The sequence below is a fragment of the Mchenga conophoros genome, linkage group LG10, assembly GCF_057382185.1.
Source record: "Mchenga conophoros isolate Kocher_MC1m ecotype Shallow Benthic linkage group LG10, M_conophoros_male_GT1.1, whole genome shotgun sequence".
Classification (NCBI taxonomy): Eukaryota; Metazoa; Chordata; class Actinopteri; order Cichliformes; family Cichlidae; genus Mchenga; species Mchenga conophoros.
In genome coordinates this window covers 15,947,994-16,236,025 of record NC_140535.1, presented here as the reverse complement: position 1 = coordinate 16,236,025, position 288,032 = coordinate 15,947,994, and the positions used below count along the sequence as shown (strand labels likewise).

The following is a 288,032-nucleotide window of genomic DNA, read 5'->3' as shown; positions in this document are numbered from 1 at the left end:
GAGCTCACTGACTGCTGCTTGCTTTGCTTGTTAACTAGAGCCCTGCAGGAAAAAGAACAACTACCACATTCCAAATGACACACCAGGAAACATCACCCAGTGACCAACAGTACAGTCATTCATAAAGACTCAAAGTTATCTGCATAAGTAAAATGTTTGACCTGAGATTCTGTGATGGTTTATGCATATTTTACACTCAAGGTCTGATAAACTGGAAGCTTAATTTTTATCTGTGTGATATCTGTTCTCTGGAACATGACGCCATAGCATCAATAGGGGGGAAAATACAGGCTATTCAGAGGAAGCAGAGGTTCTCATGAACACCATTCAAATTCAGACACTGGGGTTATTAACGTGAGGTGAAAAGCAGTAACATGGAAACCAAGAATTTGGCACACACGCTCGTATCCTGGAATCAAACCAGAAGTGCAAGTCTCTATACTTCCTTTCATGAAGTTTGACCACTGCATCTGAGCAAATTCTCCACAAGTAAGATGGCCAATCGGAGATGCAGCTCATCGGCATAGAAGCAGTTTAAGTTAACAACAACATAAATTATCCTGTACAGAGAAGTTAACCTACAAGTGAACAAATAAATAAATAAAGCTATCCCTCCTCTGAGGCACAGTAGTTCTACATGTTCTGCTCCAGTCTCAAATGTTTTTTCACATTAGTTTTTAGCCTTTGGCTCGTTAAGCTAGTAAAGCTAAGGCTCACCAAAAAAGGACAGGTTTGTGATCCGCCACATATTCACCAGACATCACTCTGCTCTAACCACCCTGTCAACTTGTTTCTGTGGTAAAAAGAGAGACCTTGTTAAAACACGAGACTGCCATAGCTGCGCTATCAAAGACTTCTCTGTCAGAAGTAATTTAACTGGTGTCATATCAGCATGCAAATTTAGAATCAATTAGCCTTCAGTGAAGTCTGTGGCTGTTGGCTGCATGAAAGCTATTGTGTGAGAATGGTGTGAACTAGGTCATCATACTTTGTTTCTAATGGCTGCGAGTGAAGAAACCCGAAGTTAGTGAAGTCAGTTACCGATCATTAACCAAGTTTTCTCTTTGTTTGTTCTGTCAGATTAGGGAACTGGGTATCCTGGCCCTATGAAGTGGTTAGGGATGTCGCGTTAGCCCATATTTAGTAGATCGTGTAGTCTTTTGCCAGTAATCTATTTAATGCAAATCCAATCATTAACCTCACTTTAGGTTTTAATTAAAACTGTGTTTTAAACACAGAGTGTATACACAGTCATTGTAAAATGACAGTACAACCCCTGTGTTGTACTAAGGTTTTGCACATTAGGACAAAATATATTAAATCTGTCCATCGCAGGTCTTAAAATGAGGTAAGCACATCTGGAGATGAACAATAACAGATAACATGATACACCATATCATTATTTATTTAACAAAAAGTAAGCCTTAATGTAGCAGAAGTAAGTCCTTGCTTATTATTCCTAAGCTCCTCTATAAAAGCAGATGCTTTGACAGTTTTCTGGTCTGGAGCACTCAGGTATGAACTGGTTCAATGCCAAGGAGACATCACCAAAGTGACAACAACTTTATGCCGCATATAAAGTTTGTTTAGAAGGCTTGCCAGAGGAAGCCCTCTGCTTTTAAAAGACCATGGCGGACAGCTTAGGTTTGCAAAGTTACATGTGTGCAACCCACAAGACTTCTTGAATGATGCCCTTTGAACAGATGAGACTAAAGTGGACCACATTTGGCAAAAAGAAAATACGATAAGATAAGATTAACTCAAATGTATCATACCTTAAACTGTTAAAAAGCACGGTGGAAGAGGAGTGATGACTTGGGCTTGTTTTGTTTGTATACCAAAGTACTCTAGAGTCAATTATGTGAGGTCACCTGTCCGACAGCTAAAGCTTGGCCAAAACCGGGTCATGCAACAGTAAGTGAATCTACAACAGAAATCCCAGACATCAACCTGACTGAAATCCTGTGGCGTGTAAAGAAGAGTGGGCCAGAATTCCAAAGTGCCTCTGCACTCTGGCGTCCTTTTTGTTAAATAACATTGTATTATGTCATGTATTAATATGTCCTTAGGGTTATTTAACCCTGGAGAACCCATGGGGTCAAATTTGACCCCATGGGTTCCCTAGTAAACCAATGGGGTCGGATCTGACCCCATGGGTTCTCCAGGGTTAAGTTTTAGACCTGAAAAGAACTATACTTTTAAAATTACATCCTGGTATGATCCTGCTAACCATAGAAATGATAGATGATGAACTTCTTTTTAGCCATGGCTGCAAATCATGGTCTGAGAAATAAAGTTAAAAAATGTGTTTATATAAAAATAAAGAAAATTATTCTTCAGATCTCTTGATTAGTTTATGGTTTCAATTTCTGGTTTGTGTTTTGTCTGTTTTTGTCGTGTGTTTTCTCATGTGGCAGTGAACTGAACTCTCAGATCCACCATATGGAACAGATTAGTGCCAAAGTTAAAAGCTTTTAGTCATTTTCCATTTGCTGGATAACATTAGATTAACATCTTCAGTTGCATGTGGGCAGATAGTGAGGACAGAGACACACAAATCAAAAATGTACACAGTTAAAACAAGTAAATAAATAGATAAATAATAGAATTTCCCTGAAATAAAGTGTATTAGAAACCACACTAAACAGGATGGCTTAGTGGGAAAATAAGACCATACCGTGCGTGGGAAGTTTGTAAGGGCACCCTGAACCATTTTCGGATCCAGGCACCCATCAGTCAGCCGTTCACAAACAATATTCACATAGAATATAAACAATACGGCAGATCTGTGCTGCTAATTTCACATAACTGGCAAGCATTAACTGGAAACAGCTGGAAGCAAAGTATCAAAAGCTTCAGAAAAGGTAAAATCGAGAATGGCCTAGAGTTTAAAAAAAAAAAAAACGCGGTGAAAAAATGCTACAGTACAAAACAAGATATCATGCTTTTGGCAAAAGCCAAGTTCGTATTATCACAGTGGTCAAATGTCAAGTCCCCTGGTGCATGCAGATGTGATTTATGGTCGAAAGGTGTTGAAACTGCACCAGAAAAACAGGCGGAAAGTCCTCTGTCTGCATGATAATAACATTAAATTCATTCCTAGATTACACCGGCTTTCAAAAAGCACTGTCTAAATGCATTACAAAAACAAAACAATTGATGAATCAGGCTTAGCTGCTCAAAACAGGATATCATCCTTGCATGCCTGATGAAGACTGTGTAAAACCATGAAAACAAAAATCAAGAAAAAATTCACTGAGAAAATAAATTTAACAAGTAAGAAGAGCAACTCAAGTGTAAGTACCCAATAAGGTCCCTCAGTACAGGCAGCCTAGTCCTTTCCAGTGAAAGAGTGAGTTATGTGTCTGTCATTTCCTCACTTCCACTTGGTCAGTGCTGACACTCGCAGACTCAGTGACTAGAAAGAAGGACGCACAAACCTTTAATGTCTTAGATTCACCGTCGTGTGTGCCTCTTCTGCAAGTTTTAGCTCAGCACCTTAGAAAACACACATCCAGGATGACCCCAGTAATAGGAACAGCATAAGAGTGAAAATGTGATGGAAGAGAGGTAAGTGGTAGCTGACATCATATGAAGAGACAGAAGCATTTAGACATCTTGTCTCCTGTTTCAGTCAGGCAAAAGTCAACTCCAAAAGACCCATGGGGCCACTGTGTCCTCGCCCCACTGGGATCTCTGGTCCCTGGTAATGAGGAAGAAGGTTTGGGCTTGGTAGAGAGGTGATCCTGCACGAGTGCAGGTCTGATGCAAAACTGAGGCTCGTGTCAAACAGTCGAGAGCTGCGTGGGCTTAGAAGTGGGGAGATCCAGCAGAGCCTGCACAGTCACACCCACTTTCACTAGGCCACGTTCTTCTAGGATGTGATGTGGCAGACACAGCTTGTCCTGAGTCAACAGAGAGATGTCTTTTTGTTAATTTTTCTCAGAGAAAAATAAAAAAGAAAGGTGGGGTTTTCAGACAGTATTTAACTGTTATAAGCTTTTCTGACAGGCAGATTTGACCAGAGACAAATAGAATATATTTGTCTTTCATTATTTATGACAGCAATTCTTCATTTGGAGAAGGATCAAGGATAAAGGCAAAAACCAGACCAGTGAGTATGCATGATATAACTTGCAGAAACTGTATGGAACTTGTGCTTCAGAGCCCAACGGTGGATATCACCATGGAAGGTAATAAATCTTCACAGAATATATTGCAAAATAAATACAGGTTAAGTGGTGTTTGAAGTGAAGCGTGTATGAAATGCCTGAATGGTTAAATGGTTAATGTTAGTACCTGTGGGACACCCAGCTTCTTACAGGCATCCAAGAAGTTTTCCACGTTTCTCCGGCATTTGGCCATGCTAAGCTTTGGCTGGAAGCCCAAATATCAATCATTTTAGATAATTAAACTCACAGCGGAACAAAATCCACATAGCTAAGCAGACAAAAATTTTATAACCAATAAATTCATGAGAATTTCTAACTCTTGGCATTAACAATTTTTTAAAAAAGACTCATTTTGAAGATGGGGTGTTCTCACCACTGCAGGAGATGGTACATGGATGCTGGCAACAGACCGAGGACAGATATGATTAGCTAAATGGCAAAGGACAACTCCGTCCATTAGAGCTGCTCCAACATCATCCGGAAGCAACACCTTGAGCCTGGACTCAATGTTCTGCAAACACACACACACAAAACGCACTAAGAGTAGAAAAGGTGTTTAATTTATTAACATTGAATCAATTACTCACAGCGGGTTCTCCATCCTCTCGCTTTCATTTCATTCTGTTAGTTTTAATTACTGTATTTAGCCAAACAGCTTCTTTGGACCAAAGGTTCACGAGAGTGTAATCAGTTAATGATCTGAGGTAAGTGCTGGGGGTGTACCACACGCAGCTTAATGAAAGTTAAGCAACTCTGAAAGATCATATTAAATCCTCCTTTTAATACTTGCTATCTACTAAGCTATATTATTTTTGCTTCCAGTACACCTGAGCATGTGCGTTCTGATAATCACTCCCTGTTAATCAGATGATCTGCAGAGTGTTATTTATGTCTTTATTAAATATCTCCCACATAACCAATTTGTTTGTTTTTGTATGAATGGGTGGGTTAGTACTGCTGCCAGAGAAGAGAGTTGGACAAAATCCAACAAATACTTCTTGGTATTCTTGGTTTATCTATTTGCTGTGAGTCAGGAGTGACAGAAGAATTAGATACTTGCCTCAGGTGGGAAATCAGAAGGAAAGTTACTGTTTATCATTGCAATATATCCAAAGCAGTTGAAGAAACTGGTAATGTTATTGAAGTCAATTGTCTACCATTTTGTGCATGCTTTCGAACGTGTTTTTGATTTCCCATGAAGTTCATGAATAAGGCACTGTTCTGCTCCTGTGGTGTGATGCTTTGCTTTCTGTAACTTTTCTGAAGTCCATCTGTTTCCGTTTGACCTTTTGCTTGGACTGGAAAGCATTTCTAACCAGCGATGACAATGATTATGTTTTTAGAAATGAAGGTTCTCTTGGCTGCCCAAACAGTGAACTGCTCTGTCCACAGTCTAATTTAAGCTTTCACCCCAGCACGGACAAGCACACCCTGAAATGTCACTTCAGTCAGAGAAGAAGAAGCCACTTGTATGGGTTGAATCCAGCCGTGGAAACTGTTTCTTTCACTTATACAGGCGTCTCCATTAGGACAAATGACCACCTGGCTTAATTTTCAAATATTAGAATTTAAATACTTCCCTTATAACCAAACACGGAAGCTCATACCCAACACCAACATGTAAATCCAAGGGACATAATAAAATAAAGACAGGCTGTGTACTCTGTACTAGACTGTTAGGTAAGATCACAAACCCTTGCCAGAAAACAGGAATCTAACTGCATTACAAAGCAACTCTGGACAAGATTCAAGAACAAAACCTGAATTATTTATTGACCCATAACCTGGAGCTGATTGTCTCAGACTCCAAGACCGCCTACAAACACACGTTTCAACCACCCTGAAGGAGTAAACGGCACTTTGACAAAGACACTTCTGGTGAATCAAACACACTATTTGTTTATTGATACATTTCAGGTCAATCAGAAATTAATTAAAAGTACATTTCTGATTAGACTCTATGTGTTTATTATAATTTTCCCAGTAGTTTAGATCTATATGTGTAAATTGTGTATGAGCTCCTATCAATTAGGTGGAAGGTGTGACACTGCTCTATAAAATTATCCAAAGCTCTTCCATGTGTGGAAAAATGCCATCACTCCTGCTTAACAGACCACTGCCTGAGTTCAGAAGGCTCTCGCCTCAGATTAATCAGCCCTTCCTTACCATGGCTACATTGCTACAGCACGCAAAAACACTTCCAGTAACCTTCAGCTGTTATCAAAAAAATTCCACCCACTGCAAAAATCCCAGTCAATTTTAAAATACCAACCAAGTTAGCAATTGCTGTCAGGTGGCTGTCTTCTTCTCTGCTTAATGTTCCCACTTATTCAAGTCATTTCATCTGCCTTCAATTTTTTATTCTCATCATCTGATCATTAACAAACAGATCAAATGTATCGTAGCTCGCTTCCTGAGACCACTTTGCTTCCGCAACTTTTCTTGGAAACGAGGCGAGAATCCTCTCGCTGACAACATCTTTAAAAAGAGGTTCACCTCAATGCTATGATGGCCTAACACCCAGTAGAGCCAGACACTCCGAGTCTAAGGAGTGCTGTTTTTCTCAAAGTAATGTCTGTTCTTTTTCCATAACGGAAAGTGTCACCTACGCCTACTTTGTTTTCCTTTTGTTAAGGACTTTCATCTCAGTTTTGGAACACCCTTTTACTTTGTGCCCTTGTTTATTTTTTTTCTCCTTTTGTAAAGATGTTTTGGCAGGTTTGACAAAGAGTTCTTTTGTCTCGGGCAAACCTTATTTTGCAAAATGGTATGTAAGCGTCAGGTATTGTATAAAACATCTGTCAGTGTGTGATGCTATCACAAGTATGCTGTGCACGCCTTGAATTTATAGTGCTTCTTTTACCGGCCTGTATTTCTGTGACAAGTGATGACAGGTTGTTTTCTTCCCCACTGTCATCTCATCACCTCATGAACCTGGCCTGATTAAGAAAATGAAAGCATTATTTTTCTTTAGCCTCTCCTGTAGAGACTTTGCATCTCTAATGCTTTTCATTAGAATTAGACTAGCCAGTCATTTTGATGTGTTTTGCTCTCTTCTAATGTTTATTATCATGCCAACGACACTGTGCATGCTTCGCATATTTTAAGGTGTGTCTGACATTCTCCAACATGCTGACTGTTGGTTACACCTCTGGTTCTGTACAGATGGTTTGCAAGCAAATACGTTACTTCACTTTAGCACCATGGGACGCAGCAGGTTGCACGGGCATGTGTGCAACTACTAAACCACAATGTTAACCTGATCATTCGCTTTCCCCTGATACTTTCTTTGTCCCTTTCTTGCAGGGCTGCTTGAAAATGGCAAAAGTAAATAGGCAAACACATGCCACAGCTTGCCACATTCCCCTCCCAAAAGTCCTGCTGTTAAAAAAAGAAGAGCGGATGCTGCACAATGACAAACATGGCTCTGTCCCAACTTTGTTGACATGTGTTGCTCCCATTTAATTCAAAATGACCATTTTTTCTTCTTAAAATGATGTCGTGTCGCAGTTTAAACATTGTTTAACTGTCGTTTTCTGTGTTCTGTTGTGAATAAAATGTGGATTTATGAGTTTTGCAAATCACTGCATTCTGTTTTTATTTAAATTTCACACATCCTCCCAACTATGTTGGAATTAGTAGGTTGTAGGTCCAGCTAGGCATGCCCAGCCCACCCTGATTCCTAAATTATTTTTATAAGCAAAAACAAAAGTGTTTCAGCCCTCCACACCCATCCCTCCGTTGCTATAGCCCCAGCATAAATAGATGAGTCAATTTAGACTCAGCGTGTTTCTTAATTCCTTGGAAACCAAGTGAAGTCATGATGAATCTGTATTCCTAAGCAGGAAGGCTGGATAAGAAGCAATTGTCTAGCTCGAAGGCGTAAACACTGAAACAAAAGCAGGATCTATTGAGCTTTGGCCTCTGTATGACTCCATGACTCGTACAAACGCAAAGGCATAAATAAGCTGCAAGGCATCTGACCTGTCGTAACAGTCCTATCTTCTCCATTTCCTCTCTCAAGTGCTCCATCTTCCTTCTCATCGTGAAGCTCGGGTCTGTAGAGCTGATCTCCTGATGGCTTCCTCTGGTGAAGGCTAAAATTACAGATGGGGGTAACAATCCAAAGAACACACAAAGGAAATAAGAAGAACAGAAAAAAAAAGTATTTAGTACATCACAGTCGCTCAGTTCAATTTCAGGCCACCTGCTCGTTTTCAGTCTGACAATAGAAATGCAGAGTTAATGTGAAAGTCTATCAAATAATATGAGCTCTTACTGTATAAGACCAAATCCCAACAATGTCCAAGGAACCAATCTGTGCTGTGTGTTACCTGGAATTAGGTGTGGCTGTGATACAATCTAAATCTGTATTTACAGTAGGAAGCGTACAGTGTGCTTGTGCATGTCTTCCTTTATTTCAAGTTATCCCCATTCCTTTGGGTTTACGAGACACAGTCTGGCTGATTTAGTTTCATTTCCTAGTCAGTGAAGGTCTTCTTTACTTTTATCAAAGAGTCTCTGCAGGTTCTCAGTCATCAAAGATGTTGTTGTTGTAATCTAAGGAGCGTGGGAAGAAAGCAAGGCGAGAGGTGAAACGTCTTCAAGAAACTTAAAGACGTCCAGTCACTTTCTTTCCAACCTCCTTAGACTTTTATAAAAGAGCTTTTATAAAAATCGGAGCCAATTCAAAGAATATCACCGTATGCCAGGTAACATATAACAGGTAAATTTAAAAGAAAATTAAAAAACACTCCAAATAAGGCAGACAGAATTTTTTGCATTTAAATACAAAATGCAGTTTTTATATGATTTTGTAAATTAATGAAAACAAAGCTATCCAAAGCTACCTGACGCCCTTGTTAAATCATGAATTTACTGCGACTGCTCAAATTTTTTACAAAGCTAATTTCAGTGGAGGTAAACTTGGAACAGTGGTGAAGTTTGCCAGGAGTGTGCCAGCGGACCAAAATTACTCCATCGTAGACTCATCCAGGAGGTCACGAAAGACCTGAGAGTCTTTCAGAGTTCATGATCCAACAATAACAAAAAGACTGGGCAAAATTCCTCCACAGTGATGGCAAGTTCTCATAAATGTTTGATTTCAATTCTTACTGCTATGGATGGGGCAACCCTGGACAAAGAACCATGCAGACTTGGATAGCTTGTTTCCCCTTAATTAATAAAATCATCGTTTAAAACATGCATTTTGTATCAACTCAGATTATCTTTATCTACTATTAAAATGTGCTGATGTTCTAAGTGTAGCGGTCCCCAACCCCCGGGCCTGGGACCGGTACCGGTCCGTGAGTCGTTTGGTACCGTGCCGCGAGAGTTGAGGCTCAGGTGTGAAATGTGTCGTTTTCAGGGTTTTTATCGGTTTTCAGCGTTATTTTGTTATCGTTTTTATCGTTAACTCGGTTTTCCTGGGTCTTTTCACGTGTGTTATGAATAAATTTCCTTTTTTTCGGTACCGGTACTAGTTTTATTTTGTTGTATTTATCCGCGACACCTTAAAGGCCGGTCCGTGAAAATATTGTCGGGCATAAACCGGTCCGTGGCGCAAAAAAGGTTGGGGACCGCTGTTCTAAAACATTTAACTGTGACAAATATGTCAAAATACTTTTTCATGATACTCTGATCGGTGTTAAAGTTTGTATTTTGTTAGTAGTTAATTTGCAAACCATATATAGGCTAAAAAAAAGTATAACACTTTATGGATTAAACTACAGAAAATGCCTGCATATTTTAAATGAAATTATTTTAAATGAAACAGCCAACATGTGACTAAAGTGCAGACTTTCAGCTTTATCAAAAATGTTACATCAACTATTTAGGAAGTAGAGATATTTGATATTATGACATATTCCAGTTTTCAGAAGCTCAAAATGGACTGGACGATAGTCTGTTCATTGCCAAAAGAGGCCTCTTCCCTCGCTATACCATGACAAATTATGTAAATAAAACAATAGAAGAGTTTTGTCTTGGGGCTACTATTGCAAAAGCACTGTCTCCTTTCATTCCCAGCCTCACAGAAGCTGTGTTAATAATCCAGCAACAAATTCTAATAATCCAGACCTGATTAAAATCAAGGCATGAATAAGAACTTCCATTTCACAGCGTGACACAGTAGGACTCAACCTGGTAATAATTAAGTGATTTAGGGAAGAGCAAACATCAAAAGTTAACACTTAGCAAGTGTGGCAAGCGACCAAGAGTTTCAATTATCTTAGGTAAAAATCTCTCAGGGTCACATACGAAAAGTCGTTTTCTCCTCTTCAATTTCAGAAGAACTGTCAGCCGACCAACCTTTAACAGAGTCTAAGCAACTACCGTATGCAAGATCTGTCGCTCAGAAACATCCTGGGGCTTAAAAGAGATAAATAACGTCTTTGAACGTTGTCAAAATGTGCTAAAGACGCAGGAGGTACAGCAACAGTAAAGCCTCCAAGACAGAACCTTGTAGTACACCATAATCAAGAAAAGTCGAAGACGACCTGAAGTTAAAAGCAGCCGAAAAGAAAGGAAAAGATCAGACAGATACGAGGCAGAAACCGCCCCAAGGCAGAACCTGAGACACACACTGAGTATCTCATTCAAGTAAAATGTGACGGTCAGAGGTCAAGCAACACCAGCAAAGCATTCTGCTTCAGCACTGTGCATCAAAGCTCATTGGAGACTTTTGTCCAAAACAGTTGTGAGCAGCTTAGCCATAACCTTTAAGCCTTTTAAATTTTTTAAAGACCTTTGCACAAGGCATTAGTACAACTTGGGCTTTCATGGTCACTTCTAACGTATTCCTTCGATGCACTTTATTTTGTAAAAATTTATGCTCCTTATTTTTTATTAGAATTCCAATAACTTTCTTAATTTTACTGATCAGTGTAAACCGCTGCGATTATTTTTGCTGTGCACTGGATAATAATAAAACTTCTTCTTCAATATGAGGCCCAAAGAGACACTGATGCAACTGAAGGAGACAAACAAAAGGTCGTTCTTAAAAAGAAAGACTTGTTAAGCCAGTTGAATTAAAGATGAAAGTCTGCACTTCAATCACATCTTGATCGTGTGACTTAAAATCGCCAGTGTACAGATGCAAGATTACAAAAATTGCGAACAGATTGTGGACATGCATTACAAAATGCTCAGCTGGCACTGCAGTCTACGCAAGGCAAGGATTAGCTCTTTGAGATTTATAGTCAGAGAGAACATGCAGTCAGGAGGTTGTCACATTAATCCTTATTGAAAACTGGCAGATGTGATTTTTTCCCCCGACACTGTTTGTTTTTTTTGCTTTTGTTTTTTTTCAGTAGGTTAATTCACGATTTATTATCCTCCTGTCAACGTAAAACAAGTTTTATTTGTACATCCAGGAAGATTTCATGACTGTATCCAAAAGCTGGTTATGGGGATGCAGACCAGCAGTTCTTTAGAAAACCCTCCCTAATTCTTGTGAAAGAATGATGAGACTCCACCTTAAAAAAAAGTGACTCAGTGTGAAAACAAGGCATTCTTAACATTGTCATTTCAACAAATATAGGCATCGACGATGTTTTCCGCGGTAACGCATCCTTTAGACAGAGTTGCTTATTTTACCTATGATGTCTTTAGAAGGGTTTTTTTTAGTAAGTAAACACTATTGTTTTGTTTTTTGCTCAATGAAATTGGAACATATGAGAGAGATCTTTTTTCATATCCACACAACATGTAAAATGTAACGTACTTATATCACTTCAGCAGTTTGTTTTTTATTATCTTTTCAAATCGACGGGAAGGATGGGTTCTAACCGTCTGACTGACTTTATTTTTGTTACTATTTTTATGCCCAAGAAACCCCCGAGACAATCATTCCAGTGAAAAGGAAAAGCACTGAGCCAAACGATTCAGACAGTGTCATTTAAAGAACAAGGACATATGTGTTACCTGATCTTGGCTTAAGTCCAAACACTGTCAGGGTAGTGCTGAAATCAGTGTTGCGCAAACCCTCCTGAGGATAAAACATTCACATCCAATTCAGAATGGGACGCAGCATTAACACTTACACGATCTTTTAAGATAACATTTTCATACCCACCTCAGAGTCAGCGTTGCCACTCGAGTTTTTGCGAGCACTTTGGCATTTGTACTGTCAACAAAAGAGATAATTAGATCTTTGTTTCATGCTAATTGTTCATCTCCTGTTCTATTTATGGAAGCAAACCTGGTGCTACATGTTTGTTATTCATTTATCTAAACAGTGACACGCTTATTAAAAGAGTGATCGGCACATGTTTATACATTAAGTGGCTAGTGTGCCTCTAAATCGCACAAAAATAATGGAGCGAGTATCTTGCCCGTAGATACTGTGCTATGCAGACTGAAGGCTGGAAAAGCCAGGGATCAAACCGCCAACATGGCCATTAGTAGATGACCTGCACTACTATGCCGTTATTTTTGTCCCTCTATTCTAAATGCACGCAAAAAAAAAAAAAAAATTGCAAGTGCAAATGTTGCATTTTGGGGAGAAAATTATTTTAAGTGAAGAAAAGTTTAATTTGAGCCAACAAAATCCATTGCTGCATACAAGAAATGTATTTCAGTGTTTGCTATTATCCATATGCACACACAATAACAGCACACAATAACAAATGCCTGTCCTCCTCCAGAAAATCTTATGTACGCAAACAATGCAACTTCTTATCTGGTGCGCCTCTTTTATTTTGACAGCGAATGCGCACCTGCAGACCACCTATGTGCACCCCTGCTTATAAGGGTGTACAGAAAGAGGTGAGCGCGCAGGGTGCAGAAATGTTGAGAGCAGGTCCGCAGATGTCTGTTAGCAGACAGAGTAGAGATCTGAGCAAGAACAAATCCCAACAACTGAGCGAGAGGGGCTGTTATTGTGTGTGCATATGGATAATAGCAAACACTGAAATACATTTCTTGCAGGCAGCAATGGATTTTGTTGGCTCAAATTAAACTTTTCTTCTCTTAAAATAATTTTCACTCAAAATAGAAGCCTTTGACTTCCGTGTTCACAATCAGTGCGACTCTAATCATTCTGATAAAGTCATGCATTATTGTACATTTGGAGATGGCTATCACAGAAAATCAGATAGAGCATGCAATTCTGTCTGATAGCACAATGTATCCTGCAAGTTAGGGCTGTGCCATATGACCGATATAAGAATTCTATCGTCCGATAACGATATAAATGACAAAAATGTAACATTTTCTGTAAATTCTGTGAATCTCGGGCAGCTCGACTTGCGGGAAGTGTTTCCAACTGCGCGTCATGTAGCTGGAGTCGAGTGTTTTAACCGATGCATGAAACTATACATTTTTAGACAGCCGCCTTTTTCATTGTTTGTATTTATTACACAACGTGCTGCGGGGAAAAGCCTGTTCTAACGGTTGAGTCCAAGGTTTATTTTTTAGCACCTGGCGGCTCTTTTTAAATTCTCATCCGTAAATAATCTGCTCTTTCACGTGATTCAGTTTATTTTGAAAAGTCTCAACAGGATCTTGAGCTTTATTGTGAAAGGTTTATGTGGAACATAAACAAGCGGACACGCGATGCTGTTACCGTCGCTGTTGCTAACGACAATGCATAAAAACAAATGCTTGTCTGTCTGTAGTGTGGTTATATTAAATATAAGAGAAAGAGAGAACTTTAAGAAATTAATATAGCCACTACAGTGACCATCAAAACGATGAAAATTTTTTGCCGTAAACAGTTTATTTTGCGACACCACGAAACAAACGATAGCGTAAAAAGAAACATAGACGTTTTTAAATCGTCATCCGATATATATCGTTATATTGAACAGCCCTACTGCAAGTAGATGCAATCTAGAAAGTCCCTGGCCCATCTGCTCGCTCAGCATCTGGGAGCGACAGACATTGTTTTTTCTTTCCAGCAGTCTCCAGAAATCCAAGCCAAGATTATGTTTTGGTCTGTTGTTTATGAATACGTGTGTGAATGCATGCATTTTTTGTTTTGGTCATGTAGACACAACATTTTGTTCTTCACGGGGACTGTTTATCACCTGCATTCATCCAAAGCCTAAAGAAACGTGACGGATTTTGTACAAGTGCAAGCACAGAGTACAAGCAGACTACATGCAAGAGAACTTTTGGTGGCAGAAATTTCGTCTCTTGTCTGTAAATTCTACACATCCAAATCCAGAATGTGTTTCAAAGACATTACTGAATATGCAGTGAGAATCTGGGAATTTGCACAACCTTCAGATAATCTTTTCGTAGATACTTGTTCCGCCTGCGGTCTTCATTCTGATTGAGGACAGGTGGGATCTCAGGCCACTTTGGCTCTGAATCAGACTGATCTGTCTTCAGACAGCCATCAAAGGAGCAGGAGGAAGAGGGCTGTAAACACAAGCAGTTAAAATTAATCTAAAGAAAATCTCTATAAAACTCTGCGCATCTTACAGAGAAGAATGGGAGGCACAATCAAGAAAAAAAACACAAGCCTGGAAAACCGGGCGTGAATGAAACACGGTATGTTTGCTTTAAAGAAAGTAAGTTGGTACCTGTCCACTCAGCACTGACGCTCCACTGCTTCCTTCATCTAAAGAGGCACTGATATAACAACACAATAACATCACAAGCTTTTGTTTGACATTCAAATACCATGAAGTTATGTTACATGCAACTAACAAAAGAGATTAGGGTCAACAAATATTTGGAGACAGGGAGACAAACTGTGCATGACTCACACCGCCAGTCACGTTTTGGAAAAGTTGATGCGTTCTAGAACAAATCTGGCTGCTCTGTGTTACTCACAAACAAATCTGTGTGCAAGACTCCTGTATATCTCACAGCTAAGTGTTACTTGAGAACACCACCGAGCTGCCCTGTGATTAACTTGAACAACACTTTGGAAGCTAGTAAATCACGTCTGCAGCAGTTTACTGGCCCCGGACATGTTGAGTTCAGCTTGAAAAATGTGAGAAGCAGCTGCCCATAAAGTGGCACGGTCTGACTTTGAGTACAGTTTGGGTGAAGACCCGTGAGGTGATCTTTGTGTGCAAGTTTCACTAAATCCTAAGCAACACTGTTGATTAGTGATTAGTGATTAGTGCTCCCCATTAGTGAGGAGTAGTGATTCTGGTGGACGCTGCCCAGACTGAGGACTCTATCGCTTAAGCTGCCAGATAAGACAAGAAGTCATAAAGATTTAAATGCAACAACACACAATTTTAAAATAAGCTAAATAATTAAAATTTTTAAAAAATCAGTAGCGCAGGAGTAAAGCAGGTAACCCTGGGAGCAATCCAAAAATGGAATAAATAATGAATTTTTAAAAATACATTAAAAAAAAAATTAAAAGTAAGGTCACAATAAGTCTTTGAATGATAATGCCAGAAAAAGGAGGTGGGTTTAGATTGAAAGATTTTAGCGCTTTCAGATTCTCTCAGGGACACCAGCAGAAAATTCCATCAGCAGTCCATAAAAGCTAAAGGTTTCCTCCCCAAATGGCAGATTGGCACACAAGGAACGAGAGGGCACACTGCTTCGCACGCTTGTAAGCATGTGAAACGTACTGGAGTGACACCATGAAGTACTTTAAAAACAAGCAGAGAGGATTTAAGAATCAACACAAACTGACAGGTGCAGGGGTGGGTATTAATGTGCTTTCTTAGCAAACGTGAGTTATTTTATCTACAAAAGTTACATCTCTCTAGTTTTCTTTGGAAGCTGAAGACGCACTAGCACAGAACTCACCTGCGAGCGGTCTGAGGTGTGAGTCTCGGTTTGCTGCCGGAGCTTCCAGAGTGACTGAGGAATCTGCAGACGGACACATACGGCAAACAGACGAACACAAGAACTGTTCAAACAGGCTGAGATTACATTGCACATGCAGTGCATGAAATATTTTTTGACCATGTCACAAAAAAACCCCAAAACCTCAGTACACTGAGTCACCAAACACTGAGTCACAGGAAGTGAGTGCAAAGAATCAAAAATAGCTGCTACTTTATTCTCGTAAGACGCCTGTATGTATGAAATTAATTTGAAAAAGCAAACTGTAAACCATGACAAAAAAAAAATCGCTCTACCTGTGTGCCCGGCCGGTCACTCTCCTCCTGTGAATTAGACTTTCGGCTCTGCAAATTAAGGACCGTCGTCTAAGAAGCCACGCAAACAAGCAGTAGGCAAGTCGGGGGAACAGGAGAAGATCAGGAAATGGCAAAAGTGGAGAAGAAAAAGTCAGGTAAAGCTGATATGGGTCTGACTTGCAAAGACAAAAGCGGTAAAGTGCAGTAGGTAGAGATGTGGCGTAAAAGATTGGGCAGGAATGCTGACGCAGTGGATTTGTTCAATGAGTAAACCAAACTGTCCAGTTCACTGGAAATGTAGACTTCGATGCCTGTCTGTTTGCTCTGTCAAACCACTTACAGGACTATTACTTAAAATTTCTATACAGCAGGGCATGTATTAGTCACGGCACATTTTTTATGACTACTTTGCAAAACGCTGGCATCAAACTGATGAAGCTTAGGCAGTAATGCTGCTTTGTTTTAAAAGTCACGCTCAACGACTTTGGAAAGTTTTTAAAACAACTGTGTTTCTTTTAAAAGCTCATGATGTAAGCCTACTTTGTAACGCTTTCCTATACAGAAAATTGTTAGAAAGGAATAGATTAATGAGGACTTTAAGCGGATTTAGTAATGCTGTTGGTATTATAGGCTTGCAGGGAGAAATCGCTGTTAGGCTAACTGCAGAAAGATGTTACATGAACAACACGGATTTAAGCAGCTAAGCAAACGCTGATGTACCACACAGCTACTGTTATGTTACGAGAGTAGACGTGAGGGCCACACACCTGTTCTGCTGCTCCTGCTGCAGAAGCTGGACAGCAATCTTCCTCAGGTCAAGCACTTCCTTCAGCTCATCGTCCTCTTCCTCAGCTAGCTGCTCCTTATCAGAACTGGGAAAGGTGAGGAACAAAATTACTATCAAGTGATTAATTAGAGATATATCTAGGTGTGGGCACACATCCATTTATTATTTTCTTCATATCCAATTCAGCTTATCCCAGCTGCCACAGGGCAAAGTTTGCCCACCCCCTCCCAAGCCTGGTCATCAGTGTGTCGCAGGGCCAGCACATTTACAGACACGTGTGGAATCCCCAGTTAACCTATTATGTTTGTCTTTGGTTTCAGGCTGAGACATGCAGATGATTAAAGGGGGAAACCTGCTGGCACCACTCATCATCGAAGTCGCTGATTGATGTGAATGTCAATGCAATTTGGTAGAAAGCCATCAAACTGTGTCATCACCTAACGTGTCATTTCCAAAGAGATCTCCTTGGTAGTACATGCACAAAAAAAATAAATAATACAAAATGTCTTTTTGTGTGTGCTAAAAGCTCTGCCAAACCAAACACCAGTCTGGCCGTCACTTGCGATAAGAAACAAAGTGAAAGTTTTTTTTCTGTTCTCTCACGCCCCCTCGCTCTTTCTGCGCATGGTTTCCTCTGGTTCCTGTAAATTGCTGGAGTGGCACACCTGGTCTGTATTAACCACTCCTTGGCTCCAGTATAAATACCTAGGTCTTTCCACTCACTTTTCATTAGAGCGGGTGAGCAGTGTGGCAGTCACGCTAAGGCTAACCACTCCTGGTGTTTTCATGTCTTTTATTGGATATTTCTGATTCAGGTTTTTCTTTCAACCCGCTAGCCTTGGGGCACACTGAGCCCAACATCTTGGCTGTCCACTCTCCATATGCCTAACCTCATCTCCGGGCTTGCTTCCCGAAAACAAATTTTGCTCTGTTGGTCTGTCTGGATCTGATTTGGGTAGCAATTAGCACAACCTGTGCCAGCTCACCTTCCAGCGAGCGGTTACGTTACCCTAAAAAGTCCAGGGGATGGTGGAAAGTAACAGCATTGCACACACAAAAAAAAACTCACCCTGACTCCTCTTTCCAGCTGTCTTTATCTTTGCTTTGGTGAGACATGTTAAGAACTTTCTCCAGTTCCTGGAACGCACACAGGGACATCACGTCACGTCACGGGACCAAGCACACAGAGATAGATATTCTCTCCCAACGTGTCTTCAAAAGATTTCCCACATTCTTCTCGGTTTTCTAGACTGATTGATGAATTCATACCTTTATACAAGACACATGACTGCTTTGCTGCCCATTGCACTCTGACAGAGCAGGATCCTCGTCCGGGTTGGGCTCTATAAAGTCATAGAGATCCTGATCTGATAGAGGGAGGAAGCATCCGCGTTCATCACATGAACTGTCACATTTTTAGGCACTTTATTCAACAACCCCGTGTCTCTGTTATTGCTTTCAAAGGGAATATGTGATACTTATTTTCGGTAACCTTTGCAAGAGTCCATTTTGGAGAGGAGTGACAGGGCGTCGGCACGGGCTGTCTCTGAAACTTGAGAGTGCAGGCTGACAGTGTCATCGTCTGAAGGCTGAAGGAGAGGAAAACAGAGGAATGGGAAGTCAAGTTTCAAATGCAATCAATTCACCTGAATTATTACTGTTGCTATTTTGGGTATTTAAATGGAAAAGGATTAAAAGGAAAAAAAACCACACCTGCAACACGTGACTGTAGCATTTGCCAAGTCACGTTTACAGCCTTACTAAGCAACTTTAATGAGCAGATATATTATGTATATATTCAGTTCCTCCATTAATGATCTTTTGAGTTGCATTTGTAGTTCTTTGCATGTATCCAGACATCCTTCTGAAAGTATCATTGTCTCTTATACTGGTTTGGGTCTCGTCGGTTATTCTCCTGTCACAACAATGAGCTCACACAGTGTTTTGCAATGCTATAGCTTACAGGCATAAGGGAGGCTACTCAAGTTTTGGAGGGAAGTCCTTTAAATATGTTATTCAGAGCTGCACATTTCCACCTTCTACTGTCACATCAGTATTTTTCCATTTGGATTTCTGCTACCTTCACAAAGCTTCACGTGTTGCTGCTGACAACCAACCTCCCTGCACATTTGCTTTCCATTATCCAACAGTGCCCTGCAGGTCACATCTTGCCACTTGGTCTAGTCAGATATTTATGTTGTTTTACCAAGTGTGCTAACATTTACTTCTGTCTGTATTTTTTTTTTAAACAACAGCCCCTTTATCGTGGCAAATGATAAAGGGGCCAAGCTGCTTCTTTTCTGTGCACCTGCATGAGTGCTACTACCAAAGCCTAACGCTCTTTCCACTCCTTAGATTTAGTGTGATTAACAAGTCGACCACCTATAAAAACAGCTCATATTATATCAAGAAAATGATACGGGTTACCCTTTCATAGTTATATATCTCAATATGTGCTCTTTCTTAAGTAGTAAAATGTATTTATTTTCTCACACAAGAGAAAATAAAATTGTATTCTACTTTCTGGGGCGTGGCTCACCTAGGAGTGACAACTCCCTAATATATAAGTCTGTTTAAGCTTTCAAATCCACCCATCACTGATGAGATCTGGTTTCAGAAAAATATAGCTCAGCTCTAGGCTCCAAAACAGGAAGGCACAAGTCAGTGAGTGATGTCACATGTGTGACACTTGTTTGGACTCTCACCTCTGTTGTAGACAGCCTCTTGTCACCATTGTCACTACCAATTCCAGAGTCAGGACCGTGGTTCTTACTTGGGTAAAAATCTTCCATGCTGAAATTGTGCAAAATGACATAAATTAGACAGCATTAAATGATTAGATAGCAGAAATGCAATGCATGGTGTTTTTAACAGAATAGAAGTGATAAATAGATGCATTATGATATAATGATATACTTGATGATGGTTGCAAGTAAGTTAGTAAATCTGTCAGCACCTATCTGTTAGTGGTTGCGGTAGGCAACGCTTGCCAAGAGAGGGGAGGTCCAGGGTGTCTGGTTTCTTATCCATCCTACAAGCCTGCATGTTCAGGTACTTAAATATGTGCACTTTGCCTTTAAGACAAATCTGAAATAGATAAACACAAAATGTGTTCTTGAAGTCACTCCAACCACTACAGAGGGAACTACAAGGAAATCCACGCGGGTGGATGGGTTAGATGTACAAAAACAACCACTATTTTTTTTTTTTAAAAATCCATAAACCTCCAATTGTTCTGTACATCTGTTCCCACATATGGGCAAAAGCACCACCATAAAGCAAATCCTCATACCTGTGCCGGTGGAGACTGCATAGGGTTGTTGTCTAGGATGATGTGCTGCAGTTGCCTCAGCTTCCTGTAGGCTGGAGGAATCTCTGTGATCTTATTGCAGGAGAAGTCAAGTCGGATGAGAGGCAGGTCAGCCAACTCTGAAAATACAAATAACAAGAAACTGATGTGCACTGCTTCGACTGCACAATCATCAGAAATTTGTATGTGCTGTTAGGGTAGATCTTATAAAAATAGTTTAACAACATCATTAAAACAGAGTCAAGTTCTTGTTTTTGGGCTCTTATCTTAACCCTGAAGCAACCACAATAATTCAGCAAATAAAAAAAGATCATATCTGGTCATATCTGTATCTATAAATATGTTATTACACATTTTTTTTCAATTGCTCTGTTTGTCATAATGTACTCTTTCCATCCATCTATGGCAGAGGTTCTAATGTTAAGCTTTTCAAAAGTACTTTAATGTAAAAAGGGGTTAACTTGACTTGTGATTAAAATGCATTTCATCCTTCAAAATTAATGGCAATATTTTGCTATGGTTCTTACTTTAAGGGCATGTAGAAATATGGGTAAAAGTATCTCTAACTGCTTTTAAGGGGATTTTTTTAGTTCATTGTGTTGAACACGTGATTTTTTATACAGAATTTTATAAATATTATTAATCTGTTAGACCGGTTTATGTATATATTTTCACGGACCGGCCTTTAAGGTGTCGTGGATATATACAACAAAATAAAACCAGTACCGGTACAGATTTATTCATAACACACGGGAAAAGACCCACGGAAACCAAGTCAACAATAAAAACGATTAAAAAATAACGATAAAAAAATAATAAAAACCCTCAAAACCATAAATTTCACACCCGATCTTTAACTCTCCTGGCCTGGTACTAAAAAAGCCACGGACCAGTACCGGTCCACGGCCCAGGGGTTGGGGACCGCTGTGTTAGACAACAGCACAGACTGCATGGATTCATGTGCCACACGTAGGAATTGCTCGAGTTGGGCTTGTCAATTCAGGTATCCTTAGTTATTCAGACATATATTACTATAATTTATTAAGTTGCCTTCTGCTATGTTTATCTGTGCCAACAGTAACAAGACAGGCAACACAAAACATAAAAAGCACAGTTGTATCTCTTGGCTGTGAAAGTCTGGCATAGATGCCAAAATGTCTCAGTGATGCGCAATCAATGCGTCTCAAGTGAAAGAAACACACAGAGAGCTTCATGAGTGATGGATTTACCATCAGGCAGCATGTGAAGACTATTCTTCCTGATGTTGAGTTCTCTCAAGGCTTGAAGCTTTCCAACTTGAGCAGGCAGCGCCTGGATCTCGTTTGAGCTCACGTCCTGAAATCCAACCCAGCAGGGGGAGGCAAAGAGTGAGAAACTGAATTATTAGCGTTCACTCTCTCACCTCTCACACACACATACATATAGAAAAATGGGAAATGGGTGCAGCAACTTACTGAGACATGCAAAGAACATAGAAATATAGCATAAAAGGCAAAGGCAGAGTTTGTACAAATCTATTGAGCTTGGAAGTCCATATTTAGTATGACCACCTTTATTCTTCACCACAGCCTGAACTCTCTTAAGGCAGCTTTCTTGTCATTTCTTTAAGCAGTCCTAAGGCATAGTTCTCCAGGCTTCTTGAAGGACAATAAAAGCTCTTCTTTAGGTTGGATCTTTTGTTCTCTTCTCTGTCATGATCATCTCGCACTGCTGCAGGTAGTCTTTCAGGCCTGTCACATTTTCTTTTGTCATCACTTTGTCCAGTTTTTAAGAACATACTGCACACCATGCTGAGATATGTCAAGTTCTTGGCTAATAGCTTATTGGGAATCACCTTGTTGGTGTAAAAATACAATTTTATGTCTATTGAACTGTGTTATCTGGCATTTTCTTATAGATTCAACTAAATGAATTGGAACAAACGGTTGTGTTTTTGTGACAGGCTGCTAGTTAAAAAGTGCCTAAAGACACAATTTAAAATTGATTCTTTGCTAAGTTTTCTGTTATGTGTAGACAGAACACTGGTGTATGTGCCTCAAGCTCTGTACTGTATACAAAGGCTGATGTATACAGGCTGCTCACCAGTTCCATTAAGTCTTTGGCCTTGCCAATCTCTTCAGGGATGGACACAAGCTTGTTGTTGCTCACAAGCAAAACCTTCAGGGGAAGGTTGAAAAGGTATTTCGGCAACACTGTCAGAAGATTTCGGCTGCAGAGAAAGACAAAACAATGACCTGCATTTAAAATAGCATACAGAAGCGTGTAACACTGAGACGATGGTGACTGGGAATTGAGTTGTAGCAAAAGAGGAAACATCTCTTTCGCACGAGCATTTTCACCCTGTAAGTAAGGTGAAAGGGGAACAGGCACTTTTTTGGCATATAACTGAATACCAACATTCGCTCCTTTTGTATTCAATTAGAGTCTGAAACAATAATAAAAGTATAGTGTTAGCAATGGCTCACCTGATGTCCAGATAAGTCAGCATCTGCAGATTGATAATAGCTTCTGGGATGCACTTAATGCAGTTGTGGTAGAGGTTGAGTGACTCCAGGGGGGCAAACAGACACACTTCTGGGGGGATTTCTGTGAGACGATTCTTAGACAGATCTGCAAGGAGAAGAAACAGAATACTTGTGTGCATAAGCACACTGGTGACAAACTCATTATAACCCTTTAACATCAGTTATGTGTGCTTTTTGCACAAGAAGCCATTTCCAAAGCCTCGAAACACTGATCAATACATATCTGTGACAGAGCAGTAGGAAACGTAGCTCTTCATCGAACGTTGGTCTAATATTACACCAGAGTCTTGGGCTTTATAGGTTTGAGTGCTGCCGGCGGGGTCATACGTCAGTATTTCCAGCATCGATCTCACTGGGAGTGGCACGTTAATGGCTTTAGATTTGTATGAATGAGTGGAGAGTGTTGGAACTCATCCTACATCTGTCGTTTTTTTTTTTTTGAAAGACAAGTTAACAACAAAATAAAATAACCATAATTTTTTTTCTGGGTTACTTTTTGAAGAGAAGAATCAGGTTTGCTGAGGCACAGAATAATTTATTTAGGATCCTTTATAGGATTTATCTCTTTTTATTAAAAGAACGGTCAAAAGTGAATGAGTTCTATGATTGCATTTAACTGAAATAAGTCTTTTTATACAAACTCAACATATTTGCAATCATTTTATGATATATAATAGAACAATACCAGAGTAAACAACCATACTATCAACTGTTAAGGCTATAATAGCATGGCAGCATATCACAATGGCTAAATTGTTTTTCACGTTTAAGAGCTTAGTTCACCTTCACTCATATTAAAACCCACGCCAACAGTTCAATGTTAAGAGTTTTGCATGCATTTCTTAGTTAAGATATCAACAAAGTTACAAGGAATTCGTCTTAGGAGTCACTATTGTCCCTTGCCAAGTTCAATGCCAACCCATCTCAATCCTGTCACGACGTGTCACCTACAGTAAAACACCCGGTGCCAACTTCAAGGTGTGGCTAGAAAGGAAAATGAGTATGAGTCACCTTCTCCTAAACTTGTCGAGCTGTCTGTTGTGTCGCCTGATAACACTGAAGTTAGCTTCTAAATTGGCAGAAGATGAATGTTTAGCACACAGATTTGATAAGTAGGACACTTTCGTGTTTGCCAAACATATCTGTACAAACAAATGAGGTCAATTTTACCATTTTTATGTCGACCGAATCAGACGAGGCCTTTCGTTCAAGATATTTTGTGTAAACGACAAAGCGACAGCAGAAGTAGCGGTTAAACACGCTCTGTTTAACCGCTGAAGGCAGTTTGCTAAAAAAAAAATCATAGCCATGCATTAATGAGCTACATGCATGTGCTTTTGTTCTGCAACAGGAACATGAATGTAATCTCTGCTTCCACCCCCCATTTTTATCTGCCTGCTGTAATAAAATATTTAGAATTCATCCCAACAACGTCAAATAAAGGAAGCATACAGATACAGATGCTTAAGCTCATTATGCAGATATCTGTCCTCAGCCAGCATTCAGAATTTCCACATGTATTCCAAATACTTACTTTGGAAAGTCATATTAAATAATGTTTATCCTATATACTGCTGATGGTCTTTGAGGCTCAGTCTTCAACCTATGTTGCAAGAGGAAAACAGGAAGGTTCATCCACTGAAACATGACGATTAAATTTCACTGCTACCTGCCAACAAAATGTAAATATGCCCTGTGATCAATTGAAGCATAGCTTAACGCTTTATTTTCTTTTAAAGGTCTTTAGATCGTGCCCACATTTCCGCTTAAATAATCACTGACCCCGTGCACTTTAACCAGAAACACAAGGATACTTGTAAGGTTACCTTGCACTGCACTGAATTCCCCGTCAAACACTTATTGATTCAGTGTCTATAAATTATGTGTGTACGTGTCTGCGTGTGTGCTGTTGGTATTCTACTCGTGTTTCACTAACCTAAATCTGTTAACACAGTTACATTATGAGGATGTCTGCTACAAAGTAACATAAATCACTACCTACTAAGATTAATGCCTTTTTAAAGGTTGGGCAAATAGTAGTTTAGATCAGAGGAAATTGACAGTAAGTCAAGTTAATGTCCTTTAAATTCTTTGAGAATGTGGACACATTGGCACATCACTTTTCTAAAAGCACCTTACACCGCAACCTGAGTCTTACAACTCTGTTTTTCTACTGTACACATGCTCACATACGGATAACACACCAGGGTTCGGTGTAAGGGTTCAGTATCGTGGCAAGGACATTTCAACATGAGGAGAGTAGCAGGGGGTTAGTGAACAACCCGCTCTCCCTCCTGAGCCGTGCGTGTCTGTGTCCGTGTGCGTGTGTGTGCACGCGTGAACAATCTTGTCTTGTGAATTATCTCTGGGTGACAAGATAATTAGAGTGAGGAGCTGCTGCTGCAGAGCTCCAGATAAACAGAAGGCTTTCAATTATTCTGTCCCACATAACCAAAGTGCGCTATCCTTTGCTTGGGAAAACCAAACACTGCTGCGCCTCCATCCCCTCATTATGTGAAATTACATATAGGCACCACTATTTATTAAACAACTGAGCTACAGTATAAAGGTTTTAATGAAACTAAATTCACTTACCTGCTATTAAATGTTACTGTTTAGTATGAAGGATATCGTATCTAGTATTTAAATATGGGAAGTAAGGCCTTTATTCATTCATCCCCAGTGCAATGTAACACCTTCTCTACTTTTACTGAAGGTTGTTATCAGCTATGAAAAGAAACTGACCCGAATTGTATTGAAATGGCCTGATTTACCTGCATTTTAACATTACATACTATATGTTGAACCTTTCGCCCCATTCGGTCAGATTACAAGATAGTTTGAGGAGAACAAAACCGCCTGAAGAATCAGACAAACTGAAGAATCAATAATAAACTAGATATTTGTTCCATATCCTTTATATCAGATGTCAGTGTCCTCCGTGATCTTAGTCATTATCACTACTTGTCGGACATTTGATTGCAGCAGTTATTGTCTGGAGGGATAATTCTTGTTTTTGTTGTTTGTTAATTAATACCAGGGAAAAGAGAAAGTTGCATTTATTACATACATGCCACTAATACATGAAAGCAGATTAGCTTTCTGGTGCTACTAGTCTGATTCCTAATATGGCTTCTCACAATAGCATTTAAACAAAAGTGCCACTAGTTGCAGCAAAACTAGTGACTAGTCAAACTAAAACTAGTCAGTTAAAATGACCAAACGTCCAGACAGTGGTTATAGAAAACTAAGGTCAGATAATATGGATTTAAAGCTCAAGCAGGTTTCCACAGATAGGCTCTGACTGTGTAGTTGTCTATGGGCTCTGACAGCAGTCAGTAAGCAGAAGTGAGAAGCAGACTATGACACAGTCAGCAGCACAAAGGGAAAAGAAGCCAAAGGGTTAAGGGAAGCAGAAATTACCACATGGGGAAAGACTAATGCTGAGGTCACAAGGTATGCACGCTTTCCATTAAGACTAAACTCTGCCTCTCCCTCAGGCTTGGACCTTGATGCTGTAACCCAGCTGCATATAGTCAATTCCCCCATCTCCCTCCACACCCTAATCTGGTCCCACAACTGGGTATTCTGTGTTAGTAGCTGAATCATCTGGGTGATGGGGGAGCTGGGGGGTAGGTGGAGACAGGCTTTATATGCCTGTCTATCTTTTCCCACTTTTCCCTCCTCCAACCTAGGCCACGCACCATCTGCAGCGCACAGTGGGTCTTTAATCCACCTGCTTGCAGCCTCAAGCTCCCACAGAACAAGGCCCGCCAGGCAGAGAAGCACTCCACCAAGGCTCCACGGCACCATCAATCTATTCATTTGTGTTCGTAGTGCAGATGCTGCTTGGATATGTCCTTCCATGACACAGCAAAATGAATACTAATTGCTTTCTTCTGGAGCAAACAGTGAGTCTCTGATCAGCAAGAGACTGATTTTGAAGAGAGGATAAAAATAGCTTTAAGTTGCTATTTAGAAATTCAGCTTGTTATCACTAAGTTATTTGTCTCTAAGCTGCAGGAAAATGAGCCCATCATACTCTATTTACTGTATTCTGTCAATAATGCCGCAGGATTCAGTTTAATGAAAACATGGAAGGTGCATGTCAAGGTGTCAAGGAGATGATTAATTGGGGTTAATTAATTTTCACCCTGCAGCAGATGTGCCACAGCCACTATGGCTGTCAGGATTTGGGTGTGGTCCGGTGCTGCGGGTTGGACCGTGCAGAGTGCTCTTTGTGAGATTTGGCCTTAGAGATCGGGTAGTCTCTTGATCAGCTGCGTTTGTTCAGCTACTGTGCAGGGGTTGTCCGTGAGAGCTTGTAATCACCGTCAGGCACTAACGCGGTCCAATTGATCCATGAACCGCATCCTTTGATCTCTGCCCAATCCAGATGCTTCAGGATTGGGCAGAGACATGCTTCAGCAGCACCCGGTGTTGACAGACACACAGACACATTAATATGCGAAAACATTAATATAGATATAGATGCTATAGATGTGCAGAAACGGCTTCTTTTCCTGGACCATTTGGTCTGTAAACAAACACTATCCCCCTACACCGCATCCCTGTCCACCCACCTACCAATCTGAGCCATGGTCTTAGTAACCCTCATCACTCAGGCCACTCACAAGGACTCTACTCAGACCAAGTCCTTTGCAACCTGATCTGTAATGTGTGCCTTTCCCTTGTTTTGTATATATTTCTCCTGTTTGTTAGTTATTCCTGCTGCCTTACTATTTTTATTTACAGTAAAGGGCTATTCTATTCTATTCTATGATCATAGGCTTTTCAGACGTATTTGATTTTTGTTCAAACTATTTATTATACATTTAGCGCCTAAGATATTAACCCCAACATTAATTTTTCACTGAGTCTATTACACCAGAAATTAATTGAATGAAATTAAATCACATGTCAAGCATTTGATTCATGTTCCTATTTTTAAATGAAGAAGCAGACACTCTGGTTGTGTCACACTACACAAATTTGGACACTACAAATGTCTGATTGGAAAATTCAGACATGCCACATTGTTCCTGTTAAATTCTAACACATCCTACTTTGAGACGACACTAAAATAGTCACACTCTGTTATATGACACACACATTTCTAATTTACTGTGGTTATACCTTCATTTGTTGAGCTTTTTGTCACGCACGTACGCCACGCAGATAAAGCCTAGCTGCGAACTAAAAGAAAAATTCTGTGAACATGTCCTTGGTGCCTTTTTAAAATGTGAATGTTACTTCTGTTGAACGTGTTTGTAACTCCAGTGCTTTTTAAGCTGTTGCTTCACAGAAAAGAATCAATTAGAGACCACCGTTTCATTTTCTGATCATTTTACATTCAAGTCTAAATGTTTAACAGTGGCATCATTAATATACAGGCCTGCGTCTATAACCCAGTCTAGGCGTGGGTGAGTAAAGGCCTTTATCTCTGATATTTTTCAAAGACTACCTTCAACTAAAGGAAACTAACAATTTTCTCAAAAAGGGATTTAAAGGAAAATTTTATGTTGTGTCTCATATATAAGACATAATTATGGGACGACTCTGTTGCCCGAAGCGCTTGCTGTTCTGCACAGGCTTTCAGGAGAGACAGAGGATGTTTGATTTAACAGAGCACAGAGAATGAGCAGCACTTTTAAAGCCTTTGGGGGGCGTCAGCCTGCTTGAACTTTAATGAGCTGTGGCGCTTTCAGTATTTACACTGGTTGATTATTAAGGCAGAGAATGTTTGCTTGATACTTGTGTCCTTGTGGAGGCCGTCCTTGAAGAGTTTAACTTATAAGGAATGCAGCAGCACCTTGTGAGATTTACTGTGCACACAAAGTCCCACAAAATCGAATAAAGAATGCCCAAGTTGCATTTTGGCCCCCTGTTTCAAGGACTTCCAGTATCTTAGTGGGCTTTTTGGTTTGTTCTTGGCTGTCAAATTATCTCTTTTTGTGACAAAAACTGCATTACACGCCTTTTTTCACTTACCTCTTCATTTTGGCTATTAAATATTAGATCAAACTATTAGTGGATGACGGAGTAATTAGCCAGACAGTGAAGTGTTTATAGTGTGATGACAGATTAGGTGCGATCTTCAATTGTGGCACAGCCATTAAAAATGGAAGATAAAACCACACACTAAATCTAATGCATGTATTGTTGATTAAACCATAAATGAGTCATCATGGTCTCCAAGAAATCCCAATTTGAAATGTCTTTATTAGCATTTTTCCTGAGAAGTCACAGAAACAGCTGGTGTAAACTTGGCTGAATATCTGACAATAATGCACACCTGTGAAGGTACGGTGAAGGCACCTCGCGGCGGTGGGGTAATGGCAGGTAGAGGCATGCTGGGGTTATGAACCAGATAGATGCACTAACCCGCATGCACTTCTACACAAGTTCGGGGCAGCATTCTCAGCGCTTTCCCTGTGGGAAAACAACCCGACTGGAGACAAACTAGCAGCAGCACACTGCAAACGGACACCCTCGTGTGATGTCCGCTCCCTTTTTGGTTGCTGCTTAGCCGTCAGATGAATCCGTTCGCTTTCTAAGAGCAGCAACGCAATGTTATCGAAATAGCTTATCACGAGACATATCAAGAGCCACTTCTTCTTTTTTTAAACGCCTTTCAGTTTTCAGGTGTAACAAATAATGTAGCTTAACAAGCTGGGTCTTAGTTTACAGAGCTGGCACTGTTCAGTGAGGACTGAAAGCTGCAGCAAAGACTTATAAGAAAAGATGCATTAAAGTTAACTTTAAATTGCATCTGATTTTGACTGAGCCAGCAAAAGTGACACCGTTTCTATTTGCAGCAGAGATTGCAATTGATGTAAAGGGTAGCGCCGTGAGGTGTTGATCTCTCTTCGCACATCTGAAAGTGACACTTCCCTTCTGGCACACCTTTAATTTGACAGAGTGAAATGAAGGCGTGAGATACAAGCGCGAGGCGTGCAGCATTTACAGCACCTGAATTGCACTGGCACAGAAATATAAACCTTCCCACCTCTTCGAGTTATCATCGCTGTTATAATGAGCACTCCAGATAATAGAAGCTGTTTCTAAATTTAAAACGCAAATAAATAAATAAATAAAACTCTTGGCAGATGTTTTGACTGAAGTTCAATGGAGCAAAGCTGACTAGTAGAAGAGCAGATCATTACAAAGACGGCCTAACAGTCTGTAAATAGTTCACCCCAAACTTCCTGTTTTGCGGTTTGTCACGAAACATGACTGGCAATCTGTGTAAAACAAAAAGGCCCTGAGCTCCTCTGGGTTATTAATGGTGTGTATTGTTATAAGTCCTGTTTATTCTGGAGAATTAGCACATATGACTATCAAATGAGCAAATTTCCATAGATCTGGGTGGACAAGCCCACTCACAAAATGATTACTAACGACTAAGAACAGCAGAGCAGCATGTAAGAAAATAGTTGGATTATAGCTTAGTACTGGAAGACATGTCTGCTTGTTCAGCAAACCTTTCACCTCCTACCAAGCCCACAACTGATTTTCAGTGGCTGGAGCCCTGTGCATATCGTGCTTTTTGCTTTATTTTTGATTCAGTAATTAAACAAGTCACTTTCAGGTGTGCTCAAAGAAGACTGTCTAGATGTGAAGAGGTTCTGAAATCTTGGAGTAGAAAATTTTAACACCCTGGGGGTACGGGTAAGGGTAAGAGCTGCACATGATGACAGATTAACACCAGATGGTCTATGGACACATCAGAGGAGGAGACTATCATTTCTGAGATTTGGCATCTTCCACATGCTCATGTTAATGCTTGGAAATGATAAATAGCAAGCCAGTATTACCAAAATTACCAAATGTGTGCAAAAAGATGAATATATGTATGTCTACCCTAATTAAACGCACAGCCACTGAAGTCAGGCCATTCCCAATAAAACTTATGTATGTATGACCTCACACTGATAACACAGACTGCTGAAAAACGTGACACTAATACTGACCCACTAACTACGGTTAAGGGTGACCCAGAAAAAGATCGCCCAATAAAGACACGGGTTAAAACAGGAATCAGCCTACACGTGAAACCAAAAGTAAACCCGTGTCTTCCTCCTGTCTGGTACATTACAAGCTACACTATATGGGCATATACAGCCAAGCAACCAAAGGGGCGTGAGGCTGCCAGCAAGTACCCTGCATCTTTTGTCTGATTGTGCCGAATATGAAAAAAGCCGCGCGCGTGTGTGTGCCACATGTTCATCACAAATGATATTCATTGAGCAAGAATCACACTCTTCGTTGCCGCAGTCTTCATTCGTGTAGTGCTCCAGCTGCCCCGTGCCGAATCAGCTGCAGCTTGGTGTGCAAACCACTGCACAGCACCTACTTGGGTGCGCCTGCCGTCTCATTCATGTGTCTCGGGGGGGGGGGGGGACTGAAAGCTACTGGCGTCGACCAACACAACAGCGCACTAAACTACAGATATACGAGCCCCGGTGGACAGTAATTACAAGCAGGATGTAGCAAATGTGCATTTACAGAAGTCCGCGGAGTACACGGTATACTCCTATAAATAATGTCACGTTATCATAATCCTACACGTTATTGCGCCTTTATCCACAAAATCGAGATAAAATCCATGCACAATGCGGACATGCTGCATTCATCCACGAGTACGTGTTTTCTGTTGGTTTACGTTTTGTTTCCTGTAGTCCTCACGCGTGCACACCAACCCACCTGCTTGTGTTGTATCGGTGAGATCGTAGCTCATCCCCGGGTACTCCCTCAGCTTCCTGCCGCTCAGGTTCAGTATCCCCGAGCACACGGCATCCTCCAGAGCCCGGTCCAGGCTTCGGGCCGTGTGGTGCTGCTGCTGGAACGGTGTGATGCCCGGGCTCCAGTGAGGTCCGGTGGGATAGTGATGGCTTTGTAGAGCGGTGACAGCTCCCACGCCTCCCTGACTGGACGCCATTTTTTAAAAGAAAAAGAAAAAAAGAAAAGAAAAAGAAAAAAAAGAAATTACTCTTACAATAATAACAGCGCACAGCGGCAGTTTCTCCGCCCATGCGCATACACGGTACATTCCCAGCACGGACGCTAGGGGATGGGCTTCTGAGGTATTGGTGCTGCTGCTGCTACTACTGCTGCTGCTGGTGATGATGATGATGATGAGGGGATATGGTGGCCATTTTGGGCTTTTAACCCTTTTTTCTCTCCATCTGGTAATAAACACCTTTTAACAGGAGACCCAGAATGACACAGGGGGCACAAGCATAGCACATTAATTGGTGCACTGTAGATAGTTATTTAAAAAATGTTTAGCGTATAAAGGTTTATTATAACATTGAAATAAAACATATATAATCTAACATGTTTCTATAGTACAGCTCTCATCACATTCACTGGATATCGCTAATCATTTACTGCTTTACTGCTCCTGGTTGTCTGAACAGTGAGTCAAATAATTATCCTCTTCAGTCATTGTGAAAACTTCTCCACCATCATACCCGGGTCCTAATGGGGCATTCCACTATCCCAGTAATGTCACAGAATGGTGCTAAAGTAAACTGAAGGTTATCCAAAACAACCCTCATGTGCCATCCATCCATCTATCTATCTATCTATCTATCTATCTATCTATCTATCTATCTATCTATCTATCTATCTATCTATCTATCTATCTATCTATCTATCTATCTATGGCAAAATGTGTCTCACCATACGTTGTTGTTGTTGCACTGTTTGCAGTTTGAGCATGGCACATTGTACCATACGTTTTTCTTTTAAACTTTGGATCTTGAAACTGTATATTATCAATATATTTATATATGTATTTATCATAGCAACAAGATATCATAGGTTGAATGTAGTTCTTTTAATCTGCCCTGTTCTAATGAGGCTAGTAGTCTCTCTAAAACCTAATTAGCTATTGCAGACATAATACTTTTAAAATGACCAAAACAAGCAGAAGTGGTGTTAGCTAATGACAACAGGAAAACAGAAAGATGTGTATTTTAATAAAAGTTTCCACTTTTTGTATGTTGACATGCAGCTCATGAAGGCAGCGGATTATGACCTGAAACTTTTTAATCTAAGGTAGAGATAGGAAATAGACGACAGCAGGTGTGTGTGGACATTTACTATACTGCTTCATTTTCCATTTAATATCACATAAGGTTTCAGTTAAACTGTGTATTGTGATGTTCATTAATCAAAACTATTCTCTATACATGTACCACGTGTGTAAAACTAGTGGCCTTACAGCTGCAGCCTTTTTTTCAAATACAATATTTTTGAGGTGTTTCAGTCAAGTTTTTAAAGTACTTTTGAATTTTTTTATAATTATTATTATTTCTTCAAACCACTGGCTTTGGGGACTCTGTTATACTTGTGCTTTTAGATCTCACAGTAGCCTTTGACACATTAGATCATAACATTTAACATCATGTTGGCAGAGGTCCTGCCTTTACTGGTTCAAGTCATACCTACCTGACAGATATTTTTCTGTCTCACTTGGTAAGTTTTGTTCATCTCCCTCCCATGTGGTGTACCTCAAGGATCCATCCTTGGACCCCTTTCTTTTATTTATTTGATGTGCTCTCATTTAACAAACACAATGTCTCATTTCATTTTTATGTAGATGACTGTCAGATTCACGAACCAGTTTTTACCGACCTTGGGGTAAAAATATGCATAAATCTTAAAATTGACAAAATAAATACAGTTTTCATCTCAGGCAATTCTCTAAACTTGTGTCTTTTATCACTTTTGTGAGTTAGAGAGTTTTACACGTATTTGTGACCACTCACCTTGATTACCGTAATGCACTTTTTGTTGGTATTGATCAGGCCTCATTATTGTGCCTACTAATAGTCCAAAAACCCAGCTTGTCTGCTGACAGGGACACCTAAACATGAACATATTTCCTTGGGTCTTGCCTCTTTACGTTGATTGTCTGTCCATTTAAGAATTAATTAAAAAAATATTTAGCTGCCTAGCTCCTTCCTACCTGGCAGACCTTCAACACATATACACTCCTCAAAGTGGACAACAAGGACCAGTCACTCCTTGTCTGAAAAAACACCAGGGGGACAAGCTTTTGCTGGTGTGGCTCCCAAATTGCCACGACAGCAACGTTGCCCCTCCATATTAGGCTGGACCTAACACTTGAGTTTTAAATCACGTTTAAAAACACACACTTTCTTCAAGGCATTTTAGGAGTAGTATCAGAGTTGGCTTCTAATCAGTTTTAGTCAGTTATTTGATTAGTTTTAATTTTTTTAATGTATTTTTAATTTTAATTTATTGTACATCTTTTCTTTGTAGTTTGTAGTATGTTTTATTTATTTTTCCTTTTTGTTTAATATGTGGTTATTGTTTTTTATGGCTATCCTTTGGTAACTATGTTTTAAAGTCTATAAATAAAGTTGGATTGGACTGGATAATAATGGGTACAAATGATCATGAAAACAAGTAAGCCAAGGTCCACCAATTGCTTTGCAGCTTGATGATCGGGGCACGTTTTGAATTTATTATAATTATTTTATATACCTTAATATTTTCCATCACACGTGTCACATATAATCAGTAATTGATTCGGACTGTCTTTTGTCCACTGGTGTTCAAAAGTGCTTTAAATCAGCCTCTTGCACTTTAATAAATAAAGGGGTCTCTCTCTCTCTCTTTGTTTAAACCCCAAACTGACATTTATGAGATTTATGAAAACCCCACAGCCGGTGACCACCACAAACCTGGACGTGAGGAGGCAAAACTGTAGCAGCAGGTAGATGAAAGAAAGAGAAGTCTCCGTAATGAGTGGAGTATGAGCGCACAGAGATACGGACTCCTTTAATTAAGCTGCGGACCGAGCAGAGAAGAGCAGGCGTCCTCTCACAGGAGCTCCACTCGTTTCGTGCTAGCACGATGTGATAAAAAACCACTTGTCAGTCGCAAACAAATGGTGAAGCAATAGCTTAACACACGTTGTAAGTTGCGGTTATATCGGGTTGTGTGCATGCACTGTGGTTTAAACGCTGTCCTGCGCGGTCAGTCGGCGCTTTTGCGGCGTTTCAGAACAACATAAAGAGACAGTTATGTTAGCTAGCTAAGAGTGTCTGAGCTCTGTGTGAGTGTTAGCACTGAGGGAGGTGTTTGCGATTATGAAAGATGCAAATGTGTCCGAGTTACTGAATTGTTGGGGTCATAGGTTGACAGAGGAAATATAAGCTCTAGCATTATTCATGTGAAGGTTAAGGGTGGGCTAGCTCTTTATTCGTTAGCTAACATTAGCAAAGTGGAATGGTAGCCTGTGTGTTGTCCAGGCCTTTTAAACACGTTTATTTGCTCCAGATGGACCTGACCAGCTTCTCTGTTTAAGTAGTGCATGTTTATTGTTCAAAAAGCCTCTTAGTTTAATGCACTTCATCTTCTTGGCTTTAACTATCAAACTTAAGGGTTGTAAACACTCCAGTGTCCACCCCCCTGGTACCATAGGTTAGCACTGTGTGTGGTTATTGATGAGTAGCACTAGTTTTTTCTAAGCCTGTGTGTTGTTTATTTTATTTGGCGATTAATACTCTGTGTTTTTCTCCTTTAATAGTCTGTATCCAATATCTTACCAAAGAAAGGATGCCATAAGTGACACTAAATCGGTAAGATGACTCAACAGAAGACAGAGATTTCTATTGCTTTGCCCTTCAGTGCATGTCTGCTGCTGTGGGCTCTTCCTCCCACTGGATCAGGGAGCTCTCTTTAAGATTTACTGTTATTATCAAAGCATGAAAATGCTACAAGAAAGTGCTAGCTCTACAATTGCTTCTGTGCTACCAATTGAAAGGCATTTTAACATGAACTTTTCCACCCTTGTGTATTATTATGTACTGCTTGCAGCTTGAGCATGGCAGATAGAAAGGGGAAACCAGCAGCTCCACTGAAAACACTCACAAAGAAGGAACAAGAGGAGCTCAAAAAAAAGGTGCAGGGGGTTTGCGATGTAACATTTAGATACGATGGAGAGTGTTTTTTGAATGTTTGGCGGAAATAAAACCTTATTAAGATCAAATGGTAATGAATTAATACAAATAGTGTTTCCTTGTATGTCTAGGAGGAAGAAAAAGCAGCAGAGGTGTTTGAAGAATTTCTGGCTTCATTTGAGACCAGCGAGAAAAGCAGAGTGAAAACTTTTGTCCGTGGAGGTATTGTGAATGCGACTAAAGGTGAGCAGCGAGGGTTTTCACAAGCATCATGATGTGATTTAGCGACATTGCAGTTATGTTCCTTTTGTTCAGCAGTGGGATGTCAGGACCAAGCCTGATTTCAAGTTGCATGTTTAAAATACTAATAATAATAATAATGAACTGAGTGCCTGACTCAGCAGTGAAATAGTTCACCATCTTCATTTTTAAGGGCCACATGTTTGTGATGGTTTAATAAAATTCAGAGACTCTGTGAACTCTGGGAGAACTGGACTATAGGATTACTTATAGTTGAACATAGTTGCTCAACGTATTGTTATATGAACAGACATCTCATTTAGTTCACTTGTGAGTGAGTTTATATGAATTGTTTTTGGAACCAGTGCCACTTTCTGTCCGAATGGTGTTCAGGGTCAAGTCATAACAATGAAAGCGTTTACATAAATAAGCCGGATCAGTATTCGAGGGTTGTCTTAATCTTTGCAGAGGAGGAAGCAGCAGAGGTCAAGAAAAGTAAGCTCTACCAACCTGCTACCAAGTTTGTCCACGTGTCCCAGCATGTCTCACCGTCAGCTGAAAGCAAAAAGTCTGTAAGTTTATTCATTTTTTTTATTTTGGATCAAATGCATAATATCTGATTAAGTATTAATGTAAAAATATGGTCCTATTAGCCTTAGCTTTCAGTGTTTGAACGTTTTTAATAACCAGCTGTTTGTTTGTTTGATAGACCTTTAAAAAAAAGGCAGAAGAGAAAAAGAAGAGTAATCTCGAACTATTCAAGGAAGAACTTAAGCTGTAAGTTGATTTTGTTTTTTAATTTATTTTTTCAAAAATGTGCTAGAAATCATGTTTCTGTGAAATATGTTTATCTTCTTGGGACATGTAAATCTGTTTTCATGTGTGGGGATACAGAATACAAGAAGAGCGTGAGGAGAGACATAAAAGGAAGAAAACTGACTCTGGTGGAGGACATTATGGAGATCTGGACACGCCTTTATCAGGACGATCAAGTAAAACCCCTCCTTTGATATTACTGTTGTTGTTAGTTGAATCAATTTGGTAACCTTTAAATTGACCTAACATCAAGCCCTTTTTCACCCTACAGCGTTATATGATGACCTGACAGTGCCAACCACCACTAATCTCTACATTAACTGCATAAGTCCAAAGGTAAAGGTCCACACAGACTTGCATAGGTTCAACATATTGCTCACGTACGACCCTCGATTTAAATTTCTACTACTTTTCAGATGAATGAAGAAATGCTCTGTAAAGAGTTTTGCAAGTATGGTCCCCTGGCCAGTGTGAAGATTATGTGGCCCCGAACAGACGAGGAGCGCTGCAGAACCTCTAACAGAGCATTCGTGGCCTTCATGACACGGAAAGATGCGGAGAGAGCCTTGGCTGCACTAGATGGTACAGGTGACTCTTAAAAATACCCCTGTTACATATCACAGCTGTTTTTCTCACAGCACAATGAAATATGGTTTGCTTTGTAGGTAAAGTGATTATGGGGTTTGAGATGAAGCTGGGATGGGGCAAACCAGCTCGCATCCCACCTCAGCCACTCTACACGCCGGTGGGAGTGAGAGTCACACCGCCGCCGCCGTCCGGTCTGCCTTTCAATGCTCAGCCCAGGGATCGCTTCCGCAATGACTTCACCAAGCCGCTGGGCATGTCTAAAAAAGAGCTTGACAAGGTAAAATCTCATCCACAAGTAATTGGTGTTAACTGCATTTGTATGGTGATGTAATGAATTAGGAATAAGAGTGTGACAATTAAAGGAAAACTGTTTCTTTAAAGACCTGCAGATTTATCAGTATTACTATTATTATTATTATTATTTTATTATTATTATTATTATTATTTACTTATTTATTGTGGAAAGGCCTGCTGTTGATCTAAGTTTGGAAACTATAGCTAGTGACCAAGTCAGGGTAAATGTGTGCTTTGAAAAGTTATTTGTCACAGTTATTTACTCGAATCAGCTCAGCTTGTATAGATTGTGTAGTATTTTACAATAGTTCATTGGAGTCCTACAGCTGTGTCACCCTATCTCTTTTCACTGACCGTTAATACTGTCACCGTTTTCTATGCTGTATGTATCCTGCAGTGTTTCATCTGTACAAGTGCTCACGTTTTAACGTTTTCACTATTTGGTTTGACTTCACAAACAGACTCTGTCCGAAGCCGTAGTCAAAGTGGTTATCCCAACCGAAAGGTATACACACTCTTCTTACTATGACTGCCCAGCTGTTGTAACACAAGTGTTATAAGCGAGAGGCTGTGGTGCACTGTTCTTTTATCCAGATGTGTTGTTTGTGGCAGGAAGTCTCAGGTCTTAGGGCTGTTAGAAATACACTTGGCATCCCACAGTTGTTTTACAGTTGCTGTAAGTGGGTGGATACTTTGACATCTGCAACTTGTTGGAGGTGTGATTCTGCCCGTGATGATAAAAATCTAAATTTGGTCACCTTCCCCTCTCCTTGGGAAGCAGTAAACCATTTCCAGCAGAGCTGCTATTTTTAGAAGGCTACATGCTCAGGCGTGCTCTGACCATTTGCAGTTAGTGAAGACTGTTGTTGTGGCCAAAAAACACAGTTGCCTCATCAGTGCGCTGCACAGTTCCCCCCCCGGCCCCCCCGCCTTCTGTAGATTGAGCGACACTGGAAGCAGTCCAGAGCTACAGAGCAACCTCGAAAGGGGTAGATGGGCCAATTTTACATTAAGCCTGGTGTTTGCTTTTTAAGGGCAGAGTTGCAGAACTTTTGGATAATTCCTCACACATGTCAAATGTCATGGCTTGAGGTTTACATGCAATTCTTGTTTCAGTTTATTAAAAATCCATCAAAACTCATCTTGTTCCCACCATGTCATTCAGTTGTCAGCTATTTTTCTGTTAAATACTTAATTGCAATTGTTGTAAATATCCGTTGGTATCTGTATTTTAAACCCTGGATTTCCCATGGGTAGGCTGAGACACTGCAGACGATACAGCTAGAAGGCATGTTGATTTTTCTCAAGTCAGATGTCAGTAGAGTAGTACTTTTGTCATAAATCAAGCCAGCAGCTCCTTCAGGTCATAGTAGAGTAATATGTGAGTGTAACTATAGTGGCAGACATAACTGCATGAACACAGTCTACACTGATCAAGTTCAAACAGGTTTCAGGTCTGCAGCCCCAATTCAAAGTAACCACTGGATACATCTTTTTCAGACATTTTAGACAGCAAGATTTTTACAGGATGTCATAAATTTGGCAACCCTGACAACTAAAACACAGTAATAAATTACTGTTTTTTTCTTCTCAAAGCCTTGCATGAGTCAAATATAGCAAGACCTCAGGATTCTTGCATATTTGGCATCTTGAAGCTTCATGATTAATGTTAAACTTTGGATTGGGGCTTTGCAACGTGAGCCATGAAAAGTTATTGTGATTGTGTCATTTCTTCTCCATTCTTACATTCAGTTATCGGGAAAAAAGACAGGCCCACACGTGTGGTTTTCCTATTATATTTGGGCATGCATAAGCACAGTATATCTTGATTATTTAGTCTGCCAATAATATTCATGGGCCTTTTACTGTTAGAGATGCTTGAGTGTGCATTATGAGTTTTAATCTTAAACCTGGCTCTGATGCGCCTCTCTGTCCCCACAGGAATCTGTTATTCCTTATTCACAGGATGATAGAGTTTGTGGTGCGTGAAGGTCCAGTGTTTGAAGCCATAATCATGAATAAAGAGAAAAACAACCCACATTACAGGTATGTTTGCAGCACTTGGGCCCGTGTTGGTGTTAAGTTGAGAGAAAATTGCATCGTGTTTGATTTATCTGTTATTGTCTCAGATTCCTTTTTGACAACAAAAGCCAAGATCATGTGTACTATCGCTGGAAGCTTTTCTCCATTCTTCAGGTATTCTGTTTCTGCAAAACCTTGTTTCTGAACAGTTACCGGAAGTAACGGGGTCATGTGGATTTAAATCATCTTTTCTTTTTTTTAAAATTTGTCTGGTTTTCATCCGTACCTCAGGGAGAGTCCCCAACAGAGTGGAGGACGACAGATTTTCGCATGTTCCGCGGAGGCTCTTTGTGGAGACCACCTTCTTTAAACAGCTACTCTCAGAGAAGTGAAGAAAGGCAAGAGGAAGAAGATGATGTTTCCCATGAGGAGGAGGTGAAGAAAGGGCAACTCCGAGCCGAGTAAGTCATCTAGCGGTCACGGCGACATTTATTTACGCTTGTAACTTCAGTTAAACTGAACGAACATGACTCTTCTGTAAACATCTTTCAGGCACAGACAGAGGCTGGAGATGTTGCTTAAGGAGCTCGCTGCTGGGAGAGAAGACATTGCCAATGCCATGATGTTCTGTCTTGACCGAGCGGACGCAGCAGAGGAAGTAGTGGGACATGTCTCCGATTCCTTCTCCTCGCTCCAGACGTCCCTTCAGAAGAAGGCAGTTTGCTTCCATATATCTTTATATAAAACACGTGTTACACAGAAGCTCTGTAAAGCTACAATAACCAGGTCATATTGAACTTTTCTGTCCACTTCAATCTCACAGATCGCCAGATTGTACCTTGTGTCAGACATCTTGCACAATTCATGTGCCAAAGTAGCCGGTGCCTCGTATTACCGGAAATAGTAAGAGACTTTCCCTAAGTTTGGCCTGAGCACTCTGATCGCATTTTATTTCAGCTTTGTCTGACCATCTTAAAGTTTTCCCCTCATCTTTCCAGTTTTGAAGCAAAGCTGCCACAGATCTTTGGAGATCTTAACGCAGCGCACAAAAACATACAAGCCAGGCTGCAGGCTGAGCTGTTTAAGGTAATCATGGAATCCGCTTGCTTTTCGCACAAGGACATTTACTAAAAATAGGACAACAAAACATTTTCATGTGCATATTATCTCTTTCTCTCCACAGCAAAAGGTCATGAGTTGTTTTCGAGCTTGGGAGGACTGGGCCATTTACCCACAGCCTTATCTAATCCACCTTCAGAATATCTTTCTCGGCTTTGCCAAAGCAGGGGAGGAGCTAGCAGAGATGGCAGAGGTTAGCTGAATTACTCCCCTTATTACTGCCTGTTGGTGATGCCATTTCAACAATATAGGCTCCCCTTCTTGTTGAAAAGTAAATGAACCTCGACATAAATGCATTTCCATGTCTCTTCGTAGGAAGTATCCTGTGATATTGACGGTGCACCAATGGACAGCACACCTATAGATGGCATACCTTTGGACAGAGCTCCTGTGGATGACTTGGATGGCTGCCCTATGGGCTGGGACCCTCTGGATGGAGTCCCTGTTGATGACATAGACGGTGTTCCCTTAGGGGTCACCGCTGATGACATTGATGGGATGCCTTGTGAGTCCACAGCATATTAATAGTGTTCTTTTTTTTTTTTTCTTTTTTTTTTTTTTTTAAACCAAAAAAGTCAATAATCCACCCAGCTCATACATCAAAACACTGACGTCCTGAGTAACGAGTGCGCATCTCGATCTCAGCAGGAACAGATTTGTGCTGTATTTCTCAGTCATTAAAGAGCAAAGTCACTGTTATCACGATCTAACTGGAAGCCTTTCAAGGATGACCTGTCCTCGTCCTAACCTTGTGGCTGTTTTATCTCCCCAGTGGATGAAGGCAGTGTTCCTGTCTCAAGTGTGCCTTTATCTAAGTGGGAGAAGACTACTGATACTGGGGTGTTTTCTCAAGGTAAGACTTGTCAGGATGTTACTGTATCATCAATCTGCCCAGATCATCGTGCTTATTGTTCTCTTATCTCTCATAGCAAAGACTGAATCTAAGTGGGACACTGTGGTGGAGCGAGACAGCGGCGATGAAGCAAACGTGAGGTAAGGCCCGAGTGTCTCGCCTCCTGTGTACATTTATTTAAAAAAAGAGACTGCAGTCAAATGGATCTCATGCCTGTCAACAGTGGCAACTCGCAAGAGGAAGACTCGGAGAGTGACAGCAGTGCCGATTCCTCCAGTCTATCAAACTATGACAGTGCGGTTTTTCAAAGCTCGCTCAGAAGTTTTCAGATGTCTGAGAGCAAAAGGAAAAGGCTGAGAGAGCTAGAGGCAAGTGAAAAGTTGTTCAAAAGCATCTTTGTATGAGTTAGATTTGCTGAAAACTGTGTACCTTTAGTTCTTATTTAAAAAAAAATAAAAAATAAAAAAAAAAACCATGCCTGATGGTGAGTACCACCATCAGGCATGTTGGACAATAAGTCAGATTGTAGTTGGTAAATGTTCAGAACTGATTTGCTTTCTCACTATAACACAGGTAAAGGTTATGAAGATCCAAGATGAGCTGGAGTCTGGCAAAAGGCAGAGGAAGTCTGGAATGAGCTTACAGCAACAAGTGGAGCACTACAGAAACAAACTGCTACAAAAGGTGGGTTGATGAGCCACTTGAATTAGTATAGCTTTAAAATTACATTGCACTGTGTTTTACCTGTGGAGGAATAAAAGGTGCTCAGATTTTCTCCCCAAGAGCCCCACTTTAAGCAAAATACAAGTCACTCATGTATAATAGAAGCACATCCTCTAATAATGAACAGTGTAGTGGGGGAAAAAAAAGAAACAAAATTAGTTCAAATTGGTCAGTACAGTTAAAATAATGATTTAGTGGCAGAGTTGTAAATGTTTGTCAATATTGCACCATCTACTGGTAAGGAACTGTAGCTGCAGTTTATTTTAACCTAGGTGCTGTTGGTTCTTGTTTGTGCACAATTTGCTTTGTGTGGCACAGTTCATATTCACTACTAGAAATGTTGCTCTGTTGGGTATGTTATGTGTGGAGATCTCAAGAGGGGGGGAAAAAAAACTAGCAGAATTTGCTGGACTTGTGTTCTAATGTAGCAGCTTCATTGCATTTAAATAATTCTGCATTTTATTGCTTTTGCCCATGGACCAAAAAAGATGACAAAGAGGTTTAAAAAATAAAATAAAAATTACTTTCCTTGTTATAGAACCTGCTAGAAAGAAACTCCCATTAAACCTGACTGAGCTGATTAGGGAATTGGATAACTACAAATTAACAGGGATGTTTTTACTGTCCTGTAGGAGTTTGAAAAAGATGAAGAGAAGAATGAGAGATCAACATCAAAATCCAAGGAGAGGTCCAAGGACGACAGGAGGAGCAAAGAAAGGAGCAGAAAAAATGACGATGGGGATAGAAGACGTAGTAATGACCCTGGACACCAGGCCCGAAAATCAAGGAGCATCTCTCCTTTAAAGTAAGTCAACTGATGCTTTTGCAGTAGCATCCATCCTGAGTGTTATCTTTAAAGTCAGTATTTTATCTTCTGTTTTGTTCAGGTCTCCCAAACGGTCCAAACGTTCCCGATCACCATCTCCGGACCACAAGGCAGGCAAATCCAGGTCACGGTCACCCCGTGGCTCACACAAGAAAGCAAAGAAGAGCAAACATTGACTCAGCTCTGCAGTGCGTGCTCCTGTCCACAAAGTAACACAGTGCACTTCTGCAGCGCTCTTTCAAACAGACCAACCCGTCTGCTCTGTCATAACTAAAACACTCCATGCAAGATTCAGTACACTTTTATATGATGAAGAATGAACACTGTAATTATATTTATTTTTGTTTTAATGTTTGGTTTAAAACAAACAAAAGTCGCTGTAAAGTTCGGACACTAAATAAATCACCTTTGGTGATGGAAGCGTGTGTGTGTGTAAGATGATTCGTGAGAAAAAGCATCAAAATGTTAAGTTAATGACTTGTCGACAAGCACTCTTTTAGTTTGTGTGGATTTTTATTGAGGAAAGTAATAGAGCATTTGTTTACAAAAGCATTAAGTATGCAATGTTACACAGTAAATTTACACAACTGTTTTATAGAATGAAATGTGCTTTCATTGAACAAAGAAATGTATCAAAAGTACTTGACCCAATACTGGTTCTGAAACACAGATTTAAGATGCCCAGCCCCGATCATTAGTAGCCACACATCTCCTGCACTGAAATGTTTGTTATCTGCTGAAATATTTGATAAAGTGAGAGGAAAGCTTTAGAAGTGTAATTTAGAAAGCAATCTAGACTCTGTAGGCACGAATATTTTGTAAATGACATTACAGTCCAGCTTTAGACACCTTGAGACAAATGCGTCTTAACACAAGACATGAAAATCTGCCCAACATCAGGGCCTTGCTTCTCTAAATTTCTTCTGAAATGTGGTAGCCAAAGAAAGCATAAGGTGCCCCATACTGTTACAGGTAGTCTTCTAGCTATATTCAGCCCTGACCATACCGCCTGAAATGTACACGTGCGTATCTGAACATATTTAGTTTCTGTTCACGCTTGACATGTCCAGATCTTTCGTTCAGACCAAACTGTTCACAGTTGTCTGGTATCAAAGATTTAAAAACAAAAAGTGGTAAGGAACCTCACTTTGTCCATTTACAGTCTATTTATTCCACCTATTCCCTTTTATTTTAGGGTCCCTGTTTACCAAAAACCGCTACTACAGACAACTTTGTCTCAGTACCATTAGGTACTTAGTGACCTTACAAGGCTCTGAGACAAGTTGTCCTCAACCTTTAGGACTGATCACTGATAGACGGGCCTGAACCTGAAGAGCCAAGAGCCTCTAAAATGCTCAGTATTTTTTTACATTGATAAAAACCTTGATGGCTCCAGTGAAGTCAGCGGAGAGAAGAACTTCTGTGTGATCTGTCTTTAATGCTCCTGCAAAGAGAGAAAATGGCATTGCAAGTTTACGACACTGAACTGTGATGTTTTAAGAAATCTTGAGTCATATGCAAATTAAAGGGGGCATACCTGAGGGTATCGTTTCAGAGTCTGTGGAGTCCAGGCTCTTACACTCTGCTTCTGGCTTCTCTGCACCACTCTCCTGTGGGACAATAAGGCCTGGGTGGGGTGCGAAGATGGCTGACGTAACCACAGCGTTGTGTGCTGAAAGAGAAAAACTCTTTAGTGGCAGCCCCATGGCTGCTTACATTAAACGGTGTTTGCCACTTAGCATAACCACAGTTACCTTTAATCCCTTCCCAGAAGTCATTGCGGTCCCGCCGTACAGATGTGAATTTACTCAAGTCATGGTAAGTGCTCCAGATGTATATGTACTTGTCCTCTGAGCCGCTTACAATGAAGGAGTAGTCGTGACTACAGGAAAAAGGCCAAACAGGTTTACTGCAACATACTGTGTCAATACAACAACAACAGAAAGAGCTTTTGTCCATGCTTAAGGTTAGAAACTGACAAAAAACAAACAAACTAGAAGCAATGTACACCCTTACCTGAAGCTGGCCTTAATCTGGCTGCTACTGTTGACATAACCCTTGTACTTCATTGATAGAGACAAGTCCCTCAGGTCATAAAGGCGAATGCGGGAATCATTTGATGTCACCAAAATCTATGGGCAAAGGGTACAGTTCAACATTTGGCATTTCACAAGTCTTACAGACACGACTTGTTACACTGACGACTAGGGCTGCAGCTGTCGATTATTTTAGTAATCAAGTATTCCATCGATTAGTTCAATGAACCAGCGCCTATCAGCATTCTGAAGTTTGCCCTGGACTTCGACTCAAAATTTTGTGCTGTTAAAAACAAGACTTTAATTATTAACATCTACACCATCATAATGTTAACAGCAATTCAGCAAAACCCAACAGCTCCAGGTCAGTCCCTCAAAGTTTTACTGACCAATATCTTTAAATATTAAGATTATATTTTATTTCTCTTTATATATTTTTTTTTATTCTCTTTAAATCTGAAAAATTAAGCTATGAAAGCCTTGAAATAAAGATGGTCTAGTAAACCGCAGTTTACCAAGCCCTACTGACGACCCACCGCAGACGTATTTGTAGGGATGGCCAGCTGTTACCTTATTTTCTCCAGGCAGAGGTTCAATGCCAGTGATCTTGCGTCCCACTTTGTTCCTTCCTCTGGTGGACCGCACATGAATTTGCGTGTGGTATTTCAGACGCTAAAAACAAGGTGCAAACAGAAAAATGCATTTGCTTCATATTTGAATGGATGTGTTCATGAAAAAAAGTACTATAAAGAAATAATTAAACCATGTATTGGCTGGATGAAGCAATGTATGTGTATACCTCTGTGTCATAGAAGATACATCGACCATCATAGGTGCCAATCACTGCATATTTCCCATTTTGGCAGAAGTTGGCAGCGGTGATGAGCCGGGTTTGGCCATCCACCTCATTCCACAAAGCCACCTTCTTATCTGGAATGTTCCAGAGCCGTAGTTTTCCATCTAGAGAGCCGCTTAAAAAGTACCTGTCATCCTGGGTAAGAAGAAAAAAAAAGTACTATGAATGGAGTCTGTGAGACAAAATAATAGATGTATGATTTGCGCTGAGAGCAGTAATGCAAGGTGACTTAACGTACCCTGGGATGGAAAGCAATGGCTGTGACAAAATCAATGTGCTGAAAGCAGCAGAGACACTCTCGCCTGGATATGTGCCATAACCTGACTGTTTTATCCATGGAAGAGGAGAGCAGGAAAAAGTTCTAGACAAAAAATTTTTTGGAAAAGATGAGACAAGAGAGAAGAAAATGTGTGGGGGTATAAAAACTTAACAGGGTGCTTTAATCACCTTTGACCAGGATAAGTCCAACAGATCAGCCGTGTGACCCTTGTACTTGCAGAAAGGGACTTGACGGAAAGGGGCATTTCTATCTTCCGTGTCTGGGTCCTCTGGAATACAACTCGCCTACAATAAAAATGTCACTTAGGTACACATCTGGAACAAAAATGGCTTAAAAATGTCTGATTTTTGTGTTAGTGTCATCACTCACCCCAGTCTCAGTGTCAGATTTAGAAGAACATAAACTTTCCTGAGAAGGAGAAGGTGACACTCGACCTGGAGAAGAAAAAACAAAGGAAGGTTTCTCTAACAAGAACTTGAACATCTTCTGGAAAAGTCTTGAGTCTTAATTTCTTTATATTTGGCTAGGAAAATGTTAAATAGGTGTAACAAACTATTTACTAAAGCATGTGTAAACATACATCAGATGCAGTATATAGGGCAAAAACAGAGTTGGCAGCTTGAGAAGCTTTCTGCTCATTTCTTTAAGTAGTCTTCAGGAATGGTTCTGCAGGCCTCTTGAAGGACATTCAAAGCTGACTGATAGTGTTTCACTCCGTTCTTCTATCCAGGTATGCCTTGTTACACTGACTGCCACATGTTCAGAAATATATGTCAAAATCTGATTTTTCTGCATTCAAAATTTCTTCATTTTTGATCTCCAGTAGCACTGGAGATCCTCGTTGTGCAACCCCTTTCCTGATCCCTTCCATATATGCACTGACAACTTAAACCAGAAATGCCAAATTTGGATCCATCACTCCATGAGACCTGCTGTCACTGATTTTCAGCCCAGTTTCTGTGTAACTTGGCTTACCTCAGGCTTTTCTCCCTATTCTCCTTCCTTAAGAATGGCTTCTTGAAAGCCAACCTTTCATTGAGACCATTTCTGATGAGGCTTCAGTGATCAGGTGATGGACCAGCACAAGGTCCTGCATCTTTCAGGTCCTTTGCTTGACCTTTTCCTATGTCTTACTGGGGATTTATGCTTCAGTGGGAAATCTATGCCATAGCTACATTGTAACCACAAACCCCTCTGAAAGCCTAAGGTGTAACCTGACGTGCACCTCCCTAGAAATGTAGCTACATATCAGGTAAACACAGTCTGTTTAGAGTCCCTGTATGCATTTCCAGCTACCTTTTTGCCAGGGCTTTTGAATTTATCACTGAGAGAATACCAATCACCATGTCAGTATAATAAAAAAATAATCATAGCATCAATATACAGGGAGTGCAGAATTATTAGGCAAATGAGTATTTTGTCCACATCATCCTCTTCATGCATGTTGTCTTACTCCAAGCTGTATAGGCTCGAAAGCCTACTACCAATTAAGCATATTAGGTGATGTGCATCTCTGTAATGAGAAGGGGTATGGTCTAATGACATCAACACCCTATATCAGGTGTGCATAATTATTAGGCAACATCCTTTCCTTTGGCAAAATGGGTCAAAAGAAGGACTTGACAGGCTCAGAAAAGTCAAAAATAGTGAGATATCTTGCAGAGGGATGCAGCAGTCTCAAAATTGCAAAGCTTCTGAAGCGTGATCATCGAACAATCAAGCGTTTCATTCAAAGTAGTCAACAGGGTCGCAAGAAGCGTGTGGAAAAACCAAGGCGCCAAATAACTGCCCATGAACTGAGAAAAGTCAAGCGTGCAGCTGCCAAGATGCCCCTTGCCACCAGTTTGGCCATATTTCAGAGCTGCAACATCACTGGAGTGCCCAAAAGCACAAGGTGTGCAATACTCAGAGACATGGCCAAGGTAAGAAAGGCTGAAAGACGACCACCACTGAACAAGACACACAAGCTGAAACGTCAAGACTGGGCCAAGAAATATCTCAAGACTGGTTTTTCTAAGGTTTTATGGACTGATGAAATGAGAGTGAGTCTTGATGGGCCAGATGGATGGGCCCGTGGCTGGATTGGTAAAGGGCAGAGAGCTCCAGTCCAACTCAGACGCCAGCAAGGTGGAGGTGGAGTACTGGTTTGGGCTGGTATCATCAAAGATGAGCTTGTGGGGCCTTTTCGGGTTGAGGATGGAGTCAAGCTCAACTCCCAGTCCTACTGCCAGTTTCTGGAAGACACCTTCTTCAAGCAGCGGTACAGGAAGAAGTCTGCATCCTTCAAGAAAAACATGATTTTCATGCAGGACAATGCTCCATCACATGCGTCCAAGTACTCCACAGCGTGGCTGGCAAGAAAGGGTATAAAAGAAGAAAAACTAATGACATGGCCACCTTGTTCACCTGATCTGAACCCCATTGAGAACCTGTGGTCTAGGGCTGCACGATTTTGCATAAAATGAGAATCACGATTTTTTTGGCTTAGAATTGAGATCACGATTCTCTCACGATTTTCTTTTCCAGTATAAATATTTATTGCACTTATTAACTGCACATCAACTTCGTTGAAACTGAACATAAAAACAATAAACAAACATAAAAACAACAATTGTCTCATGTTTTGTTGTTGCCGCAAAATGTTGTACTGCTTGAAATTCCGTCTCCACTGTTGCTCGACACTGCGTGTATAGAGCAGGTAGTGCAACAATAGAAAAATAACACAGCACTGTGTAGCGTTTGTCTAGGGTGTTGATCATTTTCCTAAATCCCTCGTTTTGCACAGTGTTGATGGGAGCCATATCTTTGGTCAGGTGATAAGTAATAACCTCCGTAATTTCTTTGTGCCTGCGGGAGTTCGACGGGTATAGGGAAGCGCTGTATAAGATTCCCGTTATTGATGTTTGGGTGGTTGACCGGGACAGATTTTCTCCTGTCACTGACGTGCTCACCGTTGTTTTTTCCCCTGCTAATACCCTCACGTGGTATAAGGCTCCGCCCTTGTCATTTGTTGAGCAGGAAGAGTGAGCGCTTGTTTTCATGCAGATTACGTCCCGGATCAGATTGCGGTACAATCGTCGTCGTCTTTTTTTTTTTTTTTTTTTTTTTTTTTTTTTTTAAATCGTTGTCATTTGGAAATGAGATCGCACATAAGTATGAATCGAGATCGCGATTTTCTAACGATTAATCGTGCAGCCCTACTGTGGTCCATCATCAAATGTGAGATTTACAAGGAGGGAAAACAGTACACCTCTCTGAACAGTGTCTGGGAGGCTGTGGTTGCTGCTGCACGCAATGTTGATGGTGAACAGATCAAAACACTGACAGAATCCATGGATGGCAGGCTTTTGAGTGTCCTTGCAAAGAAAGGTGGCTATATTGGTCGCTGATTTGTTTTTGTTTTGTTTTTGAATGTCAGAAATGTATATTTGTGAATGTGGAGATGTTATATTGGTTTCACTGGTAAAAATAAATAATTGAAATGGGTATATATTTGTTTTTTGTTAAGTTGCCTAATAATTATGCACAGTAATAGTCACCTGCACACACAGATATCCCCCTAAAATAGCTAAAACTAAAAACAAACTAAAAACTACTTCCAAAAACATTCAGCTTTGATATTAATGAGTTTTTTGGGTTCATTGAGAACATGGTTGTTGTTCAATAATAAAATTATTCCTCAAAAATACAACTTGCCTAATAATTCTGCACTCCCTATAATAAACACTCACAAATGTCAGCAGATTCCTGGAGGGAGATTGCTGAAACTATCGGTTCCATACTATAAATTTAAAATAGTTTCTTTGTTATGTTGTCTGTAATAGTTCAGAGAGACTCAAGACGACTTAAAAAAAAAAAAAAAAAAAAAAAAGGCTCCTTCAAAGCAAAATGACAGGCAGCTGAATTCTTTTTTTTTTCCCAAATAATCAATTATCATACAAATGAAAAAGAAATCAAATATGTTGCTAATGCGCTTACCTTCAGTATTGTACTTTAATCTCATATTATTGAAGTAATCAAACGCTGTTTTCAGGACCCAAATGCGAACCACGTTATCTTGGCCCGCAGTTGCCAGCAGCCTCCCGCAGTGAGAAAACTTCATTGTCCAAACGGCCCCCTTTAAAAAAAAAAAAAAAACACAAGCAAACAAAGATCTCTTAATACAAGCATGTAGTAGCACACAGTGTGTCAGTGCATAAAATAACATGGTACAATAATCCCACCATGTGCTCTCCACTGAGGTCCTGCACAACCTTAATCTGGTCAAAGTCAAAGGGACCCTTGAAGCTATGCGCTGCCTTGAACTTGGCCTGCCTGGTGTAAGGCATACCCTCATCGTCGCTCGATGATGGATCATCCTGATCTGTATGGAAGACTGAGCGTAGGATAAACAAAAAGAAGAAGTGTATCAGGGTTATTTCACAAGCCTGTGTTGGCATTTGGGATATTCTTAAAGTCAGACCCATTATGCTCATTACCAGGTCCATATTTCTGCACTCTTGGACTCATAAGGGTTCTGTGATAATAGTCAGAGCTCTAATAGTGAACACGTACAACTGAGACAGAGTCAAAGACTATTTATTTTCTTGTGTTCAAGAAAACTGTATTTTTAATGCATTTTTTTCTTTATGGTGCTTAAAAAAAAGCACACACTAAAAACGGTGTGTGCACACAACTTGTTATACCGACAACTAGGGTTGTAGTTGGACAGGACACTTTCTTGTAATGTTTAGTAAGTTATCCACAGGAACATGAATATAGGCTGTATGGTTTTTAAAAAAAAATACAACTGCCTCTGCACAACATCCTTTCACTTCCTTCTCTTTTTTTTTTTTTTACCTTCATCACGAACACTTTTCACTTTGTTGACTGCCTTCTCTCCGTACTCCTCAGCCAGATGCTTGGCCTTCTTCACCGACTTGCCGAGGAATTTTTTTAACTGGGTCCTGGTCAGAAATACCAACAAACCATTAATATACTTTAAATTAGATGATGTTGTGAAAGAGGGAAATACACTAAGTTTCAGCAAAAGGCAACCAAAAACCACTAGTCCTTACGTTCTCTGTTTTAGTTTTCCACCGTCTGTGTCTGTCATTGGAGTCTGAGTCTTCTCATCATCATCTGACTGTGCTGCATCATTCCTGCAAAGCCAAAAATATATCAGCGTCGTCTCGAAACTTTACCAGGTTCTTGTTTTAGATGATAAAGCTTAACCATGTTTTCCATGGGAAACTTATGTGAGCAATATCAGTGCAACCCATTGTAATCAACTTATTCCCTCAACAGGGAAAACCTTTTCTGAGAATCTGATCTGAAGGTCAAGTGTTTGGCTTCACCCTAATCTTTCCCTCATTGACTTGTTTAATAAGCTGTGATTTGAACAATTTTAAATTGAATTTGACAACAGCAACACGAGCTAACCCACGTAAATAATGTTCTGCTTACGTGATGTACTCCTTGGTCCTCCTCATAATGTGCAGAGTGAGAGGGTTGATCCCAGCAGGAAGTTTCTCCTCCGCCTGAATTAGAGGAATTTCTTCCCCAGTGTCTAAATTCTTGATCATCACACTGGCCAAGATTTCCTGTTTTAAGATGCCCACAAGCATATTTTTGTTGCAATGACGACCGGTGCCAGGAATGTGTCGATTTTAGGTTGTGGCTTGGACTCAAGCGCACACAAAAACTGACTCTTACTTCATCTGTCAGTTCTCTGCCAGAATTTGACCGAGGACGTTGAGGGCCTGGGGTCTGTCCTCCGCTCTGAGATGAGGTCTGTTCATCTTCATTTTCCTAAAAATAAATAATAAAAATAATAAATAAATAAAATAGAAATTACTGCACAATATTTAAATTCCTTTTTTAGCACCAAAAAGAGGTCTGAGCCTCACTCACCTGTGCCGTCACCACCTTGTCTCCACTGGTAGCACTGGCCAGATCCAAGGAATGCTGCAGCTCTTTGGTTAGACTCCTCACAGTGCTGCCAGGAGACAGGAGGCCTGATGGCTCCAGAGAATCACTGCAGACCACACTGACAGCAGACACTGGAAAAAAATCACGCAACACAACAAAAAAAACTTTATAAGAAAAACCGTCTTCTTTTTCTGTCTGCTTTATGTTAGTGTGATTCATATGATGTGGCAGATAAGTACATAGACATACATAAAAGATAAAGACATTTTAACACTTGTTTAGTAAAAGGTAACAGTTTAAAATCCCACACTGGATTGATGCAACACATTTGACATTGAGACCCATTAAAATCGCACTGTATTGCCTACCTTCCAGCCCACTTGGCCTAACACACTCCTGTGACTTCTTGGTAGGTAATTTCGGCCGAGATGGTGGCGGAGGTCTTGCAGGAGGACCCCCGCTTGGAGGGGGTGGGCGTGAGGGAGGAGGCTTCTTTGTGCTAGCTACAATGTCTGGCTCCACTGTGAACTGCTGAGGTTTTAAAGACCCAGAGGAGTCCGAGTCAGCTGGCCTATCAGTCAAGGGAACCTGGTCTAAGATGTCAGCCGGTCTTGGCTCCTGACCACCTTCTGCAACCGCAACAGACAGGCTGGGCTGACTCTGTCCTATGGTGCTGGTGATGTCTGGAGGCTGAACATGTTCTTGTGAGCCAGCTGATGGCCCTGGGAGACCTGTGGGCTCGAGAGCAGGTATAGAGCACTCGCCGTTTGATACTATGCTATTCCGTTGTTCCTCTGGCCTCTCGACAAGCTGGGGTTCAACAGCTGGCACAGCCAGCTCCCCAGGGAGCCTGTCACCATTATTCTGCTCATTTGGCTCGGCTGCTACATCAACATGCAGCTGATCTAACAGCTGAGCCACCTCACCTACGTCTCCCTTTTGACTCTCTTCGATGATACTATCAATGATCTAAAAGAAGAGAAAACACAGTCGATTTAACAATACAACATCTATTTTTTTACGTTATAGCTCATCTCTAAGAAAATGTGTTTCTCTTTAAACAGAACTTAAAACAAAACTCTAAACAAGGATGAGACTAGAGAAACATACCTGTAACGAATCATCTTGCTGAGTCTCAGAAGTGGCACAGCTCAAATCTTGCGCAACGTTTACTGAATTGTGCAAAAGCTGTTTCGAAAAAACAAACAAACATATAGACCATTTACCAACATGTACTTACAATACACACACACACAGGAGAAATATCAACAGTAACATGACAGCTAAATTACAGTTATCCAGGCGTATCCACACAAATGGAAACCTAGAGATGAATTGTTTATCTATCTTATGATATTCATCAACACAGTCTTGGAGGTTATGTTATGTAATAATTCTTTGTTTACCTTTATATTAATTCCTTGTGTAACTGCCAGCTTATGATATAACAAATGGCTTTTCTAGATTGAAAGTAATGTCTACATCTTGTTACCACTCAAAATGTGTATACCGCTCTCCTATTTTGGTCCCATTTCCTGCATGGAGTGAGGTCAGGCGATTGTTGTCTTTAACGTTTGCATCACCTTGCAATAGCATATATATTATTTTTGTTTTTCCTTGCAATTATTTGTGCATTTCATTGCAGTAACTTGTTTTCTCTGACAGCCTGCATTGCATTCCTGATGATCCATTTGAAAAGTTCGGTTGTTTGTTGGCCCAGATCAGGTCTTCAGTGACAAATGTGTCATACTACCAACATACAGTAGCATTAAACTCTTATCCTGGACAGCTATCAGCATCATCTAACATGTAACTAACATCATAACAATGTTGGTTCAGAATCAAAATTGCAAATGACACACACACACAAAACCACTGTGAATAATCAATGTTGCACCACTAAAACTTGTCACAGCCATAACTGTAAAAAACAAGTCTTGACAGCAACGATCTCTAACCCAACTCTGCAGTCATAAGTACATATACAGCTGAGGGTGTCCTGACTCTCACTGCTGTCACAACCAGCAGCAGTCTAGAATACCACATGACACCACATCATAAAACAGTAAAGCCTTTTACGATGAGTCAGATGAAATGCAAACTTTTTTTGCGAGGTCATGCAAAAAAAACAAACAACAAAAAAAAAAAAACATGCAAAGTAATGCAAATTTCACTGAGAGTTAACATAAAGGTAGTTGTCAAAAAAACATTACATCGCCATGAGCTTGGAGGGGACCTTGTACAATTAGTACACAAAGGTGTTTAGGAACGGTATTGCTCATAGCCGTTTACACACGATCACCAAGGTACAGGTAAAAATCTGCACCTTTCATAGGGATAAACATGGATAAAGCAAGATTAATAAACATAACTGGAAAATGCATAGATCTCTATGTTTTTTGTTTTTTTTACTGTAGTCACCCCTTCCCAAAGGTCATTCAGAGACAGGAAAACTATAGACAAGCTACAAACTAATAGTGTTTTATGTGTGTGTCCGTGCGCATATATATATGAATTTGAAAAATCAAAAAGTCACTATTTTGTTGCCATATTACTTTGAACTATAGAGTAATCATTCCAAGAGCAACTCAGCACAACCCGTGACACCTTGTTTCAACAGTGCCTAGATTTAAATAAACATACCTGAGGTGAAGGAATGACGAACTTTGCGGGAGACCTAAGAAACACAAAACACGTGGTTTAAAACTGATATAGGCTAAACTTATAAAGCAGAGAAAAAAACCCAAATACAACACAAAAATCTAACTTTTTATAATTTTACCTGTCACCTAAGCAGTTGAGACAATGAATTAAATAACTTTTACCCCATATATAACTTTTGATCAGAAGAAATAATAGAAGCAACAGAGCACACACTTTAAACATTTACAGAGTGGTTCAGTAACCGCTTGCTTTTAAGCAGACACAAAATGCACCTTTAAAAGTTACATTACATTATTAATCTCTAATCGAGCTGTCATACAGCGGATCATACAAAAATACTGTTTTGTAAGCTACTGCTACCTTCAGTCGGGTTTTTTTTTTTTATTCCAACAAGCTATGTTTTGGATGAAAACTGTAAATTTGCATTGTGGTTTCAGCTTTGATAAGAAACCTGTTCCTTCAGTCCAAATCCTACTGTCATCATGTGACTTGTGAGTGTTTTGAGGGTTAGACTCTCCTGTACCTGCACTGAATAGCTGGTGAACATAAGCACTGTATGACAGCATATAATTAATATTCGGCATCTAAATACAAAACAGACTGGGTCGTATTTTGCACACGGCACATGACCTGGCTTTGAAGCAGCTTGAGTTCATGCTTTTCATGAAAGAATGGCCATTTTGCAAATCTAACGTTAGCTGTCAATACTACGCTAGCTAGATATATATGAGACAAGAAAAAAACAAGCAATTTAACACCGTTTTCAAAAGTAATATTGGCAAAACGTCTTTTCTTACACTTGTGGAGACGGAGTAAAATTGGGGTCCTCTGGAGCATCATAGAATTCCTCCGTGTCACTTGTATCTGACGCCATGCTAACGTCAATGTAGTTCGCTAGCTAGCCTAGTTTCCAGGCAGCTGTGTACAAGCCTAACCTGCCAATGACTGAAAGGTATTACATATGCGCTTGTAACGTCCTCTATGTTAACACTGATATTCCATTGCCCGAGCCCGGGAGTCGTCAAATAACAACTTTCCGGTCCAACATTACGCTGCAGCTAACAAATGTAATCCTGTCGAACGACTAAGCAGCACTTAATGCTAACTAACCCTGACCCTCTTTTAGATCTATCTTGCACAAAGCACAGTATCGACCGAAAAAAACGCCACAAGCGAGTTTTTTGTTATGCTTTTTCACAACATTACACACTTGATAAGCTGTCAAGCTAACAGAACCAGAGAACCGCGTCATAAACAAACCAGCTACACAAAAAAATACATCCTAACGAAGCAAGGGAGGGGCACAGGCGCCCTCTTGTTTCTTCTTCTTTTTCAATGGCGGTTGGAGAACAGCTTTTACGGCTAATACTGCCACCTTCTGGACTGGAATCTGAATGGAACAACTTGGTTGCTAAATCCTTTTTTTCAATCTTTTAACTCTCACTCATTTTACTTCACTAATATGAGTGCCGTTTTATAAAATTACTGTATACATTACAATACTCACTGAACAACCAAGAGAATAACAGCCACTGATCAGGTGGAGTAGAGTGTATTAGTTGGTCTAGCAGCAAGGTGTAGTTTTTGGTTCCTAAATAATCCACTCAGGATGATATGATCATGATTAGAGCAACAGTTTGTTTAACCCATATTTGAGAAATTATTATTATTATTAGTGTATCTGGCAGATGACTCTCTGAAAGACATTTTTGAATTATAGAGGCAGGTAGCATTTGGTCTGAGAGATTTCTTATATCTGTCCTTGTGGCAGTGGAGCCGAAACAGTCTGTTGGAAAAGGTGATCCGCTGCCTGTCAGTGGTGCAGAGGGGGACAGGATTATCCATGGAGTTTAAAGTTTGCTCACTGACACCACATCTTCACCACAGTTTCAAAAGTGACCAGTTTGCTGGCATTTGCAGAGTTAGCCTTTTCAGTGATTCTGTTCATGTCACCAGCTCCCAAAGCAGACCACAGGTAAGTACACTGGGCTTGCAACGCCTAATTGACAGAAAATCTCATCATTTTGCCGTTTCTTCACAGAACACGCCACACAATCATCCACTGGTGCTCTGTACTCTTCCTGCCTATCACTAATAAATTCACTGCCACTGCAGAACTGTCAGAGTATTTCTGTAGGTCGCATGCATTGAAAGTCTGTGGAGCTTCTGTGCTGCACATCACCAAATCAGACATAGCACTGACTAATCTCTGTCAGTAACCCATGAGATGGTATACATGTTTACTGACATTTCTTATCGCTTTTCTCTCAGCAGAGAGAAGAGCTGGATCATTTTAATTTGAGAAATCAAAGGAAGTGATCCTCTGCATGCAGCCATTTTTTTTAGATGGGAGTTAGCTCTCTGCAGCATGTATAGTTGCATCATGGCAGATTTGGTTTGTATGCAAACTGCATGTGACTTTTCCACTAATGAGCAGTTTAGAGCCTTGCTGACATTTGGTTGTTTTAAGCAGACACACAGACATAATAATTATATCTTAATTATTAGTTAGAATAACATTATTATATGTAAGGTCACCAGAAAAACGGCTAAATAAATGTGACCAGGATACAGTGATGGAAATAATTATTTTGATCTTCACTTACAAAGAAATTAACAGTCTCCAAATTTGATGGCAGTTTTATTTTAACCGAGAGAGAAAGGATAGAGGAGGATTTTAATAAAGAACCCAGAAAGAAAACATTACATAAAAATTATAAGATGATTTGCATATCATTCAGTGAAGTAAGTATTTGAGCCCCAATCAAAACATGATTTAGTACTTGCTGGAGAAACCCTTGTTAGCAAGCATGGTGGTAAGAAGTTTTTTTGTAGTTGGTCACCAGGTTTGTGCACATCTGAGGAGGGATTTCGGCCCGCTCCTCTTTACAGAAACTTTTTTAGGTTTCTTGGCTGCAACTTGGAAACTCAAAGGTTCAGCTCCCTCCACCAATTTTCTATAGGACTGAGAGAGTTTGGAGAGTGGCTAAGCTACTCCATAATCTTAATGTGCTTCTTTGTTGCCTTGGTTTTGGCTACTGCCATGCTGGAAAAGTCATCCTTGACCCATCTTTAGTGTTCTGGGTGAGCAAACAAGGGTATTGTCCAAGATTTTATTGTACATGGTCCTGCTCATTGGTCCCTCAATGTGGTGAAGTCGTCCTGTACCTTTAGCAGAAAAATAACCAAAAGCATAATGTTTTCACCTCTGTGCTTGAATGTAGGAATGGTGCTCTTTTGATCATACTCAGCATTTCTCAAACAATCATTTCCCCCACTCTATACACGGTTACTGATCAGTAATTAGTGCAGGGGTATTGTTAAGTATACTAGAAAGTGTAATTAAATTGTAGTGCTTAATAAATCCATTGAAAAACTCATTTAAGTTACACGCTCATATGTTAGCCGCTCTATGCCCCGCTCATTCTTTCTCACATGCTGCGACAGGCACAGTGAATGAGGTACGGAAAAATCACCACAGACTGAAGTGTTTTCATTTGCAATCAAAGCGCTCTTTGTTCCAGATCAATGCATCAGCTGATTGATAATAAGACTACAATCTAATGGATTATTCAAGAGTATGAAAAGGTGGAGGTTGCAGAAAGGTGATTATTGGAGAATCTGAGTGCATTTTAATGAATGCATACATTATTTTTACACATTTTGTCATTGTAGACTGTAGCTGTTAACTCAAATAACCACCCATTACAACCAAGGCATGCAGAAGAGGATCTCTGAGTCACAAGACAAAGTCACAAGACTCATCAAAGACTCAAAGTTTTTTTGTACTTTAAAAAAAGTACAAAAAAACCAAACATATTTTACAGGTAGCCTGTCATTCAAAAATGCATTTATGTCTTTTAAAATGATTTACATACTGTGAACAAATGTGGCTATTGTTTGTCTATTTGGTCATTTTCATTGCAGAATTGATCCATCTTTTACTTTTTTCAATAGTAAAAACTAATTAAAAATATTTTTTATGTATTGTTGTTATATTTTATTTAATTTTATTTAACATATTTATTTGTTTTTTTCTAGTTAACTTTACATGGTGTAAAAAAAGAAATTCCTGACCTTTGGGATAAATGAGGTATGTGTTGTCTTATTTATTTGTCAGAGTCCTTTTAATTTTTGCTGTTTGAGCTGGAATGTCATTGGGCAGCAGGAACACCGATCTCTGCTGTACCTGTGAAAAAACAAATCACTTCCATATTTCAACAACATTAGCCTCTCACATTAGCTCATCTTGAAATTTCCACTTGATTTACCACAATATTCAAACTCCAAATTCAGACTTCTGCTTTTGTAAACTAAATAAATAAATAAATAACCAACCTAATTATCATACTTTATGTGCGTCCCTGTCTCACTAATTTCCAACATGTGATACTTTTCATTATGAATATAGCTCACGAATGTTTTTAAATGGAAGGCTATGGTTCACCTCACAAAGTATTATCCAGGCATTTCAGTGTCCAGGTGCTTCAAATAAAAAAAAGCTGTCTTAAAACCATTATTTAGTAACGGAAGTTTTAAGCCAATGAGAGAAGATTGCCATACTCTTCCGCCAATGGAAAGTGTGGATACTCCGGCTTTCCTAGTAAGCTACAACTGCATTGGATAAAACTAGGAAGGAGGCTTCAGGGGTATAAGTGGATTTGAGGGCTTGGAAGGAAAACAAGGACGCAAGGTAACGCTATATCGTTGTGGAAGGTATGGAATATGCTTTATAAAACTTTGCAGAGTATAGTTAAACTGCCTACATTAATGAATATGTTATACGTAGTATATTAAGCTCAACACATACCGGGTTGTCAGTTAGCCATAGGCATCTGTTGGTGGTGGTAGATCAACCAACCAACCAGACCAACTAATAACTAAACCAACTAACTTATATTAGGACCACAGTCCTTTGCGCCGTCACTGGTTAAGCTAATGTCGCTATGGGAAGATTGCTTAAGAGAAACTTACGCGACAACCACAAAGTCGACTGTCGTGATTTGATGTTATTTTAAGCTAGCAAATGTTAACGATAGGGTTAGCCTAGCTAGTTAGCATTAGCCTGTTCCCACCGGAGGTGTACCGACAGTATGGAGTCAAACATGGCCAGAAAATGAGCAAAGCTCCCATTTGGTTGCCTTGTCTGTTAAGTCTGAACAGCTGTCGCAGTCCGGCTAATGGAGACAGACGTGTTTAAAGATAGGAGCCTGAAGCCTTTGCTAGGAACAAAGTCAGTTTTAGTTTCTCTCCCATACATCACGATATCAAACCTTGAGCTTTAAAAGGACTAACCTCACCTTCTCCACACGTCTCTCCGACAGCTCGGCACTTTGTGGTGACAAACGTTCGTCCCAAATTAAACCCTGTCACTAAATTAATTCTTAAACAGAGGGAATCAAAGTTTTAGGAAAACTTCTCAAATATCAAAAACTTTTGAGCTAAGCTTTTGAAACAATCGCGATGACAGTTTGCTCATCTTTTCTTATTTTAAAGGTGATGCTGCTGTATTTTAAACGAGCACGAAGATTGTTCTCTCAAGTAACATAGACTGGAGCTATATTTAGCATTAATTAGCCTAGTTCAGTGTAAAGCAACAAGTTGTGATGTAACTGTAACATTTTAGCAGCGGATGGGGTCAAAGAAACACCCATTCACCCTTCTGTCAATCTATTTCAGCTTTCAGCTACAAAGTAACATGCATGCACACGCACTTTGTTACTACCAATTATTTAAGATGTTAATGTAAGTTTAATATCGTCTAAGGTGAAACTATATGAGGGATTTGTGTGTGTGTGGTACATCTCAGTTGAGGAGAATAAGCGTTCAGATGGTGCATTGCCATGTAACTGAATGTTTGTGTCAGCTGACATGGGGTAAAGTGGATTAAGAAAAGATCAATGCCTTGCTGGAGAAGCTTTCTTAAACTGGCTCGTTAAAGTGTGCAAACTTTAAAACATGATAACGTAAGTTCAGTTTAAAAATGCTGTTAATACTGTCAAAACTTTCCTAAAAGTGCTGAATTAAAAATCACCTAATTAAAAAAAGTATTATGGCATTTTCTGGAGTTCAGAAAATGCCATAATGTGTGTGCTTCTTGGAGAAGGGTTTTAACACAAATATTTTGCTTTTGAGGTGTGGTTTTTGGCGAGGGTATGGAGCACCCTATACACAGAGGGGAGACGATGCCCATCGGACTGCACGATAGGTATGGTAATGCGGCCTCATCTTGCATTTTTGTTTTTATTAATATGCCTATGAATTTTATATTTTGCTCACAAAACTTACCAAAAATTAAGGAATGTTTAACATACGGTGTAAGCAATGTTTAAGATTTTCTTTTCCTTCTCTTAGAATAATATTAAATGTAACCAGCCAAAATTAGTCGTTTTTAAAAAAAGCATCTTCCAATAGAGAATTGATGGTGGGCCATTTTTAAACTGTAGGTAATGCTTGGTTTAAATTCTGGATAGGAATGGCTTCTACCTGGTGTTAATTAAGTAGTATTTATTACATGTTAAGGAATTAAAGTATTAATGCATTAGTATACATAGGCCAGGACTGAAAAATACTGCTAAAACCCCTGAGCCTCTCCAGTGACTCTAATATATTATTTTGTTCTCCAGTACTTTACCTTTTACATCTTGCCTGAGTAGCCTGTGTGTAATAGTGGCTTATTTCTCACTAAACAAGCAGTATTTTCACATACTCATAGTTATTTCATACTTTTCTATATATACTCAAATTGGATTTTAATGGTATTTATAACTGGACTTGGTAATAATTGAAAACAAGCAGTTTCTTTGTTTTGTTTTGTCTTTGTTTTTTGTTTTTGTTTTTTACCCCCATCAAGTTGAGTCAAATGACTCATCAAGCTGAGTCATTTGACTCAACTTGATGTGACCTAATATGGACCAACACTGGGTATAACTGTGGTGGATGGTGCCCTCTGTTTTCGGTTCCTGGCGGGACTTAAAGTTAGAGACGGGCATAACTATTTTTAAAATCAATAGTGACACTCATGCATGCAGAGATGACAGAATTAGTCTTTTGTCCTCATTTTAGCTTCTTCCACTGTTGTTGGATTAAGACGGCACAATACCTACTGATTTGAATGGATAGGTGTTAAAGAGATTTATATAAGAAGTCGGAGCTTTTTGTAGATTTACTGTTCATCTTTTGCCTTTGTAGCTTATAACTTTCATTTTAAGCAAAAGCGATAGATGAAGAGATAAGGAAGTCAAACTGTGCACCAAAACTGTTGGTATTTGTGTTGCGGTTTCACTCTCGGTTTCATAACTGCTACAGCTCTTTGATGTGGTACTAATAGAATTAAGATGTGCACGTTTCTGTTGAGATCACTGATAGAAGACAATTTCATAGCAGGTATAGAAGAAGAAGGTACTTTCAGCTGGTCCCTTATTTCCCGAGGGTTCACCACACCACATGTTTGATTTGGCACACATTTTAGGCTGGATGCTCTGCCTGATCTGATTCAATTCAACTCAATTTCAGTTAAAGTCAATGAAATTTTTTTTTATATAGCGCCAAATCATAACATCAGGCGCTTTATATTGCAAGTTAAAGACCCTACAATAATACAACCTAAGTATTATTAAGGTAGTGACCACTTTTATTGAACTTGAAAATTGATCATCTTTGGTGTCTTAGCACCAGCATTTCACTATCGATAAAAGTAACTTATCCAGGCAAAATAGGGAGTAATTTTAACTTCCTGAATAATGCATGCTACAAAAACAAAGTTTAAGTGAGCCAACTGAGTCATGGTAATTTCAGTTCTATCTCTAAAAAGCTTCAGAGCTGCTTATTTTCCAGGTAACAGATGTTTGCATTTAAAGGCCTGATTAACTGGTCAACCACTTTTACCAAAAAATATTTTGATGTGTAGATAGAGAGCATCTAGTCTTTTTAATAGAGCATCTAAACCCTTTGTCTTTCCAAAACATCAATGACAATATTGATTCTCTGGAGAGGGAACATTTTCCTTTGCCTCGTTGTTTTTTATTCTAGCCTGTAGCAAACAATTTCAGATGTATTTTATTGTTCCTAAGGCCTTCGTTTAGCACTGAAGAAGCTTTGAATACTTGTTGAGATTGTGAAAGATTTGTAAGCATGCTTATATTTGATCTTTAATTGCTTTCGAGACTGTTTAACATTGGCAGGGTCGCACCTGAAAGAAAAGGGTGAAGTAGTCGTACATGGCATAAGATTGCATCTAAGCAACACAAAATTTAAATGGAACACATAATTATAGTTCTAATCAGATATGCTTTGCTTTAATAATGGGGCGGTGATGCTGATGCCTATTAATTTACACAGCAGACATTTTTCCCCAGCCTTCCTCCTTGGCTTTGGCTGCAGCCTTGGTGTTACTTTTAGCTGGAATTAGATTAATTTAATTCCTCATATTTATTTGAGGTTGTTTATTTTTTGTAATCCTGCCAGTTCAGACAGCCAGTTTCTCAACCGTGACTTCTTTGATTAAAATTTAGTTAAATTTGAGTAGGTTAAACTCCCTTTGGACAGCTATGGTCTGTAAAAGGCGCTCGAGAACAGAACTGAGACTGTGTGGAGGTGGATGAGACACACCACCAAATGGATGGGCAGTTGGAGAACACAGTTGTGAGTGTAAAGTTAAGGCGGACTGCTGACTGTCTCTCCACAGCATAAGCTATCAGTAACACATTTAGAAAAGCCTGTTTAATAAATGAAAGAAGCTTAAAAACACCATGACTTCACTTCTCCTATGGTTAATTGCTTTTGGATAATAATCAAATTGTACTTAGCATAGAAACCTTGCTGTTCACAGTTCATTCATGTAAAATAAAATCTTTACACTGGTGTGGAATTATTGTATTGCTGCCATTTGACATGGACAGCTCTATTATGTGGGGGTTTGCAGTTGTTGGAGGAGAGTGATAGAATAGGACTGTGAATAATGGGTGTAGCACTGAGCCTTCAGGCTTTGACAGAAGCGGCACGATGACTGCTGCCCTTGGTTAAGACGCAAGGTCATTCTGCCAGTTACAGCGTAAGGTGTGATGATGGGGGTTGTAATACAGATGGCACCGCCAGTTGAGGAGAAGAAGAGAGGGGGAAAAGGGTCATGACCGTTATATGTATTTCAGAATGCAAGAGGAGAGAAGACTATTTAAAGATGTTATTGTTTGGCTAGTGCTGGGTTTGTATGTCATATGCAGGAATATCCACTACAGAGGGGGTGCTTGCACACACATGCAGCGTAGCTGAAATTTGACACAAGAACAGATTAAGTGGACAAATATTCATCTTTTCTGAGAGGGACTTTGTCACAAAATCAGCCACCAGAAAGAATTTATGCTTGAACACTTCACATGAAGCCTTTCCTGTAATAGCGGGACAGTGCACTCTTGGCCACTTGAAACTGCAGCAGTCTGATGGTGAGTTGAGGTTAGACAAAAATAACACAGAGAAGAAAGATTTATTTTGAAATGCTGCTACTGTTGTATTTTTAAAGAAGTAGATATTACATACATAGACATATTACGTTTTAATATTTTTTTTTTTGCAATGATCCAAGAAGTCTATCTGATATAACCGATTTGCAGTTTAATTAACACACAAAAACACTGTTTTGGAATTGGCCTCTGGTTGGCTCTCGGTGCTTTTCGCAGTCTCTGGCAAATAAAAAGTTAGAAGAATCACAAAATGTAATGCTAAGTGTTTTGAATTCTCCATATTCATATATGGCAAAGGTAGCATCTTAGGTGGACGTCTCACTCAGACCTCAGATACGCAGAGAGTGGTGAAGGATTTAAGACTAATTATGACTTGTGCGAGTCGAATCTGTGGAGAGCCTATTTTGTAGTCCACGCACAGGGCTGGTGACGTTGCCAAAATTTATGCTTGTGCTGTTGTGTCTCTGTTGTACTGCAGCTTTGCCTCCAAAACACTGGTTTGCAATCAAGTTTCTGTTTAAGTTGATCTAGTCCATTCAAAAAAAAAAAAAAAAAATAAGGGCAGAAACAGGAGTTGGAAGAAATAAGAAGAAAGGATTATACTGATGAGGTCAATCACAGTCATGTAGTTACATTTCCAGGGGGAGACAAGGGTGTGCGGTTACCCAGTAACTATGGTGTAGATGAAAATACAGGTGTACATTTTCACTGTTAGTTTGCCACAAGCAGGGAACATAAGTGGCCAAGTAAATGTGGCTCCATGGTGGAGTGGTTTACAAATTCACCTACCAAGTAAAACATATCCAGTTAAATCCCAGGGGCAGATGTGTATCCCTTTGGGGTTGTGTCAGAAAGCTACCTGCTGTGGTGACCCTTTTGAATTAGGGAGCAGGTGAATGTACCTGAAGTGGACAAAAATATCAGCTGAACAGCTGAGGGTGAGCAGGTGTTAAGTCATTTTATATCTTTTTTTCAACTTTTTAAAACTACTTTCCCCCCCAAAAAATCTTTTAGTTTGTTATTATGTGTACCATTTAAAAAACCAAAAAACCCCAAAAACTAAGACAGGCAATAACAGTACGATAAAAAAAATACATGAAAAAACTTGAGGGCTGTTTTTTTTTTTTTTTTTTTTTTTTTTTTTTTTTGTCTGAACCACAGCTGTTAAATACAAAATTTTCAGATTGCTCCGGCTCCGTAGGGGATAAGCTTACGCCTGGAATAATTTCTAAAACAGTCGTATGATAATAATGGTAGAAAGATGAAACCCCATCTTGGCTCCAGATAATGATTTACATTCTGACTCCTGTTTGGTAAAATAGATTTTTGTCAGCAGACATCAAATCGTGGAGCCTTAACTGGCTAGATACTGAATAGAGAACAGGATGATGATCAAAGCTTCGTGGACCTAAGCCCCCTGCTGGTTTGATTATTTCCCATTTGCATGTTGAGCAAACGATTAATCTTCCATGTTTTGCCACAGCAGACCTCGCAAAGGGTGTCGAATGTCCATTCTTTATAATAGAAGCAAATTATTATTTATTTATATATATATATATTTTTTGTAATATGTGGTAATGTAGGGCTTGTAAATGGCATGTTTATGTTGAAGTACATGTACCTGTTCAGGTTAGTTCTATTGTTTGACCACTTGTGGACATAATGTGCACATATAATGTGTGCAGCTATTTAAAATATTTGTGTGTGTTTTTCAAATAAGAGTGACTTTTGGTCAGTTTTCCTAGTTTTCACAGCCCTTGTTGTCAGGTAGATAAATAATTGATTTGAGTTGGGGAATGTTAATCAAATTAGATATGTTCATTAAATGCTTCATTAAATGAAGTGTTAACTTTCAAGGGCAGCCCTGTTGCATATGTATAACTGTGCATAGCCTTTAGATGGATCTGCCCTTTCTGACTGTGGAAGCGGGCATAGCATAAACTGTGGTTGCATTTATCAGCCAATCTGTGGCGCTAAGGATATGTCTCGCTGTGCTGTAACTACTCTGCACTGTTTCTATGACCTCCCAGCCAAGAAAGCGTAGGTAAGACAAATGACTTACCCACGCAGCACAAGAGTTCAGAACCTGCAGTATGCACAGCCATTTCAGTTCGCAGCAGAAACCAATGTGTCAAAGCCTTTTAATCATGCCCGTGTCCAAAGCACAGCCATGGCCACAGCCACAATCACAGTGACAACTCTGTCGTCCCGTGACCACAGTCTGACTCGTACAGCCTGAGCAGCAGTTTTTAGGCTCCTCTAGTTAATTGCAGAGGTAGAAAATTATGCTATAGCTAAAAAGCTGGCTGTAGTCCGTAACGTAATATTCTATAACATCAGTGTAAATCTCAGCTGTCGATGTGTTCGATCATCTGATCTATTAATCAGATGGATTGTAAAAGGTGTTGCATTGTATCTCAAAGGTATTGTGACCTAAAGCAAAGCCTACTGGGACTCCTTACAGCAAATCCTTTGCAGTTAATGACTGTCTGAAGTCTTGAGTCAGAGCATCTTACCAAATGATGTTTCTTCCTGTGGAATGCATTGCCCTGCCTTCACTGCATCTAGCACCAGTACCTGCTTGTTTGTGGGTCTTGTTTGTGCCTTCCGTTTTATTTCTTTCAGTAAGGGAAAGGTGGGCTTAGTTGGTTTGAAGTTAGATGATTGGCTTGTCCATTTAAGAGCATTCCACTCCTTTGCCTTAATAAGCTCTTGGGTTGCTTCCATGGTTTTAGGTCATTATCCAACTGCACCACCAATCGCCTTCCAATCAGTTTTGTGTGGGGGATAATTTAAGAGGAAGAGAACATCAACTTGCAGTTGACTCCAAATCCCTACATGCTTAGGTTTGGTAAAGTGGAACAGTTCAGGTAGTGTAGTTAAAATTTTGATCAATTTGCGCTCTTTCTGTACTGTTAATTTAAAAGGCAATGGGAATATGAATATAGTGGCCCATGTCCAGTACTTAGTATATAGAACTATATAGTTTAATCAGTGACATGCCCATCTCTTGAGACTGGATCCTTTGGTTGTTTTTTTGTTTGTTTGTTTTTTTAATTGACTTGTATATAGGGCTGGGCCATATTATACCGTTCACGGTAATACCGGTATAATGTTAGGCAACGATAGGAAAATGAAATATCGCGATAGAATGGGAGTAAAACGCGCATGCGCAGTGCCTTTGTTTTCATACGCACATGGCCGATTGTTGAGTGAAACAGATGAACCAGAATTGGTTTGTAAAAATGGTGCAACTTCCGTGATGTGGAACTGGTTTGGTGTTTGTCCGTCAGATACACAACAAAGCACATTTTTTTTGCAGAACATGCAAGCGGCCGTTGTTATTGTCGTATTTGTCGGACTAAGATGCTCTTAAATCTGGGAGTAATCTGGGTCCTAAACTCCGTATGCTTCAGGTCAAACAACACTGCAGCATCACTTAGAGTTAAAAACTGTCTAAATTCTTTCATCTTTAATAAAACGATCAGCATTGCTGCTTTACCAGGTGTAACTATAAAGTTTAACTTCCAGGCATCCATGAAAACAAAAGTTATTACATTTAACGGAGTTAGAAGTTAGCAGGAAGCTAGCGGAAGTTAGCTCGCTAGTTTCGCTAGTTACCTAAGCATGATATTGCATGTTCTGACTGAGAGATTTCTGAAAAAAATCAAACGTACAGCTCTGCTATCACTTCCAACATAAATGAAGACAGGAAACTAAACAGCAGTGACGTTTGTAGGGTTACTGAAGTTGGGCTAGCTGGTATATAATGATGTGCTACGTGATCGCTAGCGACACAGCTATGTTAGCATAACATAAACAGTGAAGCCGGAGGACGAACACTAACACTTTTCCACTTATAAAAGTTAACGTGAAGGTTCTTCATGGTTAGAGACAAATGCAATCGCATGGCAGGATGCTGTAAACGGACCAAACTTCAGTCAGGAGAACAACTGAGATAATCCATCCACAATACGAGGTTAGTCATTAATATACTGCAACAACATGGGAATAGAGCAGCTGCCAGAGAATTCAACATTAATGAATCAATGGTACAGAAGTGGAGGAAGCAAGAAGAATGAGTTTAATAAAGTTTGATTTATCTGACTGCTTTGTTTCGCTTAATGTGCCTTATAATCCCGTGCACCTTATGGTCCGAAAAATGCGTACTGCACACTGCAGTTTAATGTTGCAAAGCACCTCTTTTTAACTTCAGTGGATATTATACATGGTTATGCTCAGGATATGTCAGCCCATTTCTACTGGAAATGCCTTTTGGTTAAACTTTCAGCAAGGAATTTGCATTTGCACTGTTACATTTTTATAAAGCTTTAATGTACATAAAAACCAACTTCTTGTTTAAGTGAAAATAAATGGAAGGTTGTCTTTTTGCGCTAGTAATGTTGTGGAGTTGTATTTTGTCTCGCATCAATTATATCGTCGGTTATATCGTTATCGCAAATTTTCAAATATATATCGTGATAAATATTTTTGGCCATATCGCCCTGCTCTACTTGTATATATATTTTTCTTAATCTACCATCCTTGTATTTGCACCGAAAGCCAAGAGCTGTAATCACAGCTCATCTAACAAGGTGGCACTGTTGCTTAGCTACTGGGCTATTCACTACCCTGAAAGGGTGATGAGAAGGCAGGGCTTCTTCCCCCTCCTACCACGAGACAACTGTGAATGCAGCAGGGCAAGTAGTCGTGGTGGATGCAATCTATTGGCTTCTCAGTGCTGCCGCTAAAGTCACAACCCCGACTGTAGCCCGCACTGCCTTTACCAGTGTATTTCTGTAGCTGCTGGTGCCGCTGCTGCTCTCCCTCCCCCTTAAATGGTGTGGGCAGAGTGGGATGGAAGACTGCATTGGAAACCTTTTCATGGAAATGGTCTTTGCTGTTGGTATTGCTGTAGCACCATTCTGGTGACAACAACATGCCGTTGAAATGGAAAAGCGGTTCTCCTGTCAGCTGGAAATTCCCAGTGCCAGTTCTTAAGACATCCAGGTCCTCACCCCTTTCGCCTGCTTACATGTGAGTAAGAGCTGAATAGCATTCAAGATATACAATTGCAGCAGCGCATATGGAGATGCAGTTATTTGCTTCTCAGTTTCTAATATTTTATTTTATGTTATTTTTTTTAAATGAGTGTGACACCGTTGTTTTTGTTGCAGCCCTAATTATGTGATTAAGCCTTGTAGTGTGTCAAGAGATTTCCCTTGTCCAAGATGAATTTTATGGTTTGCTGGGAGAGTGCCTTGCTCTCGGGCAAAAGGACTCATTTTGCTGCTTGTCTGGACACAGCATGCTCCACATCCCCGACTCTTGCCCTCTCCCTGTGGCTGTGTTTATTTGGGAACCGGGGACTCAGCAGCTTGGGAGGAGCCTGCCTTTGTCAGGATGTCTGGCGTGCCCTGGTTTAGAAGCTATTGTCATCTGCTACTGTTCAGGAAGGAGGAAGGGGGAAGGGTAGATCTGGAGTGGTTCACACAGTCCCTGCCATCATCTCTCTTTACATTTTTTTTTCTACCTGTAAGTGTCTTGTTTGACTTTCTGAACGGTAACGGGGTTGGTTTACAGATGGTAAGAACAATTTTGGAAGTGACAGTTTTCAAGACAACCTTGGCTAACTGAAAAGCCTAAAGGGAATTTCAGAGGCTAACTGGGCTTACTTAGAGGGATTTCTGCAAAATTGGATTCATGCAGTTCCCAGTAATCATGTATCTTTATAAGCTTAGGAGATTATTTTTGATGGTTTTACTCAAATATTTATTTTTGTATTAGTGCAGCACAGTAAGAGAAAGCCATGCTTTTACTTCTCTTATGTCAGGCTCCCCTTTAAATATCCTCAGTAGAACTGTTCATACTCAAAACACAGCTATGAACAAGCAAATGTACGAAATACATTTTTATTGTGTAGCATAAACCTAAACTGGATAGTATGTCCTGAATCCTGGAGAGGACTAAATTGTGAGATCTTGTATGTATAAAAGTTCACTAATGACACTATTGACTTGTTAATTATAGATTTAATCTAGATTTCATCAGGCTAGTTTAGGTTAAACATCCTGCCCGGCAGTCACAGTTATTGGCAATTGAGCATCTCCAGCAGAGCAGTTGGGTGTTAAAGGCCTTGTTCAAGGGCATCTCAGTGATGGTAGCAACCGAGAGGAAAAGGCGCTTCCTCATTTCCTGACAGCCTGTAGCTCAAACTACTGACCTTCTTGTTAATTTAATTTCTTTGAAACGGCGACACAGACCCCATAAAAGCAGTTGTCGTAAATTGGCTGTAAATGGTTAATTGTAAATAAGAAGTTAAAGTTAATTAAGTGGAAAAAGTTATTAACAGAGAAAAGTGAATGAGCATTTAAAAAAAAAAAAAAAAAAAAATTCAGTCTGTAGATATGCTGAATTTGTGCGTCACTGTTGGAAAAAGGAAAACCTGCTGTGTCAGTGCGTTAAAAGTGACTTTTCTGCATTCTGGTTGAATGCCGGTAACGCCTTTTTGCCATAGCATTAATCAAGACCTTGTCAGAGATTGTAAGCATTGAAGCTTAACTATTCACATTATTTTCAAGGCTTGACATTGTGCAAATTCGAGAGGAGGATCTTCTCACCAGCACGTCAGCATGCCGTTTGGAGGAAAAGCACATCAAGTGTACTTAAGTGGCTGCAGACATCGTTTGGGTTCTGTTCATGGGAGATAATGTGGACACGCTGACAAGTGAAGCATATTCAGGCCTTGAGAATCCACCTCATCCTGCCAAGTGTGGCCCTGCCCCACCACAACACGTCTATTTTAAAAAAGTGTAAATAGTAAGCTGTGTTTTTAGGCGCGCTGATATTGGGCCCCCAATTATAGGTTACACTATGGGCAGGGAGAAGTCACTCTTTATAGGCCCTCCCTCTGTTTGACTCCAGAGACATTTCTAATTCCATCTGCTGCAAGAGTCATCTCTGTATATGTATCCCGAGCAGGGTGGATACAGGAGAGTGAGCTTTTAGAGTATACAGTGCTCATCATGTATAAAGAAACGAGATGTATTTGCACAATGTGCTCACCTCTTTTGAAACCTCCCTAATCTATATATGGACTAGTGAACTGCCTGTGGTGCAGATTTCATGCCAGAAAAGAATAGTTAAGGTTCACTGGCAGCATGGTGTGTGGACTAATCTCGAGCTCAGTGAAGAAAAAGCACTGGGTTTATCTTTCCTCCACAAAAAGTCCTTGAAATGAATGTCATCCCTCATCTTACGGTGATTCAGTAGTAAGCACTTAATATATGTGACTGCTGTCTTTTGTAATCTCCTCTCAGAGGCATCACGGTGAGCCAGCAGCCTTAACTGCACCAACACCTGTTTGATTCCTGCCAGGGACCTTTAACACGTCATTACCCTTTCTCCCTGTCCCCACATTCCCGTCACTCTTTGTCAGTATAATGCAATTAAGGGAAAATGCTGGAAAGTCTGGAAAACAAATTGCTTCTTAATATTTACCCTCAAAGAGTCTGTAAGTGATCGCTGTTGCTTTTTTCCATGACAGAAATGGACCATAAAATCCAGCACTCACAGAACGTGATGTCTGTTCATTAAAAGGTTTATTTTTATAGACAAGATGATTTTTCTATGTATATTTTTTTTAAATTGTATTGCGGCTGTAGCAGTGTAAGTGGTGTGACCGCATTAGATTCCATACAGATTGAACAGCTTTACATAAAATGAAAGCCCCGAGAATCTGTTTAACAGATTTTTGCAAATCAAGATGCTTCACATGTCTCGTGTGGCTCTAAAAGCCTTCTGCTGCTGCTGAAATCCCCAGTGCCACTGCTATGAAATGAATTTTGCTGTCTCTGAGGTAAATAGCCCTTTAGTTATCACCATTTTTGTGAATTTTGTCCAACCTTGAGGGTTTTTTTTCCTGTCAGTCTTTGTTTTGTTTAGTTCTGGGGTTTTTTTAATCAAAATTTTATCTATATTCAAATATTCTGAAAATAATCACATGTTTGATTTGACAGCTGACAAACTAAATAAGAGATGTAGATTTTCATTTGCTTTGACTTTGAATTTCAGCTCCCTCTGATCGCAGGCATTTTTTATGGTTAAAAATACATAAATCAAGAGTGGCGGTATTCTCAAGAGTTTCACCAGATATATCACACTGTGATTTATGTGTTAATTGGACTCAGTCAGGTCTGACTGAGTTTAACTTCTGTGACAGCAGAAAAGTTGAAAGTGCTGTTTTTAGCTAATGCTGAAAACCTCTTTAAAAGTGCAACTAAATTTGGAGATCAGTGAGAAATCATTAATATACTGGCTTGGCTCATGTTCTGTCTACCCCCTCTAAACCGTGTCTTCTGCGATAATCTTTGCAGCAGGAAATTCCCTTGCTCTTATTTTGAAAGTTTAGTCATTGCTAACCAGAGCTTTTGTATTTTTTGCCTTTTTTCCCTACCAGCAGGCTGGCAGGTCACAGTTTGGCAGTTCTTGATATCATTCAGCTGCTGCTTGAGAGTTTGTTGTCCTGCAGTTTAAACAATTTTGGTCTGCTGCTGGTGACGGCTTTTTAAAAAAAATAAAATAAAAAAAAAGTACTGCAACTTAAAGCTCGGCAAGGCTGCAGAACAGAACAAAGACTTCCTTAGCTAACTGCTGTCCAAGACATTGGCAATGGGAATCTGAACAAGACAAGAGACTCGCTCAAGAGGCGGTTAATTATTGCTCTGTTTATTTGTCACAAAGTGGGCCAAGTTATTTTTGCCGAGGAGCACATTTAATATTTTAGAAGTTGATAATTCTTTTAAAAAAGCACTGGTGTGCCTCCCTTCATGTCAAGCAATGCTACGGCGCACTCCCAGCTTCCTGCACAAATTGAATAGCTTGCTAATAGTTTGCTTGAAAAAGCTTATAGTATTGAACCCCGTCATCACGGCATCAACATCTGCCGCTACTTTTAAACAAGGCCAGCTTTGGATCACGGCTTTGATATTCATCTGTATGCATCTACCTGCACACACAAAGAAGCTTAACGTCTGCTGTGCTGGTGGATAAATTAAGAACTTTAGAAAATTGTCTCTGAGCTTTTAATTTCCCTTCCCTTTGGAGCGGACATTAAGTTCCCGCTGACTTGTGGCCATTTTGTAGAAAAAGAAACAGCCACCCAGGGATCATTTATTTTCATTGAAAGGCCAGAGGAGAGGCACAGGCAGTCTGGCTGGCAGAGCATCAACTGAGTTCAGTCAGGTGAAACTGTCATATCTGCGCTCATCTAACACACACACACACACACACACGCATGCACACACGCATACATGCACACACCTACTCAAAGATAAGATGAAGTTGGGTGTACTTTCACCAAACAGTTCACCTCTAAGTAGGTATCTAATCTGGCAAGAATAAAAAAAAAAATGCATTGCAGTAACCAAATTGAACTCCCTTATTAGGTGGATAACATCAGACTCACAGTGCTACTGTCTGTCAGAACACAGTGCAACGAGAGAGGAAAATCTTTTTATAATCCCAAAACTAAAACAGTGACTTGTAAAATGAAGAATAGTACAGTTGCCTTAAAGACTGGGGAGGACGACTAGAAAAATCAGAACAGCTGTCGAGCCCAGAGAGAACATTTGGGCAAAAAAGAAAGTGTTATTTCAGGTTTAAGGACTGGATTGGAAAGCAAATCCAGCAGAGCCAACAATAGATTCCCGAAAGAAAAATCTGATTCTTGACTCTTGTCAGAGGGTCAGTCAGAGCTACCTTACTCTTTGTCACTATATTTGCACCTTTGTTTCTTTTCTTTTTCCATAAGAGCTGCAAGTTTTCTCCATTCACTCCCAGAAAAAACTCCCTCCCAAGTACATTCTGTTCTACTTGGATAGTTTTCACATTGAAAGAATATAATTGGTTTAATGGAAGAGAGACGATACCACATTGGGACAGTCAGGGGAATTAAAAATAGAAATAAACATTGCTGACCTATACAATTGTGGCAGGATCTACAATTAATCATGCGTCCCTTTCTGGATATTGAAAGATTAAACCCCTTTGTATGCAAAGTTATGCCTCTGCTTAATTACTGCTCTACCCAGGGCAAGTTAGTGCCCCGGGTAGAGCACTGTAGTTGTTCTTTTGACTTACATACAGCAGGCCTTGCTGGGTCATGTTACCTCTAACAACGTCCTTCGGGTTGATTTAACATTTGTTACATGCTGACAGATTGTTCCACCTATGAGCAAACACCGTGGGAAGCTTTCTTGACTTAGCGATTTGCGGTGTAGGCTGGAACTTTTTTTCTTCTTTTTCTTTTTTTCCTGAAATTCAGATAAAGTTCAGTTTCAGTTGTATTCATGGAACTTTGACCTCAAAGTGCTCTTTGATTATAAGGTGTAATTGCAGGCTCATTAAAGCATATGGAGACTGATTATTAGCTGCGATTCGGGCAATTATCTGGAGATCATGGATAGTTTGTCCTAGACAGAGAGAGCCCCAACCATGCACTTAAAATATCAGCGGGCCCAAAGCTTAATATTTTCCTTTGCATTCATTAGTTTTTCTGTTTTTAATTAAAACCAACAGGTTAATTACATACTATTTTAAATAAGGCTTCCATTTGTGATTGCCAGCAATTAAAAGGATAACTGTTGACTGTGTGACCAGTGCATTGTGAATATTGATTCAGAAGGCTTCGTTTTAATTAGGGAAGTGCCGATTTTCATCTGAATCAACAGAGCAAATGCAATTTGTCTGACACATCTAGACACAGGTATCTGAAAAGAACTGAGTGATCTCTTCCTTTTCTAGGGTAACTCTTGACCAAAAAGGGGTGGAAAATTGTCTGCACAATAACTTCATTAAAATCTCTGTTTTCACTGTGAACACATTTTCTTATTGCAGTCTATCCAACAGACCCGCTGTCACACTTTGGATGCACCGAGGTCTGTTTGATGGAAAGAGATGGTATGAGAGGAGAATTTTAAAGACTGTAACACTTCCTCCTTTTCTCTTCCCCACTGTTTCTTGTTTTGCGGGTCTGTGTGTGTGTGGTGCAGGAAGCGAAACAAAAGCTGCACCTAGAGTTTTCAGATTAGTTAAAGAAGAAAGCGTGTTTTTGCTGAGGGAAACATAGAGATGCTGAGAAATGTGCAGCAGCTAAATTGAAGCACGCGTGTGTGCGGGGATTAAGACATTCATATGTCTAGGCTGATGCTGTAGGTTGGGTTGCATTTTCCCAGCTACAGGGCTTTTTTTTTTTAGCTGCGGCAGCACGGTGGCTTGGTGGTTAGCACTGTTGCCTCACACCAAGAAGGTTCTGAGTTGGAATTCAGTTGTCTGTCTCTCTGTGTTAGCCCTGCATCAGATTGCCGACCTGTCCGGAGTGTAATTCATGTCTCGCCCTAAGGTAGCTAGGATAGCCCCCCCCCCCATATGACCTTGATAAGGATGAGTGGGAGAGAATGGATGGATAAAGGCCAAATCTGTTGAGTCTGTAAACTTGTGGTGTTTTCTCTTGATGATTGATGTGATGTAGTGTTTGATCGTTGTACTGTACTCTTTATTTTTTTTCATGAATAGGAGCTGCTCAGGACATAGCATTATTGCATTGCTATTCTCAGTGATTGAGAGTGACGCTTCACTATAGGTGTCTGTTTACTAAAGACAAATGGATTTTCCTCCTGACTCCACTCACTTAGCTTCAGAGGTGCTCACCCAGTCGTCCCTGTTTTGTTTCTCTCCGTGCACTTTGTCACCTTGTCTTGTGCCTTTCTATTTTCACAAGCGCTTTGGATTCAGCTGCTAGAGAGTGTATTGTGAGGGCACCAGCCAGACTGTAGGAGTCTTGTGATCTTTTTGTTGAGTACACACACACACACACACACACACACACACACACACACACACACACACACACACACACACACACACACTCAAAGCACAGTGGATTCAGAAGGTATGTGAGCTCCTTCACTTTGACACATTTTTATCTTGTAGATTTAATCTTGAATGGATGAAATTGCAATTTTCTGCCCATCGGTCACACAAGAATACGTAAATCTGTTAAAAATGGAAAAACTGAAGTCTTTCATTTTCATAATTATTTAGGCCTTTTTAATTTGGTACTTTTGGAAGTCCCTTTGGCAGCATTTAAAGCTTTGGGCTCTTGGGTAAGTCTCTACAAGCTTTGCAAACATGAACAATTTATCCCCTTCTTCCTTATAGATCCTCTCAAGCTCTGTCAGATTGGAAGGGCAGCATCTCTCAACTGCCATCGTAAAGTCTTTCCACAGATGATGCATGAGCCGTGTTTGCCACGGATGTGTCCTTGGAGGGAAGGAGGGGGGATATCTTTTCGGTTTCTCTTTCTCTCTCGCACTTAATAGTAATTATTTTCTCTTGTCTTAAAATAAGAGAGCTTCATTGTTAATTACAACATTACAGATGGATCAAAGCCCCTCCTCGTACTTGTCAGGACATTACAATCAGAGCTTCTTGCAATCTCATCCATAGGTGCCAGGATCAGCATTTCTGTACACTCTGGAGCAGGTTTTGTGTATCTATTTGACAGTTTTCACGCAGCTCCTCGGTCACTACACTCCTGCAGTAGGATGCAGCCACCCCAAGCTTTAGTAGCTTGTGATGGAAGACTTCAGTTTTTCCATGAAACCCGAAGCTTTTCTCTCATGTTCTTGGAGTCCTTGAAAATGCCGTTTGACAAATTCCAATTGGGCTGTCAGATGTCTTTTTTCCTCGAGTGGCTTCTGTCTAGCCACTTTACCTTAAAAGCCTGATTGATGAAGTGCCATCGGCATGGCTATCCTTCCAGCAGGTATCTCTTCAGAGGACCTATGAATCTCACTCTGACTGACCACTGAGTTAGACTGCCAACTTTATGACGAGCCGAGGTGCTCCCAAACTTCTTCAATTTCATAATTATTGAGGCTGGTGTGCTCCAAGTTTTAGAAATGGCTTTTCTAAAACTCTCTGACTGAGAGTTACTTGGACTTCATGGTGTCTTCTTTTTCACTGACAGTAAGTTTGGATTTTGAGACCTGTGTTTCAGAAGAGATGTTTGTAGTAAACTGTCACGTTTCAGTAGGTCTACATTATTTACAAATCATTACTTTATCCTTTATTTCACATAGTTGTTCTAAACTATTTACAGCCACTTTAGTTTGTCAGAGGTGGACTCACACAGGCCTGGAGACTAAACACTAACCCCCAGGTAATCTCCAGGGAAAAATGTGTGTATTCCTTGACAGGTTGGTGAGTGGTTGCTGGCTGTTGCTAGGTGAAATTTTTTTGCAAAAAGGGTGCTACACTCAAAACCTCTTTGTGATTGCTTTGATCTTTTGGACAATGTTCTTGTCGTTTGTGATTTGCATAGATTGTACTATTTACTTTCTGAGTTGTAATGAAACTTGAAAATGTGTGATGCAAACCAGAAATCGAGAGTGCTCACCTTCAGGGTAAAAGTTTTTTTGATCTGTGTTGTACTTGTACAATTTCAGTACTGCTGGGTGAGTAGCTTGCAAGTGTTTGCAGAAAGGTTGTTGCCTTCCACACAAACTACAAATACATTTAACTGTGGCAACCTGCTAGCTAACAAAGCAATCACAAAGAGGTTTTTGGTGCAGTATCCTCTTTGCAACCACTTTCACGCTAACGTTTTCCTTCGACCACTCACAAACAGGTCTGAGAATGAACTTCTTTCTTCTTTCTTTTCTTTCCCTTGTAACCTCTGTTTGCCAGATGATCACTGACCAGTCATCAGGTATGTGTGACTGAGACCTAAAGTAAACAGGATGCAGTTAAGTACAGTTTAAGGTGGCACAGAAAAACTTCCACTTACTTTTAAGAGGTTTCAGCTTTTACCACTGTTGTCAGTAATTAATGCATTTTAGGCGTCAGACTGACGGACTTGTTATTATTATTTACATATCGGTATCAGATATTAACGTTTTTGTATCTCTTTGTACAAGAGATAGGCTCACCCCAAAGCATGATCATTTAGATTATGATGCTGTTTTTTTTTCTCACCAATTTTATCTATGATTCTTTCTTTTTGCTTCTCCAACCTAAGAATAGAGATCTCTCCTTTTTTTTTCTCTCTTCTTTTTTTGTGAGTCTGCAAAGTGTGGGCAGGTATCACAGACACATCCCAATAAATCAAGTGCCTGCGGAATCGAAAAATCCCAAGTTCAGACTTTTCAAAAGACTTTTGATCCCCTCCCTGCTAGACGATATAGATGTTTCACAACTTCAAAACTGGACCTGCACTGGTAATTCCAGTCTCCAGTGTGAAAGCAGGGAATGAGTTCAGCATTCAATAAAAAATGAAATCAGACATGAAAAGCCGTCTGTCGGAGGCAAAGACGTGAAACAGAATGCCTTTGATTATGCTTGAACGCACCAGCCTGTTTAGCTCTTTTATTTTTTCCTGTTTAGACACAATGGCTGCGCTATTTTAGTGCCCTCCACTGCCATTATGATTGGTGTCTCCGTTTTTTCTCTCCATGTCCTCATAAACACACACTCTATTCTGTGTATTAGTTATTGATGTAATCAAGTTGTGTGGCCTCCATGATTACATTTATACAGTAGGATTCAAAATAATGTCAATAGCCAAACAAATGGGGAAATAAATGCATCTGACAATAAATCTGACACGAGCACCGAGGACTGCAATGCTAACTTAGCCTTTACCCTGGTTACTTTGCACCGGGGTCCAGAAACTGACACAGGAAAGCCTTTTCTGATGGCACGTGTAGACACCAAGTTTTTTTGTTAACATTTATATATATAACATGCAATGCTGAATAAAAAGAAAAAGTGATCTGTTTTTGTTTTTATTACGTGTGAAAAGAATTTCTGGTGCATTACAAATTTAAAAGCATCTGTCTCCAGAAAATGTGATGTTGGTCCCACAAATGTCAAAGAACCTAAAACAGATGAGATTAATAAAGTTCCTATCGATGCAAGGCTAAACATGACGAGGCAGTAAAGCCATACTCATTAATCTTTTAAGACCCTTCTGCTGTCATTCCAGGAGAAAGCCAAGTTGACTTTAGCTTCCTGAACTGTCAGTGGTGTAAGGATGTGTTTAAGCTTTCCACTGACATGAAGGGACTGGATAGGCTGCCACCCTTTCCCTTATTACTTCTTTTCAACCCTTCAGCTTCCTCCTCCGGCTCGCTGAAAATTAAGGCAACATTCCTGTTCATGCAAATCTCACTGATATTAAAATGGATTGTATAGCATCACATATTTTGCACTTGTCGTTGTAGTTAGAAGTACATTTTCTAGTGGTTGAGGAAAGACCTGAACAAAGGCTTTCATCTGTACCACCATTATACAGATTCTTTAACTGAATTGTTATCAATGTGCCAATGTAGTTGCTAAGGTAACTGCATTTCAAGGTACTACCTGATAGTAATTTTAACAACTTTGTCTATGCATAAAATCTAGGATAGATCTCTGTATTGCCTTTAAAAGAGGGATTTATATCATCTGTAATCTATTACTTCACACTCAGCTTGTGAAGTGGTCAGTATTATGCATGTATTAAAATGTTTTAAAGTCAAATGAAATAAAATGGTTTTCTTAGAATATATTAAGGCTTCTGATATAATACCAACTTCTAGGGAATAGGGGGGTTATTCTATACATGATCAAGTAACTTGTGATTTTGTTTAAGCGTATTTATTGGAGAAAATGTAAAAATTTTACCTTCATGCTATATTATGAATAGTATATTTTTCATTACAGGCCCTCAAAGTACACATGTTAGTTATGCCTTTCTGTGAGCTCAAATTTCAGCATTTTAAAGAACTAAGGAACATCAGTTTTGTTTCTCCATTTCATGGCTGTTAGCTACATTTGCAACCGTTTACAATATGACTAAATTATAAAATTATTTTGACACGGTATGAATCACAGCCAGAAGATAAGCAAGGCATCAAAATGCAGGTTAAAAAAAAGAGAGAGACGGTAGATATGCTATAATTTGTTTTGACAGCCACCTATCCCACATGGTAACGTTACCCCTTGAAGTTTAGCCAAAGTGCACTTTTTAAATTTCTTTCACATCCACGACACCAATGTTTGGTTTTCTTACTCTTTATGCAAAACCTTAAACTGATGACGTTTTGTTTTTCAAGTTGATGTATCCTGTGATTTTTGTTCTTAAAGTTGGTTATATGAAAAAACTTTCTTCAGTGGCTTAAAATGTGAAAAGTTTGCCCTCAATCCTGTGTACTTCAAGATTTTCATAGCAAAGGCAAGATTTTGCACGGCTTTATGTAGTACATACAAGTTATTGTACAAAAAAATAATTAAATAAATAAAAAATCAGACGGGAGGCACTGACTTTTAATGAAATTACCCCGGCAGTATGTGTGACAGTGTATGATACTGAGTGTTTGATAAGCAGTTTTGCATTCATCCACCCTCCGTGTTCAAAGGCTGAATGTGCTTCATGACCTGCTGAGTATTAAACTGTGAAATGAGTTTAGCGTTGAACTTGTGACAGCTTTTATTGAGCATAATCTTTCATACAAACACAACGCCACAATTAATACAGTGTTATATATTGCTATGTTTTAAAAAGTTCGTATGTGATTGTGCAAATGTTATATACGCATATAATATAGAAGCTTAGTAGAATTTATTTGAATGTAATAGTACTTTTATTCAAGATCAGAGAAAAAAATCCAACATAATATACATATTATTTTTGCGTTGGTCAGTGCTGCGTGCACTAAAGCTTTGTATCTTCAGACTGCTCAGGGATGCAGCTAGAGATTCAAGACTCCGTTCTCTGGTCTGTGAGGAAGAGCAGAACTTTTATGTGGGATGCTGTAGCTGTTGTCTTCTTTGTTTCGTTCCGGCAGCCACCAACACTCCTTTGTGGTTTGGACAACCCACTCTCTCCTCGCTGCCTGTCCGACTTACCACCTGACGGGGTAAATGTACCAGTACATCGCCTGTGCTCTGTGTCAGTGTGATTGTGACTATTGTTAAAGCCATCAGTATTTCGTGGTAATGGTGTTCCTGCTAGACATGGTCCATTATCATCCTTGTAAAATGTACCTTATTACCAATTCCATTCTCTCATTGTCATCTAAAAGATGGTGCTGTATTTAATTCTTAATCATTCATATGTAACAGACCTGTAGTAATATAGCTAGATCTCATATTTCTAGTTTTCCTTACCTCCTGTGGTGGTAGAGGTCTCCGTGTTTTTGTGCTTATTTTGTCTGTTTATGTATCCTCATTGGTCCTCCTACCAGCTCCTCAGTTCAGCATGTGAAAGGAATAACAATTAGATTCACCCTGACCTTCTCTTAATGTTTATCCATCATATATCCCAAATGTCTTTGGCCTAATCGTTTGAGTCTTCACAAAAAAGTCTACACAGGAATGTTAGTTTGCTGAAGTCTTTGTGGTGTGTTAAAGTGCAAAGATGTGAAGCGAAGTGAGGTGACAGAAAAGCCTGCCTGATGAAGCTTTTTGTGAGTTTGAGGTCAGCTCAGCTTATCAGAGCCTAAAGTTTCTCTGTGAAGAAAAGAGGAGAAAGTTTTCCGCCCACAACTCCTAAGCTAACTTTTTTAATTTTTTATTAGCACGAATAATGAGTCTAAAGATTAACAATAATGACTTTTAAACCAGATTAGGCAGCAAAAGCATTCAGTGACATTTTTATAGTATAGCAAGTTGAAACCCTTTTTTTTTTTCCCACGTCCAACTGATCCAAAGTAATTGTGCCTCACATCGTTAATAATTCTGCATTTCCAGCCCTGTGTGCAGTTTTCCTTCACGGCAAAAAGATTCAGCATCTATAATTGTTGGTAAAGTTAATTACTGTGCAACAGTTACTATAAAAATAATTACTGAAAGATGGCTATTTACATTTCACACTAATGTACATCAAAAACATTACAATACCCAAGCAGACATTTAATTTCCATTCTGTGTTTGCAGACTAATGAATCTCTGCTCGCTTACATACTTTATTTGCTCACAGAGTAAAGCATAACAATAGCAGCAATCAGGCCAGTAATGAGCATTTTATTTTACTTAGTTAATGGTGTAGATCTTTTTTAAGTGACCATTTGATTTGTTGGGTCTTTAGTTGTGGAGTTCAGTAATTATTATGCATTTCTGAGTTTCTTTAATATGTGCAAGGTTAACGATCTAATGATTCACCATTTACTTATTCTGAAACCTAAAGGCAAAAATGCTGTATGTGTTTAAATGGCATTTTATTTCAAATGGCGAATCCTTTTTCTTTTTTTTTAATTGTAACTCAGGAGAGTGATCTTCCCTTTTTTTATTATCATTTCAATCTTGATCTTTGTCAAAACCATCAAAACTACTGTCTTAATACAGTCTTTAACGTTGACAAAATGGTTTGCGGCCAGTGAAAGTAGACCAGTTCTGTCACATTGCTTGAGGTCAGTTATTCAGGTCAAATGAGCGGTATTGCAGGTGATTCGCCAGCCTGCAGCCTGTGATGTTTTTAAAAATAAAGACACTGTTTTAAAAAACAATGCATGTTGCACTTGTGGACTCATTCATGTGCAGTCCTGTGAAAAACCATGCTATATGAGTCTTTGCACAGTTCTGTAAATGCTGCATAGGGTTTGAAGTGAGACTCTGCAAGCTGATCCCTTATAGTTATGGTTCTCTCTGTTCTTGACTAATAATGGTAAGAATATAATTTTTATAGTGAAGTCCTTGCTGCAGCATCCAGTTTTTAATGCAAATCTTACCTTTGCTGAGAGGTGTGTTTTGTTTTTTTTGTTTTTTTTGTTTTGTTTTTTCAATTTTGGGTTAACTATTGTGAAAAAGGAGACCTATTTGAGTTACACATCACAAGAAAATAGTCTCTAAAAAGTAAAACAACAACAACCAAACAAAAAAAAACAAAAAAACAAGTAGTCCCCCCATAGGGACTGCTTAAGAGGGTAAGTAGCAACAAGATACTGTTAATCAAACGTACTCAATTAACGGATAATGAGCCTCTGTGAGTATCTGTATAATAACAGAAAATTTGGCAGTTTTCTGTACAAAAGCTCAAATCCAGCAAATTTACCCCAAAGTCAGACTTTGCGGTGCTCAGATTTTTGCAGAAACCCCAAGAGCTGCTTGTCTGACTCAATTAGTATGTTTAGTGTTAAAGTTTGTGATGTTACAGTTAGAAAAAGAATGGCAAATGGACTGGAACTAGTTTGGTTTTTCTGCTACAACTCTCATTCACCCAATCACCTATACATTGTTACAGTGCCTTTATCTATACCTAATCACTATTGTATCAATTTACACATGTACACTGTGATGAATGGATCAGGGGCAATTTGAGCTTCAATATCTTTCCCAAGGATACTTTGACATATAGACTGTAGGAGCAACTCTACTACCTAAACCACAAGCGCTCTGGAGCCCTTTGTACACGGACCATTCAGCAGAAACTGGCTTCCACATAAGAAAAATAGGAGAACACTAGTATTGTTTAAACATGCATGCATGTATAATCTGTACCAATATCAAAGCAAACTTTGATAGAAGCAGGTGTGAATAATTATTTCGGCCTTTTAGCATTCATTACATCCTTTCTGTGAATTGCATCTGTTTTCCCCTTAGCCCACCCATCCATTTTCTTCTGCTTATCCAATTCAGGGTGATGGGGGTGGTTGGAGCCTATTATAGCTGCCATATGGTGAGCAGAGAGAGCAGGGTACAGCCTGGACAGGTCACCAGGGCTAACACAGACAGCCACACACACACACCTGTGGGCAATTTAGAATCACCAGTTAACCTAACCCTACTAATTGCTAGAGATGGCACGATACCACTTTTTTATGTCCGATACCGATACCGATATCATAAATTTGGATATCTGCCGATACCGATATGAATCCGATATAGTGTTTTTTAATCAACAAAACTGTTTTTTAAAATATCTTGCTGCATTTTGCAAGTCTGCAAGTTCATACTCAAGTTTAAAACAACAACTACACTAAAGCTATTCTGTTATACCTGTATACAAAAAAAATATTTCATAGTTCAGCAATACTGATCAATCTAAAAAACTTAGACCTACACCATCCTCCCTATTCTGGTATTTTAAAGAGTACTTAGCGTAAATATTAAGCAACCTAACTAATAGGGTTCCAACTCCCAGCAACAACAAAAATAAATAAATAAAAAATAGGGAACCACCCCTCACGCTCCACCTCATGATGCTTAATCGACGTAATCAACCTTAATTTGATGCAGTGTGAAAAAAAATGCACAGAAATCAATTATTTTTCAAGAAATATTAAATAGATTCAACATCTTTCTTCAACAAAATTGCAGACTGCACAGATGGTACCTTCCCAAAGGAAAAAGTACTATAGCTTACTAGGGTATATATATTAGACTTAATAGTTACTATATACAGTAATGGACTTCTATTCATTTTACATCAAATTAAAACTTTGTGTGTCAGATAATTATTTATTAAAAGCTCGACATTTTAAATGAGAATAAGAAAGAAAAGTATGTCTTTGTGCCCCCTTTTCCCAGTTAATGCCCTATCGGCCCCCCTGGTTAAACTTTGCTAGATCCGCCCCTGCACAGTTACCAGCGTCAGCTACGTAGAAAAAGATCCTCGAGTAGAAAGTAATATTAAATAAATTCTAACAACAGCTTATCAAGCTTAAACGTGCTGCTGTTGTTCAGCCGCTGGTTTCCTCTTTCTGGTGCAAAGTGGGCCAAAAACAAAGAAGAGAGACGGAGTCGCGACAGAAAAGCCGATCAGCTGATCATTTAAGCAGTTTCACGATTGAAGTAGCAGCCGGAGAGCGAGAGGCAGTCGCTCGTTAAGCTTAACGCAGGAATGCTTTACAAACATTCAGAGATGGACTTACACACTTGCTTTACTTCTCTCGGGGATAACTTTGTCGAAGATGAAATGCCAGGTTGCTAGCGAAGCTCCAAATGCTATCCAGACCACCGACAGGTCCCGCATGCCACAGCCGCTCTATCACGTGATGCATACTGCTCTGACATGCTAACGTTCTGAGGCGAGTTACGGCGTGTTGCAAGTTTTGTGAGGTGCTTTCGTGATATTTAATGGATCGGATTACATTTTTTATTTTTCTCCGATATCCGATCCAGTCATTTAGGTCAGTATCGGACCGCTACCGATACGTAATATCGGATCGGTCCATCTCTACTAATTGCATGTCTGTGGACTGTGAGAGGAAGCCAGAGAGAATCCATGCAGACACGGGGAGATGATACAAATAGATGGCAGACTTAAAAACCCGAGTTCTCCCCTGTTCTTTTTCTTTCCCCCAACAAAAGAGATGTCATCAAAGTGTTTTTCTTTTTCATGACATGTTCAGTGTCCTGAAGAATTAGAATCACAGCAAAATACCTAGCTTTAACTATCTCGTTTCTTCTAATCAGATGTACCATGTTGTGCTACCAAATCTTTATGTAACAGATGAACACACCATCACACTTGATTACTCCTATAATAGACCTGCATCAAAAGCTTTAATGGATGTACAATTTACATAAGCAATGTTCTGCCTACTTATTACTGATGTACATAACGTTATATGAGATCAGTCTTAAAATAGATATGCATGTAATGCAGATGGAGGCAAGTGTTATATTCCCAACTTACTTTACCAGCTGGGACTATGTTTTCTTTATTTATGATTAAGTAAAAACCAGACATGTTAGAGATGCTGAGGAAATCTGAAGACTAGATGATTGGTTATTAGACTGAGCAGCTCCCTTTTTCTGTGATCAGAGTTGCTATACGAATATTGCTGCTAAGTAGAAAACAGACATATTTAGGAGACTCTCAATATCAAGAGCGTTCTTTAATTATTCATTGTGGGTGTGTAGTTTTCCGTATACTTAAAAAGAATAACTGTACACCCTCCTCTGTGTGTATGTTTATCTATCTGTTATTGGGACAGACATAAACTGTTTTTCAGTTTAAATGTGAAGCAATTTTAAAATATTACCTCCACCTAAATATGCCCCATTAATTTAATTTCATACATATGAAAGAAGAGCGTGACACTCAGCGGCTCACCCAGCCTTTTTATTAACATGTAAAAGCTATGTTTTATTCAGTGATGTTGAATAACAGCCCATCAAAGCACAGGGAACATTTACTCACAAATGGGAAAACCACTCCACTACCCACAAAAAATAAATAAATAAATTTTTAAAAAATCAAGCGCTCAGCCAGACAAGAACTTCAAATTACTTCCATTAGTCTCGTATATCTGACAAGCGCTGCCTGCTTATGGGGTCTGTTTGAAGACGCAAATTCACTTCTATGCTGAGCCAGACATTTTTGTGGGGTGAAAAAAAAAAGGATTTCTAACCAGGCCAGTATTCGTCTGAAAATTAACACTGTTTGAGGCCCCAATTGCACATTAATTGCTGTTTATGTCATCTCAATATAGTGCATGGAGAATAGAAATAATATTTTAAGCCTAGTTTTCATTCTGTGTTAGAAATACAGATTTTTAATTGGCTACTGTGGACGCAGACTTGGCAAAGAAAGTTTTGTTTCTTTCCCATTAAAATAACTGCCCTTATTCAATCACATCATTGTTTTTATTGTCGGATTGTCATCATGTTCTTGCTTTTCTAGAAATGCAAGACAGGTGTTTCCGATTCTTTTGCGAACTGTTAACGCCAAAGTCAGCTGTTTTTTGTTTTGTTTTTGTGTTTGTTTTGTTTTTGGTACTTGGAGTAGAAAAGCAATCCAAATGATTTGCTTATGATATACACTATAGAGCTGTGTTGCTTGATAGCAAATGTTAGTATTGTTCTTCTTTTGATCCACAGCTCTTGTACCCAAATGAGCTTCATTCTCTAATGTCAGTTTTGTCTGAACAAAATGTACTCGTATCCCGAGAGTATCTGCCTTGGGGATCTGAGTCACACTTGCCGTCTTTCCATGTTCACCCTCTATGGAGCAGTTAGGGACTTTACACCCTATTACATCACATGTCGAGGTCGTAGTTGTATCTGAATTTTCATCCTTTTACACATTCATAGATTATAACAAAATGCTAAATTATCGTGCTCCCACGGCGCTGACTTTTTTCTCACAGACGGCTGCTGCAAGATTTCCCAGAGGACTCTTACTGTGTAGGATCCACGAAAGGATAAATGGCTCAGACATTATGCAAAACAACAACAAAAAAGCCCCAAAACTTTCATTTGCTTCAATCATCATTAGCAGTATTTTGTATCCTATCTTTTTTCCCCTCCCTAAGCTCTGAAACCTGAGAAATAATCACTGGACATGTAATATGCTTTCACCATTAGTCACATTATTTCTATTTAATGATCTTTTTCAGTGCTGCGCAGCTCATTTAAATTCATTAGAAGCTTTCTTCTTTTCATTTCCTCATTAAATTTCAAGAGATGATGCATTACATAGCTGTGATACCCATCAGCATCCAGCTTGACTCAAAAAACAGCTTAAGTGTCACTAAGTCTACATCGGGCGGTATTCTTGTTTGTTTATCACTTAGCCATTGCAGTTAGCTCATTTTTTTTTGTGCACTGCAGAAAAATCCTTCAATGTCAACTTGAAGCCAGGCGCTTCACTTTCACCTTCACACTTACTTTTTCAAATATTTTGGTGTAATAATGTGTTTTGTGACACTCCGTGGCCTCCAGAGGTTTCAGTGTTTGTAAGAAATGTGCAATACTAAAAAACCTTGCACGAAGAAAAGAAGAGGGGAGTGGAAGGAAGGTGAGCTGCTGCTGAATGTATTGGAAGACAGGATGCAGTTGTCAGTGGCGAATCCATTTGCAAACTTTATGTCCATGTGTATTTCACTGAGATGTATATTCTTGCCATTTTAACATGATGGAGGCTCTAGATTGAAGGTGCTAGAGGTTGTCCAGAATGAAATCTATTCATCATCCAGGGACAATTCAGGGAGCTTCTCTTCATAATTTAAATATTGACTGTGTACTGTGGGAAATGGTGTATGTCTCCATTTATATAGTGATATTATCCTGTCTGTGTCTTGTTCACAAGCACACACTGGTGGCAGGAATCTACCAGGCACGGTGCTTTCCTGACCACTGGGACCAATTAGGAGTTTAGCCTCTTGTCCAAGGTCACTTTGACAGGTGGACAGAAGGAGCTTGGGATTGAACCGTTATACCACATCCACCTAAGTGGAAATCTTCAGTTCTGGCAAAAGGGCTCGTATACTGTGGCTACAGCAAATATCCACATCACATTTCATGTAAATTAGGGCAGAGGTCATTTTGGCACCGTGTTGAATATTCATGCCAGATCCTGCTGATGTTAGTGCTGGTGGTGTGACACAGACATATGTGCCTATAACTTGTTCATCTATACAACTAAAGAGGATAATGAAGGCTGTGAATATGACATTGGGATTTCAAAGCTTGTTTTTTTTCCACAGAATGTTTAGTGCATATCATTGCATGTTCATTTAAGTGCTAATTAACAAAAGTTAGAACGGATGCAATGTCAGCCTTGGGTATTTCACAATGTTTTACTGATATTATGGAGAAACATTTCTTGCATATTAGTATATTCTCATGGAATTCATGAGCAGCTTTTTAAGACTCGGGAGTGGCCTAGAGCTGGAGTCTGGTTGGTTAGAGCTTCGGGAAGATCATTGTACCTCGTTCACTTCCTTTGCCACAATTTCCCTCGCTGATTCAGTCTTGCAGTTCTACAACTTTTAGGTGACAGTCTAACAATTAAGCTACCGCCGCCCAAAATGTCCTTAAGCAGTGTCACTTTGAAAATGCATCTGTCCTACTTTCCAGAAGCTAAAATTAGAGGGAAATGTGCATTTGCTACCCGTTTGAAGTTAAAAAAAGAAAAAAAAAAGAAAAACTTATTTCCTTTTTCCTATTAGATCCCTCGTGGAGGACGACGACGCTCACATGAAAGTTGCTCTGGGCTATGGTGATATGGGCATCTCTGCTCACCTTCAGGCATCAAAGACTGGAAACACTCGATTTTTCACAAGCAACACGCACAGCTCAGTGGTTCTTCAGGTGAGAGTGCAGAAACATAGAGAAAACAAAGTGTAGAGTCAAATATCACCTTCGTCTGATAATAACATTAATGTTTGGCCTTACCATTTCTTTGGCGATCTCGTGAGTAGTTTCTATAGCTCTGCTCACAGGTGTTTGCAGATTGCAGGCCAGCAAGATGTTGAATATTTGTTTTAATTGGATTTCTTTGAAGATTAAAAACTGTTAACATTGCGGTATCACACAACATAAGGGAATTGATACCATGGATTCCTGGGCACAGTTTAATATCTCGTCTCGTGTTTCAGTAATAATCCAAAACAGTTGGGATTTGGTGTCTATGTAATTTGATGTAAGGGGTGAGCGCAACCTGATTTACTGTTGATGAAAAATATAACAAAAGCTCACTCATCTTGTACATACACAACCCCCCCCCCAAAAAAAAAAAAAAGTCAGGAAGCTGCATAAATGTTACAGTTGGTGGCAGCTTTGGCATGTCACCGCTGATTGGTGCAAAGTGAAGATCAGCCTAAAGTTGTGCAAGTGAGTGCTGGCATCATGCTGTTTGCTGCAACAGCAATAACTGTCCTTCGTCATCGGCTCTCACTGAAAATGAATGGCCGTTGGCTGCTTTTGCAGCTCATTAATCTTTTGCTGCCACAGCACAGTAAGGGAATGCTAATGATTTTTCTAGCCTGATGTGATCGTACACCCTGATTATAGAATCTGTTAGTCTCAATTAGGTGGTGCATTTGGAAGCATCCACCAAAAAACCCGCCCACTGATTATTGCAGGGGTTGTGAGTCGGTATGTGTTATACAGGTTTTTTTTTTTTTTTTTGTTTAATTCAATTTCGTTTTATTAAATAGCGCCAAATCACAGTAACTGTCGCCTCAAGGCGGTTTTTGGCTTGCACATTCTTAGTGCAACCCGCCATAACCATAATCAGAAGTGGTAGTCAGCTGGTAGGTTGTGAAATCAGGCGTTGGGTGAATAAGTGCAATATCCACTTATGAATTAAAGTGTGTTCGCCCATGTTTAGTGTAGGTAGTGCCTTTTAGCTGTAACTTTGCATCAGGTTTCTATGCCAACAAGAGAAAAAAATCCCTGTAATTCTAAACATGTCACTTTGAACCAGTTGTGCGTAAGAAAGCCAAGAAAATATGAAGGCAACAATCAAGTCGGTCAGCTCCAGCTCAAGACTAGAGTGCTGTCATGTATCATTTCAGGTCCATGAGCTCATGTCTGACAGGCCGTTGCTGACGGCATTTTGTTTTTATCCTCACTGAACCATACAAGTTCATTGTGTTGAGCCCTAAAGCAGTGACTGCTTTTTCCTTTTTTGGCAGCAGCCGTATTTGAAAGTTTTAGTATTGATGTTTTTCATCAGGCTTTGTCTAAGCCGAGATCTTCTTGGGAGTAAAATCAGAGCTGTTCAGGTGCTCTAAGCTCAGGGTCAGCAACAAACCTCTCTCTCTTTCATGTTTTTTTTTTTTTTTCCTCTTTAAGGGATTTGACCAGCTGAGGATAGAGGGATTGCTCTGTGATGTCACATTGGTGGCTGGCGACTGTGATGAAGCTTTTCCTGTGCACCGTGCAATGATGGCCTCCTCCTCCGACTATTTCAAAGCCATGTTCACAGGTTGGTCTACAAGCCCTTACTCCAGCCAAACCACGATGTAGAATTTTGTGATATTTGTGACAGTGGCACAGGCATTTAAGTACTCTATATCTCTGTATTTTCCACTAAATTGCTTTCTTTTCATGAGGATTTCTGTTTCTACACAGTGGCAGTCATGTTGCTAGAATTTTGCATTGTGAATAAATTACTCAAATTGACCTTGTGCCCTCATCCCTCCAGTACTGAGCATATATTCATATTATAAAACCAGCTTGTTTGAGCCATTGTTATGCATTCATGTTCATGGTCATTTGTGCTGGCAATGAATATAAATGACCTACTTGCCTGTTTCATCTCCTTTGTGCACTGTATGCAGAGGCAGAAGAACCTTGAGCTCTTTTTAAGTACATAGAGAGTGTTTGTGTGGTATTTTCAGGAATAACAGACTGCAAAAAATTTTCTTCGTTCACTTTCGGATAACAAAGATATCTGGGCAATTAAACTGAAAGCTTTTAATCTGACGCAGGGAAAACGAGTAGCACAGATGTTGTCAGAGAACGCAACCTTACTGCACTGAATTTATCTTGTATTAACCCGTAGGTGTTTACTTTCATGACTCAAGCTTTGATGGGCAACTTGTCATCAAGTAACATTACGTTCTATATGATGAGCAGTGCACATGAATTTCTTTTTCTTTGTTTGGTCCAGATTAGCTTGCGAAATATAACGGAACAGAGGAAAGCTTTTTGTTTCGTCTTATTTTACTAATGAGTTAGCTTAGGGCTGTGCGATATGACCAAAATCTCATATCCCGATATAAGAATTCTATTGTCTGATAACGATATAAATCACAAAAATGTAACATTTTCTGTAAATTCTGTGAATCTCGGGCAGCTCGACTTGCAGAAAGTGTTTCCAGCTGCGGGTCATGTAGCTGGAGTCTATACAAACTATACATTTTTAGACATCAGTTGTAAAGGCCGCCGTTTTTTTTTTTGTGAGTATTTATTACACGGTGTGCTGCGGGGGAAAACCTGTTCTAACGGTTGAGTCCAAGGTTTATTTTTTAGCACCTGGCGGCTCTTTTTTTAATTCTCATCCGTAAATAATCTGCTCTTTCACGTGATTCAGTTTATTTTGAAAAGTCTCAACAGGATCTTGAGCTTTATTGTGAAAGATTTATGTGGAACATAAACAAGCAGACACGTGAAGGTGTTACCGTCGCTGTTGCTAAAATAAATGCATAAAAACAGGCGCTTGTCCATCTGTAGTGTGGTTGTGTGGTTATATAAAATATAAGAGAAAGAGAGAACTTTTAAGAAATTAATATAGCCACTACAGTGACCATCAAAACGATGAAAAAATATTGCCGTAAACAGTTTATTTTGCGACACCACGAAACAAACGATAGCGTAAAATGAAACGATAGACGTTTTTAAATCGTCATCCGATATATATCGTTATATCGAACAGCCTTAAGTTAGCTTATTAGTGAAAAGGGAATGCTCTGAGTGTAAATGTTGAACAAAAGTGCTCCCTTATGCTTACTATTCTTGGTGACATAAGTCATTTGACTGTAAAAACATTGGTATTGACATTTGCATCTACGTGACGTGTGCATATATTAGCTTTTATTCTTTTGAATAAAAAAAACTATCTGAGTTGAACCATATAAAGATACTATATGTTCAGTTAGTTTCTTCTTTCCCTTACTCTCCTCTGGTGCAGGTGGAATGAAAGAACAGGATTTAATGTGTATCAAGCTGCATGGAGTAAACCGAATAGGCCTCAAGAAGATTATTGACTTTATCTACACGGCAAAGTTGTCACTCAACATGGAGAATCTGCAAGACACACTTGAGGCAGCCAGCTTCTTACAAATCCTTCCAGTGCTGGACTTTTGCAAGGTCTTTCTCATCTCTGGGGTAAGGAAATTCTCACAAAAGTTGTGTTTTTACAGCTATCCTGCAGCTTTTAAGTTAGCTTATTGTCTGAATTAACTGGATATAAAATTTGAAACTTTTTTTCATAAACATTGTGTCATTTTAAACAAATTCCATCTAATCCACAAGTACAAGCTGCAATAGTTGCACACTCTTACTATTTGCACATCCTCTACAGAGAAAATAGCAAAGTAGAGTATGACAAGAGGGCCACCTCAATGCCAACCACATATATTCAATTTGTGTAATGTACTTGGATATTTATGATTTCAAAATATTGTATCTATTAGAGCTGTTTTGTTATATTTTCTAACTTTGTAATTTAATTTAATATATTTTAGTTTAGTTACTATTCTTGGTGTCTTTGACTGTGACCACATCATTTCATCAGGGATTAAAAAAGTATCTTGATTCTGAATATTTTGGATTTGAACTGGTGGGAAAATTGTGAGAGCATGCCTGTGAGGCAGGGTAAGAGCAAAAAACCAAAGACTTATTTTAAATGAAGAAAAAGTACGTTTGAAGAACAATTTTGTTTACGGGTTGTGCTTGTTGTACAGAGTCAAGAGAAATCAGCTTTTAATTATAATTTCAACTGTTAATATGTCTGCCTGCTTTCATTAGCTAAAGTTATCATGCAGTGACTATTAATGCTGACAGCAAAGTGTTTAAAAATGTATGTACTTGTTTTTTCTTTAATGCAGTGCAGCAATCTGTTTTTACTGATAAATTTATCAAGGTGTATTAAAGCTGGTTTTCTTGCCAACTGTCTGAAAACCCACGTTTTTTAAATTTAAAGTGATATAAAATGGACAAAAGCAGCAGAGTCAGTTGACATCTGCTGTGTGTTAAATTGCTAAAGCACTGATTCTTTGTAATGAGACTTCTTTCCCTTGAGCTGAGAATTAGTCAATATCATAGCATATTCTTTCATTTATGTTTCATTCACTGGGACTTGAAACTAGCAAAAGGCCCGTAAATTCACAGAGCAAGGGACTGAGGACATTTTTCCATAGATTTCTATACAACTAAAGGAATGACCAATTGTAGGCCAAGAGTTTGTTTTACTTTCCAAGGGCTGTAAGCTACATCCATCCTTTTCTTTTCACGCTTACTTGCAGCTTTCCAAGATTTTTTACTTGTTTTTTTTTCTGTCAAGGTTTCTCTGGACAACTGTGTAGAAGTGGGACGCATTGCCAACACATACAACCTCACAGAGGTGGATAAATACGTCAACAATTTCATCCTGAAGAACTTTCCCTCATTGCTGGGCACGGGGGAGTTTGTCAAGCTACCATTTGAACGCTTGGCTTTTGTACTGTCCAGTAACAGCTTAAAACACTGCACTGAGTTGGACCTGTTCAAGGCGGCTTGCCGCTGGCTACGCTTTGAAGACAGCCGTATGGACTATGCCCCAAAGCTCATGAAGAACATCCGCTTTCCTCTCATGAACCCGCAGGATCTCATCAATCACGTGCAGACTGTGGACTTTATGCGTACGGACAACACCTGTGTCAACCTTCTCCTGGAAGCTAGCAACTACCAAATGATGCCCTACATGCAGCCAGTTATGCAGTCAGAACGGACAGCCATCCGCTCAGACAGTGCCCACCTGGTCACTCTGGGTGGTGTTCTGCGCCAGCAGCTTGTTGTGAGCAAGGAGCTGCGTCTCTTTGATGAGAGGGCTCACGAATGGAAGGCGCTGGCGCCCATGGACGCACCTCGTTACCAACACGGCATTGCGGTCATCGGCAACTTTCTCTATGTTGTGGGTGGCCAAAGCAACTACGACACCAAAGGCAAAACAGCAGTGGACACGGTGTTCCGATATGACCCTCGCTACAACAAATGGATCCAGGTGGCATGCCTTAATGAGAAACGTACCTTCTTCCACCTCAGTGCACTCAAGGGACACCTCTACGCTGTCGGTGGAAGGAATGCTGCAGGGGAGCTTGGTGAGTTTATTTCCCCCACTTGTTTGCTTTTGTTTCCTTTTAAGCAACAACAGGGGCCTTTAATTAATATTGTATGAGATTTTACACTTTTAATATGAGAGAGCAGTGTGAGAAAGAATGAGCGCTTTAATAAGGCTGCAAGCATACCGACGCCAAGTAATCAAGAGCCGTGCATACACATCATTTGCTGTTTCAACATGTCGCACACATAATGTGTGTGTAATTTAATAAAATTTAGAGGATGGGCACATTATCACAAACACCCTCCCAATCGAATGTAATCCATTACAAAAGCATTTCAGCACATGCAGAATCAATTTCAGTCATCGCAGCCTCAGAGAAGTGTCATGGTTTTTGATGAGGTGTTGTTTAGGGTGTCATAATATATCATGAATAAAATAAGTTTAGATTTTTTTCTCTCTCCGTGTAATAAATTGCAGTGCAATACAACAAAGCCACAGCCTACGCTGATGCAGTCTTAACAAAGTCACAGTGTTTCTATTTGTTCAGAGCTGTGGTAGGTACATAACATTGAACTGTAGGTGATGAGATACAGCTGAAGTTGGCACACAAACTGTGCCTGCAGGGAGGATTAAATAAAGAGGTGGATACATGTTGCCAGTGGCGTTTTCAGTGATTAAAAAGGGAAGAAAAAAAAAAAAAAGCGGGTCATATCAGATCAACTTGTATCAGTAATCTGATGCTTTTACAAGCTTTTTGGTTCACATTTCATCCCTCTGGTGGAAAGACGAAAAGCCAACAGATGTATTTATACATTTATATCTAGTCTTTGTAATTTGGTTGTTGATGCTGAGTAACCAATCTGCAATCTCTGCACCAACTGTAGACCACAGAGAGGTGCCACCCAGTACTTAAATTCAGCTCTGTAGCTGCAGTGGACAGAGAGAGGCTACTGTGGAAGCAGTCTGGGTTATAATTAGACCAAAAAACACAGCACCAGTTCACTGTCAGTCTACACAGCTGCCTCTTCCTTCTTTACGTTTCACTGCCCTTTAACTGCATGCGGTTAGGCCTCCATGTTTTTCTGGATGTGCCCCTTTTATTATATTTGTTTGCTCTGGGTAGATCACGAGGGTGTGGTTTTTCTGTTACGTCAGAAATGCCTAGATTTTAAAAGAAAATCTTCACGACATAGAAACGAATATTTAGAATATACTTGCAGACCTGAGTGTTGCATGGATTTTAGTTTTGTGCTGCTTTTATATTTTCAAAAGGATGTAACAAAGATGCACGTACTTACTAATTCTAGTTCACCATGTTGTAAACCCTTTTATAGCTCTTGCACAATAACAGCTCAGTCTTTTAATATAAAAATAAGACTGCATCAGGCACCTATATATGCTTTAATTGAAAAAGAAGCAAAATGTACAGGTCTCGCTGTATGTCACCACAAGCTGCCAGTTTTTAAAATTATTATTCTGTTTTCTATTTTCTATTTCTATTGTTGTGGTGAAGAACTTGTAGAAAGAAAAAAAAATCCATGCTAATTACAAATGTGACCTTTCCAGCTTACAGAAGAAAATCATACATTGAATACATTTCAAGGTTTAAATGCAATTTATAATTTCTTTATTGAGAAGTTGCTTGTGATGAATTCCATTTTCAGCAACTTTGCAGTTTAGATACGGTCAGCACAACTGTGCTATTTCCATCAAGTTGGTGTGAGAGTTTGTATACTGCTGAAGGTCACTTTGATAATAGTCGTTGAGCAAGCAGACCTAGGTATCCACTGATTTCCTTGGTGAGACTTATCCAGCTGGTCCAGAGGTGACTCACAATCCTTGTGAGGGAACATTGGATTACCAGGATTTCTAAACTTATTGATGATACATTTAAATTTGTTCTGACTCATTTATGAAGAAACACAATGTGAGTGAACTAATAACACAATGGTTTAATCATTTACAGTGCAGGCTGGAAAAAACCGGCTCCTGAGCTGAGTAACTAACAGGAGCTCCTCTATAACCCCATATACTTCAGTGGCTTATGAGTCTTGTAAAATGAGGAGGAATTTTGAAGGACTGCACTAAACAAAAATCTTTATCTATTTCTATAATGATATGATTGAACAAAACTCACAAGCTTATACTATTCAGACTATAAAAGCTGTTGTGACGCTGATTTTCTTGTGAGCTTGGGTTTATTGTTTTCTCTCATCACCGAGCGTTCTCAAAGCTTCAGGGAATGCACTGCTGCCCTGGAAATTTCTTCATTGAAATTTAGCAGTGCGACAGACTGGCGACCTGTCCAGGGTGTACCCTGCCTCTCACCCTAAGACAGCTGGGATAGGCTCCAGCCCTCCAGCCCCCCCCCCCCCCCCCCCCGCCCCCCCGCCACCCTGAAAAAGGATAAGCAGAAGCGAATGGATGGATGGATGGAAATTTTGAATTCATTCTTCCCTACACTATTGTAAGGCACCCAGGTCTCAGGTAGCAAAGCATCCCTGAATAATGATACCACCTCCACTATGCCTTACAGCTTTGGTGTTTGTTTCAGGAATGAAAAGAGTTTAAGCAGGTTGTAGAGATTCGTTTTGCAGGTAACGTTGGGCTCATTTCCACCGTTTCTATTGGGATGTACTCTGTATTTAAGTCTGTTTGTGCTTAACTGTCTCAGTTGTAATTTTTGCAGGTAGCTGCTTCTGGAAAGTGGAGCAACAGTCCTGATTGTTCAGAATTTTTCCTCACTCATGTCTTTAGAAATACCTGTGTAGCCTTTCCCAGCTCAGTGTACTCCTGTAGCACTCTTCTGAGGTTCTGTGAAAGTTCATTGAAGCATGTTTATGGGGATTGGCTCATCTACAACCTACATTTCCAGACTCCGTAATTGGAGCACCTCACTTCAAATACTTTCTTCAGCAAGTTCAATCCAGAAATGTCGAAAACTGGATCCCAGATATAGTGAACGCAGAAATGATGAAACAGATCAGCCACTGGTGAAACCCATTTTATTTGCCAGGAAGCCTGGAGCAAGTCAACAGGGGAATTATGGGACTGTAACCCATAATAAATGGAGAAATTCTGGTAATTCTTAGTAGTTCACAAATCTTTGTCATAAATGTTAACAAGCTCTAGTGAAATGGAAACGTGTGATTCTGCATTGTTAAACTGTGGTGTTTGATGTGAAGGTAAATCATTACCCTTCTCCATCAATGCAGTGATCATACATGTTGATGGACCCTGGCTGGCTGGCTGGTTTTGGGGTTCCCAGCCAGCAATTATCAGCCTGTGAGCATCTGATATGAACCCTAAGGTCCCCTTTCTGATTTCTCTGATATTTTATAGAACCATCAGACACCTTAAGATGAAAGCTCGAACAATCTCACTATTTCCTGCACAGTCAGTGCATTCAGAGCTGGTGGGGATGTGTACTCTCTATTTAAATCCTTGTTTTAGCTCCCACGCTGAGACCCTCCAAGGCCTCATTTGCTGCTGTTTGTCCTCCTTAGTTGTGTCTTGACCTACTTTCTACTAATACAGTCTTTTTTTTTCTCTTTTTTTCATCTGTTTCTTCAAGCTACTGTGGAGTGCTACAACCCAAGGACAAATGAATGGACATACGTTGCCAAAATGAATGAGCCACATTATGGCCACGCTGGGACGGTGTACGGTGGTTATATGTATATTTCAGGTAAGTGGCTCCAGGGAGTTTTGAGTTTATTATCGGCTTAAATAAATAGAGATGTAATGTTGCATGACTGGGTAAGAGTTGTTTTTTTTAATTGCATGTTTTAAAGTTACAATAGCAATAAATTTTATTCTCTGAATGTGTTATATAACTGCAAGGTGGGGTCACAATAGTATCTCATTTTAGACAAACCGTACATAGAGTTCTGGAGTTATATGTGAGTCAGGATTTTTCTGACAGCCTGTTAATGCTAGGTGTTTTTATCTTTCAAACTTCATATAAAGAAAGTGTCTTTCACACTTCCAGACTTTTGCAAATCTTTCCTCACACTTTATTCATCTATGCTGAGCATGCTTTTGGAGCCTGCGAGGGTTCAACACTTAGGGCAGATGGCGGACACTGAGAATTGGGCCTTCAGCCAGCCAGTACTTTCTCTTTAGGTGACACCTGGGCACTTGTTCACTTAATACGACGGAAAACAAATCCTGCAGTATGGAGATGAGCCCTAGTTTCTTAGTGTGACTAATCCAGAGAGGTGCTACAAAAGATGGGGAACGGTGGTGGTGGTGGAGGGGGATTGGGAAGGATGGAGCAAAGTAGAGGACTAGAGCCTGTGTAGGAGGTGTAACACAGAAGAGACTGTAATAATCCCTCCTGGCCATGGGTACTATGATCCATCTGCAACACATGAGCAAAAAAATTGTTTTATGCAAAAATATTTTAAAAAATAGATAATGGTTTTCAGCATTGTTTTTTTTTTTTTTTAATATATATATATATAGAAGGGGAGATAGAAGTAACAATCAGAATGGAAATGGTGTTGGTATTTTGATCCTTTAATCCTCCTGAATATGAATACATTATGAACACCAACACTTACATAGTTGCATTAAACGCATATTGTACTTACAGTGCCACCTGGGAAACTTTAGCTAATGAAAATAAAATATTGAAATGCTCTCTAGCAGCAATATACTAGCAGCAGTATTAAACCAATTTACAGTCTGAGGTGTTGACCAGCTTGCATGCAGTTTTATTAGATCCAGCAGTGTGATCACTGTGCACACAAGCCGTGAATTCAATCCACAGACCTGCAAATGTTTGCCGGTGTTAGATGGTCCTACAGAAGGCACCTCACATTCTCTATCACATTGGTTCCAGTTATCTTTCATGTTTAGCTGGAAAAAATTGCCACATTAAAAGTACATGCAGCCCCTTTGATTTGATTTTTATATCACCGAACTCTGACGTGCTGGAAAGAGGCCAAAAGCTAAGGACTACCTCCACACATGAGTACTATCAGGGTTTATATAAACAATTTTTAATTAGTTAATATTTCACATTATCAGGGAGAAGAACTGGGGCATGTTTGGGATCACACAGATCACAAGATTTGGCAGACCTAATATTAGAGTGGAGCCGAGATGAAAGCCACACATTTTACTTTTTAATATAACTAAAGTGAAATGATGAATAACAAAACGGTCACGGCCTGAGCTAATCTGCTGGTAGCCAGCTGTATGAATCGCTTCGCCCCTGGCAGTACTTTCCACTTCGTAGCGTTTATTTCCACTTTTTGATAGTCTAATGGCTTATCCTTTGTGTGTGTGTGTGTACGTTTGTGTGTTGGTCTCATGCTTCAGAGATACAATCAATCACAGTTCAGCAGTCTTGTAAATTCTGCTATTGTAACAGCTGGCTGTGCACCTGTGACAGCTGAAAATATGTGTCAGGGAAAATGAACGCTTGCGTTACACGATCAAGCTGGTCAGGCAGTTTTCTGAGTACAGCTGTGGGTTATAACACAACAGCGTGTTTTCAAGTGCCTTTAATGCCCACGGCACAGGTAAACGAGCATTACCCATTAGTGCAGTTTTGTTCCGGCGAGTCCCTGCTGTAGCGTCCGCGGTCTCAGAGGTTACAGTCGCGCTGTGCAAGGTGACCCGAGCTAGAGTGCACTTCTGTGTCTAGCTGTCACAGTACATCAGGTCACATTCTCCGGCTGTGCTGCTGCGCTGTCTGAAGGTATTCTGTCAGCTGGATGAGCCTGACGAATGCACTCAGCCCACAGACCATCACGGCTCAAGTGGTGTGACAGAGTTCAGACACAAGCACTGAAAACGGCACAGAGCAACGCTGCTGCTGGTCCACATTCCTATCGAGAGATTAAGACCCTTTGGTTTTACTATTACACTTTTTCCGAGTGTTCTGATGATTTGTGTGTGATTGTTGCTTCACTGACTGGGGATTTTTGAGGTTTTCACAACTCGCTAGTTGTCTGCTAATGGTGTTTTTATGTAAAGAAAAAAATGTTGATGTAAATCTCATGGTTGAGATTTTTATTTTTATTTTTTTTCCTCCATTAAAGATGATTATATTTGATCATTTATATTAATCGGGACATTTTATATTTTAAAAATCTAAAGTACTCTCCGCTTTAATTCATCTATGCTGAACATGCATTTAATGTCAGTGAGAGCTGACAGTAATCTCAAATGGATATGGTTCTGTAATGCAAACCTTCTTTCTTCAGGTTACTCTGAAAAGTGAGAAGAGGGTAAAAATTGGAGCTCAAGATTTTTCATTTTCTTTCATCATCCCTTTCTAGCCTCTTTATTTTAATGTCAGTGTCTATTTATTTTAAACCGTCCCGCAGTAAAACTGATCAATATATGGACGTGCTTCCTTCAGATCAGGATATTTTCTAGTGTAAAAATCTGCTGGGCTGAATGTGCTTTTTGATTCTTAGCTTACATGTGTGTTTATATTTAATTTCTTTGCATTAATAGTGACATTTCTGCACTAAGCTTGTACTGGCCTGCAGAGTTGTTTGGATAAATTGAAATAGTTGAAAGTGGTCATTTGAAAGATGGTTAAGAAAGATTCCTTTTCATATTTTTTCTTATTTCTGACAGTCTGCTAGGTATTTGTATGTTTGAACTCGCTACATCATTTAAAAACACTGTCTTTCACACTTACAGATTTATGCTAATCATTCCTCACACCTTTGATTCATCTGTGCTGAACATGCATTTGAAGTCTGTTTGGGCTCAGTGCAGAGAACTGACGGTGGTCACGAATATTAGGTTTCCAAATGGTGATGTCCTGTGATGGCTCCACATTGAATCATATGAAATGTTGGTCGTATTGACATAGTTGCTGCTCTCGTGATATAATGGAGGTGTTGGTTAAGACGGTTACAGCGTAGCTCCTCTGCCTTTTTTGTGTGGAGTTATGAAGTGAATTTAAAAAATAAGGGGCTTCTGCTTAAAACCTTAAGAGAAAGTGTGTTGAATTTCATTGTATGACTTAAAACCCAGAAGTGATGACCCATAATGGCTCATAACTGTCTGAAATTTCAATTTGCTGCTCACCTCAAGAGTAAATAACTGTCTATTTTATCAGGAATAGTGAATAGAGGGAACAGGGGAGCCATTTAGAGCTCATATTCCTGCAGGGACTAATAGTCAGAGTGAGATGTCATACAGCTGTAAAATGAACTTGACAGTACGACTTCAAGAGGGTGATTATGCTCAATGGAGAAACGCAAGTGACTGAAAGTATTTTGCATGACACAGAGGCCATAAATGCAAACCTCTCCATTCTTCAAGCCACTCTGAAAAGTGAGAAGAAAGTAAAAACTGGTTTCATCAAGCCTGCGCTGCCTTTTGTATGTTAATGTCAGTCTACATATATTTTAAACCACTCTGCAGTAACGCTAATCAATACATGGATACATAGATCGTTACATATGGGCTCTCTAACTCATTATGGGGTATTTTTGGAATCTGCTAAGCCCCCTCCCCACCTCCCCGTCTATTTCACATCATTTCTGTGAGTCCCACATATGTTGGCACTGATTCAACCAGGTTGCTGGTTTTACAAGGGGACTCTGCAGTTGTTTTATATCTGCATGGCTGAGCAGGGAAATGTTTTGGCGTGGTAAAACAAGGGCATATGTAGCAGACATTATGAACAATATCGCAGTCTGCCCTAAGCTGCCTATGGAAGGGCAAAAGCTCCTCGGCAAGTTTGTCAGAGCTGGGATCAATTTGGCAAAATCTTGTCTGCTCTTAGTGTCTCTCTAATGGCGCTGATTAGACAAAGATACTGGAAAACTGATCAGACATTATTGTATTAGGGAAAGGCCAAAGCTATTGAACTGAATCAAAATAGCAGCACACTCCCTTGAGAGGTATTACAAGGAGGCTATTTTGACTCCAGCACTGTTCTCTTGTCAGGGTTTTAATAGCTGATTTGCTCCGTGGACTACTTGGATAAGGAAAACGGATGGTGAGGCTATCTTTGAACCTGATCAGCTAAGGGGTTGCTCCATCAGAGATCTGAGTCATGGCAGCTGAATAGACGGCTTAGGCCTGAACAATAAACCGAGCGCACGATCACTGGGCAGCAAGAAAAGAGGGATACTGCCTGTATTCGGCGTGCTCTGCAAATCTTCACTGGATTTGCTCCTAGTCAATCTGCCTGGGGGGGAGGGGTAGGCTGGCTTCCACCCAAATGCATGCTGGGATTGTGTTCCTCTTTATTTTAAGCCTTCCCTGTAGACATGTCCTGTTTTTTTGTTTTTTTTTGGTTGTGTTTTTTTCCCTCCTTCCCCACTTTCCCTCAGCATTGTGTGTTGCGGTGTCTACAGACTGTTTGCGTGAATGCGCGTGCATGCGTGGACGCTTTGTAATGGTGTTCCACTTTGTACTGAGCGCTCCTCATCAGCATTATTTCATGTTGTGGAAAAGAGGCTGAAAAGCTATTGATGTCACCTCGGTTTGTGGGTTCGAGTGAAGGTGTGGAAAAAGGGGATCAAAGAGAAGTCAGAGGTCTTTTTTTTTTTGTTTTTGTTTTTTTTTTGTTTTTTTTTTAATGTGCGGCCTTCCAGCGTCAGAGCTGGCTGATGCTCCACATTGCCCAGATGAATAAAAAGGTTGGCTGACTTGAGCGAACGAGTCATTAATCTGTCTGAGTGACAGCTTCTCCCAACTAATGAGCCTTGAGCCCTAATTTCCATGCTCTTGTTTCGTTTTCTATTTTTTTTCTTGCTGCAGGTGGAATCACTCACGACACTTTTCAGAAGGAGCTGATGTGCTTTGACCCGGATGCCGATAAATGGACTCAGAAAGCGCCCATGACGACAGTTCGCGGCCTCCACTGCATGTGCACGGTGGGCGACCGTCTTTACGTGATCGGAGGCAATCATTTCAGGGGCACCAGCGACTACGACGACGTCCTCAGCTGCGAATACTACTCCCCCGCCCTCGACTTGTGGACACCTATCGCCGCCATGTTGCGAGGTCAGAGCGACGTGGGCGTGGCCGTGTTTGAGAATAAGATTTACGTGGTGGGCGGCTACTCGTGGAACAATAGGTGCATGGTGGAAATAGTACAGAAGTACGACCCCGAGAAAGACGAATGGCACAAAGTTTTCGACTTGCCCGAGTCACTGGGGGGGATCCGAGCCTGCACACTCACAGTTTTCCCCCCTGATGATATGTCGGGCTCACCCTCCAGAGAGTCGCCGCTTTCAGCACCTTGATGAGCAAAGGGGGTGAGCCCTACTCCGCTCATACCCCCGTAACCCTTCCCCACCCCCCGACAGCCCCCCTCAACAAACACACCTTATAGACTTTGTTTGCACTTCCTTTATGGACAACATCTGTACTGCATCCCAAATTACCCCCCCAAGTCCACATCCCCTAAAGCTGTGCAGAACCCCGCCTCCCACATCTGCGTGATGAAACCTACATACCAACATGGTTTGGCAACCTAATTACATGTTAATTTTGCATACTTGGTATATTTTGGCAGGAAAAAAAACAACAACAACAAAAAAAACAACCTCCACTTGAAAAGTGACTTTGCAAATCAACTTTTCTACCTGATGTCCAGACTTTTCTTATGTCTCGTTTCTTTTGGTGTTCTACCTTGAGATGTTGACTACCACACTGACTCTCTCTTCTAGTCTATGCCAGGTTAGATGCAGGTGACGCCCTCCTCAGACAGCAAACGCATAGGGACCGATGAGCTTTTGAAAGACAAGTGGTTTTTAACTCAGGGGTTGGCCCAGGCCCCATCTTCGTCTCTCTTGCAGTTTCACTTCTTTCCTGCTGTTGGTATGAAACTGTTAACAAAAATGGTGTTTTCTAAATTTAATAAACATAATTTTGAAAGTAATCAAATATTGTCCTCTTCACTGGCTACAGCTTGAAGTTGCACGTATCCAGGTCGTATTTTGATGTCTGAGTGAATCTAAAATCTCTTATACAGGATTCATGATCATTAATCAGCTGAGAGAGAGAGTTGGCTTCCTTTGTTGCTTTGTAAACTTGTCTGTAATGAATGAGCTGTGAATGACGTGAAGGAAAAGATCAATCAGTCTGTTTGTGGGGAACGATGACTTCGCTTTTATACTGCGGAGCTGGACTGTATGCAGTAAAGGATAACCGCAGACATAGAGTGTGATTTTTCTTTTTAGAGCCACGCTGTTGAAGCACTGTCCACCCAGTGATGCAAACTACACTGCTGACAAGTGTTAACTGGAATTTGGCAATTCCACCGCTGTCACCTCTTCTCCTGCCATCATGACAGACTGTAATGTCGCCCACAATCTGCCCACCTGCTCCCGGATCATTAAAGCCTTAATAGCAGCATATGGTGTCCGAGACGTCGGCTTCAAGCTGTTACTAGGAACAAAAGGTTTGTGTAATCATCAGGTGAGTTGGCTCCAGAGCTTTAAATCCTCATTATAGTCCCATTATGTCCCTTTAATGAGATGCTGCAATGGTGCTTGAGATTTGAGATTTTAATGCCTGTTTCTGTGTTTTCCAGAGCAATAATCTACTATAGGTCTGTCTTTTAATTAGATTGTTTTAACATGTTATGAATTGATATGCGTTTGTGCCTTTTTTTTAATGTTTCATTTTGAGGCTCTTATGTGCTAAACGGGTCAGTCTTGTTTCATTAGCTACATTTTAGCTTGGTCGTGTTTTTTTGAGGGTTATGTTAATGTCACACGTCAAAAAGCTTTTTTTTTTTTTTTTTTCTAAAGAGTCTTATTATGAAGTCCTTTTTAAATGTAACAGTCTGCATCATTCATCTAGTTTTAAAAATAGGCACTTTGTAATCATTTTAATGGAAAGCCACTGAATACACAGAGGAGCAAAACATGTGATGCGCACAGCTGCTAGATGAGGTTGCAGGAGTAGGACTTCAGTGCCGTTGTTGCCTGGACATTTAACTGAAAATAACCCTTACACTGGTTACCATTTACCCTGTGGATCTGCTGAATATGAGAGAAGTAATGAGAGCAAAGAGAAGAGGATGGAGTGATGCTGCAGGTAGAAAGTAGTAAGATAAGATGATAACCGCTTCAGTTAGCATGCTGGGAAAAAGGGTGATTATTTAGACTGAGAGACTCTTTAAGGCTAATAACCTAATCCACCTCCTATCGTGTAAAGTTTGATTGCTAAGAAACATTTTCTGCTAATTGAATATGTCCCTGATATAACGAGTTTATGTAAGTTTGTCAGCTAAAGAATCTTTCTTTTAGTTGTTATGCTGTGGTACTTTTCTTTTTATTATGCTTGCAGTCTTAGCCAGTCGGAGCAAATAACTGAAAGTATAAAGGCAAAGAATTTTCAAGCCATGCTGATGCTGGACTTTATTATCTGTATATTCTAGCAACTGGTAATTCACTCGGTGTAAATGGTAAAATAATTTCTTCTGGATCAGAATTATTATAGTTTTATTTTTTTTATTTCCTAATTAGTTTTGGTTTTTAATTAATTGTAGTTTCTTGAGTGGATCTTCCTATTTCAGTTTTGTTTGTATTGTTTGAAATGGTTTAGTTTTAGTTTCTAGTTTTTAAGCACGTTAGCAAGCTAATGTTAGCAAGCTAATGTTAGCAAGCTATTTAGCTCATAATCCCTCAGGGCTCAAGAAAACCTCAAAGATTTTTATAGTATAGATGTTTAACCTTATTATGATGACCGTTTTATCCCAAAAAAATTTCTTTCACAAAGCAGCTACACACTGAAAATATATTACTGCAAAAAATAAGGCACCACTTAAATTACACATAGGATCTCTATGAACAAAACATTCAAGTTGAAAATCTTTACAGCCTTTAAATTTGTGTAATTTATTGAGAACAAAATGACTTAATGGTCATAATGGAAAACCAAAATCATCAACGCTTTCATGGTTGGATTCAAAATTACACCAAAAATCAAGATCATTGATTTGTTATTGTTATTGAAATCACAGCCTGAACCAATCATAATGCCTGTATGCACTCTGACAATGTCTGGGATGAGGTTATGGATGGCATCCTGGAGGATATCCTGGACAGCTTTTTGGTGCAATTTAGCAGTGTCTCATGTATTACTACATAATGAAGTCTGGAGAACATGAGGACTAGCTGGTGGGCTCCAGGATCTGCCAAACATTCGCCTACCTAAAAGCAGCCAGGATAGTGTTGGCCGGTGTGTGAACCCAATTAGCCACCAATAATGTTTACATCCTGCTCTCACTGTGGAAAGACGTATGCTTCATTCTGCTATTATGACCAGGTGTAGTTTAGTGAAGGAGAAAGTAGTTCCTTCCTGAAAGTGCTCTTAGTAAGGTTTGTGTTGAAAACCAGGTCCTGATGTATTATTAGCTCTTAGAGCACAACAATGCAAGCACCATTTAGTTCCACTGTATTCAGGAGAAGGCAGGATTTTCTCCAGCCAATATCACCGCTCCATGGCCTGTGCAGTGATGCAATGAGCGATGATCCACATTAAACGTGTAATTCCTCTCGAATGGGTCGCGCTATTGTGTTTTTGCAAGCCGCAGTCAATATTGCATGATGCAGAGCTTTGTGTATTCTGAAGACTGAACATTTAGGTATTATTGGACAATGTGTCCTCGGTGCTAAACCAAAGAGAACTGGAGCAAAAAATTACAAGCGTTCACCCATCCTCCTCCTCCTCCTCCTCCCCTCCGCTTCACTACCTGTGTTTCTCGGTGGATTTCTTCGCCACTGGAGGCATGTTCTCTTGATTCATGAAGCAGATAAAAGAAGAGCGAGTGAATTACGACCTGACTCTTGACACATGAACGCGGCACACATTTGTGGCTCCGTGTGTCTCCAGACGACGACGACTCCTCCTCATCTCATCCCAGTTAGAAAATGACCTAGATTCTCCAGGCTGCTGGATGTGTTTACATACACTGAGCGCTGATGACATTGTCAGTCAGAAAGCATCGCTCTCAGCTGCGAGGAGTGGGGCGCTTTTTACTGTAACCAAAGCGCCTATCCACCTCCCGTCATGATGAAATAGTGTGCAGAGCCACAGATCCCTGCTGTCCTCTGACTGCATGCATGATGGTGTTAATGGCTATTGATCCTTCTGACTGGCAGACAGCCAAGATATCTGGATGTTACGCCTGCTAGATATATTTATTTTTGCAGTGAACTGCAAGCTGCCTTCTGTTATTAGACTCCACAAAGGTTTTTTCTCTCCAAAAAAAAGAGATTTACATCTCTCTTCTCTCCCTCATCATGAATATTCACAAAAGGTCAAGTCCTTGTGCTCCTCCTGAGCTCTCTATCCCCCCTGACTGTGTCCTGAATAACATGTCCCTGATTCATCTCTTGTTCCAGAGCTTGTTCCTGCCCTGGCTGTATTTTTAATATAGCAGAGATGGGAGGGGTAGGCCTAATTGGGATTTGTTTTGTTCAACATCTGGCCATGTATCAGTCCTAGATTTCGCCTCAGTTGTATCTCACATGTAAAACATTGTATGTAGGGATCTGACTTGCATCTTTAAAAAAAGCACATCGTTTCTCCCTCAGTTTGATCTTCTGTCCTTCGTCTAAAGGACAGGGCATGATGTGCCTCTCTGAACCACCTCACTGCATTTGTATTTAAAAGTCATATTTCTGTGCTGACATTTGTGAAGGTGCACTAGTGCTCGGGTTTCAGACTCGTCTGTGAAGACTGAGCTGTGGGAGAACATGCAAAAAGTCGACTGGAGACTTGATTGACAGGAAGCCTCTCCGAGGTGCCTCCCTGCTTTCAATCCATGCATGCTGGGGATATGCTCCAGTGCCCCCCTGACAACGGGCAGGAGAAAGTAGAGAATATGAAACTGGGAATTTTGTAGAGAACAGTGGAGTTTGCACACTTAGAGCTTTAAAGTGTAAAATTTGGCTACAAAAAAACTGTAATTAACCCTCTTTGGCATTTATCACACATTTGCCTCAGGTAAACTGCTTTAAAAGTCTCTTCCCTTTGACCAGCTGAAGAGAGCGTGGATCTAGAACAGTTCAACCGCTCTGGGAAAACTACTTGACCTCGCATGGGTTAAATACAGCTCCCGGTTAGCTTCCCTACAGGTTTTCTGCACCTGAGCTCCAAATGAAGCTTTTTACAAACTCAATTAAAACAAATTACTGGTCAAACATTCAAAGCATACCCGGCAATACAAAGCAATGTATCCTGACTGTAGCCAGAAACTGCGACAAGATAAGATTATTTAGGAAAGCAAGCCTTGGAAAAAAAAAATCAGCTTGACTCATTCTAGTAATTTATTTTGACATTTGTAAAACACATGCTGTGGCATTTTGAAACATAGACACGGCAGATTTGAAGCTTGTAAAATATTTGAATTCTATAATTGTCATTTATCATGTATGCATTGTCATATTGGGGACCTGCAGTTAGGGTTAGGGGTTTTTGCAACATATTTTTCATAATAAAGGTCCAATGCATGAAGATTTTTTTTTTTTTTAAACAGGATGAAAGTTCACTAGTGGAGGAAGAAGCACTCAGATCTTAAGAACGCGTAAAGGGAAATGTCGAGTCAAGTCACCTTTTTATAGAGCACATTTAAAAACAAGGGTTGGACAATATGTACTTTGTTGAAGCAGTGCCTGCACAAGAATTCACAGAATAGAAAGTGCAAATTTGTCTAGAGCAAAGAGGGAAATGCAAAATATAAGCCTGATGAAAAATGAGAAACACTAGCAAGTATTACAGTCAAAGTGTATTCTGTAGTAAAATGCTTCCACCAGGTGACTGGAGGTATTTGAGTAGAGACAGCTCGCTGAAATGTTCAAGAAAGCAGTTTGTGGTGCTTTGAGCTTTGTGGCGTGGGGTTTTATCCTGCTGGAAGCAGCCATCAGGAGATGGGTGGTCATAAAGGGACGGACATGGTCTGCAACACTACTCGGGTAGGCTGTGGTGCTTAAATGGTCCTCCACACTATTACACTCCCAGCAGTGTAAACTGTTGATACAAGCAGGATGCATCCATGCTTTCATGTTTTTTACACCAAATTCTGACCCTACCATGTGGCTGTAGCAGCATTCAGCAACAGCAAATCGAGGCTCATCACGGTTTTTGGACGACTCTCTGTAAACCCTGGAGATGTTTGCGTGGGAAAACTCCAGCAGAGCAGACGAGGACTTTCTGAAATACTCAGGCCTGCATGTCTGGCACCAACAATCATGCCACATTCAAAGTCACTTAAATCTCTCTTCTCCTCATTCCCATGCTCTGTTTGATCTTCAGACGTGAGTGTATACAGTTGTATGCTTTTTATCGAAGTTTGGTCCAATTAAATGGTGTTCTGTGAAAAGCACAGCGATACCTTTTGAAATGTGATGTATGTCAAAACTGTGCCCTTGTACATTACTTGACTAAATATACTTCATTTGGCAAACCGGACATGGTTATGAAGAAATGGTTATGATGAAAAGCCTGCGAGGTCACATGAAGGGTGGAGGAGCAGAGCAGGGGAGCATGTGTGACAGTGCCGATGCCAAAGTGATTGATAACCCTCCTCGCGAAGCTGAGCTCAGACTCAACCTCGTCAGCTCCTCCTGTATAATGCCAGGTTGCCATGGTTACCCTAGCTCTTCATACAAGAAAATAAGGGGAGTGGGGCGGGGATGTGTTGGGGGGGGGGGGCATTTTCTCCTCCTCCTCCATATCTTTTGACATGCTGTGGCGGAGCTTTCCTGGGGGGTTGAGAGTGGGGAGTGCTGACCTGCCTGTCAAACACTGAATATACGAGAAAAAAATAAATAAAAAAAAAAAATGGTAGGAAAGCAGCAGTGATGGAAAGCTTCCTCTTCAAACACAAACTCTTCTCCTCGAACTCCCCCTGCGATGCACAAATGTGTCTGAGCTGATTACCACTGCAAACTCATTTTCATCCCTGTAAGAACAACTAATTTCCATTTCCAGCACATTATCACTGAGTGCATGCCAGAGGTGGCTTTAATGTCTGCAGTGCTCTTTGCAATAATGACCTCTAGTGGTTTCCAGTGAAGGCAAACGAGACTCGGGCTGAACCTGTTTGGAGAGATGTCTGGATGATGCAAAGGAAGTCCCACTCGTGCTCTTGCTCTTTGTTTTTTTTCCATTTGCAAAAAAGGGAAATATCATCATCTATGCATCCGTCATCATCCTGCCAGTGACATCAGGCTTACACTTGGAGACAAAAGGTAATCTTTTTATTTACAGGGTTGCAGTTGTAGCCAAGACAGACAGACACGGAAGTAAACAGGATGGGACGCCTGCAGGGGGAGATCAGTTGTCACAACCACCCACTTAGACCCGCTGATTCCTCTGATGAAGCCCCCCCCCCATTTAAAAAGCTGCTTATACACTCGACTAAACTAAACCAGCTCATTTGGAAGAGGTTTTTGATTGACACCCTTTCATTTTCCCTTTTCATTTTCTTCATTGTACTCTCGTCAAAGTGCCTAAAAGACTAAAAGGGGAGGAGGACCAGTTCTGCATTTAAATCAAACCAGTATGTGTTCTGGCACCATTTCCAATAATGGGCACTGATGGATGTCTGACCTACTTTGAACATTTTATGCCCTGTAAAACCTGACCCCAGCGGACAGAGAAAGCAACCATTAGTGCCCCTGCTGGTGGATTACAACTACTGATATTAATAATAACATTTATACATACGTAGTGCTTTTTTTTTTTTCTTTTTTTTTCCCCCAGTGCCAAATGCAAATTAATTTTTCACAAATGTTAACTGCCTGGAAGTGAATGACAGTTTTGAATGGGAACCTGTATAATGTTATGGGATGAATATAGTATTACAGCTTCCAATTATTTTCATTGCAGAAAAGCCTCTTAAAGCCTCACCTACGTGCTGCAGCACAATCAGCAGAAAGATCAAATCATGAATTGATCAGTCCTTATTCTCTGTGGTGCCGTCGCAATGCGAGAAGCAGAGAAATTACTGAAAGAAGAATCTGTTTTTTGCCAAAGCAGCTGCCAAATAAAAGGTCAAATCCGACTGGCAGTTATCATGTTCGGCCCCCTTTGTCCTGTTTTCTGCTACATTACTGAAGGTTAAGCTCAACTGCAGCAGCTCCTGTATCTGTCGTTTTCACGTCGTCGGTTTATTTGACGTGATATTCACCCTGACAGTTTTTGCGCAGTGGTGCGCGTCCCGTACGGTGATGAAAACAGCTGCTTGATGGATCGGGAAACGACATAGATGAGAGTGAAACTTGAGAAAACAGCACAATTGATTATTCAGCTTTCATTTGACCTTTAAGGATCCTTCCTCCTCTAGTTTTGCAGGTGTTGTTTTGACTTGTGTGCTCACAGTGTTTGAGTGGAGGTGACTCGACCTCGAGGAATCTGTTTTATCTCATGTTGTTTCCAATCAGCACTGGGCCTAATGCAATGCCACTTGGTAGGCATGTTTCTAATTACAGGTATGCAACTTTGAGTCTTTGCCCATTCAAGCAGACAGGCCTCTTCTTTCTGACCATTTCTAGGCGATACATTTACTTCTCCAAGCCTAACGTCGGTTAAAAGTTAAATGAATGATGGATCCATGCTTCCACGTTATTTATGACAAATTCTGACTACCATCTGAATGACGCAGAAGAAATATAGACTCATCAGAGCAGACAAGCTTTTTCCAGTCTTGATGAGCCCCTGTTTTTTACAGGCGTGTCACCTGGTGTGGTCTTCTGCTTACTGTAAACCGTATCAGCTTTAATGTTGTGTCATGTCTTCAGAGATGCTCTCCTGCATGTCTCGGTTGTAATGACTCACTGTTCCCTTCCTATCAGCTCAGAGCAGTCTGGCCATTCTTCTCTGACCTCTGGCATCGACAACATGTTTCCCCCCAAAGAACTGCCAGTCAAGGAATGTTGTCTCTCTTTGGGATCATTCTCTGTAAACCCCAGAGATGGTTTTATGGGAAAATCCAATAGATGAGGAGTAGAAATATTCAGACCAGTCTGTTTGGCCATTACCCTCTCAGGCTCAAATTAAACTTTTTGTTGCTAATGCACAACCAAGTCCTGCAGTGGTACTTCTGAGTAAAGAAAAATCATAAAATATGTATGTGGGGTAATCAGGTTGTTAGTTTTTAACTGTTGCAAATCGGCAACGCCTGCCTTGAGAGGGTTAATCATGAGACATTCAAAGTTAAATCACCTTTCTTCCCCATTCTGAAGCTCAGTTTGAACTTCAGCAGGATGTCTTGACCATGACTTCATTCTTAAACGCATTAAGCTGCTGTCACATTTTTGTCTGATTAGATATTTGTGTTAACAAACAGTGAAGTGGCCGGTGAGTGTAAATTTTGTGTCATATCAGCACAAATCAAATGACTAAATCAAATCTGTCCCTGATGCAGAAATGGTCGTGGATACTGAATGACACTAATGGCAGTCCTGGATTACGACATTGTGTCTGCTCCACTGTGAGAAGCAACGGCTTGATTTGTGAGCTATTTCGCAACTCTGCGCTTCTAAACATTGCAATATCATTAGCAACATAACATAACATCAGACTTTTGGGTAAAATCCCAAACTTCATAAACCCCGATGTAAACGTGTTAAGCATCAGTTCACAGACCAAACAAACACTCGTTCTGTCTGCTGGTTACTAATGTGGTTACTAATGTGGTTACAGTAACAGAGGTGTCAGGTAGAGACGAAGCTTCTTGTTGACACAGTCAGTGAAGCTGATTCACTTCTTTATATCTTACCTCTTTACCAGAAAATGACTCACCGGATCACTGAATGAGATTTCTATGATTCAGCATGACTCTTCTAAAGTGAGTAGCATCTGTCAGCACATTCCAGTGCTCCTAACCTCACTCCAACATTTCCCTCCTGTTGCCAACAAAAAACAAAACAAAATACCAAGACACCATTGCATCTAAAAATTGAAGATTGAGAAGCAGCTCTGCAGCACGGAAAATGCACCTCACATCTGTTTTTCTTCCAGATAATCTTCCACTTTATTCAAGTAAAATCCAAAATCTGTTTGGAGAGGCGCTGCGTCTCCCTGGGACGTGCTGTACAGAGCTTCAAAATGCGCTCTGCAAAACGCGGGAGAGTCATATATCAGGAGCCTCAAAATATTCACATTAGCAAATGATTAGCAGAGAACAGAACAGTCTGTGCATCATCTAGGTCCCAATTGAGCCTTTATGTAGTTAGTTATTAAGTCATTTCCTCAGAGCTGGAGATCATAAACGTTTATTGAAAAAACAAATTTCATGTAAATGCCTGATTGTAACACCACAGCTAAAGAATACTTCTTACAGAAAATAGCTCTGACTTGTTTTGGATCAGCTGCAGGTGTAAACGCAGGTATAAAAGCAAAATCTTGACTTTATTTTATTGTGTTTTGGGTTTTTTCTTCTTCTAATAGTTCACAGATTCAGCAGATCAGATGCTCAGTATTAAAATAAATTAAAATTAAGTATAAAAATGAATTTGCTTGGAAAAAACCCTCGAATTTTCAAAGTGAAGACTTCAAACCATGTAAATTCATTCTGATTGTTTAGATTTAGAATTTTGCAAATCTAATTCAAATATCATTTTTTTATTAGTTGTTGAAACTTTACTCGCCTTTAATACGGATGTTTTATACTTCCATACAAGATCTTGGAAGTCTCTTGAAGAGGAAAAGACATAAAGTGTGACTTTATGTCTTTTATTGGCATTATAGATCTGTAGCCTTTTCATTTTAAACATCAAAGGACTCAGAAGCGTTTATACTTGACCACGGGGGGCTGTACACAACCTTATTTCATTTTCTTCTTCTTAGAACTTTACTGGATTCGGCACTCGTTCACGGGCTAAATTTTGATTTCATCAAAAATTCAAAAACATTTTCAGGGTTTGAAAAAGTAGTGTACTTTGAAATAAATCGAGCCGTGTGCATGTTGAAATAAGATACTAATGTATTTTTCATGTTCTTCTTCTGTTCTGCAGCCATCGCAGAAACGGTGTGAACTGTCTGTTACTGGTTTCAAAGTTTCTTGTGTTCTGCATTTGCTTTGAGCACAGAACGTCTCTTTCTATTTTAAACAGGCTGCTGCCAGCTCGTGTTTTTTTGGGTTTCATCTCAAAGCGGCCCATTCATGCAGATATTTCCCTCCCAGTCTGACAGTGACAGCAATGTGTGTCATAAAAGCAAACATCTTGAGGCCATTTGAGCCACTCAAACGAGCAGTCTGTTGTGTTTCCAAATTACAGATGTTAGATGACTTCGATGCTGCGCTCTGTGGTGTAAGTTGTGCAGTCAAGTTGGAATAAGAAAGACGCCACGCCAAGGGCTGTGGAACAACTCCATGGCAGCAGCCGGAGCAAAAGGGAATTATAACATTGCTGCTAGAAACGCAGATGGAGGCCTGAACATGAGATAAACTGAGGGGGGGGATTAAAATTTTGGACTTTCTTCTCATCATGGCAGAGAGAAAAAAAAAGCCTCAAGCTTCTCATCAGCCCGATGCGGCGTGACGGGAAGTCTCAGATGGGATGAGACAGCCCTCGCAAAATCCATATCCCTCTAAAAAAGGGATTGTGTGACAGCTGGAAAAAACATCATCGAACACTGGTGCTCGTCCAGGGCGCTGACATAACTTCCGTCAATAAGACAGATGGAAAAGCACACCCATCCTACCAAGTAAAAGATGATACAAAATGACACGTTTCGACACAGCGGTGGTGACTAAGGCGACGTTTTACTTAATTTTAATAGTCAGGCTCGAGCAAAAGTGGTCAATCAAACACATTTAACGTCCAGAGGCAAAAAAAGAACACAATTGTAATAAATACAGTTTAAGTCAGTTTCCAACAATCGATCCATTCACGCTTTAATTACTTCCATTACACGAGGAGCTCTCACAGAGAGTTTCAATGAAAAGATTTCATTACAGCTTGCTTTGATCAGAATCAGAATCAGAATACTTTATTCATCCCGAGGGAAATTAGGGGTTACAGCAGGCAGCACGCTAATGGCGCATGCGCACTCACAAAGGAACCTTCTGACCAACTTTACACAACATCACATTGGGGAGACATGTCAGAAAGGTAGGCTGATGTCTACAACAGTAAGTGACAGCATCTTTTTCCTTTCCTGGGGGAGCCTTCCTCAGCCCTCATAGAGCAGAGGAGGCGGTACAGCCCAGAGAGATCGCCATCCCATCACAGAGCTCAACAGCAAACAAACCCTAATTATATTATATAAAAAATTATAGTGCCATTTGAACCTTTGCTACCATCTCTTATGCCTTCTGCTGTACTCTTTCAAACAGAATTTGTGCTTGTTGTCATTTTACTTGTGCTTTATGCTATTAACACTTTAATACACGTCACTATTTTGTAAACACTACTCCAAGAAACCTCTAATTTGCACAGAAGATTAGGAAAGATACACTTCTGTCAAGTAATAAAGTCGTGGAGCACCATAGTGGCGCTTTTAAAACTTTTATCATGTAAGCTTCAAATATTTTTACCCCACTATTAGCAGTTACACACTGTGCTGCTCAGCTAAGCAAGTTGAAAGCAGGGACCACATGCTGGGATGTTTTCCTTGATGTTTGTCTTCAGGGTTTCATTTCTGGGAAAAAAATATATAATTTGCAAGTAATGAATTCTGCGAGTAATTTTATGCATTTGTTGTGGATGTGGGACTTTCTCGCACCGAGGGGTTTTCAGGATGGAGGCATCAGGCGATGAGCATAACCAGTTGGATGTATTCATGTGAAATGAATACATCGCTGCTTCCTCTTGTTTTGAGAAAGCCTCGTGGTGCAGGAAACCTCAGATGTTATCGTGTTTTCATAGCTAACTGCAATAATGCAGAAGAGTCTCAGAGCACAGACTTCTCTCGACGAGTGTCCAGTCTTGCGGTGCTTCCTGTTCACCTCGTCTCAGCTGTGTTGTGCATGGAGATGGTGGCCTCCTGTTTCCTTTGCCTCTTGTGCCTCCACAGCAGGACGGCCAGCAAGAGGAGCAGCAGGAAGCCCAGGGCTCCCCCGATGAGCCCTGCTGTCAAAGGCAGGCTGTTATCTCTGGGATGGTACATCATACAAGATCCTTCGCTGGCTCCGGCATCATTCACGGCCACCACGCAAACTTCTGCTATGTTGCCAACTTCGCCCACTCCTCCGCTTCTCCGGTCCTCCTCAAACTTCTGCCTCTCCTGCCCTCCGACAGTCACAACATAGGCTGTGACGAATGAATAAGGTGTGCACCACTGAAGTACAACTTCGGACCCGTTCCAGGATACTGAGCTTAGTTTGGGCGCTTCTGGGGGCACATTATTTAAAGTGAACCCCGGACACAAGCAGTTAGAGGAGGCTGCAAGCTCAAAACAGGAGATCTGGCCTTCAAGACAGGGATCATAGTCACACTGCTTAAGGGTCCCTCTACTTGGAATCAACGTCTTGGATGATCTAGTGGTTGTATCGTCATATCGACTGTAATCCTCATCGTCAACAAGAGAATCCTTGTCTGAGTGTGCGTATGGGCCGTGAATTCCCATGGGATGCATCCCTTCTGAGCTCATAGGCAGGGGGCAGTAACCTCTGATGAAAAGCAGGCATATGATCCCGAGTGGGAAAGTAAGGTCCCTCATGGCAGCCGTTGTACTGGAAAACATAAAAAAGTAGAATTCCATCAGAATATTTTAGAATCTGTTTTTAAGCCCCTCGGGCTTCTAACTGTGTGTACATTTAGTAAGTCAGTTGCTTTGTCTCTTGTATGAAAGAGCCAGAATGAGAACATATTTCCCCCTGATTCTGTGTCTTTTGGAGATGATCTACCTGCAGAGGCAAAGGACCGTTTCGAATGAATCGACTGACTTGAATAAAGCGCTATTTTCAGTGGGAAAATAAATCGGTCAAAATCAAAACTTTTTCCCAGCCCACATAGCTTTCAAATAGGCAAAATGACAAAATGCCGACACCTAAGTAGCTGAAATTGAGTGCTCTGCAAAGTGCTTATAAATGATGTCTAGTGTTGTATATCAAACTGCAAGTAATAGTCCTCATTTGTTAAGACTTGGAGGTTCCACACTCCACTTTAGCATTCCACTGGCCTATTGCACAAGAGGGTTCAAATGCCTGCACGCCAGGAATCAGCGCAGGCTTGTCAGCTGTATCTAGTTACAGGAAAGCTGCTGCTTCTTGAGAATCCACACGAGCGTACCTGAAATATGCTGTGTGGTGAACTTGCATAGCAACCTAACAATGGGGCCATTCAAAAATCTCAGTGCGGTGAACGGAGTAGGAGCCCCCATTGAATACTAATCTACTTTATGCAAGCTGTTTTGGCAACTTGCAGCTTAACGCTACTCACTGAAACTGTGTAATAAAAAGATATCCATTTACCTGTTTCTCGGAGAAGTTTGAAAACGCTATCAGAACACCGATGAGCTTCTTTCTCCTCGCCTCTCTTCCAGTTGCTCTCTCCGGTGTGGTCTCTCCCTCTTTATATGTTTTCCTTCTGCCCAACAATCGCCTCCTTCTTTCTGTCCTCCCTTATTCCTTATGCTTTGGCTTCTGCACCAGCTCCACCTCCCTCTTTGCCAAATTGTTTAGTGATGTGTCTGTGAGTGAGCAGCTGTGCACGCCATTTAGTGGCGAAATACTATAGTCTGCTATTAGTTACATCACCACTGGTTAATTTGGTGACCACATTTTTGTTTTTGTCTCATTCTTTCACAACAAGCACATTATTCAGAGCATGTCTCATTTGTTAATGAAGGCTCGTTTCCCTTTTAGGGGAGAAGGGATTTACAGAGGACTGGAAAGCTCTAGCTTTGATTCATCTAAATGTTTTTCATCATTGGCATACACGTAGTGGCTACACGTAGACTGTGACTTCCATTGAAACAGCTCCAGAGTCAAATAGAGGAAACTGTTTAGCAGCTGTTCACCGAATTACTAATAAGGAAACAGACCGGACCTGTGCTGGGAATCATTTGTAACGTATGTACTTATTTCTCCTTGAAGAAAAAAATGAAAGCATAAAATAAATTGAGTAGAAAACGTGGTGGATGTCAAAAGCCAGTTGTATGAGATTATTTTTTGTTACCTGTTAAAAACTTCACGTGGCTTTAAACCCAACTGTTCTCTCATATCTCTGCCCTGCTTTTGAGCTAAAGTCACAGAAAAACACAAAGCACACCGTCCTGTACCTGAGGGATACCTACAGCTCAGATAAAGTCTGTTGAAAACTGATGCGCTGAATGAGTCACAATCCCGCTCAAATACCCAAATACATCGTTCCTGCCGTTATTCAGCAGACACCAGATGGATGAATTAAAAGTTTTATTTCCTATATCATTATCAGGTGCGGTATAAGTGTTTGTCGCTTCTCGCTTCTATCTGTGGATGTGTGAACATGTTTTTGGATATATAGGAGAGCGTGTGGGTGTGAAGGGGGCACGTGTATATATATATATCTGCATCCAGGATGCTTCTGAGTAATGCTCTGTTTATATTGTGCAGCGTGTGTTGTTATTATATCCGAGTTCAATACTGCGAAGCCTGCGTCAGTTTTCCTCCATACTTCATTTCACACACTGTAACAAATTTCTATGAAAATACAGGAAACTGTTCACTTATTGTATAATAAAGTACGTTAACTTTATGTTTTGGGGTTTGTTTTTTGTTTTACTTTGTTGGGCCCAGAAGCTCGTTAGTGTGTAAATGTTTACGTTCAAGTAATTAATAAATGGGTATAGTCTAAGTCATGGTTTGCATTTTCATTGCTGTGACTGTGCAGTCTGGCTTCCGGTGTTTGAGTGGGTCAAATCAGTGTTAAACAAAAAACTGACCTCTCTGGCTTGGACGGGGTTCATCACACCCAGACAACATTCATCTTCAGGGTGGTTGCACAGTCTTGACGCTGACTTTTTATTTCTGTGTAATACAAATACTGAATCATGTGACGGCATCACATCATGTGACTCAGTGTGATGGCAGCTAAAGAGCTGATAGTATTATACTGTTAAGTTATATCCTCTATAACAAAGTAAGGGGGATTTTATTCACAATAAGTCAATAAAACATTTAACTGTCTTTAGAATTTAATGAAAGCAGAGAGGGTGTGACAGGCAATATGACAAATGTAAAGTCCCTGAGTAAGAAACGTTTCCCCGAAGTGACACAAATCCCAGCAGATGGTAACTGTTAAATGGGTTGTTGCATAATCCTGAAATGGTCTACCCTTTTTTTATTTGCCACAGATCACATCAGTTTTTCCTTTTAAAAAACACTGCCCGCGGCTGGGGATAGGTCTGCTTTCCTCATCAGAAATGACTCTATAAGGAATTGATTATTCTTATATATGAAACTAAAGCAGCACAAACAAATACTCCAAGGTCCTGTTATATCTGGAACAGATCTCCACAGGAGATCTTGGTATGGTTAATAATGGTGCTTGCCTTCTTTCCACATGTGGTCACGTAAACCATTTACAGTTTTTTCCACGGCCTACAGGAAAAGAAAACAGTAAGTGGAAATTGTCCCGATAGTTCACACAATCTTTGTGAACAACCAGTATTAATATAAAAAGGAACATATGCTGAAGTCCTGAGGGTGTTCGTGTCTGAGAGGAGCCGGTCCGATTGTAAAGCAACGTCCAGGTTCTTATCTGGCTCATTCATCAGCCTGTGTCTCTAAAAAAATTTTTTTAGAGGGAACACACAAAAAATCTTGATTACAGCAGATTTGTTCTGTGTGGGCCGTAACTGCAATGGGTGGATTTGACATTAATTAGTGTGCATGATGGATTGCACTGACATCTGCAAAACATAAAGTTCATGGTGCTTTTGGCCAGTTTCCTCAGATTTAGTGGACCTTTAGTGGTTCTGTGAAGCTTCGCCTGGAGCAGACTGCAGATGTTTTCTCCACAGGGTCAGCCTGACCAAGAGGTCGGTGACCTGGGCGTACTTCAGACTGTGAGCGCTACTTGTATCTATTATTTTTTCTCCTCATCAAATGGCTGCTGTACTGCCAGGAATTGTGGAGCCAATTTCACCCTGAAACATGGGATTAAGGCTGTAAATCAGGATACACTTGTCCATTACACTTTAACAAACACTTTTCGCTCTAGTTGCTCCAGAAACCACCAGGCAGACTAAAAGTTTCATTAAATGGTAAATGGGCTGTATTTGTATAGCGCTTTACTGGTCCCTAAGGACCCCAAAGCGCTTTACACATCCAGTCATCCACACACAGGTGATGGCAAGCTACACTGTAGCCACAGCTGCCCTGGGGCGCACTGACAGAGGCTGCCGGACACTGGCGCCACTGGGCCCTCGTGACCACCACTAGTAGGCAACGGGTGAAGTGTCTTGCCCAAGGACACAACGACCGAGACTGTCCAAGCCGGGGCTCAAACTGGCAACCTTCGGAATACAAGGCGAAATCCCAACTCTTGAGCCACGATCGCCCCAAACAAGAAGACTCAAACTGTCACCCTCAGTTGAAAGGAAATATGTTCAGATGTTCCGGAAAGTCCCAGGCAGCTACCTAACTGGACAATCCAAATGCCTTCTGGTGAAAACTTTTATGGACAGAAGGCACAAAGACATTTGGCCACAATGACAGGTTAGGTATTGGATGCCTAAATGTGAGCACAATGTGTAGGACTACTACTACCTCCACATTATTTAACTTCACTTTAAATCAGCAGGACAATGACCCCAAACACACATTAAGAGAGGTTTTGAATGGATAAAGAAGCTAACATTGAACTTCTTGGATGGCCTTCCCAAAGTCAGGATTAAAAGCTAGGCTTAATAGTCTGGACCATACTAGGAAACCAAACCAATTTAAGTGAACTCTACCTATTTTAACAATAAGATTCTTCAAACATACAGCCAGAATTATCCCAGAAGCTTCTTCATGGTTACTGAAATGGTTGAGGTGCAACTTGCTAAGAGATATTTAACCAAATATTAGTGAGTGTGTGTGTGTGTGTGTATATTCTGTATGTATACTTTTGAGGCTGTGTGGCTTAGAATCCAAAATAAAATGAAACTTGTGCCACCAATACGTGTTTTTTTTACAGTCATTACAGATGCTGTACATTCTTAACCAACCTGGAAAAAGAACGGTTAAAAGTATGGGCAGAACATTGTGCCATCAGAAACTGAATTTGAATAAGTTAAATTCGAATTTGAATTCCTCGGATTGAATCTAAATTGTAACTTGAATTCTTCAAATCCAGTTTCTGGTAGAACAAAGTTCTGCCCATAAAACTTTGCCAAAAGTGCTGACAAAACTGTGGCCAGTTGGGTGTTTAAAAAATTAGAAGAACTTACAGGGATTTTTTCTATTTCACTGAAGAACATATTTTAAAAAGTACTCCCCAAAACATGAATCTGATATTCATTTTTGTAGCTGTAGTTCAGGGTAGAAGTAGAAAACGAAAGAAAAAAATGTACGAACTGGGACGTGTCTAAACTCGAATGTTTTGTGAGATTAAAGCAAGATAAGTCACTAGGTGCGCAGAACCTCCTGCGAGTCCCTACCCTGGGTAAAACGAGCCCCCATATTCTGACGTCACAAACACGCGACGGGCCTGCGCTTACAGTCGCTGCAGACGGAGGCAGGAGATGGGTGAGTCGCTGTGCAGAGTGGACGTGTTTTGAACAATAACTCGTAGACTTTATTAGGACAGCTAAAGAGCGGCAGCACACCTCTCCATCGGGGCCGCAGCGTTAGCAGTGGTCCTCTGCCGTCTGGCCTTGTTACTCCTGCAGAGAGCGGGCCAGAGCCAGGCCCAGCGGAGAGTTACCTACATTGTTTTTGTCGGCAGCGCCAGTTAAACAGCTAATGAGGCGCATGTAGTCATTGACAGTGATTGCTCTCACACAGTAAAGCAACAAAACCCGCAGAGTTTCCCCTCTCTTGGTGCTCATATTTGTGAGCTGTTTTCAGGAGCACGGCGTGTAAACGTTAGCTGACTGAATACCAGCTAGCTAACTGCATTATAATAATAATGACTTCCAGGAGGACGGGCTATGCTGGAAGCATGGATTCCTCCTCTCCGTCAAACAGCGGCAGCAGCTCGCTCCACAGTGGGAACCGCAAACAAAGCGCTGTTAGCATCCCCGACAGGATTGAATCCTGTTACGATCGCAAAGCCGACAAGGGTGGATACGGAGGCTCGCAGGGCAGTGTGACTGTAACGTCGCTCAAATCGCGTCTCGCCCCGACCATCCAAACCGCCATGTCCGCAGCAGTGGACACTCTGCTCGGGGAAGTGGTGCTAGTGCTCAATGAGACTCAGCAGGAGTTGCTGCATAAGGAGCAGGAGAACGAAAGGCTCAAAGTGCGCCTGGAAGTGTCTGAGAGGGAGCTGAAGACCCTGCAGGAGTGCCTGTGCAGTGCTCAGAAGCTCATAGATCAGCTTCAGGTGTCCTACACGGGCCCTCAGTCAATCAGTCAGTCAGTGTTTGCCCCGTCGCTGTCTTCCATGGCTTCCATGACTTTGGACAGGGACCACCAGAACCCCAGAAACGTCAATGGAGCGGGTGTCGACTTGGGTCTTGGTGGCTCTGTGGATGAGTCACTTCATGGGTTTGAACCAAGAGATGAGTACAAAATGTGCCAGCTTTCAATCCAGCCAGATGGCTCTGTGACCAACCACGCTCTGGACTCCTTCACATCCAATGCATCTCATATGTGCTCCGATTCTGGCCGACCAGGTGAGTGTGGAGCTTTTGCAAAGATTGATGACTGTGTTCAAACATGGTAATGATGTACATGTTTTATTTTTGTCTATAGACGAGAGGCAGTCTCAGGGACCTGGTGGAGCGTCCAGATTTGAGATTAAAGAGGAGCAGGGACCAGCTTCAGGCTCCACTCAACCCAACAGGAAGGACAGCATAGCGACGGGGGACGGAGAACGGTCGTCACATAACGTGGGAGATCTTGGCTACGGTCAAGTTGGAGGAGAGGCAGGTTCCCAGCGATCTTTCCCTCACCCACTGCGTCACCAAAGACCCATGCGTGAATGCAGTAGTGTCTTGGGCGGACTTAATGGACAGAAACAGTTAGCTAGGACTCCTGGAGCAGGAAGAGGTGACAGCGCTTCATCGGGCGGAGCTGATGACTCTGCAGGACCATCAGCTCCTGACACGGCAGTGGTCGAGCCCCCTGGAGATCGGCCTCACCACTGCTTGGAGTGCGGAAAGACCTTCCGTCTGATCTCCAGCTTGAAGAAGCACATCCGCATCCACACAGGCGAGAAGCCATACCCGTGTGGAGTCTGCGGCCGTCGGTTCCGCGAGTCAGGGGCGCTTAAAACCCACCTGCGCATACACACGGGGGAGAAGCCGTACTCTTGCTCAGAGTGCGGAAATTGCTTCCGCCACCTGGATGGTCTGCGTAAACATCGGCGCACCCACACGGGGGAGAAGCCCTACGTGTGTGCCATCTGCGGGAAGCGGCTCAGTCGCCTGCAGCACCTGAAACACCACCAGCTGATCCACACCGGAGAGAGGCCGTGCTGCTGCCCTTTCTGCAACCGCACTTTCAAAGAGCCTGCGGCTCTGCGGAAACACATCCGCACGCACCGCGAGGAAGGCGGTCACATGGGAATCGGCACCAATGAAGACGCCGACCCAGACGCCATGGACGACATTAATAACCTCCATCCAGCAGCTCCGTCTCCGCAGATGAGGTTTGGGGAGTGGGGAGCTGAGGAGGATGACAGCTCAGTTGTAGACTGTGTCTAGGTGGAGGTTAAAGAGGTGCCTCGCTGTTGGTGTTTTTAAAAAAAGCACAGACTGATGTGTTTGTGTAGTTTGATGGACCACGAGGTCACCTTCACTCCGCAGTGTTAGGGTGATGAACCAGGCTACATATAACCAGAGCCTTGGAGCTTAGTTTGTCCAAGATATTAAAGTGTTACACTTTTAGATGTGAAGCTTAGTTTTAAATTACCACGGTACATTCTTCAGCAGCAGCTGTTCTTTCATACAGATGTTTATGGAGCAGTGCAGGTAGTGTACAGATTCCGGGAAGTTGCTGGATTGCAAACTTTCTGGCAATAATTTGGGAAATTTATTGCAGATGTGGGCACAAGCCAAAAAATGTAAAAAAAAAAAAAGAAAAAAAAAAAAAGGAAGAATATTTAAAAAAAACTTCGGAGCTGGGCATGAATTTATAAAACACTCACAATAATGAAGGCATCCTTACTGTTACAGAAAAAGGATTTGGTAACAGCATATTTAGTTTGTAGGTTTTTATTTTGTTTTTTTAAAATCATAATAAATTGATCAGGTTTGGGCATTTATAATCACATCAATGAAACTGACCAATGTCTAATGTGGGCGAATTTCCCGCAGCTGAAGTACCAGATAAAGGCCTTTACACACCAAGCACATTGTGGAAAAATGTCACAAAAATCCGAATTTATTTTGGATGCGAATTTGTCATGTAACGTCAAATCGACATCAAGAAGAAGAAACAATGATTCTGATTTTCTCCAGTTCTCACAAGCTGGTTTAATCCAGGAGTTGAAGCTGTATCACGGCAGCTTTCGTACATTTAAGAACATTTAACACCTGAGGAGGCAGAGAAATCATTTCAGTGAGCAGATTGACCCGGAGCAGCGTCTAGTTGTGTGTCTGAGGTAAAATAATATTATTTTCTTGTTTCCATATAATTGTATGTTCAGCACCGGTGTGCGCTTTGAGCACACTTGTTGGAAAACGCAGTAATCTGATTGGTCAGCTCTGTTTATGCACATGCGAAAAATTTGAAAAAAATCATACCTGGTTGGTATGAACGGCTGCATTAAGAACAAGCGAGGCTGCACAAAATATTTGTGTGAATTTTACATGTTTAATGTATAAAGGCCTTAACACTCAACTTTCAAATTGCGTAAACTATGATGGCTTTATAGCCAAGGTAGTCCAAGATGGTCTCCTTTCATGGTATATTAATATCTTCCCACCTCTGCTCCTTTCATCTTTGATGCTCATGCTTTATTTAAAGCCAGATTTATATGCACAAGCTGTTTCAGTGGTCACGGATCACAATCGGCCCAGTCGACCAACTTTTATCCTGATTTCTTTTATGAAGGTGCTAGGGCTCATGTTCTTGGTAACATTGTTAGTAATATGCCTTCTGAGATACAGTCACCAGGAGGTTGAGCGGGCCATCCACTAATCAGAAAGTTGATGGTTTAATGTCCGGCTGCTCCAGTGTGCACGCCAAAGCATCCCTGGGCAAAAAAGCTCATCAGAGTTTGAATGTGAGTGAATGAAGCATCTGATTTCTTTCACTGACAACTTCAGTAAAACCCCGGGTAGATACTTTATTGCCCTCTATAGGTGGAAACGGTAACATTTTAATCTAAAATATGCTGCTTTAAAAAACGACAACAGTATGCTTGTTTTTATTACACCACTGCTGTCCCTGCTGTTTCATTTTTATAATGAAAGGCTGTAGCAATGCCATATAAAACACTAACAGACCAAAAGCTAAAGTGTAATTTCAGCTGTGTGTGTGTGTGTGTGTGTGTGTGTGTGTGTCGTGAGCCAAATTTCAGTCAGCCATCACCCCTCTCTCTCTCTCAGCCAGTTCTCCTCTCTTATCTCTTCCCGTCACTGTGCAGAGCCCTCATCGGTCCACAATTGTTATGTTATCAAACGGAAATTATCTGTGTCGAAGACATCCTGTTTTGAAGAAATCACTCAGTGCATTTATTTGTTTATCAAATCATACAGGACTAGTTGAAGGCAATTAGCTGGCATCTTTGTGCACCACATCAGGAGCTCAAACACTCTCCTATTCTCTCTTCTCGCTAAATAACGTCTCCCCGTGGACCTCAGTTTAGCATTCCATTTTTATTTTATTCTTTTTGTTTTGTTTTTTTCACGCTGCTACTGTATGTCTGGAAAGATTTTCTTTTTCTGGACTTGTATCATTGTTACTAGGCAGTCGCTAGCAGACAGACGTTGGTGCTTGCATGTGCATATCTGTTCCTCCGCTGGCAACAATGCCTCTCAGCTGTTTGTGTATATAAGAATGTAGTTAGAGCATTTTTATTCGGTTTAGTAAGGGTTGTGCTTAAGTTGTCGTGCAACAGTTTTGTTTTTTAAAGGAAACACACATTGTGCTGAAAGCAGCAGTATACTAACATACCATGTAAATGTATGTAACCCAGTTACACTTGTTCCTGATGCTACAGCGCACCAGGCGTTAACAGCAGAGCATTAATCTTCTCAGCCCTTTGAGCTAAACTGTGTGGTGTTATTTAACATGTGTACTACTATAACGACCTCCATGTAACTATTCTATGTACAAGTCATTTTAAAGTGACACTAAAAGTGTTAAATATTTGTCACTGTGTATACCAAGAAGGTAGTCTTTGCCCCAGATAAGCATATTTATTGTTTTTTGTATTACACATGGGTGGGTTTGAGGGGTGGGGGGGACCTTTGCATGTAGGCTTGAACAGAAATGGCATTATTCCCTAAGAAATCAGTGTTTAAATGTGAAATGAATTACTTTTTTATGCTTATTTGTTCACCCACATCACATTCATACTGTACATGTTACTATATTAAAGGGCCTTGTTTATAATTGTTTTTTCTCTCTTTTGTTTTGTTTTTGGGGGTTTTTTTTAGGGGAAAAAGGGGAAAAAGTTGCTTTAAAGCCAAAACACACCCAGATAATTTATATCGTGTGTAGGTAGTAAATAATCTGTGAGCTCGATCAGCCGCCTAACTGCTCACTGAGCCATGTAAAGCTGCCATTTCATCTTGTTTCATTTTATTGTTTTGTCCTATTATGGCAGGAAAAACCGCATTAAGCCTGGGGGGAGAGTTTCCACACTGCCTGAAACGCTGCCAGAATAGATTGTGTAGGTGGTGTGGTCACACCCAGACACAGATCCCAAATAACACTTTGCTCTCCTTGCAGTGCTGAGTAATGACATCTGTGTTCAAAAACACCAAACTGCTGTTTAAGGTATAAGTTAGCCTTTGGTACGATTACAGAAACTTAACAGGTTAGATGGACCTGAAAAAAATGAGAATGCTTTCCTCCATAACATTGTTGGCTACACTATAAGACTTAAAACTCTTTTCTTTTTGTAATATTTGCCATAAAACAGATCAAGGTCCCTCCTGGTTATATCCCCTCCAGAGGAGGTCACGCTCATCAAGGTTCATAGCACATAAATGTGTTGATTCGTAAGCGTAAATTGGATACGTCTTGATATAATTAGCAGTCATAGCTCCCAGAACGCATTTGCATAAAATACTGCTAAAGACATGTTTGGGATTGTCAAAAATATTTGGGACGTCTCACGCAAACATTATCCATTCAAAGCTGGATGAGCCTTTAACACAGAGAAAGGATAGTTAATGCTGTGATACAGTTCCAATCAAAGAACTGTACTTTCTGGTATACACTCACCAGCTATTGTAAGTGCACCTGTTCAGCTGCTTGTTAATGCAAATGTCTAATCTGCCAATCACATGGCAGCAATTCAGTTAAATTAGACATGTAGACTTTGGTAACCTCAGTCTTTCACTGAACATGCTCCTGTGACTGACCAGTATGTTGTGGAGTGGGTGGGAGGTGTTATCCAACATTGTCTTTATCTTGGACAACATCCGCCTCTCCAACACCACCTTAAGGGAGTCCAGCTCCATCCCCACAACATTACTGGCCTTACGGATCAGTTTATTGAGTCTGTTGGCATCTTCGACCCTCAGCCTGCTTCTCCCCCCCCCCCCCCCCCCCCCCCCCCCCCCCCAACCCAGTATGCAAGGCCGTAGAGGATCACACTGGCCACAACAGACTCGTAGAAAATCCTGAGCATTGTCCGGCAGATGTTGAAGCACCTCAGTCGCCTCAAAAAATAGAGACGACTCTGGCCCTTCCTGTAAAGTGCTGTGGTGTCTTTAGCCCAGTCCAGTTTATTGTCAATGTGTATACCGAGGTATTTATAGTCCTCCACAATGTCAGCATTGACCCCCTGGATTGAAACAGGGGTCAAGTGTTTCCTGGTCTTCCTGAAGTCCACGATCAATTCCTTGGTCTTTGCCACGTTGAGCTGCAGATGATTCTGCTCACACCACGTGACAAAGGAGTCGACCACAGATAGGAAGGTAACAGTTACTTAAATAATCACTGGTCACAATCAGTGTGCAGAAGAGCATCTGAATACACAACACATAAAACCTTAAAGGAGATTTGTTACAGCAGCAGTAGCAGAAGACCACACTGGGTCAAAGAATGTGGGCTCCCCAAAATTGAATAATACAAGATTGGAAAAAAGGTTACCTGCTGATGAGTGTTGATGGTAGCGGTTCAGCATCGATCCACCCTGCTGTGCATCAGTAGTTCGGGCTGCTGCTGGAAGTGTAATGGTGTGCGGGATATTTTCCTGGCACAATCTGGGCCTCTTATGACCAATGAGCATCATTTAAACAGCCACAGTGTACCCATCTTCTGATGGCTGTTACCAGCAGGATAACACATCATGTCACAAAGCTCAGATAATCTCAAACTGGTTACTTGAACATGACAGTGAGTTTGCTATACTCACAAAGCCTCCACAGCCACCAGATCTACACCTAACGGAGCACCTTTGGACCAGGAGATCCACATGCCGGATGTGCAGCCCAAAAATCTGCACCAACTGTGTTATGCTATCACGTCAATATGGACGAAATTCTCTGAGAAATGCTTCCAGCACCTTGTTGTATCTGTTTGGTCACAAATGAATAAAATGGACAAAGAGAAATTTCAACGTGCAGTAGATAAAAAAGTTACAGGATCACTAAACTTACTGCAATCTATTGTCTGGTGGAACAATAGCCAGTGTGATGAGTTTTATGGCAAGTGGTCTAAAAGCTAATCTCCCAGGACAAGTTTTTGCAGTGATTATTCCCTCAAAATGCACCATTGAGTTCAAGTTGTGCAGCTGTGGGTTTGTTTTAGACCAGTTTGGAAAAGAAACTACACATTTTAACCTTGTAAAGGATAAACAGTCATAATCACTGACCGTTCTGGGGATAAAAGCACAAAATCCAGAGTACAAATTGTGTTGATACACAGTCTAATCTGCTCCTAAGAAAAACCGTATATAGTTCATGTAGTGTAAATCATGCCAATATGCTTCACAGGCTTGATCCAAAAAAAATAAGACTCTTTGTGCACGGCACCGAAACTAATTTCTTCTTACTGTTCTGTAGAGAAAACTCCACCTGGAGCCAACGTGCCCTTTGGACGTCTTTGTTTAAACCACTGGGCAAGTGATCCAGCAGAGGCTGCCATAGATCCATTAAGCTGTTGTCATTGCTCCTGAGTGTTCACTGAGATTCTCTCGTGGCCAAACCTGATAAAACTTCCAACGCCGCTGAGTGTAGTTCCTCGTGATCACTTTAAAAATTTGGCATTGTCTGTGGAAATGGCTCTGATTGTTTCCATAGAGAAACACGAGCTGCTGTAGAAATAAAGACGCAGTCTAATATGTTAACTATCTCACTGCACTTTGTGTGTTGATTAACTTAGAGGCCCGGGACACATTGAGCAGAAGGGTTTATTATTGTTCGGGGCACTCTGCTCTAAGTAGTCTTTGCTTTAGTCGCTCACATTCTTCATCTTTTGGATGTTGCGTTGCTGCTTTTATCCAAGTAAAGGATTGAATTTCCATCTTCAGCTCTTTTTACACACAGATTGTGTAATAAGGTTGCTTATTTGTCCGTGCTGTCTGTTATTATTGTCTGCTTGTCAGAGAATATCACCAGGGTTTCAGTTTTCAGATGGGAAGTAATTATATTGTACTAACAATAAGGATGGGTTCTTGTCTGACCTGCAGTGTATTTTCATTCTGTGTGTGCGTGCATGTGTGCACGTGTGTGTGTCTTGGCAGTCGGTGACCTTATGATGGTGAGCAGCAGAGGCTCAGAGACATGTGAGAACGGCTCGTGAACTCTCTGTAGGCCCATGCAGTCATTTCCTCAGCGACTAAAAGTAAACACATTCACTTTTTTTGGAGAGGAAGTGACTCAGCTTGCTTTCTTCCCCTCCCTTTGTCTGTTTCTCACTTTCACCCATTGCTCACATGACCCCCAGACACTGACTAGCCCCCGTGCTGCACCTTCATATATTTTTTTTTTTACTTTTTGAAGTGTGATTAATCAGCACGCTCGTTCGTCCCAGGCGAGAGTCGCAGCTGAACTTATCATGCATTAAGTGTTTAGGCAGGTCTCAGCGCTGCAGACTGTGTGGTGTCACGTTGGCCGTCTGACTTTAATCTGTTTCAGTCGGCGTGGGCGGCTGCGAGATTGAGCGCTATTTATCTGCACACCGAGGGCAAGAATGGAAAACTGGAATTTGTTGCAGTTGTTGCAAAAACCTCAGCAGCTAATAGATGCTTTTATAACCCCAGACTGTAAAAGCATCTATTAGCTGTGGAGCCAACAAATTTAAATGCTGAAAGTAAGAAAGGTGTTTTCTGAAAAGTGTATGCTCAGTTTTGATTTGATGCCAGGTCGCATCACCTCTTCTATTAACAGCACTCTGTAAGCATTTGGAAACAGAGGAGACCCATTGCTGTCATTTTGAAAGTGGAAGGTTTTACCATCATAGATAGGCCAGGACTGTAGGTAGGCCAGCATTTAGACCAGGTGTCAAACCTAAGGCCTCATATCAGCCTGCCAAAGACTGTCATTTTACACTCCAGCCCACTGGACAGAAAACGCTGGCTAATTCTGGTCCCCGGGCCTTATGTTTCAAACCCCTGGTGAACTCTTCTTAAAAGACAATGCTGTTGGAATACACACACAATGGCTGTAAGCATGTATATAGCATTTATATGTCATTCAGCACCAGTGGTCCTTGGGATACTGGCTTTTCAGCTGTACCGTGCTTCTGGACATCCTTACGGCTATTTAAATATCTGAGCTGTGAAATATAAAGAAGCTCATCACACAATACAAGAAATATTGTATTTCCCCACTCTCCTGCCTCCCTCGCTTCCCCCCCTTCCTGACACCATGACACCCCCCTCCTCCAATCCCTCTCTCAGCAGCAAGACATCTCCCCCCCTCCCCTCCTCCCAAACATCTCCCAGTGTCACAGTGGATCAGGTCAGGAGGCAACTGAGGAAGCTTCGCCCCAGAAAGGCAGCAGGCCCAGACAAGGTGTGTCCTAGGATGCTTAAGGCGTGTGCTGCTGAACTTGGGGAGCCGCTACAACGAGTCTTCAACCTCAGTCTGCGACTGGGGAGAGTGCCCGCCCTATGGAAGACATCCTGCATCGTCCCGGTCCCCAAAAAGAACCGGCCCAATGAGCTGAATGACTTCCGACCGGTGGCACTGACGTCACATCTTATGAAGACTCTAGAGCGGCTCTTCCTCAACCTCCTCCGACCACAGGTACAACATGCCCAGGACCCACTACAGTTTGCATACAAGGTGGGTGTCGGAGTGGAGGATGCCATCCTGTACCTCCTACACAGAGCCCACTCACACCTGGATGGGGGAAAAGGCATGGTCAGGATCCTGTTTCTTGACTTTTCCAGTGCCTTTAATACCATCCGGCCCTGTATGCTTCAGGAAAAACTGAACAGGATGGAGGTGGACCCCTGCCTGGTGGCTTGGATCTCCGACTACCTCACCGACAGACCACAGTACGTCAGGCTGAAGGACATCACGTCTGACACAGTGGTCAGCAGCACAGGAGCACCACAGGGAACTGTGCTGTCCCCTCTTCTCTTCACCCTGTACACCTCTGACTTCTGCTACAACTCTGAATTATGCCACATTCAGAAGTTTGCAGATGACACGGCCATCATGGGGTGTATCTGGGATGATCAGGAAGAGGAGTACAGAAGTCTGGTGAGGAACTTTGTCGCATGGAGTCACACAAACCACCTGCAACTCAACACCTCAAAGACTAAGGAACTGGTTGTGGACTTCGGGAGGTCTAGAGCAGGTCCACTGCCAGTTCAGATAGAGGGGGAGGAGGTGGAGGTGGTCAACAAGTACAAGTACCTCGGGCTGTGGATGGACAATAAACTGGACTGGTCATGCAACACAGAGCACCTGTATAAAAAAGCCCAAAGCCGACTGTACTTCCTCAGGAGGCTGAGGTCTTTTAACATCTGCAGGAAGCTCCTGAGGATGTTTTACCAGTCAGTGGTTGCTGGAGTACTTTTCTATGCTGTGGTGTGCTGGGGGAGCAGCACAGCAAAGAAGGACTCATCCAGGCTGGAGAAACTGATCAGGAAAGCTAGCTCTGTGGTCGGCATGAAGCTGGACACTCTGGTGACAGTGGCAGAGAAAAGCACACTAAAGAAACTGATGGACATTATGGACAATGCTGGGCATCCTCTGCACACGGCCATAAACAACCAGAAGAGTCTGTTCAGTGACAGGTTGCTTCTCCCCAAGACAAGAACTAACAGACTTAAAAACTCCTTTGTCCCACACGCCATCAGACTGTTTAACTCCTCTCTGGAGGGGAGAGGGAGGGGAAACAGGAGGACAAAGGAGGGGGGAACAACTAAGCTGTAGTGCCTCTTCACCTCACTGTACAATACCTTGTGCAATACTTTTTGTAAATAGTCAACAGTGCAATAGACTCAATACTTGAAATGTGCAATTCACTTGTATTTTTATTTTTTATTCCTATTTATTCTATTTATCCCCTTTGTATATTTTATTTATATTTGTCTCTGTATTTATATATATGTGTGTGTGTGTGTGTGTGTGTGTGTGTGTGTGTGTGTGTGTGTGTGTGTGTGTGTGTGTGTGTATATATATAACAGTTCTGTAACTGTAACTTTGGTCGTTGCTGTGCTTTTTTTGGAAGTCGAATTTCCCAGAGGAACCCACCCGAGGGATTAATAAAGTTCTATCTTATCTTATCTCTTATCTTATATTAGACTGCCTGTAAAATCTTGAAGAAATCCACATGACTGATATTTTTTAGCTTCAAGTGAAAAGCAAAATATTCAAATACAATGACTGATGTAGTGCAGTGACACACTGCGGCGTAATGACATGTTATGATCAGTGTATGCACACTGGCTGATATTTTTACAGACATAGAGAGGAACCTCGGAGAGGCCAGTGCATTTTCACGCACTAGAATCTCACGAACACGGAGTGAATTATTAGCCTGTGTCCATGTTTTGTTTTATTTTTTCTATTTGAGAGTGACACGCACAGCTGTGCAGCTGTGATTTGTCTGTGCGGGGGCAATAGAGCAGAGGAGGGCTGTTAGAGGAGAAATAACCAACAAGGAAACCACTTTCAGCTTTGCTCCTGCACCGCCTGGCTGGCCTCCGGCCAAGTTCTCCAGAGAGGGCTGGCTCACCCCTTCTCCTCCTCTCCTCCCTCTCTTCTTTCTCTTCCAAACCCACATACGCACTCCTCTCCAGCCCTCCAAAGCAACAGGCGAGAAGAAGGAAGAGCGACAAAAGCAAAAGAGCAACTCCTGCAACTTTTTGGAACGAGCGCAACTGGGAGAAGCTACCGAGGATGCCAAACGCGTCGGTTTTGCAGATGGATCACATGGGTACGCGAGGGAACTGATTTTATTTTTCCCAAAGAAGAAAACAGGAGGGAGGACACACGTTTTTGTTTTTTTTCCTCCACCGTATGAGACGTCAAAAGTTTCCCTCTGTGTTAACAAAGCAGGCGCCTTTGAGCTGGAGCTGAAACCCTCGGCTTGTGATTAAATGTCCCGGGGTCTCTGTGGAGGGCAGTGAAAGGATGCCAGGATGCCCTCTCTGATCTCCCATCTGCTTGTCATCTGGCTGAGCGTCCACAGGCTGGTGTGGTGCACGGAGCGCTCCTCCACACGCGAGCGCTTCAAGGTGGTCATCGCTCCTCTCATCTGCAAGCGGGTCTGCCTGAAGGGGCAGTGCCAGGATACCTGCGAGCAGGGCAACAACACCACGCTGATCGCGGAGAACGGGCAGGGGGCCGACACGCTCACCGGACCGGGCTTCAGGGTCGGTAAGTGACAGAGGCAGTTTCTTATGAGGGCTGGGGGCGATTAAATGTCTAGTGAGAGCCCTGTCCTGACCCCAGGCTTTTACGTTGTGGTTATCCCTGTTGTGCCAAAAAAGGATTTCCGGTAATTGCAAAAAGAAATGATCGCGATTATTTAAACGATTATAAATGCCTCCTTGGCCTTCAATCTGTCAAAAATATGCCAAACACATCTAATATCATGACTGATGTCCTGCCATTTAAAGCCAGAAGGAACATTTCTGTCACAAGGCGAAGCTGGAGGGTTTTTGGCAAAGTGACTTTTATATATTCTTTATTTATGCAGATAAAAAACAATCTTCATAAGGGATCTGGCCAACAGGACAGCAGAAACTGTAACAAATATAACATTACAATTTTATAGGCATACTTTAAGTTTCCCCAGCATCATGTTGCCCTCCATCTTTTTACCAAAATAAGTAAAGATATTAGACATAAGAAACAAGGAGAAACCATGGAAATCACTTTTTGGCACATCGCCCCTGTAGAGAGGTGAAGGAGGCCTGTTTGTTTGCTTAAAAGCTGACTTTCTTAATAGCTTATTATACCAATGTGGAGCTCCATAAAACACCTAAAACTGGCCCAACTGTGCTTCTCTATAAGAAAAGGTTATGCCTGAAAATCTGAAACACTTTTAGCTCATTTCAAGGTTAGTTGATAGCACGAGCGCGAGTTGAAGCAATAAAGTCCACCTAAAAATCAAAACCAACACCATGTCACAAAAAATGGCCCATAATCCACAAAATAACTGGTTCAAAGCCAGCATATCTGATCATCTCGAGGCCTTTTGGTTCCATACCTGCTGCTGATAGGCTCCGTGGGTTCATGTGAGGAAACTGTGCAAATAAATAGGTGGCTAAGATGAGGTGAGCTGAGGTTTACCCTCCGCTGCATCTGGAAAACGTTCCTGGGTTACACTTTAATTAGTAAGGCACGGCTCATTACATGGCACATAAATGTACTCTTAAGATCTATACTTTCCCCACCTCCCTCACTCCAGTGTCTGGTTGGCATGAGTGGAGCTGTTTCTGTGCTGTATCAGATCAGCTGTGGTTGAGACTTGGAGCCTTGCAGTCTACATCAGTGTGCCGCTCCACAAATGGATTTACCCTCAGTGGCTCGGTGTACAGAGTGAGATTGAGCTTTTTAACGCAGTCTGACAGTGAATTAACTCAATAACAGTAATGAAAGTGAGCTAATACACTACGCTGCACGGCACAGCTCAGTAATAAATATATTTATTAACATGATACGGCTTCTTTCTTCTTTTTCTTTCTTAAAACTCACATATTTCTAAATATAGATTCCTCTTCCACTTATGTGCTCTCTCTCCTTTATTGGCTGAATTCTTAGAACCAAACTAAGATGCAGAGCTGCTGGATGAAAAATAAACAATGCCTGTGGGGAGGGAGGAGTGGCAGCAGCAGGTTGTGGTTGTGGTGCATTTTGCATTCATCACACACAGGTTTGCACAGAGTTGCAGTTGCGTGTAGAGTCGTAGCTGGAGTCGAAGCAGCCTGGATTCAATTGAGGCCAAGTGAATGGTACTTGCACTGCTGTGACAGTATTCTTCCACTCTGACACAGTGTAGAGGCAAAGAGTTGGCTCCGGCATCAGTCTTCCCTCTTCTCCCCCCGATTTCCTTGTGGTACGTCACGTTTTATGGAGCTTCTGTGTAAAGTAATTCAAGAGAGACGCGTCGGATTCCTGGAATGCCTCATGCTGTTTCGCAGTGTGTCTGGATAACGAGATCATGTCGTCACACAGTCCCGTCTCCCGGATTTATCCGTCCGTTTATCGGAGTATTTTGCAGAGAGGGACCGAGGAGTCGACTCCAGCTTGCACAGGAGATGTGTGCTGTTCAGCGCGAGCGCTGGAATGTGGTCTGGACAAGTGGAAATTTCTCTCTCCCGTGTTAAAACGGCCACGGCTATAGCAGCAACAATATGAAGACTTTTCCATATTTGAGCAGTTATGATGTAAGCAACGGCGAGCCTGACGCCCAGACTGAACAAAACTTTTCCACAAAAGAAAATATGATTCCTGTCAGTCTGTAGAAGTAAAGAAGAGTCTTTAAAGAGCAAACACATTCAGAACCAAGATACACTTTTAGTCATAATGTAGTTCACTGAGACTTTTTGCTTTGCTTTACTTGACATGTTCTCAAAAGTTTGTGTTTCCACGGCAAAATAGGTCATTTATTTTATATTAAACTGAAAGAGGGAAGTGAAATCCTGTTCGTTACTTCTGTTTGTTCTGTTTTAGTAGGCCAAAGAAGTTATCCAAAGTTAAATATATCAAAAGCTAAATAATACAGGTACAGTGCGTGTATTTATGGTGATCATAAAACCCTCCTCAGTTTGTTGATCCTCTGACTTTTCAGCCAGTGACAGGCACTTAAAACTAAAGCGGCTGAGCTAAACGATGTGAAATCACTCTGCACGATTTGTATTCTTTGTACGTTACTGTACAAAACTTTTGAGCTGGCTCCCATTTCTTTATATTTTGCTTCTAAGAAACCAGACCATTTTTTCCAGTGGTCTCGAGCAACAGTTCACCAGGCTTTCTGAAGATCTCTCTAAGGTTTTCTTTGGACATTGGCTGCTTTCCCCAAACATATTCAGCACAGTGCTTGTACCTGACTGTTTTTGTTTGTTTGTTAAGTCACTTCACGCTGACCTATGTATCATTCAAGCATAAAACAGGCAGCTAGCTCAAGGGATGAACAAATGTTGTGTCTACACATAACAGACAACTTAGCAAAGAGCCAATTTCTATCTGTAAGCACTTTGTTACTAACAAAATGTCCTAAAATATCCAATTTTTTTTTTTTTTTACTAATTTCTTTAGTTGAATCTATGAAAAATGGCAAAGATAACACAGTTTAACAAATACAAAAGAATAAATTTTCACCAACAAGGGGATTCCCAAAGATTTATTAGCTGAAAACTCACCATGGTGTGCAGCGTGTCATTAAACAAATTTGAGGAAACTGGACAAGCAGAGGACAGAAGAAGGCCTAAAAACTATCTACAGCAGGTGTATTTGATCTGAAAGTCATGTCCTTAAGAAGTAAGAAGGAATCCAGCAAACACCTGACACAGGACTCATTTGATCTCTCAGTTGATCCATGTGCTGTTTGTCGAAGCCTCATCAGAAACAGTCTCAGTGGAAGGATGGCGGTTAAGAAGCCATTTTTAAGCAAGGGGAACAGAGAGAAAATGCTCAGATTTGCTCACACAAAAACTGGACTGAAAATTAGTGACAGCAAGTCTAATGGAGAGATGAATCCAAAGTTGGAACTTTTGGTTTAAATTTCCATCAGCATGTATGGAGGAGGTCAGGAGAGAAGCAACAGTGAGTGTCTACAGCCATCTATCATGGTTTGGAGCTACATTTCTGGTAGTCATGGATTGGCTTCCCCACAGCCCAGACCTCAACATGAATGAAGCAGTGTGGGATCATCTTGAGAGAACTGAAAAAAAAGGCAGAAAGATCCAAAACATAAAGAAATGAGGGGTGATTTAAGACTTTGGCGCAGTACTGTAACTAAAATAAAAAGGTATGGCATAGATTAGAGCAGCTTTAAACAATTACTCTGTTTTTCCAGCAATATACCACAGAAGCTTTGTTTGTGTAAAGGCCCGAGCTTCTTTATGTTTAAAAATACACTAGTTCATAAACAGCAATTATCCAAAATGTAAATCAAGTAATAAATAGAAATAATGAATCTGTTTGATCTGCGCGGGATGTCATTATGCTGTTGCAGACTGGGACAGACAGACGGAGAGGCGACCACCCAGATGTTCAGACAGAGCAGATTGTCTCAGTGTGAATAACCTAAAGGACATGAATATAAATCACCTGCACAGCACGCTGCTCATTTGGACTTTCTATAAGAGAACGTTTGCACACAGGCAGACGTTACAGGACATCGTTTTATTGCTAAGTATGTCCCATTCAGGATCGGCCATCAGATTACGACATCCGATTTGTTTTGTCGATACGCTTGCGCTGATTACATGTGTCATAAATGAATCTGCATTTCACTTTGCACTTTATAAAACCGATGAAAGCAAAGAATTCCTTCCAGGCATGGCAGGCAGAAAAAAGAACTGTTTGCAGCAACATACAATTTGCCCTCCTCATGGACTCCACATGGTGCCTATGTAAGTAATCACAGGGCTCTGCAGGGGGTTAGGTGGTTATGACAGCGATAAAACTATTGCAGAATACATATTGTTTTATTTATTAAAGTTGAATTTTAGCATTCAGAGACTGGAAAATATTAAAAAGGATGAAAGAGTTACATGTGACTCACTTCACAGAGAAACCCGTGAATGACCTTAGCTTATGCTGATCACATGCTATGACCCCTTTTAAAAACTTCCTTTATCCCCAACACTTTCAATCTTGGTTCTTGGTTATTGCGCCTCAAAGTTTATACGTCTTGTACTTTGTCAGAATTATGTATTTCTTTTAGGAGATATTCTTTCAGAATCAATGGCTACATAAAAGCAGTGCACATACTGTGGTTGCTTTGACTAAGGCGTGCTTTTTTAGTCCAAGTCTAAATGTTTCTCGTTGTTGCTAGCACGGAGGCATCCAATATATCTTGCCTTCCTGACAGCAGCTGCTCAGCTCCCAGACAGCCCGCTGAGCCTCCTCTCTCCTCTGCATCTCCTCTTTATCAGGCCTGCTGTTGCCAGGCAGCTCCAGATTCTCATCTTTTTCTGGAATATCTAAGGGAATGTTGTGAGGGGGGGCGGGGCCTCGTTTGCACAGGAAGTGGTTCTTATCATAGCTCAGTCTGGGCTTGCGTCCCCTAAAATGGGCATCATGACAAGTGGAAATGGCTATTTGAGGATTTCCCATGTGGTTTTGTATTTAGGGTAAAGTGACAGTAGTAGCCTTGTGGTTTGTTTTGGTTTTCCCTTGGCATGGGTCAGAGGTCCATGGGAGCCTGAAGATGAACACAAGTCAGTTAAATACAGCAGTCAAGGCTGGTTCTGCTTTCTCTCTCCTTCTTTCTCTTTAGGGAGGCAAGTTTATTTTACCTTTCAAAGCCCTCTGCTCTTCCCCACACGCTCTTTTCTCTGTCATGCCAAACTTTGGAGAAAGCGGTCTAACACAGGCAACCAAGAAACCTGCAGCACTCCGGATTTTTTGCCACAGGCTGGACTGAGCTCAGAGGCAAAGCTGGGCACGGCTCCCGTGCTCACAAACTCACAAACACACAAACACACATGAGCGATGGACTCTCGGGCACATTCATTCCCAGCTTAATAATCACGAAAGCTTCTTACCTTTGGCTGCTGTTTACAGGCTGGCCATTGACCCTGTTGCCAAGGCTGAGTTTTAATCTAAATAAGTGTAACCTCCGTGTGTCCATTTAAATAATGCTTGTAATTATTTGGGAGGTTTTGTGTTCTCGTTAACCTTTTCTTTTTTTGCCTTTGTTTCCACTGTGGGCTCCCCTCATAAAAGTGGATCCAACTGGTAAAGCTGTGAAAATGCTTTATCTTTTAAAAGATAAACACACCCAATTTTAGTCACTTTGTTTTGATTCAGTGCAGCTTCCCCTCAGTGAAGCGTGGCCTTTTAAAAAGGTTAACTCCACAGTCAGTTTTTCCTTTTTTTTAAATTTTACTTTAGTCAAGCTTGCACCACAACACTCACTCAGAGCCAACATCCACATGATCTTAAGCCGGAGTTCCCCATCCAATCAGACTCTAAATAGCCTGCATTTATGTAGCGCTTTTCTAGTCTTACAGGCCGCTCTGAACGCTTTAATCCTACTTTTCAGCGCGAAGAAAAAGAGAAAAAAAAAGCATCTCATTAAATGAACTTTGTGGAAACAAAGCAGCAATTAGAGGTGCTCTCTTTTAAATCGTCTCAGGGCAACGGCGTGTATATTTTTTGCATGTGACTGTGTCCAGGAGTGGTGTGCTGAATGAACCCAGCTCAAACAAACAACCCTCTTTGCCATCTTTAACACTCTCCTCCCATTTGTGTAGTGAGAGGGGGGAATGGAGCAGTTATTTAAAGCTACTGAGAGGAATGCTGGGGACTGTACCCACACCGAGCAGAGACCCTGTAGCTGTAGCGATTAGGAAGGGTAAATAGAATAACATGGCCTCCGCCAGCGCTGCCTCCTGCCCTGGCCTGAGACAGAGCACCCTGCAGACATTACCTGCCACGCACTCCAGTGCTGAGTATCTCACAGCACAGGTATCTGACATAATCTCAGCAGAGCACAGTCAGCACTCTTACCTGCCTGCCCTGCAGTCCTTATAGCCGGGGCTTTTAGATAGTCATTAGATGACATCATCTGCACCGGTGCCAAGATTCTATCTGACTCTCTTGCTCTCTTTCCACAAAACGTATGTGCCAGAGGGGCGTGATGGGGTAACGCTGGATTTGTGCCCGCTAAAAAGCTGCGCAGTGTGGTTGCATATTTCCATGACATGTGAAAACCACATTGCGCAAGGCAGGGTTTGATTTAGATCTGGGAAATCGCGGCCCTCCCTATACTCAGACTGATCCCCCTTAATGACGGCTGCTTCTGTTTCTCGGGAGCAGTCGTCGTTGTCATCATCCCGTCTCTGTAATGTTAACAAACTGTTGTTTTAGCCTTTATGTGTGTGTGTGTGTGTGTGAGAGAGAGAGAGAGGTAATGAAAGCCTTCAGTGACAGTGCTGGACTCTGGCAAAGGGCAGCACTGTTGTTTGGATAGCTGAAAGTGAGGCCGTCCAGAGTTTCTGGGGGTTGATGGAGGAGCGGGAGCTCTACAGGGGGAGAGTAGGAGGAGAAGGAGGAATGTGTACGCAGGTTTGTGTTTTCATAAGGCGGTGATTATGTCATTTACTCCCAGTGTCTGGCTCAGCTGCGGGAGTCTGACCCACTTCATGCGTCGTCCCTTGCTTGGCGTGGTATGTGGTCTCACAGTGCCAGTTGACGGTGGGTGTATTTGGGGACGTGGTTTGATGGTAAAGGGAAGCACGTCATATGATGATAGCCATTCTCTTCTTCTCGTTTTAAACACCGGCTCTTGTGGCAACTGTTTATGGGAGCCGGTGTTGTTTAGTCACAGTTCTCTCAGGTCAACGAGAAGAAAAAAATATAACCAGAAATAATCCTGGAAGCACTTTTTAAAAGACGAGAACAGGGTCACGGGGTTAAATCTAGTTTTCCACTCGCAGGCATTAAGCTAGGTTGAGCTTCACCACTTTCATATTCCATAGTAGAATGAGACCACAGAGGCCATGAAAAACAAAGAAGCAGTGTTTATGTTTCACTGTGAACACTAAAGCTGACCTATTGTACCAAATATTCAGACTTCCTGCTGTAATCTTTGTAGGCTCCTATATTCTGGATCAGGTTCGGCCTTGACTGTGGATGGATGGATTTAAAAGACTGCCCAATCAAGTCTGACAAATTATGTTTTTTAGTGGGTTTGCAGTTAGTTTACTTAGAACCTGATCTAGTGGCAGTACCCTCAAGCACCCGGCTGTGTTTGTGGAAACTAAACAACTGCATCTGAAGCCAAGCCAAGCAACAGCCAATTAAGAGAAAGCTGACCTGAAAGAAGGGTGGCCTTAAGGCACCTTTTAAGGCTTAAATGGCTTGTTTTGGACCATGGGTGAACCGAGAGGCTGCATTAAGGTACAGTATAAGAAAAATAAGCAGTTGTGATTCATATAAAGCTACTGACCCACTCTACTGTAGTAGAGTCCAGGACTATGAATATGGAGCGATAAATGAGGAAAAGGTCCACTTTAATAAACCACCAAGTGGAATTTTCATAAAATATTGATGAGAATTACTCACTACGTGGAAGAAATATTAAAAAAAAAACATGTTGGAGTACATTTTTAGATATTTCTACACTCAGTTTGATGTAATCATTACTTCCACTGAAGATAAACACCAACTACCAACTGTGTCATGCTTCACAATTACTCAGTAATAATTTGAAAGCTCCACCAGTCTAAAAACAACTCCTGGTGGTGTCACACTCTGTATTCCTGCAGCTGTACGGGCCAATAAGATCTGGGACCAAAAACCCATCCAGGGACTGAATCACAGTGAAAGTGACTCAGCGGGAGTCATCACCAACTTTCAGACGGGTTAGCTTGCTAAGTTTGGCCAGAGGACAGTAGTGAGAGACGGGGACAGATCGGGCCATTGTATCATCTGTATGGCTCAAGATTATGTGGGGTAGCTTTCAGTTCAGTGAGTTGCAGTCTGTAGGACTGTAATTTGTTGTTTTTGTGCTGGGAGGGTGCGGCTGCGGCTGAAAGGACGCCGTGGAGGGAGGGGGCTGATGATGCGTCATCTCCAGACAGACAGAAGTGAGTGGGTGGGTTTTTCACAGGGTACTCAAAGGGCAACTCTTTCTTTGTTTCTTTCTTTAACATCATTAAACTTTTCAGATCTTTCAATCTGATCGAGTCTTCCTGGGCTTTCTTTGGACATTATTTATGTCTTTCTCGTTACACTGGGCTTGCTTACGTAGGAGCTGAGGAATGTACCAATCTGTTTTTTTTTCTTAAAGAAATAAGTGTCTGGGAATCGCAATAATCCACTTATTTTTTAGTCTGTGGATTTTACATCTCTCTCGTGTGGCTTTATTCCCTCACTTTAATATGATATATTTATTATATATAATAAATACACTGTTTGTTCCCTCTCATTTGTCCATCACTTGAAGTGCTGATGATAAGAGCTTGAAGACAAGGAGTCTCCCTCCTGTCTCTTTGTGCTGTTCGTGTCTTTCTTCTGAAGTCAGCAGTGGGTGGGAAAATTATAAGCTTCCTGACTCTTGGAACGTACGGGGAAGCTGGCATTCAAAATTAAATTAGGTTTTGAAAGCATAACAGCAAAGCACAAGGTCAACTTCAAATGCTTTCTTAGCTCCACTCCAACCACATTTTGGAAAGATAGATCAAAAATATGAAATGGCAGTGCGGTGTGTCTACATGATCTGAAGTGAACAAAGTTATCTATTAAAAACTTTATGTGGATCGATTTGGCATGGATTAGCAGTGAGTAATGTTGAAATCATGGACTGTTCTCTACTTCTTCAGTTGTTTTTTTAACATGTGGAAAATATTGTTCATGATAGAGTAGTTGCTTCAGATGCACATGTTCCACATCCCGCCACTGACACAGCCAGCCCTGTTCATGCCTCACATTCATCTAGACCACCAAATAACTCTTAAGCACGTTTGATTTTTAATAACACACCACCTCTCGGTTCAGGAATGTGTTAGATCTGTAAAGACAAAGGTGTGGTGGAAAACAGAGGGCGTCTGTCTCCGAGAGGCTAAGCTAGCTGACAGACAGAGTCGCTGAGCGATTTTGGGTCATAAATTCTGCCAATGAACACCGAGGTGATGATTTAAAGGGAAAGTCCGCCGGAGAGTAAAACCCTTTGTTATGATCTCAGCTTTTAAACGTTGTGCCCATTTCAGCTTGTAATGTGGTGCAGTCGCTCCACCGCAGCAGCATTCTGAGGAGGCGATACACCCTTGACTTAATAGCACTCTCACACAAACAAACACACCCACTTACAAACAATCTGCAGGAAACATTAGTCTGTGCATGGCTCGAACTTAAAGGAGGAAGATGTGAAGCGGAGGTTTGTGCGTCAGGATAATAAAGGCACGAAGTGCAGGTGTAATACCACCTGCCGTCGGAGCTTTAACTTGATACGTGACTCTTGTGACCCTGGAAACCTTCCTCACCCCTGAATCCGAGCAGAAAGTAGCGCTCATATTTTCACTTCTGTCATATCATGAATAAACACGAATAAACACGTCACCCAGTGCCAATGGAAGCCAGGCATGCACATGCATCACACTGACTCCACTGTTTTAGAGATGATGTTATATGCTTAAGGCCATGAGCTATTCAAAACCTCCATTGTTCCTCCTTCCTGAACACAGACTCAGTCATCCAGAGAATGCTGTTGCAGAATGCACTTTGTGCTGAGCCCTCTTTGCTCCCGTATACAGTCTTCATGTTCCGATAGATTTGACATCATATACCTAAATGGTCCACTGAGTGATAAAGCCTCCTCCTGCAGAGGTTTTTTTTTTTTTAACACTTGGCTGGTTGTTATGGAGGCATTTTTGTTTACCATGGAAAGGATCCCACGATCATCTACCAGACTTCAATAAAGTCCTGAAACAGTTGCATCTTGGCTGCTTGTGTCGTCTTGCCACCCAGCAGACATCATGGCAGTATCTCTGGGCAGTTATAGCCAGTTACGAACACCTAAAAAACAAATTTATATGTTTATTTCTGCTGTTAAGTTAGGCATTTTAACACTATAACATGGGAGCTCAGGGGCTGACCAAGTTTTAAAGCCTGTCTGAAATGGCCTCTTTGAGGATCTTCAGATTTTTGCTCTTTCACTCTGGCTTAATTTGAAATTTCCAGATGTTGCAGGTTGTTTTTTTTTTCTGTTAACTCAGACATTTCTGTTTAAAGCGCCATGAAATGCTTTTTGTAAATAAATATATGGGGTTTCTATGACATTACACAACAAAACGCTCACAGCAGCATGTAACACATAGAGAAGAACATCTTAACAGTTGTCAGGAAGCCCAAAAAGGAAGGAATAAGGTCATCTGCAATATCACAGCTGATGATATTTCCTACATCTATAGTCTCTCTTGCTGTTTAGGTGTGTCCGGATTTGATTTTAAAATGAAATTCTCTTCTTTTTTTTAAACTACAGTTTAATTAGAGCTGCAGGCTCACTTTGCTCTTCGTCAGGAGTATATTTTACAACCTTTCAAGGGTGGAGTTTGTTCCTTTAAACAGCCAGAAGACACAAACAACAGAGTTTTCCCTCCAAAAACTGGACTATCTGTCATAACAAATCAACGTAGAATTGTCATCTCTGTATGCTGTGAATGACCCTTTTTTGGCGTTTTTGACTGTTTTTCTGTTTAAAATAGATAAACCAGTGTGTTTCACAACTCAGTGTAAAAATAGACCGGTCACAGAAACAACAGATGTGATATATATAATCATGCACCAAGCAGATGATGTGTGTTATCCACAGAGTATTGTTTGTGCAATCAGCATTGTTGCATGTAGCACGGCGCAGCGTCAGGCTAAAAACATCAAGAGGTTTTATTCACAGGAGTCCAAGAAATTCAACTCCAGGTATGAAAAATGTTCTCTCTTCTCTTTTTTGAGGAGCTGGATCATGTCTCATTCAGACACATTCCCAGCTCAAGTCCAGACTGTCTACAGTTAGTCGTTTCCACAGCCTCTGTGCGTTTAGATTGTGTAATCTAATGTAAGATTCGGGGGAAAAAGTCCTCTGGCTCTTTTTCTGTGTCTGCAATCTCAATTTTCAAGGCCCTCATTTTCCCAGTTTCCTCTCATTCGAAATCCAGTTCTGAGATGAAATGTGAACCTTGGAAACTGGAGCTCTTATGTCAGAGTTAAGTAGTCTTCAGTCTGTGCCTGAGCCTTTCCACCTGATTCTGCATGTTGCTGCCTGCACCCAGTCCTAGTGGTTAAAGTCCTCTGTCACAAAGTGTTATAGGCAGACTTCCTCTGAAGTGTCCATGTTGCTTCAGAGTGAAAATATTTTATGCCACTTGTTGGGTGTTTCATTGAAGTTCTTTCATTTTTCTGCCAGACTTTCACCATATGAGGATGTCCCTGCTGTGCTTAAAGTGATCTAGTCCCCTAATTACCCCACAGCCCAGACTCCTCGGCAGTCCGCAACTAATTACTTCCACGTGTGCGAACCTGGCTCAGCAACAGTGAGAGGCCTCCTCTCCTCTCCTCTTCAAAGTTAATGTTGTAGCGATACAGGAGGGGTAAGCTCTATAGTGAATGTTTGTTTGGTGAAAAATGGATTTTAAGTTTTGAGTGATTAAGCAGAACTCGTGTAGAAGAGATGGTGGACTCTATATTTAGGCAGAAGTCTGAAGCGGTGGTGAGGAGGAGGAAGACAACAGTGAGTGCATTTAACAAAGAGGCTGTAATTCAACTTCAAGTGACACGAAAAGAGACAAAGGAGGAAAACACGGCAGGAAAATAACCGAGGGGAAACCATTCTGACAAAGGGCGTTGCATTAATAGGAGAAAAGTTTTGGATCTTGGTAATCGAAGGGAGGGTGTGAGGAAGTGAGAACAATGGAGCTGAAAAATGAAACAAAAACATTGTGTGAACACCACAAGTGAGCACCCTGTCATTTGAAGTCTAGTTTCTTTCTTGCTTGTTAGAAAATAACAGTTGCTTTCATCCAGTCAATTTTTTTTTGTTTGTTTTCTTGACTAATTGGTTGGTTTATAACCTAAAAAAGGGCCTTAAATGCAGTCGGATTCTGTTGTTCAAACAGACCTCTAGCTTTTTTAAAATTAATGAATTGGTCAACATTTTGGAAAGCACACACATTCCTTTGGCAGAGACTTTGATGACAGCTAATAATACTCAGATTTTTCTCTTACATAAAAGACACATTAAAGACACAATCGCAGCATCATTAAAGCTCTTAACCTGACGAGTAGTGTCCACAGCTGCTTTTTAACCACAAACCTCTTGGAGTTTCCACAGGTTGCTGCCAGCTGCCTGATTTACTATCAAAATGTGTGAATTTATTAACCGACTGACTCCTTTTTTTAAGCTCAGACACAGTATTTCTCTTACTGAAAAAAAAATCCTTATGTAATACAAGATGGAAAGCTTAGACTGTCTTAAAGATGAACATCTTTATGCGGCACTGTGAAAAAAAATGGTGCACTTTATCAAACCGCTGAGCCCTGCCTTGAAGAAACACGCCTTTATTTTTTTTAACTCATTGTTAGATTACTGTGTGAGCATCATCATTCAGATGTTTCGCTCTAACAGTCACATTGTTATGCACCCTATACACCTTTTCTGGATGTGTTTAGTTATAATGTGTCATTTTCCCAAAGCATCTGTTTCATGTCAATCATACTGCCATGACATCATCACGCAGCTGCGGCTGCACACCTGTGATGTGAATCCCCTATTCCATCACATGAGATGATGCTGATGACTGCTGACGTACGTTTGACTACAGTGAACTTATTATCATGTTGCAAGAAACCAGTTTGAGATGTTTTTAACTTTGTGGCATGGGGCGTTATCCTGCCTACGCTGTTGACACAGGACAGGATGGTTCCATGTTTTCATGTTGAGACCAGGCAACATCTGCTGCAGTGTCTCGTGACACCTTGTGCGTTCAGAGATGCTCCTCTGCATACCTTGATTATAACAAATGGCTGCTAACCTTACTGCTGCCTTCCTATCGACTTGAAGCAGTCATTCTGCCTTGACCTCTTACATCAACAAGGCATTTTCTGCCACAAACTGAATATTTTCTTTTTTTGGCTCATTGTCTGTAAACACTAGAGACGACTGTGGAGTAAAATTTCAGCAGGTCAGCAGTTTCTAAAGCACTCAGCCCGTCCGGCACCAAAAACCGTGGCAGTTTCAAACGATCTTTCTTTTCCTATTTGATGCACAGTTTGAACAAAATGTATTGATTTGGCTCCATGTGATTGGCTGATAAGATTAAACAAGTTGCACTAATGAGCAGTCGAACTGCTGTGCCTAATGAAGTGTCCAGTGAGTATTTTTTGCTGTGTGATGTAATTGCAGCACATTTAATAATAACTGTCTTGATTTGCTCTTAAGTATACGTGTAGCTTATGATGTTAATTCATAATTGCAGTGCATGTGTTTGGAAGTCTTACTGACGCTCAGGTATCACAAACATTTGGGATGTTACAAAGACCTAACATGGATCGAAGCACAATAACGAGATGGCCTTCATGACTAAGCTTTCACTCCCACTTCACTAGCTTGTTTGGGTTTTATCTTTCTCTGTGGATTCATCACTGCTTGCTGTTTTCTTACAGTCCTGCTCTCTCTCTCTCTCTTATCTCTTTCCTGCGATTGTTCTTATTGTGGGAATTTCAACAACTTTGCACTTAAATAAACACAGCGGGGAACCTAATAAACCTGCAGTGAGTACTGTATATGCCTTTAAGGCCAGCCGCTTTCCCACGAACTTCAAGATCTTTCCCATATGCCACAGTGAAGCCGTTATACAGATCAATGACTTTACCTGCTTTCTTGCTCAGGCCGACTGGCTTCAGGGACTCATTCATTTTTTTTTATAGTGGCACGGTTCAAAGTGAAGATTTTACGCTGCCCTGCTTATGCTGCAAACCCGTTGGTCTGTCTTCCATACTTATGCTGTACATTACTGAATCATAAGGCTGTTCACATCACTCTATGAAAGATCATATAAAAGTCTGCCTCTGACTCAGGGGATCCTAAATCAGCACTTTCAGTCTGACAAAACTCATGAATACATATTGATGGATTTCAAAGTATGAAATACTTGTATTTTAGTGAATCAATGAATTCATGCTTTATCAACTTATATTTCTAAGACTGCGCCTGTTGCCTTTTCCTCTCTGCAGTTGTGTGTCCCTTGACGTGTTTGAATGGAGGAGTATGCAGCTCGAGGAAGCACTGCCTGTGCCCTCCCGGCTTCACCGGTCGACTCTGCCAGTTTCCTCTCCAGCAAGCCCAGGCAGCGCGAGGCAACGAGCAGCCTGTGTACCCCGTAGCTTTAAAGCCAGACGGCCAGAAATTTATGGAGTCAAGCATAAGCCGCAGCCAGTTTACACACACGTCGTCAATGTCAATCTTCAACGTCCCCTTATCACAGCCGGGGCATCACTCCTCAGAAGGTACCTATCGTCTGCCTCAGCACTTCTCACATTGTAATATCTCTTCTTCCCTTTCCTTTCATATCTGATTTTTCTCTTCCAGTGCAGTTTAATGTACGTGTTCACCACACGCCAGACACCTCCGTAATCATTCACTCACTTGACTCAACGGATATCAAACCTCCTCACAAAACGGGGACACGCCAGGTCCTGGTGAGGCGCAAACCAAAGGGGCGCTGCTTTCAAGAGACCACGCCCAAACAAGCCGTGAGTTCAGTTGTAAGAAGTTTTGAACTTGAAATATAGATGCGTTCCTTGTTTTCCCATTGTTAATATTTCTCAATATTGGTCTTTTAGTGCAACAGCACCCCGCTTCCTGTTCTGACCAATCAGGAGGATTGCTGTGGGAGTGTGGGGAATTCATGGGGACAAAACAAATGTTATCAGTGCCCCAAATTACCAAGTGAGTACCTCAAGAAATGTCCTTTTTTACCAGCTTTGTAAATGTCACACATCTAGGGTTTCTAGCTTTCATCTTTATCTACAGTATTAAGATTTTTTTTTTAAAAATCAGCATCTTGTGTGTTCCCGGGAATAAAATTACTGTTTATTGAGCCAAAAATGTGAAGCATTCCCACCAATTTATACCTTCCACCTTCTGAAATTATGGCCCTGGATTAAAACAATCACTTTGTACCTCTATTAAAAAAACGAGTGTCTGAACGTCTACATGAAAGTTAGCGGTAAGGTGGGGGAAACGGAAGAAATTATGAGAATTACACACAGACAGTGAGACAGAAAAAGAGAATGTGGAAAATAACCCTCTAGTTAAGCATGTTCCTATGGGCCTGCCCAGTTCAGCGCTGTCATCACGCTGCAGAAGATCAAATTTCATGAAAATCTTGGCTACTCGTGCTTTTTCCACTCCGCTATTATTCCCTCTCTCAGTTCTGGCTTCAGACAATGTGGCCTTTGACAAAACCTGATCCTGGTTAGTCTTTTAAAAGCTGTTTTTGCAAAAAGTGCTATCTGTTATGTTACACCTGGTTGTATTTTTAATCTTTTTTTTTCTTTTTCAATGAGATGATAAAGGTAAGCTGCGGTGTTGCCTCTGTTTCCATTGTGATTTCACAATGTGCAGTGTTTCCACGGCTCTGTCATAAAACAGCTTTGCATGTTTTTACTCCCTGATGGAAAGTTGAACAGTAAGAAGGAGGAGGAGAATACCGTGGTTTATTATTTCAGGTCTCATGAAAGAAAATTTAAGGCAGTTCTCTTGCAAGCTACCACCCCAAGACTTCAAACAACTATGATTAGAAAAGAAAACAAAAAGAAAGGGAAGGTTTGTCCAGACCCAAAAATGGAACTTAAACTAAAAAGTATTAAAGGAACATTGATCTGTATAACCACACAATTAGACAAATACATAAAAAATGAGAAGTAGCAATTACTGAGACATAAACGTACAGTTTTGCTCTTGATGACAGTTGCTCAAGTTTGGGTATTTGTCTGTATTATTGTAGGCTCCCTACCTTACAACATAAAACTCCTTGATGCAACTGTTGTTGACATTTATCACTATATAAATTAAACTGAATTGAACTGAATTGCAGGCAATAGTTTTTAACCATCCCCTTCAGTCTGGAGTCTATCTCAGCTGTCATTGGGTGAGAGGTGTGGTACCCTCCAGATAGGTGGTCCGTCAAAAGGGGTTAACACAAAAAGACAGACACTCATTCATGCACTCATTCACGCCTATGGGTGATTTAGAAACACCACTTCCACAGTCCAAACTCATGTTTCTGGACTGCCGTGTCTTTGGACTGTGGGAGACCTGCAGAGAGCCTCCACAGACACTGGGAGACAGCCCTGTCACTTAGCTCGCAGTAAAAAGGTGCTTTTCCCCAATTACTGATGTTTAAACTAGGACTTCTGTGTTTTTTCCTATCAAGAATTCAACTCCCACACCTCTACAATAATTACAAAACTATTCTCACTTTTCTCACGCTTTGCTTGAAGGCTTTGATTGTGTGACAGTCGTTCAAAAAGTCATGGAAGCGGTTTTGTTCAGAAAAGAGTTTGGGAGGGACGTGAAAAAGTGTTGCATGAACAGATAACCGGGGCCACTACATTCAAAAGAAAGCTCTCATTTCCACCTGCAGTAAGCTATAGGTAGTGTAGGAACTTCCTCCTGTTCTACCTGCTTGTGTGGAAAGCTGGAGGTGTGTAGAACAGCAGCCAGATCACTGGGCAGAACAGAACAGGCATTACAAAGGATACAGTATTGATTGTCAGACACAGCATGAAAGGAGAGGCAGGGGTGGAGCTGGGTTGCAAAACAGTTTGCAGATCTGTAGCAACAGTAGGGAGACACTAAAGCCTTATATAAGATTTACTGATGAGATTTAGACGAGAATACCTGAGGTACAGGTGATGTGGGAGTTTCACAGCTGCTTGATTAGTTGTAAAGGGCTGTTGTATTATTTGAGGTATAAAAAATTGCAACTGCGGTGCATTTACCTGGTGGGTGCCTAAACATTTTGTATAATTTGATGTCAAACTATCTGCTTTTCATATACCTTTACCTGTGTGCTCTGCTGTGTCTTTCCTCAGATGCATCAGTCAAACAGAACATTGTGGAAGACTATGGCTCTACTTGTCCCCAAGGCTATAAAAGATTCAACAGCACTCACTGTAAAGGTAAACTAGAGCCGTGAAAAGTATTTTCCTCCTCCCTGAATTCTTACTTTAAACAATAAGTGTTAATAGTAGAGATGGACCGATCCGATATTACGTATCGGTATCGGTCCGATACTGACGTAAATTACTGGATCGGATATCGGAGAGAAATTAAAAATGTAATCCGATCCATTAAATATCAAAAAAGCACCTCACAAAACTTGCGACACGGTGTAACTCAGCTCATAACCGTAGCACTTCGGAGCAGTGTGCATCATGTGATAGAGCGGCTGTGTGTATTTGTAGCCTCGCTACCAAACCAGCATTTCATTTCCGAGGAAGTGATCCCAGAGAGAAGTAAAGTAAGTGTTTAAGTTCATCTCTGAATGTTTGTAAAGCATTCCCACGTTAAGCTTAACAACCAATATATGGAGCAAGTGCCTCTTCTTGCTGCTACTTCAATCATGAAACTGATTAATGATCAGCTGATCGGCTTTTCTGTCGCGAGTCTGTCTCTCTTCTTTATTTTTGGCCCACTTTGTACCAGAAAGAGGAAACCAGCAGCACGTTTAAGCTTGATAACAGTACCAGAATAGGAAGGATGGAGTAGGTTTAAGTTTATTAGACTGATCAGTATTGCTGAATTATGAAATATTTTGGGTGCAGTGTATATTTTACATACCGGTATAACAGAATAGCTTCAGTGTTGTTGTTTATTTAAACTTGAGTATGAACTTATACAAAATGCAGTAAGATATTAAAAAACAGTTTTATTGATTAAAAAACACTATATCGGATTCATTTCGGTATCGGCAGATATCCAAATTTATGATATCGGTATCGGACATAAAAAAGTGGTATCGTGCCATCTCTAGTTAATATTTGACAAAGATAACCTGGGTAAATAGAAAATGCAGTTTTTAAAATATGACCTTAGTTAAGTTATCCAAACCCTTTGTGAAAAAGTAATTCCCCTCAGTAATGAGGGACTTTGGGACTCTAATGAACCACGGTGAGAGCCATTATCCGTAAATGGAGAAATCTTGGTACAGTAGTGAAGCTTCCCAGCAGTGGCCAGCTGACAAAAATTACTCCAAGAGCGCAGCGACGACTCATCCAAGAGGATCTTCAGGCATCACTTTCCATCTGTCAAGGTCAGAGTTCATGTTTCAACAATAAGAAAGAGACTGGACAAAAAAGGCAGCCGTGTGAGAGTCCAAGGAGAAAACCACTGCTGACCACAAAGAGCACAAAGGCCCGTCTCAAATTTGGGTCACTCCATGTCAAACCAGCCATTTATTTAGAACATTTCTTGCTTGAGCGTCATCTCAAATTTGCGTAAACATTTTATGGCCCACAGTTTGATCACACACAGTTTCATGTAATAAGGTCAGTGAATTTTTTCCTTTATATATTAAATGTTTTTCAGGGTAATTTTGCTCTCTTTTTTTAATTTGCAAAGTGTTCCATTGACCCACTCTCAAACCATTTTTTCACACATTAAAATCTGAGCCAATATTTGAACATGAATATTTCAAAAACAATTAAAGATAAAGCATCTGGACTTCTTTAAGTTGCTCGAAGACCAGCAAGTCCACCGTAAAGGTTTTGGACCCGCCTAATCAAAGTTCCATTGAGATGCTTTGGCATGACTTCAACCTGGCCGTTCGGGCCTTCAGTGTGGCCCGTGAAAGACTCTTTGCCAGTCACCACAAACACCTGACTGCAGTTCTTGCTGTTCTTTTGGGGTCAATTACTTTTTCACACAGATCCAAGTAGGTAACATAATTTAAAAACTACATTTTGGGTTTACTCAGGTTGTCCTTGTTTAATATTAAAATTTGCTCAATGAGGTGAAACATTTACGTAAATGTGCAAAAACAAATTTAAAATTCAGGAAGGGGCCAAATACTTTTTTACAGAATCCAGGAGTAGCTTATAACAAGGAAAAGAACAGTTTAAAGCCAAGTTTAGGAGTTGTTTCTGCCATTTTAATTTTAATCTTATCTTTTCTTGACCCTGAAGATATCAACGAGTGCTCCATGCAGGGCGTCTGTCAGAACGGAGACTGTTTGAACACACTGGGCAGCTTCAAGTGTTCATGCAAATCTGGTTTTGTCTTGGAGAGAAATCGATGTGTTGGTGAATATAAACCCTCTCTGGCTTTCTTCTTTTCTCTGCTTTGTATTGCACAGCCACAAAGCACAAGACATGAAACAATCGTTCCAAACGTGCAATGTACTGTCGGGATAGATTGCCACAACACTTTTCTCCTGTGTTAGAGTATCCCCCTCTGGGTCAGTGCTTCCGGATAGCATCCAACGACAGGAGCTGCAATTACCCGCTGCCGACCCCCCACACCCAGGTGGTATGCTGCTGCACAGTGGGCAAAGCCTGGGGCCGAAACTGTGAAAGATGTCCTGAGGAGGGCACAGGTGAGTCAGTTTACGGGTTTTACTTCCTGCCACGTCGAGCGTCGTGTTCGTTTTTGTCACGGGGACATCAGTCCACTCGCTGCACACCAGCATAGTCTAGAAACAAAGTTACTTATTTATGATCAACAGAGAATTCCTCTTTAAATAAATAATCATTATTTTCATTTAGCTAGATATATTGTAGAGATTTTTCCAGGTCATTATGCAGCTCAGCTCTTCATTCTTGATGACATGAAAGTTTGAAATAGAAATAATAATAACAAAAGAAAGCGTTCGAGCTTTCCATTTTGTTGCCCATGCTTGAAGATACAGTTTGCTGCCGTGTTTGATAATTAGTTAAAATAGTTGCACAAAATAAATCGTTACAGCTTCTCAGATGTAAACAGTTTCTGCTCTCCTCAGTCTGATGGGATGAATAGAATAAGAAAAAAAAAGCAGGATATTTTGAACTGTTTGGCCATTAAGTGAACTAAGTAGAATATACTTAATTTTCTTTTCATAATTTAATTTAAAAAGATAAACATTCATACATTGCTCCAAACAAATTAAAGTCAAACTATGAAAACATACAAGAGCTCAGTGGGGAAATACACTCATGCTGGATATCTATACTGATATGGACCAGGCGATGTGTTAGGAATGAAAGGATGACACAGCATTTGATGATGAAATAAAAATGATTGACCTGCAAAAGGCTGAATTCAAAGATCCCTGAAAAAAGGTGAAAAATTATGCAGTAGGCTGATCCAGAAGGCTCTGCTGAGATTTCACTGCAGCAGCTCAGAATGGTAGTTTGTATGGCCCCCATGTGTTGACATGCCTGACAACATCTGGGCACGCGCCTAATGGGAGGACAGACGGTGTCCCGGTGGAATCTCTGCTAGATCTGGATCAGGTCATCACTGAGCTCTTGGACAGTACAAAGTGTTGGTGCCAGATAAACTGAAATAGAGTTGTTTTATTGGATTTAGGTGAGGCGAGTGTTGGGGCCTTGTGATTAGTATCTAATGATTCATCCTCCAGGAACTGCCTGCGTACTCCGCATGAGGAGTATTGGGTCTGAAAATGGGTCCAAGGATGTCATCCTGATGCCTAATGGCAGTCAGGCCTGTAGATTTGTGTGTGTCCCTCTGTGTCAATAGGACTTCACCATGCCAGGCAGGGAGCACAAGGCCCAATAAAGCACATCAGGCCTTAAGGCCACCCTCATGAAGTCTGTTTCTGATTGTTTGGTCAGAGACATTCACACCAGTGACCTGCTGGAGGTCATTTTGTGACCCTAGCAGTACTCATCCTGTCCCTCCTTCCACTAAGCACTTGATACCGGTCCTGCTGATGGGGAAAATGTCAGCTTTTTTGGGGTTGTCTCATTGTTGCCCTTTGAGTGCACCTGGTATTAATTTCATTACCATCATTCACCCCCTCTGTTACTCAACTGACCAGATCAATTATTTTTAAGCAGTGTAGTTTCTTTTTCTCTTAAAGTTACAAAATCTGCATTTTGGGATTTCCATATGCTTTTTAAACTATTTCTCTTTGCGGGGTTGGAGTCCAAAATGCAGTTTTTTGGTTGTACTTAAACATATCAACGGAGTGATTCTCCAAACTTACTATTAGTTGGCTGAACCTATTTTACAGGGTGTGAGAATTAAAGCAACATTTAAGTCCTCTCCTCTTTTTTCCTCCCGACGGCATTCAGTGGCCTTCAAAAAACTCTGCCCTGCTGGGAAAGGCTACTTTTTGCAAAACATAAGAGAGACGGTGCAAATCACCGTCCCCAGCGACCATGAAAACCAAGGTAAGTGCACAAAGAATCTCTTTGCAATTTTTAGAAAAATCTTTATATGAATCATGTGAATTGAGAGCTTAAATTTCCCTTTATTGCCGTTTCTTTCAGAGCACACCAAGAGGGTAAGATATAGTTTCTACATTTTAATACAGCAATAAAAAGCAATCGCTGTTGCCGTTTAAAAATCAGATCGTCTCTTCCAATCAGATTCATGCAGAGACAACGACAACTGCGCACCAGGTCCCCACCAGTACCACCCGTCCTCGTGTGCCTGGTAAGCGCACCTCGAGGGTCGCCTGCATGAGTCATACATATGAAAATTCATTCACTAAATGCACACTGCAGGGAACATCTGTAGACATTGTAGACTGAATGCTGTGAAGAATGATCAAACATCAGGACTTGAACATGTCATACATCCTCCTGAAGTCTGCCCACTTCATTTCTCCACAGTTATTAAACCCACCCCGCCGACAATCATCCGAATGACCCCCGGCAATGACCCCTTCGAAACACAAACAAAAGTCTTCCGTGAGTCTCAAACACAAGCCGTCAAACCAGCTTAAAAAAATCTCTTTCTATTAATCTCTTAAAGGGTTCTGAATATAAATGCTGGCTCATGTTTCATGCACCACAAAGGTAGAAAAATCCAGCTCTCCACATTCCCCAGTAAGAGAAGATCCCCTGATGGGCGCTTGTTTCTCACAAATGACATGTTGACTTTCTCCGTGTGGTGAACAGCATTTGTCATGTGATGCACTCCATTTTTTTAAATTATTTTTTTATTGTGCGTTGTTTTAGCACTCCACTTTAAAGGCTAAAACAATCCAACAAAAAGGGGGGGGAATAAGTCAAGTAAGCCAATCTGATCTGACGCATGCTTTGCTTTAGTGATTACCTGATGCTTTGGGGCACCGTGCATGTCACATGCATTCAACCATGAAGCATGAACCAGCCTCAAGGCCGTGTTTACAGTCTCTCGGTTCTATGGAGGTGAAGTGTGCTGGTATTTAAGAGCAGGTTAGCAGGTAAGAGTCACACTCCATTTCCATGAAATGAAAAAGAAAAAAAAATGTGCTGAATGATAGCAGGAATCCAAAGCACTCACAGGGCTCAGCTTTTGTGCTTCTGCTGCTTTCATCTGGTCTGTCTTCTATGCAGATGTGTGACTTTTTTTAGAGTCTTCCTTGAGTGTAATTTCTCTTTCATGGCAGCTTCAGTTGGTCGTTTTCTATTCAGCTTTGTCACTGGCTTTAATTTGGAAAAAGTCTGACGCATTTCAGTGTCTGCTAGAATGCAAACAAAGCCAGTGACAGAAAAATGTAGGCACGGCATGGACATTTTCAGCTTTCTGCATCTATGTATCCATATATATGCATGTATATATATATGATGTCGTTCTTTGTTTCCTCCTTGAAGCACCGACAGATGAATGCAGGCTGAGCAGAAACATATGTGGTCATGGAGAATGTGAGAACAGCCTGACCGGGCACATCTGTCACTGCCATCCTGGCTACCATTTCAACCCGCAGAGGAACATCTGTGAGGGTAAGAGACAATGGTAGAGACAGGAGGAGCCAGCAGAGAGTAGTTTCTCACCTCACATATGAGTGTGTGATTTTTTTTTCAAGCAATATTTCTCATATAGGAATGGAAAGGCACAGCTTTTAGAGAATAAAAATTATTATGTTAAATATTATGTAAAAAACAACAACAACGGCAACAAAAATCTCTTTTTGAGAAACATTACAGTGGCTGCAAGAGCTCAACACATTGCAACTTACAAAATACCTGCAAATAGATTAAACACAAAATACACTGAGCATCTTCATCACTATGACAACATACGACTAAATACAGAAATACTCTCCAAACCAGAAATCAAAGGTTTCCCGGTGAGACAAAGATGTGTTAAAGTCTGCTTGTCATTAATGTTTTGTGACTTTTGACATTATTAAAGTCATCAGCAGTGTTAGAATTTCAGCTAAAATGGAACCAACTTCAATTTCAAATGTGTTTAAAGGCATAAAACACTGAATGGCAAAATGACACATCCCAAACCACAGTAAGAACTTATTTGTGCCCTGGAAGCATTTCTGCTATCTGAGGCGTATTTCACTGATTGCATGTGTTTTCCTGATGAGCAGTGCCTTGAGCTGTTTCAAGTGTAAAAATAGACACATAACAGGAATATTTTACATGTTATTTCCTGTTATAGCAGAAATAGCAGCTGTATTGAATTGGATTTGAACTCAAATTTCATGGTGCAGGCCTATTCACACTGAACAGCTATGTTTACACCTGTAACTATTAGCTCCCATGATGCTAATAGTCTGTCATGTATCTTTTTGCTGGGTGCAGCCATTTTCTGTACTTTTCAGCAAGTCTCACGTGCGTCTCCTTGGCGCTCTCAGCCCATTCTTCTTTAGCAAATCTCTAGATTTGATCCTCCAGATTTGATGGTCTCCTTTAGTTCACCCCACAGATTCTCAATGGGATTCAAGTCAGGGCTAACAGCCTGGGGTCACATATGTTGTTGTTTTGTTGGACCACCAAAGCGAAGACACAGCTCGAGGTTTCTTATTTCGTGATTCTTTCCACCTCAACAAGATTCCCAGTTCCAGACACACTAAAGCATCCCCACATCATAATACTCCCACCACTATGTTACACTGTACGGACGGTGCTTCCAGTATGGATAATCTTTCTCCAGGTTGTCCTTAGCATACTGTCTGGCTTGAAGGTGTCTCTTCTGCAGAAGTGGAGTTTTTCTTGCTCTGATGCCTCATAGTCCGTTCCTCCCCACAGTTCTGGTTTCTGATTTGGCTGAGTCACTCACGTGTCTTTGAAGTTGGGTCTTTGAAACTCTCACTAGTTTTCTTTAGAGGCTTTGAAATCTTTCACTTCCTACCTCTGTCACGCTTGTTCGGTACTGTGTGTCTCTCTTTGAATTTACAGATGATGCTTCTCAACCCAGTTCTTGACATTTGATAACTTTACATATACATCTCCTGCTTTGTGAGCATCAACAATTCTTTTTCTTTCAGTCTGATTTCTTTGGTTTTTGGCACAACGTTTTCTCCAGTTAACATCAATTTTAACTTTCTTTATTAAAAAGATAAAGCTTATCATTGCAATAAAAGGTTTAGCTATATTATTCACCTTGGTAATTTATATTTTCTGAAATAATTCTATTATTGTGTGCAAATAGAAATAATTTATGCTTTCTTAAGGAAACGGGTATGTTTATAATTTCTATGATGAAAAACTCATATTTTTAGCCACTATGCTTTTAATTTCCTGAGTAAAAGCCACTTGATCTCGCCAAACGACTGACATTCATTCGTGGTGAAAAACTCCAGCCATCTGTCCCTTAAGCTTTATGAGCCTTTGCTGTCTGTCTGTATTAAATACTGCTTTCACTTGACTCATTCTCTCACTCCTGTTGTCTAGATGATAACGAATGTGAGTCAGAGCCGTGCGGCCATGGCAGAGGCTATTGTGTCAACACAGAGGGAGCATACAAATGCATCTGTCGCCCAGGCTACAAACACATGGTGCAGCATGGTAGACTTAAGTGTGTAGGTAAGTTAAGCTGAGCCTGTCCAATATTAAAATGATTTTTTTCTATATCCCTGCACTGACTCTGACCTCTCTGTGTTGCAGATGTGGATGAGTGCTTTAACCAGGACTTCTGTGGTATCGGGGGTCGTTGTGTGAACCTACCAGGCTCTTATAAATGTGAATGTCACAGCGGTTTTAGGAGCAAGTCACACCGTAGTCCAGCCTGTGAAGGTAAAAAAACACAGGTCATTGTGACACTGTGCATACTAGAGCACAGGCCTCCCACTGACACAGCACCTACTATGTGTGTTGCTACAATATGCATGCGTCCGTGCTCTACTTGTTAATATGTGCACAGCTAGACGGTGTGTAAGCTTCTCCACATCTTTTTCAGACATAAATGAGTGTTTGAATCCCGACACTTGCCCCAATGAGCAATGTGAGAACACGCCAGGCTCCTACGAGTGTGTCCCCTGCTTGCCTGGTCATGAAGCCCGTGCTGGCATCTGCTATGGTAAGTGCAGCTCTGCCATACAGCAAAACTGATCACTAGTGGCCTTTAATCATTACACTAAAACTTTAAGAAAACCAAAACCTGCTGAGATTGAGACACAAAAAAAAGCGTGACATTCATTTGCCGCCTTGTAATTTATGGAATAAATCAAGGTTAAGGTTTGGAGTGTGCACACTAAGGACCTAAATGCAGGATGCAAGAGAAGAGTTTAAAAACAAAAAGCAAGACATTTATTTGGCTTTATTTTCCTCCCTGTGTCTGCGTCGGTGCTCCTACAGTCCAAGCACATGCACTTAGATTAAATGATAAATCGAAATTGGCTGTAACTGTGAATTTAAGCATGAATGTCTCTCTCTCTGGTGACCTGTCTTATGACAGCTGAGTTATGCTCAAGAACAAAATAATTGGATCGAAACAGTATGACATGACTGGGAGCAAAAGAGGACTGAGGCAGTAAATACACAACACACAGAAGGCAATTAGGGGAAGTGACAGCACCTGGGAAACTAATCAAAGACACAGGAAGTAGAACTAAGAACAAGGCACAAGAGACTCACAAAATAAGACAAGAAGTCATACAACAGGATTCGGCAGTGAGGCAGACAGGATTAGGACCCAAATCCAGGGCTCTGGAAACCAGGAATGAACTCAAAAGCACAGCTTTACTGCTGGAAGTCCACAGGAAAACAAATCCAAAAACAGCTACTGGGCAGGAACTTGATTCTTAAAGTAAAACACAGGAGATACAGGGCAAAGGAACACACTACCACGAGGGAATACAAAACAAAGAATAAATACACACGAGATAATGAGGGGTGAGGGCCGAGGACGAGCTGAGGGAAGTAGAACTAAACACAAAACACAGGAGACAAGAGATTGTCAAAATAAAACAGGAAATAAATAACACCGAGACACAGACTCAAACATCCAAACTTGACATGGAAACAGGGCTGACTTCCCAAAGGAGAGCTAAAAGCCAAAACACAGAGATGAGGCTAGGAGAGAATGGACAGGAAAGGTAACTAGCAGCGTAGGAAACAAAGCTCTGAAGCACTAGGAAATGATATCATAGTCAAAGGACTAAATATAGAACTTGAACATAAATCACATGTCAAATCCCCCAAAATAAGTGGCAAATACTTCCAGTAGCAGGAATTTGTAGTAGAGTGACAGGAACGGTTATCAAGTCTTGTCAAACCCAAACATCAAGATAATACGCAGGTAAACTCAGCAAGAATCCAAAGAAGCAGCAGCGATCTGTGGCTACTGCATCACACTAAGTTGTTTGGATCTCTCCCACGTTTCACCAGATATTAATGAGTGTCAGAAGCCTGGCATCTGCCCTAACGGTCACTGTGAGAACCTGGCTGGTACCTACCGCTGCCTGTGCAACGAGGGCTTCCTCCCATCTGTAGACAGCAAAGCTTGCACTGGTAAGTAATGCTTTTGTCACCTGGAGCAAGCCTGTCTTAAAACTGAGCAACCTCATCCCCACAAGCGCATTTTAATGAGGAGTTGTCAATAAAAGAAGGTGTGTTTGCACCAGCTGGGTTCACTGAAATGATTTCTCCCACGCAGACATCGATGAGTGTGCGGACATTCGGCTGTGCGCTAACGGCCACTGCATCAATACTGACGGCTCCTTCAAATGCCAATGCTACCCAGGATACCAGCGCACACAAGAGGGCAGCCACTGTGAAGGCATGAAACCATACACTCAGATAGCGCTGACAGTGAAATGCAATCTTTTAACCACCTGCTTTTATTAAGAGCACATAAAAAAAAGTTCAGTGAAGCCTTGACCAGTTCGAGGAAAGAACAGAGCTCCAGCTTCCCATCACATGCTTCACATTCTGGCGCTGTTTTTGTTTCCTTCCCGTCAGATATCAACGAGTGTAAAAATCCATCAAGCTGTCATGGGGGCCGCTGTATCAACAAGATGGGTACATACCACTGCGAGTGCCAGCAGGGGTACAAACTGGTCGGAGGCAGGGAATGCCAAGGTCAGTCGGTCACGTCGTGTTTTAACCAGAAAACAGGATTGTGTGTAATAAATGATAATGTTGTGAATTGGATTGAACACCACGTTTGGCCTTTTATTTAAAATTTTGAAAGGTCATCATTTTTGTGAATCATTTAATGCACAAACAGCACACTTTTTCCTTACTCACAACTCAGGTGTTGTATGAATTCCCATATTTAGAGCAGCCCGTCTGATTTCTCTTTCAGACATTGATGAATGCGCCTTGGACAGAAGTCTCTGCCAGCCCCACGGCTTTTGTGGGAACAAACCGGGCTCGTACGAGTGTGTCTGCAATCACGGTTACATCCTCTCAGAGGATAGACACTACTGTGAGCGTAAGTCTGCTCTGATTTCCTCAGAAGACATAAATCATCATATTCTGTATATGTATGAGCTGTTAAGGTCAAAAAGAAAGGGCATCTGGGCTTTGCATTATAGTAGGGTCTAACTTGAGGTGATTTGTGGTGATTCGGTGCTTTATAAATAAAATTGAACCGAGTTAAACCCAAGGCCGTTTGTAGCCCAGTGAAGTCGCTGGAAATCCACACTAAACCCTCCTCATGCTGCAGCTGTTCGAGTGGTGATGGATGAGAAGAAAGAGTGCTACCTGAACCTTGATGACACCGTTTTCTGCGATAGCGTCCTGGCCACCAATGTCACCAAGCAGGAGTGCTGCTGCTCCATCGGAGTGGGATGGGGAGATCACTGTGAGATCTATCCCTGTCCTGTCTCCCATTCAGGTAAATGTGAACCTTACCATGTACACAAAAAGCAAGTCAACTTATATTTGTGTTCAGTAAACACGTGGAAATTACATCATGTACTGTGAATTCAACTTTTACTTCTCCAACCCAGCCGAGTTCCACGACCTTTGTCCAAATGGGCAGGGTCTCTACTATGAAGAGAGTCTCCAGTACAACCTCCCGGCCTACCAGGGTAGGTATTGTGTAAAGTCAGAGCCAAGATCACATACTGCACACCAGAATTACACAGTGCTTAATCCATTCTGTGATGTTAAAACAATCTGAGCTCCACTTTAATCAGCTGCAGAGCCTTTGTTTCATCCATGTCCAAAGAAGCTGACAGTTTCTAATGTTTGCTGTTAGTCACAGTTGTCAGTTAATCCCTCTGAGAATCAGCTGTGAATCTGCCGCTCAGGAAGCAATCTTTCTCTCCTTGTCCACAGATATTGACGAGTGTTCCTTGTTTGCTGAAGAAATCTGTAAGAAGGGTCGCTGTGAGAACACGCTTCCAGGCTACGAGTGCTACTGTCAACAGGGCTTCTACTACGATAGCAACCTCCTTGAGTGCATTGGTAAATCCCTCCCATAAAAATATGTATTAAAGGTTCATTTTGAAAAATCAAAACAGAGATTTTTAGGTTCTTTCTAAAAGATGTTTGATGGATTCTTTTCTTGTTCTTCCCCAGATGTGAACGAATGTCACGATGAGTCTATGTGTACTAATGGCCGGTGCATCAACACTGAAGGGTCCTTCTACTGCAACTGCAATCAACCCTGGGTCCCAGACTCCAACAGGAAAAAGTGCGTAATGGTAACAGTAGCAGGTTAGTATCTTCGCCCAGCTTAAACTGCATTTATCAGGATACTATAGGAATAATCCTGAACACTGTTTGTTTTGGGTTTTTTGCGCAGATGTGAATGAGTGTGAGAACCCAGAAAACTGTAAAAACGGCCGCTGCGTGGACACCCCGGGCTCCTATTACTGCATCTGCTCTCCACCCTGGACCCTGGCCACTGACCGCAACAGCTGTGTGACTCCTGAGGAGCAGGCTGGTGAGTGCAGACTCCCTGCAGTGGGAGAGACCAGTGATCAGTGTTATATGTTACGTAAGTGTTTTATGTAAGACAAAATATTTCTGTGCCTGGTTAAAATGAATAACGTCTGTGAGCCATTTTAAGCTGGTTACTGCAGCTGCACTGCATCATGCACATATCAAACCCCACTCTCTCCTCACATCATATATCAATAATACACTTTGAAAGCCTTTGGGGTGGTTATATTTACGCTTCACTCCCCAAGTTTTGTATATTATATTTGTAGGGAGTGATGGTCTTGGAGCCTAGGTGCAAAACGAATATATTCTGCTGCTGTAATAAATGTGTCATTTCAAACACACAATACTGTGCAAAAGTCTTGACTCACCCCTCCTTTCTTTATGCTTTGTTTGCAAGGAGTCAGACCTTTCTCGTAGTGACCTTTTAGGAGGTCTTTCAAAGTTTTTCTTGGCTAATCAGCTGCTTTTTCACTTATTTTCAATCCAGTCCTTGCACCTGTCCATTTTCAGAGAAGTGTTTCTTTTATTTGTTAAGCCATTTAACACTGATCAAGCATAAAAAGGCACCCAACTCAAGGGATCTACCACTGTTGTGTTTACAGAACCAATTTTAAATTGGTTTAAATATTTATTTACTTTATTACCAGGAACCTGTATTTTTGCACCAGCCAGATGATCCTTAAAGAGCTATTGGCCAAAGATTTGATGTATTTTGGCATGGTGTGCACTGTGTCCTTAAAATATTTGAAGAAACTTGACAAGTTTTTCTGTCTCGTCTATAGCAGATGAACGTTATCTGAACCTCACGGCCTTAATAAATATGGGGGGAAAAATCCAGCAAAGACTTGGCACAGTGATGCATATGGCTCATCTGAGTGAAGCCTCATCAGAATCAGTCTCAGTTCTATCAAGAAGCCAGACTGATTGAATAATAAATCCAAATTTAAAATTTATGATTCAAATCATCATCACTGTGTTCGCTGGAGGTAAGGAGAAGAAATTACAAGAAAGCTCTTCTAAGAGGGTTCAGGCTATGCTGAAGAATAAAGGTGGCCAACTCTACAGTTATGTTAACACACGCTTCAATAATTAGCTACAACCATTTCCCATTTTTCTAGAAAAATATATAATGTTATGAGACTCAAGACTTTTGCACAATACTGTAAGTTGTCTGACTGTGTTTTGTTTTTTTACATGTAGCAATGGTGATATAATGAGAGCGATGTTTTATCAAGTCAACAGAGCTAAAGCATATAAAGATTGAAACCTTGTGCTTGTGCTGTCCACGTAAATCAGTTGTGAATTTCACAACAACCTGTGAAGTTGTGCTTGTGATGGAAAAATGTTATATTTAGACTGTAGACTCAGTCTCAGTCCAGTGCTGTAACAGACAGAGTTGTTAAAAATAGCCTCCTTTTCCTCTACAAGTATTAGGTTTGGCTTTAATAATGCTTACATGTTCTCTAATCTAGATAACTCCAGTCAGCGGTTGTCTTTGTGATGTCCAGTGTGATTGCTGCTTGGATCTGTGGCTCATCAGTGTCAAACATTGAACAAATATTACATTTGTTAAGGAGAAATCTGCATGTTGATGAGATTTTTGAAGTAGTCGCTTTGTTTTCTATACTGGAAAAAAGAAGGTTTTGAGTTCCTGGTGTTACACAACGCTGGAAAAGAATGACTTATCATGTAGCTGTTTCATAAATCTTGAAGTTAATGTTGTGGATGGAAAAAATAACTGGGCTTTCATCTGGTCATCACTCAGTGCTGAGCTGCATCAGCTACCAGATAGGCCTAACTGTCCCATGGAGTGTAATTTTGCTAATATCATGGTGGAAAAATCTGTGTTATACAGGAAAATTGCTTTTTTTCCCATTATGACCAAAGGCTGAGGACTTGCAGTTAGAATTACAATTGCAAAGCAAATGAAGTAAAAAAGTCGTATTGAAATTCAGCAGTGAAGAATGACTTTAGGGGGGCAGTACGATGAACATACTGCCAGAATTCCTGTATAAATGTGGTCAGTCTTTTAAAGTGGGCTCTCAACACCATGTGTATCCTTGTTTTATCTGTTATACTATATTTATGCACACAACCAAACTGTGGGTTTGGAGTGTGTCTCATGTTGCAGCAATGACGCACCATTGCAGATGTGCAGATGAAGTTCACAGAGGCACTTTGCTGCTGAATAAGGTACAGTTGGGACATAGATGGTTGCCTCAAATTTCAGATCGGTTCTGTCCCACAGAATGGAGGATTACACCTTACAGGTGACATGGGAAGCAATAGCTCATAGTGGAGGAGTTCAGGTAACACAGGATCATATTAAGAATCTTGGCACTGACCTGTGGTTCGGGACATCGGCTCCTATAAAGCTGACCAGCTCTCATGTTAGCAACAAAACTAAAATGCTACATGCACATGAATTGTCAATTTAAGTCCCACCAGTGGTCATAAACCTCAAGCAGGATACAAGCAGTCAAAATCCCTAAAATTAAAAGAACTCTACCAAGACCAATCCATTGCATCATGTCATCAAAACAAGGCTCTAGCAGCTCCTGGAAAGTCCACCTCAGTTTTTTGTGGCTGACATGCTAGAGTTGCAAAAATAGAGAAAGCTTCTTAGATAACAGGACCCGGACTCATGAGAGTACGAAGTATAAATGGTTTGGGTCTGCCTGTTACCACTACAACCACGACATAAATAAATTACTCAGGAACAGGTGGATGGATACTGATGAGTCTAAAATAAACTTACTTCTACATATGCTCTTGTCATAAAATGTTAATTTTGGAAAGCATAAGGCCTGTGTAAAATAGTTTGTAACTGTATGCTTTTCACAAAATCCTTGGTACTTCTGTACTGAAAATAGAAATCAAGCGTATGAAACTGAAAACTGTGAAAATCCACTGTGATTAGGTCTCTATTTTAAGAATGACATCTAAGTATTTGGTAAAACCCTATTATGTAGGTTCTAGTCTACAGTAGTCCCACCATATTTTGTTAAATTCAAGCTTCAAGGAAAAGAACAGAGATTTAAAGTAATAATAAGCAGAACTCCAATCCAGGTAAATGGCCTACAGTGGGGAAAATAATTATTATAAGTTTCCTTACTTAGAAAGAAATGAACAGTCTCTAATTTTTATGGTACACACAGATTGCAATCAGTCAATCAATTACAGATACTCCTGATCTCAACTCGTTATGTGTATAAAACACACGTGTCCACAAAATCAGTTTCTTCCAATCAAACCTCTCCACTACCATCGGTAAGACAAAAGAGCTGTCAAAGGACATCAGGGATGGAACGGACGACAAGACCATCAGTAAGAAGCTTGGTGTGAAGCTGCCAGCTCTTAGTGTTATTATTCATTATTCAAATGGAAGAAATCTAAAATGACCATCAGTCAGCCTCGGTCTGGAGCTCCGTAAAAGATCTTGCTTCATACGGTGAGGATGATGAGGAGAAAGGTGGTGAATCAGCCCAAAACTACACGGGAGGAGCTGGTTCTTTATCTGAAGGCAGTTGGGAACACAGTTACCAAAAACACCACCAGTGTGCTTTAATGGACTGAAATCTAGCAGCGCCCAAAAGGTCCCTCTGCTCAAGAAGCCACATAAACAAGCTGTTTGCCAGTGAACAGCTTAAATGATTCAGAGAAGCCTTGGGAGATGCATTCCCACACTCAAGCAAGGAGTTGGAAACATTATGCCTTGGGCTGTTTTTCTGTTAAGGATCCAGGACGATTTTACTACGTTGAGAGGCCGTATAAATTAAAATCTTGGACAAGAACCTCCTTCACTCAGCCAGAAGACTGAAGATGGGTCACGGATGGGTCTTCCAGCACAACAGCGACCCAAAGCATACCACCAAAACAGCAAAGGATTGGCTAAAGAAGAAGCATATGGAGTGGCCTAGCTAGTCTCCAGATGTCAATCTTATAGAAACTCATTGCTGGGAGTTGAAGCTTTGAAGTTAAGTGAAAGCCAAGAAACCTGAAGGATTCAGAAAGTTTCTGTAAAGTGAAGCAGGCCAAAATCCCTCCTGAGATGCGTGCAGACCTGGTGACCAACTACAAGAAACTTGACAACAGTGCTACTCCTTCAAGAACTAAGTCATGTTTTGCTTGAGGAACAAATACCTATTTCACTCAATGATCCGTTTTTAACTTTTATGTAATGTGTTTTTTCTGGCTTTTTGGTTGATATTCCTTCTCTCTCTATTGAAATTAAACTACCATCAAAATTAGACACTGTTCATTTATTAAGTGAGCAAACTTACAAATACAGCAGGTGATCAAAGAACTAGTTCAGCCACTGTGCATAACAGTACATTCTTACTTTTAAAGTGTCTTTAAATTTATTGGCAGACTGAAATGTAGCTGGAACCGAGCCTCCTATTTTAAACTTTCTGATACATCAGAGGAGTTCTAGGTGTTGTACTGTGCATGGCTAAATTTTATCACAAAAAACCTCATGTTTAGTATTTATGATAAAAATGTAAACAGGTAGCAAATATGACATACAGGGTAACTAAGACATAAACCTTACCCTTACAAAAAGAGCTCACATCAGCCTTAACAAAAAGCAACATCTGCAGGAAATGTATTTTTCACATCTTCTAGGAAATAAGTGGAAAAAATACTAGTTGCCAGACTGAATTATTCTGAATATCGTAATGTGTTTTTTTTTTCTTTTGGAATTAATAGCCGGCCCCAAGCAGATGTTCCTACTGTAACCAGTGTCTGTGGTGCCCTTTGCAGATGTGAATGAGTGCCAGGACCCCTCGTACTGTAAGAACGGGAGGTGTGAGAACACGCCCGGCTCCTTTCACTGCTTTTGTGACCCTCCCCTCACCTTCAGTGCAGCGCTGAAACAGTGCGTCTATGACGGTGGGTACAAAGCAGCGTCAGCTCACCTGAACCTGACCACTCAAAATGAGCTTTGGCTTACCTCGTCATCTGCCGCTTATGTAATTCCCGACTGTAATTCCTCCAATTTGTGTCCCATCTGGCCTTTACTGGCTCTATCTGGCATTTTACCCAATTTATAGAGAAAAAGTTTCCTGTTCTTTGTGTAGTTATGAAAAATATGGTGAATATACTTATTTAGGCACACAAACAATGCCAGAGTGTGTGACAGTAACCATATAATTTGCGCAACTCCGTCTGCATTTTTAAATAAAAAAAAAAAAACAACAACAAAGAAACATGTGCATCCTTTTTGTTTTGGGTTTTTTAAATTGTGGATGAAAATTGCATTTATTAGGTTACAGAATTAGTCAGCATCTGAAAGCTTCTCATTTGCTGGAGAAAGGCCTGCACGATACACGATTCACAGCATTAGTTTTCAATGCCAATGGAGTCATTTAATATTTGCAATTAACACCGCTGCACTTTTTAAGTGTGACAAACATTAAAAGTAAACATTATAATACTTTATTTCCAAGAATGTAGAGGCTGAGAACAAACAGATCCAAAAGCAAACGATCTGTAACTATTCGGTTTTTGCCTAATGAAGCTAAACTTCAGCCGTTTGTCTTTTTTGTCTGGCAAACAACAAGAGTGTTGTTTCCTATTAAACACAGTGCATGAAAGGCTGACAACCCACTCTCAATAATTCTGCAGAACTATAATATATTTTAGCCTTCTCATCTCATCGTATTAGCGTCTTACACTTGTACATCCATCATTTGTCACTACAAACAGAGACACTGCAGGAATTGTTATTTGTCAGCCTGTCAGTATCCTGCACATATGAATAACTTAGTAAAAGCAACAATTGTTGGTGTTTTTATGGTTTTGGTAACTCAATGCTTATCACGTATCCCTAGATATAAGACGTTATGAATAATTGAACAGAATAACTGAATCTGTTTGAAGTATATAGCGTGATCAGGTCTCCATCCTCCAAATGTAGTTTGAGACGTACACTACAGTCATACAAAAAGACTCTTTGCAGTCCAATGAAAAACTAAGTACACCCTTCCACATGTATTAAGAGGGTAAGTAGCAGCCAGGTGCTTCTAAATAAATCCACTTGATTAACTGATCATCAGCAAATGTGAGCACCTCTATTAAAGCAGAGGTTTTGGATGTTTGCTGGCCAGAAGGATTCAGGTCTTTGTTAACATAATGCCACAATCTTCCCAGGAGTGGACATCTTAGCAAATTCATCACAATGTCAGACAGCCCAGAGAAAATACAAGAAGTCAAGAGCTTCAACTCAGACAACATGCTCAGTTACCATGGTAATGTTAAAGTCAATGACAAGCACAATCAGAGAAAGAATAAACAAGCATTTCTTGTTCTCTTTAAAAAGATTTAGATTTAGTTTAGATTTGCAAACTTGCATTTTAACAAACCACAAGACGACAGGAACTGTGACCAGAATGCACAGCACCACGTTTGATTAAAATGAAACACAGCATATGCACAAACACTTCAAATCAAGCATCAAGCAAGGTGGTGGATGGGGTGATGATTTGGGCTTGTTTTGCGGACACAGGGCCTGCACCTTCACTCATTGAGTTGGCCGTGAAATCATTGCAGAGTATTTTAGAGTCAAATGTGAGGCAATCTCTAAATCTTGGCTGAATCTGGGTCATGTAGGGGAAAATGATAAAAACTACACAAGCAATTTTTTTTTATAAAGAGAAAAGAAATAAGGAGTTGCAGTGGCCCAGTCCAGACCTCAACCTGATTTAAATGCTGTAGCGGTACGTTAAGAGAGTTGTGCATAAACAAATGCTTACACATTTCAGTTAATTAAAGCAATGTCATAAAGAAGAGTGGGCCGAAAGTTGTTTTACAAGTTTGAATCATGGGGTGTATTTAGTTTTTCACAGGACTCCATGCAGTCTTATTTTCATTTGACTGTGTATGGGCAATTGTATTTGGCCACACCTCTTACTTCTCTTAAGAGAGAAGCAGTCTGCCTTTACAAACAAAACAATGGGTTTCCCTAAATATCGCCCTGAATTTAAGCATTGTACTACAAGGATGCCACTGTGATGACACAAAAAGTCCCTTTTACATGATCCCATGATCAACAGTAGCGGTATTATTATGAAGTGAAAGAGTTTAGGAACCAAAAGCAACTCAGCCACAAAGTGGCAGACCATGTAAAGTCAAAGCGGTGTGGCCGAGTGCTGAGGCACATTGTGTGTAAATGTCACCAACACCCTGCTGACTGAATAACTGCAGAGTTCCTAACTTCCTCCGCCTTAACAACAGCACAAAAACTGTGTGCTGGGAGCTTCATGGCCCGGGTTTTCATGGCTGAGCAGCTCCTGTAGGTTTAGGCTACGTTCACACTGCAGGCGAAAGCGCATCAAATCCGACTTTTTTGACCCTATGCGACCCATATCCGATCATGGTATGACAGTGTGAACGGCACAAATCCGATATTTTCAAATCCGATCTGGGTCACTTTCGTATGTGGTACTGAATCCGATACATATCTGATGTTTTAGAAAGCGACTGCTGTTTGAACGGTCATGTTGCATTAAATCCGTCAGATGCCAATTATCAGCGCCGGAGAAGCGCCCGATAAGACATCGCGAACGCTTCCTGGCCATCCCATGTAGATGTCAGTGAAACTGTTGGGAAGACAACGTTGGAGAAACATGAACATTTCATTTGTACTATATAATCTGCAGATTCTGACAGAAATCTGCAACTATCCTTTGAAGCACCGCTCCTCTCTAAAACAGCAATAAGGATAATTATTAGGCCATATGTAAATAACAAAATAACTTTATAACTTAAAGCAAAATTGGGAAACGTAAAGTCCGAAACAAGTCTTTATATTAAGGGCCGTCAGTCAAACAATACTGTTTGGTTCGAGTCTAAACAGAGCGCGTTGTGTGTGACGTCTTCTTTTGCGCATGTGGCCGCTTTGAGGGTTCACACTAGAGCGCGTTTGCTGTCACATTTTATTTGTAGTGTGAACAAGCAGACATAAAAATCGGAATCGAGCATTAAGACCTGCAGTGTGAACGTAGCCTAAGTGTGTGGGTGGCCCGATACTTTTGTCCATATGGTGTAGATGGATATACATGTCTGAATGGGCGCCTGATGCTTGTTACTCCCAGATATTACAAGCTTGTAAAAAAATAGTATTTGTGTGCTTACTTTGTAGTACAAATAAAAATGTACATTTACTGTTTTTAGGTGTAATTTGCAATGTGAACCAATCTGACTTTTTTCAAATATTATATATTAAGATTAGTATTCTTTACCTTCTCTTATTAAATACACTTGAACACTGAGATCAGTTAAAATTTCATGACTTGTTTTTTATCCTTTTTTCCATCTCTAGATCGGACTGCAGCTCACAAGGATGTGTGCTTCACGCGAATTGAGGAGGGCTGGATCTGCAGCGAGCCCCAGAACCGGGTGGTGACGTATTCAGAGTGCTGCTGTCACTTCGGTCGTGGCTGGGGGCCCGAGTGTAACAGCTGCCCTCCCAGAAACTCAGGTGAGCTACTGAAAATTTACCAGACCTCTTTAGGACTTAATCCATTTATTGAATTAACAAGAATTTTATCTGTTTTACCCAGCAATGTTCAGCCATCTGTGTGGGATGCATCTTGAGACGGAGTCAGACGGGGAACAGGATTTGCAGGCAGCTTTTCCCAACTACAACCCGGGTAACACTCAATGACAGTTTTTGTTAAAAATCAGTGATAGCTGAAACATTCCTGCCCTCAGACAAGGCTTATTTATTTACCTCTTTCTGCCCCTATTTTCTCTTTTCCCCTGGTTCTTTTTGTGAAAAGGTGACAGTTCAGAAGAAGATTCCGACGAATGCAGCTGCGGACATGGCCGCTGTGTCCGTTCCTACCTGGGCACTATGTGTGAATGTAACCCAGGCTTTAGGCTAGACTACTCGCGTGCTCGCTGTATAGGTCTGTCCTACATATACACTACAAAAATGCAAATACACATATTCTTTTAGAGTCCTAGATTCTCTTATTAGTGTATGTACAGCAGCCAATGTGCAGATTATAACTTTGTTCTGTCAAGTAATGTTTGGATTTCTGTTTTATGGCTCATTGTCACTAATGAATACTTGTTTTTCTTTGTTCCAGACATTGACGAGTGTGCAGAACCAGATGTCCGTGTTAGTCCATGCAAGAACGCTCGCTGTGTGAACACTTCTGGCTCGTACAAGTGCTTGTGCAAGCAAGGCTTTGTGCACACGCGTAGGCCAAACGTGTGCATCCGTCGCAGAACTCGGTAACCTTTGTGCGTTGCTCTGCGTGCCGCTACGTCTCTCCCCATCTACGCGGCGTGCACAAACAAACCAGCACGTGCAGCTCTTACACTCCTCTCTCATGGTACATACATGGGACTGTGTGAACGCAGTAAACATACAAACATGTTGTCATCGGGAGCCACGTCATAACAATATAAAATGTACAAAACATATCATTGTCAGCCCCTTTTTCATTGGCCAGTCCACATTTTAAAAGATCTGCAACACAGACAAGGAATATGTTTGTTTATTTGTGCGCTAAAAGTATTTTGTAATTATTTTTTTATTTTGAACTGTTTTTGTAGTTTAAATTGTGCATTTTGTGACCTCCCAGTTGCTTTTATCTTCTTTTGAATTTTTGATTCAAACAATGAGGAAATGAGTTTCAGACATTTCTATGGTATTATAATTGTCTTTAACCTATTCAGTAGTTGTATATTGTAGCAGTGCCTTGTGGTATTCCCATTTACATTCCCAGTTGCATCCACATTCTTTCATGTTTTAGTCATCTGGATTTTATTTCTTTGCCACACGTTGTTGACATTGTTTTTTTTGTACAGTTTGTTTCGTGGATTGGTCCCTGTCCTCCCCTTCTTTATTTGTTTATGTAAAATATGAGAAACCTGAGGTTTTTGTATAATTTGACATGTGCACCTAAGTGGACTTAAGCTTGATAAAAACATTTCACGCACTTAGCAATAAATATAGTGGAAATATTCGCGAAATATAGCTTATTCTGAAAAAGAAATCAAGCAAGTTTAACACCTATTGCCATTAAACACTGCATTAAAGTATTTAGAAAGCCAAAGATGCTGTTGTGATAAGAAGAATTTGATTAAAAAAATGACACCCTTTCATGCATTTGTTTTTCTTCTGTTTGAGGGAAATATGTTTTTTTCCACACATATGAAGATATGTGGAAAACAGCAATGCTTTAAGTTCAGACAGACACATTCAGGCAGGGAGGCACAAAGTTCTCCCACAGTCATGTTCAGAAATATGCCGGATCGGACTGTGGATGATTCAGTGTTGCCTTTCAAGCACGCCTAGAAAGCAAATAAACCCAGTGGATGGCAGAGTCTCCCAAGATCTTCCATTAGATTTATGTTCATGTGCTTTTTTTTCCTCCACACACAGTACTGATTTCACATTTTAAAGGTACAGTCAGATCATTTTTGAGTTTATTTAAAAAGAAAAATAGAATGTTGTACTCATAAATGCACCTTAATTAGTGTGTAATTACATGCTTATTCTCATGAGCTTAGAAATAATTCATAAAAAAACATAGGAGTGGGCTTGTGGAAGCCATCATGCTGCCCCACCAACTTGAATACAGTTCAATCTAAATGCATTTTTATATGTGTGTACAAACCTGCCAATCTTCTTCCTCCTCACCTCAAGTGAGTTAAAGTCAGGGATCTAGCTGGGGTTTTCCCGATACTAGAATTTCAGACTTGTAAACCAGGAAAATGCTTAATACTCAATACCATTTTCAATAGCACGAGCAAGATTTTTATTGTATCCTCACACAAAATAAGCACAACGGAGAAGTAACTCCTTGGAATTGGAACAAATGTTCTGAATTATATTTAACAAAATAAGTTTTTAAGTTTAAAGTTTTGTATTTTACAAATATTTTGATAATTTCATTGGCCAGCCATTTTAACTACAACAAAAGCTGGTTATAACCTAAGATTGTTGTTTTTCAATAAGTTTTTCAATAAGTGTGTGAGTTCAACAATGTCCAGCAGTTTACTAACGACAGCTACCAGTAGCTACCAGGGGCTAATAGCAGCTAACAGAGGCTAACAGCACTTAACTGTAGCAGAAACAGCAGCGCTTAATGACAAGTTCAGGATATCCTCAACAACTCCCCTCAGTATCGCTATGAGGCAGAAGTGAGCTTCACTAGCTCCTCGACTTGTATCCTGCACCTTTCACAAAGTTTTACAGTGTCCTCCAGAGTAAATACAGATGAATGGTGGCCAGAGTGTTTGTCCTACGGTGGCTACCATAGCTTGGATTACGAACTTAATTATGCAGTTCAACTGGTAAGTAAGACAGCAGAACTCAGTTGATTGCAATCTGCAATCCTCTCATATTTAGTGGTGAGATTTTAAATACTGTAGGCTTAAACATTCTGCAGCATCAGGAAGTGTTTATAGATAGATTTTGTTATATTCAATAAAAAAGTTTAAAGTAGTAACACAAGACAAATGTAGCCATTCCTCTAAGTGCTGCAAATGAGGTCCTACAGATGTTGGATATCAAAGCTTGAAAGTCTTGTCCATAATCATTTTCTACAAGTTAATTTTTTATCTAAATCTTAATCTCAAGTTTCAAACACAATCAGTTTAAACTAGGGCTAAACTAGTGGTGAAAATGATATCCTAAACTTAAAAGCCCACAAATGTTATCAGCTACTTAAATAATGGCACCATCTTGTGGTCTCTTTGTGTCACTATAATTCCTTCTGTGTTGTGGACATTATTGCCAGGGGCACCACTAAGGGAAATTTGCTGCTGAAATGTGAAAGCTAAACTGATTTAGCTCTCAGATACAACTGGATTTCACAGAGATTTGCACAGATTTCACAAAGTGTTTTCCCACTATCTGAGCATTAAAACAGTAAAATAGTTATCTATTTGTTTTTATAGGGGTAGGATATTCCAGGCATTACTTTTAGTGAAACGATATGCAGAAATTGACAAAATTTGTCTATTGGTCAGCTGGCTGTGGGTTGGTATAATGTGTGACCTGTTACATGAGGAAATGGTCTGTATTTTGAACTCTCTTTTTCCTGAACAACTACAGCACAATGCCATTTCCAACATAATTATTGAGGACAATCATGAAAATACTGCGGAAGAGGCTGATGAAGAGGGTAGTAATGGTGAGAAGCCAATTTGGAATTAATCTGAAGCTGAACGTGACACTGAAAATGATTCTGAGGATGATGTTAGTGCTCTCTAGCCTGGTACCTGGAAGTGGCCAAAAGAGGATGATAATGATGACAATGACCAGATGACCAATAACTGATTCAGGCCCTCCAGCGAACTGTCAGACACCACCTCTAGCAGTGGGAATGACTCTGATGAAGAAGGCATACTGTCAGCACCCTCTACATCAGCATCGGCAACACACAGGAAGAGAAAGTAGGATGATGAAGCGAAAGATGGGCGAGAGAATGTCACACACTGCCACATGCTTAGTGTTGAACCTCATCTTCTTAGCCCAGTGTCCTACATGTCTTACATTGAATGACTACTGCATTAGAATATATTTTTTCTAGGATAGCCGACTGCTACTGTGAACCTTTGACAGATCATTATTTTGAGAACACAAGGAACTCATTCTACTCAGTAAATCAAAGAGCACTAACATTTAAACTTCATTTTTCCATGCTGCATAATAAGCTGCCGGACAAATGAACCTGGACAAATTAGACAACACGGCAAGGAACAAATCCTGTGGACCTCACACTCCCTTGCAAGTTGTCTTTTCTTTGCTACCACCTCACACCCCAGCGCCCAGAGGGACTGAATTTTGGCCACCCCCTCTCTAAGATTGTGACCTTGCAGCCCGTTTACCACACTCTTGCCAGTTACCTTTGGAATAATTATGTCCAGCCTAAAAACCAATATGATATCATAAATGAGCCATAATTCTTTTCCTAATTTCTATACCTGCTTTTCACCTAGCAAAGCATCTACAGGAAGGTGTGACTGCACTCCAAGCCAGAGGTAATGTGGTGAGTCACCTGTCGTTTCATGGGGAGTTCCATTGTGCACATTTAATAGTTCTTGAAAATACTCAGGCCGACAGTGTTTCTTCTCCAGTAGAAAGCTGTGTCGTGATAGGCCGTGAGGCGTCCTGTTAAAACGTTCACACTGTGCGTTACCTTGACGATGATTCAATGTTTTCTTGACCTCATATAACCTGTGCAGCTCCTGAAATACCCCATTTTCAAAATTTCTGTTTTGAACTGAATGCTCTCAGGCACACAGTACCACTTAATAAACCACTCTCAGAGAAGGACTTTGGCAGTTGTACCAGTATTTGGTCATGTGAAAGTCAGCGTGAACTTCAAATCAACAGGTCTAGTGGCTAGAAAAGGGTTCATGAGAGCACGTCTTTTGGGCTGCAGCAACTTACTGGGCACACACCTCTGTAACTGTTATACCCATTTATCCACATCATCATACATACCAACTCAAGTCTGCCTTAACAGATTCTGCGTGCACTCCAGTCCCTGTTGTACACTCTCCAGAACAGCTTCCTGTAAACAAAACAATACTCTCTTAAATGCCCATCATTGATTACTTAATACAGCAATCCTTCAGTTTTCCTGACTTGGGGCCACTGTCAGAGCAGAGAAGTCAAAGGTTTAGCCAAACCTTTTCTCTGGTGATGGGTAAGCTTTTTCTTTTGGGCTCAAAACTGCCTGAACTGTGCAGCTCTTACTTAGCATAACCTGCCAGAGTGGATGTATTGCCCTGGGAGTCTCTAAGGTGACTATCTTGCTCAGTTGCCATGACATGAGTTTGCCTGACCTGACAACACTTTAAGCCTGCGCTTACTATCTCTGGCACTAAAGCTGTTGCTCAGTTGATTAAGTTACAAATGGATATACAGCCATCAAACTCCTCTTCATCTCCCAAAAGGTGGAGCAGAGGGTGGTTTTCTGTTTGTACGGTGAATTTGCAGCCCAGGAGATATTTCTTACATTTCCCAGACAGCCCATTTGAGAGCGGCTCTCACTTCATGTTGCTGTAATTTCTGTTATTTCTTTCTGCACTCTTCAGTCTCCTACTGGCATATGCTATGACATGTTTTCTGCTACCCTGCACCTGGCAAAGAACTGCTCCCAGTCTTAAGCTCTTGGCATCCATCTCAAATATAAATGAGAGCGAGAAATCAGCAAAAGCGAGGAGAGAAGCACTCGTAAGCCTCCTCTCTTTCAGCTATTCAAAAAAACTCTTGGTGTCCTCAAACTTTCAAACTGGTTTTTTTACATTTAGCTGGGTATTTTCCCGAACACTCACATTAATGTATTCATGTAGTGCCTGCAAGCTACAAAAACCCTCCTGTAATAACTTTTTTGACATAAAGTCCAAAGATTCACCCCAGTCTTCTACTGTGGTGTGTACTGGCCACTGCTTCACAGCGGCTATCTTGGCTGGGTCCATGCCTAGCTCCTCAGCTGAGATCTGATTCTAAAGTGTATACTAGATCAGGGGAGGTAACATTTTTACAGCCTTAAACTTTAACCCGGTGTCCCTGAATCTTTGCAACACTGTCTGAAGACATGCCAAATGGTATTCAAATGTTGATGAGTGGACTAATATGTTGTTTTAGTATACAAGCATGAAAAGACTAAAAGGCATTTACAGCGGCATGCATGAGTCTTTCCAAAGTCGCCAGACCACTGCAAACACCAAAAGGTCAGCTAAGTTTGATCCCTGTATCAAAAAAGGTCTTAGCCTTTTACCTACCTCCCTCATTTTCATCTTTTGGACATATACTAACTACTCTTTCAGAAGAAAATCACTTGAAAAAGGCTTTCGATCGTCTGTGGAGTGAAACTTTGGTCTGGGATTTTTGTATGATCTTTGTCTGAGTGTAACACTCTTCCTTACCACATTCATACCACCTCAACAATTTTATCTAAGGTAGCAGATGGCTTTTCTTGATTTCCATACATAGACGGACTTCCTTCAACTACATTTTCACCCAGTGATGTCATGCTCTTAGCACCTCTAGTGCCACTAGGCACTAGAAGACTGTTGTCTTCTAGAGACCAAGCAACAGCTCACTGAAATACATAAAAAAGCATTCACTCTGTCTTGTCTCTCACCATCTTGTGAAGCTCCCTTCACTGTGCAGAACTTCTTATTCCCACCACAAACTGTTCTCTTGCTGCCATCTTTGCATCAGATACTGTGTCAGGCTTCTGTTTAAGGGATGAGTGGAAAATCTGGGTCAGTGTGTGCAAGTATTCAAAGAAATCTTCACCTTCCAGCTGGGGATGACTATGAAAGGTACCCAACAGCTGTGCTATACTGGGCTTCTCTGAGAAAACTCAATATTTCTCCCTTAGTGCATAAACAGATGTCTTCAAGTGTGGAACCCCTGAGGGGGGACAGGATGAAGTCAACCTGGTCATCTTTGCCTAGGTTTCTAGTTTTGAGAGGCTTTGGTACTTGATCAATAAACTCGTCAACGTCCATCCATTGCTCTTGGATGTGGTGCACCCATGGCAAATAAACATATGACTTGCTAGCTCCACAACTCAAAACAGTTATTACCCATTTTGATCCTTTGGCCTGAAGCTCAGTGACAGAGTCCCTTTCTGTAGTTTCCCCCAAATCCTGGTCGTCACCATCGTCTCTGTCTGACAAAGTGAAGTGTCTGCGTGAGGCTTAATTCTAAGTCAGGATGCAAAAAAAAGTAGCTCAACAGTGCAGCAATGCAGAAGATCAAGAAAAGGGATTACACAAGGGACAAATGGTCAGGGTGGCCTCTTTCACAACTGATGCTCAGCTTTCCACACTTCTATTAACATCCACCCAAACACGGTTACACTCAAGGACAGAACCCCAAGTATGTCCCAAATTCAACGCGTTTGAATACTTATTAGTAAAAAACACACAGTTTGAAAGGATATTATCTCAAGATAATGAGCCTATATTCCCTGCAAACACCAGTGCTCATAAACTAGGCGTCAATGCAATCTACCGTTCTTTGCACTCACAGCGGTACCTCAAAAGGAGCAGTGCCATCTAGTGGCGCAATTTAAAGCAACAGCTCTTCCCCACCTTCCCCATTCCCTCCATCTGTCCAAGTTCTCCTTTTCCTTTGCCACTATTTTCTTCATCTCCCTGACTATCCTACTTCTCTACCTTTGAATACTATATTCACTGAAGACCATACTTATTCATTTCATTTAGTCACTGAAGTTAATTATTTTTCAATAAAATAAATGATGCAAATCTGAACTTTGACATTGCATTGCATTATTACTTTGACATTTGACTTTTTTTTTTTTGATTTATGATCAAAAATTAATTCCTAAAATGTTTGCATTTACAAAGAGTTTACTTTTGACTATCCCTTCCCTGCAAAAATAAAACATAAACTCAAATAAAACCCACACTAGAGGGAGCTGCTAGTACATGTACAGCACTGAATGTTTTTTTCAGTAATCTTCAGTCTAGCTGCTCCTGCATACTTGTTAATTTGATTTTTGTGGGGGAAACATGCTGTGTGTGCTTTATTCACAAATTAAACATCAACTTGAATGTTACTAACGATTTCAGTTTTTGATTTATTTCAGTCTGCTTGTCTGGCAAAAGGATTTGGTCTGATAAACACAGTGGTTGCAAAAAGTACACAGTTATCATGACTTGCCTTGACTCATGTGTAGACTCCCATGCCCGCTGTGACCTCCTAAAAACACAAATTATATGAAACGCTAAAGAATGTGAGTGGATCCACAGTATTATCATGGGATTCATAAACATTAACTGCCTGTAAAACAGCTCATCTTCTGATTTGCAAACCACAAAAAACTGTCACAACTCCCCCACTCAGCTTTGCTTCCTATTTGTCCAGACCTGTAGTCAATCCCAATTTCTGTGCGGTCTGTGAGTCACGTTGCACCATAGTGGCACCACAGTTCCTTGGTGTCCTGGTTTCATTCTGTCTAATTATTATATAATTTTAAACTGGAACAGCAGGGTGACCTCCAGCAACTAGTTTGGGGAGAAACAGAGATAAGAAAAGGGACAGCAAAGACAGATGAGCAAGAACCGAACCAGAAATAGCATAGGTGTTCTCCGGAGAAAACTCAAAAAGTTGTGCTGGAGATAAAAATATCTGTTAGTGGGTCATGCTGACCGGAGTATAACCCGCTGGGTGTCGCTGGCTGTAGACTGCAGCTACTAAACTTTCCTCTTTGTTGGTCTAATACAGTTTTGGTTGACTTTGGAGGCGGAGAGACAAATACGGCATATGGTGATGCTTGGAAATGACAAGCAAATTTCACATTTGCCACTTCGCAATTACAGAGCAAGATGATCTGCATTTTTTCTTTAACATTTACTGGGAAAACTCATAAAGACTGAGTCATAAAGTCTCACCAGATTTTTCAGGATAATTATGTCAGTATGTGAGGCTATTTAGGGTGGTTTACTCGTTAATATGCTCAAAGTCTAGAGGTTGATTAATGCAAAGAGAGAATAAAAAGGGGAAGATGATCTAGGTTGAAATGTGTTGTTACCTGTCTGGAGAATCTGTTTGCACTGTTGTGGATAAACGCTGGTTGATTTATACGCTCTATCTACTGTATATACTTTCAACACTGGTCACACATAAAGGCAGCTATTACTCCTTCTTTTGGCTACTCCTTTTATGGGTTGGCACAGCGAATCACCTGCCTCCATGTCACCCTGTCACTAGCATCATCACACCAACCCTCGGCATGACCTTCACTATATTGATGAGTCTTCACTGTGGTCTTCCTCTTTTCCTCCTATTTCACATAAAGGCAGAAACTAGCGCTGATTAAAAACAGCAAAAATACTTTTTGTTTTAGGTTTATCAATAGATAAACTTTCAAGATTTAATATAAATAAACTGACAATAGCATTGGCGTAGGCAGGCCACTGCTCAAGCGTCCCAGCTCATCATTCTACCAGCAGTTGAATCTCATGAGATACATTTACTTTTACTTTTTGCTTTAACTTACCTACAATTGCTCCATGTCTGCAAGCCTCTTTGCAACCCAACTCCACTCCATGTTTCATGTTGTGTAGGACATAAAAGGAAGGCACCTGTAGGGCAGGAATTGCAGGCTTATTTTGCATTAGTACCTGCAAATATACCTTTTTCTTACAATTTATATTTTCAATTAATTGGGAGGCTGTTGAATTAATTTGCAAAATGGACACTATGCAGTACATATCATATCTGTGATCTGTTTGACATGATCTATCTGGAATAAATGCTCAGTCTTGTTTCTTCAGCTTATAAAGGCTGCAGCGCATAGAGAGACCCCTCTCAATTACCCAGCTTTAATGAGGGTAGTGTTAATCAAACACACAGACTGTTTTGAGGTTGGATGGGGAGTGGGGGATGGGGGTGGTGGTGTATACACAGACTTTATCAGACACCACCCTCCAGCACCACCCCGCTCACTGCACGCACCAATGATGACCCCACCCACCCAGGTCCCATCTATAGTGAGCAGACAGAAGGGGGTTTATCTCAAACTGCTGCAATCTGCAGAAATCACTGTGCTGGACACACTCTGGCAGCCAGTGGCAGCCTTATATCCCACGCTCAGCTCTTTTCCTTTGTCATGGTGGATTGTGGCTGAGCTGTCTGCTTGGGTGTGGGTCTTTAAACAGAGGTGGGTGACTAGGACTGAGGGCGTAAACAGGTTCTGTGCATGTGTGTGTGTGTGAGAGAGAGAAAGAGAGAGCTATCGTTCCTGATGCACAAGCATGCAGCTCAGTTGAGTGATTTTTGAAGACCCGGGGCTTTCTTTTATTCTTAAACACTGCTGTGTAGCATCTGGTCAAAGACTCGTGGTTTCCTTTACACACTTAAATCCACCTTAACTCTAGTGTCTTAAGGCCTCATTAAGATCATTGTGTAGTTACAAGTCACATTCTTTCAAGCCAAAAATTTTTTAGAGATAAAGAGAAACGTGCCCTGATAGGTGTCAATGATGAGCTTGTATATACAGCATTATCAGCTTAGCAGTTTTATATCCAACCTGTTCACAGCTTTTAATTAATAGGTAAATATTTGGTAACATTTATCTGTGTTATTCGGTCATCCTAAGAAGGGAGCAGTTTACTCAAGGTTACCCTACATTACATTCCAGATGTGACATGGTCTCATTTGTGTGGTTAACAATAAGTTTTCTGTTATAAATCTGACTGTTAAAGCTCAAACCTCTGTAAACTTACATCATAATGTTCCAAATTCACAAAATAATTACTTTAAGCCAATCAAATTCTACTTGAATACTTATTGAACACATTTCAACTGTTTTATGGTTTCCCACTGCCACCTCATTAAACAGGCAAATCTATTATCCATATGGTTTATATCCCCATTCTTCTTTCAAATTTCAAATCAACAACTTTTCCCAATTTTCCTTTCACACTTTTTTTTTTTTTGCATTAAATATAGTTAAAGATGTTGCAAATCAAAAACAACCTTTCTAGCTGCAACTGTAAAGAGGCTGCTTGTTTGGAAAACTCCAATAATACGTCCACACTGCAAAGTGTTCAAACCACTCTAACAACACAGCAGAGCTTTTTCATTACCACTAACTGCCTTTAATGAGTAGCATGCTTTTTTTCTTCAAACTGCTGAGCCCTCCCTAAGAGACCCATCATCCCATAAACCCCTCACCACCACCACCACCATTTTTTTGGTTTCGCTACACCCGTCGATGGGCCGGACCTAGACCAAGACTCAAAACTGATTTAGGTGTCAGTTTGGGTGCCTTCCTCAGTTCCTGCCAATAGCGAACCAACATGAATGAATGGCTCCCTAGAGTGTTCATCTTTTCTAACTGCTGTAACCATTAAGACACTGCACACACTGTAGTGCAGCAGAGAAAAAGCACACAGGAAAACACTTACCCATGGTGCTGAGACACTCTTTCATGACCATCTTCCGGGGCTTTATGAATAACCCAGATCTCAATGACCTGCTTTATGTTGCACACCAGCCAGGTGCTGCATAGTGTCTCAGGAATTATTTAGTAGAACTGCAGTTCCTCAAAGATAACCCTCTGAACTTAAGTAAAATCTGGAGTAAAATCTGAAAAGAAAAAATAAATATGTATAAAAATAAAGATCAAGAATGTGGTGTTGAGGATAGGTCTTTCATTTCAAAAAGTGTAAAATGTATTCTTGCAGTATAGTGCATTAATATGGAACGAAATCCTAATCCTAAGAAATCCCGACAAAGAAGGAGAAGGAGCCTAGTTTGAGAATCTGAAGCTTTAGGGTCCAGTTATACATTTAATACTCCAAGCATTTAACGATATTTTACATATTTCAAGTAATAAGAGAATTATACACCAAAATAAATTTGAATATGCTTACCCTTTGTCATGAAATGATTTGCTTAATGACTGGAGAATTGTCAGAGCTATAAAAGGAATTTAAGCCCACCTTAAAAGGGCACTTCACTCAAAAAATACAGTGTAGCTACATCCCCTCTATTGTTGTATGAGTTTCCCAGTTTTGGAGGCATCAGCTGTACAACAGTAGAAACAACTTTCTTGTCTTGAATTTAATAGGAAAAAATATTACTTGCTTTGGTTTAAGGATATGTACTTGGCATTATGGACAAACACTGGATGGAGGTCCATCCATAAAGGTCACAGTGCTCCCTCAGCTGAATTCTATTAACATACTTCAACTATAAGTTACATTAATTCCTACAGAATGGTTATAAAAAATTAAACACTCACAGTGCTGATAAATTATTGCAGTGAGAAATCAATTCATTTATCCAGTTACTGGTAGTTTAGTGCTTCTGCATCAATCATGTTAACCAGAATGAAGGACACTGTGCGGATGGACCTGTGCAGGTTAAACCTTGGGAAGTACCCCTCATGTGTCTTTGAAACTAAAAAAGGGGCCTTCATCAGCTTACGCAGCTAGTTTTAAAACAAGTAACTCCCTTGAAAATTGCTAAAACAAATGGAAATGCGCTGAAGATAGTCTGTGCTCTCAGTCAGCTGTCCTAGTGTCTGTGCATGAGTGATTTATTGATCCACTTCTGCTCCTAGAGAAAACGTGTCTCCTAATTTGCTTCTGCAATCTAAGACAGATATTTTTTACACTTTTATAACTGTGGATTCCTGTTTCTATGAGTCTATGGTTGTTATTATGCATACCAGTTTGTGATTGTAGTTTAAAGTGGCTCGTTTATTCTTAAATTTATTGTGTAGACTGACACAGTGTATAGATTTAGTAATCACAGAGGACTGACTCTTGTAATACCCTTTAAAATGTAAATGTAACAGATACTGCTGTACATATTTGCTTATAAATTCTAGACAAAGTGTATGTGAGTACAAGCACTTTTTTTTAATGGAATAGCAAAGTGACTTGAACCAGATGCCCTCTTGTCAAGGTTGGTTGCCTGTTCAGTTCGTATGCTCTGGCTTTGACACAGAGCAGGCCTAAGAAACTATCTACAGCAGATAAACAGCATTTGAAAGTCATGTCCTTAAGAAACAGGAAAATATCCAGCAAAGATCCAACGTAGGACCCGAGTGATGCATCTGGCCCTTCAATTGATCCATTTATTGATCACCAAAACCTCATCAGAAACAGTCTCAGAGGAAGGGTGGCTGTCAAAAGGCCATTCTTAAGGAAGAGAAACAGAGAAAATGCTGATGTGTGTCAAATTTCACAAGCGCTGGACTGAAAATCAGTGACAGCTGGTCTTGTGGAGTGATGAATGAGTGATGAAATTTGACATTTTTACTTCAAACCGCTATTGGTATGCATGGAGAAGACCAGGAGAGAGGTACAACAGTGAGTATCTACAGCCATAAAGCCATAAAGCACAGTGGAGGCTCTGTTATGTTTGGGACTGCATTTCAGCTCGTGGTGGGGATCCGGTCAGAACTGATAAAGCAAATAGTGTCAGGTCAATTGGAGAACATTTGACTGGGATATTTCAGCATGACAATGACACCTCAGACACACTGCCAGCACAGTAAATGGTTAATGAACTGTTTTTTTTTATAAAAAAGTTCTTAGAAAAGTTCTATATAAGGATCATAATGAGAAGTATGTTGTATAAAGTTGTATAAAGTATGAATTTTATACAACTAGCGTCATTCACCCATCCATTTAAGCCCCTTTCTATGCTTATGTGCTTCCTAACATTAACATCTAACATTCACTCCCATCAGAGAGCAACTTGGGGTTAATAAAGATAAACTACCCCCCCCCCCCCCCCCTTCAAAAAAGCATACCTAACCTACATAGAAACTTCATGGCTCACTATAAGTCATGGATTGGCCTCCCCAGATCTCAATACCAAAGCAGTGTGGGATCATCGTGACAGAGTGACCAACAAAAAGCAGCCAGCATCCAAAGAAGAGCACTGGGAAGTCAAAGAAGCCTAAAAAACGCTGTTGAAGAATTAAAACCATTGCACGTTTCAATGAAATGCTCCAATTTACAATTTTACAAGCATAATATAAAGAAATGGGGGGCTGGTTTGACACTTGCACAGCACTGTAGATAGACAGAGTCTAATTAAAACCACGGTACCGGTATATGAAAGTGAAAGCTTTCAGTTTTAGCACCAGGGACAGCACCAGACACAAGGACAGAGCATTATCTTCCTGCTATTGTTGAGAATACTGATACTGTGAGAATACTGCGCGACTGTGAAGGGTCAGAACCCAACCTACACACCCTCCCACTCACCCGCCACCTAACCCCCTCCCACGCACATCCCTAGCTACCACCACCACATCTACTTTTTCTTTCTTTCTTCTCCCTGTTGAACGTTAGCACAGGGAGCTGGAGTCAGTGAGGTACGGACGGTCCTTCGGATGCTCGGCTGCCGGGGGGGGGGGAGAGAAGAAGCTGCTGCGGATATCCGTCTCATACCTGCCTCAAAACGGGGTCCTCTCAGCCTGTATATGTTTTTCCCCCCCCAGCAGACCGTTTTGCTGTGTGAAAGCTAAATAAAGAGAGAGCCTGGCTTGGTTTCGTAACGCGCTGCACCGCTAGCAGCGCGGAGGGAAAGAGGTTTTTCGAGGATGCGGATTTAAAGGGAAGACGTTACCAGTGTCACCTGGGATTTTTGTTAAACCGTTAATATTCTAATTTAGCGTAGCCGGACGCGTCCGAGAGCAAAGGAAGATTTTTCACATGTTTGGTTAAATTTCGCATATAGCGACGCGATAGGACAAAAAACAAAACATCGAGGGCCTCTTAAACAGAAGAGAAAATAAGGGGTAAGTGTGTGTGTTGTTGGGGTTTTTTTGTCTCTTTATTTTCCGCCACCAGCAGGCTAGCAACCCGTAACAAAGCTAATGAGGGGGGAGTCTGATATTCAGGTGACTTGCTGTTAGCTTGCCACTGCTATGAGCTTTTCATGCCAAAAGACAACGTTTTCTGTTTTACATTTCTGTGACTGGAGATAAGCCTGCATACATTTCTGTTATGTTAGCTGCCTGGTTGGGAAGTGTCCAACTGCAGCGCGTTGTGTTAGTCGTTGGGAACATCTCTGTGTACGTCTGCCTCTTCTTGCCTTTGTTTGAATCGATGTCAAATGCAGCCACATTTTATCTGCGTGTTGTGCACAGCCAGTCAGCCAGCCTGCCTGTGGATCTTTGATTCAGCATCTGCTTCTACACCAACCAAGCCTTGCCGCTGGCTATGTTTTTTACGTACCATACCATGATATGCTACAGTGCTGGCATCTTGTAAAGCTGTGGGCTTCGTGGTTATGTTATGTTATCATATGACATTTGAGATTTATTCTGCGTGCCTGGCCTAGGCTGTGAGTCATAGCTTGGGATGCATCAGGTAAAAGTAAAAATGAGGGCTCACTAGGGAAGAGATGATTGCAATCAAAAGCCAGTTAACACGTTGTTTTGAAATGTGCAAGTTTGCTATATGGACATCAAGCGCCTCACTTTTTAACTAGCAGATAGCACGGAGCTGGCATTTACTGGCCACCACGTGTAGATCCATGTTTCACTGGCCCAGAAACGTCTGCACTGAAAATGGTTGGAAAACAAAAAACCTCACATGGTTGGTTGATTGGTTTATGGTTTATTGTAATCAGTATTCTTGATGAGGAATTTGCAATTTGATGTTTTTGTCTAATGTTGGTACTGGGTAACACCCATGATGGGGTGTTTTTGTTGATTTTATGTATGTATTTCTTTCTTTTTTTAAACCTTAAAGCACAAATTAGTCATGCAGGGCTAAAACGTTTAGGTGTTGTAAACCACACAGTAGCTAAGGAGTTTGTTGATGTCACTTAACTGCTGTTAGGGCTACAAGAGTCTGCAAGGAAATGGTTTGAAACCAAAGTGAGGATCTCTTCATTAGAAGACAGTCATCCAGTTGTTCTCAGCACAGTACAGCTCTGGTTTGTGGCTCAGTTTATATTCAGTGACTGAATCTCTAGCTTTACAGAGTAGGTTAGAAAGCAGATTAATTCTGTGATATTTCCATTGCCTTTCCTCCCCTTTCCTGTATCATAGGCCTGAAAACTGGTTCGGATGTTAATGTTTGATATAATTGTATGATTTTTTGTTGTTGTTGTTTTTGAATTCATGTCTATAAAGTCAACACAAAATAAGTAAAATGTATTCTAAAATGTAATTTTAATTTCATGTAGGATTTGAGTTGTTTTAATTGGTAAAGACCCTTCCTGTCAGCTAGGCCTGAAATCATTCTGCATGTCCTCAGTTCATATTCATCACAAAAAATTTAGGGACAGTTTCCAGTGCCGGGTAGTCCAGTACATCATTAAAACCCACTATGACCTCAATAATAAACGTAATCATGATTTTTACTGTGACAACTCCGAATATGTTAAAGCTTTGTAAAAGGCAAATTTATGGCAGAGATGATTTGGTAGTGAGTGTATGTTTCACATTCAGCAGTGTGTTATGAAACAGTGCCGGATTTTGTGCCGTTCTACCATTTCTACTGTTCTACTTCATATATTTTCTATCCCTGGTATTAAGGCTTGTACAACTATTGTCTCTATATAGCCATACTAAGGTTTTTTTATGGCTTGAAATAAGCCATAAGGGTGACACTAGGCACATAAACATGACTGGCCTGTATGTAGCTGAGGCAATGAGTCTGTGCTACTTTACTTAACATACATCTCTGCACTTTCTGTTATTTATGGCTATTGATGAACACAAATGTTGTTGTTGCTTGAAAACTAAACAGGACCAATCCTGCATACTTAAATAATAGGGAAGTACTGATATATTGGCTTTATGCTGTTGTCAGTCAATACTAGCCACTTATAAAAAAATGAAACACATTTACAGATGGCAGTGGCTGACAATTTTGTCACATCACAATCACAATAAGACTAAAAAAATTCTTTTCGTCACTTTTTCGTGGTATGTAACAGAGATGAATGACAACAATAACAAAACAAGCAAAGATATTGCTGTCACCCATTGAAAGCTGTAAAGGTAAACACATGCATTGACCTAACGTTTCAGAATTGGATCATACCTACCATTATATTGTAAAAAAACAAAAGACAAATATGGAGCCACTAATTGAATTATTCAGTATTAGCCAGTTATTGTGCTTGTCTCTTTCTTTGTGGAGTTGATCTCAGTTCTTGCTACAAATAGATTTTGCTTTTCACATGATGAATATGAAGAATAGGTCAGTCTTCTTGTCTTTGTTAGTGGCTTTTCTTCAGATGTATCAACATAAATAGACTCTTTCTGGACTGCTAATACACATTGTAATCACTGCATTGACTAGACTTGAAGAAAATATCAGCATACATATATATGTAAACTATATTAGCATATTGTTATAGATTCAGTTCAACTGATATAACTAACCAGTAATTCTATATATATCATTTAATGTGTGAGCTTAAAAATATTTTTTAAAGTGCCATGTTCCTGGCAGCTGAATAAGCATTTATGTTCAGGAAAGAGGTGTGTGTTGTTGTGGTCAAAGTATTCTCAATTATTGTGTAATTAGACATTGTGCTTAGTGTTTCACTTAGTGCTATATCCTGTTTCCTGGAAGAAGAAATAACAAAACAAAATAGATTAATGCACTAAAATTCTTTCATTGGAGTAAAATGTGCTTGTTGACCAATTAAACCTCGTGGAATCCAGATCATACGAAAAACACCCAAAAAATGTGGAGCTTTTTTTGATGGAGACACAGACAGGATGATATAGATGGATAAGAAATTGCTATTAGCTGGCTGGCTGGTTGCCTTGATGAACAGCATTCAACAATAGAATGGGACTTTGAATATGGGCCCCCTGTAGTGCTGATTCTCAAAATCCCTCTTGGACAAGCCTTTTTCAATTCATGCTATTCACGCTTTTATCTTGCGGCAGTGAACCATATTACTAACCAAATTTAAGCCTTTTATGGCTGCTTTCTAATGTGTATCTCTTAACAATTCATATTTATAGGTCTAACTACAGGAGCATCTCATGATATAGTGTACTAATATATAATCTATTTATCTATTGTGGTTCATTTATCCAGTCTTTCTACGTTTGATACAGAAGAAAAGGAAAAAAACCCAAAAAAACAAACAAACAAACCAGAAAATACAACGAGATTATACAAAATCAGGCCTCCCATTTTGTACATAGTTCAACCATTTTGACCAGTATTCGTCAAATGAGTCCGCCTGCAACTTTAGCCTAAAAGTTTTTCTTTCCATAACAAAAATAGTATATATCACGTCAATCCACTCATTTATAGTAGGAGTATCCTCATTAAGCCAACAATGGGTTGGCTTAATGAGCACATTTCAGCACACTGAACAAATATTTATCCAGTTTACATAGATTAAGACTCTCTAAGTTCCCTAGGTACAATCAGTGTTGGTCAAGTTACTTGAAAAAAGTAATCAGTAACTAATTACTGATTACTTCCCCCAAAAAGTAATCCCGTTACTTTACTGATTACTTATTTTCAAAAGTAATTAATTACTTAGTTACTTTTTAAAAACACGATTTACAACCTGAAGAGGTGATAAAGCGATAGATCTTTAAGCCCAATTCTACTTTTTCTGCATAATCCATCATACAAAATGTAATCAAATGGAAAAATCTCTTTTTTTAAACTTGTTTTATCAGTTTTAATCTTTTAACTTTATGCATCAAGCAAAAATTTAATTATATGCAACATTCTCTGAGTTGAATAAATTAGTTTAACATTTAAACCTATTTTCTACACATTCCAGCACATAAAATAAAATATTTTTTGTGTTTACACTCACTCTTTCAAATAGATGCAAGTAAAACACAGCAGAACATAAATAAGGTCAAAGACTCAGCGGTCCTGTTGCTCTATTTTCACCTATTAAGCAGCACTGCGGTAGGCGGAGGTTTACCCTGGTGCAGGTGTGCCGCGGTCAGTTGAAGAATCCGCGACTTTCTCTGCGAGTTTCCCATTACGTCGTTGCGCACTCGGTACTTGCTTGGAAGTTTAGGGGGGTTTTTTCGCTGTAAAAAGAAGTTTTCTTCCCACGCACAACAGACGCTAATGTTTTTGTCACTTTTTATGGAATCAAACTCAAAGTAAGGTCAGTACTTCCACGCTTTAAACGCTGCACGCTCATACTCTCTCCCACAATCGATATGTGATCCATTGTTGATCTGCACACAGCTGTTGTCACTAACGGCGCACTCGCTTACGTCACTGTCGTGAGACATTCTCGCAAAAAATCACGGTTTTAGTAACGCAGTAACGCAGTGTTCCTACGGTAAAGTAACGGTAATCTAATTACCGTTTTTGCAATAGTAATCCCTTACTTTACTCGTTACTCGAAAAAGTAATCAGATTACAGTAACACGTTACAAGTAACGCGTTACTGCCCATCTCTGGGTACAATACTGCAAAATGAAATTGTATTTTCTTTTGAAGATTGTTTCCAGGACCTTATGTATTTCCTTCAAAAATGGAGCCACAAGAGGACATTCCCAAAAGATGTGGAACCGATTTGCTGCTGCATGTCCACACTGCCTCCAGCATGTTGTCTTATGGGAATAATTGGATTTTCGAGCCGGGGTATTAAAATAACAAATTATATTCTTCCAACTGAATTCCCTCCACGAGGGGGAGCTTGTTACCGACCACTGCTGCATACAGATCCCATCCCAATCCTCTTCTGTTAGGGATAGATTACCATCTGTTTCCCATCTTGCTTTAACATATCTTGTATCATGACCCCTTGGGTTGGTCAGTGAACGATATAATTTGGAAATAATTTTTTGATAGGGTGCATCTCTATTAGAGATGGACCGATCCGATATTACGTATCGGTATCGGTCCGATACTGACCTAAATGACTAGATCGGATATCGGAGAAAAATAAAAAATGTAATCCGATCTATTAAATATCACGAAAGCACCTCACAAAACTTGCAACACGCCGTAACTCACCTCAGAACGTTAGCATGTCGGAGCAGTATGCATCACGTGATAGAGCGGCTGTGGCATGCGGGACCTGTGGTCTGGATAGCATGTGGAGCTTCGCTAGCAACCTGGCATTTCATCTCCGACAAAGTTATCCCCGAGAGAAGTAAAGCAAGTGTGTAAGTCCATCTCTGAATGTTTGTAAAGCATTCCTGCGTTAAGCTTAACGAGCGACTGCCTCTCCTGCTGCTACTTCAATCGTGAAACTGCTTAAATGATCAGCTGATCGGCTTTTCTGTCGCGAGTTCGTCTTTGTTTTTGGCCCACTTTGCACCAGAAAGAGGAAACCAGCGGCTGAACAACAGCAGCACGTTTAAGCTTGATAAGCTGTTGTTAGAATTTATTTAATATTACTTTCTACACCAGGATCTTTTTCTACGTAGCTGACGCTGGTAACTGTGCAGGGGCGGATCTAGCAAAGTTTAGCCAGGGGGGCCGATAGGGCATTAACTGGGAAAAGGGGGCACAAAGACATACTTTTCTTTCTTATTCTCATTTAAAATGTCTAGCTTTTAATAAATAATTATCTGACACACAAAGTTTTAATTTGATCTAAAATGAATAGAAGTCAATTACTGTATATAGTGACTATTAAGTCTAATATATATACCCTAGTAAGCTATAGTACTTTTTCCTTTGGGAAGGTACCATCTGTGCAGTCTGCAATTTTGTTGAAGAAAGATGTTGAATCTATTTAATATTTCTTGAAAAATAATTGATTTCTGTGCATTTTTTTTCACACTGCATCAAATTAAGGTTGATTACGTCGATTAAGCATCATGAGGTGGCGCGTGAGGGGTGGTTCCCTATTTTTTATTTATTTATTTTTGTTGTTGCTGGGAGTTGGAACCCTATTAGTTAGGTTGCTTAATATTTACGCTAAGTACTCTTTAAAATACCAGAATAGGGAGGATGGTGTAGGTCTAAGTTTATTAGATTGATCAGTATTGCTGAACTATGAAATATTTTTTTTGTATACAGGTATAACAGAATAGCTTTAGTGTAGTTGTTGTTTTAAACTTGAGTATGAACTTGCAGACTTGCAAAATGCAGCAAGATATTTTAAAAAACAGTTTTGTTGATTAAAAAACACTATATCGGATTCATATCGGTATCGGCAGATATCCAAATTTATGATATCGGTATCGGTATCGGACATAAAAAAGTGGTATCGTGCCATCTCTAATCTCTATATGCATTCAAATATGTAAAGAATTTCTTCATTCCCAGTCAGTAACTGGGGATGTTTTAGCTTTTTATTCAAGAAGTCCCTCAGTTGCAAATATCTAAAAAAGTCTTGATTTTGCAACCCATACTTATTCTTAAGGTCCTGGAAACTCATCATTTTTCCGTCTTTCAACTTTATTAGCCCATGTTTTAAATGTCGAGTCGGTCTTACTAGGCAAAAATTCTGGGTCATATGCAAACCACCTAAGCAGTTAAAATTTTTAAGGTTAAATTGAGGTTTCCGTTCATTAGAATATAGCTGCTTCTCTGAACAACTGTGTGATTATCAACTTAAAGTATTTTAAAACAAAGAAATGTGGTGTGTAGAGCCAGAGACATTATCAGCTGAAGATGTAGCACTGAAATGGTTCTAAATTTAAATCTATGAGAGAATTATCTAAGAACCAAGATAATAACAGTTTTAACTTCTAAGGGAAAAAGTTGTTAAAACATTATTGTAAACTAGAATTGCCTAACTTATTTGTTTTAATCAGATCGGGCTGGTGATTCTATGCATGCAGTTTTAACGTCCCTGTGACCATTAAAACTAAAGTTAATTTAGTTAATACTCAAAATAACTGTCAAGTGCTTCTGGGTGGACTTTATAATCATTAAAAGCATCTCGCAAGCTGTAACTTTTTTGTTTAACATAAAGTTTAGTGTTATCTCCCAACCCTTTTTCCAAATTTTTTTTATTATACCGAGTGAAATGATACAAATTAATACTGCTGTCTATCTTTTTGCTGTGTGGATGCTAATTGCTAATTTAGCTGTGGCTACTCTGCACACAAGAGGAGGGAGAAATGGACACCGGGGAGTTTTATCCCCACTTCCAACAGGAGTTTGCACAGATACATAACAGCTGGAGAACTATTCACAGATCTTCACATATGGTTAAGTTTATGCCAATGTGTAGTGTCAGCTTAGGCCTCATGTGCTTTTGGCGGGTTCAGAAGCAAGGGTGATGTAATGGAAGTGTATTCATGTAGAAAAGTAATGTGCACATCTGTGAGGGCACCATTAATACTGAACCTTCTGAAGTGCTTCTACAGTGGACTTCCAGCATTAATTCAGTTTTAAATGTGGATTAACAGGTTTGGAAATGGACAACATTGCTTTGACTCACAACACTAACATTTCACTCACCAAACTGAGGGAAACACCTCTTGGACAGTCTGTGCCACACTGCAAGCCATAAAAATGTATCAGTAGCACAAACGAGTTACAAAGGTCCTGTTCAGTGATTTTAGTTAGTGAACATGAAGCCTAGAAAAGGCTGATTAGTTCCCAGTGTTTTTTGTGCTGGAATATCTGTTAATGAAAACCTAAATTCCAGGGTCCAGATGGATTAATAAAATTCACCTTGCCTAGATATATGAAGCCATCCATAGAGAACAAAATACTTTTTGTACCAGGATCTAAACATTCTTTTTAACGCTGTATAGTTTTAACTTAGGGCTCTTTGGGAATTGACTTACTTTTGCAGCCAGTATGAAGTAGCACTTAAAGATGCTCCAGTTCTATCACTTTTCAAGTGGCTACAGCCATTTTCTGCTCTTGAAGTTATACACGGACTCAGTACACTAGCAGCTCTGCACTTTGCTCTTATAAAAACCAGATTTATAAATATCTCTATGACCAGATCATGACCATTGTTTTATTGTATCAAGCAATATATTATAGTAAATCAGCAACTATCAGTTAATAAGAGGGTAATATAAATTTATGGTGCCAAAGCATTTAACATTGGTCTTGCCTAACATTGGTACTCCATTCTTTCACTGAGGATTCACACTGAAACATTTTATGATGTCATGTATACCCAGTGGTTTGCTTAATAAAAATTAGCTCCCTGCGCTAAGAAACAAGGCAGCATCACATGGGTGTACTATAGGTGTTGACTGTGATGATCTGCTGGTTTTGCTATTTTGATTCATTAAGAAATATTAAATTCACATTTGCATAGCTATTTAGTTGTGTGCTTGCTTGCTTTTGGGTGTGGTTGGTACAATGTGGCGACCAGACTGTAGTCAAGAACTTGACTGAACTTAATGCTTATAGATTGTTTTTAAGATGCACCACAGTGATACAGATGTTCTTTAACCTGATGCGCCAGGTTATTAGGAGCATCAGGAATGCTAGTAACCTGCGTTCCTTATGTGTTGCTTGCACAGTTTTCAGTTAAATTTTACACAGTATCTCAGATTCTATGAAAACCAACTATGTAAACTGAACGAGTACCAGCACTCTCTTTATATTATTTATAATATTGCCAGAAGCATTGATGTTGTAGTAGATGCAGTAGAAAACAGGGAAAACACAACTCTTAACATGACATTTTCCAGCTGTTTTTATTATGACAGCTTGTACTCTATTAAACCTGCATCTAGAGTCTTTTAATGAATAAATATCTCTCTTAAAGGTGAGGTCTGGAAGGCTTTTGTCAGCACCACTTATGGGGGCTGATTTTTAGATGGAGAACAGTTGTTTCGCCAGTGCTTCACAAGGTCACAAAGTGTTACACACCCCCACAGAAATCTGAACGCGCAAAGTCTCACTGCCACTTCAAATCATAGAGCTAGCAAGCAATACTGATATGGACAGTGGTTAAGTACTTGGATAGGAGCATTTGCTGATAATCACTTATCTTAAAATTAAATGAATACCTTTCAGTGTATGCGTTCAGCTTATCAGTTCTTGCTTTTCTCTGGGTACTCTGAAATTACATTTAGGAACTACAGCATCTTAGTGCAGCAAGACTGCTTTTTGACTAAAGTGATCACGTTTTTGCCAAAGGTTGCAATTTGCTAAATGAATGCTTGCTAGTCCTTTTCAAAACACTTCAAAGAACAGCTGTGTGACACCACCATTATAAGTAACACCAACGTGGTGATTTAAATCTGCCGCAGACCTTAAATATGTGTTATTTTCTGTCACCCAGATGAACATATTTCATGAGGTTGTTGTTAATCACGGGGTAACAATTATCAAACTCCTACAGAGAGAGGATGTTGCTAAATAAAACTTTACATTTCAGATGGTTTAGAAACTAAAAAGTAAAGTGGTACAAAAATATTACACACCACTGGTAGAAATCTTAAAAGAAAATCCTGGTGTGTTTTTATATTGGCGCATTAGGATTTTTAATGGTAACTGAAATGTTTGAGAGCAAGGCTTTGTTTTTTATTTTCTCATTATAGCTCACATTCAGCCACATTATTCATATATTGGGTAGTGTTGTTGGTTCCAGGTATTTTTGTATTGGCCAGTTGTCCATCAAGTAGTAAAGCTTTCTGATTGGATGAAGCTATTTTCACTGATATGAATGATCTTGTATGAATCCGAAGCACTGTGTATTAGCACATGCAGGCGTGATGCCCGAGCTCGTCTCTGCATTTGTTCTTGTGTGTTTTAAAATGGCATGAATAATTAATTCACTGATGTTTTTAATTTGGATTTCTGGCAGCTTGGGAGATTGATGCTATTGTAACTCCCAGCCAAATGTATTTAGAAATGAAGGCTAAGCCCAGGACTCATTCAGCTGCAGCAGCAAGAGGGGAGCACAAACACTATAGCATTTGCCTGTTTTTAGTATTAGTCTTAATAAGCCATATTGTGGATGGGCCAGTATTCTCACTGGGCCTTAACTTGCCTGTATAGCAGCATCTCTCTGTACTGAACATTAATGATACCAATGGGACTATTAATTATTCTTTTTTTGTTGTAAATGTGACAAATCACTGAAGAAGATGTAGGTCATAGGCATCCATGTTTTCTGTCAGATAATACAGATTTCAATAATATAGAGGTCATGTGGAGGATTGACATTGTTTATAAACTAGATCGTTATGTTTTTGTCCATTAAGTACCTAAAGTATATAGTAGCGCTTCTGTGTTTTCAGACTAATAAGAAAGTTGTAAACCGTCACTGAGTTTGATGACATTTTCCAAGACTACAGGGAAATGTGACTTCTTGCAGTGAATAGTAATTCAGCTCTGGAAAACAATTTCTGTATTTGCCATGTTGCATTGATTAATAAATTAGTTTGACTGTTAATATGATTACTTGTTAAAATTAATTTAGTGTGTCATTTGTGAAAATGAAAAGATAATACGGATGTAGAATAAAATGACATCAAAACAAAATATTATCTGGAGTTAGGCTGATATCTATGTCGATATGTGAAGGGCATGCTGGCTGCGTGAGTGTTTGATAAATGTGATGCTACAGGTCAACAAAGGATCTCTGCTGTCCTATTCAGCAGGGCATTCAGGCCAGGATCAGCAGGCCGTGGAAGGGCCTCTGATGCATATGTGCCTCTGGCTGCCTCATCTCTGCAAACAGGAAAGGCTTGAACGGCTGGCCTCATCCCTCTGCTGACTCTCCATTGTGTGGGGCCACTTTGGCAGGGCACGCTTTGTCCTCTGCTTTTTGGGATCTGCCTCCACACCCTGCAGGCTCAACTAAGTATCACAGGCAGCTTGATTTGGGGCAAAGCAGAGGTGCCACATTCACTTGAATATATTAATATTCATTAATGCAAAGCTCATGGCTTCGGTATACTCATAAAGAATGCCAGCAAAACATTTTCTTTAATTTTAGTTTTTTTTCCTTCACTTAAAGATTTTTACAATGAAATTGGTAAAATGTTAAAAATCTTATGTTTGTGTGTTTTGAATGACTGTGTTTTAACATGGTTTTGTTATGAGTTGTATCGCCCCTTTGTCTGCCATTATAAGGAGTGTGTGTGTGTGAGACCGTCTACCCTATTCCCCTGGTGCAAGGTAGCAGTTTGGCTGGTTAATGTGCACAAGCCTAATTCCCTGAGGGTGACTGATTGCAGGCTCTATTTCTCTTTCCTCTCTCCCTGATTAACGGGTGCAGTGACAAACAGCCCAGCTGGGCAAAGGGAGGCAGCTCTGGGAGGGGAGGTGGGGTGACACAGAAGAAAAAATAGGCAGAGGTGGTGGCGCTGCCTATCATACTGCTAGCTCTGCCTTCCTTTCTTAACCAGTGTCGTTCTGTTGTGAGTAATAGCCTGATGTGTGTCTGCCCAGTATAGAGCTCGATTTAGCCACAAGGCATTTCTTTGTGCCCTACTTTAATCTTTTTCCCATTGTACAGAAGCACTATGTATCTGTGTCATGTGCCTTTCATTTGTATATTGTTTTGATTTAATTACAGTAATAATTTTTCAAAAGCATGTTAAGATATAAAGGCTGTGACAGGTTCTAAATATTTCATACACAAATGTTTGTCTTTGTTTTGTATTTGTGGATTAGACCTTGGGGGGATTTTCTTTCATAGAAACTCTTTTATGTGACCTTTTTGTGCCACATCTGTCTGCCAGGCTGTGTTTTTATTTATTTATTTTTAAGTAGCTTTGGGGCTTAAATCTTATGTCTGAAGGTTTGGAAAATAGGCTTTTTTAGGGGAAAAAAATCAGGTTGAAGGCTCCTGCATGGCATTTTTACAAAGTTGCATTTTTATGGGTTAATTTCTTTATCTGATTTTGTTTCTGTCTGGACTGGGGGAGGTGGCTGCACATCACTCAGGCTGGCATAATTGTTGGTGTTGGACCAATCTATTTTGTGTGTCACTTTCAAAAGCATCATGTGTATACTGTATGTAGAAGGGCTGTTGGGGGTGGTGTGCGGTAATAGGTCAGGTCAGCTTGTATGTGCAGTTTTTATGTCACCCAGTGTTGTGCGTGTGTGTGTGGGAGGATGAGTACAGTAGGCTGTATCATAGTAGGTCAGGGGATTGTTAGTCTGATCCATTGAGGAGCGATTAGTCCAGACACTGAGCCAAGCCTCTTCATACTCACAACAAGGGGAGGATTGGCGCTTTGTTATCGCTGCCAGACTCTTGTGACCTCACTGGTCCTGCCCCTCTCCAGCTCCTGCCAATCCCCCAAACAGATTGCCTTGGACTATATTACTGCCAGGCCTGTCCTGGATAGTCTGTCTTCTGTGTGACTCCTGCTTCCATGCTGTGGCATTTTTATAATTTGGGCTATGTAGAAATCTTAAATGTAGCTACTTATCAGTAACGCTAGACTGATACCATACCAGTCACATAGTGTAGTAGTGTCTTTGTTTTTCTATTATTATTATTATTATTATTATTATTATTAGTCCTATAATATGCCAGAGTAAAGAAGAAAGCATGAATTGAAAAGGAGGAGAGCAGTGTTTGGATGTTTTTGAAACCACTGTGTCATAGTACACATATTTTAACATCGCTCCAATCTTCAACTGAAGACTCAGTGATATACCTGACTACTTATGCATACAGTGAGTTGTAGAGAAAAGGCAAGTCACTCCTAGGGCGCCAGATAGGTGACAAATCAAGGAGCAGTTCCAAGGCGTTGTATTTCCTGCTTCTCTAATCCATGCATTTAGTTTCTATTCCCATCCACTTTCTTAATCAACCACTAATAGGATTTTCCAAGCATTTGTTTTTGTTTTGTTTTTCTATGTATATTTTACAAAATCAAATTTATGTTAAAGTACGCAGCTGCTGCACAACAGAAATGGCTGTGCATGACTTGAAGAAAACTATCTAAAAACGAAGATAAAAATCATAATTAGCAATATCCCAGTACTGACAACGGTGCACCAGAAAGTGCAACACCAGCATCTCTTCTCTTCTTTTCTGTCTTAAGCTATACTAAAAACTGGTAAATGTACAATTTGCTCAGGAAAAATATATTTGTAAAGAAAATACAAAACTGACTGAAGCCTTATACTTTTGCTCTGTCACACAGTAGGTTGCTACGGTGTAGCCACAGATATTTACGGAGTGAACACTCTTTAAAATTTTAAGATACAAAGGTTCAGTTCTGATTCCTTTTAGAGTTCATGCTAGGCTTTTAAAATGTGCACTTTTTTCCTTTATTATACTTTGCTCTGGGATGTTATAGCCTGCCTGTTGTGTGTTTTCTAGAATCAGCGATGGAAGGAACATGTATAGATGCAATCTGGCCCTGTATTTCTTGTGTACACTCAGATTGGGCCCATCTGGTAGCTGTCTGTTATTGATTTCCAGTGTGATTTAGAGGATACATCAACTTGGCAAAGCATGACAAGTTCAAGAATAGTTCTCCCAGATATATTAACAGCAGCTTTACATTTAACCAGATAAATCTATTCCATTGGCTGCTATCAGGTTTTTTAAGTCATACCTGGGTGACTCAGAAATTGAATTTGCATACTAATTGTGTGTAATATGGCCTGATTATTCTTTGCAGTATAACATGATCTAATAATGACCAAACTAAAACATAAACCTGATGGACAGTATTTATGTCCTTATTTGGAAAGGGCAGTTTGCATCCTTTAATGAATAAATTAAACCTTGAACAAAAGGACAGGGCTCAGCAGTTCTCAGTCATGCTTAGCCTTTAATTACTTACTTTTAACAGCACAATTATTTTTGTAAAAATCTGTCATTTCTTCCCATCACTGCTCCTCATCTAATGGCTCTGATTAGGTTAGCCACAGCTGGTAGACACAACTAAAGCTAAACTCACAGGTATTAACAAACTGACTACTCAACCATGTCTATTAATCTGTTCAATGCTCTTAAGCAAATGGCTTCAGTTAGCTAATGGATCTCTATTGCAGGGGGCTTAATCTTAATGTAGGTCCCCCATTGTGTGTATTTGTGCATAACACTAAAGACAAGCTGTGTCTGGTTAGTGCTGTATATACAGTTAAGCCTTTACATATAGAATTTTTACCATGTCAAATGGTTAAGGTGTGAGTCACCATGCCTGTACAGCAGTTCTTGTGCTGTAGTTGTGCAGAATAATTGTCTCACACTCAGGATTCAATTGAATAGAAAAGACAAGATGCTTCTGCTTCTCGACCAAACTCTGAGAGCTAGCCAGCTGGAGAAAGAGGGTGGGATTGACCTCATTCTGTTTGAAGTATTGATTGTTGCCGTATTAGGAAGCCTTGTTTTTTTTTTTTTTATAACTGGATGCTGAATTCGTACAAACAGCAGGATGGGAAGATATTGCGTTCTTAGCAGTGATTCAAGGACCGAGGTGACTAATTTATTCTGAGGAGGTTTTAGACCACTTGGCGAGCTGTGGCGATGTAGAGCAATGTTTTGATGAGGCCCCTTACTGTTTGTGTGATATAATCTGCCAGCACTTGCACAGGAATGCATGAATGACACACATCTCATAATTATGTTGTGAAATGTTAACAAAATGTCTTTCAGTTCCAAGACTCCACACCTGTTAACGGACTGACTCTCTTTTAACAGGTGCCATTTAACTAACCTTTCTTATTTATCTACAATAATGGGTAAATAAATATATAGACAGAACTTTATTAATTCCTTGAGTCAGTTCCTCTGGGAAATTCAGTAAATATATATAATAATTGAACTGTTATCATATTGACATAAGGAAAGATTTTTTAGTTCAGTGCAGTTTCTTTACAAAAGATGCAATAATGGCATAAAAAGACTACAAAAGCAGGGGAGTAGATTTCTGGTATAAACCCTTTTCCATTAAAGTATCTTGTAAAAACAATCAATTTTAGTTTTGCTGCAATGATACAATACGTATTGACATTTTAGCAGATAAGCAGTTTTTTATTTACCTTTATTTAATTTTAGAAGTGAAGCCATGCGATGAGAGAGTGCTTTTTTTATGTGCAGCTTTTATGTCATTACAACCCTGGTTTAATGCAGTATGACACCGTGTAAGTGTATTTATACTGCCATATGTCTTCGTCTTTTTTGGTTGCTAGGTTATAGTTATATACTCGCAAAAGTTGAAACCTAAGTAGGTTGACACTGCTGTGCCGTTATGACTCAGCATACAATGACATTACTGGAGTTACAGGAGCTCTCATTTTTAATCGACTAGCATAATGACTTCGTGACAGTTGCTAAACTTATCTCAAAGTCTGTTACACACTGGCAGTTGCACCGTCCAAGCTTGCATTTGCATATGACTTACATTTGAGCATATAAAACTAGAGTGCAGCTGGCAGGCTTTGTGTGCTCAGTGTGTGGTTGACGTGCATTGTCTTTTCTTTTTTTTTCTTTTTTTTATATGGAAAATAGAAGTGGACCATTTGTTTCTGAAGTTTAATTTTCAAACTTTGTCTTTCAAATATTTCAAGGGTTAGTGTTGTGAAGCTTCTTGTATTATGCAATGACCTCTCCCTGCTGTCCATGCACTGACTGTCTGTGTTTCTGTGTCCGAACTGTAGGTTGAATGCGTTTTTCTCCAGCCTGGACAACATGAGCACAATCTCGCCAACAGACTTCGACAGCTTGGAGATCCAGCAGCAGTACAATGACATCAACAATCGCTGGGACCTGGCAGCAGAGACTGACTGGGACAATGAGAACAGTTCGGCACGTCTCTTTGAACGGTCTCGTATTAAGGCCCTCGCAGGTATGCTACACATCAGTGTACATTCTTCCAGTGTTGCTTGTCAATGTGCACCCATGTACGTGCATTTCTTTCTGTTTAAAACATTTTGTCACAATTGAAAACAAGAGTGTCACATGTCTGTTTAGAGGCCGGATCCTGTAACACTAAAGGCTAAATTGTAAGTACAATTTATTAAGTATACCAGTGCATGCCAGGTATCCAGGGATAAAAATTGCCCAGGAGAGACTTGAATTAAATTCTACTAATTTTGAAGGCTTGACTAGCTAAGGTTGTTGTTGAATGGATTGTTTTAAAATTGCACTGATGGATCCATTAAAGTGTGCTGAGCTTTACAGTGTGATGTAAATTGTGTGACGATTAAAAAAGTACAACGAAATGACATAAAAAAGTAAACAAAAGATACAACTCAATAATGACGTTTGGTCTCAAATACCGAAATGCTACCATATGACAAGTCTTTATTTAAAGATGGTGACATTCCATACATACATTACATACATGATTGGGAAATTTTTTTATTAGCTTTTAGAAAATCTTTCGAATTTTACCAAGACTTTTATAGATCAAGTGTCTGCACACATGCTGATGCTCTTGTATTCCAAGATTTGGTTAGCAGGCAGTTTAAATCTATCCATAATAGGTCTGCAAACAGACCTATTATGGGATATTTCTGCGCTTCCTTTTTGCCCTCACAATGTTCTGACATGACAGAGTTTTTTATCCTACCAGTTTCTTTGGTGAAGTAGTCGGGAGAGGAAAGAAGGTTCATTGAGGAAAATAAGACATTTACTCCGAGGAGTATTATGGCTAAAAGCAATGCCAAATGTAACTTGTAAAACAATTGGTGAGAAGGTGAGAATAGAAAACCTGTGACAGTGAAGTCTTGAGCTTTTTAAGTTGAGTTTAAGAAAACTCTTTTATTCCCAATATGTTATGAGAAAGATCGTTTTGCACTTACCCCAATGTTGTAACTGTTTTGTAAAGCATGCGTTTTAATATCCAACAAGAGTTTTAGCAATATTCACTTGAGATCAGTCCTGATACTAACACTGCAGAAATCTCTGTAGACTGGGGAACAGGTTTCATTATTTTTTGTCCCCAAAGGCTCAGTTCTGTCTTTATAGGGCAAGACAGAAATACTTCCAAAAGGAGGACAAAACGAGGAAGCTGTATAGTCTGTTGAGCAAAGAGAAATGTGGCTAGGTTGATCTGTTTCTGTGCAGGTTCTTTTCACACCAGTGCTTCTGCATCTAAACTCATGTTATGTCTGATTAGTGATCTTACTGAAATGAATTAAGATGCTATCTAGGGCTGAACGATTATGGAAAATAATCTAATTGCGATTTTTTGCCCCAATATTGCGATTGCGATGCGATATGCGATTATTTTTTAAGGTCTTTGTCTTCTGTATTATTAAACAAAGACAAGCAATACATCATATAGCATGGCCAATACTATATTACATTAATTTTAAACTGTTCTTTCCTGGAAGACAGACCTCTGTTATGATGACATGAGGTGATGCATGAATTGATGACTGACATTTTTATTTAACTTCTTCAATCACAACAGTATATTTGAACATACACAATAGTTTATTTTTAGCTTACAAACATCTGAGCATAAAGTGCTGACAAGGAACCCTGGTGTAAACATTAAAATGAAAGTCAGTACAATGTGCAGATTGCAGAAATATACATAAACAAAATCAGTGGCTTTACCACACTCAGTTTTTCGACATCTGTGAACTACTAGACAGTCATTAAATTAAAAAAATAATATTAAATAAATAAAACTAATAAATAAAAAATACACACATCTTACTGATCTCTGCAGTCAGTAACATTACACATAAAGTGCAAACATAATAGCAATTGTATAAACACACACACAAACACGCCTTTAAAATTTAAAGGCGTGAAATTGGACGGTCTAGTTCTGATTAGCGTCACCGCTGTCTCGGTGGAGTTTAATAAACTCGGCCGTCTGCTTCTTGCTATCTAAAATATAACCAGACACTGGTGTAAATTCTCGACTGTCTCATACTTCTGTTTAATAAGTTTTCTGTTTGACGTTTAGTCAGCTGTGTGAAAACCAAGGAGGAACCCACCCGGGGGATTAATAAAGTTTTATTTTATCTAATCTAATAACTTTAATCTCAGCCAAACCGATTTACTCACGAACAAACAAAACACTGAAAAAAGCCCAACAATAACATTTTTAGGTTGTCTAAGTGACTTATATATTACGTTTAACCCGAGCAGCGAAACTCCGCGGTGATCTGAAAATGATGTGCCGGGAGTTGTGCCGTTCTCGGCCGCATCAGTAACCCTCGAGCTCCCGGCTAGCTGTCGAGCTGGTGGGTAGCAGACGCCTCTGAAAACGTCGAAGCACTTTTGCAAATATGGGATATCTTGATAAACCGAGCAGATATTTGATGTTTACACAACTACTTTCTCGCCTGAAAATATGTTAAAAGTTTATTTTGTGACCCTGAAAGATTAGTATGAGTAATTTTAAAACTTAGTAGCGGCCGCCATTGCTGGAAACTGGAGTTTGGCTGGGCCGCGCTATGAATTCTGGGATATGGTAGTAATTTGGACAGCCTTCGGCGCGTCGCTGTGACGTAATCGGTCTACAAATGCGGCCTCAGGAGGATGCAGCCCATGAATTTGGACATGTCCAGAGTATAATCGCAGCCTTTGCGGTTAGAAAATTGCACTTGATCATGTCGCGATATTATCGCAAATGCGATATATCGTTCAGCCCTAATGCTATCCTTTTTAAGAGTGCAATAATAATAATAATTTCGATGACAGTTTTATTCAGTAGCTTACTCCAAAGCCTCAAAGCTGTGCAAACACAGGCCAGTCTGCCATTGTTGGAAGCGTCAAATAAGGTGACACATTATTGGCTGTTTTATCAGATCTGCTGGAGGTGTGTTTGTGTGTGTTTATTTAACTGGCCTGGCCTGGCTTCACCTCTATTAAAACCTCTATTGTTAAAAACAAGATGCAGTGTCATAATGAACCCAGCAGAGGGGAGCAACAGGCAGTCGCCAACACACATATATACATGCACAAACACGCACACGCACACATCGAAACCACACGCTATAATGATCTTGAGCACTATTGTAGTCAATGTGTTTGTCAGATATACACCTCATTTTACTGGGGAGGAGTGCACCACAGTTCATTTCCTTTAGGAGCTGCCGTTATATAGAAATTGCACTTTATAAACAGTCATGTCCTGTCAGGTAACTTTTTATTATATAGCAGTATGCTGTAATACTGTTTGCACTTGTGATCAAACAAGAACTTGTGTGTGTATGTGTGAGCTTCTATGTGAATGTCTTTAAATACTGTCTAAGTTTTACAAGTGTGGACTTGATGTGCACATTCTTTGACATGCTCTAGCAGCTATTCCCCCCAGGCTTAGCTTAGGCCCACCGTTTATGACTTCTCCCCAAATGTCAAGACTTTGTGCAGTCTCTAAGGTGCTTTTTCTTTTCACGTCTTCCTCTCAATTTCTGTCAAACGTTTTGTGCCTGTCTCTATGTAACATGATTAGCAGTGCGTACCTCTTACAGTGGAGAGCTTCTCTTTTTTTAAGATCATTTTCATTTACAGATAACCACTTATCGACTGTACTGTACCGTGTGGGCAGCAAGGCAAGCTGTGCAAATTTGCATTTTTTGAAACCAACGGCTTGCTTCAAACGCAAACAGTTAGGCGTGTTCACTTGAGAGCGCGTCCACAGCTACAACACATGGCCTTTGAAAATTATTTGAGTGATTTCTCAATATCTGTGTGCTTTGTGTTCAGTTTTGTAATAGATCTGCATAATTATCATAGACACAACAAACCTGAACTGTATTTAAAGTAGGCCTTTTAATAGGATATTTTTAATAATCAACTGAAACATAAAACAGACACGTGTGTTTGTATTTGGCTTGTGTAAATTTCGCCACATTTATGGACTCATATGAGTAGTTCACCCTACTCTCTTTAGGGGAATTCCCCTTCAGATCAAAGTTTAGAGTACACTTCATTCTTCCGTCCTCCCATGGGTGCTCAGCTGGGGTTGTGCTGTGAGACAGATAAAATATACATGTTTAGCAAGAGATGTCTACTCTTTCCCCTTTTTTAGTGCTTACTCCCCCAGCAGCTTCTGGTTTTTCTGTCTTATCAGGCTAATTAACCACACAAGCTCATTATTCATTGTCACTGCCTGTAGTTTGTTGAGTGTGGAATTTCTCCCAGATGTCATTTAGACAGTTTTCATGTTTCACAAAAGTAACTCTAATCTTGTTTCTTAATTTGTTCATTCGTGGGTTGCATAGCGAGGTAATGCTCACATTTATCTGGTTTTTATTTTTGATGTGATTGCGATGTTTAAAATATGTCCAATGGGATTTTAAGTGGGATAGCTTTGGTGCACTATTTTTCTCACTACATTTGATTGTAGCATAGTCGCTGTTCCTCAAGAGGAAGTGTGTCCTCTTTGGATCTCATTAGTCCAGTCCCCCCTCCATAAACACCCAGTTACAGAAAGCCTGGGGCATTTGGTCCTCTAATGAGAACAATCCAGATGCTGCCAGCTCATCAGGACAAACACAGACCAGACCACGATGATCCCCCCTGACCAGACTAAAAGAGCCTGAAAGAATATGACCTTTGTCCTCACTGTGTTTATAGTTTTGTGTTATTTTTGAGCTGGCGTTTATTAAATATACATTACATTTTAAAGGTGAAGTTTCCATTCAATGCTATTTACTGTTAAGAATTTATATTTATAATCTCCTGTTAATGTATACTCTTTGTTAACAGTGAACTTACTCTGTATTACACAGATTAAACTCTTTAATGGAAATAATGGCAAGTATGTATTCAGCAACTATACAATGGTGAGAATCAGTTCTTAACTGCTTGAAAACGCCTAAATTGATTATAATGAAATTAATTTAATGATTTTCTTGAAGAGCTGCCAGGAATCATTTTAGTACTTGGTTCTAAACTAGTAAGAAGTCAGATCTGCTTAAACCATTTAGTTTTTAAGAGTTAACAACTCACTTCCACCCCCTTTGCCTCATGAAGTAACACGCAAGTTGACAGATTTTGAATCTTGTTATGGCAGGAAACACTTGCTGCCTTTCTGAGACTTTCTCAGCAGCTTCCTTCCTGTCTTAACGCCCTTCTCATAACGCAGCCCCCACATACAGTAAAGGAAAGATTAAACGTTGTCTTACAAAATAACATACGATCATGTAAAATGATGAGGACTTTTGTGACGCACCTTTCAGGCAAGCCACACCCCGGTGCTCTCTGGAATTAAGGTGGAGTTAGATAATCCACCTAGGGCTACACTGAGCAGAGGACTTTAATGGTTTAGTCCGCCTTCACACCTCCTCCCTCGCTTCCACCATGTTCTATCTATGTGCTCCTCCTTCAAACACACCTTATGCAAATGGCACAATTTTTAGAGAGCCCAGCAGGCTTTGTTTACACAGCTATCCGACTATGGCCGGTTAGCTTGCCTGCAGCTCCTGTGTTCTGCTCCAGCAAATGCACAGAGGTTGAAGGGAAGGAATACCCAGGGTTTTTTTTCTTCTCTCACCAGAACCACAAGGGAGTGTAACTTTGCTCAGAGGCCAGAGGGGTGGTGAAATGAATGAAACAAGAGAACTTTTTGCTCCTCAGTTTTGGTTAAATGATTCTTTGAAAAAATCCCCCACCGTTGCACTCACTCTGCGTGTCATTGGACAAGGTGGACCTTACGGTGGATGAAGAGAAGAAAAGGCGGCAACATTTCTCAGCTTGTGTTGTGGGAATAAAAGAGGAGGATATACCAAGGCTTTTGTGGTACACTAAAAGTATCTTTTGGATAACCTTTTCAAGGATTAGATCTTGGTTTGTTTTTCTTTTAAAAGTCGCAAAGTTTGCTTCTGTTGTGCTATGTGGGAGAATACCCATTCATTCTGTGCCTGAGAGGAATATTTTACAAAGACGGCTTGAGGACGAAAAAAAAAACATGGAGTGGGACCACAGGGAAAGAGATTCCTGCTTGTCCCCAGCAGCTTTTGTTAATCAGGTGCAATACTCTAACATCCTCGAAGGAAGATTTAAACAGTTGCAAGGTAAGAGTTAGATCTCATTGAAAGGGAAGATCCTTTTTAATTACCACACGTTTCTATGATGTTGTTATTTTTTTAATTTTTAAACATTTTTTTTAACTGAGCTGATACCTTGATAACTTGATAACCTTGATAACTCTGCCGTATAACTCTGTGCTGCTTATGAAAACCGTTTTTAATGTTACTAATGTTGATAAAGCAGTTGTAGAGCCAGCAGCAAACACGTATTCTGTTGTTTGTTGAAACAGGAAATATTGAGTAGAAATCTACTACTTGGCATGCAGTAGTTGTGGGTGCAGGTGCTTCGAGTTGTAACTAAGGCCGCAAAAGACTTTATTTTTTCCCCTGGATGAGGTAATTATCAGCATGAGGTTGAAATAATTCTTCTTACTTATGAACCTTTTCTGAGCTAGGAGAGAAATGAGGAAGAGATACAGTAGGCTCTCGGCTCATATCTAAAGCAGGCAGTCAGTCTGGTACCTGATCACTGCGCCACCTGTCCGTTCTTATCTTATTACAATACACAGCTCTGTTACTCACTGAAGCCTGCCAAGTCTATGAGATCTAGCTTATAGAAATCAGAGGCCATGGGAAAAGAATCTTAGGCTGAAACTTACAGGGTTCCCTTAAAATTAATCTCTTAACTACACTAATCCAATTACTTTCTTAACTAATGTCTGTAAAAGCTTGTGCTAAATAGCAGTTAATATGTTTACCTGAAAACAGTTTTTAAAGTGTGGAGGTTTACAGTATTTGAAAGTGTGTAGTGTGAGGGACACTGGCCTGCCATTTGTGTGCATGAAGATCAGTCTATTCCTGGTTGCCATCTGGGATGGAGAACTGCCTTCAAGTTTACTTGAAGGGCAGGTCTACTTTCTACTTTCTTTGCAGGTTTGACATTCTTGTTGCACACCAACACGTTGGCCAATATCTACATTATCGCAAGATTATCGCGGAAATAGACACGGTTTCTGTTGAAAGAAGGTTTATTTCTTATCTGTGAAGTAATGTTTACATCTTAACTCAAAACACTGCTAGTTTTCACTGGAGATAAGAGCCACATAACAAATGGTATCACTTTCCTTAAGAATATATAAACGTTGCTGCATTTTCTTAAACTGATCTTGCACCCACATTCACCGGTAAGCTAGGGGTACATTCCAGCATGTTTTTCTTCAATTTCAGCCTGTAACTCACAGGCAAATGTATGGGTTCAGAGATTAGTCATCAAGCTAGTAGCAATGATTCCCTATTACAAAGATACTTTCTGTCTAATGTGTTGGAGAGATGACTATGAGCTACACATGATCTACCTCTACTTTGATAGACGTGTTTGTGCGTAGATGTGTTTTGGGTAAAATTTGTCATAAATGCAATGATACACATGTATCTAAATGCACAGCACATCTTGTCAACACCCACTTGCATTTCCAGTTTGACTACCCTTGCGGCTCATTCTTTGTGTCACTCCCTCATGTTGAATCATGAGAGCTGGTGTAATTGAAGGATATGGTGTGCACTCACATAGTTTTGTCATAGCACCAATTTGCAAAAAGGTTTTGCATTGCATCATTTACATTTTATTAGAAATATTTGCCATTCATTTGCAATTTTCATTTTTTGCAAGATTAAATTAGCGCTTTGTCATTTTAAACACAAACGTCATCTCTGTTGTGCAATATGCTACAGTTACTTTAGAAATCTTAACACAGACAAGGGCAAATATTTTATCGGGCCCAGTACCAGTCCAACAAGAAGTCATGTTTAGGATCTTCTGGCTGTTGTGTAAGTGATGGCTAAATGGTAAAAGTTAAACTGAATAACTATATTACAGTGGTCAAAGCAGACATGTTTAATGAAAAACCAGGCCTAGTGGTTTACGCCATTTCTGTCAGTAGTCACTGTTACAGGTTGGAGGGAAGTTTTTTTTCCTGTTGCCCAGATCACACTGTGTATTATATTCCTTTTGTGTGTAAAGTACATTGGAGGAAATCTATACCAAAGTTCAGCCTTTTACTTCAGGCAAGAGCCAAGATGAATATTTTTTTATTCACTATCCCAATTCATCAGTAATTAGGGTAAGAGTTATAATTTGTCAAACAGCCATACTTGGCATTGTTTCATCAGTTTTGGTTTGTTGTTTTAGTGACAGCATTCATTCATTTCATTTTGTTTTTACGTCAGTGTTACCCCTGGCTTCATTCTGATAGCCACAAAAGTCACATCGTCTGCATGCTTTAGTATATCAGTATGTGGCAATCTTGTGTCTATCTCTGAACTGTATGCCCCTGTTTAATGTGGCTGCATGTCGTCGTAACTTGTGCTTGTATTGAACGTGATATACAAGTGTTACCAAGTTCAGCCAAGTAAGACTGCTTTTAGAGAAGGGATCAGGGTGCCCAGTCAGACTGAAGCTAACAGGTTCAGATGCTGTGAGGTTAATGGAAATGTGTAAAAGGGCATTTAGACAACAGAGTGTTGGTCCAAAGGGTCACTTTCTTAGCCACTGTGGACTTTGGCAGTACTGTCACTCAGCAGGCCTTAGCAGCATGGCATTGTTCAAACAGAAAGTACTTTTCTCTAAAGCCTTCAAATAGACAAAGTGACGAGGTGTCCATATATACTTTGCAGCATAGGCTATTTTGAACTGAACCCACAGATTTCTCACTGTAGTGTGTAATAATTGATTCTCAGCCTGATATGTATTTCCTGTACTAATTTAGTTCATATAATCTGTTGACTCTCCATAAAGAAGTGGCTAATGTTGTTGTGTTTATCTACTTTTTCTGCATAATTAAAAAAATGAATTAATACTGGGGGACATCAGTGGTGCATTTTGCTCAAATATCAAATCTAGCAAGACACTTTTGAATGTTTGTAACCTGATATTTCTAAAAGTCTCAGTGAAAGCTCAGTGACTTGTGGCCTTTGGCTGTAACTGAGAGTCACATCAGCAAGGGTGAAGATTTAACATAGGTGCAGACATGCACAATAACTTTCTTTGTTTGTAAAGTGCAGAAAGAAAGAGGTCATTAGACAACAATGGTATAATGAATGTTGTCCTATTTACATGTTACATGCCACATGGGTCCAGAAGTTATCGTTAAGGGATGCTTATTTATGTTTCTTTTCTCATGGGATTGGCCTTGCCCAGTCTAGATTTCTCCCATCTTCCTTTATTATCACGTGCAGCTGAAAGTTCCACAAAGAAATGTGACTGAAGGAGGGTATCACTTCCATCAGTACGATTTAAAAAGGAGAGGAGGTCTCTCTGTCATACCCTCCCTGTCAGTTGTAATAACAAACCCGTTAAAGTTGGGCAAGCTTCTAAAGTTGCAACCTCAAGCTGCTAAAAGTGCAAGAATAACTCATGCCACATGTGGCAAGGCGGCGGTTTTACTACAGCCCTAGTTTCAAAGTTATAAGTGAAGGAAGGGAAGTTCCGCTTTTATAGGGAGAAGAATGTGAAAGCATGCGCATCTGTGTTTCACTCACTTGCACAGACAAGACATTTCTATTTCACACAAAAATGCAAAGAATGAAATCAAACCAGAATATAAAAATGGCACTGAATAAACACAAACAGTGGCAGGGTACTATAACACTGTAGATATTTACAACACAAATTGTTGACTTCCAAGTAGATAGATATTTTAAGTTGAAGAAGCAGTGGTGAAATGACGGGTAGAAACACATTTCACTTACAGTGGAAAAATGATTAGCGTGGGACTGAGAAAGATTTCTGCCAATGTGGCGTTAATTTTTAGCTTGGTGGCTCCAGGTAATGAGTACATCATGTGTTGTTTTCCCCGTACTGGTAGAAAAATATTTACAAACACCAACATCTCCCACAACTTCTGTAAAACGATTGCATTGCTCATGGCACCCCACACCATAGTTAGTGTTGATTGAAACCACCCACTGGTGTCAGTGCAGAATGGTAACCACTAACCACAAAGATTACAAGCTGCTTTTGTCTGTGGGAGTTTTTTCTCTCTAAGTACTTCATGGTATCTCTTTAATGAGTGCCTTGGGTCTACTCTGTAATTTCAGATAGCCAACAGTTCAAGCCAATCACTGACTATAGATTTCTGAGCTTCATGGCGCTTCCAGATTAGTTCCAAATGACCCGTGTAGTGCTGTAGTGTGATTGTTGTGTGTGTGTTTTAGAATTTTCAGTGGTAAAACCTGCAATTTTATGATTTTATTTGCAGCAACCAACAATATTTTGTCCTTAGATGGTTGTCACCATTCGACACAGAATGTGAAATATCTTGCTGTTTTATGTACATAATGGATTCAGCACAAAGTTATCTATCTATCCATCCACCCACCCATCCATACATTTATTTTTCTTAACTGCTTATCCAGTTCAGGGTTGTGATCGAGCCAATAACTATCCCAGGTGTCATTTGGTTAGAGGCCGGGTATATCCTGGGCAGGTCGCCAGTCTATCACAAGGCCAAAATACAGACAACCATTCACTCTCACATTCACACCTGCAGGCAGCTTAGAATCACTAATTAACCTAACATCAGCAACTCTGCCTTTAGACTGTGGAAGGAAGCCAGAGTACCTAGAGAGAACTCACACAGGCACATGGAGAACATGTAAACTCCACATAGAAGGTGGGGCAACAGTGCTAACCACCCTGCTCTCCTGAGAAGCTGCCATGTTATACATTCATGCAGAATTACTTAAATATGCAGTATGTTATAAAGGCAGATATCAAGTATAAAACTTGACATGCATCCATAAATAAATGTATGCATATTGTAGTAATATGCATTTATACATACCCAACAATCCTGATGTAGTATAGTGTTGATTTTTCATTTACTCTACATATACAGTTTCAATTTAGTTTTATTTATAGAGCACAAACACATACTTCAAAACGCTTTATACTATAAGGTAGAGCTGGGCGATATAAGATTTTTTCATATCACGATATGTTTTTTCATTTCAGGCGATAACGATATATATCATGATATAAGCCAAATAACTATATTTGTAAGATTTAAATGTGCCGTTGCTCACAAGTAAAATGTGAAATAATCAGCAGTTTGTTTTGATTTAAATATTTATTTCCCATAATAAGTTCAACAGGGTAGATGTACTTAAGGAACATGAGACTTTTTCAGATAAATAAAGGCAAATATTGCAAACTACACAAAAGGCAGCCGCTAAAGCGTTTAAGTTTCAAAATAGAACAAAAAACACAGACTACTAAATTGTCAATTCCACTTAGAAACAAAATATTAATTCTAAAAATAAATCTTAGTTTGTTTTACAGAAGAACAGACAAAATTGACTAACTTTTGTCAATATCAAATAAACTGAGAACTAAAAGGAAATTCTCAATCTCTCCTTGTTGTATAGCTTAGCTTTTCAAACAGTTTTAACAGTTACTTTAGTCTGACAAAAGCCGCTGTGATTGGTTCAGCTCTGCGCTACTTAATTTGGATTGGCTGTTCTTTTTTTTTTCTTTTTTTTTAAGAGGACAAGAGCGGTGAGGTCTATCGCAATAGTTAAATTTTTCTATCGAGAAAAAGTTATTCAGATCGTTCGTTATCGTTCTATCGCCCAGCTCTACTATAAGGTAAAGAGCCTACAATAATAGAGTGAAACCCAGCAATCACACGGCCCCCTATGAACAAGTACTTGGCAACAGTGTGAAGGAAAAACTCTCTTTCAACAGGAAGGAAGCTCGAGCATAACCAGGCTCAGGGAGGCTGAGCCTGGTTCAGGGAGGCTGAGCCTGGTTCACAGCTAGTTTGGGGTTGAGGGGAGAAAGACAGGACACACTGTGGAAAAGAAGTTACTAATAACTATTGATTAAATGCAGAGTGGTGTGCAAACACATAGCAAGTACAAAAAGGTGAGTTCAGAAGAAAAATCCTCAGTGCATTATGGGAAGCCCCTAGTAGCCTATTCCTATTGCAGCATAACTAAGGGAGGCTTCAGGATCCCCTGATCCAGTCCTAACTAAATATTTTATCAAAAAAGGAAAGGTTTTAAGCCGAATCTTAAAAGTAGGGAGAGTGTCTGTGTCCTGAATCCAAACTGGGAGCTGGTTCCAAAGAAAAGGGGCCTGAATTTATGAGTAAGTAAAGAAATCGCAACACAATGGCCCAGTGTGTTTGACAGTGGGTGATCCTACTTAGAAAAGGTGAAGAAAATCTGCAGTGTACATTTTTTCCTTTTATCTGAAGTGCTTACTGTGGAAAGTTATTTATGGTTGGCGTCGCTCCTTGTCCAGCGTGCAGAAGTGATGCCACTGGGAGTCCAGAATGCACTGTCATCCAACGCAGTGCATGGATGCAGAATTCATAAGAAACAAAGGATTAGAAGTTGCCCTCTGCCCCCCCTCACTAATGCTTTGTCTTCGTGATGTACAGCACAAACAGACAAGATTTGATGAGCGACGCGGGCAGAAACAGTGCTGGCATTAAGTCCTGTTCCAGTCTCTGTTGTGTATACAGTAACACACACAAACAATTCTGACCTTGACGTGGGCTCGTAAAGGAAATTAATTTTATCAGTGACATTGTCAGCAGTGGATAATAATCTCAAAGTCTTAATCAAAAAGTGATGATTACTGATTTTGTTCAGTTGATTTATTGCCTCGTATTTCAGGGTTATTTTAAATGTTTTGTACATTTTGCTGTATGAATGCTTTTTTGACAGGCCGAGATGGCAACCATCATGATGATCACATGCTGTGCTGCAGCAAACATGTTTTTGAAACGATAGTCCTGTTTTTTGCAAACTGAACACAGTGTGTGTGAGTGTGAAATTTCCAGCCAAACAATATTCTGTCTCAGTTACACTGCACACTGCGGGGTCACAGCAAGTAAAAAAAACATATTTTAATGTACACAGTCATGTGATTTTTTTTTTTTCCTGTGATCATTATTTATTACACCTTGATGCAGCAGTGACCACTGAATTAAAACAAAACAAAAAAAACCCCAAAAATAAATAAAAAACCAATAACTTCCTACAAATGATATCCTAAACTTTATATGACCCCATAAACTGCCACTGCTGATAAAGACTGTTGTCTTTATGGTTTTCCTTCTGAGCCTTGGGCCACTAAGTCAGTGTTAGTGTTGTATCTGTCTCCATGTTATCACCAAACATGATCCCGGGCACTATGAGCCACACAGACAGGATTAAGTCTGGCGGCATATTGGTTCGGATTACCTGCAGATAATCATCGTTATCAACAGTGCCCAAGTTCATTTGACAGTGAAATAGAAAAGCAGCAGCAAACTAAACCCCCGAACCTTCAATTGTAAAGAGGGCACTGGCTGAGACAGGCCCTCACCTCCCTCACTCTGACATATACTTAAAGCTTACTACCAGACACGAACATGTTCAAAGTGGCTGGACATGCCCGAATGTGCCTTTGAAACATTTAGCGATGACTTTAACCACAGGTTTTGATCTGTTATTAGTAAACTATAGAGGAAAAACATGACATTTAGAATTTTAATTACTTGTTTTTCTACCTTGCACAAAGAGACTCCAAAAGAGTGAGCAAGAAATGCATGATAGGCAGGATCTTAAATCTACATTTATAATGTTCGTTTTAGTGATACCTAAATACGGGTACATTTTACTCTTATGTCAGACACATGTGCTGTCAAATCATTTAGTGGTAGGGTATCCAGTTTAATATGTTTTTGAATTAAAAATAAATAGTATAGTAGTAGATTGAATCCTCATTTGACATGGGGTATATGCTAGGATTTATATAACATCCAGAGCACTATCTGTCTATTTAGTGCTAATTACAGGTATGTAAACACAAGTAAATCAACGGTGTTATCACAATGAATAGTAGTGTGAGAGCTTTTATTTTAAACTGAAGTTTGCGGACTTATTTTAGTGTTTTTATTTGAAGAAGAGAGCTAAGACAATGCAAGACAAACTAGTAATTATCAGACTTGGCTTCTAAAGCCCCAGTTTTCTCACTCTTCTCTCATATTGTCTGTTGTGTAATTCTCTAACAGTGTTTGGAAACCCTGAAGGTGTTTCACATGACGTGAGACATTTGACACTATAAGTAGAGCATAGTTTGAGCTTTCTTTATCTTTTGTCACCATCATGCATCAGTGTTCACACTTTTCAAAATACATAGTGCACCACCAGACTTCCTGTTGTGGAAGCTAAGCAGGTTAGTAAAATGTAAAATTTCAATTAGATGTGAACGAACTAACATTACAGTTGACGTGTCATGCTTTGCACTTGCAAAAGCAACAGCTGCAGTAGTTTTACACTTATCTACCATATCCACCTCTGATGACAGGTTTGTGTTTGACTGCTTTGAATGAGCAAACACGTCAGAGACTGATGTCTGTGTTTGTCTGTCTGGTTTTCTTGTTCGGCAGCATTGTTATTAGGAGTGTAGCACAGGCGAGGTAGGTACTAGCATTTTATGGGGGTTTTTAGGACCCCTGCCCACCAACCCACTGCCTCCTCCTCATTGCTGGGTGCTATGTCACAACATGACCAAGCCTTAAGAGGAATGTAGCCACTTCCACAGCGCTCCTGTGCAACAGAAGTCCTTATTTTCTGGCTTATTAAACAACTTCATACTGATTAGCAATCCTTTAATAACTGAATAATCTGTCATTGTTAGACACGAGAAATATGGGGAAACAAATAAAGGAGGCTTTGTTAGAGTCTATTATTAAAAGGTGTAAGAACCAAAGCCCAAACCACAATCCACTACTAGCTCATCCCATGGCAACATCTAGAGAACTATCCTATACTAAAGCTCTTTGACTGAGTAGCTGCTTGATGACAATGCTATTCCTTGTTTGTCAGCGTATCTCTTAAGTTCCAGTAAAACTGGTAAAAACACACCTATCCTCAGGACTGTTGATAGCTGAAATGGTAGCCTGAGTTCCAGCTATTCACCATATATGCCTGTAGGCCATGGCTGTAGCCGGCCCTGTCGCCTGTTTTGAGTTAACATTTCTTTCTACAACCTGCTTTTTTGTCTTTGTTTGTATAACTCTGTTATTAAAAATTTAACAAGTTTAAAAAAAAGCAAACATTTCACGTCTTATCTAAACTGAATTAGATTCTTCATTCTATCATTCATTCAGTTTTATAGTATCATTAATTGTAAAGATGTTTGTTTGTTTTGGGGGTTTGGGGTTTTTAAAAATCTAAAACTTAAATCTCTAAATTACAAAAGTAAAGACCTTTATTACTTTGGATGGGAAGCATTTTCTTTTCTCTCCATAGGTGTAATATGAGTATTGTGTTGACTTTGTTTCGGCTCTGGCTGGGCAACTCAGGGAAAATCTGAGACTTGTCCTGAAGCTGCTCTGGTGTTGTGCTGTCTGTATGTTTTTGTTCACCGTCATGTTCGTAGGTGGTCGCAGTCTCTGGTTGCATGTATTCTTTAAGGAACCTGTGTGTCTGGGCAGAATGCATTCTCCTCGTAGTTCTGACTAGTCTAAGAATGGTACTAACCATGTAATAAACAGTGCCAGGTGTCTGCACATATTGTCAAGTATCACTATCAGAGTTGCTTTAAATGAAGTTTTGTACATTTTTTTTAACCTTTAAATGGACTCACGCGTCATATCTTTAACTTAAGAGTGAGTTCTGTTTAGCCATTCTAAGACAATGGCCTGATCAATAGAGTACTATTCCTTTACTAGTATTACTCTGACCTAGTACTACTACAGTTCTAGTGGTAGTAGGAACAATCACAGCTTTACAAACTCTTTGGCTTGGTTTTGTCATAACATTCAGTGTGTTGATTTATTTAATTTCTGCTGACTTCCTATATGTATCTTTGTATCTGTTAACTGAAATGTTTTTTGTGCATCCAGTGAACACAGTCAGATGGCAATCTGTACCAAGGTTTCTGCATTATAATTTTGAGTATTAACTCAGTGGTTTATTTATTTGGTACTCTAGTGACTCTATGCACATGTTCTCAGTAATTGCTGCCCCACCCAACAGGGTATAACATTATCAGTAAATAATACTTTATAGTTGTATGTAAATTTAACTTCCTTTCATCTTCCTGTGTGGTTTTGTGTGAAATTCTGACATGATAAGTGCTTGTTGTTATTTGGAAATGTTCGTTGAGACACTCAGTTCAGTGCTGTTTCAGTAAAACAATCTAAGTGAATGTATTCAAAACATAAATACGTTAATTAGTTAATTAAAAATGTATAAAAACTGGAGTGGCTGTTTAGCTCACTAGGTTGAGCATGCAGTCCATACGCCATAAGGCTGATGCAGAGTCTTTTCTAGGCTCTCTTGGTGATGTTTTTTTGGCAGTGTGATCAGTCCTTGAGATTTCATTTCAAGGTTGTGAAATGGCTAGAAAGACATTGTAACATGAGTCTCAGTGGGCAGAATGAGACTCGACAAGTTTGTCCTTCTGTAGTTGGCAGTCTGGCAAGTCAGATGCTCATGGGATTTATATACATCATTGATACCATGTTAATATAATATTAACAAACACCACATGGGCCTGGTTGCGAGAGGTCATGCTTAATGAAAGGTTTATTTAAATGAAAATACTTATAAATGGACAATTAATTACAGATTACTTGAAGTTTGCTGTGCGCGCAACATTACAAGAAACAAAGAGCGCTGTCTGCAGTGTGGATGAAGCACCTTCAGTCTGAAATAATTATACCACTGATTTGATGTTCCACCCATGGAGACGTGCATGAGATTTCAAAATGTTCTGCTTTTTGAGTTTACTGTTAATGCAAGTTGATTACGCAACAGCAGTCTTTGGTTACTGCAGCTTGTTCAGCTTAGATTGTTCACTGATTCCAGAGTAGCTTAGGATCCATCTAATAATCAGAAATACAAATGACTAAACCTTGAAGTGACTCAGTAATCCTTCCACTACTTTCTTTTATTGTATTTCGGTCAATTTCAGTAAATGTCGTGCAAACAATTGGTTATGAAGTCAGCTTAATATGTATTTATATGTTTTTTTTAGTCCACTAAAGTTACCATAGGGATGCTGACCTCTAATCTCACGGATCACTGTTAAGCTTATTCACTGCAGCCTCTCACTCCTGCATGAACTGACTAGGTATCGGACAGGTCTTTGAGTGGGCAGTCTCAGCTTTGCATAATGTTTCATTAGAGCAATAAAGTAGTTTGCATTGCCAGGCCTTACCTCCTGCTTGGGGAGTTTTGACAAATGAACAAGTGTTGATGTTTTCAAAATGCAAATTCAGCGTATGCAGCAACTAATACGGTCTCTTAAACAAACAGTGCTCCTGAACAGCACCACATGCAACGCCTTTGAGATTTTTTTTAACTAACTAATTAACTACTAACTTATGAAAAAACTGATTGACCTCACTAGCGAGAGGGCGCAAGATTGCAATGGAGAGTTTCTTAAATTTGACTCATTAGATTTGAGTTGCACTTCTGCCCTGTTTTATGTCTAATTTTAAGTTGTTCTTGCATTAGGTGCAGTGCTGTAAGTACAGTGCTAGAATAGTGTTTTGAAAAGGCAGGGAGACCTTGTATCCTAGAAATGAGGTCACCTTGTTAGGTGGTGGAGCAGGATTAGCTTCTTACTCCCCCGGTCCATATGTCTCAGCTGCTGTTACAGCTTAATTTATTGTGATTCCTTTTTTCAGCCCTGCTCTTTCAAAGGAACAATAAAAAGTACTCACTAAATGCCATTACTTCATGCTGGTTTTGCACAGTCTTGTTTCTAAACTGACGTCTTCAGAGTAATTAGCAATGCACACATTAGCAGAGCTATCGGTAAACTGTGGTTTGTGGGGGGAGCACCTCTCACTAAGCTGTCACTAGTGATTCTAAAGACTTAATGGCATAGCTTGTCTGTGAAATGAACTGCACAGGGCAGGGGCTTAAGTCCTTATGACTTACTGTCTCCTGGCTGAGCTCAGATGTGATCAAAACTATAGACATTTGTTTTGTTTTTCTTTTTTTTACTGTAAATATGCATTTCCTACAGAGTAATGGCACTGAAGACAGTTCGTAGTAAAGTTTATGTTGTTGTAATGTGTAAAGGCTTTAACCCCCCTCTCTTTCTTTCATCCTTTGCAGATGAACGTGAAGCAGTACAGAAGAAAACCTTTACCAAATGGGTAAATTCTCACTTAGGCCGAGTGACCTGTCGCATTGGTGACTTGTACACCGACCTACGGGATGGGCGCATGCTAATCCGCCTTCTGGAAGTGCTCTCAGGAGAACAGCTGGTTAGTATCACAGAGGAACTAATGCTTTATGTCCCAATCCTGACCCATACCCTCAGGATGACCCTCACAAGTCAGGAGGAAGGAGAAATCATGTGCTTCATTTCTTGTTTTTTGTTTTTTTAAAAAATATGTGATTTACTTCTTTTGCTTCTACTTGCTTTTCTTTTTTTAAACTCCTGCCAAGCCCTGTCTTCTTCAACAATGTCAACCTATGTCAACTTGTATTTTTCTGCTGCTTCCCCTAGCCAAAACCTACTAAGGGCCGCATGCGTATCCACTGCCTTGAAAATGTTGACAAAGCCCTACAGTTTCTTAAGGAGCAAAAAGTTCATCTGGAAAATATGGGCTCACATGACATTGTGGATGGGAATCACCGTCTCACCCTGGGTCTCATCTGGACCATCATCCTTCGCTTCCAGGTAATATATAAAGTAGCTGTGATGAGCTCTACAGATTTTCCCTCTCACCTCAGTCACCATGTTGCTGAACTTGGGCTTTGGGATGTCAGGTCTCTGGATTTAGCCATGCCCAGAAAAACTGAATTATTAAAAGTTAACATAATTTTAAAAAGTAATTCTTTATGCCATTATTGTAGTTATGAACTTACTGTTGTTACTTGACTTCCTTAAATGTTATACACCCCACTACTGCAATAACATTTGAAGGTCAGTTATCATTGAAGCTCCGACCTGACTGGATGTGTACCATACTTACAGATTCAAGACATCAGTGTGGAAACTGAGGACAATAAGGAGAAGAAATCAGCTAAAGATGCGCTGCTGCTTTGGTGCCAAATGAAAACTGCTGGGTAAGAAAGGAGCAGTAAAAGAGAACCAGAAGGGTTGAATTTTTCTTTGTTGAGCTAATGATTAATGAATTCTTATCTGCCCTTTTCAGATACCCAAATGTGAATATACACAACTTCACTACCAGTTGGAGAGATGGTCTAGCGTTCAATGCCATCGTGCACAAACACAGGTCATTGACTTCTTCATGTATTTCACATCACTGATAACAGCTACAGTAAAAGCTGCCCTTTTTAAGCATTTACTTATTCAGTGTAATTGCAGTTTTTGTTTCTTACTGTAAGGTTGTTTTAGATAACTTAGTCATCCTCCAAATCAAAAGGGAGTGTTGTATTTTAATGGTTTTCATTCCCTTCGTAATGAGGAGCACCTGTCGCAGAACCATTTCCCATCTCTGGGGTGTTTTTATCCCCTTTTCTATTTAGGTCTCCACTTGCTCCTCCCATTCTTTAGTCTGCAGTATGCCTGAAAGGATGAAAATAAATAGGGAATAAGATGACCTAGATCACAGAAATTATAACCCACTTATTTTCTATTAAGAGCCATACTTGATACCCCAGTTGCACACTCTGCTGGTAACTCATGAATAGCTAACATTTAAATGGAGCTGTAAAGTAGAAGCCAAAGGTGTAGCCTAAACACATATGACTCAAACAGAGGAGAGCATATTGTTCCTTACAATGACTGCATACTGTGAGGGTGATAAGGGTGATACTTGATAGATGAAAGCCAACATGGCTTTCAGAGCAGTTAGTGAGCCGTAGGGTAGTTACGCAAACCACTGAGCTGTCTGTCGTTTACATTATCATGCAAGAAATTACATTATGCTCAGTCCTTTTTGTCCTCATTTTATTTTTTGTGAATGCATTCATGCTATAATATCCTATAGGTTTTAATAAAATATACTCACCCGAACGCCTTTCATACTTTTCTACCACCAACCAGCAACTGTAAATGAAAGCATCATTCAGGCATTAGTTTGCAGGTGTGGTTTTCATCCATGATCAGAAGCCTTTTTTCATGCAGATGACTTCATCCAGTTCTAGAGGAACATTTTATGCACCTTGGATTGAAAACATTTTCTTCTGTACTACAACAAGTTGCAATAAGTCAGCCGATATTCGTATTTGCTTGCACCTTGCACTCTTCTGTAACCCCTTCTCATTAAAGTCACAATTTTTTCCAATCCTCTGCAGACCCGACCTGATTGAGTTTGACAACCTGAAGAGGTCCAACGCTCACTACAATCTCCAAAATGCTTTCAATGTGGCTGAGAAGGAACTGGGGCTTACCAAGCTGCTGGACCCAGAAGGTGAGTGTTTAAAGCCTCAACAACAACAAAAGCGCTCTTGTAAGTCACATTGATGGCCTGATCTGTCTGCTAAGGCACTAAGCTGTTGCCTGAAACAGATTGGCGAGAGTTTGGCTATAGAGGATTACTGCAATAAATTTTAGATTAGGCAACACTGCATCACTGTAGCAAGTCAGCTATAGTGACATAACAAAAAGCATGATTAAAGATATAAACACTTTCCCACGTGTTATTCAGAGTGTTTTGATGCAAATATTATAGTATATATAATATAAATACCATGTAAATATTTATATTAACCATATTATTATTATTTTTTTCAAGATGTCAATGTGGATCAGCCTGATGAAAAGTCTATAATTACCTATGTGGCAACTTACTATCATTACTTCTCCAAGATGAAAGCCCTGGCAGTGGAGGGCAAACGAATTGGCAAGGTTAGTTTTGTGTGTATACATTTATGTGAGTGAAAGTGAGTAGATGTACACTGACTTTATGTCCCCAGTTCAAATAATACATTTCTCTGCACTTCAGGTGCTCGACTATGCTATTGAGGCCGACCAGCTGATAGAGAAGTATGAGACCCTGGCCTCTGAGCTGCTGCAGTGGATCGAGCAGACCATAGTGACACTCAATGATCGGCAGCTAGCTAACTCTCTGAGTGCTGTACAGAACCAGCTCCAAGCTTTTAACTCCTACAGGACTGTGGAGAAACCTCCCAAGTGAGTGTCAGCTGGGTTAAGTGAATGAGTCAGTGCTTGGTAATCAATTATAATCCAAAATGGTGACGCTATGCAGTACGTTAACTATCAGTGTCTGATGTCCTCAGATTTACAGAGAAAGGAAACTTGGAGGTTCTTCTTTTTACTATCCAAAGCAAGATGAGAGCAAACAATCAGAAGGTTTACATGCCAAGAGAGGGAAAACTCATTTCTGACATAAATAAGGTATGGCTTGTTCTAGAAAAGGCAAGTACAGCCTTCCAACTCAATGTTCATTTTGTAGATTCTGGATGATACAGGCTTCCTGGCTTATATTTGCATGGCAGGCATGGGAACGACTGGAAAAGGCAGAACATGAACGTGAGCTGGCACTGAGAAATGAGTTGATTCGCCAGGAGAAACTGGAGATGCTCGCTGCTCGCTTTGACCGGAAAGCTGCTATGCGGGAGACATGGCTGAGCGAGAACCAGAGACTGGTGTCTCAGGTAAATTGAAAAAACACAAACAAAATTTGAATTCCTGATTTGAATGCAGTAAATAGATTTACAATAATGCAATCATGTGCTTCTTTTTCTCTGATATTAGGATAATTTTGGAACCGACCTGGGAGCAGTGGAAGCTGCCACTCGTAAACACGAGGCAATTGAGACAGACATTGGAGCATACTGGGAGCGTGTGGCCGCAGTGGAGGCTGTCGCCAAAGAGCTGGAGGCAGAGGGATATCATGATGTGCGGCGCATACTCGCACGAAGGGATAATGTGCTTCGACTCTGGGAATACTTGAAAGAACTTCTGGCTGCACGCAGAGAGCGTCTGAATGCCCACCGTGACCTACAGAGGCTGTTTCAGGAGATGCGTTACATCATGGACTGGATGGCAGATGAGAAGGTAAAGCTACCACAAAGAAACAGAAGCTTACATAAATTTGACTGCGCTTTGTGTTGAATTACTACTTTGATTCCTGCATTCTCTTGAGGTTTTAATTAGCAAAAATGAGTTTCCTAATCCTCAATTAACATAATTGTTTTTCACATATGTCCCTGACAGCTTTAGTGTCAGCACTTTATAGCAGTAATTAGCTTTGTGCAGGCCTAGCCTGATTGGTGTTACCTTTCTTTGCTGGCTTTACTGAGGTCGACTGAGGTAGACTCCAGTGACTAGAATTACGCACCTTTCTTCTGTGTTTTCCAACTTCGTTGTACTATTGTACTAAGAATGACTGCGCAATGGCAATAAAGACTTATCTTAAATGTGCTCACATTTTGATTGGCCAAAGGAAGCGCCAGTAATGCCTGATTACCACTGACACATTTGCCAATATATCAGACCCCTTGTTTGGTTTAAATAGCTGAACAGTGTGAAGTATCATTTATGCTATGTAATTTATACTGTATAATCCAAACTGACTAAAACCTGACTTCCATGAATGGCAGTAGCAATGGGAATAGCAGTTGTGGGAACCATTTTCCTTTTACTGTCTACATATGTGCAGCTAGCTAACGTTACAGCCCAGCTGCTTAGATTCTGTCATGCTGTCACTAGCATCATCTTCTTATCTCTGATAAACAGATGCTTTCTTCTCTAGAGAGATTGTGGTTGGTAAAACGTAAAGTAATTCTAAAATGAAATTACTCACAGGTTTTGCAGATTTAAATGGATAAATCACACTGAAGGCAAGAGATAAAATTTATAGATATAATTTTGGGCTGACCTGACCCTATAAGGATATTATAAGTAACCAATAGAATGGGGTAGTATAAAATCTCAGCTACTTGGATGTGACTTGTCTATAGCTCTGAGTGATGTGTTTGTAACCCAATATGTGAGAAGTCACCAAGCACTAAAGATTTATTAGCATTTTTATATTTAAAAATGACGTTTATGTTGTGGTAAGTTGAAAAACAATCGTTATTTATTGAATATATACTTAGGTAATTGTCGATTTTCACAAGATAAAACTGGGAAATATTCTACTGGACTGTGCTTTCTGTTTTCAGGGTCGTCTGCAGTCTCAGGACAGCGGAAAACATTTGCATGATGTGTTAGACCTACTGCAAAAGCACAATCTGGTAGAGGCTGATATTTCTGCTCAGGCAGAGAGGATCAAGGCAGTGCAAGGAGCTGCAAACCGCTTCACTTCCCATGAGCAGGGTAAGTCTTAAAAAATGGTCTTGCACATTTTGTGTACAGAGTATGCATTTTAGTCTGACCCTTTGTGCACACTGTCTAAATTCTGTGTATTTCTGCCTTTTTTTTAAAATTGTAAGCCTATAAACCTTGTGAGCCTGGACTAGTTAGTGAGAAGGTTGAGCTGCTGGGTCAAGCCTATGAAGAACTTGGTCAGCTCGCTGTGAATCGCAGAGAGCGCCTAGAGGACTCACGGCGTTTGTGGCAGTTCCTGTGGGATCTCGGAGAGGAGGCAGCCTGGATCCGAGAGCAGGAACAGATCCTGGCTAGTGGAGACTGTGGCCGTGACCTTACTTCTGCCCTTCACCTACTCAGTAAACATGAGGCTTTCAGGGATGAGATGGCAGCCCGCTATGGCCCCCTGAGTAACAGTATTGCTGCTGGAGAAGATCTGGTTAAAGAAGGGCACTTTGGAGCTTCGGAAGTAACTGAGAGGATTCAAGACATCCATGCACAGTGGGCCCATCTGGAGGAGGTAAATGTTCATCATCAATTCTAAGGTGCTTTCTTCAAATATTGCATTTTTACCCATAATATTCTTATTTTTGATGCTTCTCAGACAACTAAGCAAAGAGAGCAGAGCCTTAAGGAAGCCGTGGCCCTGCATCAGTTTCAGACGGATGCCAATGACATGGAGGCATGGATCATGGAGACACTTAGACAGGTATCCAGTCAGGAGGTGGGCCACGATGAGTTCTCTACCCAAACTCTAGCTCGCAAGCAGAGGGAGATAGAAGAGGAGATCCAGAGTCACCACCCCCTAATTGACTCTCTGCACGAGCAGGTCCAAGCACTGCCACAGGCCTATGTACATTACCCTGAAGTACGTGTGCTTTCTTTTTCATACTTCTTCAATGATTGCATGCTGTTTGTAGTACTAAATTACTGCCTATTGCTGACTGTAGGTGGATGGTCGTCTGCCTGCTATTGAACAACGTTATGAAGAACTGGAGACCCTGTCAGCAGCTCGACGCCAGGCTCTGGAAGGTGCCCTGGCCCTCTACCGCATGTTCAGTGAAGCTGGTGCCTGTCAGCTCTGGGTGGAGGAAAAGGAACAGTGGTTACATGGCATGGAGATCCCTACAAAGCTGGAGGACTTGGAGGTCGTACAGCAAAGGTGAGTCTGTGGGTGAGGGAAGGTTCGAATGCCAAAGATGATGACAGATTAATTATTTTTCTTCAAAATCTTTTCATGTTTGAAAGACTAAGACGGACACTTGTAGTTGTGAAATGACATTACATGTAATCGCGGAAATTAATGTTGATGACATAAAGCAAAGATGAAAATTGTACATTATATTGATCTAAGCTCTAATCTTAAAAATAAACAGTCAGTGTTTTTAAATCTACTATAATGTCTAGAAATGTCTATGATAGATAGAATGAGTGAATTAATCATGGTGTTTCATTTATGGATATAGATTTGAGACACTGGAACCTGAGATGAACAACCTAGGAACCCGTGTCACTGATGTGAACCAGGTGGCAGAGCAGCTGCTGAGCTCAGACAACTGTAACAAAGACCAAATCCACCAGACAGCAGACCAACTAAACAACAGGTCAGAGCTACATTTATGAATTATTGTAACCCTATTTCTGCTGAGGAATGTGTATTATTTAAAAGGCGTGCAGGTAGCATTTTAAGCCTGGTCTGTGTTGTTTCTAGATGGAAGGAGTTTCAGCAACTGGCTGGACAAAAGAAACAAGATCTTGAGTCGGCTCTCAACATCCAGAACTACCAACTCGAGTGTAATGAGATCCAGACTTGGATGAAGGAAAAGACCAAAGTTATTGAATCTACTCAGGGTCTTGGCAATGACTTGGCGGGAGTGATGGCACTACAACGCAAACTCACTGGCATGGAGAGGGACCTTGAGGCTATCCAGGTATGGGAGGTGTAAATGTAATGGGTGGAGGGTGGGACCAGAACACCAGTGAAACAAGGCAAAATGAATATAGTATTATTTAGGGTTTTGTGATGAGGTATTTTAGTATAATATATGCAATTTAAATATTTTTCTTTATCTTTTCAGGGGAAATTAGATGACTTGAGAAATGAGGCAGAAAAGTTGGCCAAGGAACATCCAGATCAAGCAGGAGAGATCCAAGGACGCTTGGGAGAGATTCAAGAGGTGTGGGAGGAACTGAACGCCACCATGAAGCGACGGGAAGAGTCACTGGGGGAAGCTAGCAAGCTACAGGGTTTCCTTAGGGATTTGGATGACTTCCAGTCCTGGCTGTCCCGCACCCAGACAGCCGTGGCTTCAGAGGATATTCCCACTTCTTTGCCTGAGGCTGAGAGTTTGCTAGCCCAGCATGAGAGCATCAAGAACGAGGTGGATAACTATAAGGAGGACTATGAAAAGATGCGTGCGGTTGGTGAGGAGGTCACCCAAGGTCAGACAGATGCCCAGCACATGTTTTTGGCCCAGAGGCTCCAGGCATTGGACACTGGCTGGCATGAGTTGCGGCGCATGTGGGAGAATCGGCACAGCCTGTTGGCCCAAGCCTTCGACTTCCAGACTTTCCTGAGAGATGCAAAGCAGGCAGAGGCATTCCTTAACAGCCAGGTTAGGAAAATACTCTTCGACAAAGAAATAACAATTTTTTTTTTATTGGTGCAAAGCAAATAACTGCACGTTTCAGAGAAAATGGATCTGATATTCTATGAAAAATTCTTCTTTACCAGTTCCCACATTTTTAAATGTCTTACTCTGTTGTATAAATAAACAGGAAAAAAGGCCTAAAAAAAAAAGTAAAAATCACTGGAATTCGATAATTACCTATGAAAACTGCATGTGAGACGATGTTTAACATTCCTTTTGTGTCCATCTCTGCGTAGGAGTACGTGCTGTCCCACACAGAGATGCCCACCAGTCTTCAGGCAGCAGAGGAGGCCATTAAGAAGCATGAGGATTTCCTCACCACCACAGAGGCCAGTGAAGAGAAAATAACTGGTGTGGTGGAAGCTGGAAGACGCCTCATTAATGACTCTAATGCAAACTCTGATAAGATCCAGGAAAAGGTTGATTCAATCCAGGAAAGGTTAGAGTAAAAGAAGGAAGAAAAACTGATATTTATATAACTTTTTATTATTTACATTTTTAATTAGATGTTTGAAGGCTAAACATTTTTTCCCGTTTATTTTCTCCAGACATCTTAAGAATAAAGAGGCTGCAAATGAACTGCTGACCAAGCTTAAGGATAACCGGGAACTTCAGCACTTCCTCCAAGATGGACAAGAGGTAAGAATATGGCTTAGTTGAGTACTAATGCAAACTATTGCATCTTGATATTTACATTGAAACTGAAACTTCCATTATGCTGTTGTCTTTTTCATAGCTCACCTTGTGGATAAATGAGAAGATGCTGACGGCTCAGGACATGTCTTATGATGAGGCCAGAAATCTTCACAGCAAGTGGCAGAAACACCAGGCATTCATGGCAGAGCTGGCCTCCAACAAAGACTGGCTCGACAAAATTGATAAGGTGTGGCCAGTTAAATCAGTAAATGTATAATCATAACATCCATGTCATTATAATTTAATTTCTTTATTTAGCTTCCCTTTTGAAAAACTGGAAAATGGCACTGACTTTGACCAAATGGGACATTTAATAACGTTCAAGCTTGTTTTTGTGTCTCATCTCTAACAGGAGGGTCAAGCACTGGTTGCTGAGAAGCCTGAGCTGAAACCTGTTGTCCAGCAGACCCTGGAGGACCTGCAGCGTCAGTGGGAGGAGCTGGAGAGCACAACTCGTACGAAGGCTCAGTGCTTATTTGATGCTAACAGAGCAGAGCTCTTCACACAGAGCTGCTCCGCTCTAGATGTTTGGCTGAAAAACCTTGAAGGTCAGCTGCAAAGTGATGACTATGGAAAAGATCTGACCAGTGTGAACATCCTCCTCAAGAAGCACCAGGTACACTACATAGTACAGAAAAAGCACTTTTAAAATTAGTCTTGCAAATACATTTTTAAAATGGGCGAAAAAAGTCTCACTTTTTAAACATGTTCAATATTACATATAATCAAATGAATGTGGTGCAAGTAGCCATGTTTGCTTAGTGGAGCTAAATGTTATGCATTTGTTTCTTTAATGTTTGTGCTCTCTCTATGTAGATGCTGGAGCATCAAATGGAGGTCAGAGAGAAGGAGGTGCAGGCCCTGAAGTCTCAGGCTCTGGCTCTGTCCCAGGAAGATGCCGGACTGGCTGAGATAGATGGTCAGCAACGGCGTGTCACCGACAGCTTCGCCAACCTCCAAGACCCACTCAACCTCAGGAGACAGCAGCTGCTCGCCTCCAAAGAAGCACATCAATTCAACAGAGACCTGGAGGATGAAATTGTGAGTGGGATAACCTTAGTGATTCCATCAATAAAATAAACAGTTTCTGACAAAATATATCCTGACATTAAGATAATTAATAATCAATCTTTGCCTCTCAGCTGTGGGTGACAGAAAGGATGCCCCTAGCAACCTCCACAGACCATGGAAAAGACCTGCCCACTGTACAGCTGCTAATCAAGAAGAACCAGGTAAAGTTGCAGCTTTTTCAATATATTTTGAAAAAGTTACAAATTTTCAGTATTATTTTTAGGTGTTGCATTGTAAGTAGCTTAAAGGGCAAAGGTTTGGTATTGATTACTCATAAAATGTGGTCTCATTTTCATATAAGTCACAGTCACAGTCGAGAACAGCCTGAATAAATTTACAGTACAAAAATAATGTATTTTTATGTCTTTATTGAACATTGACCACAGTCATAGAGATAAGACGTAATTTTATGGGTAATCAGGTTCCAAACTTTGACATGCAAGAATCTAAATACTTTAAACAGACACTTGGATTGAGTTTAGAGAGATTTTGAGGAGTAGGGAATGTTAGCCAACTAAGAAAGTTGAATATTGTCTCTGGTTGTGAATCAGACTTTGCAGAAGGAGATTCAAGGCCATCAGCCTCGCATTGATGACATCCACAGACGAGGCAAGACTCAGACCCAGGTAGATGGTGAACGCCAGTCTGTTCTGGAGGATCGCCTAGTTGAACTGCAGAGCCTTTGGGACCAGTTGATCGCCGAGACAGACAAGCGTCATGCCCGTCTAATAGAGGCTAATCGTGCCCAGCAGTTCTATGCCGATGCTGCGGAGGCAGAGGCCTGGATGGGAGAGCAAGAGTTGCACATGATGTCAGAAGAAAAAGCCAAGGTAAGCTCGTGTAAAGTGAGATTTAATTGCTTTTTTTTCCTACATCTTGTGCTTGAAGAAAGTTGATAATTTTCTCTTTTTCTCTCAGGATGAGCAAAATGCTCTAGTGATGGTCAAGAAGCACCAGATCCTTGAGCAGGCACTTGAAGACTACGCCCAAACCATCCACCAACTGGCCAACAGCAGTCGTCTCATGGTCAACAATGAACACCCAGAGAGGTGAGAGCACAAGACGTTGTGAACATTTTCAGATGCCACACTTCACCTTCTATAAATAGAACAGGACACCCATAACCTCATCTCTCTCATTTTCAATTAAACAGCGAAAGAATCACCTTACGACAAGCCCAAGTTGACAAGCTGTACGCAGGTCTGAAGGACCTTGCTGAGGAGCGTCGGGGACGGCTTCAGGAGAGGCTGAGGCTGACCCAGCTGAAGCGGGAGGTGGATGACCTGGAACAGTGGATTGCAGAGAGAGAGGTGGTTGCTGGCTCCCATGAACTAGGACAGGACTATGAACATGTCACAGTGAGTTTTTTTCCTCTCAGCAGCATACTTTGGAGACATGAAAGCTCAAAGAGATTTAGCTGAATTAATTATGTTGCTCCCTTTTGCCCTGTTTTTTTTCTTTTTCTTTGTACAGATGCTGAGGGACAAGTTCCGGGAGTTTGCTCGTGACACCAGCACTATCGGCCAAGAGCGTGTGGATGGTGTAAATGCGCTGGCAGATGATCTGATTGAGTCGGGTCATCCTGAGAACGCCAGTGTTGCTGAATGGAAAGACGGTTTAAACGAGGCCTGGGCTGACCTGCTGGAGCTGATTGACACACGCACGCAAATGTTGGCAGCCTCTTATGAGCTGCACCGCTTCCATCAAGATGCCATGGAGGTGCTTGGACGTGTTAAGGAGAAGAGGGAAGCACTGCCTTCTGAACTTGGCCGTGACCTCAACACTGTCCAGCATCTGCACAGACAGCACACCGCTTTTGAACATGACATCCAGGCCCTCAGCGGACAGGTCAGTTATCACTTGCTAAAAGTGATCTCATTTTAGATGGCGAAACTAATATGTGAATACGAGACCAAATATCCCTCTGCTCCTTTGAACTCCTAGGTGAATCAAGTGCAGGATGATGCTGCACGCCTGCAGAAGGCCTACGCTGGTGAGAAAGCGGATGACATTCACAGAAGCGAACATGCTGTGACTTCTGCCTGGGAGGGCCTGCTCGAGGCTGGCGAGGCTCGCAGGCTCCTCCTGCTGGACACCGTGGAGAAATTCCGCTTCTTCAACATGGTGCGAGACCTCATGCTCTGGATGGATGGTGTGAACCTGCAGATTGACGCACATGATAGCCCAAGGTAAATGTCATTTTTTGCTTAAATTTCCACTTACTATAAAATAACTTCAACAATAACTTGTTTATTCATATATAACCTGCCTCTCCTATCTCCTGTGGGGGTTTTTTTTTATAGGGATGTATCTTCTGCAGGGTTAGTAATTGCCAATCATCAAGACATCAGATCAGAGATTGACGCTAGGACAGACAGCTTCACTGCTTGTGTTGAGATGGGAAATACTTTGATCAACAAAAACCACTATGCATCTGATGAGGTATTTTGCAGTGGGTCACATTTACGGTTGTCTTGAGAGAGAACAGTGCATGTTTACAAAAAACAAAAAACCATGTTGACTCAAGAACTGATATCTGAACCTGTTCACCTATTTACAGATCCGAGAAAAACTGACTCAACTCCAGGAAAAAAGAGATAAGATCAACAAAAAATGGCAAGACAAGATGGACCATTTACAAATTGGTATGCATGCTTCACATTTTTGGACTGCACACGGGTGCATTTAGGCCAACAGAGCCGTGGCAAAAGTGCATGGTGTTGTAGGCAAGTTGCTACACGCAAGAGATGGTAGATAACATGCAAACCGGTACCTCCGGTTTAAAGGTCTCTTTATGCAACTGCAGCATTGTACATTGAATTATAATTCTTTTTTTCTCATCCTCTCTGTGTTTTCTTTGTTTTTCTCTCTATATTGTGGCCTTTGGTCATCTTCATATCAGTGCTGGAGGTGTTGCAGTTCGGACGTGATGCTTATGTGGCAGAGTCGTGGTTGGCTGGGCAAGAACCTCTGGTGCGCGCAGCAGAGTTGGGCTCAAATGTGGATGAAGTAGAGAGCCTAATTAAGCGCCATGAAGCCTTTGAGAAACTCGCCACGGCTTGGGAAGAGCGCTTCGTGCAGCTGGAGAAGCTCACTACAGTAAGTAGAGAGATTTGGCTTGTTCTGGAGTACACTGGTAAATGCAGGATGTGTAGGATATAGTACATTCTGCATCATCTATAATTTAGACAATAGAAACCCGACTCCCTTGGTATTACACTAAAAAATGGCTAATTGTTTTCCACTGTTTAGCTTGAAGAGCAAGAAAATCAGAGGAGGCGGGAGGAAGAGGAGAGAGCGAGGCGACCTCCTACTCCTCCACCAGTAGAAGAAGTGCCACAGTCTGAGACAGAAACTCAACCACATGATTCTGCAGCCAGGTATGCCAAAGAGAAGACTGGGTAGAGCACAAGAGTGTTCGTGTAAAGCAAAAACACACTACGAGAGAAAAATTAACATGCTTTCTTTTCCCTCTGTAACACAGAACCAGTCTGGACCAGACCACTCTCAATCAGTCCGTGTCAGTGAACGGAGTACACAGCGACAATGACACATCACAAGTAAGATACGCTTTGTGTGTATGCTTCAAGTGCTTCATTGATTTTTACAGAGTTTCCAGCATAATTTAACATGTAGTCCACCGTGTTGTCTTCCTTCATCTCACACATTATTAGATAGGTCATTAAAATTCATATCCATCAGACAGTTTGATCTAACTTGTGAAGTGTAATGCCAAGCTGTATATTAGCAAGCAGTTGTGTTTTGCTTGACAGATATGTTTATTATATGTAGCCACTCGTTGGGTTAGGTTCTGGAAAGAAAACTGTGTTACACTTTAAATTCATACATGTTATATGAGTGATTCTCTTCAGTGGCAGATGAAAACAAGTACCCGGTGACTTCATGTGTCAGAGGTGATGGATTGGCTGCTTGTGGGCAGCACTGTTGCAAACCTCTGCAACTGATGCTACAGAGAAAATCACTAAATGAACGAGAACTATTTCTGTGTTTCTGCAGTTCTAGAAGTGCAAGCCATATCCTGACATTCATCTTTTTGCCCCAGACTTCTTAACAATTTCTTATTGCGTTTTTGCCAGCAGTCATTATCGCTATCGTTGTCAGTGGGAAAGAAATCAGAGCCTAAACGTGTGTGTAAGCCAAAGCAGCAGGAGCGTGTGAGTACCAAGTCACGGTCAGCTTTGTAGCTACCCCTCGTCCCCTTCACAGCCTCCGCTCAGCTCCTGGTCAACTGCAGTGCCTTTTTCCTTCTACTGAGAAGCTATTGCTCTCTGTCACAGATGCAACCATCGCTTTATTTATTCATGAGCTACAGCTATCATTAACGAGCCCCATCGCTGTTTAAAGGCATGATGCAGATTCATGAACACACTATTTTCATGGATCAAATATGCAGTTATATATTTATATGTGCTCATATTGACCAGGACAGGAGTGACTGTAAATGTGGAGCCCAAAGTAAATGTGGTGATAAATGTAGCTGTTCAAAGCTAATTTATATGTAGTTTGTTTTAGTCTTTATCCATGTGTGTGAGTCGCCTTTGAGTGTCAGTCTTTTGATGGAGTCACGTGAGAATCCTTTGTAGAAAAGTACGTGACACAAAAGGTGCCCTGAGTTTCCGTTTTGTACTATAGTCGCAGTACTAGAAGCAAAATCCTGTTGTCTGTGGATGTTTTTTAAGGTTTATAAGATCAATTAAAGCCACAACACTTAAGCTGCAGTATCTCTAAGATCTCAACATCTCCAGTCTTAGAGGTGAACTGTAATTGAGCAATAGTGTAGGACTATTTATTTATATTTTTTATTTGACTGAAGAAGCTGAGATTAGCATTAGAATAATATTTAAATGTATTCACAAGTTGGATTTCGGGTCTCTTTGGAGCAGTTTAAATTAATTTAAAATCTAGTTTAGTGTAGCATGCCTGTTTCCTGTATGTTTGGTTATTTTAATTGTGTGTTTTACCAGTAAGAGTCTGTGCAATGTCAGAATGCTGTGTGATTATGTAGACCTCCTGAACCCTCGCTATGCTGTTATCTCAGGTAATCATACAGTGCTGTCAAAGCAGACGTCATCATAGCTTTTTCGTGTATGGCTGTGAATGGCTGCTTTGCTAATCACCACTTCCATCCAGCTGTGTTTTTTTTTTCTGCCCCCCTCACCACCATTCATGTCCTGGTTTTAACCACAGGGCTCAGAGTCTGAGTCAGTGAACGGACCGGGCAGAGACAGCGGACTGGCATCGTCTCGCGTCGATCCGTCTGCCACTTTACCGAGCAGAGGCGCGGCAGACTCGGAGCCAGAGACCATGGAGGGGATGCTCTGTCGAAAACAGGAGATGGAGTCTCACATCAAAAAGGCAGCTACCAGGTGAGCGTTGCTATAAGAAGATTTGTTCACGTGCAAAGAGAAAGAAATGCTGACGTGGCTTTAGTTAGCGATATCAATCTGTATGTAGAACAGTTTAACTTTTATCCTGTTCATTTGTTCCCGCAGGTCCTGGCAGAATGTGTATTGTGTCCTACGAAAAGGAAGTCTTGGTTTCTATAAAGACGGCAAGAGTGCTAGCAACGGCATTCCATACCACGGAGAAGTTCCCATCAGCTTGGGAGAGGCTGTGTGTGAAATAGCCCATGACTATAAGAAAAGGAAACACGTATTCAAGCTCAGGTGAGAAGACGGACAGCATGAAGTGTCTGAAAGTTAAAGGCCACGGTGAAATAGTAAGATTGGTGTAATAGACGTTAAATTTACCCCTGACTAAGTGTTGACCCTTTCAACCCTGTGACTGCAGGTTAGGGGATGGGAAAGAGTACCTGTTCCAAGCAAAGGATGAGGTGAGATGTACATAACAGGTTTATATTGCTCAAATCATTAAAACACATTTAGGGGAATATAAAACATAACCAGCCTCTTTTGTGTGTTGAAAGGCGGAGATGAGCTCCTGGATCCAGTCCATCCTTAGCTCCATTCCAAAAGGATCAGGAGACTCGCCTGGAGCTCCACGGCCCCTCAGCCGTGCCATGACGATGCCGCCCATCTCGCCCAGCTCGGGTGAAGCTGGAGGCGTTACCATGCGCAACAAGGATGGGAAAGAGAAGGATCGCGAGAAGAGGTTCAGCTTCTTCGGCAAGAAGAAATAAAACATTTGTAAAATCATGGATGGGAACTAAATTTGTCAAAATTTCAAAAAACTGAGGCAGATATAAAGGAAAGTACAAACAGGTCATACAAACACACTGCTCTCTGTGCAAGCCCCGAGGAATCTGTTAACAGCTGCGTCATGTAGCTGAGAAAAGTTGTTTTTTTTCTCTTTTATTCTCTCCCTCTTTGCTGGTTTTATGTGTCACTTATTTTATTACTCATCCAGTCCACATCTCACTTTAACTGCACCCAACAATCAGAGCCCTCACCCTGTTTTGACCAACAGAGGTCATTAGTGTGAGTCAGAACCGGGGGTGGATGTCATTAGCAGAGAGACAGTTCCAGTCTAGTGAACCGGATCCTCCTCTGTAGGAATATTTGCTCTTCAGTGAGTCTTGATTAGCTAACCTTGTTGTGATACTGTTTCTCTAAAAAACAAAAAAACAAAAAAAAAGATGATGGTTTTCCACTCTGCTGCATTTTGATTCATTTGCCCAGTTTTAACTGCTCTCTATTAGAAAGGATCACATTACATCTCTTCTTCTGTTCTTGGTATTGATGTTATTAATCTCAATATTATTGATATCATTATTACTATTTATCTTTTTCAGTTGCTGGCTTGACAAAGACTAATTTGATGGTAGATAATCTTGATTTATGTTGTTGAGAGAAGCAAATTTGGTTTTGTGGAGAATGTCAGCTTGCCCTTGTATGTACTATATCTTTTTGTTTTCTTTGTTTTCTTTTTTCCTTTTTTTTTATTTTTAGGAATGACAGTTTATGAGGTGTTCTGACAGGAAAATAAAGCTCATTGAATTTTAGCAGTGTGCAGTAAGTGATCACAATTTTCCTTGAAAAAATAATATATATATTTAATAAGTGGTTTTACTATTTTTTTTATCTCTAATTTTGCCTGTATTTGATTCTTTCTTTTTGAGTGATCTTTTCTGCTTGATTTTCAACTTTCTTTCTTTTTTCTGTACAAAGCAGAGAAGATTAGTTTTCTAGCGTGTGCATGTGTGTGTGTGTGCGTGGGTGCGTTTGTGTGAGTTGTGGTGCTGTGGACTTTGCATGTTTATGTTTTTTCGGATCAAGCGTGGCCAGATGGATGCTGCTTTTCGGTACTCAGAATCGGTAAACCGGGCAGAAACAGAAATTAATATCACTGGAATGATTTCCCAGAGCTGTGCTTTTCTTTTGGTTTGAAAATATCTTCAGCTGACATCACTAACGATGATCTTCGAGACAATTTGTTATTTGTTTTAGTCATCTGATATCTATTTCCGTTCTCCACCTACTGATGTGAAGGCACGGGGGCAGTGTGTATAGATAAAAAACTGAAGCACAGGGACCTGAGCAGGACAAAAGGAGGGTTGACAGATGGCTTTACCGGTGAAGTGAGGTGCGTGAAGGTGACACTGGATAGGCACTGAGGAATGCGCTGTGTGCTTTACAACAAAGAGATATGAGCCTGAGCCTTACTTGAACCCACTACAAATACACTAAACCCACTTTTTTTTTTTTTCTTTTTACTCACCAAACGATTGAGTTGTCAAGGAAGTTTTATAAAAAGATACGAAAGTTTGTTTAAAAAGTGACCTGTGGCAATGACCTCATGTATGTCAGTGGATTGATTTGGCACCAACCCCAGAAATAGAAGAATGCCCTCAACTCTCTTTGATCAGCCGTGCACTCTTGAATATGTGGCATGATTTCAGCTAGATTTATACTTCCAAGTGTCCAATCTATGCCATCTACATGTGTTAATATACACATACATTGGACTTGATAATTGGAGAGCAAGTAATAATCAGTTGGCGGTGAAAATAAATCAAATGGCGACCTACTATGGATTATGTAAACAAATGATAGGTGTTAGGTTTGCTAGTCTCCTCACATATTGTACATTTCAAATGAAGATGGCATTTATAGTATATTGTGAATGTAGACACTACAACCTGACATTCTGCCTTCATATTAATTGGTTGGTGTAGTCAGTTACTTACCAAGCATGAATTAACTGCTTATAACAGCAAAGATTCAGCAACGGTTTAACAAACAAACATCTGACGGAGTCCCATAAAAGCAAACGAGCTGCAAGTAACTATTTGTGTTGCACTGATATTGAAAGTAGCTTATTAAAGCTGATTAGTGCTTGGATGGGTATACAGTTCCATAAAAGAGTGGTCAGTTCATAGGAATGCCGCAACAAGTCTGGGTTCAGTTAACAGCACGCGGTCCAGATTTATCAAACCTGCCTCGTCTCTTTAACTGTAAGAGTTTGCATTCCTGAGTGTATGGTGGAGCTCCCAGTTAGTTTCAGTCTGAACTACAATGTGGGATCCAGGTGAAAAAAGGTCATTGCATACATAAGCGAGCCAGTGGAGTTTGCAGACATTGTGCACAGTTTTGAATAAAGGAGTCCTTCCCCTTCCAGCGATAACCGCTCTGAACAGTTTCCATCAGATATTAGGCGATCCAAGTTCAAAGGTCACACAGTGTATTTTCTTATCAGCTCATTTGAATGTGAATGATTCAAACCAGTTTGGCCAAATTGGTCATGTGAAGCAAAAATATTTCTCATACTTGACATACTGTACACAAGCTCTCTCTCTCTCTCTTTCACACACTCACGTATTGAAACTGCCCTGTATATTTAATGCAGAGTGACCCTGGCAAACCAGTCTTGTGGAAACGTCCTTAGCTGGCTGTGATTTGATGTTGCAAATGGCATCCTTTTAAAATAACATTGTGCTACTGGTGAGCTTTGACCAGAACATGAGAAGTATGTGTTATTGATGTCAAAGAGTTACGTTTTGATTCTAAGAGTATTTGTAACGATGGAGTACTTAATGAAGCAGAAAACCAACGTGTTAAGTATTACACATGATTGAAAACAGACTGGTGACAATTTGAGCTTCCTTTTTTAGAAGAAGGCAGGATCTTTGCTGTCTAGTGGGAGCTTGCATTTTTTCATCCAGTGGTCTGTCTCGCAGCCTGTCCACCTACCTTCATTTCTTTTGACGAATGTCTGTTCCTTCCTCTGTAATTCAGAGCTGTTAATACCACTACTATTATTAATTGCTATTATTATCATTATTGCTACTGTTGTTCCTATTACTACTACTGTTACTAATGCAACTTATTGCAAAAAGTATAACTGCTGTCCATTTTCAGGTACGTGTCTGTGATATCAGACCTTTCCACACGATGTCAGTGTGCTGTGGAGCATTTTCATTACAAATTGAAGATAATGTTTGTTGACTTGTGTATCTACATCTAATATTAGGAATAATAAAACATGGTTTAATCAAGAACGTGATGCTGTTGAATCTTTTATGTTAAGAAAAAAAAGACATTCTTTTCTGTTAGCGCCTGTGAGTTGAATGTTTGATTGTTTTGTCACAACACACTCTGACTAAACTCACTTATGCCTTTTTTTTTTGTCTTTATTGAACATGTAGGATTATCATTCACAGTTCTGCATGCATGACGTCTTTATTTAGCAACTCACAGATCTTGCTTTAGCAGCAAAAACCTCCACCAGACATGTCGTGCAGCTGCTTTTCCTCATTGTATCAATTGACCATCTCCAACGCTTCTGGCTATAGACTGCTTCATAACAAGCTTTGGGGGATTGCAGTGTCTTATTCAGTGTTATTTCTTTCAGTAGACACATGAACATCAAGTTGTCTGCAGCTGTTTTGCTGTTACCTTTGAGTTAGAGACTTGAATTTCATTCTTTTATAGGAAATGAGTTTTAATGTGAATAGATGAACACAGAGGCCATCAGAAATATTTTGTATCCTTTTTTCCAACTTTCTGCAAATATAATGCTTCACTGAAGATGCACGGAGTCCTGTGAAAACCTTCTTTTTCAATGACTGCAGGTTGTTTAGACAGATTGTGCTTGTAGGCTGAGTTTAAGGAATAAAAATTGTATATTCATACAGTACTTCATCTGCTACACTTTAAGTATGTTATTCACATTAGAATCATGCGTTAAACTGACTGTGGGACTGTGGGAGGAAGCCAGAGTACCCAGAGGAACTCCACGTAGGCACAGAAAGATCATGCAAATTCCCCGACCAGGGTTTAAATAAGGAACCTTGTTGCTGTGTGGTGATGGTGCTAACCACTCAGCCACCCTAGGTGTGGCTTTGTTTCCTGTAGACAAAATTATTTGATATAGTTCTGGTACTGAGCCATGAGCATGTTAAAGTGATTTCACCAGTATAATTATGGCAAAAGCACAATTGCTATCTGGTCTTTTGTGACCTTTTGCTTCTATGAAATATGAAAACTGACCGTCACTTTTATCACACAGCCTCCCCCCACATAACTGCTTTGAATAAATGTTAATGTTGGAGTGAAAGCAGACTGTACTCTGCTCTTCCAGCAGATCTTAAACCTCGCTGCTACACATGTCACGCCATTCACCTCCAAGGCTAATTCTTATTTCTCAGAGTTTTTGGTCCATGTTGACATATCATCACACAGCTGCTGCAGATTTGTCAGCTGAACATACATGTTGTAAATCTCCTATTCCTCCACATCCCAAAGGCTCTCTTGGATTTACATCTGGTGGGTGTGGAAGCCTTATGAGTACAGTTTGAGATGACTTGGGCTTCATGACGTGGTGTTTTATCCTGCTGCAAGCAGCCGATAGAAGACTAGTACACATAAAGGGATGGACATGGTCAGCAACAATACTCAAATAGGTTGTGGTGTTTAGATGATGCTCAGTTTGCAGTTGACACAATCATGTTTCATGTTGTTTAGGCCAAGTTCTGACCCTATCATCTAAATGAAAACAGAAATCAAGACTCATACGACATTGACAAGTTTGTGCAAATTGTTAACCTCAGTTTCCTGTTCTTAGAAAAAAAACCTGTGTGATTTTCTGCTGCTGCAGCCAATCTGCTTCAAGATTTGACACTCGGAGATGCTCTTCTGCATAGCTAGTTTGCAGTGAGTGGTTAATTGAGTTGCTGTTGCTATCCTGTCAGTCTGGCTAGTCACCTCTGACCACTCACCAGGATCTACAAGGCATTTTTGCCTAGAGAACTGCCACTCATTGAATATTTTCTCCTTTTTGGACCACTCCCAGTAAACCTAGTTGCCTGCCACATTCAGCATCACCTAAATCACTTTTCTTGCCCATTCTGATGTTCAGATTGAACTTCTGCTGGCTGTCTTGACCATTTCTAAATGCCTTAATGCATTGAGTTGCTGCCATGTGACTAGCTGTTTAGATATTTGAATGAAGGTGTACCTAATAAAGTGCCTGATGAGTGTATAAAGAACACTGAACTACATTTTGTGCACTGGAAGCTTTGTAAGTAATTTAAAACATTACTAACATGATTTGCAGCTTGGAATAATAAAACCCCTTGCAATGGCACGGGGCCAGCAGTAGGGGGCAATGTGTTTCACCTTACTCCACCATCTGCCTACAAGTCCTGACAGAGGGCACACATTACCCGGCAGCCACTTTCCCAGTGTATCGAAGCAAGATGGCAGCTGTTGTTGAGAATGTTGTCAAACTGTAAGTGTTGGACTTTTCTACTTACCTTACATGTGTGCAGGTGACACACACAGCCATCACATTGTAACGCCTGTACTATCGTACACCCGCTGTCGTTAGTTAGCTTAGCAGCATTCCAGCTGACTTAGTAAGGTTAGCCAGAGGCGTCGGAGCGTCGTGTCTGTTCACATCCTGGAATGGAAGTGTAAGTTAGCAGACACGCAGCTGACGTTTCTGAAACATGGATCACGAGTCAATGTAGACGAACTTGTGTTCATTTAATCCTTCGTGTATTTTTAGCGGTGTGGCGGCCACTTGTGTTTTTGTGACCAAACGGACGCTGTGGTGCTAACGTCAGTTGAGTATGGCAGCTAGGTGTCACGCTAACAAGCTAAAGAGAGTGTAATTGTGCCTAACGTCGTTAGCGAAGGCTGGAGCGGCTGGAGCGACTAGTTTAAAATGAATGAAAATCCCTCGCTGAAGATTTGAACTCGAGAGCCCGGAGCCATAGCCGGTGTTTCCGATTCACATAAAAGAACTGCTTATAAAGTTTAACGTTTCAAAGACCAGAACACTGTATTGTGCTCTAACGTGCTTCCATTTCCGTCGTCTTACATCGTGTAGCCGTACAGCCCGATTCGGGGTTAAAGTCACACGCCAGCGTACACACGCGTACGTCGTACCTCTACCTGCGATAACTGTGGCAGCACAAACATATAAAACTTACCCGACACACATCAAAATATTTTAATTTGCTTCCAAACTTAATTTCCTTGTGAAATAATACTGACAAAGAATGAAAGATGATGTAATCTTGAAACCAAGTCTGTGCTGTCAAAAACATATAAATGAACTGTTGTTTACATGCTAGATGTGCTGGTTTGAATGAGCTGGTATCCTTTATGTATGCACTATGCTATAGTTACATTGACAGAAATATATTCACCTGATTTCTTTTTTTTTTTTATTTCTGTCCCCTCATCCAACCCAAAGAGCCTCCTCCATCAGAAGTTTATTCCTGGTGAAGGGAGATTTAGTTCCCTTTCCATTGGCTTTCTCTTCATAATATATGAAGCTCTTTACCGTATCATGTGAAGAGCCTTTGAGATAACACTGGTGAAATGGGGCTATATGAATATATATATTTTTGCAACTCAATCACTGTTTAATTTTTTCCCTTTGCAAGAATAATGCACATCAATCAGCATCACTCTACACATAATAAAACCAGAGCCACTCTGCCGCTCTGAGTATTGCTTCATTTCTGTGGTGTGTCTTTCATAAATCCATTTTCTTCTGCTTATTCTTATCATGGTCACAATTAGGGCTGGACCCTATCCCAGCTACCATAGGGGGAGATGCAGGGCCAACACAGAAAGACAGAAAACCGCACTCACATTCGTACCCATGTAAAATTTTGACTCTCCAATTAACCCAAACCCCCTCGGTACGTGTCTCTGGGCTGTGGGATGAAGCGTTTTTACATAAATAATCAGACAACATATACGCCACTACAAGAATATGTCAGTACTAGCCAACCCATGTGTGTATCTGGTGTGCTCTCACGCATTTGTGACGGCTTCTTTCTAGTTAATTCACCCTGCCTGAAATGATTTCTCTGGAAAGAAAAGCAAGTGTTCATTTTTGGCTGGACCCCACAGAGCACAGACAGCTTTTTGCAATGTTATTATGGCCTTACAGCAAGTTAAATAATGAAGTCTTTAACTGGAGATTGAAATCTATGAAAAGCTTCTTTAAGGTTTAACACAATTACATGGTTTATTATCTCATCAGGACTGAACTGCTGCCCTCTGGGGGTTCCTGACAGCCTCGAGAGGTGCAGTTGTTGCATCACGAGGTTCTTTGTGCCACCCCCCCCCCCCCCCTTTTTTTTTTCTTTGACACTTGATAGCTTGAGGGAATTGTAAGATGTCTTCCTGTCTCAGTTTGAGTAGCTTCAGCCCTCAGCTTCTTTAAAAGGGATTAAGCAAGCAGCACTCTAACAGTATATTTATGCTATAAATACTGAACACTTGGCTTTGCCTGTGCTTCTACCAAAGCTCGTTGTTGTTGTTGTTGATGCACCAACAAAAGAGCACCTGCTGTTGCACTAAACATTTAGTCTGAAGCACAAAGACACTGCTTAGTAGGAGGCAGCAGAGCAAAAAAACACAAGCAGTTTTAAAATAAACTGAGACCGCACTTGTTTTGGAGCGGCAACAGCTGCTGATTTCTGTCTTGGAACCATAATAGACCTAATGACCAGCATCTGCCTCTGGTTTTGTTTCATCAGGCTGGGAGAGCAGTACTACAGAGATGCCATGGAGCAGTGTCACAACTACAATGCCAGGCTGTGCGCCGAGAGGAGCGTTCGGATGCCGTTCCTCGACTCGCAGACCGGCGTGGCTCAGAGCAACTGTTATATCTGGATGGAGAAAAGACACAGGGGACCAGGTGAGACACCATACGTGAGCGTCGAACTGCTCACCTGCGCTAAAGGCGTTTAAAGTTGTAAGAGCTGGACAAAATGAGCAGCAGAGAAGTGATCCAGAGGAAGCTGCACAGATGCTGTGAAGCATTCGTTATTAAGATGAGTGATTAAGTGATTAAGATGAATCATCATTTCCGCTGTTTATCAGAATTTCTCGAAGGAGCTACAAATAACCTCAATGCCTTCAAAACAAAGGACTAAATACACCATGCATGCATGTTTAAAATCACAAACAGAGCTTGTGTACTTAATGCAACTCCCTGGCAGCCAGGTGGTGCCTGCTCGTGTTTAAATGCGAAAATAACCGATTCTGAAAAGGACAGTCTAAGAAAATTCAAACGGAGCCTGTGGATTTTTTTTTCCCCTGCCAGTGTGTCAGAACTGTTTGATAACTGTGAACGCCTTCCTGTTCTGCCTTCCCTCAGGCATGGCTCCAGGACAGCTGTACACTTACCCAGCCAGGAGGTGGAGAAAGAAACGAAGATCTCATCCTTCAGAAGACCCCCGGCTTATCTTCCCTCCGGTTAAATCAGGTAGCACAGTAGCTCTGAGCAGCTTAGCTTATTCTCCTATTTTAGTGTGTCAGCATTTAAGGTGGATATCAAAGACTTTGCGGGGATGAACATGTGGTGCTATCTTGTAACAGATATCCATCAATAATTAAATCCAACTTGAATTGTACCTGTGCTTACAGTTGTATGTATCAGTGTTGGTGTTGTTCCTGCTGACTAAGCAGGAGAAAACATGATATGTCGACTAGTTTAAAAGTCAGAAAAGACTCAAAATTGATGCTAATCACGGGGCAAACAAGTATTTGAATGTCGTTGACATGTGTGGCTCTTTGTGCCACGCATAACATAGCTTACACCTTATATCTGATTGGTTTGCTGAGTGCGGCTGACATTAGCAGTGCTAGCACCAGCAGTTTTCTGTCCTTGTGGTTTAACATCCTCATGCTTGTGCAGAATGTGGTCACACGCTGTTCAGAGGGCTGGTTTTGAGGCAGTTTACTCTGACATTGCGTACACACAACGGCTCATTTTCTAGATCAGTGCAGAAACTTGTTTCATGCTGATAGCTCACCGTATCATCTTGTTTGCCACTACACAGAGCTGCAAAATAGGCTGGTTTTACCTCACTAGAATATCCCTAATTATTTTAACCAACTAAAATGTCTGGCACCAACATTTTCAGGTATATTATATTGTGTTTTGCCTTTCCTGATTTCATAGAGCTAGATTTAGGACTGAAGAAGGATGCTCTGTTGTCATCGGATGGCAGCAGCCTGGAGGCCCTGCTGAAGGGGGACTCCTTGGACAAAAGGACATCCGCAGACCTCCGAGGATCTGAGGAGGATTCCAACATGAGTGATTACACCGGAGGCCTGAACCCTGCCGCCCGGATCAGAAAGGTTCTTGTTTTGAGATTTGAAGTAAAGCTGCTATAGATGGAAAAGTGAAATATAATACACCCCATTGTCATGCCTTCCTCATCCCTGTCAACACAGAGAATCATCGAGCCTGACGACTTCCTGGACGACCTTGACGATGAAGACTATGAAGAAGACACGCCTAAAAGAAGAGGCAAAGGGAAAGGGAAGGTAAATAACGGCTGTCGATCGATGCGGTTTCTCGATCCCAAGCATGCGTTTAAGGGCCCGTCTGAGTCTAATAATGTGCGCAGGGCCGAGGAGTGGGCAGCAGCAGGAAGAAGCTGGACACGGCAGCACTGGAGGACCGAGACAAGCCGTACGCCTGTGACAGTGAGTCCTGTTGGCTGAGAGTAGAGCATGTGAATACAGCTCCGAGTAGAAGGTCACCGCAGGTGTTCATAGCTGTAATGTTTATATTAGCTCGAGTCCTCATTAACTATCACATTTTAATTCACCCTCTTCTTTTTCTTTTCATGTGTTCCATCTTTTCTCTGTTCTTCGTTAGACTTCTTATATCTGATATTTACAAAGCTAGTCGATCTGTATTTTTGCCACTATGATGTCATACTTTAATTTACAGGTATTTCCATGTGCAGGGAGAGAAAAAAAGTCTTCCTCTTCTTTGGTGTTGTCAGACTGCTTGATGTGTTTTGTTTTTTCCTCTTTTGTGAAGCCTTTTCACTTTGAGCTGCAGTGCTCAGTAGGTCATTGCCGACTGACTTGACTGATCCTCTGTCGGTCTGAGTCTCTGTCTGTGCTTTCTCTTCTCCTTCTCTTCTCTTCTCTCTTTCAGACACTCTCAAACAAAAGCATATTTCAAAACCTTCTGAAAGAGGTATACTTCTCTTCATTCCTTTTCACTCCAGTCTGCCGTGTCTTTTGTCTTTGCTGCCTGTTTTTATTTTCTGTCTGTTACCAAGTAGATTTGCTCTTTGTGTAGTTCAGTTCATAAATTAAATGTTCTGTTACACACATCGTCCTGAATTGTAATTAACTACATTTGGAGAGCGTAAATGCCCTGTTATTATATGCTTTACCTAAAGTGTAGTTTGTAATCATGTAATCAGCCACATATACGAGTCATCTCAGCTTACAGAAGATTAGCAGTGGCCTTTAAAAGTTACTTTTTCCACCCAATCTGGCCTTGAACCTCCTACAGATTTTGATAAGCTGGAAGCTAGATCCTGCTGCTGATGTTTTCTTCCCCTTTTGTGAGTGCGTGTGCTGTTTTTTCCCCCTGTGTTATGTTAATTTTGACTGCATTTCTCCTCTTCACCACCTCTGCACCCTGTAAAATCTCATTCCATGTTCCATGTGTTCGCTTGATTTTTGAGTCACTTTAATGTCTGCTTGACTTTATGGGGAGTATTTTGTTTTCTCCCTCCCCCACCAACCCCACCCACACAAAAAATAGTTTCTGTTTGGTTGTTAGCCTCTTGGTTAGATGCTTCCCGAAAGTCGAAGACCTAGGATTGCTGGACTTTTGAGGAAATGAAAATTAGAGAAAGTGTGGAAGTGAAAGAAGAAGTACTGTGTTTGACTGCTATGACAAACATCACACCCTCCCTGTGACAACGGCTTCACACAGTGGCATCTTTGTTCTCCTTTAAGTCAGTAAATCCTCCTTGCACAATCCCACTGGCTTTCTCAACTGTTAAAAGAATACCAGTTCAAATCAGAAACATGATGTTTTGCAAAATGGTGACATGCGTTTCTTAGTTTTGTTTCAGTGCAGTGAGGTCTCGAGTCAAAACACTGTCAATGCTTCTAAGACCCTTAAACTGAAGAAGCTAAAGCCAAGATCAGAGCAGTTCCAGCATATTAGCTGCAGCAGGAGTGGTCGAGATGCTGTCTTATCATTGTGCTTTACTGTAGATTTCGAGCAAAGAGGAAGCTTGTCTCAAGTAAACAAATAAATACATAAATAAAGCATGTTGTTCATCTTTCCTATTATTTCACCGCCAGTTTATCATGTCATTGTGCCAATTTTGATACTCAACAGAAAGCAGGAGACATCAGGAACCTGGTGGGTTCTTAACTGATTTCTCTTCTCCCTCCCCCATCATCACTTTACCACATGAGAAGTTGTTGACATGTATTGAGAGAAACCACCATACGAGAGTCGTAGCTTTCTGTCTCGCTGTGTCACTAGTCTATGTTGTGTCTAATTTTTTCCTTTATTCACATAGTCAAAGGCATTGTGTCAGTTAAAAAAAACAGAAATACTAATAGTTGTATCAATAATTGCAAAGTAACTGTTTTTCAGTTACAGCAGTTAAATATGTGCATGATATGAGGCTACATTGTAAGTAGGACACTGCTGCAAGAGTCCTTTGATCATCTTAAGATACTTTTAAAGATGCTAATTATGATAATGTGAACAGTAGGAAGGGTTTCACCATCCTCATCAGCTTTAAGATGTCCCATGATAGCACTGTAAAGAATAGTCCTTTTCTCCATGAGTCACCTTCACCTTCCTCCACTGACGTGGTAGAAACACCTGATTTGACTGGTCTGTTCTTTGTTTTCATATCATACATGTCGTATTTTGTGGTTTTGGTGGCAGTCTGTGGGAAGCGCTACAAGAACCGTCCTGGCCTGAGCTACCACTACACCCACTCCCACCTGGCCGAGGAGGAGGGTGAGGAGAAAGACGACATGGAAATGAACGAGCCCGCCCTGTCGCTGCCCGAGGAGCCAAAAAGTAAGCGACAGCGGCGCAATGTCGATTCGGAGGAGTCGTCAGTTGATTATCTGAGGTCACAGCGTCGGTGTAACTGATCACTGATATTGGCCTGCATGTTTTCATCTTCCCACGCAGCTCCAAAGAAAGGTCCAGATGGGCTCGCGTTGCCTAATAATTACTGTGATTTCTGTCTGGGAGACTCCAAAACTAATCACAAGACCGGCCAATCAGAGGAACTGGTGTCCTGCTCTGACTGTGGACGTTCAGGTAAATAAGAGTAGCGATATGAGAAAAGCCACGCAGCAAGTATTCTTGGAAAGATGTAACGTGTTTAAACCCTTTTCTCGACGCAGGCCACCCCTCCTGCCTGCAGTTCACTCCTGTAATGATGGCCGCCGTCAAGACGTACCGCTGGCAGTGCATAGAGTGCAAATGCTGCAACATGTGCGGCACATCGGAGAATGATGTGAGTCGTCTTTAGAGATTGTTTGCTTGTCTCTGGGTTAAAGTGAGATCTAGGTTGTTCGTGCAGAGAACTGGAGTGTTTTTGTTTTCCAGGATCAGCTTCTGTTCTGCGATGACTGTGATAGAGGCTATCACATGTACTGTCTCAACCCCCCCATGTCTGAACCTCCAGAGGGTAAGTCCACCCCTTTTTTACTACTTCCTAGAAAAGAATGAATCTGAAGCCCTTTTCACAGATGACCTGCAGCTGCATTTTCTAGATGTCACGCAAAGGTGGTGAATGTGAGATTACAAATGTCTGAGGCATTTATTCTGGACAGGAGCTCGTCTTTAACCTGTCAGCGGCGTTGTGCAAAATGACTCCGTGATGTCGGATTGTGTGAATAGAAGAGTGCATTTACCACACAGGGTATTTCCAGTAATGCGAACGTGGATTATTTCCTGCTGTGTGCTAAATGTAGACGGGACTGCTGTGGAAAATGTCACATCCTGATTCTCTCATTATCACACATGTCCAAAGTTCATGTGTGAATCTTACTGAAATGTAGAAGCCCAGTTCAATAATAGTTGACTGCTTCAGTTTCAGTTTCAGTTAAGTATACAGTTCATGTGATTTGAAAATCATTGCTTTCTATTTTTATTTACAATTTAGAACGTGTGTGTGCGTGTGTGTGCGTGTGTGTGTGTGTGTGTGTGTACAAGAACGAGCAGCACTCAGAGCATAAACCTCCGCCAAGGCAGCTCACTCTCTGGGCATTGTTTACTTTAGGGTAGCATGACAGATGTTTACTTTGATTACACAAACATTATGTAGGAGTAGGTAATGGATAATTGGTATTGATTTTTAAATAACTGAACATGGCAAAAATCCAACAAAGTTGATTTTTTTTTTTTTTTAAGGTTGAGCAAAAGGACATAAAATATCTGCAATCGCAGTCACGCACATAGAGAGCCAAGTTTACACAACCTGGACAAAAGCCTTCGGACAAAGCTGTAATAAATCTGCTTTTATATCAAGTTTTTGTCTCAGCAGCTTCTGAAAAGCTAGCTGTTGTGTCTCTGTGAGCTTTTCTTCATTGTTATTAAACAAAGAAAACAGCAAGTCTTTTGTAATTAAGGTACTATTTAATTTAAAAACAATACATTTTATTATTTTATTCAGTGCCAAAACATTTTAGAGAATCAGCGGTGCATGCTCTCTCATTAATCATGTAGAACAGCGGTCCCCGGGCCGGTCCACAGGTCGTTTGGTACCGGGCTGCGAGAGTTGAGGCTCGGGTTTGATATTTATGATTTTCAGGGTTTTTAAGGTTTTTTTTTTTAAAAATTTATCATTTTTATCATTAAGTTTCCCTGGGTCTTTTCACATGTTATCAATAAATCTTCTTCTTTTTTTTTTCTTTTTTTTGGTATCGGTACTGGTTTTATTTTGTTGCATTTATCTGCGACACCTTAAAGGTCAGTGCGTGAAAATATTGTCGGACATAAACCGGTCCGTGGCACAAAAAAGGTTGGGGACCACTGATCTAGGGGCCTCTACTGTTCTCCTGTTTAAATGCAGTTTAACATCAGATTTTACTGCCTCTCTCTGTTATTTGGGTACTCAGGAAGCTGGAGCTGTCATCTATGTCTGGACCTTTTGAAAGACAAGGCATCTATATACCAAAACCAGAACGCCCCATCGTCGTGATGGCCGCTCTGGCCCGCACTCATCACCCAGCCGTCCTGCAGCAGCGTCGTTTACCCTTCAAGATAAGATGACAGACTTCCCCGACAAGCTGACCTCAGAGAGAGGGTGTGTTCTGGACATGGATAAAGGGAAGGATTGGGAGGTATACCTTTACCAGACTGGCTTCAGTTACCATCAGATACGACTGTTACACAGTTCCAACCTCAGATTCAGTCCCACAGATTTTTATTTTCACCACCTTGCCACATAAGCAATTTCAGCACCAATCATGTTCGCAGATAGAAGCATAAATAGCCAAATAATCCCTTCATGTTCAGCTTTTTTAATTTTTTTTAATTTTGTTGTTTTGTTTTTTTTACACATGCAAAGTTGCTAAAACCTTGTCAGTGTACTGATTTTATGATTAGAGCATAAATAGAGCTCATTGATATCAAATAGCATGCCAATGCTCACTCATAGTGTAAAAAAAAGACATTTTATAATATTTATATATTTCTATAGTATAAATATATATATATATATATTAGTGTTGAGTGTGCACAAATTGGAGCCAGAATGGTTATGATATGTTTTAGAGCCCATTTCATCCAGCACCAGGTGTTGTTTTATTGAACTGTATTTGGCTGGTCATTCGATAGAGTCAAAGGGATTTGCTGAGACTGTAAATAATTTTTCCATGTCATCCGCTGCCTGCGGCCACATAAAGGTACGCAGAGAAACTGCTCGTCGAAGGTGGCTCCAAAGGCTGAAGGACTTTAGTTAGTTAGACTGAAGTCCAATGATGGACTCGTGTTTGTGCTGCACTCAGAGCTGCTGAAAGACCTACTAATGTGCTAGTTTCATTTGGCATTGGGGCCTTTTTGACACAACTTGTCGGCTCGTCTCCAAAGCAAACTTGATATTGAATCTCTCACCGGGCCACACATCTGGCCTGTGTTAGACAGATGTGATAAAGTCGAGTCGAATACAAATCCCGCTAGCATTATCAGCCCCATTAAAGGGATAATCGCTGTGTTCTAGCAGTTTGCTGATGATGCACCATATCCATCGTTCTGTTGTTGTGACACCACTAGATTTCTTCTTTTTTTTTTTCCTTTTTCTTCTTTAACCTAAGGACAATGTGACCTCGATTATGGTCACTTGCTGACAATGTAAAAGCAATAGAAGAGCCCTTTTAAGGAGGCAGGGATGACAGGGACTCATGGCTGAGTCTGTTTAGGCTCTGTTGCGAGATAATGTGCGATACTGTAAATGTTCTTTATCAGAAAATGCTATTACAGATAGTGGACTGTGGCAAGAATTATGGATGGCTCCATACTGTAGAAAAGAGATTATAATATGTATATGTATAATGTGGGGAGATGGCTCTTTCTGTCACTGCTTTCATAGTTTGATTATGCAATGGTTTCCTTCTGTGTCAAGGTGAGAGGAAGTCTGGCTGAACTGCTAAAAGCAGTAACTTTACCTCACACAGAAACAGTATTTAAAGGGTTTAAACATGCTGTAGATAGATGGCACAAAGACTGAGGGATAAATAGTCATGACAGCTGCAGCATCTGCTTCAATAACTGCATAATCTTACAGTTAAACAAGTGCATGTTCAGTAATTGTCAGCACTCGTCTTCTCCGTAGTTGTCTCAGTTAGGCCGGCAAAGGTGTTGGGAAGTGGTGTAATATAAATTAACCATGCTGTCATGTTTCAATAGCCAACTAACAATTACTAAAGCATTACACAAGTATAACTTGGTTTATTTTCTCATCATGTTTTAAACTTACTGTTTTATCTAGAGAGATGGTGGCTACTAGGATATTTTGCTGGTCGTTTTTTTTTTTTTTTTGTTGTTTTTTTGTTTTCTTTTTGTGTTTGTTTTTGTATTCATCAGTGGTGTTTGCATATCTGATGCGTGGGACATTTCGGGACTCAAGCGGAAGTTGCTTTCTAGTTAATCCTGTGATCCAGGTCTGAACTGAGCTGCTCTCCTCCAAAGCTGCACAACAAGAAGCAAAGTCCATAATGTGATTAAGAGGATAATGGCGTTCAGCGGTTAAGCAGCCAACATCCAAACTAAACTGACATAAACAAGAAGCACGTGCTCGGCTTTTGTTGTCACAGTCGGCTCTTGTGTCATTTTAGTATCAGACTCGGGTTTTCTTGCTTCCAGCTTTGGGTGAGACGCGTTCAACTATAGTAATAACATATTTAACCCTTTCATGTATGCTGCCAGCGCTGGCTTTGTACCCATCTTTATTCCTGTGTTGCATGGTGTCCACATGTGTGGGCAGTGAGATTTTATTTTTTAAAAAAAGAGGAAAATATTTTAGCACAATTCCCATAATTTGTGCATGAAAGGGTTAAATCGAGGTCATAGGTTTACATAGTTGGGGAATTCTCATGGGGTGGATTTTGATTTGGATTGTGATGGAATGTTTTATTGTATGAAAATTTATCTTCAGGAAAATAAAAATACTAAGCACTATAGTCTGCTGTTATTTCTTCTCCTCTTACATCGTGACATTCACTGTGACGGATGGGGAAAAAGTAATAGAAGCTGGGAGAGTTGAAAAGGACATTAGTGTTTATTTCAGCTTAAACATTTCTCCAGAATTCACCTTCAGTTTAGTTCTCAGTTAAATAAGTGGCCAAAAAGTTTGGCCGTTGCCCAGTTTCCTTTCTGGTTTCCTCCATTAGACGCTGGTCACCACACTAAACCTTTTCCCTTCTAGACGTCCAGTGGGACTGACCACGTAAAGTGGCACCTTCATCATTTTGCAAATCACTGCTTCTTAAAAGAAATGTTAAGAAAATCAGTTGTTATTGCACTTTTTTTTTTTATTGCACTCAAGATACAAGAACAGTCTTCTATGATCCAATACAATCTCTATAGCAGTAAATTTGTAGCCTAAAATATCTTCTATTTCCAACATCACAGCAGAATAACCAGAACATTGTTTTTAATTTTTTTTTTTATTTTGCTTTTTTGTGGTGAAACCACAACAAGTACTGCAGCAAGTCGAGCTGTTCTGACGCTGCTTATTATGAGGTGTGTATCAGGAGCTTACAGCGGAGTGAAAAAAGACTCTGGTGTCACACACTGCTTTAAGTAAACTGCTGGCAAAACAACAAATTTTGATGGATGAAGGATGGAGATGATAGGAAAAAGTTGAATGCAATCATTACCTGATATTCTGTGCTCATATTGGCAATCAAACTTTAAGTATAGTGATACTCAGACTGTGGGGTTGGCCACTTTATGAGGCAAATTTTCACCCAACATTTTATCTCTGTTTGCCTGTAGTGGCTCTAAGATGAAGGCTTACCTATACCTTTTTCCATCTTAATAATAATAATAATAATAATAATGGATTAAGATATTGAGTTTGGAAAACATTACAAACAACAAATCATTGCCCTTATAAATATCACCTGTTTCTGAGTTTTAGTTACATATTTGTCCCTCCTGTGTGAAAAGAACAAAGATCTTCATCATGGCTCTTCACACACTAACTTTAAAAGTTTGAACTGCACAAAAATTCTAACGTTAATGTCGGCCAGTGACGTATTATTTACTGATATGCCAACAAAAGTGAACAACGCCAGTGTTGGCCAATGAATATGCAATAGCAGCTTAATATGTCAGCAATTATTATGATGATTCATTTCTATTTTTTAAAAAAAACAACACAAAGTTTCAGCATTGAGTAAACGTTTCCCTTTCATTGTGAGTGCTGCACAAAAACAGACCTCTGAACCTCGACTGCACTCCACCATCTTTGGAACCTGCTCATTAATTTGACAAAATATCAAAGCAAATCGATCTAAAACCGGACTTTGATAACATGCAAGACTGTTGCTGTGATCTGAAATATACAGTTAAGCCCATAAACATTTGGATAATTGACACTTTTTGTAATTTCACCTCTGATGTAAAATCCACTGTGGTGCTGTGAAAACGGTCTAGATGTGATTAAAACGCAGATTTTAGGCTTTGATTCAACAGGGTTTTCAACAGTTGTGTTTATAAATATTAAAAGGATTTGGACAGCAACATTTTAAATAGAAAGTTTGTTTTTAATACTTGGATGAAAACCCTTTGCAATCAATGGCTGGCTGAAGTCTACAGACGTGGTCGCGTACAGAGGCATAATTACAAAAACAATGTCATCATCCAAAATCATGCACACCTAACTAGTTAAAAGTCAAAGTAAAAAGTCTAATAGTCAATTAAAGTTAATTAAAAATAAGCTTCATTTGCCTCCACTGCAGACAACCAACTAAACAACTTGGCAGAGATAAAAGAAATTCACTGTTTTCTGCTCACAAATTTCAAAATTCTCACTGAATTTAAACCTGTAAATAGGAGCGTCGTCTTCTTTGCTCTCTTACGTGAAGTCCAGCCGTGTCAGTGAATCAGCCACGAAACAAAAGATTACCACCTTAGAAAGGTCACTGAACGCACCGGCAGAGCGCGCATTCGTTTCCATTACAATAACTCATAATTAACTTTACATCATGTATTTAAAAAATATATTTAAAAACACCACAAAACTAGTCTCTGTAGGACATTCATTATTGTAAAACTATGTAAATTATTTAACATTTAAAAACAGTAAAAAGTATTGTCCAATAGACAAAGATAATAATTGTACAGCCATTTGAAGGAAGAAAAAAAATCACCTGGATCCCTTTGCTGGAACATTTAAGATTTGAATTCACACAACAAGCTGAAAGAGGACAGTTTGTCCATCAGAAACCAACAATTACACTGTGTATCTGAGTATATATTGTTTAACACAAAGCGATTTTTGACACAATAAATACACAGCAGACGCGTCTCTGCGTGTGCGCGCTGTTTTGTGTCTATCCTGATCGGCTGCTTTGCTGCACAATGTTCCACCAAAGTGACACGATCGCATAAAACGTACAAGAAATACAAACATCGATAGTCGTACCTAAACGTGACGTTTCACTAGTAACCTGCACATAAAGTCATTAAAATCTGTGACACTGATATTTTTATATATATTAGATTTCATAGTAATAAGACCTCAAAACGAAAAAAAAAACCCCAAAACAAAACGTAGTACTACTGCTACTCTTTTTACTTACAGTAAGCTGCAGCAACACGTGCTCAGAATCAGGCAAAATTTTCAAAATATTGTGAAACTGTGCATTTCATTTCGGCTGTACTAAAAACAGTCTGACGCATGTATGGTTTCCTGTGGTGCAGGACTAAAAAGTACCCACTTTCTCGTCTGACGTGCTCTGCTGTAACTCAGTGCCAGCTGCTACATTTGAATGCATGTAAATATTTTCACACAAACGTCAGCTACATTCAGAAAACATTCCAGCAGAACCAGGTTCTGCTGGAAGTTCCTCCCTAATAAAAGGGAGTTTTTCCTTCCCACTATCGCCATGGCCTTGCTCATATGAGGGGGGTCACCTGATTATTGAGGTTTTCTCCCTATTATTGTGGGGAAAGAAACATATCTTATTCCGTATGATAAAGACATTTTTCTGTACTGTATGCAGAGTAGGATTTTTACTGTTGATGCATTATTTTTGCCCTCCATCCAAGCTGTGTAAACCTTTCTCAGCCGCTTTGATTTTTGTAGTCAGAAATAAAATAAAAATACTGAATTCCTGCGTGAAAATATGTGGATTCAGTATCAGACACAGGTCAGTAAAACGAACCCTCCCAGAAACCATTTGTCCTTGTTGCAATGGTGAAGTCAGCTAGGTAGTGATGTTGTCATGCATTAGCTTGGCTGAATTACCACTGAAAATCTAAATAAATGAAAAGGGTAGAACATGTAAATTTGCTGTATTACTATTGCTCTAAAATGAATGGAGAACAGTGTGATCTGAAATCTATCCAGTAGAAATGGGAAAGATTTGCAGATTTTTCTGCTCTTAGGGTTGCTAACATGTATCGCCAAATAAATCTTGGTTGGTGCTGGACTGGATCAGCTGGGGGGAGGTGATTGGTTGTTGGCCCTTTCAATGTGCCTGCAGGAGTCTCATTAAGAGTAGAGTTTTTGAAGAGATGCCCTCAGAGTGCGCCAACCAAAACTCCAGATCAATGGCAGTTTGTCAGCATTTCCACATTGACAAGTTGCACTTATACACCTCTATATTTCAGAGAAAAGTATTTACGTGTTTTCTGCGTTTTCTTGACCGATTTAGTTCTGAGTTTATTTTCAGACTAAATACAGACATAAAAAACTGTACTAAGAGCTTAAGAGATTAATACTTTGCTATAAGTTATATTGGAGTTTATGGTTGTTTTTTTTTTTAATTTTATTTCAAATTAGCGATGAACGGATATTTCATGACTCCGAGTCCTGGACTATAATCCAGGATTAAGGGCTTGAGTTTTTAGTTTTACAACGATAACTATCTTTGTAAAAGATAGTTACAAAGTTACACTTTGTAAAGAAGTTACACTTCTTAGCAGGAGTAACTTGTACAAATCTAAACCTTTTCATTGTTCTATAATTATTAATATAGCTATAGCTAACTTTTGTACTTAGTCCTTATGTAAAATTAGCAAGTCAGCAAAGCCTACTAACTGGACTGAATTATTTTCATACACTGCTTGAGAAAATAAAATGAGTGAACACTTAATCGCCCCAGTATGACACAGAGTCATAAACATAAACCACCGTGAATCTGCATTGGTGCAAATGAAAGTGACAAGTGCAGTGGAGATGAATGGCTACCCCCCATGACGGCTTTTTTAGATTTGCTTTTTCTAGTTTTTTCTAGTTTCGCTTTTCTGCTAGACTCCTTGTTAGTAGTGTTAGCATGTGATGGTACCTGAAGCCCATTCAGGCTATACATGGGGCTGGTCTGTGAGAACAGGTCCCACTAAAGGAGACCAGGGCCACCTGTTTCAGACAGCTTGGTCAGAAACATGCAAGAGTAACCCATTGGAGGTCATTTGCAGCGCTCTAGAAGTACTCTTCTTCCTCATTGTATACAGGAGAAGACAGCAGTTTTGTAGTGCTCTCTCTCTCATGTAACAGCCTACTTCCTTCCTTACAAAAGCATCAAACGATGTGTCATCCTGCTGAAGCTGGACAACCCGTAAACCTTGAATGCAACTGCAACTACTGTGACAAGGAAGTTGGCAAAAGGCGAATCCAGATAAAAAATCAGTCAGGAGAGAGTCAGGAGAGAGAGCTGCTCTTTGGGGGTCATCATCTTGTTGTCACTTTCATTTGCACCAAAGCAGGTGAAATGTATTCGCAGTGATTCCTAACTGGACAGAGCAACAGACCAGAAGTTTAAATGACTTTGTGTTACACTGAGATGAGCCAGTGTTGTTCTCAGACATGTAACAATGACTAGTTTGCAACTGAAGGACTTAAACTGTCTTAAACCCCAGAGGAACTTTCTTTTAGGCAACCAGCACCTTAAAGTAACGCAGAGTAATAGTAGACTCTTTCTACCTTCATGATCGAGCAGTGATTGAGTATCTTGCATTTAGCTATAAATGGCTTACACTCATGTAGCATTTTATGTTTTAATGAGCAAGGTTGTCTTTCTGTCACACGTACACTTCTTTAAATCTGACCTTATCTGATTTGATTGTTTTTTTTCTTTTAATATTCTTTTAATATTACAGTTTTGTAAATCATGTGGCAACAGTGTCAATACTCTTGTCCATGTTTACGACTGGTCATCTGCAAACACAGTCCCTCTCACATGAACTCAGTCATTGCTAATTTAAAAAAAAACAAACCCTGGGTTGACTTTTCTGAGTTAACCTTGTCAGATTTATTGGCTTTTCTGATGTTAGGATAACTGAAGCCAGATAAGAAAACATCCCTTTTAAGGTGGACTTGCTTCAGAACCCAGGCCTTTGGTGCACCTCATCTCCAAACCAATTTAAAATGTTTTTTAAAGCAATTTAGCAAATTAGTCCACAGATGACAAATTTAGCTGCCACGTGACCTAATCATGAGCTTCATCCATCACCTGAAAGCAGAACAGCCAATCATCAGTCTAGCACCGACCATAAAGCTTTTATAATTGCACGTTAGCAGGAAAGGAAAGCAGAGTGGCTGCTGTAATACTTACACAGAAAAACAAAAATTCAGCTCAGTTCTCTGTACAATTATCATCAAAATATTGGCCATTAAATAACCACACCACTGTGCAACAACAGCACTTCAACATCTTTTAAGTTACATAACTTGTTTGTGTTTTTTTAAATATCACTAAAGGCCCAACAGATCTGCTGCCTCCATCTGCCACATTCCTACATTTTCTGCTAGATCACCCAATTTAATACCGAAAGACTGCTTTTAAACACTCCACTGTACAAGAAGGACAAAAAAAAAAGCTAAAACGTTTTGTGTAGTTGCATGTGTACAGTATCACCCTAACAAGTCCCACTGAGTTGCAGAGGAATTAATAAGAGGAATACATCAATGCCGTCACTTTTTTTCACTTTTTTTGGCTTCAGGAAGGAGGACGTGTGGTAGAAAGGTAGATACTCAGCATGGCGTCTGAGTTGGGTTGGCCTTTGACCTGTAAGCCTCACATCTGCCCAAAGAGGATAGAGCAGAGCAGGAAGATGGCATAGAGAAACATGAGACCCAGACCCAGCCGACGGTCCAGTCTCCAGTGGTTCAGATGAACACTCAGCACCTGCAAGCAGATGCGGAGCATGCAGACATGCTGATCAGGGACAGAATTGCCAAGGGTCCATTTATTTTAAATAAAATTGTCTTTAATGTATCTACCTTTTTAGTTTAGTTTTCGTTTAGTAAAAAATACATAACTGGACAGCTTTCTATTTATATACGTTTCAACCCCAAGGGGGCAGTGCAACATGTTGCAAGCTTTGCTCTCCACCACATCCCGAGGGAAACATCTGGTTCATTAGCTGCAAGCTGCTCCACATGTTTGCCAACTTTGTTAGTGTGGCAACTGGTGCCGAGCACCCAATGCACAGCTGATTTAATAGAGTTATTTTGTAGCCTAACAAACACACACTGGTGAGTGTATATTAAGTTTGCAGCAATGTTGCAAACCAAAACACTCAAAGAGCCCCAAACCTGGCTGAATGATCTAATAGCATTATTGATTCGTATGACTTTAAATCTGTTTGATATAGAAATGTACTGGGTGGGATTTTTTTAAAAACCCAAATTTAGCAGAGCTCTCTGCTGTACACTTTATACTGGTTACACCTCTCTGAACATCACCTATATATCTGTGCAACCTTTGGTATTTAGCATTTACTTACTGTCAGAAACACAGACGCCAGCAGCAGGATGACAGAATATACAAGTCCTTTATTATTTATGGATATCTGTGGGAAAGAAAAACATCAGTGTTATGACCATCAAGCAGAAGTGAGAAGCTGCAAAGCTTCGCTCTGATAACTCGCACAGAAAAATTAGTAACCCGGGAAAGAAAGAAGTTTGAAGAGGTGTTACATAAAGATGAATGTGAGCATTACTATTGATCCGTGGTCCACCACAAGTGTACGCAAAGCCCAGGGGAAACCCAAACCCAGCAGGATGTCAAAGATATTGCTGCCTACAGAGTTGGACACTGCCATGTCCCCCATGCCTGAGTAAAGACAGGAAAAGTGACAGAGAAATGCTTAAGTACTTGCCTCACAAAGAGACATAAAAATGAAAGAGAGAGACATCACGCAGGACACATTTACCTTGTCGAGCTACAATCAGACTCGCCATGCAGTCAGGCACGCTAGTCCCTGCTGCCAGGAAGGTTATGCCCATGATGTAGTCTGGGATGTCTAGTGTGAAGCTGATGATGGTGACCTGATAGAAACATATAGAAAATATTAGGATAAAGTTATCTTACTGGTCTATAAAACAAACCAACATGCAGATGTACATCACATCAGTTTCAGCAGGTGTCTGAGAATACAAGAGATACTGTAGACAGAAGACCTGCTCTTACCATCCACACCATGAGGTAGGAGAAGACAGCGATCCATAAAGTGGAAGCCACAAAGGTGACCATGAACCAGCGGTGCCAGCGTGGCAGAATGCAGTTAGGCACAGTGCAGTAGAGCAATAGGCCCAGAGGCCATGTGATCACCCACTTTACCCGCGCACACCAGCCATCTGTGATGAGACAGCATTTGGACTGTATCAGCAATCAAGGGGTTAACATGATAGAGGAGTAAGATCAATTTAAGGCAACAATAAACTGACAAATTCTAGCTATATTTATTGAAGGCTGTTCAGAGGCCAGCGAAAGCACAAGTAATCCCTGTGACTACTCTTGGGGCTTCATGATATCCTTAATGTGATTATCTAAGGTGCACAGCTCTCTGTCCACCCCGCCTGGCGTTTAAACCTCCTGTTTTTAAGGGGCAGCCAATCAGAAGAAAGTTGATTTAGAGGCAGGGTGGCCTTAAACAGGCAGGAGGTAAATGGGTAAACTCGGGGGCTGCACAGAGATGAATAAGGATTATTTTTAACCTTGAATCGTGCAGCGCTTCTCTAGTAGAGCAAAAGACTATGGAGTAAGAAATGAGCATTATAGCACAATCATCAATCAGCTAATCAATCAAATCATTATATCGAACTTAGAAGCAACAAGTGTTATTACACATTAAAAAATGAACAGAAAACCAGCGAGAGCTTCATGTGGAAAACTCTTTTTTATTGCTGAGGTATATAGTTAAGGGCCTCCCTTAGTTATGCTGCAGTAGGCCTAGGCTGCTAGAGGCTTCCCATGGTGCACTGTGCATTTCTTTTTCACTCACTATGTGTTTATACACCACTCTGCATTTAATTATTAGTTATCATTAACCTCTGGCTCTCCTCCACAGCGTGTCCTTGTCCTGTCTTCTTTCCCTCACCCTCAACAGTCAGCTCAGATGGCCACCCCGACCTGAGCCTGGCTCTACTGGAGGTCTCTACCTGTTAAAAGGGAGTTTATCCTTCCCACTGTTGCCAAAGTGCTTGCTCATAGTGGATCGTCTGACTCTATATTATTGTTACTATGTTACTAATAATACTGAGTTATCATTGTAGCGTCTTTAGCTTACAATATAAAGTGAGGCAACTGTCGTCGTGATTTGGTGTTAACGGAATTGAACATTTGCTTTTTGAAAAGGAAGCAAATGTTTATGAAGTCCTAGCCCTATTCTAGCTCATCTTATGTATCTGTTTTGATTATACAGTCTAAAATATACATTCCTCACCTGGAATGCGCACTGGACTGAAAATCCCATCTTCATCGTCATCTTCATCTTCTTGCTGGCACACCTCGGCCCCTGGCTTGTCTCCTGACTCTGTGTCGACCATGCCGGGTCTCCCGCCTCCGTTCTCCAGACTGCAGGAGGCTGTCCTCTTCAGACTGTTGCTGGTGGACCCCCCTCTTGACCCGGGTCCGGCCTCAACGTCCCGTTGATTTTTTGAAATACGGAGCAGTCTCTGTCTCTGCGGTCGAAAAAGATCATTTAGAAATTTTTTTTTCTTGTGCGCGAGTGCGTCACAGTATGTGAGCATTAAATACCTCACTGATGAGCATGCGTCCGGCCATGGAGAGCCTGGTGCGGGGTGAGAAGTGGGGGGTGATCATAATCCGCAGGCCGGCCTCTGAGAATGACAGTTTGTGAGGGTTGAGGATGAGAAGCTCATCTACCATGACGACTGGAGAAGCCTCCTGACCATGGGCTTGGCCTGTGTATGAGATGTTGCCAATGAAAAGCACAACATATAAAACTACTTCATTCACACTCGACATACAAATCATTTAAAAAAACAAAACAAAAACAAACCTTTGTTGAGAAGCACCATAGATGTGTTACACGCCGAGGTGTCTTCTCCCAACTTGTTGTCTCGCCGTTCTTCTGATCGGAGGCAGCACGGCCTGATGCTCCTCAACCGACGTGTCACAAACACAAAAATCTGGGAGTTGAACCTGTGACAGAGCAAACCACCATCTTACACCATCCAAGTATTCTTACAACTCACACATATGGAGCTTTACTGACTGATGAGGAGGTTTTGTCTTCAGGAAACTTACTTCATGATGATAATGTAGATTCCATACATCGTCATTAGCAGTAAGGACTCCCACCTGCACAGTGAGCAGAACGTTTATGTGAGTCTGACCTTCACAGAATCAGTGTGCATTGGGAACAACTTGGGGTTCAGTATCCTGCCCAAAGACTGGAGCAGTCAGGGATTGAACCATCAGCCTTCCAATTAGCAGAGGACCTAAGGCTAAGATTGAGCTCGTAATGCTGCACACTGCATTTTTCTGGGGGGTTATTCCATCTGTATTTCAAATGTGAACAATAACGTGACTATTTTTTTTATTCATATTGGGAAAATGATGGAGAAAACACCTTTACAAATACTTCATATAATACTTATGGAAACTTTGAAAAAGAGAGATTTCGTACCCGAGGAGGACTATCACACTATTTTCAGATGAACATGTTGTGTGTGTTTTATTCCACCTTTAATATCCCTGAAATCCTTCACTTGCTTTAACTCTTTAAAAAAAATCTCAAGCTGTAATAAAACTCTGTGGTTTCTACAGACCTCAAAACCTGCTGCCAGAGATGCCACATACAGATTTCAAACTTTCTATGTTAACTACACTCCAGGGAGTCCATATTATCAGAGCCACAGTCTTAGTATTAAGTGATATTAAAAACCGAGGACCAAATTCAAGCAGTCGAGCCATTTTTTATGATGGAATTTAAATATCCCTGCTGAATAAAATGCTATGAAAGCATCTATAATCACTCCTACTTTCATCCCCATCCCCAAGTTCTTCTTCTTCTTCTTTCTTTTTTTTTTTTTTAGAAAACTAATGACAGTATTGACCTCAAACTCTCCAGAATTCCTAATAAGAATTCCCTGAATTTTTGTTTTCCTCAGCGTGAAAAGTCTCTTGATAAATTGAGAATGACCCTGGATCGCTTTGTTTAGTTAGGATAATTTAATTAAACAGAAACCGCTTAAGTCTATCCAGCTCTCTTGACCACACTTCCTCCTCTTCACTGATTGGTTTGTGTTCTTCTTTGGTCACCTTTTATTCACAGTTTCACTCTGTCACAGTGTAGCAGTTCAGTCTTGAAATGTATTTATTTATTTAATCTTTTTTTAAAGATAGAAATGTGGGACACATTTATCTTTTATGTTTCCCCTTTTGTTTGAATATTTATAACTATAATTTATGTATTTATTTAGAATGGATGGATGGAATTTTGCAAATTTAAGCTTTTAACTGTAAATTCAGGCTTTTATTCATTTCCAACACTTTGATCAGATGCCCATAATGAAAGTCACCTTTGTATTCTGAACCTCTGAATTACCAGAAACCACCAAAAACATGGCTTTAAAAGTCCATTATCATCCAGATTTTACCTACAGTCATTTGAACTCAGTAACATAGGAGCGCCCTAAACCAACTTCTTATAGTCTCTTATAGTTTGTAGTTGAGTAGTCAGTTTTGCTCAGAGAGATTCCAAACTCAGTGAGGTATCCCAGAAGCATCTGGACAGTGGCCATGACAGTAGCAGATCTTCTAAATACTAAGAAGGGGTACTTCAGTGCTTCCTGTAATGCCTCCTTTAGCAGAGGAGACACTTGGGCATCATTTATTAAATTGCAATCCAAAGTGATGGAGTGTGCAAACAAACATCCAACCTATTTTCCATTTCCATTGCCATACTCTGCTGATATGTCTCAAGCATGCTCACTCATCCAGGGAAAGATACCCTGATAAAGTTAATTCTGTTCACCTGACTGCAGCTTCTGCTTCTTCGTTGAGCGATGAAAAGTTTCTCCCACTGAAAACATTAAATCTGGATAAAGTGAATCAACTTTCTCGAAACTAATAAAAATGTTTTCAATCTGAACCTTCAACAGGTTCTTAAACCCACACATGAGCTATGAACATTACAACATGAAGGTGGAGAAGATCGTAACTTGGATAAAAAAAAAATGCATACAAAATAAAGTACAAGAACATATGAGTAGAGAAGACCAGCAACTAATCTCAATTAGTCATCCTAACACTGCATTTCTCTTTTGCTAAGTCCTTATGAATTCCCCTTCATATCTTTCCTTGACCTCATGGCTTTTCCCATAAAGGTCAAAGAGAAGTGAAGTGTTTTGTGAATGATTTTCTTATATAGGGATATAAATGTAGTTGAAATATATATAAAAACATCAACACAAAACAAGGCAGTTCAGAAACACTGTCACAGATTGAGTCATACAAAGCAATTTTTAAAATAAGCATCTAAACGTCTAGTACACACTGTCCAGTTCACTTCAGGTTATGCATGTTTTCTCTTTGTCTTTGAATATGAATTGACTGAAACTGTCCCATTGCTCCTTGGCCATCTCTATTTTTTACAGCTAAGCCTTCACAACATAACTTCTCCACATCGCTGCCACATTTTCACTGTCACAGTTTGAGATTCTTTCCAAAACCTGAGAATTAGTCAGGCACGAATCCCTAACCCGACCCTCAATAGGCCCGCTGCATACTTATTCAGCTGTGGCATGACACCACTGTCTCCAAGGAGACACAGTGTTGGTGATCTAGGCAAATCACACTTCAACAATCGTAAAGATGTCTTCAAAACAGAAAAACCTTTGCACACTCGCGTGCATGCACATAAGTGCCTCTTTTTGTCTTACATTCCCAGCATATAGCATCCTTAATTAAACCCGTTTTGTTTAATTGAGAAGGATAACAGTAAATTATTTTATATTGGATAAAGTTACTTCTACTTTCCCTGATTTGTGAATAAATAAAGCTATGACTGACAACAGTGAAATGGACACAGAAAGCACAATAAGTTCAGTGTGCTGCAGTCTGCTCTGTCCTTTCTGAACTACTTTGAGCACTAGGATGCCAGTGAACAAGTTCAAATACAATCCGTACCAACAAACAGGACTGACAGTAAAAGACGCAGCTGCAAACAGCGGTGAGGTAAAATACACCAAGATGGCCTCGGTTTGGGACTCAATAAACAGCCTGCTATATATCACGAAGGAATTCAGCACCACAGTGGACATTAGATCCTTGAATAAATCTACCCTTTCAATAAAATCCCAACACAGTGAACAATGGAAAGCTCTTTTACTCTAAAGGTCTTGGGAAGAGAAGTAGGCATCCAGAGCGGGAAAAAAACCAGCTGTAAAGGAAGAGTTACACAAAAGAAATCAATCTAACAACCAGTATCAAATCAATCTTACAAATAAGCTGCAAATGACTGAAATGAGTGCCACTGATGGCATAAACCTCCAAAGGAAATCAATCAAAATTAATTTACTAACATTTTCCTTTCCTGCCTCTGATTAGAAATATTTGTTCAGATGTTACTATTTTTCAAGAATAAATCAGAAACATATTGATTTACCACAGTCCGTTATCACAGCTATAACGCTGCCATTACTAATAATAAAAAGTAATACAAATCACTTGAGGAATGAGGTTGTGACATCATTTAGAGCATGAAAGAATGCGCTTTAAATTCATTTTTTGTGACATTTACAATTCTCGTCATCAGTAAACCGCAAACGAGGAATAAAATCATGTCAACAGGAACGTCAGCTCCTGTTGCAATCCAACCCATTTAATCCGATTCCTGACAGACTTTTTAAACACGCCGAGTCTCAAACTGAGCTCATTTATACAAGCAGTGAAAACAGTGTAAAGTACTGGCTCACACAAAAAAACAGGGAGTTAAAAATTTCTTAAAACAACCTTTAAAAATGAAAAAGCTGTGTGGACTCACCAGACAACTGTGGCATCATAGATGACCTAAGGAGAAAGAAAAGACAGTTTAAAAGCAAAAAGGATGACACGGAGCTCAGAGGAACTACTCTTTATTGTTTAAATGTGTATCTCACCATGATGAGAGTCAGTACTGACAGGATGTAGTAGGAGGAATCTCTAAAGAGAGACCACCATGTCAGAACCACTGTCTGTGGAGAACAGATACTCTTGTTACAATATTTTATTATTCATTATTCAGAGCTGCGCATGAACAGGTTTCTTCTATTGCAATGTCTTCTATTACATTTTATTAATTTCAAAGCCAGATTAAATGAAGGTTCTTTACACCAGTTTGATAAGTTGCTTTGTCCTGAGATGACCGCGCTCAGACTAAACCCCTCTGTTTGGCAGTGGAGTGGAAAAAACTGTGGAAGACTGAGCCTTTAAAGCAGTCTGAGCTCATTTGAAACTTTAATAATGTTTAACAAACACATCACCACTGTAGCAATATCTAAAAGCACAACAGTTTCCCTTTAAACAAGCATGGAAAAAGAAAAGTTACACCACATGTGACAAACATCTGGCTGTAAGATGTGAGTAAGAGTCACAAGTTTAATCTACCTGGCCTGCAAAGATTCCACTCAAACCAATTATGACCAGGATGTTGAAGACAGCTGAGCCCACGATTGTGCCGACGCCAACGTCACCTTTAGTGATGAAGACACCTGAAAAAGTGCAGAGGATTTGTCTGACGTCAGATAAAATCTGTCTGTCATTCCGTGTTTTTAGGGGCTGTTTATCCTTGTAAACCCCAGATGAAAATCCACAAGCTAAAATATGAACTACTAAGAAAAATCTTTGTGTTGCTTTAAACTGGACTCTGCTGACATCTCCTGGATATGTCCGGTACCTACTTAGATCAGGACCTTTGAAACAACGAGAGCATTGAAGAGAGCCAATCCTCTCCCAAAAGCTTTGCTTTATTTTGAAAGTTAAGCCATTCTTTACCCATGCTCCACTTCACCAGGTTTTGGCACGGTCTGCTGACAAACATCACTTTTTCTCATTTAATCTGATGACAAGCAGTGAAAACAAATGTTGTCATGCTCTCTCTGAATGGAAAGAGCTGCTACTTGGTTAAGACTAGCTGGGTTACTAACCAATGAGAGAGGTGAAAAGCTCTGGAGCTGAGCTTCCAGCAGCCATAAATGTGGCCCCGGCTACATCTTCACTGAGCTGAAGGTTCTGGAAAATTAAATTAAAAAACAGTTTGAATAGTCCGATAATAATATTTTAAAACAATAAATTTATATCTGAAGGCCAGCTGGGGCTGGTTTTCCTCACCTCAGATATTTTCTCCAGGGAAGGAACAAAGTAGTCATCACAGACAATTGCCAGAGCGTAGAACATGTAGATGGCCTGGAAGAGAGGGACCCATACACACTTTGCCTTTACATAACATAAACCAGCTATATATGTCGTCCTGTTGTGTGCGTTTATTCTGTATTGATGTCAAGTGTCAGCATCATGACTCAGGGTTATAAATGGAGAGGAAAATGTGCAGATTTGAGGCAACATTGCAAGAAATACTCACACAGAGTGCATGGAGACACACGGCCCCATTCTTCCTCTGCTCCTTGGTGAAGATGTCCTCTGGAAACTCATGGATGGCTGCAAGGTACACATGTTTTATTAAATAAATGCCAACTAAAAACTGAAACCTGCAAACAAAACAAAAAACAGAAAGAAAAAAACCCAGAAGACTATTTTTATTAATCATCATTTGTAAACACGTTTTAAATGAATATATAATTTTATCATCATCATCACCAATTTCAGGTAAGATCTCTGACAGACAAGCTACAAACTGCAGCATCACAGAGACCCAGTGTTCGTTTTGCAGTGACAAATGAGACAGGAAGTGAGGTGGAAGTGAAACTGGCAGCTGCTTCCTGTCCTCCCTTGAGTTTAAAGAAAAAAAAAGGGGAAAAAAAGAACTGTTAATGACAGCTTAGCTCCCCTCTGTTCCCTCGACACTGCGAAAGAAAGCCTTGAGTGTGTGGTACAGCTCCAATTTACAACTCTGAGCCGAGCTGGATGAATGTAAACTACTGGGGAGCATGAAGCTATTAATAGCCCTTCTGCTCTGTGAGACAACAGCGGGTCGACAAGCACACAATAAGCACAGCGTAGCCGCCACGATACACGCTGCACCTCGGCTGCATGGAAACCGAACAACAGATTGCATGGATTAAAAGAGGGTCCCCTGTGATCAGGGATATGAGATTTGATCTTTGACTCTGCGGCGGCAGAGATCGAGAGGAGGAGGAGGCCATATGGTCCCGAAGAAGGGGACAGAAATTTGTTCAGTTTGAAAAGATAAATGTTTGTGCAGTGACGTTTCCGCATTTTTGCTGTTGTGCCACGAACTGCTTCTTGTGTATGGTTTTTAAGAGGCGAGATGAGTTTGTGGACGGGCTGAGGTAAAAAAGCTCCTTTGTGGTCCAGCTGTTACTGCGGGGCACAGCTCGTCCAATAAACTGTCAAGGTTTAGCACGTAAACTTTCTGTCACCCAATCTGACGAATGAAAGAGGCTGGATTTGAAGCAGTTCCTCATGCACCTTCTCAAGCGGCCTGTCAGCTGTCGGACATGTGTGCTAACACACAAACTCTCAGATTAGGATGGAAACGAAGGGGCTTCAACATGTAGCTCAGATGGACCCTTTGAGGGGTTGCTCTGGTGAAGGTAGTTACTATGGCGACCTGCTCCCCGGGGGCAGCTTTTTTCTGATGGGTGGCAGTAGGAAGCCATAGGCAAGGCAACTGAGAGAGCAGTGAGAAAAGGGGAGGTGAATATGTGTTTCCCATGGTTAGGGTTTATGAAAAAAGGAAAGAAAAAAAAAGTGACAGCAGCTCTGGACTGTAATGTCTAAAAATATTTATTTTTCCTAACAAACCCTCAGGAGAGGTCTGAGAGAGCGGGGGGAGGAGGGGGCACGGCACACAGATACAAAGAGACACAAACAGTCTACTGGCTTCCTCAAGGTTGCTGAATGTGCTTTTGCCAAGAATCTTACGCTGTGGTCTCACAGTGCAAGGCCACAAACGGAAACACCAGAGGGTCGAAGATGATCGCACATCTGCAACTTTCCCAATCAGGGGATTTGAGCCAGCTGCGCCGTCAGAGCAGTAAAGTCACAAGTTTACTAATCACTCGGGAACATGTGGACAGCAGTGCTGGTGTGCGGTTACTCTGAGAATATATATAGTCTATATATCATTTCTCTGGGCTCAGTGTTTTTTATTGCCAGCATCACAAGAAGCTCCCACAGCTCATTCACCTCTGATCCAGTTCTGTCGGTCACAGTGTTCACAGCAGCTCACTTATCTTTGTTGCACTCCTCCACAAGCAGCACTGCTAAAGAACAGACTCTCTTCAGATCTGTTCAGTTCGCTGTATGGTTGCTGGTAAAGTGACAGACTGTCAGAAACACGAGTATGCATTGTACTGCTGACAGGAAGGACTTCTTCACAGCCTGAACTAGCACAACCAAACAGCTTTTGTAATACTTTACAGCTAAGTAGGGTATAAAATTAACTTATTCCTTTTTGCTAAACAGAAATGTAGTGGGTTGGTAGTTTGTTACATTTTGTTGGCATATTAGATTCAAAGGGTTTATTAAACACCGTAAATAAGTTAAACCTGAAAATGCTGTCAATAGCCATGTCTTTAGGGATAAAATTGCTCTATAAATCAAACGGACTGATATATAGACAAACTCTTTTAGCTAAACCTTTCAGAAGACAAACATGAATGAAACTGTAAAGTCTGGTACATAAACATAGTGTAAAAAGTAAGGAGATTTGTGTTTGGCTGATTATTTCTTTGTTGTAAAAATGCATCTTGGTAATAAATCTTTTACGGTTAAACGCATTTTTCTTTTTCTAAAAGTGGCTCAATTTAAAGGAAAATGAACAGGTGTTCCAATGGTATAATATTTATTGCCAAGGAGCATTGCTACAACAAAGAAATAACCCTGCAACAAGTTTCCTTACTATTTGTGCTACACCAAGATGTTTCTGAAGTAAACAAATATATAAATTTTTACCGGAAAAAAGTCATTACCATATTACTAACATTAATAAATGACTGTTTGATTAAGGATGTTTCAATAAAGTGAGGTATCTCCTTGAGTATGCATCTATTTCTATAAAATCCAAGTGATAAATTGTAAACTAAAAAAATTACATGTGTATTTTGGACATTCTTTCTCCTCTAGTCCAAAGGACAACGCATCAGAGAAACAAATCATTCCAAAATATTAACAGGGGCCAATACATTATAGAAATAATAAATATATGTTGTACTGGATACAATTTAATGACAAAAATATGTTTACTCACCAAACGTGTTTCAAGATCTGTGCCAATTGGAAATATCAGATGACGAGTATCATTTAGATTATGTGCAAATTAGAAACTGCTCATATCAACAAAACATTTCTCTACTTTCAGATGCACAAATGCAAATGATATGCTATGGGTGGACAATTCAAATTTCAGTATAAATACAAATACATAAATTGTTCACATTAACAAACAAAAAAACACAACTGAGGATTTAGATGAGCTATGTATGCTGACTAACAATAACTTGATGATATGCTGGTCATTCAAGACCTGGAACCTTTTTTTGCAAAGGATTTTCCCCCCTGTTATATACACCACATATGAGCAGCAACTTCAGACTTTGGGTTTGGGCATTTATCTGGATCTTAGTTTAACTAAAAACCAAAACACCCAAATTGTGCTCCCTGATGGCAGCAGCCTTGTCTCATAGGACAATGTACCCTATCACACTACAAACTGCTGACAGAGCAGGGCGGCACCAGCAGAGTCAGATCATTTTTTAGGGTGTCTAACCTCCTGGCCACACATGGCCGGCCACTCTACAAAACACAGAACCTAAAAGAACTGGTAGATCTGGTCCACCATCCACCCCACCCCCAGAGGTTCCCGTAGCCAATCTGTCTGAACACTATAAAACTGATGGTTTTAATCTTGTGGCTGACAGGTGTACGCTCTGATTGTGTGCCATGAATCTACTCATCACTCTTTGTGTGCTCTAGACTATCCAGTGAGATTTATGCTGACCTTAAAGCAACAGTTGCTGTTGTATTTTTTGCTTTGTTGAAGTTTGTCAGTGTGAGACTGGCATAGAAGGAAAACGCAATCATTTATAGCTGAAAATAAGTCGCTAAAGAAAAAGGTCAGCACATAAATTTTAAAGATTAACTCTAAAGCACAATAAAAACCAGGAGGTATGGTTTAGCATGTTTGTAAAGAAACAAGTGCAAGTTGACCCTAATGTGTCTGCTTCCATTCTCAACGCACTGAAAATCTACAGCATAAAACTTTATTAGCTTTTAGTTGAGTCCTCCACAAGACTTATAGCCATTATAAAATAATGTTTCCATTTCAAACTGAATGGACGAATCAACCAGTTGCTACTTTACAGCATAATGACATCAGATGACAACCTTAGTCTATTTTTAAATCTGCAGTGTGAGAGGACAGATTGTTTCTTGAATGTGTATTTTATCTCGCTCCAGATCAAAAACAGGCCATGCTGCAGATTAGATCTTGAAGCATAAGGTCAGTGCCGAGCAAATTCTGCAGGTTTTAGAAATCAAACCTCCATGGAGCTTCAGCAGATTCGATGGATGGACAGTGGGCGGTATAGGATAATGTTATCGATCTGTAAGTCTGCAGGGCGTCCTGGAGTCAAGCTACGGTATTGACAAGCATATTGAGTAAAGTCATATCATGCACCAACCAGACTGGCGCTGGCGTATAGTCTCTTGCCCTCTCTTTCACTCTCTCTCTCTCTCTCTCACACACACACACACACACAAACAAAGAGAGCGCGAGAAAGAGAACTCTGCAAAACAGCTGCATTTTTCATGAGAAATCAGAAAAATAAATATTTTATCCAGGTGTGTAGTGTAAATTCAATTATGCATTTGTTCTTTGATTCCCTTTCCTTTGAGGCAGATTGAATGCAAAACTGATGAAACAGCAGCAGGCTTCAAGCTCCAACAACCACCTTTCGCATCAATAAACACTGAACATCATTTTACGCTGTTCTGATAACAGAGAACAAAAGAAAACTGTGGGGTGTACGTTCGCTCAATAAAACTACAACACGATGCATCATTAGCAAGACAATAAACTCAAAGGAGAAACACAAAACTCATTAATCAGTCATTTTAAAAGAACACCGGTCAACCCCCACAGTAAAATGTGGTCTTAGTACATTTTATCCATTGCATAGAGATGGTGGCTTTTGCTTCTCTACAGTAAAAGTAAATGGTATTCACATTGTTGTGCTCAAACCATCAAAAAGTGTTTGAGAAACTGCAGCAGTGACTTTCCAGAAATCATGACCTAGTTACTAAACTCGAAAGAAGACCTAAAATGTAAAACCATTACGTGAGCAGTTTCATATATGAGCCATTTTCTTTCCGCACTACTATACCAGCCAACCACATCACTGTGAAGAACTCAGCATCTATCTATGGGAGGCATGTGTTTGTGACAGGATGCAAAGAGGGCTCTAGTGCACTCTAGAGCCCTCTTTTTTTTTTTTTTTTTTTTTTTTTTTTTTTTCTTAAATGACATCAGAAACAGCAGTATGCGACATTACGTGATGGCAGAGCTTCAGTTCATCCTTTGTCTTTTTTTTTTTTTTTTTTTTTTTTTTTTTTTAATAAATAGGACAGGGGGAATGAATGAGAGAGAGAGGGGGAGAGAGAGAAAGAAAGAAAACCAAAGGGGAGAAGAGACGGTGAGAAGGGGGGGGAAGAGAGACAAAAAAAAAAAAAAAAAACTCCTGGGTCACCTGTATGGAGAAAAAAAACAAACAAACAAACAAACAAAAACAAACAGAGGAGACAGCAAACAACAAAGAGCAACATAATAATAGAGAAAACAAAGCACCATCACAATAAACTAGCTAGTCATAGATATCAGTATTTACTAAGTAATAAACGATATTGTGCAGCACGCAAGATAGACAGCGCACAGTGTGCTTTGAGGCAGCAGCCAAGAAAGCTTTAGTCCGCGTCTGTGAATACCCATGTGTGCATACCTGTGTGGATCAGCATGCTTGCATTCCAAAGGTTTCTCCATGTAATGATCTGCTAGGGAGTGTGGGGGGGGCCACAGCCCCGTCCTCCAGGGCATGAAGCAGGTATGGAGGAGATCAAAACTCCAGACATCCAGAGGCCCCCAGAACACAAGAGACCATGGAAGACCAACAGAGGGGCAGCCGCGCCACTGTCCCAGTAAGAGCTGAGGAGAGTCCCAGATGAGGGCTCGCCCAGCAGCCGCGGAGCAGAAGTCAGGGGGAGTTGCAGTGACGCGCCCGTGAGCTCCGCCGGCCCCCAGCTGCGCCTGAGTGACCGAGCCCTAGGCCGAGAGGCCGGGGGCACCCCCACCTCTAGAGCCCTCTTTGGCTGCATATGCGACCTAATTTCTCAATGATGCGACTAAAAAAGTCCTAGATTGCACCTTGTCTTCGCAACTCGGAAAGTCTCCGTGTGGTCAACAACAAACACACATTATACCCATATCGTGGTCTAAACAAATCAGAGATAAAAGGCGTGGGACCTCTCTGATTGGCCGCGGTCAATATATTCCTGTAGTTCTACATTAGTGTTCGTTTGAAAGTGCAGGTGGATAGAGAGAGGTGAGTAGCTTGAATAAAGCGATATCGAATCATAAAATCCTGAATCCACTTTTAATTATATATGTATTTTGCCAGAAACGCCAGAATCTCAGGTTAAAGCTCACAAAACTATTTCAACAACCACCAAACAGCTAAAACATCAAATGAGAGCTGGTAAACGGATTCTGCACAAAGACATAAAATCAAAGCGCGGACCCGACGCATCAGAATCAGTGAGATGGCGGCTTTCTCACCCAACGGCACGTACACGGACACACCATCGGTGCTGAAGGCCAAGAACTCACAGTTTCTGATGCCTTGGGTCCTCGTTTTGTGTTTATGTAGCCTAGGCCCGACAGAAGTGGATGTAGCTGTGGGCAATGAGAAAAGATGACTTTTTCGTTAAGTTAAGCCCTGATCCGTCTGAAATTCATAGCCAGTGCTCTGACACGGAGCCATCAACCTCTGAACGCTGAAAAAGCACAGTGTGTCCAGAAAACACATTAAATGCCATGATAAATGCAAGAGTCCCCTCTCCCCACTGCCTTTCAGCGCTGGTGAGAAGAGGTCGTCAGAGGAGGCCGATGTGAGTTTAACATTGTCTACAATATTGCCAAAGAGTGCCAACACACTTTAAGCACAAGCACTTTTTGAGTAACTTATCTTTCTTTTAGAACTGTGCTCCAAATAAAGAACTTTGTGTTGACAAGATTGTTAGTTAATCATTTATAAATCAATCTTGTCTGTATGGACAGCGAATAGTGAACATGTAAAACAGTGGGGTTAAGCAATGCAGTTAATAAAGTTGGGCGCACCAATGCAACTGTGGCAGAAGGTTAGTCTAGAGCCCTGTGAGTTCCTCTGAGCTGAGCAGCACTGTTAGCTCACTGCACACTTCCTATGGTTGGTGATTGTAGCTCAGCACAAAGACACAAAGCTGCTAACAAGGACTGAGTGTTTGTTTTTTTAGGTACTAGGTAGGTACTGCTTTTATGAAAGGAAATATGATAACTTTTCTTGACATTAATGAAGCAAGTAAACAAGCAAATAAGTAAGTATGTCACTATATGTAATATTCAAGTACGAAAATAACCCTTTTAAAGCCAAGTACACCATATTTGATACATGGGTTTTTGTTTCTGAGACTTCATGACACTTCTATCATCAATGTAATTTTTTTTCTCCCCCAAAAACCGACATGGTTCCTTGTTCCTTGTTCCTACAACGTGCAGTGTACGTGTACACTGCATGTTTTACAATACGTCAGAAAATGCTTGATGTAGCAAATATACTACAAATGAAAACTCATTCATATATATTTTTTAAACTAGAATTAAAAAAATTAGAATTATTATTTCGTGTTTCAGGCTTCAAAGGGTTAAGTATGTATTTCAGCAAGTATGCAAGCATCCATGTATATATGTAAGTAGGCATCTAACTATGTATGTATCTGTGTAAGTAAGCATGTAAGTAAGCTATTAATCCATTATATATGCCAGTAAGTATGTAAGTAATTAAGCATGTATATAAGTAAGCAGTTATGGTGTACAATCGAATATACTTACACAGTATTCATGTGAGAATGTAAATATGCCTGTAAGTATCTACCAAGTTTCAAATAATGTAAGGAGACAACTTTCTTGCAGTCAACATCTCCAAAACTGAGCAACTTCAAGAGCACTCCAGATGGATAAATGGCTCTGCAGACTTGAAGGGATACATGCAAATTTGATTTGAAACATAAACAGCTCCTTTTAAAGGAGAATGTGATAAACATACTTTCAGCCCTAAAACGCTGAGTATTTAATGGACAGAATATGAACTGGAACAAGGACCCATATCTGCTGTTTTGCAAAGCTTCTTCTCCAGTTTCATTAGCGACTGTATAATGTAAGCGCCCTGATAACAGTCCAGGACCATTCGAAGACAATTTGAGTTGGATTATCAGCCAGTTTTTCTTTCTCAACACTTCCTCCCTCTTGAAAAAAAACTCTCCAAAAATGGCTGTGGAAAAATACTATTCTAAGCCGACTGTTGCTTGCCAAAACAAACATAACAAACCTCGACAACAACGCACCCTGAGCCATTTACTTCATTTACATCGTTTGGATTCTTTGAACCCTAAACCCCCACCCGAGGCCAGCTGTCTATTTTTAGCTCTTTGCACTTTTAATGCTTGAAAGACTGAATTGTCTGGGTTTCAAAATTTAGCATTCAGTTGCCTAGCAACCACAGTCTCCTCGAGGCTTGTCAGCTGAAGCCGGATCACACCGTCTCCATCTTGCTAAGAAGCAGAGGGATGAAAAGAGAGCCGGAGGGCTGAACGTTACTGTGCAATCCCCGAGATAATATCCCCCGAGGTCCAGGGCAGGGTTTTTAATCACACTCCAGATTATGCAATCGCTGTCAAGCGGCTGGCTGAGAAGGAGGACTGCAACCTGAGGCTCGGGCCGTGCTCACTGCTGTGCCTTATACTACCTGTCCAGCCTTTTTACATCTTCATGTCTCCAGTCTATTAGCACAGCTTCCCCATGTGCACTTGTGCCTTTTTAAGAGATAATGAGGGAAATCTGTTTGCAGCCAGGAACTCAATAAAGGTCATGTGTCATCAGATTAAAAAAAACATAAAACTGGTTACAAATGGAGCACTGGGGTGGAGATACAACGAATCTCATTATTTTATCTCAGGAGTGCGAAGTATGAGCACCTCTGCTGTGGTGTGTGGCAGACTGAGGGACAGTGAGCTAGCTGTATCTCACCTGTATATCTGTTTTCATCATCACGCAACAGAAAAAAAAATCAATTAAAATCATTTTTTTCCTTATATGTAAAATGATGGGTGCGTGTCTCCTGGTGGCGTTGATTAATTCTGACAGCCTGGGATGAAGGCATGGTTAACTATCAATCTGGAGGCTATAAATACCGACGGGTTATTTAAGATGAGATTTTGCACTTATTGTGGATTTGCAGAGACATTCTAAAATAAATAGACGATGATTGGTGGTATATTGTTTTTATCTTAAATTACTGCTTCAAAATAATTTCCCGAATTGCTGCTTAGAGGTGTTTCAACATGGCTTCAGAGGAGCAGTCTTGCCCCTGGTCGGCACAGGTTTTGTGCAGATGTCATTACCCGAGGAGCGCTTGAACTCCTCGGGCAAGGAGAGAAGAAATTTCACAAACTCACTTGTTGTAACTGTGGCATCCTATTACAGCAACACGCTCAAATTCAGTGAGCTCTTTAACAACAACTCGTTCTTCTGCAAACGTTTGTGAAGGCAGACTGCATGACCAGGTGCTTGACCCTATACACCTGTGGCAATGACGCCTGAATTCAAAGATGAAGAGGTGTGGCCCAATACTCATGTCCCTGTACTGTGTTTCTGTATTTTTAAGCTGCACATCCAGATTAGGCAGAACAGGTTTTGGGTGGCATTTAGTGAGGAGTGTGGTCTTGGCAGGCCATTTGCATGGAATATTATTAGCATAACTTGCCCAAAGACCAAGCTTGAAATTTTGTCCTCAGCTTCCAACAATAACTGTTCAGTTTGCATACAATACAGAATTGTGACTGACAGCCTAATATTAGAACAGCCATAGAGGGAATGCAAATGATACAGAGATACTCAATTGTATTCTATCAGAAGGGCAACAGATTTTTCATTGAGCAGCCGTGTTATTTTATCTACTCTGTGCTATTCTCCCCGCACAACAATGAAGAGATTTCCTCTCCGATCTGAATTTTTAATAATAAAAGTGTCAGCTGTGATGAATGCAGCTCATGTCAGCCAGCCAGCTAATCAGCCTGAGAACCAGAGAAGCAGAAGTCCCATTACGGCTGCTCAGCGGCTGCATGTCTCAGTAATAATTTCATGAAGGGCAGTTAGAATCCATCCGAAGCGTTCAGGGCCGACCAAAGCTAAGGAAGCAAAGAAAGTAACTGGGCATTTGTTAGAGACAGACTACCTCAGAAAATCTAATCGGATCTTCACTCTGCCGGTCTTCTTATGGGCTTCATCCATCTCCTCTTTTCAGTGCACGAGCTTGACACGCAAACTACACACTCATGACAGCAAACACAATGCCTACTCTGTGTGACCTTTCAGTTCACCTGCAGGGGAGAAGCACATCTCTAGTAGACTTCTTTTTTTTACCTGCGTACACACACACACACACACACACACACACACACACACACACACACACACACATACATAAGAACTCCCGTCAGGCAATAACTGCTGAACCACACTATAAATCAGATCAGAGACTGTGCCTGTAAATAACCAAACAAAATCCGTAACCCCAAATAAATTTGGCTTTTGCAGTAATACACAGCCTCCACTGTGGGTTGCTTCCTTGAAGTCCTCTTCTGACCTCCTGTGACTTCAACACAGGGTTCAAACTTGCACCTGAAAGATCAGGGAGTGTCCACACCAAAAGAGGGGGTCACACTTTCAACACAGAGCACAACTGTAACATCCCAAGAAGTCTGGGAGAACATTTGTCTCAGATGACTTGAACTGTGGTGCGTAGAATCATGTGCTGGCACACAGCTCATTGAAAAGCCATGTTTTTGTTTGAACAAATTACAATAAATGCCAACAACCTGTACTTCCTACAAGTCTTGGCTCTCTGCTACTTCATCTTAGGAGATCCAGTTGCCAATACAAATATGCACCTGCAGGTGGAAAAGTGGGAATTCCAGGGAGCAGGAGAATCAGAGGTGGTGGTGGTCACTGTTCAGGTGGGGCGGGCGCCCTCATACACAATCAGACAGCATAGCTTGCTCTCTATATTCCTAACTAATGACTGCCTCAGTGTATAAAACTGTTTTATTTCAGTTTTAAGAAAATGTAAAAATTCACTGTTACAGAGCATATAGGGTTTTTTTTAAGGCATTATCTACGTGGAATAAGTGGAAGGAAGTACAGACAGTGTTGTGGAGCTTGCTGGTGTGTCCTGGAGAAACAAGCGGCATCTATTTAGGAAAAGAATGGTGACTCACCTGCTCGGGGCTGATCCAGATCCAGGCTCTGGTTGTCTGAGTTCTCCTGCATTAACCTTCGTGTCCATTGTAGCGTCTCACCATTCACGCCTGGCTGAAACCCCAAAGACTCTGTCTCTGTTGCAAAACAACACGAGCCATTTTAGTGCAAAAGCAGCCAAATGAACAGGCCTCACAGGACTCCAGATTCAGAAGGTGCTTTGATTTAGAGTCAATAACAAAAACTATTCTCACTAATGTTTTGCACTGCATGTTGATGGATTGTTTCTTTAATTAGCCGACGACAGGACAAACTGCTTATTGATCTTTTCAAGCAAAAATGTCAAACACTTGCTGGTTTACATCTCTCACCTGTAACAATTACTGGATTTTTAAAAACCAAAATTAAAACGAAATAATCAGAGGTCATAACGAAAATAATTAGCTGAATTAAAATACCTGTCGCGATTTCTCAGAGTTGTGTGTGTGCTGCCTAAAAACTGTTCATTTTTACCAACACCATCATTTTTTTTCTGTATTGACGAATTCGAACGCTGGACAAGCAATCTTACTGTAATTTCCAATGTGAGGGTTTTTTGGGGGGATCTAGCAAAAAACAAATAAATAAATAATCACACTGTAGCGTTGTGTTTCTGTCTGTGGGAGATAACAGCATGTTCACTATTTCTCAGCCATCAGTGCTGAAATCTTTACAGTGTCTATTTCTGTTGTGTATTTTATTCCTCAACAGTTGAAATGTGTGGGTTTCCTTTTATAGCTTTGGCAGAGCGACAGCTGAATAAGTCCCATCAGATAAATCTGCCTCTACAATCTATATATATGGAAAAAAAAATATATATAAATATATATATATACAGATCTCCTTCTCCACCACCACCCACTGAGAGCTTTCCACTACAGGCTGAGAAGATAGCGAGGGAGTTATTACGCTCTCTACTACACGCCGTCCTTTTATTATGAGGCCTCTCGGCGTCTGCCTCTGATGCATTTCGTGATTGCCGGGTGCTGTCGTGTCCCTTTGTACCTTACAGCTCAATGAGCCCATTTCACGAGGGCAGCGGTCGAGGCTGAGAAGAGACGTGAAGGCTTTCATGTTGAGGTATCAAGAGGAGCTCGCCTCGTGTGAAATTCAAATAGGTTTCTGCCACAGATGGCTCTGTACCGCGTTTCACATGTCTCACTGGGACACATCTATAAATGCCTAAACCAACATTTTAGCTCATTAAAAAAAGGAGACATAAATACGTGATGTTTATTCCTGTAATCTCAACATGCTATGATCTGCACACATCATGGCTGTTTGACTAACTGTATCATATATCTGGGTTTTGAAGAGTAGATATTTTAAAAGCCGAACTAATTAATTTGTCTGTTGATTAATCGAAACACTGTCACACCTCCTTACCAGAAAGCAAATATCAGTTTTATCTTTAACACTGAATAAGCAATAGCTTCCAGTGTGGGGAAAAATACACTCACTCGCCACTTTATTAGAAACACCTCGCTGGTATTGGGTTGGATTCCCTTTTGTCTTCATAAATAGATTCAACAAGGTGTTGGAAACATTCCTCTGAGATTTTAGCCACACAGCTGCTTATTCATTTCTTGCTCCTCCACATCCCAAAGGTGCTATATTGGATTAATATCTGGTGACTGTGGAGGCCATTTGAGTACACTGAACTCATTGTCATGTTCAGGAAACCACTTTGAGATTATCTGAGCTTAGTGACACAGCGCATTATTTTGCTGGAAGAATACAGGATGATACACAAGGTTGATTAGCCAGGTTAGATAAACCTTGAAGAAAAACCTATGAATTTTACATAGGTTTATATTATAGGAAAAAAGATGTACATGGTCAATAATTCTTTATAAAAGTATGCTTTTAAAATCATCAAATCAATAATAATTAAGCAAGCTTCAAAATCTACCCTGCTAAGTAGTTTACTAGGGCATCAAATCAAACGCACATCATAAAACAATCAGGTCTAACAAAAGTGTCACAAGTTATGGAGTGTAGGAGTGCTGAGGTACCAAATGCAAACAAATGAACTAAAAATAGACCTTTTATTAGGCTGGTGTAATGTCCAGTAACTACAGAAATCTTATATACACTGTACGTGATGGTACACAGGAGGGTACACTGTGGTCATAAAGGGATGGACGTGTGCAGCAACAGTACTCTGTGGTGTTTAAACAATAAGAAGCGGGCCCAGAGTGTGATAGGAAAATATTCCCCACTACATTACACCACAACCAGCAGCACGATCTGTTGATATACAAGGCAGGATAGATCCATGTTTTCATGTTTATCCTACCATCTGAATGTGGCAGCAGAAAATTGAGACTCATCAGACCATGCAACACTTTTCTAATCTTCTGCTGTCCAATTCTGGTGAGCCTGTGTGTGAGTTGTAGCCTTAGTGTTTTTGTTTGTAGCTGACATGAGTGGCATGTGCTGTGGTCTTCTACCGTAGCCTAGCTGCTTCAAGGTTTAATGTGTTGCGTGTTCAGAGATGCTCTTCTGCATACCTTGGTTGTAACAAGCAGTTATTTGAGTTAATCTGGTCATTCTCCTCTGACCTCTGAGATCAACAGGGTATTTTAGCCCAGAGACCTGCAGCTCGCTGGATACTTTCTCTTTTTCAAAGCATTCTAAGTACACTGAGTTGGTGTCATGTGATTGGCCGACAAGCAGTTGAATGGGTGAACCTAACAAAGCAGCCAATGAGCGCATATAACTTTAAATATAAGCATTCATATAACTAAAACGAATTTTTTTTCTAACTTTAATTAAATCAAACAAACACTGATTAAAAAATGATTTAGCCTCTGAATTTATCACTTTAGATTTTCACATTCCAACTACATGGACAGAGTTTTCAATGCACTATATTGTAAAGTTTTCTAAGGTGCTAAACCTCAATATTCCAGTGTTTCATTTTTTTTAAACGTTTTTTTAAAGACATCCTTGAAGTTACAAGTTTTGTAACAGAAATTACACATGCACACACTTTCCACGCATTAAGAACGCAGTGTGAAGGTGCTTTTTACCTTAATGATCAATGGTGTCAAATTTGGACAACTTTACTGTTACAGTATTATCTACTGTAACAGTAAAGTTGTTAGTAACATTTACATGTAAACAAAGGAATAAGGAACCAGACTGATCAGTGATGAAAGCTGATGGAACAAGAAATGAGGTGTTTGAATGGAAATACCTTAATCCTGCTGAGAAATGGCCCAGTATAAACACATAACCTTTAAATACATAATTTTGGTCATAACTCACTGTATGGCAGTGCAGACTGTGGGAAGGTCCAAGCAAGTTATGTCCGCATAATTTATGATTTCTTTTGTTTACTTTTGTTTTTAGTCTTAATGTGATGAAGAAATCAAATATTCGGAATCTTTTTGTAACTTGTGCTAAACTGGGATTAATGGTCTAACTACCATACAAACCTTTAAAGCTTCTTTTTTCCTCCCTTTGTCTGACTTGAAACAACAATGTGTTATTTAAGATACAGATGAACAAGGCCCTACGCCATCTTCTTTTCCTCTCTGAAAACCTAGTAGTATCGCCATCTTTGGCGGAAACAAGACATTTGATGCCATCAATCACACAATGACTGACAGGCTGGCTTCTTGAGATCGAACCCCAAACACCTTCACTGCCTCCACAAGGCCAGACAGACAGCAGTCTGCAGTATTAAATGTGCCTGACAGTGAAATCCTCAAAAGGTAGCAATACAGGTAAAACGTCTGTGTGTGTGTGTGTGTGTGGGGGGGAATCTGCAGTCCAATCTTCTCATGGAAACACTGTTATCTACACAGAAACACTGCCATGTTTCCACATAGATAACGCTGTAGTCCTCTGGGTCTCTTTGACATTCACACTGCACATTTAGTAAGTGTCCTGTGTCGCTAAACAAAGAGCTGATAAACATTAAATTTGACCTGAATTATACCTCAGCCACATTTTGATTAACATCTGAGTGCAGACAATACCAAATCAAACATTTAAAACAAGTGTGGAGACATTTTAGAGTCGGACAGTTAGGAACAAATCATGGATGATGAGTATTTTTTATAACAGAAGAACACGTGCCAAACCTTTCTACGTACCTCAACGACAGGCATCTGGACGTGTGCACAATGTTCCTATCCTAAAATGTCACCGTTATTTTGTGTGAGCAGCAACATTACTATCTGTGTTTACACTGTAGTACTGCTACCTTTACTTACGTAAAAGATCCAAATACTTGAGCTGTTCAATCTTTCGAGATCTACATACGTGGATGTGTCACTGTAATCTTCATGCAGATGTTTAAGGAAAAGCATGAAGATTTCATGTGGAGGGACTCGGGAGCATTTTGTCAGGTTTATGCAGCTTTAAAAAAATTGATTGGTTGATTCTCAGTGCTCTTATCAGCTGTGGGTTCATCTGCGAACGTGCGGTAGATGCCCAGCAACATGGGCAAAATGTGTGTTTCACTTTACAGAAACTTGGTACTATTAAAAGTTCACATATACGCTGAATTTTATCAGGTAGACGCAAACACAGCTCCAAATGATCCCAAAGTTGCCTCATATCTGCTGGTTATATAAATTTGCAGTATTGGTACAGCCATGTGTGTACTTTGCTTTCATATTATGTTTACTTCTGCAAAGTTGACAGAAAAATGTGAAAAAGATTAACGTTCACTAAACCTGCTAAGCTTTTTTACATCTTCCCAGAAACTGAGATGAGCTCCCATGTTGGAAGTGTCTTGCTCATGTGGTAATATTGGTGTCCGAAGGGTGTTTCTTGTGTTTTGCATTGCTTAAAAACAATGAATATTTTACCATTAATCTTTTTCTTTGGCAAAAATGACAGTAAACATGATTTTGCACAGAAATACTTGACAACAGTTTGCTTTGGATTGTAATGCATTCTCCCAATCCTTAATGTAAAGCTTCTCTTTTCCCCACCCCAGTATCAGACTGATAGTAACAGAGCTACACATCCATAAATGGTTAACGGAGCAGTGGTATTCAGGATGCTACAGTATGTGTAATATTTTCCAACTATTGTGAGAGTAACCTGCCTGTCATCATTACAAACAGCAGGACACATGCTTTGCCCAGCGCTTTGTGCTTTTATATGGTTTTAAGTTGAGCAGCCTTGGTCTCAGTTCGGAAACCCTCTTCAGAGCTGATGGGCACACTCATAATTTAAAGGTGAAGTATAAATATTAATGACACGGCTCATTCAGAAGGACACTCTTCCACCAAGGATGTCCTGTGCTACTGGGATGAAGCCCAAAGGTAAAAAAAAAACAAAACACTAGTGATGGAACAAAAAGTTCACCTATTCAAATATTTATCTGAACAAAGGGTGGCAGAGGGGTGCAACGCAGTTGGTGATGCTGGTGCTGATGAGTGTGCGTGACAGCGAGGGATCACATCAGCAAAGGCGATGAGGGGATGATGATGAGCTGGAGGAGGACAAGGGTGAGGGGGTGGGGTGATGCCTTTAGGTGCAATGCTGTTAGATGAGAATAACGCATCTAACTTAGCGGCTACTGATACAACTGGAAGTGTCGCATAATCTTAGAGGGGTTGTGTTTTAAGGAGACGGAAGCACATAAAGATGGAGGTGTGTGTGTGTGTGTGTGTGTGTGTATACACAAATTATAAAGCCGGTTACTTATGTGACATTTCCTTCACTACATGTCCTTTTATAGATGTAAGTTTATTTTACCCTGGAGGCTGCAGGCATCAGTCCTAGGGGATATGAGTTATGTCACATGTTGCCAAAAGAAACGAACCGAGACAAATTTGATTAATTTAACTATTAATTAACAACACTCCACTGAAAACCATGTTCGCCGCTTTCGGGAACAGGAGGACACTAACAGGGCAGGCGGTCTATTTGGGGATAAGGCAAATATGCCCCAAAAAATTAAACATGCTCTGTTGTATACAGTAATTCTTCAGAGATGAAGATGTAATATAAATTGAACGCCCAACCCATAAGTGACCTTATCCGCAGTGATTGGATTTAAACATGCCACAGTTTGTCACTGCTTTATGTAATCATCAAACTGTCACCTTCCCTCAGGGTGACTTGACAATCAATCCAGTGCGCACCTGCCTGCTCTCCTACTTATTCATCACCGTTAAGTGTTGGAATAATGTACATGTATTTCTACACACGTGCATCTGCAGCTGTACCACAGGTATACATATGTAATACATACATCTTTATTTTTTCTCGAAGACAAACACATGAATTATGCAGCGTTTCTACTAGTTTCATGTGGCTTTAGTTGAGAGAAGCACTACCTTAATACACATCTAAGTGCGTGTGTGCGCGTTTTTAAACAATTTCCTTCTGGTTTCTCCTCCTCACTGCCAGGATGCAGAGAATTAATCATCATAAATCTTTATATAAGAACGAGATAATAATAATTTAGCATCTAAGTGGGCACAGCAGCGGCATTTCTCATTCTTGAGAGCAAACACACATGCGTGGAAAGTCAGATTCATTATACTGCGAATGTGAAGAGAAAGAATGTGTTTTACATTTTATTTCAATCTTACGAGATATCCTACAGCTGATATTTGTACGGATTTATAGAGTAGACGCACGCAGGCGCGCTCAGCCTCTGTGTCTATATTAAGGTCTCACCTGGTGCCTGGATGACCTGCGCGAGCCAAATGACGGCGACCAGCCCGACTCCACAGCAGCAGAACCGCTGGAAGGGCCGCCGGTGCCTCGCTGCTGCTTTCATTCCTCAGCCGGCCGCATATCCACCAGAAACATCTGTTGCTCTCTTTTACTTGTTTCACACTTTTACACCGCAAGAAGCTCCGAACAAACCGCCAGCAGTAGCAGGAGCAGAAAACGACTTCTCTGACAAGTTGTGTCAAAAAAAGAAAATCCCCGCAAACGACAAACCCGTTTTTTTTTATTTTCCCCCCTCCAGGCTCAGAGGAGACGTTTTGCTGGTAAACTCATCCAAAGGTCCGGGTCGCACATAGCGAGGAGAGGCGCAAAAAAGCTTTCCGCCTTCATGTGTACAGTGTGAAAGGTCGACAGCAGATCCCACAGTGAGCTGCAGCAACAGGAGGCGACATGCTCTGAGCCCTGTGTGCCTTCACTCTGCCTGTCTGCTCACGCTGTGGGCTTCCCCCGTGCGGCCACCAGGCGACGACAAACGCAGCCGATGTCGAGCAGATGACATGTGGTTGATATTTCCACTTTTCCGAGCTGCAAGCTGTGGCTTATTAAAGAAAAACACTGCAAGGTGTGACGGACACCTCTCCAGAAGAACTGTATGATTTAACTTCCCCTGGGGCAATGCTCTGTCTACACCTGATTGGCTGAGCGCACCTGGTTCACCTAATTACAGGGGTGCAAAGCGGGGAATGATGGAAACTGGAGCCGAATGCGTTACAGTATTTTAAATAATCGCTTTCACATCCAGGGAACCTTGAAGCGGCTCTAAATATTTTCTTTCTTGTACTTGTTTATAATTTGAAATGTGCAAAAAAACCAACAACCTTAAAACAGAAGATAACCTGACCTTAGTGCATCT

At 40.5% G+C, this 288,032-nt stretch overlaps 10 protein-coding genes across 23 annotated transcripts in view; 6 read left to right on the top strand and 4 right to left on the bottom strand.

The window, feature by feature from the left end:
- The window catches only part of lrch2 (leucine-rich repeats and calponin homology (CH) domain containing 2), a 33,595-nt gene extending 1,694 nt beyond the window's left edge, over positions 1-31,901 (bottom strand). The window contains exons 1-22 of one of the 2 annotated variants that reach the window (XM_085288852.1): positions 31,560-31,809; positions 22,794-22,938; positions 22,411-22,537; positions 21,558-21,663; positions 20,311-20,447; positions 19,975-20,105; positions 19,724-19,811; positions 18,511-18,607; positions 18,288-18,385; positions 18,088-18,155; positions 16,999-17,103; positions 16,232-16,300; positions 15,897-15,959; positions 14,702-14,750; positions 14,397-14,537; positions 12,247-12,297; positions 12,096-12,159; positions 8,157-8,269; positions 4,546-4,683; positions 4,300-4,377; positions 2,181-3,905; positions 1-2,081 (exon numbers count right to left, since the gene is read on the bottom strand). The exon at positions 1-2,081 is cut by the window's left edge and continues 1,694 nt beyond it. In XM_085288852.1, the coding sequence (XP_085144978.1) occupies positions 3,786-3,905; positions 4,300-4,377; positions 4,546-4,683; positions 8,157-8,269; positions 12,096-12,159; positions 12,247-12,297; positions 14,397-14,537; positions 14,702-14,750; positions 15,897-15,959; positions 16,232-16,300; positions 16,999-17,103; positions 18,088-18,155; positions 18,288-18,385; positions 18,511-18,607; positions 19,724-19,811; positions 19,975-20,105; positions 20,311-20,447; positions 21,558-21,663; positions 22,411-22,537; positions 22,794-22,938; positions 31,560-31,794 (2,223 nt within the window). In that variant the 5' untranslated portion in view covers positions 31,795-31,809 and the 3' untranslated portion in view covers positions 1-2,081; positions 2,181-3,785. Of the gene's footprint in view, positions 2,082-2,115; positions 3,906-4,299; positions 4,378-4,545; positions 4,684-8,156; positions 8,270-12,095; positions 12,160-12,246; positions 12,298-14,396; positions 14,538-14,701; positions 14,751-15,896; positions 15,960-16,231; positions 16,301-16,998; positions 17,104-18,087; positions 18,156-18,287; positions 18,386-18,510; positions 18,608-19,723; positions 19,812-19,974; positions 20,106-20,310; positions 20,448-21,557; positions 21,664-22,410; positions 22,538-22,793; positions 22,939-31,559 lie in introns of those variants that run through there. The other variant, XM_085288853.1, reaches the window with a different exon arrangement.
- A 2,550-nt stretch (positions 31,902-34,451) lies between these two features.
- LOC146565594 (U2 snRNP-associated SURP motif-containing protein) lies at positions 34,452-43,700 on the top strand. 4 transcript variants are annotated; one of them, XM_085288849.1, is made up of 25 exons: positions 34,452-34,605; positions 35,422-35,473; positions 35,712-35,796; positions 35,926-36,037; positions 36,503-36,606; positions 36,744-36,811; positions 36,929-37,026; positions 37,122-37,186; positions 37,267-37,432; positions 37,516-37,715; positions 38,194-38,237; positions 39,674-39,778; positions 39,862-39,928; positions 40,046-40,215; positions 40,307-40,469; positions 40,578-40,657; positions 40,753-40,840; positions 40,938-41,066; positions 41,189-41,378; positions 41,646-41,726; positions 41,803-41,866; positions 41,950-42,094; positions 42,300-42,410; positions 43,082-43,254; positions 43,337-43,700. In XM_085288849.1, exons 3-25 carry the CDS (start codon positions 35,719-35,721, stop codon positions 43,449-43,451), a joined length of 2,616 nt encoding a protein of 871 aa, XP_085144975.1. In that variant the 5' UTR covers positions 34,452-34,605; positions 35,422-35,473; positions 35,712-35,718; the 3' UTR covers positions 43,452-43,700. The 4 variants fall into 4 exon arrangements, with proteins under 4 accessions (XP_085144975.1, XP_085144976.1, XP_085144974.1 ...); XM_085288850.1 differs by lacking the exon at positions 34,452-34,605 and adding an exon at positions 34,635-34,782; XM_085288848.1 differs by lacking the exon at positions 34,452-34,605 and adding an exon at positions 34,654-34,807.
- A 69-nt stretch (positions 43,701-43,769) lies between these two features.
- Positions 43,770-56,353, bottom strand: wdr44 (WD repeat domain 44). Its single transcript, XM_085288847.1, has 20 exons — positions 55,819-56,353; positions 55,001-55,034; positions 53,468-53,545; positions 52,726-53,326; positions 52,340-52,488; positions 52,142-52,237; positions 51,893-52,029; positions 51,505-51,588; positions 51,287-51,393; positions 50,671-50,822; positions 50,426-50,564; positions 46,817-46,881; positions 46,615-46,731; positions 46,406-46,528; positions 46,111-46,302; positions 45,882-45,983; positions 45,292-45,407; positions 45,030-45,157; positions 44,813-44,947; positions 43,770-44,719 (listed from the first exon to the last, which is right to left on the bottom strand). Exons 1-20 carry the CDS (start codon positions 55,893-55,895, stop codon positions 44,631-44,633), a joined length of 2,721 nt encoding a protein of 906 aa, XP_085144973.1. The 5' UTR covers positions 55,896-56,353; the 3' UTR covers positions 43,770-44,630.
- Positions 56,354-59,632: 3,279 nt separating this feature from the next.
- klhl13 (kelch-like family member 13) lies at positions 59,633-104,896 on the top strand. Of its 3 annotated transcripts, XM_085288845.1 has the most exons (9): positions 59,633-59,737; positions 61,157-61,229; positions 81,369-81,440; positions 89,418-89,559; positions 91,048-91,180; positions 92,888-93,084; positions 94,262-95,057; positions 98,595-98,708; positions 103,766-104,896. In XM_085288845.1, exons 2-9 carry the CDS (start codon positions 61,177-61,179, stop codon positions 104,251-104,253), a joined length of 1,995 nt encoding a protein of 664 aa, XP_085144971.1. In that variant the 5' UTR covers positions 59,633-59,737; positions 61,157-61,176; the 3' UTR covers positions 104,254-104,896. The 3 variants fall into 3 exon arrangements, with proteins under 3 accessions (XP_085144971.1, XP_085144970.1, XP_085144972.1); XM_085288844.1 differs by lacking the exons at positions 59,633-59,737; positions 61,157-61,229 and adding an exon at positions 69,163-69,516; XM_085288846.1 differs by lacking the exons at positions 59,633-59,737; positions 61,157-61,229; positions 81,369-81,440 and adding an exon at positions 69,165-69,516.
- A 10,821-nt stretch (positions 104,897-115,717) lies between these two features.
- On the bottom strand, positions 115,718-118,552 carry LOC146565591 (LRRN4 C-terminal-like protein). The gene is made up of 2 exons (XM_085288843.1): positions 118,389-118,552; positions 115,718-117,647 (listed from the first exon to the last, which is right to left on the bottom strand). Exon 2 carries the CDS (start codon positions 117,632-117,634, stop codon positions 116,918-116,920), a length of 717 nt encoding a protein of 238 aa, XP_085144969.1. The 5' UTR covers positions 117,635-117,647; positions 118,389-118,552; the 3' UTR covers positions 115,718-116,917.
- A 4,041-nt stretch (positions 118,553-122,593) lies between these two features.
- On the top strand, positions 122,594-128,233 carry LOC146565590 (uncharacterized). The gene is made up of 2 exons (XM_085288842.1): positions 122,594-123,721; positions 123,801-128,233. Exons 1-2 carry the CDS (start codon positions 123,013-123,015, stop codon positions 124,751-124,753), a joined length of 1,662 nt encoding a protein of 553 aa, XP_085144968.1. The 5' UTR covers positions 122,594-123,012; the 3' UTR covers positions 124,754-128,233.
- Positions 128,234-134,440: 6,207 nt separating this feature from the next.
- Positions 134,441-174,707, top strand: ltbp3 (latent transforming growth factor beta binding protein 3). 2 transcript variants are annotated; one of them, XM_085288839.1, is made up of 29 exons: positions 134,441-135,010; positions 149,537-149,809; positions 149,892-150,055; positions 150,146-150,251; positions 152,402-152,488; positions 154,493-154,609; positions 154,750-154,902; positions 156,602-156,700; positions 156,800-156,813; positions 156,899-156,965; positions 157,145-157,222; positions 158,111-158,239; positions 160,145-160,276; positions 160,358-160,486; positions 160,650-160,769; positions 162,080-162,202; positions 162,348-162,470; positions 162,653-162,772; positions 162,999-163,127; positions 163,362-163,532; positions 163,648-163,728; positions 163,979-164,107; positions 164,222-164,359; positions 164,448-164,588; positions 169,355-169,483; positions 172,914-173,072; positions 173,155-173,244; positions 173,374-173,502; positions 173,686-174,707. In XM_085288839.1, the coding sequence occupies exons 1-29, from the start codon at positions 134,773-134,775 to the stop codon at positions 173,835-173,837; spliced, it is 3,720 nt and encodes a 1,239-aa protein (XP_085144965.1). In that variant the 5' UTR covers positions 134,441-134,772; the 3' UTR covers positions 173,838-174,707. The 2 variants fall into 2 exon arrangements, with proteins under 2 accessions (XP_085144965.1, XP_085144966.1); XM_085288840.1 differs by lacking the exon at positions 169,355-169,483.
- Positions 174,708-187,428: 12,721 nt separating this feature from the next.
- Positions 187,429-240,989, top strand: sptbn2 (spectrin, beta, non-erythrocytic 2). Of its 4 annotated transcripts, none has more exons than XM_085288836.1 (40): positions 187,429-187,869; positions 203,549-203,736; positions 221,960-222,111; positions 222,357-222,530; positions 222,828-222,919; positions 223,009-223,089; positions 224,114-224,229; positions 224,554-224,666; positions 224,764-224,951; positions 225,059-225,176; positions 225,278-225,436; positions 225,537-225,839; positions 226,949-227,102; positions 227,219-227,613; positions 227,698-227,961; positions 228,044-228,255; positions 228,560-228,697; positions 228,805-229,024; positions 229,172-229,708; positions 229,981-230,183; positions 230,293-230,383; positions 230,481-230,627; positions 230,793-231,056; positions 231,257-231,481; positions 231,583-231,672; positions 232,063-232,341; positions 232,430-232,560; positions 232,665-232,869; positions 232,985-233,359; positions 233,456-233,700; positions 233,815-233,953; positions 234,072-234,156; positions 234,414-234,610; positions 234,764-234,891; positions 234,996-235,071; positions 235,612-235,686; positions 236,720-236,898; positions 237,025-237,198; positions 237,323-237,365; positions 237,459-240,989. In XM_085288836.1, exons 2-40 carry the CDS (start codon positions 203,580-203,582, stop codon positions 237,669-237,671), a joined length of 7,137 nt encoding a protein of 2,378 aa, XP_085144962.1. In that variant the 5' UTR covers positions 187,429-187,869; positions 203,549-203,579; the 3' UTR covers positions 237,672-240,989. The 4 variants fall into 4 exon arrangements, with proteins under 4 accessions (XP_085144962.1, XP_085144961.1, XP_085144964.1 ...); XM_085288835.1 differs by having other exon boundaries at positions 235,609-235,686; XM_085288838.1 differs by lacking the exon at positions 235,612-235,686 and having other exon boundaries at positions 187,430-187,869.
- A 2,142-nt stretch (positions 240,990-243,131) lies between these two features.
- Positions 243,132-254,442, top strand: dpf2 (double PHD fingers 2). 4 transcript variants are annotated; one of them, XM_085288832.1, is made up of 13 exons: positions 243,132-243,220; positions 245,493-245,653; positions 246,116-246,223; positions 246,923-247,101; positions 247,198-247,290; positions 247,374-247,452; positions 247,916-247,957; positions 249,125-249,148; positions 249,689-249,826; positions 249,944-250,075; positions 250,162-250,274; positions 250,373-250,448; positions 251,881-254,442. In XM_085288832.1, exons 1-13 carry the CDS (start codon positions 243,189-243,191, stop codon positions 251,961-251,963), a joined length of 1,260 nt encoding a protein of 419 aa, XP_085144958.1. In that variant the 5' UTR covers positions 243,132-243,188; the 3' UTR covers positions 251,964-254,442. The 4 variants fall into 4 exon arrangements, with proteins under 4 accessions (XP_085144958.1, XP_085144956.1, XP_085144959.1 ...); XM_085288830.1 differs by having other exon boundaries at positions 250,367-250,448; XM_085288833.1 differs by lacking the exon at positions 249,125-249,148 and having other exon boundaries at positions 250,367-250,448.
- A 330-nt stretch (positions 254,443-254,772) lies between these two features.
- LOC146565586 (sodium/potassium/calcium exchanger 3) lies at positions 254,773-287,586 on the bottom strand. Its single transcript, XM_085288829.1, has 17 exons — positions 287,123-287,586; positions 280,450-280,566; positions 269,306-269,382; positions 269,056-269,130; positions 268,872-268,956; positions 268,333-268,436; positions 267,846-267,920; positions 267,731-267,756; positions 263,989-264,042; positions 263,741-263,883; positions 263,476-263,642; positions 263,162-263,399; positions 261,907-262,073; positions 261,650-261,764; positions 261,437-261,549; positions 261,221-261,286; positions 254,773-260,619 (listed from the first exon to the last, which is right to left on the bottom strand). The coding sequence occupies exons 1-17, from the start codon at positions 287,223-287,225 to the stop codon at positions 260,509-260,511; spliced, it is 1,836 nt and encodes a 611-aa protein (XP_085144955.1). The 5' UTR covers positions 287,226-287,586; the 3' UTR covers positions 254,773-260,508.
- Between the last annotated feature and the right edge of the window lie 446 nt (positions 287,587-288,032).

What these genes read in the sequence shown, in the direction of transcription:
- LOC146565594 (XM_085288849.1), top strand. Translation starts at nt 35,719, where the DNA reads ATGGCAGATAGAAAGGGGAAACCAGCAGCTCCACTGAAAACACTCACA. An exon ending in AAGAGGAGCTCAAAAAAAAG is followed by an intron (nt 35,797 to 35,925) that starts GTGCAGGGGGTT and finishes TTGTATGTCTAG; the next exon opens with GAGGAAGAAAAAGCAGCAGA. An exon ending in TACTGGGGTGTTTTCTCAAG is followed by an intron (nt 41,727 to 41,802) that starts GTAAGACTTGTC and finishes TATCTCTCATAG; the next exon opens with CAAAGACTGAATCTAAGTGG.
- wdr44 (XM_085288847.1), bottom strand. Translation starts at nt 55,895, where the DNA reads ATGGCGTCAGATACAAGTGACACGGAGGAATTCTATGATGCTCCAGAG. An exon ending in AGGACCAAGGAGTACATCAC is followed by an intron (nt 51,589 to 51,892) that starts GTAAGCAGAACA and finishes TTGGCTTTGCAG; the next exon opens with GAATGATGCAGCACAGTCAG. An exon ending in GTATCTTCTATGACACAGAG is followed by an intron (nt 45,984 to 46,110) that starts GTATACACATAC and finishes CCTTGTTTTTAG; the next exon opens with CGTCTGAAATACCACACGCA.
- klhl13 (XM_085288844.1), top strand. Translation starts at nt 69,419, where the DNA reads ATGCCGTTGAAATGGAAAAGCGGTTCTCCTGTCAGCTGGAAATTCCCA. An exon ending in CCCCTTTCGCCTGCTTACAT is followed by an intron (nt 69,517 to 81,368) that starts GTGAGTAAGAGC and finishes TCGTTCCGGCAG; the next exon opens with CCACCAACACTCCTTTGTGG. An exon ending in TTTCAAAGCCATGTTCACAG is followed by an intron (nt 91,181 to 92,887) that starts GTTGGTCTACAA and finishes CCTCTGGTGCAG; the next exon opens with GTGGAATGAAAGAACAGGAT.
- LOC146565591 (XM_085288843.1), bottom strand. Translation starts at nt 117,634, where the DNA reads ATGAGGGACCTTACTTTCCCACTCGGGATCATATGCCTGCTTTTCATC.
- LOC146565590 (XM_085288842.1), top strand. Translation starts at nt 123,013, where the DNA reads ATGACTTCCAGGAGGACGGGCTATGCTGGAAGCATGGATTCCTCCTCT. An exon ending in CTCCGATTCTGGCCGACCAG is followed by an intron (nt 123,722 to 123,800) that starts GTGAGTGTGGAG and finishes TTTTGTCTATAG; the next exon opens with ACGAGAGGCAGTCTCAGGGA.
- ltbp3 (XM_085288839.1), top strand. Translation starts at nt 134,773, where the DNA reads ATGCCCTCTCTGATCTCCCATCTGCTTGTCATCTGGCTGAGCGTCCAC. An exon ending in GGGGCATCACTCCTCAGAAG is followed by an intron (nt 149,810 to 149,891) that starts GTACCTATCGTC and finishes TTTCTCTTCCAG; the next exon opens with TGCAGTTTAATGTACGTGTT. An exon ending in CTGCCCTCCCAGAAACTCAG is followed by an intron (nt 173,073 to 173,154) that starts GTGAGCTACTGA and finishes TGTTTTACCCAG; the next exon opens with CAATGTTCAGCCATCTGTGT.
- sptbn2 (XM_085288835.1), top strand. Translation starts at nt 203,580, where the DNA reads ATGAGCACAATCTCGCCAACAGACTTCGACAGCTTGGAGATCCAGCAG. An exon ending in ACTGTGGAGAAACCTCCCAA is followed by an intron (nt 224,952 to 225,058) that starts GTGAGTGTCAGC and finishes TGATGTCCTCAG; the next exon opens with ATTTACAGAGAAAGGAAACT. An exon ending in TCCAGGCCCTCAGCGGACAG is followed by an intron (nt 233,360 to 233,455) that starts GTCAGTTATCAC and finishes TTGAACTCCTAG; the next exon opens with GTGAATCAAGTGCAGGATGA.
- dpf2 (XM_085288830.1), top strand. Translation starts at nt 243,189, where the DNA reads ATGGCAGCTGTTGTTGAGAATGTTGTCAAACT. An exon ending in CTCTGACTGTGGACGTTCAG is followed by an intron (nt 250,076 to 250,161) that starts GTAAATAAGAGT and finishes TTCTCGACGCAG; the next exon opens with GCCACCCCTCCTGCCTGCAG. An exon ending in CATGTCTGAACCTCCAGAGG is followed by an intron (nt 250,449 to 251,880) that starts GTAAGTCCACCC and finishes TTGGGTACTCAG; the next exon opens with GAAGCTGGAGCTGTCATCTA.
- LOC146565586 (XM_085288829.1), bottom strand. Translation starts at nt 287,225, where the DNA reads ATGAAAGCAGCAGCGAGGCACCGGCGGCCCTTCCAGCGGTTCTGCTGC. An exon ending in GCAGGTCATCCAGGCACCAG is followed by an intron (nt 280,567 to 287,122) that starts GTGAGACCTTAA and finishes GTTTTGCAACAG; the next exon opens with AGACAGAGTCTTTGGGGTTT. An exon ending in TCTGGATCAGCCCCGAGCAG is followed by an intron (nt 269,383 to 280,449) that starts GTGAGTCACCAT and finishes TGTACCTTGCAG; the next exon opens with CCATCCATGAGTTTCCAGAG.